The 288358-nt window shown below is 37.1% G+C and overlaps 1 protein-coding gene across 28 annotated transcripts; it reads right to left on the bottom strand.

Annotated features, from left to right (window-relative positions):
- Nucleotides 1-111843: 111843 nt before the first annotated feature.
- MEF2C (myocyte enhancer factor 2C) lies at nucleotides 111844-247123 on the bottom strand. 28 transcript variants are annotated; one of them, XM_041398276.1, is made up of 17 exons: nucleotides 246941-247123; nucleotides 245551-245645; nucleotides 236994-237094; nucleotides 232878-233419; nucleotides 221814-221902; nucleotides 220938-221173; nucleotides 188747-188944; nucleotides 176525-176728; nucleotides 148260-148319; nucleotides 147977-148114; nucleotides 141548-141734; nucleotides 140420-140467; nucleotides 132285-132377; nucleotides 126865-127037; nucleotides 124565-124694; nucleotides 123488-123623; nucleotides 111844-116637 (listed from the first exon to the last, which is right to left on the bottom strand). In XM_041398276.1, exons 7-17 carry the CDS (start codon nucleotides 188798-188800, stop codon nucleotides 116316-116318), a joined length of 1545 nt encoding a protein of 514 aa, XP_041254210.1. In that variant the 5' UTR covers nucleotides 188801-188944; nucleotides 220938-221173; nucleotides 221814-221902; nucleotides 232878-233419; nucleotides 236994-237094; nucleotides 245551-245645; nucleotides 246941-247123; the 3' UTR covers nucleotides 111844-116315. The 28 variants fall into 28 exon arrangements, with proteins under 28 accessions (XP_041254210.1, XP_041254198.1, XP_041254208.1 ...); XM_041398264.1 differs by lacking the exon at nucleotides 245551-245645; XM_041398274.1 differs by lacking the exon at nucleotides 245551-245645 and having other exon boundaries at nucleotides 188747-188941.
- Between the last annotated feature and the right edge of the window lie 41235 nt (nucleotides 247124-288358).

Genomic DNA, 288358 nt, shown 5'->3' with positions numbered 1-288358 from the left:
ACTAACCAGACTAGACATGGAATTGCACATGGTAGAAATATTACATTTGCTAATGCACACACCACAAAGAAGACCAATTTCTGCCACCATTTACCATTCCAGGTGAACAAGTTGTCCCACCAATCGGATTCCCCAAACAAGGAGGTCAATTTCTATGTTCCAACATAGGTTAGTTTTCTGATATTTTGAGTAATGTTTTTAATTACATAACTGTGTTCATTGATCTCTAGGCAGCATTCTGAAGTATTAAATTTCCTGCAGGTCCCTCCTTCCTCTGCGAGGAGGTAGTCCACTACCAATCAAATCTGGTAAATTACTGATCGTGTTTGTTGTTCCAGCTGGTTTAAGAGACCAATGGTCAGAGTTATTTGACTGGACATTATTTCAAATACTGCTTGTAAACATATAATTCAACTGAGCATACATACTGGGGTTCTGTACCCCCAGGCTCCATCTTGGGCCCAGGTTGCCAGCCTATATGTATTGATAATCTTTTGTGGGGTCCAAATTTCATTGTTCCAATTTCGAGCTTCACCAAATAAACTCCTTTTCTTTCTGGCCAGATCATCATATACTGGGACTCCCAGGTTTGATTTCGCATCCTTAGGTAGCAAGGAAAAGGATGGTTTTATTGCTCCAATTGTGCAACTCCTGGTCCACCCTCCCGGTAATTTTACATAATGCCATGCTACCACAGATTTAAAATAAATAAATAGGTGCATCCCAGAAATTAGAATCTTGATTTGTTATATGTTTCCAATATTTGGAGAGGGTTTCTATTGCCCAGAAGGGGTTAATAAAATCTCCTAAGCATTCAAACTTTTTTTTTCAGTTTCCCCTCTCCTTCCCTTCTTTTGAGGACTACCATGCTTTTTCTTGATGTAATCCATTTTAAAATGTCTAGGGGACCTAAACTGATACTGTCCCACAGCCGAATCTCACTTAAGTGTGTCCCTCCCCACACCCAACAATCAGTCAAATGAAATTCTTTTGTAATCTTTTCCACCATATCAATAAAAATATTCTTACCATATATTTGTCCCTCTCTATCCCTTTGTCTTTTCAATTGCACTTCTTTCTCTTTGAATGTATCCTCAACTCTTGTTTCACTTTCTTGTTCAAAACATACTTATCTTGCTTTCATAGGGCACTCTCCTGACATCCTCTGGCTTGGATTTGCAATATTTTTAGCTACCCAATATTTTATCATCCTCTTTACAGGTTTTTAATTGGGAGTGATTGATACATTTGGGATTCATGTTCATGTGTACTCTGATTAATACTTACTGTATCTCCTCTACACAAGGGATAGTAACACTTCTCACAATTGTTTCCTCCACTTCCTCTGAAGTGGATGAGTACCAGCATTGCTACAAGTGTGAGTCTGGTACAGGCTGGCCTCCTCACCTCTCCGTCCACAGGGGTTTTCTCGGTGCCCAGAGAGTTTTTCCCAGAGGTAGCTCCCAGTCCAGTCTTGCCTCCCACCCCTGGTTTTCCCTTCTTCTGGAGACATTCTGCCATGACCCTTATCATACTGACTCAATTTGGTCCCAATTACGGTTGCAAGGAGAGTGCTCTATGGAGCAGTACCAGAAACTGAGATGTTATTTTGATTGTCAATTCTTAGCTAAACAAAACTTAAACTTATATTATGACTGTAACAAACATTAACAAACTTTAAGAATATAAGGATGACAGTGTAGACATTTCCCGTGGGGGGTTGTGTTCAGGGTTGCACTTCTTTTGGTGTTTTCTTCAGGACCAATTTCAAGTCTTTATAGTCTCTGCTGGCTATAGTCCATTTGCTTGCCTCAGCTGGGGGTTGTACTGGACCTTTCACTGTACTTGCATGAATCCACCCCGGCTCCTTTGCTCTTACTGCGGTGTTTGTTGTAAGTAGTATCTGGAAGGGGCCTTCAAAGTGAGAAGTTAGTGGAGGGTTTTTCCATTATTTAATCAATACCCTGTCTCCCAGGTTAATATCATGTATTTTACAGTTCAGTGGGGAAGTTTCAGGAAGGTAGCCCTTTTTCCTTAGTTCTTCTAGGGTTGTTGTTACTATGTAATTTTGCATTGTCATCTCCCCCTCTAGATGTTCTCTGTTACTGTACGGGGTAAGCAAGAAAGGCAGCCCAAACAATGTTTCATAAAGAGAGACACCTAGGTCTGTTCTGGGTCTCGTTTTTATTCATAATAGGGCTAGTGGTAAACATTTGACCCAATTCCATTTGGTTTCTAAGACCAATTTTGTTAAGATGTTTTTCAAGGTTTGATTCACCCACTCGATGCTCCCAGAACTCTGAGGGTGCCAAGGGGTGTGTAACTCCCACTTTATTCCCATGGCCCTGATGCCTGTTGCAGAACACTGGATGTAAAGTGCGGGCCATGGTCCAAATAAATAATATTTACTACCCTGTATCTGGGAATAATTTCTTCCAATAGAACTTGTGTCACAGTTTGGGCTGTCTTCCTTCTCATGGGGAATGCTTCAACCCAGTGGGTTAGATAGCCAGCTATGACCAATAGGTGTTTATATCCTTGGGCTGGAGTTAATTCAGTAAAATCAACCTGAATACTCTGGAAAGGTCTTATGGCTAATTTTCTCCCTCCCAGAGTGGTTTTTCACATCACCTTTTTGTTGACTTTTTGACAGGTTAAACATTCTCCTGTGATGGATCTGGATATTTCGTATATTCCCATCCCCATGTACTATTTCAGGAAATGATCAGATATTCCTTGTGTTCCCCAGTGAGTTAATCGGTATATCTCTTCCATCACTTTTCTGGTTATTATTTGCTTGAATATTTGTTGCCTGTCTGGGGTCCACCACTTTCCATCCTCTGTTTTTACCCCTCCCATTTTCTCTATTTCTTTAAGCTCTTTGTCATTGAAAATTGGTACCCCCTCTTCCCTTATTTTTCCTTGGTCTTCTTTTACCCTTAGGACTATGACTGGGCTGCTTCTCAGGCTGCTTCTTTGGTCCCCAGGTCTGCTAATTATTTTACTTGGATTTCAGGGATATCCTCTTTTTGGTGGCCTTTAATATGGACTATGGCAATTTCTTTTGGTCCTCTGAGGGATTTTGAGTACTTCCCTGATCAGACTTCCATGTGCCAGATTTTTCCCTTTTGAGTTAGGGTATTCCCTTCCTTGACAGATTTTTCCAAAGGTACGAGCTATCCCATAGGCATATCGAGAATCTGTGTAAATTGTCCCTATATCATTTACTAATAAGTCTAACCCTCTCTTTAAGGCATATATATCGCAAATTTGTGCAGACCAATTTGAGGGTAATTTCCTTTTTTCTTTGATTTCCCTTGCTTCAGTAATGGCATATCCTGACACCCTTTTTCCTGTTACAGTTTGAGAGGATCCATCTATATACAGGACCCTTCCATATGGTAAAGGGTCCTCTTCTAAATCTTCTCTTACTTTTGTTTGTATTTCAATTAGTTCATACAATTATGCTCGAAATTTTCCATTGGTTCCCTGGTTAAGAATTGAGCAGGGTTTAAACATTTTGAGGTGACAATCTCTAGATTCTTGATATTCATCAGGATTATTTCATACCTCAGGATTCTGTTAGGAGATTCTCAGGAGTCTGTTTAGCCACTGAGGAGCTTCTTGTCTTAACACTGTCCTCGGGGTGTGTGTACTCGAATCCTTCTGTTTAATGTAAGCTTTAGAGTGTCTTCTAATAAGGTAGTTGTGGCTGCCATAGCTTGAATATAGACTGGCCACCCTCTTGCAACTGGATCTAAAAATTTTGACAGATAAGCCACCGGCTTCCTGCTTCCCCCTCAATCTTGGGTTATTATTCCATATGCTATCCTTTCATTAACATTACCAAACAGATCAAATGGTTTTCTTAAATTAGGCAGACTCAAAACTGGGGCTTTCATTAATCAAGCCCTTAAGTCTTGTAACTGTTTGGTCTGCTCCAGAGTCCAGGCTACAGGTTCTGTGCTTATTAATTTTTCGTACAAATATTTTACAGATTGAGTATACTGATCAATCCATCATTTACAATAGCCCATTAGACCTAATAGCTTTCTTACATCTCTGTTAGTCTTGGATGGTAGAACTGACAGGATCCCCACAACTCTTTCAGGACTGAGCTTTTTGTACCCTTTTCCAATTAGATGCCCCAGTACTTTACCTCTTCTTCTACAAACTGGAGTTTTTTCTTTGATACTTCTAATCCTTTTTCTCCAGGAAATTTAGTAAATTTAGTTATACTGGCCTGTTGGACCCGTTCTTGATCTTTGCCTGATTAGTAGGTCATCCACATATTGCAGAATTTGTATTTCTTCCCCAGGTACAAAGGACTTTAAGAGATTCTCTAAGCCTTGTCCAAATAGGTTAGGGGACTCTGTAAATCCCTGTGGGAGGTGGGTCCACCTGAGCTGTTGTTTATGTTTGTAGTCTGGGTCTTCCCAAACCAATTCCTGCTCTCCACCTCTAATGGACAGGCCCAGAAAGCATCTTTCAAATCTATTACTGAGAACCATGCATGCTCTTGTGGAATTTGACTGAGAAGAGTATATGGATTTGATACTATTGGATACCTGGAAATAGTTTGTTTTTTAATTTCCCTCAAATCCTGCACCAATTGATATATTCCATCAGCCTTTTTGACAGCTAGAATTGCTGTATTGTGTGGTGACATGCATGGTTCTAGTATGCCTTCTTCCACGCGTCACCTGTATCACAGGTGTTAGTCCTCTCAGGCTGTCATGGGAGATGGGATATTGTTTTACCTGAACAGGGGGAGTTTCTGACATTTCTGACTTTATTTCTACTTTAATTGGTGGGATATTTATCAACCCTTGCCCTCCTCCTTCCGTCCAGACTATTGGGTTAATTTCTCCCATATGCTGTTCAGTTAATAACATTTTTTGGGGTACCATCCTCTCTTCCTTTGGCACTGCTCCAATTCCCGTCTTTACTCTCGCCCCAATAAGTTACAACCTAGTTTTGGGATGCAAAGGTAATCAGTCCTGCATTCCTCTGAATTGCCTTTTATAATTATGCTCTCTATAACCTGGGCTTCGAATGGTTTCCCTTTTGCTCCCCGCACTTGGCAGATCTTTTTGCTTAGCTGAGCCTCTCTGGGGAATCTCGTACCACAGGATCGATCAGCACCTGTGTCCATTAGAAACTCATATTCTTTGCTCTGGGGACCAATTTCTAAGTTTACCAGGGGCTCTATCTGGTGTCTGATCTCATCCCCCAGAACGTAGAGCCCTGACACCCCTAATCATCATTTCCTCTCAAAATCTCCCCCAGGGTGTCCTGTTCTCTCTCAATTGCTTTATCCATTTATAATTTTTTACAGGACTGCCTAATGTGCCCTTTTCTGCTGCAGTAATAGCAATATACATCATCTAATGGTGGTCTTTTCCATTTACCTAGCTTCCCTTTATTTTCTTCCCCCCCTTGGCTCCCCTCTTCTCATTCCTACACTTTCTCTTGCTACCACCACCATAATTTTTTCTTTTGTCCTGTTCTCCTCTTCTCTCCTTAAATAATCTTTTAGAGCTTCCCTTAACAGATCATTATTTCCCCTTTCTTGCCAGTCTTCTAATTTTTCTAATTTCCACGTGATGTCAGGCCAAGCTTTGGTAACAAACTGTACTTTTGGTAATACTTGGCCCTCTGGTCCATCAGGATCAATGCTGGAATGTAACTGAAAATTTCATTTTAATCAATTTAGCCATGCCCCTGGGGACTCATCCTTTTCTTGACTGCCATCAAATGCCAATTTGATATCAATGCTTTTGGGTACAGATTCTTTTATGCCTCTTATAATTAGGGTGCTGTAGTCTTGCATATTTCTCCAGTCCTCTTCCTGGTTGGGATTCCAATTTGGATCTGCTACAGGGAGTTTTTGCTCACCTGGGGATCCCACACGATTTTCCTTCTCCCAGATCTTTATTCCTGCTGACCTTCTGAGTCGTATCTCCTCTGGGGAGAAGGGGATGTTCATAACAGAATGCAGCTTCCCCCAGATATGAATACTGGGACCCAGGCACTGATCTATTTGCTGTGCCGTGCCAATGGGATCTTCCACCAGGTTACCTAGCTCCTTCCTGAATGTCCTTACTTCAGAGGCTGTCAAGGGTGCATTTACAAAACCTGTTCCTCCTACCCCACCATGTAGTGGAACTTCCCTCAGAGGAAACAGCCTATCTGGATTTACCTGTGCCCTAACACCACTTTTTCATGGCAAGGGCCAGAATCTGAAGGGTCATTTGACTGGCTCACTAATTCTTTGTTATAATTTTGGGAGGTTTCAGTTGTTAGGTTGGAGGATATATCTAGAGTTTTTTTCTCAGGGAAAGGTGGTGTCTCCAGACTTACAGGCTGAGCAAGCTTCAGGTTAGTGGGGGTAGGACATGGTGGGGAAAAAGTATCAAGGGGTTGTTGGAGGGGGTAAAAATGACATGGAGATTCCCTGAGGAGATAGAGGAGAGGCAGCGATCATTGGAGGGGGTAAAGGTAGGTTTTGAGAAGCAGGAGGCTGGGTGTTAAGCGGGAGGGGGTGGCTTGGTAGTTTTAGGGAAGAGTTGGTGGGACTTCATAATCCAAGGGATCCCACTCCTTTGAATAACTCCCCCATCTTCTTTATCCTTTTCCTCTGATTTCTGCTCTTTATCCTTTTTCAGTTTGTATACCTTGGAATCTCCTTCTAAGAATTTGATCCAGCAAGTAATATACTCTACTTTCTCTGAATTAGGGTTTTCTTGGTTACACACTTGCTCATACAATAAATTACATAACCACTTATATCTGGTCTGGCTCCTGGAGAAGACAGGACAGTAGAAAGTTCTCAGTTTTGCTCTTCTAGAGTGAGAGGCAGGAGGCAAGAATCCAGCGTGGTCTCTGTTTGATCTTTCCTTTAAGGACATGCCTGTCTGTTCCCACCCCAAAGGCACAGAGGGTGCTCTTTAAACTGTGCCACAATGTCCCACCCACACTCACCTCTCCTGTCCCCATCCCTACTATGTCATGATCCTATGAGGAGAGACTCATGGGGGTGTTGGGGCCAGGAGAGCTCTGGGAGAGTGCTATACACATGTGTGCTGGTGTGCATGGCTCTGTGTGCCCAGATGTGAATGTACACGTCCTGCTTTGCACAGTGTACATGTGTGTTAGTGTGCACAGCACTGTTGACATAGATATGCTGATGTGTACATCTGATGTGTGCACTGCTGTTTACACATGCGTAAAACTGCACAATTTCAGACGTGAGTGGGTCTGTGCGCAGCTCTGTGCTCGTGAGTGTGCACAAGTTCTGCAGGTATGAGCATGGCTGTGTGTGGGACATGTGTATATTAATGTGTATGACACTGCACACATTGGTGTGCAAAGGCTCTACGTGCAAGCAGGTCTTATGCTTGTGGGCCCATGTGCATTGGTAGAGACTGTACATAGGTGAGTGTCTGTGTAGCACATGTGTGCTGGTGTGGCAGCTTGGGTGTACACAAGTGTGTGCTACTAGCAAGTACTGTGGTGCACAGGAGCTCTGCAAGTGAGCAGGTAACCGTGTGTATGTGCATCAGCTCTGCACATGTGTGCACACATGGGCTGGGCATGCCCAAGGCCATGGCTCTGGATACACAGCTCCGTGCATCCAGCTGCTGTCCCACCTGGGAAAACAGATGTCTGTGTATATGTGTGTTTGTATGTGTGGTACTACCTAGCTCTGCTGGCTGGAGTGGCCCCTGGCTCTCTGTGTACGCCCTGTTCTTGTAGGGAGAAGAATTTGTGACTACATATAAATTTGCGAAAAGGTTTATGTAAAATTGTGTACAGTGATTTCCATCAGATTTAAGTTTCCATTAAAATCCCTATGAACAGAGGTATCTGCAATTGCTGTGATCCACTGCTGTTCTAACCCACATTCCCTGGAAACTGCTGCCATCAAAACAGGATGCTAAGCCAAGTGCTATAAACCTCTCTGTGATTGTAATGCTTCCTCGGCCGCACAGTTCCCTTGTGTCAACAGTGGTGGGTAACTACTTTAAAACTCAATTATCCTTTCAAATAATGAAACATATGAGGCTGTGCTATGTGCATTGTCTTCAGTTTAACCCCTCATTTGGGAGGTCCATTTCAGGTACTGCTAACCACTGAATAAGCTGTGTGAACTGCAGAGTGAGAGTAGAGAAAGGCCCAGTAAAAGAACTAAAGAATGGGCTATAGCATCCAGACCAGGTGAGAGATAACCAAAGAATCTCGAAGATGTCCAAAAAGTACAGTTGAGCTTCCACCAGCCAGCTCAAGGACTGTTTTAAGTAACACTTTGGGTGGGGAGTTTGAACCATATTGGTTATTGATGTAATTGTCCTGTTTTAATGGATGGGAATTACATGCATCTGTTGAAGGGAAGAACACAGGAAACTGTTAAGAGGTATTGGGGCGGTTTCTTTAGGCAACAAGTGGAGTAAGACAGGAACTAGAGGGCAAAACTGTGTTGGCCCCTGTGTTCACCACTGAGAAGATTAGAGCCCTGCTGCAGGCAGCAACCCTGTAGGCATGGTAAGAGCAGGGCAAGAATGGCATACTGGATTCCTCAATTGTCTTTTAATACAACAGGGACTAGAGAACAAGACTGAGTTGGCTTCTGTACTCACCACTAAAATACACCTGCTATGGGTAGTAACCCCATAGGCACTGTAGATGGGGGTAAAAAATCCATACCAGACCTCTGTGATCCCATTTTGCCCATTCCAAATAAGTGTGTCTAAGAAAAACCTGAGATTTTTTTCTTCTGTTCCCACTGTCCTTGCCCACATCAACAGATGTATGACTCATTAAATTTTTTTTTTGGGAAATCAGAGTTGATTATCCGAGTCAAAAATGCGAGTTAATTGTACGAGCCAAATGACTTATAGAAAAGAAAAAGGGGGGTTTGTTTTAGATGAGTAATGTGATAGTTGGCTCTCACAATTAAGAGATGGATATTATTTGTATGTTAAGATAAGTTTTGTACATGTATAGTGATAAATCCTCCCATAGTCCTCTTTTCACTCCCCCTTGTAATAGCCTTGGTAGTCAGAGTGTTTGAGGAGGGCCAGCATATAACGGCATAATGTCACCTGACCTCCAATCAAGATGTAAGAAAGTAATCTCCAGCAATGGATGAGAAGGAGCTGACTGACACAACTTTGGAAGGGGCTAAGGGTATAAAAGGCAGAGCATCCATTTTGTAGATCAGCACGTGGCTGCTGGTCATGGAGACTCCCAGCACTGTAATATTTCTTTATTCAGTCCTTTGTTGTATTTTTGTTAAGGTTTAATAAACCTTTGCAATTTTAAAAAATTAGTGTTGTTTCTCACAGTGGCTTACCTGGAGACAACTACTGCCCTCCAGGGCTCCTTCATCACCAGAACATCTGTTGTTACCAACATTACAATATATATGTTTTCTTGTTCTGAATACAGTGCTTCATCATTGCCAACAAGGCCTAAAGAATCCTTAGACCAGGATGGTTATGATAGCTGGAATGTAATAAAGACTGTTGTCAGCGGCTGCCTATGACGGCAACATTTGACACTAATTGGCACCATGTCAACTGTCTCAGCTGCTTTCAGCCTCTTAATGTGGTCCCGCCCTCATCCCAGAGGAGGCATGCTGGTGGTAAGTTTGTTGTGCTGCAGCCTCTCCTGCAGGAGCACTGTGACAAGTAGTTCAAGCAGACAGGAAAAAAACCATAAGGAAATAGTTTTGTATGGTAAACCCTGTATTTTTGAGCAGCGCGTTTAGCAACCAATCGCTTTTGATATATATCTAATGCAATGGCAAAATATGGTGGTCTTGAGATCTGGCTGTACACGCTTCAAGCCCTTGATCAAGTGTCATAGACGAGTAATGCGATGGTTGAGTCTCACAATTAAAATACAAATATCATGTGTATATGTTAAGAGAAATTTTATAGATTTGTAGCTGTGTTTTACCACCCCCCCACCCAGTCAGGACATTTGGGAGGGTCAGCTTCATACCATGGCAACATCTGACCTCCAATCAAGATTTAAGGAAGTAAATTCCACCACTGGACAGTGAAGAAGGAGTCGATGGACAGAACTCTGGGTGGGGCTAAAGGGTAAAAAGTGAAAACTCCATTGTGTGGACGAGCACATGGTGGGAAAAATCTTTTGCTCCCGGCACTGTAATATTTTCTCTATTCAGTCTTCTGTTGTATTTTTGATAAGATTTTAATAAACCTTTTAAAATCCGGAAGTGAGTATCATTTCTCACATTAGCTTCTATCCTCAGCTTCTATGCTGCTTTCCAAAGGGCCCTGTGTGCTGTCACCATGACAGCAGGGGAGGCTTTGCCAGTATGACTTTTAAATCCCTTCTGATGCAGATCCAGAGGGCTCTGCAGCACTTTTTAACTGTTGCTGGTTTGAAGGATGTGCTGGATCCACAGTCCTGATCACATTCCCTCTGTATGTACAAGTTTTCTCCCTTAACAGAAGAAAATTGACAACCCTATGGCATTCTCAAAGTTTTTCTCACTTTTATGTAGATTTCTTTATGAACACAATACTATAACTTTATACTTTTATCTGGTAGTAATTACAGGTGCAGTTTCAGCACAAAAATACAACCTGCAAATTGTTTTATAATCTAGTGAGAAATAAATTATTTCACTTGGCCTTAATTACTAACAGAAAATCTGGAAAATGATAATAAATGTAAGAGTAGTTCTCAGCTCCCATGTTCAATCATTTTGCACCTTTTAACCTTTTTAGCAGGTAGAGTCTGAGCCAAGCACAGGTATGAACTCGAAGCTCTCCACACTTGGGACAGAGATGCAGGGATTGAAGGGTAATTTACTACTGGAAGAGGTCATCTATGGATCATTAGTATTCTGAGGAGTAAGAGGTGACCAAAAAAAAGAAAAATTACATTAGCTAAGAACATTTAGGAATATAGTTAACTTTTTTTATATGCAAAAATAAAAATTGACCCAATCGTAATAAAAATAAAAACAAAGACAATTTATTCATGACCATATTATAGCCTCAACAGCCACCAAAAAATTACAGCACAGACCCCGGGATACAGGCTGGGTGGACAGAGATTCGGCCTCTATCGCACCGAATCCCCCTTCGTCCACACTTGCTGCTTTGCAGGGACAGCTTTTATACTCTTTTTCTTGCCCGCAGCTGAGTCCCTTTGTCTCTTTTCAAAGTTCATCATATTCATGTTGGTTCTTTTCTTTACTCGAAGCTGCACAAAACCCCGTCCGGGAAGGGATTGATGTTCCTTCTCTGATTCCCGGAATCCTGTATTCAGGTGGAAGCTGTTGATGGCCCTGGTTATCTCAGATGTGTATCTTCATGGGCCATCATCACCGGCTGTCCTCGGGTACATGTCACCATGAACATCTCCTGTGCAGCCGAGTTTCCTTCATATATTAATGCCGCGTTCCTCCCTTGTCAGCCAGCTGTGGTCTCGTCATCCTAGGATTACACCTTGGTCTCCCCCTTTAATACCATATTTAATACATATATCTATATTTCATAGGCACGAATTTCTATCATATCCCTAACAACTTTCATCATATAAATAGTCCCACAGAAGTCAACAAAGCTTTGTGTGCTTCACTGTTAGCAATTCTGGGCACTTGATGCTCTTTTATTTTGAATCATTGAGGTTTATGTGAAATGTGTTCACTCTAGAAATACATTACCAAAAAATATTTTTGTATTTATATTGACAAAATATACAGTTATAGTATGAATTTTATGAATGCCAGAGACTAAAATACTTTTTACAAATGTACTGACATTCATAATGAACTAATACAAACTACTTGTGTTTCTCTCACATTCACATTTTTTGTGTCCGGGCTTAGCCCTGCAGGCAATTATTTACTTTAGTAACTTTTCCACATAGGGCAGCCGAAGGACTATCCCCACAAAAAAAGATAGCTGTTTGAGCACTTCCCTAAGGTTGCTAAGTAATAATTTCCACTTGTAGGACTATCACATGACACTTATAATTAAATATAAACTCCTTCATTAAACTGTACAGACTACCAAAAGCAAGGTTGTCCTAAGCTCTTCTGATAAAGACTTTTCTTTGGATCTCTTGTTCCCAAAGGAACAGCCACATACATCTGGAATACTTCTGGATAGAAGAGTGCCTCCCAATTCTACTTCAAAATCCTAGAGATTTGCACCACTCAACCAAGGGCCTTAGTGTGTCCAGCTAGAGTAAAGCCTGGCTATGAACAAGTGAGCAAGGGGCTACTGTGAAGTGAATTCCAGGGACCCAATGACAGCAATAGTGTCTGTGGAGGCAGATCAACCTAACACAGCTGCATGAGTAGGGAAAACCAGAAAATGACCACACAAAAGGAGAGTAAGAATGCGGGAGGGTGGTTGAAGAATAGGGATGTGGGAGAAAATGCAGTGGGAGGAAAAGGAAAGGGGAAAGGAAACAAATTGAAGAAACAGAAGGCTAGGAATGAAGGTAAAGACTGACAAAAATCCCCCAGCAATGGTGAGCTAAGAGTAAAAGACAGTCACGGGAAATAGTAAATTGCATCTTGGAAAACTAATAGAAACTTTATAGGACTTAACAAAAAGCTGAACGATACACACAAAACTATGGGGATGGATAAGTCTGTATCATGGCCCAGTATTTAGCACTAATGTTTTGGTAAGAAAGTTGAACAAGATAATTGAAATCTCTGCTGGAAAACAGAAGGTCTAAAGGCAGACCACACAGCTACATAGATTTCTATACTGGTGCCAAAATTGAAAGGGTGATAGGAAGTTGTTGTGGCCTCTGGTATTTCTTGCCCTCCTCTGTAAATTTCCAAACCAACCCTGACAGGGTTCAATTTTATTCTTAGCTCTTAAATAGTAATTGTTTTTCCTTGACAAATAGAGTACAAAGCAAGTCCATATTTCCAAAATATCCCTCACTGCAGAAACACTGAATTTCTTTAGGGAACTGCAAAATATCTCTACTTTGTACACCAATTATTGCAATCCTTGCTCTGTAAAACACATAGCTGATGCTTTTTGAATTTGCCACTTCATTGTGTTTGAGCAGAGCTCACTGGATGTGGATAGATACAACTGAGAGTAGTATTAGATTGTATATTAGGAAGAAATTCTTCTCTAGAAGGGTGGTGAAGCACTAGAAGTTGCCAGGAGAAACTGTGGATGTCCTGGAAGGGTTCAGGACCTGATTGGATAGGGCTTGAACCAACCTGGTCTTGTGGAAGGCATCCCTGCCTATGGCAGGGGAGTTGGAACAAGATGATCTTTAAGCCTTCCAACCCAAGCCATTGCATGATTCTGTGATTCTATGATCAAACTGCGCAATGTCTGTTTTCCCTCCTTTATCTAGTTCTTTACTTTGTGCAGTCAGTTGGACTGGTGAACTACTCTGGATAATATCAATATTGTTCTGTTCAGGGCTGTGAGAGACTGGAATGTTAATGATTAATGACTCAAAGTATTCTTTCATTTGTAGAGGCAAGAGGGTGCTTTGCTCAGGCCAGATTTGCACTCACCACTCAACTGAGAGCAAGGCAGAGTTTTTTGTGTGCTGCAGTTTGAGCCAGGTAAGGGAGAAATCTGGCAAGAAGCAGATCATGCGGAGAAAGGATAGTGTTTTTTGTCATGCCAATGGTTTTACAACTGGTTCAGTTGTAAAACTCCCCTCTCACCTTGCCTTGCTTTGCCTTGTCTTGCCGTAACTTCCGGGAACTTCCCTTCCCAGAACTTCCCGACTTGGAACTTGCCCAAATTCCCCTTCCTGGAACTTCCCTTCCCCTGTAGGGCTGAGATTAATTCATCCCTTCTGATGGGGAATAACTGGCTCAACTATGCTGATGACAGAGGCAGCTGTCATCTTTTAGAAAGGCTCATAAATCATCAAATACCCTCAAAGTGCCCCAGACTTTCCTCCTGAGGTCTGCCACCAGAGGACGGCACAAGATTCACAGTGTTACAACAGAAACGCAGTGTTGAAATAGGCAGTGTAATACTTCTTCCTCCCCCACCAGGGCAGGTACATTCCACCTAAAACTAAATGTACATTAACCAATTGATCTTGTGTTTCAACACAAATTGATCTTTGTGTTTCATGGGCTTTTCCCATGTCCTGACGGATCAAGACTGTCACCATCATCTCTACACATAGACACCAAAACTGCAACTATTAAGGCTAGATCCATGGGTGGTGATAGCTTTCTGCTCTTATCCTTTCTTTCACTTTCTTTTCCTTATACATTTTTATCAGTGTTTTTTTTTTATGCTTATATGTTGCTATATTACTACAGATAATGATAACAAAAATAGCAACATACCCGCTTTCCACTGTAACCAATATGTTCTAAAAGAAACCCACAATTATTTATTTATTTATTATACACACCAACCATTCAGTGTCATCTCACTTACTCTGCCCCAAGGGATCTTTTAACAAGAACATGGGTTACCTTTACCTTCTGGGGCAGATGATAAAAAGAGTCCACCCAGGACATCCCTACAGCCATTGTCTGGTCTCACCACTACTATGCTGTTACTTACATGAGGGTTTTTAATGCAACGCCCAAATGTTAACAAATTGAATACTTCTGCAGTTTAACAAAACTATAAAGAAATTTTACAGTCTGTATTTATTGCAGTGGGCATGAATCTCCTTAATCAGAATGAATTTGTCCTCATGAGGCAGACTTTCCTCACAAAGAAGCCTCTGGCACGGCTGAGAAGAAAATGTAAGTCCTATATATTTGTTGAATTATTTTCCTATTCTAAGAAACCCTTCTCAATACTGAAAAATACTGTTCAGAAAGCTATCAAAAACCAGGACAACAAAATTCTATTCATTTTCTCTCCCACTCAGCAAAACAGTTAAACATATCTATGCATATCTTTTAACTGTGAGAACACAGTTTATCCTGCTCATGAGTCTCTAGCAGATTAGCTTCAAGATACTCAGTACCTTGCAAAGTTGCTCTGGTGATTTTGCTAGCATTATTAATATTGCTTTCAAAGTGTACTTGTGCAATTTTCATTTACCTTATGTGTCATTGACTAAGTAAGTAGTGCTGGTGAAAACTATTCACAGGACTACTACAGAATTAAGTAAAATATGGCATATTCAAAACTTTATTAAAGGATTTGTTGTAAACAACATGGCAGTATTTATCATAGTAGTTTTTATTCTCCTTTATTCAATAAATTTCCTAGTTAAGGAGAAATAAAAACAAAAACTTTACAAATTGTTGCTGGGTGTGTTTTTCCTTCAGCTATGTAAGAATGAATATGTTCTATAATATACTTGGTATTTTTATACTATGTTTGATATATTTACTCTTTATAGTAATAGTGTAGTAATACATGATAAGAATGAAAATTTGTTTATGGAAATAAAAATCTGATGCATACTCTATGTATTTATATGCATATTTATACGTGTGTGTATTGCAATAGGCACGTATTTATTGATGTATATGTACACATATATTTTATATATTTATACTGAAATTTTAACATAATATGATCACAGTAATATTATATAGCATATGCAATATATATTTTAGTGTATGTGTATATACATGTATATATACATGTATATACATTCTACATGTACACGTTGGATGCTGCCAGCATTGTATATAGAGGTATGTATATATGTGTTTATATATAAATACATACTTTCATAAAAAGAAACCCAAACAACTTTCTGATTTTTAAACACTTTTTGCCTTCAAATAAAATAGGTGGGAGGCATTATCAAAATATTTGTTTTGAAAAAGTTTCAATAATCTCCCCAAAGGATTATGCTTATGCAATCTAATTTTTCTCAAAAGCTGTTTAAAGCATAGAATACAGAGAAATATTGGCTAATTCTCCTGGGAATTTGAAGGCTGCAGTGCTGTTGACTGACTAGCAATAGATTTTCAAAAATAATGGTTATCTTAATCAGATCTGGTACCAACAATCCCATATTTAAATGAATGAGATAAAAGCCCTGTATACAGTAACCACAGAAGACATTTAATTTCTATATGATACTGTATGTGTTAGGACCTCATGACATACCTGCAGCAGTTAGCATAAGCTAAACAATACTTTCATGTGCTGTTTTTATTTACATTATAATTGCTTATTTAACTAGAAACTCTTGAAAGGACAAACACCCATGAGACAATGCAGGTGTACTTTGCATAATTCTCACACATGATTGCACTAGCTACATGTCTAAGTATATATATAACTGTTCTGGATTAATGGATAATAAACTTAGATTCTGTTATTACAAATTTCACTTTTTTACGTAAGGAAAATTACGATCTTGTAGTTGCAAACTACACTATTGTCACTGTCATGTTTTCTGGAAAAATCCCTTCGCCAGGATTCTTCTCCTGGGAACCTGAGAAGCCTCAGAGAAAAAATGAAAACAATAATTATCTGATTTGCTTCTGCTGTGCTTTAGAATGTGGTTTGGACATTGTTTACCAACAGGTGCATGCTTGATTTGTTTCATGTGAGTTGTTTTTCCTTAACGACCAATCACCGTCCAGCTGTGTCAGGGCTCTGGAGAGAATCACGAGTTTTTCATTATCATCTTTTAGCCTTCTGTCTGTATCCTTTCTGTATTCTTTAGTATAGTTTAGTATAGCATTCTATAATATCATATCATATCATATCATCTCATATCACCTCATATCAGCCTTCTAAGAACATGGAGTCAGATTCATCAATTTCCTTCCTTTGACAGGGACCCTGAAACTACCACACACTATTATTTTCCTTATAGACAGACATCATTTAACTATTTTACCCTACCTCAAAAATGGTGCTGCTCAGTTTAACAACAATCATGTATATGGTACTGAATAAGCAGCCTCAAAAAATAGCTGAAAATTACCACAGTTGGCTTCTGATCAGTAAACACAGTACCAAATAACATAAGAAGGATTATTACTAAAAGTAGGATTTTTTTGCCTGTCGTCTCTCTGAATCTTCAGAATTGTTTCCCAAAGAAAGACATTTTATTTTGATAGGTCTTAAATAAAAAAAATCCTGATAAAACACTAGACCATTATACGCTAAAAAGGTAACACTAAGTCTCAACAGAAAGGCAGTTCCTAATTTTTGTGAAATTAAATTAAATTAATTATATGTGATAACAATACTAAAAATTGCAAAAATTAAACAGGGTTTATATTAACTGAGATCACAGAGGGTCTTAAGGGAATCCTTGTGAAATAGGTCTTGTTTTGTAATTCAAATGCATTATAAACCCTTTTTCTTCTTGCTACCTAGTCAGGAGAGACTCAATATTTAGAAACATCTTGAAATATAATTTTTGGTAAATGTAACATACAAACAATATTTTACCCTATTGGAGACCTTGTATTACATGCCAACATTCATAAAACAATGTGTTTTTATATACTTCAAATATTTACACAGTTTGTTATGTCAGCAGAGCATACTTTGAAAGGAACTGAACTTCTTAAATCAAAAACATCTTAAATCATCCTTACACAAATTTTGGCAGTACAAAGCACAAAATGTAAAGGATTTTTGGTTTTGTAAAACTGCTGTTTAAGAATCAGATACTTCTCTATACAAAAGACTGCTTATGGCCTTCTGCATCATTGTTTTATAGTAAGAGTCTGACTTTGTCAAACTTTCACCTTGGGTTTTGGGATAGGGATTTATTATAGATCTTTCTTGTAGAGGCTCTACACACACCTTGCAGCTTGGCAAATGGATCATTCAATGAAGATTCCCTTGTCTTCTTTAGAATATTAACACTTAAACCAGACTTTACCGGCACCCTGTGGTAGATAGATAGTTAAATGCAACATAAAAAAAGGGAAACTTCACATTGCATCTGTGAAGAGCACCCCCCTCTGCAGATGACTGAATACTTAGAGGAATGACAATAATTGCACCATCAAGCCTGTCAAACTTCCTGGCGACTTTCAGGTAAATATGTATACAAGTCTGTGCAAGAAACACTTGAGAACTGTTTCAAGGGTTTGGTTTTCTCTCATAAATGCTCAGCTATAAAAATATGAAATCATTTACAATGAAATAGAAATTTTTTTTGGTGCATTTAAATAACCTTTAGATTCCAAATCTTTTCTAGTGATATAAATTCAACAAATGGCCATGTGTTTTCTCACAATTTGTTGTTTTGATGATGTACATTCCTTTATATAAGTATTCACAGGTTCAGGCGTATCTTTACATTTAAAAATGCCTAATGCAGGGTCAGATCCTGAGTCTTTGCTGAGGAGGCTTTCACAAGCCATATTACACATATTTCCATTGTTTAATCCCAGCCTTTCCCTGCAGACAGTGTAGTTTACACAGTCGCAGACCAGGGCTTTATCTCTTCAAACTGCAAACACAGAACTTCCATTGTCTCCACTACAAATAGGATATGCAAAAGGTTCTTGTGTTGGGATCATGATTAGGTCACCTTGCTCTAAACACAGGATGAAATGGAACTGGAGAACTAGAATCATGGAATGTCCTGTGTTGGAAGGGACTCACAAGCCTAAGTCTAAGTCATTACTACTTTCTGATTTCTGTTCTCATGGTGAGCAGCATTTGGCCCTAAAAGAAGCAGTGGATCAGTGGAGTGGCTTGCGAAGGAGTGCATCATTCAGGGAGAAGATCTTGGAACCTGGTCGAGGAGTAACTTATGGCCACCATGTGTTCATATTGATCCTGAAAAGTAGATTGAGTTTAGAAACACAAAAAGATGCACACAATTGTTTGTCCAAAAAGCATGGAATTGAATTACTAGAGTGTGAAGGAGAATTTTGGATGGAAGCTGGGCAGTATCAACAATATCAGTGTTTTGAAAGCACAGGTTTGAGCACTGTGGATGTTGACAGAGTTGTGAATGCAATTGTAGAGAACTGAAATTTGCTGAGTTACATGGTCATGGTATGATGTCTAAAAAAGCCACGTAAAACATCACCTTGCTCATGTTGTGCTCTTGCCTGTAAAAAACCCAATAAACAACAACAACAACCCTGTAAAATTAAGCATCAAATGCAGTGGTCCCTCTCCAGTGGAATCATAAGTATTAAAGAGGCCTAATCTTTACTTTTGGGTTTGTTTCCCTGTTAGGCTCTAATAGCACCTCTGCCACCCACACTGAATTCTTGATGGTATGACAGGTTTGGTTTCTCCCCATGCCCCTGATGCCCAAACCGGAATCTGCTGCAGCAGGACCAGGAGAGGCTCCTCTGGAATGGGGTCCGACCATCAATTTCCCACAAGCAACCACTCCCTCTCCAAAGGCACTCAATGCACTGGAGGACAATGCCAATTGTTGTTCCTGTAAGGGAACTGGAGGAAAGAATAATCAGTTTTGCCCAAGCATCTGTGCTGGTCAAACGCTGCCAATAATTACTTCTAGGGTCTCTAGTTAACTCTGCTCTCCATTTTAACACAAAATGCTATTAAGTCAGAGGCAGGAAAAGCTTTCTGTCTCTCACAGACTTTTAAGAGATTTCTTGAATGTTTTTTGGGCCACATCTTGGGTGCAGAAGTGAGGATGCACTTGAATCTGTGATGGGCTCACATGGGTCAGGTGAACATTTGCTGGAAAAGCAATCTTTTTACCTGCAAAAAGTAAAGCAATTTTGAAAACACACCTCTGATTTCTCGTTCTTGGATTTCTTTACAGCTGTCAGTAATAGGAAAATATGTTTCTAATTAACATGGGTATCCCTCAGAAGCTTATCTAGGCTAAATTTTTCTGGCTAAGTATGGAGCACAAAACTGCCAGCAAATTGAAAGCATCATGGGGGTGGTGCAAGGCAAATTGCTTTGGTTTTGTAAAATAAGCAAAACAAAAGTGTTGCCGAGACTGTTTATAGGATGCTGGTAATAAATTTAGTCCTCCTGACCATTCAGTCTTCACCCATCCACCTTCTTTCACCGCCCCCTCATGCAAACTGCTGCTAGTGCTATGCAAAATACCATCATAAATATGCATAGTTCTGGATATTTATGGTAATTTTTCAGGATTATCCAACGTGCCATTTATAGGACAGGAGCATACATCAATTTAAATGACAGTGACAAATATCCATTTTATTTCTATAGTATTTTTAAAATTCCCTTGAACTCTCCTGAGAACAGTGTGAGCTGGTAGGAACTTGAACAATATATTTTAAAATTCAAATACTTTACTAGTATCCTACTTTTTAAGGCTTCAGGTTTTTAATGCATATCTGGTGTGAATTATCTTAATGCAGATTATTTATGTGCAATGAGAAAAAGTGTTCCTTTAGGTATTTTATATGTTAATGTTCTATTCCCTACAGATAACAATCGAGAGTAAAATAATCTCATTAATTGGGCTGATTTCTGAAAATCATTTTGATTTTCTAATTACTTCAATAATTATTACCCACCTGATAGAACAATTGAGCAAGGTTTTCCTCTCATTTTTATTTTAACCACAGAGACACAAATTTGCTGCTATGGCAAACTGCAATTACATTCCAGATCTGTTGTATGTCATAGAGGTTTGGATACATTTTTATTGGAGAAATTAACTGAGACAAAGTCTAAAAACTTACTGCTCAGTTACCAATTATAAGCATTTTTGTTCTTGGTATATTGACTTGGCCAGCACACCAGCTAGATCTTCAAATTCATGGTTTCAGTTAAGATTAGTAAAGTTACTTGTAAATGAAGGTGCAAAGCATTCTGAAACCTCAAAGCATCAGTGGATATTTACCACACAATAGCATGCAACAGAAAGTTTGATGTAGTTTATTTAAATGGTATGCTCTGTTTCACCCCTCCAAAATGTATGGTATATTCTAAGCCTGTGGTCCTGCCCTGAACCATCAAGTATCTGTAATCCCATTGGCCAAGTCCTATTCCATGCTGTCATGGATTGACCCTGGCACAGTGCCAGTGCCCTCATGAAAGGTGTATTTCTAAAATGGTTACTGTGAGATGTGAACCCGGGAACAGAACAAAGCAGGCTCTAACTTGGGAATGGAGGGAAAAAAACAACACTTTATTAATCTACATAGACTCAAAAAGGAAGGAAAAAAACCCACACACACAACAATCCACAATAGAACATTTTCAAAACACTCTTCTTCTCCCTAGTCCTCTAACATTCAAATCCCCTCTAACACATCAATTTTCAATCCAACACCCTCCTTTCACACAAGCTCCCCTCAGTTCATCAGGAGAGAGAAGAGTCTCTCTCTTGCACCATGGGTCTCCCCAGGAAACACAGTAGAACTTCCTGTGCTTCCATGTCACACACATGGCAGCCGCTCGAAATCTGCCATGGTGACCACTTTCTTTCCATGTCCAGTGCTCTCACCACTGTCCATGGATCTAAACTACTCTTTAGGTTCTTTTTAAGAATGCTTTTCACCCAGTTCCAAGAAGATGGCCTTCTCTCACCATTTGGGACGCCTGTCCCCTCCATGTTCACTCCCCTGGGGCCTGGGGCTCAGGAACAGAGATCCTTCGCTGAAAGCCAAGGGCTCCACCACACCCTCCCCTTCAGTCTCTGTTCCCTCTACTTCTCCTCGTGGCCTTATCATTCTTGGCTTCCGGCCAACCGCCTCTCCCAAGGCCCAGTCTCTGCATTAAAGGAAGAAATTGGCTTCGCCCATGGCTATGTAAGAGAAAAGTCCAGCCAAAGCCACTCCAATCATCTCCTCCATCTCAGGTGCTCTCATCTGCTGGCATTCCTTCACCTACTCAAACCTTCTTCGTCTTTCCCATCCTCCACTCCCCCTCCCCCACCCAGACACAGCTGCACAGGGGAGAAAATCACTCACCGGGGCTGGACAAAGAGGAAGTCTCTCTAGGAATGCTCGGCTTTTAACCCCTGTGTGTTCTCAGAGGCGAATCCAAGTCCCCAGTGGCCACACTAGGTGCCAATTTAAAATCTGGCCACTGATTGTTTTGACCATAACTTTCCCAAAACCTCACTTCCTGGTCAAACCACGACACATGCCCACTTTAAATTTCCCTCTTAAGCTGTGCGAGGGAGATCAGACTCTCTTAGCCTTTCTCCTCCCCTCTTGGCCCTTCTCTCCCCTCGGCTCTCTTACTCTCCCTCTCCCCCTCCCTTTCCCCCTCAGTAACCATGCTGCTCCTGGGGGTAGGACCCCCAATAAATCCTCATTTAATCAGCTCCCTCAGAAGCCGTATGGAGTCTCCTTACCTGCCTGTTGCTGCCAGCCAACTCACAGCCTAGGGGGCCCTCCGGGGACTCCCCAGGGTGCCCCCCCCCCCCAAACGAACTGCAACAGTTTGAGAAAACTAGGTTTTTACAAAAAACTATTTAAATTGCGTGTTACATTGCAAATAACAGTGTTACTGGATATTGTTGTCGAATGAATTAATTTGCAAAACAATATCTTTGTTATTTACAATGCTACATGCCTCCAAATATTCACTAGTAAAACATGCAACATCATTATTCTATGAACCTATCAATCTTAAGAGACATTCTTCTATTCTCATATGCCTAAACACAAAAAAATGTTGCAGACCACATAAAAGGGAGAACATAATTTTAATTGTATATGTTTTTAGTAAAACTTATTTACTCTTCATGTATTTCAAGAATACATTTCATTGTGTCTCTTAAATATATAAATACACCACTGCATTTGTACTTTGAAAAATATATGTACTTTTTGCTTTATTCATTATTTTTATAAGCTATTTTGTATGGTGTTTTTAATGGATAACAACACAATTCTGTCCTCCTTGTGGAACAAGAGTGATAGAAGTGTTCACTGAAAGGCTTTCATTACTGTGCAAGGTCTTCAATTTAATTGGGGAGAATAGCCAGAAGGTAATAAAACAATGTGGGAATTTTTCAGTTTGCATGACACAGGGATGTCAAATCAGGCAGTTTACATTTATTTGTGGCCATGTATCTACACAGTGTAAACCTGACTGTCACACACTGCAAATATAACTTACAGCTGTGTTACTGCATATGAAAGGAGGGAATATTTTGCACCCAAGGACTCAGGCTCATGGAGGTACTCACATATCTGCACAAGGGCATCGGTACACGAGCCTCCCAACTACACAGACCAATATGGTCCCCCCAAACACTAAATTTTCAAAATGGCTAAAATTTATAATTTGCCAGAGGATCTGTGAAGATCAAATTAATGTCTTAAACTGAATATGTGTGTTTCAGAATATGTGGATATGCATAGACGTAAGTATAGGAATTTTCTCTGCTTGAGTAGATATTGAGCTTTTATCAGTCACAGAAGGAGTGACCAAGGTTTACCAACATCTCCTCCCTGTTCACAAAGGTTCTGTGCCCAGAGACCTCCATACAGTCACAAGAAAGTGTCCCCCAAAAACATTCAGTGCCTGACAGACATGGGGCCAAAATGAATATCAGGGCAAGGCTTCTGGATAATCTATTTCATCACAAACTTATTGAAGAAAACATAATAGGAAAACACTAAGGCTGTGTCTCTGTGTGCTCTCAGGGTATATTTTTTTCTGTTAGCATACACTAACTCTTGTAGGAGCAGCATGGAAACTGAGCTGGTGTTTTTCCTCTGTTCTCACTCTTCAGACCAAGCTAAGTTTCAGGATAAAATGAAGATTTGGAATCCACATTTAAGTGGATATGCCTGCTAATGCCCTCATCTTGAACAGCCACTAAACAGGTAATAGAAGGTATTGGCATCAGAGTTCCTGGGAGAGCCTTTGGGAGAGCAGCACTGGTAAAAACTGTGAGGTGTTTCTTTAAATTAGTGAGATGTCAACCATTGTACTATCTCTCAATAAAAACGAAGGTCCGGTGTTACTGGATATAATATACCGAGCCCCAGGACTGACTGACAGGGGCTTCTCCCAATCAGATCTCCTATGAAGCTGCAAGCATTTCACTGGCTAGGTCCTGAGGGGACGTGGAGTTCAGACCAATGACAATATCCAGACCAGGTCTTTCAAAAGTCATTATAAATGGTAGGCTGGCAAAAAAACCCCCTCGCTGCATAGAAACGTCTGGGGGTGAGTGTCTTTGTCTCCTTGCCCCTCACCGCCCCCCATCACATGCAACCTAACAGTCTGATTTATTTAAAATTTATCAATATTGGATTATGGGTTTTTATCATTACCAGCCATTAAGACAGGAGTGCTAAGCGTCATCAAAATATTTTATGAAGTTATTAGATGACAAAAATCAGATAGTTCTCTGTTATAAATTCACTACCTGCACACTCACATGTAAGAGTTACTTTTATCTTTCATGCTGCTTGGAAAACACTAGTTGATGCACAGAGCAGGTAGAAAATTGCATCTCCCTACATAAAAATAGAAATATGTAAAATCTTTGTTATGTATCTCTTTGAGATTGTTTTAATTACCCTCTAAAATCATGATTTAGAGTTTTATTTATGGCAAGTAAATTTCTGGAATCAAACAGAGACTTTTTCAACTGGAACATGGTAGATATTGATAGATATTTCTTTTGAATTGCCAAGGAGCAAAATACAATAATTTGATTATTGTAAGAATCTGCCTGGTTATCACATAAGATAAATTTGTAAGGACTATAACAAAGATATTTATTTACTACTGTTGCTAAACTAGCTTTATTTGTCTTAGAAGGTTTATCCATCTATGAAGGGAAAACAAACTTTCCTTTGAGAGGTTTGTGAACTAAATAATAAATGTCAAGTTTAAATCCCACATGGGAATCAGGTTTTATCCTGGATTGTCTTCAGGATGCAAATAAGGATGGAAAGTTTTCCTAGCTCTGCTGTCACACAGGCAGCCAATTTACAAGCATGGGCACAAACTGTACATCCTGTATCTCACTCTCACCCCAAGGCTTGGACTCAGCTGCCTACCTTTCAAGGAAAACTACAAACCAAGGAAAACATATTGTAATAGTGCCCTGTAAATTAACTTGACATTTGATGAAGTGGAAAAAAAATCAACTATTAAAAGCCTACAAAAGGCATGCAAAACAAAAGACACTCAGGACATGCACTATATATAGTGTGAATTTAAGAGCTCTGGAAGGTGGTTATAGTCTTGGAAACAATATACTCAGCCCTCCTTCTCTTTAAGCGAACTCAGTTGCTCTTTGTTAAAGCCCCAACATCCACCAAATAAAGAAAAAAGATAAGCTATACTTTCACAAAACAGTCTCTATGGGCTCACCTTCATCTTTTGTCTCTAAAACCGTATTTTTTTTTTAATATGCTGTTGTTAAAAGATAAATTGTAATTAGTGATATTAATTCACTCCTAATAAGCCATGTGAAGTAACTAAGATGTATGCCAGTATTTTATGACTGGCAAGCAGCCTGTGAAACATGTGAGGCACTGCTGTATCCTGAAAATTAGATTAAAGTAAATATTTCATTTTCCCCTGTACTTGAAGTTACAATTTTTTTTTCCTATGTCAAAGAATACTTGCATTAGAAACCAGCAATTGATGGACAATCATCTGCTTCTGTGACCCTGCTTGCAGTACTGATAGCAGTAGGACACAGATGGACAGAGCAGACACAGACCCTCAGGCATGTTATTATGCTTTATGGTGTCTACATGTCCCTACCTCTATTCCTCTCCCTTCTTTGTGTCCTACACACACACACACACACACACACACACACACACACACACACACACAAAAACACTCCCCTATGCAGAGCTGGCAGTATTGCATCTCACAACTGCCTGCCTTACCCTTTACAAGCAAAGAGGTGTACTGATAAAATCATAATCTTAGCATCCCTGCTTCTTGTTATTCACGGATTTATTTACAAGTTCCCATGTTCTGCTTCTTTCCTGTTACTGCATTTATATCACTGGTAGGCTATAGCTTTGCAGGAATTTTGAATAAAAATCGATATATATTTGGCAAATATTCTGTATTTCCATAATTTATCTGTTTGGGTGTTTTTTAAGACACAATTTTAAGATGTTTATGGACTTAAAGATATATGAAAAATACGTTGATTGGCTTTTTTGATTCTTCAACTACATAAGGCTTGTTTGTGTAAAATAGCTTGAATAAAATGAGTGTGTGTATATGTAAATGCATTTGATATGAAAATGTTCATAAATCCTTGTCAGTTATGCTGATTAAACCCCACACGGATATGGGCAGTGATAAGGTTTTTTGCAAAAGAGTTGAAATGTTAGAGAAAGAGTTACTAATTTAAATTTTTCTTTTGGTGGAAAGTAAAGAAAGGATTTAGCTAGTTCAAAGGAAGCAATTCCTACTTATCTAATTTTCACTTCTTTAAGAAAGCCTTTCTTTAGTTTACAATTGCCAAATGAATATTTCCTTTTTGTGAAGAGCAGGATTTCATGTATGACTTATTTTCTAAATATTTACAGACTTGGGCTTTAATCTGCAAGTTCTTGCAAGTTGCAACACTTATCCTCTTAATATCAATAAATTACTGATCTGAGTAGTTTCTTTTAAGTAAATTTGCTGAATCTGGCTCTAAAATTTAAAAATAATTTTAATATTAATTCCATGTACTAGTTCTGTGTATTTTTCTCCTCCCACTTTTTTTCCTTTGAGATCTACTCGTGAACAAATCATTGATATTACTTTTTCAGAAGCCGATATAAATTATGTTTACTGAGCTACAACAGTAAAAGAATCTCACAACATGTACATATGTAGCATCTACTTTTCCCTCCCATTTTTATTGGACGTAACAGGATTTTCCTCATAAGTTCTCTATAAGTAAAAGACTATTACTCTTAATGTGGGCATGCATGCCACATTATTGAGATAAAATCTTTCAAAAAGATAGTTAATTTGCAGTCAAATGCAGAAAGGTTCACATTAGCATTATTCTGAGGTTTAAAGGTTATTCATTCTGGAGCTTGAGGTTTTATTTTCTTCTGTGAATAACCATAGTGCTTTTACAAGACATTGCCTCAGCAGTAAAGCAATTTAGAGTGGAGGATAGATTACATAAATTGCAAGAGGGGGAGGGAGGCAGTGAAGTAAGATAGAAGAATTTGTAATTCATATTTGTACTCTGAGCTCATAGTTGTACTTGGAGCTTGCATCATGGCTGAAATTGGGAGCTGACATCCAGGTAGTGCAGCACAGCTATAAAAAACCACTCAAAACACAGAGCAGGGTTTCTTTCTCTCTCTCTTCCATTACTGCTGCTAACTATTACCATACTGATTCTGTTTTAAAAAACATAAGTAAATAGCTGTGGGGCAGAGAAGCGTATCTGGACTGTCTGTTAAATAACGTTATCAATCCTTCTGGTCCAGAAAGAGATCTTTTCATTCTGGTCTTTCAAGAGCCTCAGTCTACACATTCAAAAATGTGACAGAAAAATAAACTGAAATGACCTGACACTAAACACATCAACTATCTACTGCTTGGTCATTACACCTATGGCCATGGTTTAAAATGCCCCCTCCTCCACCATACTTTTGCTGATTTCACCTCATTTTCATGAGCACATATATGCATATAGCCTTTGTTCTGATATAGAGTGCAGCATAGAGACAAAGCAAAACCTATATGCAGAGTAAACATTTTCTCTTCTTTAAAGTTGTTTCTGCTATCCAGTATTAACATTTGATTTTTTCAAAATAATTCAACATTAACTCAGATCTAAGTTCTTGCTGATAAAATACTTACAGATTTATTATTCCTTGAGAAAATAAGAAGTCAATGTCTAAATTGTCTCCAAAAGTCTTTCACTTTTAATTTTTCTGCTGACAACATTTTAGGCAAACACATTAATGGGATGTAACAATTGAGAACATTTATTTTATTTTTAAAATAAAACACTATTATTCAAATATTATTTTATTTTATTTTTTATTTCTTGTTTATTTACACCAAGTGAGATATCTGTTATATGCCTAACTGTAGAGATATCTGCTATATGCCTAACTACTTGATAAAGTAATACTGTAAACTGCTTAATTTGACTGATGTGGTTCAACATGGACAGACAGGTTTCAATTCCAAAGATTTCTGATTGCCTTGCATCTGAAAATAAAGAGTCTTTATCCCCTTTCTATGTTATTATTTTCTGGTTGTTCTTATGCTGCAATAAGTGTATTTTGTGTTATGGAAGTTTCAGCCTGATTCATCCAGATTTCCACTGATTTAATGGATATGCCAATGAGAGGGAAAGTTTCAGAATACAATTTCTTGGTTGCTGTCCAGAAGTAGGGGATAGAGTCACAGATCACAGAATCACAGATCACAGAATTTCTAGGTTGGAAGGGACCTTTAAGATCATCGAGTCCAGCCCATGTTCTAACACCTCAACTAGGTCATGGCACCAAGTGCCACATCCAGTCTTTTTTTAAACACATCCAGGGATGGTGACTCCACCACTTCCCTGGGCTGTTGATTCCAGTATTTGACCACTCTTTCTGTGAAAAACTTCCTCCTTAAGTCTAGCCTGTATCTCCCTTGGCGCAGCTTGAGACTGTGTTCTCTTGTTCTATCTGTTTTTGTCCGGAGAAAGAGACTGACCCCCAGCTCACCACAGCCACCCTTCAGGAAGTTGAAGAGAGTGATAAGGTCACCTCTGAGTCTCCTTTTCTCCAGGCTAAACAATCCCAGCTCCCTCAGTCCTTCCTCATATGGCTTGTGTTCCAAGCCCCTCACCTCATTGCCCTCCTCTGGACGTGGTCAAGCATCTCAACATCCCTCCTAAACTGAGGAGCCCAGAAATAGTTCTTTGACTGTCTCCTCTTGGATAATGGGGGGACCATTCTGCTCGCTGACACCATCAACCAGCCCAGGCAGACAGGTATCTTGAAGGCAAGTCATCTTCCCACTAAAAACTGAGGCAAAGTAGGCATTAAGCACTTCTGCCTTCTCCTCATCTGCAGATACTAAGTTCCCTCCCTTATCCAATAAAGAACTAAGGCTGGTCTTACCCTTCCTTCTACCATTAATGTATTTGTAAAAACATTTTTTATTGTCCTTTACAGGAGTCGCCATTCTAAGTTCAAACTGAGCTTTGGCCTCCCTAATTTTTTTCCTGCGTGCTCTAGCAGCCCTCTTGAATACTTCCTTAGAGACCTGACCCTTCTTCCAAAGCTGATACATCCTCTTTTTATTCCTGAGTTCCTCCAAAGCCTCTTTGCCCAGCCAGGCTGGATGTTTACCCCGTTGACTTATCTTTCGGCACACACGGACAGTCTGTTCCTGTGCCCTCAAGGTCTCCGTTTTGAGACATGCCCACCCTTCCTGAACTCCTTTGTTTTTAAGGGCTGCCTCCCAAGGGACGCTCTGAATAAGTCTCCTAAACAGGCCAAAATCTGCCCTCTGGAAGTCCAATGCAAGAGTCTTACTAGTGCTCCTCCTGACTTTACCAAATATTGAGAACTCTATTATTTCATGATCACTCTGCCCCAAGCGACCTCCAACCACCACATCTCCCACCAGCCCATCTCTATTTGTAAACAGCAGATCTAACATAGTCCCTCCCCTGGTGGGTTCACCCACCAGTTGCGACAAAAAGTTGTCCTCCATACACTGTAAGAATTTCCTGGACTGCCTCTTTACTGCTGTATTAAGTTCCCAGCAGATGTCTGGTAGGTTGAAGTCACCCACAAGAACAAGGGCTGATGATCCTGAAACATTGCCTAGCTGCTTATAGAATAAGTCATCTACCTCTTCTTCCTGGTTGGGTGGACGATAACAGACTCCCAGTAGGATGTCAGCCTTGTTGACCTTCCCCTTAATTCTTACCCATAGACATTCAACTCCGTCTTCCTTAGTTTCAATTTCTACGGCATCAAAAGTCTGCTTAATATAAAGGGCCCCCCCTCCACCTCTTCTTCCTTTCTTGTCTCTTCTGAAGCGCTTGTAGCCATCCAGTGCAGTGCTCCAGCCATGTGAGTCATCCCACCATGTTTCTGTGATGGCAACTACATCATAGCTCTGCAGCTGAACCATGGCCTCCAGTTCTTCTTGTTTGTTGCCCAAGCTGCATGCATTGGTATACATGCACCTCAGCTGGACTACTGACTGCACTCCTAACTTAGCCTTGCAACCCTTGAGCCTACTTCCAGAGAGCCCAGCTGCATCCCCTTCCCCCTTCAAACCTAATTTAAAGTCCTTAAAGTCATCCCCTTGAAAGGGAAAAAAATCTCCGTCTGGCTGCTACCAGAACACAGCTGGGCCCATATTGTGGAAAGCATGAATTATTTTAAAAAAGAAAAAGTCTTTCCTTCAGTAGAATTCTAGGGTGTAAAAAGGAAGGAATAATCTAGATGAAACTTGAACTTCATCTTGTGATTCTGTAATATTGAGTACCTTCCCTGCTGAAAGAATCGTACATAGAGATTAACCATTTTGTTAATTTCTAAAATCTGGTGGAAATAGTGGAATTATTCAAATACAATATCATTAAATTTTTTTCTCAACAAGATTTTAGTAGTGCTCAATTGTTACAATACCACCATCACTTTCCCATAGAAACCAGAATGCAAAAAGGTGTTTTCTTTCTTAAAGGAGGATGTTCTCACACCATTCTTAAAGAACATGGTGCTGTCCTCTTTACCTTGTTTAAGGGCATTTCCAGTGGAAAACTTGGTTACATCTTATCAACGTGATGCAGCATAAATAAAATAGCTCCACAATACAAGAGAGGAAATATTACCTCTAAGAATTTGTCCATGCCTTTCTGGTAGATGCCAAAATTGCTCAATTCAGGCAGCTTTATTCAGTACATATTTTTAAGCAAAATAGTGAGATATGTAGTGCTTTTAATTGTTACAATTACTTTGTTCCAATTGTTTCTTGTGCCGTGTAGTCCGGTCATCTTTCATACTTGGAAATAGCAATTGTTTATGGTTTTCATTACACCTTTTTTGTGGGAGACTTTCTATAAAAGCTGACAGATACAGTCGGGAATATGCATATGGGGGCTCAGAATTGTCAAAGCATCGTTCAAACTACCAAACTGCACACATACCAATGTCTTGTATGCTGTCTTTCCCAAACCAAACCTTGTTTATTCTCAGGATCCTGTCTGATCTGGTCTGGTTGGTGTGATTGGGAAGATCCCAAGGTGTGTCTCTTTTAAAAGTCTCTTTTCCCCAACCCACCTGCCAAAGAAGGAATTGAGAAGTCTTCGGTTCACATTCTCAAGGCTGTTTATTGTTACTTATCTAAGATGTTTTTTCTCTCCGACCCACAGAGGTCTGTTCTGCAGGTCGGTCCGAGGCACACACTCCACCTCTTGGGTTGGTGTTATCTTTTATACCACAAGCTACGTATACTATGTTTACAATTATGTTCCAATAACTATCATCTGTGTTAGACAGTGACTTTCTACTCTAAACCAATCTGTGAATGCCAACATCATCCTGAACATGGATGCCAGGGAGAAGAAAGAAGAAGGACAGGGTACGCCCAAATCCCTCCATCTTGGAACCCCTGACCCCCATGTACAGAATCCCAAGCCCCCTGCACAAGATTCAAAACCCCGCTGTACAGTGCTCCAAAATTTTTCCCTTCACCCTGTGATTGCTACTACTATGCTACTTAAACTTTTGTGACCTGTAATTGATCATATAAAGTTGGTAATTTGCTCCATGAGTTGAGATCGAATTCCCAGGTGTCTTTGGCCTCCTGCCAGGGTCTCCAAGCCCCTGCCAGGGCTTTGAGCCAACCAGGGCATCCAGAGGGATGTCCTGGGTTCCGACAGTTTATCAGGCAATAGTTTCACAATAATTATAAATGATATTTTAAGAAATCTTAAAGGCTTTGTCATGTCATGCATGCTACTATGCTGTGTGTGTGGTTGGCACAGAAATCACCACACTGAACAGACAGTCTATGCAACGTCTTCGTCAGCAGAAGACAGGAGTTCCTTCCTGTTGGCTGCCCACCATGAGCCCTCACCAAGAGGTGACCATCAACATGACCTGAGTCAGTCACCCTAGTGTCTCCCTGAGGAGACATGGGATGAAGAATATCCTGTAAACCACTGGTTTTACAGAGCTTTAATGTGAGTTGCCTAAGAATCCCTTAAGGTCTCACACTTTTTCTATGTAAGAGAAATAAGATCAAAATCAAGTGTTGGACAGATCTTGCAGGAGTGGGTTTCATTGAAAGAGAGTCAAAGGTCAACTCATACTCCATAGTGAAATATTTAATATACACAGTCTTCTGCCATGGTGTCATTTCACACAAATACACTGTCCAGCATGACAAATCTGCAAGTATAGGAAGTCTAAACTCCTGGGAGCAATGTCAACAGGATCCTTTTCATCCATTAGATACTTACGAAGCTGACAGAAATCAGCTGTGGAAGATTTCTGAAGAAAACATCGTTATGAGTTATCACATCCCAGCTGGCAATTTTGAAAATAAACTAGAAATGAGGAAAACAGACCTTGCTACCCATCTCCAGGACAAGCCCACAAGACAGGGAGAGCAATTGCCTTCATAAGCATTAAATTCTGAAGAGTTTCCTTGAAGACTGTCAGGTGCAGGAATATATGAGCTTCCCATGGTAGCAAGAGGGGAAGATTGGAGGGAAGGTGTTTTTAAGATTTGTTGGTTTTTTTTCTCATTGTTGTACTCTGACTGGATTGGTAATAAATTAAACAAATTTCCCCCAAATCAACTCTATTTTGCTATGGTGAAGCATCACACCAAATATCTTTGCAGATTATCTTCCATTATCTGTCATATACTTATATCAAAGGCATATTTGATATATTTTGTTATTTAATCAATAACTAATACTTTTTATCTAAAATTATTTCTAAGTCAATATCCCTATTTGTTTATATAAGTAACATAAGATTTTCTCCTGCAGGCTAATAATATTTTGGAATGAGACTTTTAACACTTATGGATGTGAATGATAATTTCCATATCATGAGATTAAAATTTCGTGTTAGTGATTGTTTACTCCAATAAACTACTTTCTAAGACTATTCATACACAGAAGAGCAGAGACTACTACAGCAAATCACTCAAAGATAGGAACAAACATTTCTTGACATTGATGTGAGGTGTTCCCCAGCCTCTAATGCAGAAGGGAGACAATAGCTACAGGCATTCAAAGTAATCTCTGAGCTTTCAATAGATTTCAAACAGGAAAATAAATCTATTTAGGGTTGGTTTTGGCTTATTCATCAGGTAGATTGTGTACTTGGACTGACTCACTTGCTCTGAGGTAGTTGCTGTTAATTTTGGGTGGCTCACCCACTGCAATTGCTTTCATCCTACCTTATGCTGCTGGAGATGGTGAGTGGAAGTATTGTTTCAGTTTCAGCTGTCAAAATCTGATTTTTCTTTATATATATACAAACATTCATCCAGATCCACATATTTTCACATGCTGATGTTGTAATCAAATACATGCATTTTCTCTCTTATGGAAATGTTTAAAAATTTCCTAATCTACTTTTTTCCAAAAAGAAAAATAGAAAAAGAAAATACTATTTTCATACAAGTAGAAGCTAAGATTTTTCTAGAAGTCAGAGAAGACATTGTAAGTTAAAAAAATGTGTCTGATTACCTGCTCTTCCCCTATGCTGATGCATAAACTGCAGCCTAATATTGGCCTGTATAAAAACAGGGCCTTTGACACTTTAATGCTGATTTTTCAGAAGTCCAGATTGATGGTGGCTGAGCTGTAAACAAAAAACTGTGGTGCAATGATAGTCAGTGGATTTTGAATTAATCCAAATTAAACAATCATCAATGATTTTCTCACAGCTTTAGCTTTGCACCATATCTTGAACAGAATATATAAGCAATGAAAAAGTTGTATTTAATAAAAATATTTTACTCTAGAGAATGAGCTAAAACTGAAAAGAGCATCACTGAAAATAAGAACCAACTTTGCAATCTTCAGACAGTGTTCTCCAAGGGTATTCTTGTTGCCCTATGCCTTTAAAAAAGTGCCATGTTCTGTCTTCTACTTTTATTTAAACACATACATGCATACATATGTTTGCATACGTTTATAGCACTCCCACTGTTGCAAAGGGATTTATGTATAGCATCTAAGGGCAAAAAAAACCCCAAAACACCACAAGGTTTAAAAAGTTCATTTATAGAAGGAAAATACACTCAGATGTGATTTAAGAAAAAAAGGACTGTTTTACTTTCTTTCTGTCTTGGGGTGAATTTATGATGATACTCTGTTGGGCGGCTTCCAGCCAGGCTATGCCCGGTGGGCTGCCTTGGCCAGGATAGCTCAGTTCTTCTCAGCACAGCGTCCGAATTCCCAAGCAGCTGCTAACTGCAGGCAACCTTAGGCAAGCTCTCTTAGTGATTATCAGCTCTTTGTGATTTCAGTTCTTTAGCCTGCTGGTGCCACAGCAGATGCTGGGAGAGAGAGGAGAAGCACTATGTGAGGTTCCGAAGAATTCTTTATTGGGGATTTCCACGAAGGTTCTCAGTGACAGCTCTTCTAGTGAACCAGGCAGAAGTAGGGGTTTATATACCCTACAGGGGTTTTGGAAATTGTCCAATCGTAAGGATCAAGGGAAAGTGACCTATAGCCTTACAGAGAGATAAGCAGGGTCCAAAAGGCGGAAGAGAGGGGCTTCTAAGGCCCAGTCATCTTGATTTGGCATTTCCTAGCTCAGGCTTCTGACCGCCAAGGAGCCATTGCAGGCCCTGGGCCTGCTACAGTACTCTATTCCCTAATTCTCTGCTTTATGCCCAATACAGGTTGCTGTATCTCTAGGTTGGGTCTGGTGAGTGGGAAGCCTTGGGCTTTCTGGCATTTCTTTTTTTTCGAAGCCTCATTCCCACAGCATCCAGGGTGCCATGCTATCTGGTTTTTTTTTTACTTGACTAGCTTGGCTTTTTTGTTAGTCCAGGCAAGTAGCTTTCTTATCCTTCCCTGTCCTTAGAGAGGCTGCAGCAGCAATCATTTGACATATTTTTCAAAGTGAACTGGACGGTTTGGTTTTGGTCTAAGATTAGAGAGGGTTACTGGCAGGAGGCGGGCTCAGTCAGAACTGGCAGGAAAGGCAAAGGGCCACTCTTTTTAGGCTCCACACTTCAGAAAAAGCCCAGCCACTGAGAGAAAGCACACCGAGCCCACCTTCTTCATCTGCTGTGAAGCGGGGACCGACACCAGAGTTACCAGGCTCACATCTGTTTGCCTGAACTACTAGTTGAATCTCATTTTTGTTTTTTGGTTGTTGGTTTTTTTTTTTTTCCTGAATGCCTGTGCCATTTTCTATCCACCATGTGGCAAGCTGGTGTTGCTTTTTTCTTTCACTGGCATTTTTGGGTTTTGTTCTGGGGTAGGGGAGGAGGGTGGCAGGGTTAAGTTCTGACATTTCAGTAGCTAGCATTTCTTTACCTTTTTCCTGTGCCATGTGGGCACTCTGTTTTTCAAGAAACAGTTGTTTTTTGGTGTTTTTTTTGTTTTTTTGTTTTTTTTTTTTTTTTTTTACATTCATTCACTAGTACTCATTTCCTATTGGGAGAAAGGGGTTGCTGGAATCCATTTAGAGGGAACACTCATTCCATAGGGTGTTTTCTCCTAAACTTGTCTCTAAACTGAGACATGTCCTCATTGTGCTGAGAAGAATTCTGCTCTGTTTATATAAAACCTTGTTTCTCAGTATGATTTTCCCTTCACAGGTAGCCAACAAATACCCACTTTGCAAATAAAATGTCCATAGGATTACGATTCTTGTATAATCTTGTACAGGGCTACCAAGCCCACTCCAGCTCCAGATGCAGAGCCCAGCAGCCCAGCAACCCTAAATTCCACTCATGCTTAGCTTGGAGGCAAAATATACATGGTATGTCTCCAAGCACTGCCCATGTACAGGAAATTGTCTGACCACGGTTGGCTCAAACGAATGCAGCCTGTGATACAGCTTTGAATCAACCTCTGCTGATTGAATAACCAAGAAAAACACTATGTGACAGTATCATAATGGCTTCAAAGTAAGCTTGAATTCTTACACTGCTAAACTTTCAAAAACTCAATAGCACAATTCTCTTCTAGTGAAATTTTAAGACAGAACTTAAAAACTGACAGTTTTCCAATATTCTGATGCAAGAGGGGCTTGTCTTTTTATTTTTGCCATATATGGTTCACTGCCTGACACGCTTTTTCTGTAAAATGGTGGCAAAACAACTAACATGTAGACCCTGGAAGAACAGGAAACATCACTTTTTGTGCTGATCAGTTAATTAAAACTGAATAGCATTCATTATATGAAACAGTAGGTAAAGAGGTGTTTGGGTTTGCTGCTGACATTTATTTTGCCACTAGCTTTCATCCTGGTTACTGAAATATTGCCCTGTGTGAGCAGAAGAGCCCATTTTATCACACAGTTTAATAGAGGAAAAAAAAAAAAAAAAAAAAAAAAAAGCCTCCCCTCTCCCCCCCTCCAAAAAATTACCAAAACCAAAAAACACCAAAAAACCTCAAAGCATGAAATTATCAAGTGATGGGTCATAGTGGTGGTTGTGGCAGGAGAGCAGAAGATACTTTGCTTTTCAAAGGACCCTTACTTTTCAGGAAAAAAAAAAAAAAAAGAAGAAGAAGCCAACTTATTTGGAGCATGTTCAACTCTCCAAACATATCAAATTCATCACCAGGCTCTGGCCTATCAGATGTAGAGCTAGAGGAGATGCCAAAACAAAGGAGTTACATAAATTAAGCTGGCCTGGATGTGGCCAGCCTAAATTCTACCTAAATCCTTCAGTCTACCCTTATTGTTGGCGGCTTCTATTTCTTATCTCTAGAGAGAAAGTCAGAACTATTTCCCTTCACCAGGAATGGGCAGTTTCTAGATGAGGACACTCAGTCTTGCTCAACTTGCAAAGTTGATTTGCCTCATTGCCTCATTTATGATTGCCTCATTCATGAATCTCATGAATTCAAGATTCATCTGGCCATAGAGACAAAGAAGTAGAACAGCTTATGCTGCTGCTGTACAAGTTTTATGATTTCTAAAAAGTAAAAAAAAACACTGTTTCTCTTATACAAAAACTATCTATTTTTTCAGAATATGAAATATGAACACACACCACATCAACTACACTCACCTTTCTGATCTAAGTCAGTTGAGCTGAACATAAAATTTGTCCTATCCAAACCCTTTTCCAGGGGGAAGGCACCTTGATGCTATTGGCTACCTTGGTGAGTCATGCTGTAGCCTTAAAAACTGGGATGAACCTACCCTGGAATTTAGATGAAATCTCAAAGCTTTCCTGAAGAAACAGTTGCATAGAATGGCAAGGTAATTTGTTTTCTTGTGTTCAGCTTAAAACAGGTTCTTAAATTAATTATTAAGAATACCTTGAATCAAAGCATTTTCTGCCTTCCAAGAGTCTTAATTTTTATGGAATACTGGTTTTCACCTTCTTCTAGATAAGCTACCTTTTCTGTTGTTTTTAGTCCCTTTTTACTGGGGAAGACCAGCAGCTAAGTTACTTATATCTAAAATAAGACCGAGGTGAGCAACAACAGCAAACTCAGTCTGAGATCTTATGAATGGTTTCCCAGATAGAAGGTAGCACTAAAAATCCTAAAGAGATTAAGCATTTTTTTGAACTTAATAAAATATTTCTTTAATTAGGTGGTACTTGTATTATAGAATAATGTACGTTTTAATAAAGACCTTCAACAGCATAAGTATTTAATTCTTCTAGAATTAGAGACCACTAGAAATTACAGGGACATCTTCATGTATACCAGTCTGAATACATATACAATTTTGTGCATATTTCCTCTTAAAGAGAACTGTATGTATATATATAAACATTTTTGTTCACACTTTTTCCTAATATCAGTTTGGTCCTTTGTCCTATGTATTTTTGGAGTGAGGATTTTGTTATTAGGAATCTAGATTTTCAACCCCTTGTTTATAGACTTCCCACTGAAATCAGGTCACACCTTTGGAGTAAATGGAATTTCTGAACATGAAGCATATTGTTTGCAATGGGTTTAGCATTTTCATTTGTTTTCTGATAGTAATTTGAGCACCCTGATTTTTTGGGGGGTGCAGGTTTCTCAGGTTGCATAATGCCAACAGTAATGTTGGCAAGTTATTCCTTCTCCCAGCAAAGGTGGCAGAAGGACAATGTACCTATAACATAATTAAACACAATTAAACAATAATTAAATATAATTAAAATGGTACCAATTTTGTCTTACTGAAATTATTAGGAGAGGCACTATTTTTTTTTACTCTACACTACAGACATCTTAACAAACAGTTTATCATGTACTCTTTTCAACACAAACAATTTTTTAAATACTCACAAGGGAGAAAAAATTAGTCAAAGATATTTCATAATAGTTAATATCTTTCTAAGGCCAGACTACTATCCATAATGAAAATGCCATACATAACTTATGTAACCTTGATGACACTGAATGAGACAGATCTACTTCATACCAGGGCATATTTTCTGTTGCTTTCTAGCTAATATGATTTAAAGAAAACATTTCAAAAAATCATTCCATAGCAAGAAAATTTATTTTCATGCATATCACTTGGCAAATTGTACTTGTCTTATTTATGTGTGCAATCCTAATGTGGCTGATCTTGACTTCATTTTATATCAGGTCCACCCTGATAAAAAGATTTGTAACCAAAACCTGTTCTGGTGAAGAAAGCAGAATTTCTGAATTTTCTAGCCGAAGGCTTAGTAGTAATATGCTACATAATTTTACTGCCTACACTAAAATTTTAAATTGTCTAATTTTCTCATAGTGGAATCTCTGAGATTTTAAAGGCTCTACAAACTCACCAAAAGCAACACCACTCCTGGTTTTGCCATTATGCTGAGTACTGTTAGGTAAATAACTAGTTAGTTAACCTCCAAGGAGGTGCTTTGTTATGGCAGAAGTCTGGGCAATCATTGTTAATAAAACCTGCACCTAGAAATTACCTAGAGAACCTTTTGGCTTCACTAACCACATATCCCTCAGAAGAGACTGATATCCTCAGGTTTACCCATTCTGACTGTTTCCTTTGGTCCCAGGCATGGGGAACCTTTTCTGCAGTTGACATTGTCAATGCACAGACAGTTGGACATATATCGCTTCAGATTTCTTGCCTTTCAACAGTATTACCTCAGTTTGGTAGAGGAGATCTCATGCTAGTCTAATTCCAGGAATAATTTCAAAGACATCTCAGCCATTCTCATCAGGAAGACAAGTCACTGGCCATGCTCTGAAACACAGAATTATTAAGAACATTTAAAAAATGCTTGCTATGAAGCTTAGTCATTTTTTTAAATTTAAATGACAAAATCTGCCTTCTTTGATTCTATGTGCAATACACTAATGCAGATTTGTGCTCCTCTACCAAGACATGAATCACTAATTTTAGAGGTAGCATGACACACAAAAATGTTTCTGATATTTTGCTTTGACATTCTTGTCTTAATAAATTCATTTGTATTAGAGGAAAAGGGCAAATGAAATATAAATATGCAGTCCCTAAGAAAATGAAAAGCACTTGAAATCTCCTAGTTTTAACCCTATTTCTGGTAATATCTTGTACTTTACCTATAAATAAACTCTACCTCTGTGTATATCTCTATTGATGTGAAAAGGGAATAAAAAACTCTACCTCTGTGTATATCTCTATTGATGTGAAAAGGGAATAAAAAACTCTACCTCTGTGTATATCTCTATTGATGTGAAAAGGGAATAAAGACATAATTTATTGTTTGCCAAGGTGACTGTGAGGATTTTTACTCAAAGCAGGTATACTGTTTTAAGGCATTACATGATAGGTATTACTACTAGTGGAGGTTCATGCAGTAAACCTCTTTTAGAAAAATATTTGCCGGACAAAAATGTCTGCTTAGACCATGAGAAATACGTAAGATAATTTTGCAGGAGTGAGCAGTATCTGCTTAACTTTGTGGGGTTTTTTTTTTTTTTTTTTGGTTGGGTTTTTTTTTTTTTTTTTTTTTTTTTTTTTTTTTTTTTGTTTTTTTTTGTACTTAGCTTCCTACCATTTTACCAGCTGAAGTTCCAAACTATTTGAATCTAACAAAGAAGACCAGACTAAACTCATTTTCAAGGGCAGAAATACAAGCAACCTGGACTGAAGCTGTCCCATTTTATCTCAAATCCAACTTGAGCTTGGCTTTCCTTTGTTTTTTCCATAGCCCTAGAATAGATGATAGGTTGCAGGCTGTTTCAGACCAGTATCTGTCTCATTGCCTTCTCACCAGAAAGCATCACGTATAGGTTGATGGCTGACTCTCACTTTCTGACAGCCAGGAACAGACCAGGTTGCGCCAGATAATATTTAGATACTTAGTGAGAATGGAGCTAAAGATCTACATGAGCTTACCTGTCTTTAGCACTAGGCCAAATATATCAGCAATCTTGCAAGCAGCCCTTGTGGAACTGGGAAAAAGAGATGGAGACTTTCATTAAGGAGTGTGGGAACACAACTTCCAGCAGCAAGTCCATCTGATGGCACCAAAACTCCAAATTCAGCCGGGTGCATCCCATGCGCATAAAGCAGCTTTGCTTCAAGACATACTCAAAAGCAGATCAGATAAATAAAAGGAGAATTTACTGGAATATTAGCTGCATGCTGTGGCCAAGTGTTGAGCACTGGAAAGCATACCACAGAGATGTAAACATACAAGGAAATTTAGGGTTAAGAAGTATTATTTTTAGAGTGCACATTAACCTAAGTGATGTGACAGAGCACATATTTTCCATAATTCATTAGGTAAAATTATAAGAACATAAATATTACATATTAATATTGCCTTAACATAATAATTGTGTGCTTTGCATGTCTGGGTAAAAAATACACTTCTGATAGAAGGAGTGCTGAATTATTTTATGCCTGTGGTTAACACAAGTTGTCATTCTGAAGCTGTAACAAAGTTCAGTCAAAAGAGACATGGAAAGACATCATTTATAATTTAAATGCAGTGCCACCTCAAGATATTCAATGAAGGAGTGAAAAGTATCTTTTTCAAATTTCAAAGATAAGTAAATATAATATAGGCAAGGACATTCACTGTCTATATCCTCCAGATACTGTCATTCTCTGAAGTGATTTAATTTTGCATTTTAAAAGTATGTAATGACATGAAATACAACAGCACATTTTTGCAAAAAAACATTTCTCAGAAGTGCTTTGCTAATCATGTTAGAAACATACTAGTTGCTGGGGTTTTTTTCTTTTCTTTAAAAAGTGAATCACATCCAAAGGCTGCATTATGTAGTTAGGTGCTGCTAATTATTCAGTTTATTAATTTGGCTTTATGTTAAATGAAAGTTTCTTACAATTTAGCTGTCTTTCAGGTTGTGTCAGGCTGCAATGCAAGACGTGTTTGCAGAACAGGCTTAAGAATAATGTGTTGTATATCCCTGATGTAGTTGTTTCATAAGGTCACCTCCCCCATTTGAATTCATTGGTATGACTAATGCATGTAGAGTTAGGTATGTGCATTCAGCCCTGAGACAGCAAACATTAGCACAGGGGCAGGGAAGTGAATCTGTGCAGAAGCCCTCCGGATTCAGTATGGGAACACACAAACCTGCCATGGTTGGAAACAAGGTGTTTACAGGAGAGGAACCCTTGAAAGAAATTAAAACACAAAGCAATTCAACTCTGCTTTCATAGCAACCCATTAAACATATACACAAAAAAAACCCTGTTTACTTCATTTCCTAGTAATGTAATTTCAAATAGTATCAAAAGACTTTATGTTGGGAAAAAGAGGGACCATTCAACAGAATTATTTCTAACTCACTTTTAAAAAAAAGAAATACAGGATAAATCACTAACATAATCAATAACTCTTTGTTGTGATTATCCTCAGATAATTTCTACAACTGTGTTATTCTACGAAGAGCACTTTCTGACTGCAGTCTTCACAAACATGCTCCAGTAGCCTACACCTGAAAATAAGTTACTATTTCATTGGAGTAACTGCTTCTTCAGCCTGAGTTGCAATAGGGTTACACTTGGGTAAGGGCTGTCTATAGTGAAGCAATTTTCTATGTGCATGAAAACCTTCCAAGAAGAATTTAACAAACAAGACCTCAATACTGCAATATCTGCATTTAATATTATAAATATGAGCAATATAAATACCCTATAGGGGACTCTTGAGTGCATAAAAATTTGCAAAATTGAAAGTGACATGGTTTTGATGCACAAGAATACGAGAATTTAAGTTTTTTAAACGTTATTGCTGTTGTAGGTTTTTTCCTATTTTCCTTTTTCACTCCAAGTCTTTAGTTCACTGAATTAAGCCATACAGTCAAGACAACAGCGGTCATTTTTGTTCATTCTTACTGCCAAAAATAAAAAGGTAGGGTGAAGGAGGTGGTGGGGGCAGAGGGAGAGAAAGAGAGAGAAGAAAATTTGGTCCATTCAGTAGATGAGCAGATACATATGGTTAAGTGTAATGTTTATATGTAGACATGTTCATATACATATACACACATTAATTTGGTATATGCTAGGTTCCAAAACACTACAATTTCTCTCTCATGAAGGCGACACACAAAGACTTACTTCACTTACCAACAGCATTTAAGGGATTGCTAATTTTTTATACCATGCCTATGTGATGCTACTGCTATATGAACTGAGTTAGAGAATCAATTTATTGAAAAGCTAAGCTCTTGTTACAGCTTCAGACTTCTAAAAACAGTGGTCAAGTCAGTATTTTCCCACAGATTGTCAGGCTTTATAAACTAAGTATTTCTATAGCTCCTTGACTAAATATGAGAACAATTTTTAGAACTTGATTAAGATCACACAAAAAAGGCTTTCTTTCATTAACAATTTGAACTGCAAGTGCCACCTTACAGATCCTGGTGAGACAGAAATGATAAATAAGTTTGAGCTGCAACTATTGGAAATGCTAGATTGTAATGTTTAAGACTGATTTAAAAAAAAATTTAATAAATATCGTATTTTCCAGTCCAAACGAAACAACTTTCCCATTTCATTGGGGGCATCAAATGTGCTTTCTCCAGACTGCTTAACAATGGTCATTCCATTACCAGCACTTTCAGGAGAGAGTTACATGACTCGTATCCTCATCTCCTGTGCGAAGGCCCCTTAAGCATCCTGCAGTATGTCAGCACCCTGCTGCTACTACAGACTCTGAGCCTCCTTCCGAGCTTATTCTTGCTCTGACAGCAGACTCAGGCCCTTGCTGAGCATCCCTTCTCCTGCTCATATCTCAACTGCCTTGCAACAGCCCAGCTCCCAGTAAGCTCTGTTACCCAGGAGATCTGGCTATCATTCACCACACATCTTCTATCACTGCTGCTCAGAACAGCCCTCCTTGCACTCCATGGCTTGGTGTAGCCTTGATTTACCCGCCTTTTGTGCAGAAACACCACTCACCTCCCCACCCCCCCCAGCTTATTAATTATTCCCTCCCTCCCTCACCCCGCTTCTCCCCAGGTGTGATTTCGGGCACTCTCCTGTGCTCACCATTTCCAGGTGATGCTGACAGGTGTTAGTGAAGCAGCAATTAGTCCCCCACCACTATCATAGTGTGCTGTGGGCAGCATCTGTGTGAGGAAATGGCTTTCTGGCCTAAAAGCACTAGACTTCTACTAGCAAAAGAATGCCTTCCAGCAATTTAATTGAGTTATTGATGCTGACTCTTGTTTTAAATATTTTTGTTCTTCCTCCCAGATTCTGTGTCAAAACATCCCTCTTTTTCATTCCAACTTTCCAAAATGTATTTTCAAGATGACACTGCAAATACTCTTGCAAACAATCCCCTCAACGAGCTGTACCATTTTCTGCAGCTTCACTTGGCTGCTTACTCTGAAAACACAAGAAGAAAAAAACCCCTCAGAATAAACTCCTAGTAAGATGACTGATTTTACCTTTTTTTTTTTTTTTTTTTTTTTTTTTTTCTGTAATCTCTACTTTAATAAAAACAGCAAAATGACACTAGGCATAGATAATTGTTAAAAAGAAAAAAACCCCAAGCAATAATATATTAATACTTGAAAACCGGATTTCTACAAGCTCTGTGTTTTTCCATTTATTTCAGCAGCAGAAATAAGTGCTTATCATTTCTGGAAAAATGAGTGACATTGGACAAGAAATCTGAAGCAAGATTCTCCATCAAATTTGGCAGGGTGAAAAAAACCCAAACCCAACCTCTGCTATCTTTGGTTTCCCACAGAACATCATTAAATCCCAGGCTTTAGAAGTACTGTATCTCTTCTGTGTAGAATGAAATATACCAAAATTCTCATTAATTGTGTGTTTACTAATGGATCACAGCAGTAGCAAAATATTGCAAAGTTGAAAATTACAGTAAAATTAAAGACTATGGGAAAAGTTTATAGTATGCTCAGAAGGTCGTGTGAAAGCACAGGAAATCAGAATAAAAAGTGTAAGGACCAAGCTGAGAAAAGTGTTGTTTAGTGATACAACAATGTGTTCTTATCTGCAGTCAAGCAGAGTGCTCGTATTTCACAAACTCAGTGAAGCTGGGCCATATCAGTGACTAAGGTAAGAGACAGGTGATACCGGTGGTAGTTTTTACACATCAGCAGCTGGCATACTTCTGTAATAGTGGGCATTAAACATTCAGGTGAGCAGTCAGTTGTGCAACTTTGCCAGAAATTTTTCAGAGCAAATGTCTTTGTTCAGAACAAAATCCAAATCCTAGCACTCAGCTGTTTAAAAAACTCCAAACATAATAATGAATTGTATGCAAGTCACCATCATGTATGAACACCCATAATATTCAGTTTTTCCTATTCATCTGGTACTTAATGAATTCTAAGCTTAAAATTCAATTTTTCATTTCATGGGAATATATTCTAAGTCAGATTTTCCCAGCACAGAGTCCACTGAAATGTAGACATGGATTTTGCAATTGTTCACAGCATCCCTCAGGTGACAAATCTGGCCCTATTCTGATTTGTTCTCTGGACTCAAACAAACAAACAAAAAAAAAAATCAATGTTTAGTTAGATAAAGTGAAAGACTGGCTGTTTCTGTGGTGCACTGCAAGTCTGGAGTGTTGAACAATGAAATCCTGTGTGAAGGGTCAGAATTCTGGATAGACCCATTTCCACAAGAAAGTAGTAATTGGATGTAGCCAGTAGAATGATGAGTAGGTGATGAAACATAATCAAGAATTCATATGTGTGATTATTATCCTGCAACTGGTAGATGTGTGACAGCAAGTGTACACACAGGGTTTTCTCTTTTGTAGTTATGATTCTCAGTTTTCAAATATATCGTGTCAATAAATGAAGAGATAAAACTTCACCTTCTCAGTTAAGAGTTTGTAGAAATACAGTGAGGTAACTAAGAATGACAGCAAGAAAGTTTCTCTGCTGCATACACAAGGATATCTTTGCACCTAAATAGAAGTTCACAGAAGAAAGTTTTGATATAAATTTTCTGTAGCTCCAAGAAAAGAGAAAGATAAGTAATATAGGCATTAAGTTGCATGATTTTACCAAGGCCACTTTCACATAATCATGATTTAATTGTAGACTGATTTATGAGTGAGCAGATTTGGTAAAAATGTCAAATCACAAGATTTTAAAAAAATATTTTAAAGAATACTTTGGTTTAATTACAAATAAATTACAGAGTTGTATATTTTTTCACATTTACTTCATAGGCTAAGGACACAGGAGACTTCTGTTGTACAAATAACAACTGTAGAACAAAAAGGAATAGAGGACTCCTCTAAATTTTTAAATTATTTCTTAATTTACATAAAGCCCAAGCTATATTTGATGTTGGAGTATGAAGCCTATGGAGAATTGCAGATTTTTTCTCTATTGGAATTTCAGGATCCAACTACTACTACTGTTTTACTATTAAGAATGCATAATTTTTCTTAGACTTTCTATCTTTGGTAGGCATTGAAATTTCTTGAAACATTTAAATTTTTAAGCATTAAATTTTTACATTAAAATATTAACTTTTTAAGCATTTTTAACCTTCTTAAACTTTTTTAAATTCTTTTTTAAGCTTTCTTAGGCATTTTATTTCCAAAGCAAACATCTTTTTTTTCCTAAAGTTTTCTTTTACTACTATTTCATCACAAGTTTGACAACAGAATCAAATGAGACCACTGATGACAACCTCACAGCAAAAATTAAATAACCTCAGCTATTTAACAAAAGCAGTTGATTATTTCAATATTTATAACTTCCAAAATAAATATACTAACAAACATTCAACAATATCACACACACCTTGCTTTAATTTTGATGCCAAAACATGGAATTCCCCTGGCTTCTGCTAAGAACAAGGTGGGTATTTCTTAATTCCTTTTGCTGAGTATGTGAATGGAGAGGAGGAGACAAAACAACACAGACGAGGAAGGTAGCCAGGACGCCATGGGTAACACTATGAGTAAAAAAGAGAGGGCAGAAGAAAGTAAAATATCTAGGTCAAATAAGGTAGGACAATGTTATCAGGAAGTCTTCACAAAAGGCAAAAGGGCCTGGAATTCAGCCACAAGGGGATGAGTTTGAGAGACATGAAAAGCTTCACAGGGTGTGCCTAGCATCTTGCAGAATTGTATTTGGAGACTGACTTTTCATCGTTGTACATTAGTAGTGACTGCAGAATTAGGTCCCAAGAGTTTGGGAATGTGTCTGGAAAAATTATATCATCTGTTTGTCAGATTATTATCATGAAATGGAAATATCTGAATGAAATGAAGGAAAATCAAATGTAAGATGAACAAAGTGAATTCTGTTATACTGTTGAAAAGTGTCCTGGGACAGCAGTGGGCTTCTGTTCTTTTCAAGATAAAACACATTAAGAAACAATCCCCCAGTGGCATAGAAAAGCATAAGGTAACCTATTAGGTCTTCACCATGCTTTATTTCTGTGGAACTGAACAGAGTCAAAACAATAGAGCAGCATTAAGAAATCACAAACCCTAGTTTAAGGAAAAAACCTTATTCCATCAATGTTTGTGTGACCTGTGGAAATGAAGGTAGGTAAGTCTTTGCTACCATGACAGAAATGGAAGTACCAAAAATGCTAATGTTGGTGCTTTTGCAAATATGTGTTAATGCAGATGTCCAAAACAAACTATACATCTGTTTTAAAGATGCCTACTTCCATGAAATAAGAAACATGACATTTCATTAGATAATATAGGTAACATAACAAGAAAGTAAGGTAACACCACCTGCTGTTCTAATAGCTGTGTCTAATTCAACACAAGTGTTGAATTAGAATATAAAGCATCCACATGAAAGTACAGTCAAATGCCTGAGAATTATCCACTGCACTAACTTTATCTGAACAGTACTCTGTTTTACAGAAAATTGCTGTGAAGAAGCCATAACAAAACCATATCTATTCATTACTGATTTTTTTTTCATTTTGAGTACTTTCTATATAATTTTGACAGTTAGTTTCTCACAGAATACTGTGAAGAAATATTTTTAAAATATCATTATGCTAAAAACACCCAATTAGAATATTCCTGTGATACAACATGAAGCAACAAAGAAGTCTTGGTGTGAAGTCTAGCCAACTAAATTAATATCATCCCTGGATCTGTAGGTCTGCAACCAGAATCCTCAAACAGAAAAGTAAAAAGTGCAACAAGCAACACTGCTGTGCTTCATTTCTTTATGGTCACTGTTCTGATCTGTGAAAAGGAGATTGCACTCTTCCTTCCACCTTCCAAATATAAAACCCTACAGTATTGTAGGAGCAAAGAAGTGGTTACACAGAACTATTATCAATCTGTTCTTCAGTGTTAGGTTTTTATTTTGATAACACTCTACTTGAGAATATTGTAAGAAAAGTCAAGTAAAGCTCTTTTGGCCCCATGCATGCTCTTAAGGTGACAAGGGTACAAGTAGAGAAGGGTTTTTAACAATATTGAGGGCTAAAAATTGGAAACAGTGCAAGAGCCTGATTGCGGTTATGGCCAGAAACCCTCACATGTACTATTCATCCTGCTCTGCACTTTTCTAATGTTGCTTATACACATATTTTGAAAAATACCACGAAGAAATTTTCAGGGATCTTCCTTGAAAGTGAGTGCAACTGCCTTCCCAATGTAACACTGCATTTTGTATGTATCTGAAAATCTGTATTTAATGAGACAAGTTTGGATCTTTTCCATAATCACTCCATTCTATTTTCAAATCCTTCCCTTAAATGGGTATTTGCAGATAACATTGCAACATGCACCTGATTTGCTGTGTTTGATTTTGCATGCATTTTTTCCTCCTCATTTATCATATGTTTATAGACTACATAGAGCCATAGGAGTTGGAGATACAGTCACTTAAAAGAGAGATCCAGACTACATGTTTGTTTCTAACCTAGTAATTATCTTATTGCTGTTATCTTCATTGAAGTTATTATTCATGATCCCAGTACAGCTCTATAATAATAGTCTCTGTATTGCAAAATTAATACAGAAACATGCTGTCAAGCTCTTTCTACATTCCTTTATTGCTGGAATCTGATATTTTTATTTCAAAATGTGTAAATAAGTCTATAAAATGCATTTTTAAGAAGAAATACCTAATCCCTATGCATCTAGCAAAAATAAAGGCCAGAACCTGAACCAGAACAGTTGAAAAATGGTAAATTATATATTCTAATGCAACATTTTTTGTATGTCTCCACCTCTTACCATTGAATGATAATTCTTCAGAGGAGGATCTCGCCTTAGAGAAAAATTGTATAGTAATCTAAAAGGTTTTTGAGTGATACTGAGGCTGACTTGGCCTTTGTGGATAAATACATTTCAGAAACACTTCCTGAGCCTTTTGACATTGACCAAACTCTATTTCTCAACATTCTAAACAAAATGAAATGCAGCATTTTGGTCAAGAAAGGGTAGTATGGATATAGGTAATACAAGGTTAACAGATTTTTTTTTTTCCTTTTAAATTTTAAGGACTTTCAATTTCACTTTTTTTTCCTCTGTTCTGTAAAACGGGAAAAAGGTAGCAAATGAAATATTTAGCATCTCAACAAACCATTGGTGTGACACCAAGCCAGAGCAGGACCTTGGGACTGTTAGAAAATGATTTAGTTCATCTAATGACTGTGATTTCTGTTTATGGACTCTTGATATTTGACTGTGTTGTGTCAGAGGTCTGATATCCTCAACAGACACGTTCATTAATTTTACTTTTATTTTTATTTAGCACATGATGCATATAACCCAAATTTTTTAAAAATGTTACTTCTTAATCAATGGGAAACATATGGTAACAAGAATAATGATGCTTCCTGGGTCATAAAATGAGACCAGTTTATTCTGAGACATGACTTCATAATTGTTCTGGTTTAGTGCAAATTTGGGAGAAAACCTCCAAAGGAGACCCCTCCAGCAAGCAAAACCACGCTTCCCCTTCCCCAGCCGGTTCAGGAAGGATTCCTCAGAGAGCAGTGGAAAGAACCTGTTTATTTAGCAGGCAAAGCACTCCCCAGCACACAAAATGAACAATACCAGATGACAAAACTCATTCACCGTTCTGAAGAGATGACAAATTCAGAAAGTCTCTCCAGTGGGTGGGTGCTCTGTTATCAGTCTCTCTGGCATTCGGAAAGGCTCAGAGTGGGCCCGGGCAGGCTGCAAAATGTTCTCAGTGTTTCCCAGGGTCCCAGTCTGGAGCAGGTTCAAATGGTTCCAAGAAAAGGGAAAGATAAACACTCCAGGGAAAGCTCAGACTGCCTCAGCTAGCTAAACTAACAAGCAAAAGGAGCAAAAGGAGCATGTTGTTCTGCCCCGTCTGTGCCCAGACAACACAGTCCAGCTGAATGTGGAGGAGTGAGTGAGTGAGGCTGATAACAAAAGCTGTGCTTCTTCTCCCCGCCTTCACTCTGAGCACCACTGAGTTTTGAAGGTACAGAATAGAATATCCAGCATAAATAGAACACACGACTGGGGATACAAGCATCATAAAGTCACCTTAGGACAATAATTTAAATCTAATTAAGAAAGAGCAAAAAATTACATCCTAAAACCAGTGCTGAGATGGCAATGTCTTATTTATGTGTATATTTGTACATAAGCAGACTTGATTAAGAAAACTTAATTATACATATCTTTTTACGGAAGATAAACTGGACTGAATAGAGCTGAAATTATTTAATTCATCTTTAAAATCTCTGTATTCTGTAGTTTCAGTATACATATGCACACATCAAGGTGATCTTGAGAGATTTTATACTATGCAGGGCTGTAAATTTGCCTTGCCTTTTACTGCTTCTATGATGGTTAAGCATACATAAGATGCACTGTAATTTTGGTCCTGTGATCCTTGTCACAATGGATAAAAGTCTTTAAATAATGATTCCAGCAATACCATTTCCCATTCACATAAAAAAAAAGAGCAGAATTTTCTCCTATTTATGCCGATTTGTTTTTTAAAAAACAAATCTAAACCAATTTGGAAGAGTTGACTAATGTGTCAGATAACCATATATAACCACACAGCACAAGCAATCTAGACACAGAGTTACTTTACTGACTTAAGAGAAAGATCATCCATCATACTTGAATGATAAGGGTAAGAAAATCAAAGGGTGTATGGAAGAAAGAGTAAGAAGAGGTCTCTGAGAGTTGGAAAGAGGAAAAAAAATGCATATTGGAAACTATAAAGAAAAAGCTTTATATAAAAATCAGACAGAAAAGAAACTAGAATAATAAAAGAAAATACATGCAAAAGACTTGCAGGAGTCTGTCTCAAAAGAGGGTTGATAAAATTTTGCAGAAAAGGGCTACAAAGGCAGAGCTTACATCAGATTTTACAGAAGAAGGGGCTTTATGCTTTTACAGTACTCTTACAGATAAAAAGAAAGCTTCATTTCTAATTCAAATGGAGTATTTGATCTAATAAATATCCTTATCAAAGAAAGAACACCTTGAAAGTACCTTAAGGAAGCCTTGGGTCAATAATTTTTTCTGAGATTTAACACTAATCTTATAATATTATTTATGTTATATAAAATCATCAAATTTAAGATATCTTCGGTTTCTAGATCTGAAAGATCACCTTGGTTTATGTTCTATACAAGACACAATTTCTCTAAGGATTTTTTTTGGTTGGGCTTTTTTTCGTACAAAACCTTTAATCACAATTCTAATGAATTTGTAATCACTGTTGTGCCACATACAATTTCCTTTAATTCTGTGGGAATTAGGTACCCAGGAGAAAAAAGAATTGGAATTGATATCCTAGATCAGATTGACTTGACTCTCTAGCTTGCCAGCATTATCTAAATTGAAGAAAAACAATTTACAAATAGAAATGGCCCATGATGAAGTTACCACTCCAGAGGAAAAGTTTTGTTATTTGACTTGTTGATTGTTTATCTGTATGCAGTTTACTTCTCATATGACATAACTGTGGCTAACTGACTTGTCATAAAATACTTAATACTCTGCTGGAGTGTCATCCTGGTTATTGCTTTTGGAAGTGACTTCTACACATCAGTTATGTAGCTTACCTTAAGAAACAGTACTTCCTCTCATCTGGTTTAAAATATTCCTTTCAGGTTTTGAAAATTATCCCATTTATTAAATGCAGTCTGCCTTGCTTTCTATTGAAGGAGTTATTATATAGCACTCATGACTATTTTACTTTTGCAGCTATTCACTGGTATTTGATCAAGATTACTTAAAGGAGCAGTTAAAACCCCAGTATTAGAGAAATGAATATAACTCTGCTTTAGAGTTTATGTGCTGGCAGGTTACTTTAAGACATAAATTAAGATATTAATGGATAGGCAAAATTGACAGGTTTTACATGTAAAGGAATAAACTAATGAAACCATATATACTATGTTGAAATACTGAATTATAAAGAGTATGATTTACAGTTTGTTCCAAAGCAATTATTATTTATGTGTAAAATTTTAAAATCAGAAAAAATACAAAAGCATATCAACCTTTAACTGAGAGTGATTATATTAAAAATATGCTGGTTTTTTAATAAGTAAATAGTAAAAAATCAATGCAAAATGTATTTTCATAGCAGACAATACTTAAACCTAGCTTAGTTACTGTTTTAGAAACTTCTTAAGGTGGCCATATGCATTTCAGCAAACACCAGTAGTTTTAGTCCCTGGTGTATTGATATTTAATAAATAGATTGTGTTTTCCTCCTTTTCTTTTGTTCAAGATTATTAATTCCAAAACCTGAAATCCTACTAACTGTGCTTGAAAAACAGCTCTGAATCTCAGCTACCCTGGTTCATTGCTAATGGTGTTAGTTTCCACTCTTACCTACCTGGGCATTTTCTGGGTGCTTCCCTTATGTTTGCTATGTAGACTCACTGTAAGACTTATGCCCCTGCCAGTAACACTCTCCCCTATGCAAGGTTTTTGGTTATCTCAAAATCTATAATACGGTTATATTCGGATATTTTAAATCTCTTTCTCATTTGTTCCTGGATTTCTTTATCAAAATATTTTCTCTCCTGCTTTCAAAGTGGTCACTTCTATACTTTCCAGGAGTGTTGGTGGGGTTTTTTGTTTAGTGTTTTTTTTCTGTAAAATGTTATGCTCTGTTTAAAAATTTGGCTCCTTTTAGCACAGCAACAAAATTATTTCCAGTCAACCTAACTGAAACAAATTAGGCCTAGGAGAAAATAGAATACTCCTAAGCCACTGTGGCCCTCCTTATCTTGCCTTCCATACTATAACTTTTTGTCATAGAAGCACTCATAGCTGTGTTTTGTTCTCTGATCCAGTTCTGTTCAATGGCATATACATTATGTATACATTATTTGTTTTTACCTAAAGACATAGCTAAACTAAATGGAAAAACATCATGTCAAATCACTAATCTTATTGCTGCATTAGTTAAAGTTTGTTCAATATTTTGAATAGATGACGTGGTAAGTGTGCCAAGTATCTTTTTTTGGCCATTACTATAACTCAAAAAAAAAAGTCCTTTGTTTTCTTCTGGAGGAGGCATATACCCTTACAAAGTCAGTGTGATTTCCTCACTTTATTTTGAGGGAATCGGAAAGATGAATCCTCTGTTTTTAGGCTGTCATACATTATGCCATGAATGTCACAGCCTCCACATGCTTAGGGCCACATCTGTCAAAGGCAGAATTATCTTTAGCAAAGGATGCTATCAAATATACTACAGGACTGAGTCTATATAAGACCTCCATGAGAAGAAATGGACTGTCATTCCTAAACTGGGGAAAAAAGCTAATGCTTTTTTGCCTCTGCACACAATAGCTCCTAAAATTCAGAGACAGGTTATTTTAAAGTGTTTGCATTTACAAATTTATTACAAACCACTAATTTACAAGAATACATAAATTAGATAGGCATCTAATATGGGACATAAAACACAAAATTTTTATCTTCAAGAGAAAACTTAGGTGCCCAAGCGTGCCCCAACCTTTACAAGCATAAAAACTCTTATGTGAATGCCCTATAAGCTTTTACTTACACTGTTCTAAATCTAAAGTAACTCCTCTGATCTTAATAGCTTTACTCAAGATGTACCCCTTGTACAGGTAAGATTAGAATTTGGCCTTTTAACATCAATTAAACTCCATGCACACATAATATCACACCATGAAAGTCAGGATGGCTGAAACAGGTCATCTGCATGAAACACTATCAGTAGGGAAATGTTTAGACAGTGATTTTTAGAGGAATGTTTAGGCCTATAATTGACCTAGTTAAGTCAGTGGCAGTCTTAATTATTCACCTGCAGTGTCCCCTGGGCAGAATGCTGAATTTAGAGCAACTTTGGATGTATAGTTCTTAGAGTCAGTTTACTTAAGGAAAAGTACTTTTTAAAACATATGCTAAAGTAAAGAATGAGATTAGGGGCACTGTTCTGTCTTTGATGCCTTTCTCTGGCTGAAGAATTAAAGAAATACTAGTTTTTCACTTATGGCCTAAAGAAGATCCAACATCCAAAATATTACTTTTAACTTCTATTTCTGAGTATCAACTTCTATTTGGTATCAATTCTTCTTTCATTTTCCAACTTTCATATGGCTACCGCTCTATCATTATCCAATTTTTATGAGACATCAGTTCTTTCTTCTTCAGGAATCTCACAGTGATGCCCACCAGGCAACTGATTTTTTAGCAGAAACTCCTATTAGAGTCAGAGGGGAATTCTAATTAAAAATCCATGTCACAATCTGGCCCAAAATGAGTGAAAAATTCTTTGTGAAAGTCAAGAAGAAAATGACATTTTAATTCAAAATTGGAGGCTTTTAATGAGCTCCTAGAAGTGTACATTCAAGTGTATGCATTGTCTTTGGCTTTTGACTACTTTCCAGATACACAGGGGAAAACAATCAGATTATAAGTGGATTGAGAAGCAGACAGAAAAACCAAACTCATATAAATTATCTGTGTGGAGATTTTTGCCATGTTCTGTTCCACACATTTCATGCTTAGTAAAGAAGATACATACTTTTAATTTCAAACAACTGTTACCCCACTGATACACTGACAATATCATATTCACTGGTATTTATTTTCGTATGGTATGTTGCAGTATCTGTTAACTGTTCAAAAATACCACCTTCTTTAAAATACTATTTTGATTTTCATTTAAAATTAGTGAATTAGATATATATATATATATATATATATATATGCATGCTGATTTTGGTACCTTGTAGCTTCATTTTTGAGATTAATTTTTAAATTGTAAAATCTGTTGATACTTGTGAAAATTAGAAAAATCACTGTTATGTAACAATGAACTTTTTTTCCCACATATTGAATTAAATGTGGAAGTAATATTAGAATACCAAAACCACTGCTTTGAAAGATTAATTTGGAAATTAATCTTTGACACAAAATACATTCAGAAGCAATAAATTTTTAAACCTTTTTATTTACTCCTGAACTGGAACATCTATAAGTTTAAATTGCCTTTATGCCAGACATGGAAAAAAACTTTGCAAAATGTTGCACTGCAACTGGAAAAATAATTCCCCTCCTTACTTTAGACACTGTAGTCTTAGGTGAACATGTTTCTGACAGTATTTTTCACTTTATTAAGTTACCTCATCGAGCAGGTAAACAGGATTTATTTTGCGGTCTTGGTGTTTGGTATTTGGGTTTGGTGAGGGGGCATTTTATATTTGTTAGTTTGCTTGCTTTTGTTTTCTTGGAGATTGGTTGTTTTGTTTTCCATAATTTAGGCTCAAGTTCAGAACAAGCTTTTTTAATGAGTTTAAATGGCCACATTTAATAACCACAGCACTTTCAGACCTGCAATCAAAAAATATAGGGACTTTGTACCAAAATGCTGTGCAGGGAGAATCAAACGTTATCAATTGAGGGATGTAAACTTAAAAAACTACAACTAATGCAGAAATTAGTGTCTACACTACTATCTGTGTAGAATAATTGGTGGGAATCGAGAAATCCTGGCTTTAGTTCAATTTTTACTCACATAAATTACCAGAAAATATTGCCAAACTTGATGGTGACTGCCGTGACTAAAATCACTTTTTAAAATAAAGAGACACACAATCTTTCTTAGCTCTTCATTTGTATAGGCTGAGAATCTGCCAAATTTCTGAGCAAGGGAATCAATAGATTTCCTTAAATTACTCATTGTTATAATAGAATCTTGCTCTTTATGACTCAGCTACATTTTATCTGCACTAGTCACCAGTCTTTACTTAATTCTATTGTCCAAACTGATAAAAGTGATGTTTGAAGTGGATACATAAGTGAGGAACTGTAAAAAACGGGAAAATGATGCTTAGCTTTCTGATTAACTTAGGCAAGAATACATCTACGCAAAGAAATTAAAGTCACATGCCATGTATTACCTCAACAAAGATAATTTTTACTTGGATTTAGTATTTTTATATTGTACCTAGTTTAAACTAGTTATGCTAACTAGCATGCTCACTTATAATTTTAATATTTGTAATTTTCAATTCTTTTTTATTTCTTTAATTTAAATCCATTTCTCAATATTTTCTTTGTGAGAAATAAGAGTTTGTGTTTCTAGAATGCAAATGCAACTGTAAAATGATCTACGTTCTAGAATTTAATAATAAAAGTAATTTCCCTATTATTTCTTATTTTGGCATTTTAAAATTACTGTAATATCAGATATTCCCATATGCAAATATTGCACCATGTTTCCTTAAAAGTCTTGAAATGCTGTTATTTTCCTTTATAAAAGATTGTTAAGTGTACAGGCACTTTCAGCTATGCAACTACAACAACACGTCTAGAACTTGATTAGACAGGAGAGAAGGAATCTCACCTTTGACACCATGAAAGAATATTAGAATGCAGAGAGATATGTTTTAATAACAGTAAAACCAAACATTGTCGTTTCTTTCCTTTTTTTCTTTCCTGAGGAAATTCAAAACACTTCAGCAAACATGAACACTTTCAATAGTAGTTATTTCCTCTCCAGATGTGTTCTCAAGCACTTCCATTCTTATGTTCTTCTCTTCTGACCTCATTCAACAAAAACACGGTGCTTGTCCCCAGTGAAAGGAAGATTCCTTCAGTAAAAGGCAGGATAGAACCACGTACAGCAAATATCCAGGGTATCTGATCTGATATCCTACAGCTCAGCATTTAGGTTCTGTGCTTGGCTGTTTTGTCATCAATATTGCAAGAGTTTAGACATTCATGCAGCACATTTCACAGTTAGGAGAACGAAAAGCCACTTCATTTCTCACTAGTCAACTACAACAATATTTAAAAGAGCAAATCCAATAACTTGACATTTAATTTCAAGGGAATTTTTTTTTTTTACATGCTGGGTTTGTGTATAATAATAATAATAATCACAAATGCAAAGTAGAATTTTTTGGTTATTTTCATATTGCATCTAGTAAACTAATACTTAAAAGTGTGTCCTTCTTACTAGGGAAAGTGTATAAATCCAGTATATAGAAATAGTTTTTATCTCTGTGCAGTGTTTAGGATAAAGACTTAAATTTTATACTTGACTCAGTTATAAAACAACCCCCACTTTCTATCTACATAAGGAATGCACCATCTAAGCTCTCCCAGACTGAGATGGGAGATTTGACCATCTAGTAACAGAGCTGACTGATTGCCCAATATTTGCTTATACTCATAAGAATTTCTTCTAGGTGCTCCATCAGAAGACTGAGATTCTCGGATGGAAAGTGGAAGCATACCCCAGCTCCACTGATGACAGTCAACTAAAAAGCTCCCAATTATCCATTTTCCCGATCTACTCTGGTTTTGTGGAGACTGGTATTAAAGCTCAGAAAGGAACAATCAAGTTTTATCTGTGGGCTGTTCTGTCAGAAATTCCTAATATCCTACATGACATTTCACTGATTGCTAGATTTGGGTCAGAAAAGAAATTTCCTTGAGGGCACAATGACTCTGTCTTGAGATTTGACTTTATTGTTCTTTCCCCTGCATTTGAGAAGGGAAATTATGGTCTTTTAGCTGCTGAGTGTCTACTACAAGATGCTGAACATTCTCAGCTTCTATTAAAATTAAAATCAGCATATCATAGAAGGCACTTAGCTTTTTTCAGGACTGTATCTTTGCTTGGTCCTGAGGAGAGAAGGGCAGGGCAGGAATTAACCTGGCCAAAGCATTAAAGTTTTGAGAACTTAAATTGATCTACCTCACCTGTCTTCACTGAAAAAAAGAGTTGTCACCTAAATGTGCAGCTAACATGGAAAAAAAATGCAGTAGCCAGTACTCAGAATGGCTAAACATAAAATCAGACCAAGATCCAAACTGGTTCCTAAACAGTGCTGAATGTGCTCTTGAGCATATATATCTTTTCAGGCCATGTCTGAATAGAAGATTCATTTTTGGCAAAATAACATAGCAGATGTTCACTAGTTAAAACGTACTAACCCCTTATTCATAAACAATGCTGAATATTCCTTAATTATACATGTATAAATGAACTCCACAATAGATACCTGCAGTAGAAACTCAGCTGTGCCCATTATTGACTCAAGATGATGGCAAATGATGAATTTCCCAGTGAAAAAAATGTACATTTAGGTCTTTCAGGAAGAATTTCAAATTAAAAAGAAAAAAATTCAAATTAAAAAGAAAAATTAAGAAGAAAAATATTTTGAAAGAATAATAATTCCCTCAAGCTTTCTTAATACATAGAAAATTACTTTTAAAGGACTTAATTTTGGAGGAAGGTCATCTCTCAAGGTCTTCTGAAAGACAGTTACAGAGTTGAGAGATTACCCTGCTTAAAAAAATAGTAAAAGTCTCCAAGTAGTGAGCTTCACAATCAAGTGTACCTTATTTTGTTATTAATAAACAGCTATGAAGAATTTGATATATGAAGTGCCTTCTCTCCATCTATGTATACCGATACATCTTATACATTAATGTAAACATTTGAGACTACACATATAGTTCCTCACATACACATATATACATGGTAAGCATTTTGTAAGGATGCTGTATGACTTTCAATATCTTTGAAAGTAAAGATAGGAAAGGGGTTTTTTAAAATCCTGATTTGTAAATTAAGATCAACAGATCACATTTTGATATTTTAGAATCTCCATACTTTTATATTTTATTTCATTACTACTTGAAATTTACATTTTATGGAATATTTTAAATGGCAATTAACATACAAAGACCAGTTGAAAAAGATGTTAGAATTCTTCCAATATTCTTAACTGATTAAGGAAAATTTGATGTTATTTCCTTCAATAAGTTTTTTGCCTTCGTGAGAAAGACTTGTTGTTTGTTTTGTGAAATACTGACTAAATATTGACTAGTTTATCCATCTATAATCTGCCCCAAACTTTCTGTACAGAAAGGCTTATAACTAAGCTATACACACATTTTATACCTAGCTTAAAGAGAAATCATGTAGCAAAACCACAAATCATGCTATTTTGTTAAATTTACTCAAACTAAAAAAACCTTTTTCTTTACTTACTACTTTTCAGACATTAGCATTTTGGAACAGCAGTTCCAAAACACTACAAACTTTGTTGTAATAATCCATTTCTATCCAAACCCATTATATATTAAGTACAAATTTATTTGGAACTTTAACCTAGATTATGAAAAATAAATTTCACAAACACATTGTAGAATGAGTCTTCATGGCAAAATGATAATAAAACTTCTTATGGTAAATTACTGTGCAGATACATTCAATTGCTGTATAAAATTTATTCTTAGCTTTGCAATTCTTTACATTCTGACTTACTTAAGAGCCTCTGATTTTGCCCATCACTGCACATTTTTTCCTCTTTAAGTACCTACCCTTTATATCCTTTCCTGCTCTTTGGTAGAGTGAACCAACCAGAGAAACTGAATGTACATTATATATACGGGGCTATTTTTTGACAATCTTACTTCCACAATCCTTTACCATATTTGTTAGGTTGGCCTTAGAAAACAAACTTTCCAGCCTTTATCCTCATTTAAATACTGAAAAAAAATGTGTTGTTGTTATTATTATTAGCAAAATAGGGGCTGGCAAACCTGAGGGCAGAAAAGAAATAATTTGATTGTCTTCTCATTTTAAATCATGACAAATACAAATTAGTTCTATTAACCATCACTGGGGACAGCTGAAGTCAATAGGTCAGACAATGTCCTGGTTTGTAAAGGTAGAATTCTAACACTGATGCCCCCACTGCAAAAAAGATCTTCTCACTTAGTAACCCTAAAGGACAGCAAAGCTCTCATCCCAAGACTAGAAGCTATGTGTTTGCTCTCTGTGTTTAATTCTGACAGCAAAATCATCTTCTCAGACAACAATCTACTGTATTCACATTCTTAATTACCTTTCCTAGGTACACAGCTGATCACATCAGTATGGCCTTAATGTTACATTGTGTTTTGTGTTTTATTGGCCAGCTTTTGGCTAACATTAAAGAAAACTCTGGGTGCCTACAAAAAATGGCAAACAAAATGCAATCCTTTAGTTGCTGAAATTATTCCTTATCCGAACACCCACAAGTATTTCTCTTGATCATCAGTTAGCTTAGTCACTTGTCATAAGCTTTTCTTCTGAAGCAATGCCTCCATTCTGTTATTTTAATAGATTTTTCCATTGTTTTCTCTGCATCTTCTCGGTTTGACTTATTATTTTTTAAAGGCAAGTTGTATTCTAGGTAATCTAATATTCCTATGCCAAAATTATGGGGTCCCAACAGCATGCTTTAAAATACACAGCGTATGAGGGATTGCTGCTATTTCTTTTTTGTGTTTGTATTTTTTTTTAATCACATTTTATCCTTATAACTTGACCTTTTCACCACTTGGTCTCTTTCTATCACTCAGCATCTGTATCTATTGAATTTTTATTTGTGTTTCAGATTTTTTTTCCACTCACATATTCATTGCCTTTTCTTTACTTGTTAAATCTTACACTTAGGTTTCCAGAAAATATTGATAACCTGTCTTGATTATGATTATTCTTTTACTTTTCCTACAAGTTTTTATACATCTCCAAATATAGTAACATGAGTTGTTTCCTTTGCACTCTCCAAATTATTAATGAATAAATACATTCAGATTTAAATTCAGTATTCATAGATAATAAACTTTCTCAAAATTACTAAAGTGTCTGCAATTATTTAAGCTTTTTTTTTTTCGAGAGGGGGAACTTTATTAATATTTTCAATTATTAGAAGATTAAAATTGCATGTTCTTTAGCTTATTTTTTGGGCTAACTCATCATTTTGTACTTGAGAATTCAAATATCCTGTGGTCTTTAACATTATGTAACTGGTGACAAGTTAGACACAGAATTTGGCTTCACCTGAGGGAGCTAAGCTACAGGGATGAAACATTAAAAACAGAACAAAATCCAGTTTAAAACTGAAAATACAGAAGATTGTATCCATTAATGAGAAATACTAATTTTATGTATGATAACATGAACCTAAGACTCTGTTTTAGCAGCTCCTAATTATAGGAGATGCTGAATTTAAAAGATGCCATAAGACAATAAAAATTGCCTGAAAAGCAGGGACCTCACAGGATTGGGCTCAATGACTGGGAGTCAGTACAGTATATTTTTTATTTGATAGGCCCTTATTTGATAGCCTATATTCCTACAGATACTTGAATATTTACTGTTTGTGAAACATTCATAAAAATATACACAAGCTTACTTTTTTATAGCTGCAAGTGGATTAACACTTTAAATTTCACTGAGAAATTAAACCTTTATGTTATATATAGTATCTTATGTTTATTGTGTGTACAGCCAGGGAATGTTTCTGTATATTACATGTTTCTAGGAAAAATGTGTTGAAATGGCAGACTTTCATTTCTATGAACTGGCATATCTCTTCAATGATACTCTATTTATTTTGCAGATGTTGAGAGACAAACAAGTGCATATTTCTAAGCAAAAGGCTTCAAAATTGTATACTTTCAAAGTGACAGAAATATTTCAAAAATATAAATCATTTATACTGAAAATGGAGTCTTTCCCTGGGAGAATTTACATGTTTCAGCATTGTCTGTCAGCAGCATTTAAACCAGGAGTGGTACCTTTCAAATGCAGCATTTAGAAGTCACCACTTGTCATTACATGTAGCGGTATGTTCAAGAGGCTAGTAATAATAGCCTTTAATTAAACTGCAGACTGTTAGAGGTTTCTGTTACCCTCTGAAGTTCTTAATGATTAATTGTATCCAGTCTTTTGTGCCACACTTAAGGTTAAATTAAATAATTAAAATATACCTACAAGAGAAAGAAAGATTTCATAAATTTTAATTTGATTTCTGAATTTCAAGGTTTTTAAAATAATAACACGATTTGATTTTATTTTGTTGGCACACTAGAATGTGATATACACTTTAAAAAAAACAGTAGATTTTTATGGGAATAATCAGTAAGCATGACACAGGTAAATGAGCTGTTTCCTATGCATGGCTGGCAAAAGTGTTAATTGAATAGCTGGTATTCAAGGTTATGCTCGTTCATTGTTTAGTGACATACAAATCCAGTGATGTGTGCCAGCAGACATTTTAAGTTGAATGTTTTCTCCTCTATGTTCTTTGCCATGAAATGGAGGCACCATGATGAGAACACTAGTGTAGGCAAAACATTGAAATATGCTTCAGTAATGTTTTAACCATGTAGTGTCAGTAGTCTAGTTTTCTAATGAATTTTTAATTTCTTTCCTCATGTAAGGACATTATGAGTTATTACTGATGCATATTAAATCATATACAGGAGTTGTTTTTTCAAAATTTACATAAAATGGCTAAATGCGAATTCACCAAATGGGGCTCACTATATCTGGTAAAGTAAGTATGCCTTTGCAGGTTTTCTGCAATCAATCTTCTGTTTTTCATCAGCAACCCAATCAAGGTCTTTTCTGAAAAAGGAAAATAAAAGCTATTGTGTGTACTGAGCTCACATGATGCCTGTGATGATTTCTGCAGGGTGATTAGAACCCAGTCTAGAATTAAAATTTGCATGAGATTAAAAATAAAGTTCTTTTACAGGTATAGCTAAAATTTGCTTCTAACCACCAGGCTGCCTATTGAGGCTTTCCACATTTAGCACTGAAAACTGACTTGAAAACACACATAACCCGTTGTTTTAATTTTGCAATCATTGCTGTATCTCTAACATTCCCTGTTAAACCTATAGCTGCTGAAATCTTGCCATCTCCTCACTGTTCCTTACTGTGTAAGTTAAAACTGCTGTTCTTCTTTTACTGTTACATACACTCATCTTTCACCCATATTAACTCTTCCCTTCTTTCCTCCTTTTAATAGAAATTCTATATATTAGCCAAAATATACAATAATTGATAGCAAGTTCACAGTAAGAATGGCACCACTGTTGTAATATTATTAACCCAAAACAAACTCCTTACAGTTAATGAAGGAAACTTTGTTCTCTCTCTCTCTTTTTTATTTTTGATATCTGGAACATTCTTTGACCAGGTGCAAAAAAAGTGCGATTTAAAAATAAATGTATGCTTTTCCCTACACTTATTTTGAATTAGTCTTGATAAATAATTAAGTAATTTGTAATATATTATTTAGATGCAATGGTTTTATGAATTTCAGAGGTATTTCAACTACAATTATAGTAATTTATTTATCAGTAAAAAATTTACATAATCACACTTCCAAATCCAGTGGATTGGAGAGATATCAGAAGGACATCCAGGAATGTGCATAATGATTCTGGACATTAGATTAACTTAATAATATAGTGCTGTGCAAAATATTATTATATGTATATGCATATGATGAATAATTTTTAAAATATGAATGCAAACAATAACTTTCTCTTCTCAGTTTTATTTTAAGCAAAAGACAATATTTGCATACAGACTAGGAATGAAATTATTCTATAGGAAATAAAGTATTATTCCTACAAAACTGGAGAAATTAAATTAAAATACAATTTATATTATCATCATAGGGTCTCTCTCCAACTATTGTGGGAAATGTCAATTTAATTATAATATCATTAAATGGTTACTTGATTTTTTGTCATTTAATATATCTCATTAATCATCAAGGGTAAAGGGCAATGCAGGGAAGAAATAGAAGTTTTTTATACCATCAATACTCATAGTCTGGGGATAGAGGTGTTTACTGTGGGGACTTACTTCTGGTAACTGTGTTATGGATCTGTGTGGAATTGTGTTATCTATGAATATTTCCTCAGCACATGAAGTCACAGAATCAGAGACACACAAAACTAACTAAGCTGGAAAAGATCTTTTGGAGACAAATGAGGTAGAGTGTATGGATATGATGGAACATAGTAAACTCACTTCATGATGTTGCTGATGCTGATACAGATCATAGGTTTCCAGATTCAATGTAATGAATTTGGATTTATATGCCAAATGCCCATGCATATAAAAGAGGATCTGCATAGCTGTTATATAAGCCCAGCCATATGAGAATTATGGGAATTTAGAGGAAGACATAAATTTAATATTCATAAATTTCCCAGCAATATATTTATGTCCACTGGCAAGATATTGGTGCCTCATAAAATCCCGAGTACTCACCTGAAGAGGAATCTCTGCAATGTATGCTTACATCAATTACAGCCACAGAGAAGTGGTCTATTTTGAAACAATTTTCTAAAGTGAAAAGTAAGTGAAGAATTATCTGTGGCTCTGTTTCAGCCTATACCACCACCAGCCTGTACCTTCCTACACACCTAGAGTGAATTCTGACATGCTACAGCAGCAATTGCTTTCTGTGACAGAAAATATCTAAAGAGAGTAATGTGTGTGTGTGTATATATATATGTGTGTATATATATATATATATATACATATATATATACATATATATATATATATAATTTTAAGAAGAAAGCTAATTTTACCTTTTCTGGTCTACCAAAACTGCTGCTGAATTGGTTGAGAGGAAACTGCATATGTGCAATACTATCCTTTCTGTGCAGGTTTTCTGACTCCAGCTTTCTCATACAAGGTTATTATAAGTTAGATTCCAATTACATTTAAACCAATACTGTTATTCTGATTATAATTATATTATTTTATTGCACCCTAAAGTCTTGTTTCTTAAAGATAGTATTCACATGGCAATGATACTGGAGTATTTTTATGTTAATGTCCCTTTCAGTCAACTGATATTATTAACAGAGACATTTTTTAAAAAATCATAGTTAAATAACTATTATATGCCCCTTTTCATTGACACAGGGTTTATTCTGAAGGAAAAATAATCCCATTCAGACTATACAGATTCTTTTTTAAAAGGTGAAAGACTGCTCCTATTTGAGTCACAGATAGACTTACCAAATTTTGACCCAAAGCACAGAATGTTAATTTTTCACATCAAACTATTCTAAGGCTCTAAAGAAAACAAACTGCTGACTGTCTCACATATTCATTTACTTATAAAGTTCATTTTGACCTGGCTTCTACTTTCCCCATGCTGAGTTACAAATTAGAGGTCAAAAGGCTAAGCAGAAGGTGATTCCTTATCACAATTCCCTGTGCACTGTCAGTTTCCTTACTTTATTTATTACATTGGTGCACTGATCTTGCTCCCTTCTGCAACCTTGCTCACCCACCTCACAGAACCATCAAAACCGTAATAGTAATTAAGCAAAGATGATCTGGGTTCTTATCACACACTACAATTCGACACAGATATTTAAATAATCAGTGTTGTGAATGAGTGAATACTCATTCATTATTACTCATGGTGTGAATCTTGGGCCTGTCCTGGGCAGTTTCAGAAGCTGGACTTCAATGATCCTTGTGGGTCCCTTCCAACTTAGGGCATTCTATGATTCTGTGCTTCAGATTTCAGTAAGAGCTGAAGGGACTGAGAAATATGGCAACAAAGCATCTACACCTGAAGGAGAATGATCAGTTTTGCCCTTAACTCAATGTGTCCTATGATTTTACCTACATTAAATATAAGTGTTTACCATTCTAGCACAAACCATTTTTAAATGTGTTTTTATGGTCTAGGCCAGGCACAGAAATTTCAGAGGTGGCTGTGGATTTTTAAATGAACAGCAAGGCACCTCGGGCATGAGGCGACAGCAAAGCCCTCTAAAGAGCCTTTTAGTGGCGTATGCAGAGCAGGTGGGTTGAGCTGTGGAGCCAAGATGGTATCATTAGACCTGTGTAGCATGATTTCTCCTATATACTTTCTGCGACTTAAAACAAGTTAAAATACCCATGCACAATGTCTTTAACTGGCTTTAGTAACTGCTTAAGGCCTGGACCTTTTTTGTGGGTTATTGTTGTTGTTGTTGTTTTGTGGGGGTTTGTTTTGGTTTGGTTTGTTTTTGTGTTTGTTTTTGTTTTTGGTTTTGGTTTTGTTTCAAATCTCCCTTGTCGGAGGTCACACTAGCGCGGCGGATCAGTGGTCATAATGCCACAGTGGCAGCGGGGGGAAGAGAGCGCTGGCTGCCTCCAGAGGCGTCTCCTCGGCGGGCAGCGCTTTGAGGCTACACTTAGAACAATTAATGGCCGTAATGCAGCCCCGCGGCCGGAGCGAGGGCAGGAGAGATGAGGCAGGGTGAAGAGACACCGGCTGGGTGCTAGCGGGAAGAGGAGAGGCACGGAACCACGCACCGGCGCAGCTCGCTTCATCCCGCCCCATCCCATGCGCGCCGCCACCGGTCTCCTGGGAAACTCCAGTCAGAGCGGTCGTCGAGCAGCGGGAATGGAGCCCAGCGACTGGACCGCGGCATCCTCTAGACTGGGCAGAGGCTGCGGACGCTGGGGATGCTCTTCGGCGGCGCCTCCGCGGATCTGGGTCGGTGGCTTGGGCTTCGAACCAGCAGGATCGGCCTGGGGAGCCGTGGAGGCAAGTGTGGCCTGGTAGGGAATCCGCGGGCAGAGTGCAACCTCTTCTTTTGCCAGGGGAATTTCTGTCCCCTCCTATCCCTTCCCCACCTCTGCAAGCATGGATTAGCATTAGTTGTATGAAATTATGGGGAAAAGAGCTTTTTGAGCATTAGATTTAAAGACACAGACTGAACATTCCCTTTCCACTGTATTACTGCATACATCCCTAAAATCAGGCTGTACAGCTTGGTGTCAGACTCAATCCTGATCTCCACAAAGTGGATGACACAAGTTTATCCATGTCAGACTCTGACCCTGACAGGGTCACACCAGCTTTACACCATGAACTATGGATGTATATGTATACATACACAAATGCATGTCTCTAATTATATGTTTATACAACTATGAGAACTTCAGGAAGAAAAAACAGGTTACTATTGACAAGCAACAGCACAGTCAAAGGGCTCCTTTCTCCTCCTTTCCCACTCCCAGAAAGGGCGATAAGAAATGCCCTAATATTTACCTCATGCACTTGCTGTTTAATAGGAAATCTAATCGTCAAAGTCTGACATTTACTTTCTTCTAAATTAAAATAATGGAGCATGTAAGGGGTAATAAATGTGCTCACACCAGGGTGAGCAACCTCTGGAAGTGGTGTATGCTTTAAAAATTTTAATGGCCTTTTTATATAGTGTCCCTGTGGGACAGCTATGCACGTATACCCCTCCTTCTAGCCAAAAGAAGTCAGAAAACTATTTTTAATTCAGATGGGAAGGGAGGGATCTGGCTAACAAGCAGTGTGTCTTTGGCTTCTCTACAAAACAAAGTATTTCACAACACCAATTTTAATTGAAACAAAAATAATTAACCTACCCTATTCTATTGCATATTAATGGCAACTTCAGGGAAGCGGAGGTGTGCACAGGAATATGTCCACTCATACAAACAACACTTCTTTGGTAGGTGAAAGGAATTCCCTCCTCCAACAGCTGCCAGCTTTTGTACGGCAGGCAGGGGACTAGTGAAAGACTGGCTTCTCTTTAAACTCCCCATCACCTCGCTGTGTTGCCCTGCTTCTGCTCCAGATCCAGATGGCCCCAGCTGCCCCTCATTCACGAGTGGTTGCATGAGCAAGTCAGAAAATAATTTATCTAGCACCAACACCTGCCCAGTTACCCCACCAGTCCTCTGCCTGCCCTGTGCACCAGCATTCCCAGTGTCCAGGGCTGCAGTGATGGAACTGCTGAGAAATGCAGCAAGTGGAGCTGCTGAAGAGATGTGTTACTCGGCACAAGGGTAGTTGCTAATAATTTCAAGCTTTTATGCCAGGAACAGTTCTATGCTTTATGAAATGCAGACAGAATCATGGTCACCTGGTTTAAAACACATTTTAACAAAGCACGCACAACAAACTCTTCACCATGCTTTTGGACAGTTTCATAGTCTTCACTGTGCATGAATCCTAAGCAGAGGACTGACCTGAACAGTACTCATAACAGAAAGTGAGGGTAAAAAAGCAGTAGTTAAAAATTGAGAGAACTGTCTTTCTGGTACCTGTGTAAACACTGAGATGCCCTGGCAGATTTCCTCCAGCACCTGAAGAAATACATTTCTCATTGCTTTGTTTGTCATTTCTGCTGAACATTAAAGAAGAAATCATCTGCTAGACTCATAAAAAATGATCTGAGTACTGTAAAGTATGTCTACTAATATTTTATCACTCCTAAGCTGGAGGGTTAAAATAGTTGCTGAATATAAGTTAGCTTGCACAATTTATTTTTTAAATATCATAAGAAGTGGTTTGGTTTCTTGAAATTCTCAGGAAATTATTATCCAGCTCTATATGCTGAAGTAATTTTTAAGAAAATTAAAATGTTTGTCTGGCTGAAATAACTCTAAATGAACTAATTTTTCCCTTGTCCTTCTTTTGTTGTATTTCATACATTGTAGGCAGTAGCAATGATATTAGTTCTAGTGTGGGAAAATATTATAATTGAGATCTGGTAAGTTATTTGCAGACTTCCAAGTTTTTCTTTACACTATGCTGACATTTAGTACAGCCCCGTTGAGGAAAACAATGCTGCCATTCATAGCTCTAGACGTAGATTTCAATCGACTTAAGCGGGTATAATGAAACTTGGTCATTCACCAGTTACCCATATTGTGTTCTCAAATTTTCTCTCAGCAAAAGTATAATGACTCAGTATTGTGTGGTTGCATAGACAAGGACACAGAACAAGAGACACCAGTTTTGTCTGACGGTGTGAGAAAGTGGTCAAGGGATCTTTTCTTCCAGATGGTGTTAAATTCAGCTGCCTTTTTAACATTGGCCTTGCACAGCAATCTGCTGTTCTCTTTTCACAAATAAGCCCCAATCCCTGCTAGTTAACGTGCATACTCACACAACCTGCGGCTACCTTCCAACTGTTTTACAATGCACTTGTATGCTAAATAAACTTGATCCGGTCTCCTCCAGTGCTAGAACCGGCTTGGAGAGAAATGCCGGTTTATAGTTCAACTTTTTGGGTTTGGGTTTGGTTTCACTTCCCGTAACATAAAGTTTTTTCTTTGTTTGACAGAGTGACTTTTTTTCCACACAAGCTTTGAGGGAATAGCGCGTAGCAGGTAGATAATCCTAGGGAAGGATTACCTTTCCTAGTTACTTGCTGCGTGAGCCTGTTAAAGCGTAAAATGAGGGCCTGCTACCACATTTCCACATGCTCTCTTTCCCCAAGTCAGACGTTTACTGTGTAGAAGAAAAGACTCAGAGAAATGAGTCTCTGCTCCGAAGAAGTGGAGCCAGAGCAGTAATGGTAGCCAATCATATTTTATTGATTGATAATCATGTGGCATTATTAAGGTACAAAACAATTTAATATGACAATGGCAAACACGCGATTATAATGCTGCTGGTTTTCTCTGGTGTTTTCTTTCACAAATTTGCAAGACCAAGACGCAAACAACAGCTTAAGTAAATTAACCCCATTCATGCCTAAGTAAACAAGGGGTTTCCCCAGAAAACAGCTTATCGCCTTAATTGAAGCTCGTCGAGAAACAAGACCGCGCACTTTGTCATGTAAACGTTAATTGTAGCAGACAATGGCTCTAGGTAAATAGCACCCCTAGACAAGCAGTTAAATGAGAGGCGGGCACTCTGCGGTGCAAGCCTGGTGGCTCAACACGGTTCCCATGTAAATAAACACAGCTCCTCTCGCCGGGCGCTGCCGCAGTAAAACTTGGAGCCCACGTAGCGCAGACAAAACGGAGATTTAACCGCAAAAGAGACTAGCCGGGGTCCCGGCCGGCATTGCCGGCGGCCACCGGGAGGACCTCCGGCCGAAACTAAGGTTATTTTAACAGCTACAGAGACGATGGGATAACTTTTAAGGCAAACTTCTTTGATTTAGCTACACAGTACTCCTGCTGCTTCCAGAACACGCTGGATGGCTCTTTATTCCATCCTTCTCACAGTGCAGTGTGTGGCGTGAAGGTAAATATTCCCACTATAAGCCCCAAACCAATGTTTTTTATAAGCAGTTCAGTAACAAAGCGAAAATACAAAATAAAATTAAATAATTATAAAAAGCGGGGCGCAAAGGTTTTGCCCCAGACGGATGGAGACCGCTGACCCACATTCTCTTATCGTTGATCTTATTTTAATCTGCCGTGGAGAACGTTCGGTTACTAACTCAGTATCACATTCCAGCGTGCTTCTGGGCAAACCTTTAGGTCAAGTCCAAAGAAAATATGTTACCCTGAACAATGAATCCCCGTCAATTTCACTGCGAGAGGTGCCTAAGCAGCCATAATTATAAAAATAATATTTGTTAAAAACACAGGACTGTTTGCATCCCGACACGCCTGCCCTGACCTTCCCTTCCTCCATCGGGACCAAAATCCGCGCACCGCCGCGACCTTTCCTGGAGAAGGGCGCAAGTTCAACTCAAGAGCAACTTCCACCCTTCTCCCTCGGAGTGCACGGCGGGGTGCGGCGCAGGGGTAACCGGCGTGTTCTGCAGCCCCGTCCCTTCGTCCAGCATTTCTGGGATGGCAGTGGGTGGGCAATGCTCTCGCGGGTGCCGGCGGTGGGCTCCCCCGGCCCCGGCCCCCGCTGGGCTGTCTGTCACCGATCGCCGGGGCACGGCGCTGCCATTTGCCCCGAGCGTGGGAATGGGAGCGCCCAGCCGTTCACAGCTCCTGCTCGTCGTTTGACGGAATCAATTAGGCAAGACAGACCCTCCGCTTCTCCACTCCTCCCCTCCCCCCGCCCACCTTCCTCTCCATGTTTTTGTCAGGTCTGTACCCGAGCTAATTATTTCGGCATGGGATGCCGGAGCTGTTTCCAGGATAGACCTGATCATCCTTAAACAAAAACAGAGGAGGCTCACACATGGGTTTTGGAGTAAATGTCACTTTCATTTCCAACGCTAGGTGCAGAGCAAGGTATAGAACATTTTTTCACACTTTGACGGGGGGAGGGCGATCTCGTCTCCATCATGTCTTTCTGCTTCAGTAGCTTCCTCAAGGAAACCCTCTCGAAACAGAGAAGCATCTATGCTCGCGTTTTGAATAGAGGAATAAAAATCGGCCATTACTTTTTTCCCCCCATCTTTGTGCAACTCCGCCGAGTTCTAAGTATATATAAATTATTAAGCTTTCCTGCACTTCGGTGTAAACTTTTTCTGAAAGCCTGCTTTCACATGATTTGAAATTAACCTCAATGCTTTGTCTCAGTTGCACACAGACAGGTTTTGGTTTGGTTTGTTGCTTTTTTTGTTGTTGTATTTGAGGTTTTTTTCCTCAGTTCATTAGTCAGCTCTGTAGCATCAGCACCACCATCATCATCATCACGAACTACCACCTTTATTTTTAAGGCCACTTAATTGCAATAAATCACTTTGCAAAATGAAACTCGCCATTAGGTTTCTAATAGAAAAAAAATTATATATATCATCTTAGTCCTGTTTAACGCTGACTGTTCTGGGTTTCTCTTTGTTTATTTATTCAACAGCAATAGTTGCACATACATTGTTTACCATCAGTACCATGTTCTCTCTGCAGCGGGTGAATATCCATTCTTTGCCATGCGACAACTTCATATTTTGGAATAAGAATGCCATTTAACTTTCTCCATTTAACAGTCTCACCTTTAGCTGTAAAAATGTTAGATTCAATAAACTTTCCTGACCTTTTCGATTTTTACTGTCTCTTGCAGCAGTTTTTCATTTTCACACGCTTACGATGATCTTGAAGGAGTTTTTACTTTCGGTTATCTAGCTTTATGAAGACCAAAACACTCATACAGCTAGATAACCAAAGATAACAGCTCACTTCCCTCAGAACTTTTCTTTCTTTCCCATCCTTGCTACAATTCAAATTCTTTCTGGCAAAAGTATTGTTTCCTCCATGAGCGCTAGTGCTGCTTTAAAATGTCATCCTTTTATGTAAGTATTTCTGTATACATACATGTACAGCTACAAAACGGCCCCTTGCCTTCCAAGTTTATTCCGAACTTTTTGTTTCAGCCAGTAATTTCCGGCAGGGGTAGCCAACAATTCGTCTGTTAATACCAGAAAATAAAACCAGCCATTAAGTTGCGTCAAGCTGCGTTAAGAGAGAGGAGCATCCATTCCTTTGCAGGCCCCTATTTGCATTGTAAATAGCTTCGTTTTCACGAAAGAGTCCTTAGCCTCTATAAAGATGAAAAGCCCTCTGCAATTTCCAGCGCAGTGTAAGAAGGAACAAGAATGTGGGGAAAATCCATTTCAGTGGGAAGTAACAAGATGATTCGAGGATGCGGCTCCTGATCCCCTCAGATTGTGCACGGCATAGAGCTCTTTGCCAAATGGTGGCAGCTTGATTGCAAATATCTTGCCTGCTTGTGTGCTTTAGAGCGGGGAGATTCGCTCTCTTTTGGAGCTCCTAAAGCTGGGGAGAAGAAGACGGCAGTCTTGCCGGCTGTTGCTTCCCCTGGTCTGAAAGAAGGAGAAAAGGGCCATCATTGGAGAGCTTTCAGTGCCAAAATGCGGGCCAGCCCGGCAAGGTCAGAGGTCCTGGACCGCGGGAGACTAAGGTAATTATGATGTCATGAGAAACCTCGAGTACACACCGCTATTAATATGCATGAGCCACCAGCGGCCGGCGCCGGGACCGAGTCCGGTCTCGCCTCCACCATCGCCGCCTCCGCCGCCCTGGTGCGGGGGATCCGCCCGCCACCGTCACGTTTCCCTCTGCACCACAGGCCGCTCTAACATCCAGAGACCGCGAGAGAGGACTCTCCCCGGGGGCGGGAAGCAGCCTGTCCGACTCCAGGGAGCGCTGCTGCGCTTCTCTTAGGGCAGCCCCCCCCGGTGAGGAGGGATGCCGCGGCGGGGAGCGGGCCTTGCGCTTGAAAGCCAGGAGGGGGGCTGTGCTGCGCAATGAGTCGATGTGTAATTACGTTGACAATTTGTTGTGTCCTTGTGTGTCTTTGAAGGATTATTTTTTTTTTTTTTTTTTTTGGGTTGGTTGGTTAGTTGCTTTGCGGAGAGAAGGGGTGTGCATTTTAATTTATTTTTACTCCGCATCTCTCTCGTACTTCGCGCTCATTATGATTCAGGTGTTTACAGCGGGACGGTCGTGCGAGGCCTGTCTGTGCGGAAAGCTGCGAGCAGCAGGCTCAGCGTATTCTGTAGCTTCTCTAACCCCTCTCCGCCCTTCTTTCCACCCCCCACTCCCTTCCAGCCTGTGTGTATTTCTGTGTCTGTGTTAGAATGCAACACAGGTGAACACTGCAGCAATATTTACTAAGACCATGCATCATCTGACGAAACACCTTAATAAAAACGCTGGTTTATCGTTTATTTTTATTAGCCTCGTGCTAAGAGAAAAGAATTGCATGCTGGTGTTACTCATGGAACCGACAGAGAAAAGTCTTGATGTGTTATGTAGAGTTTTAGGATTTAAGTCTCTCAGCTTCTGCTCCTCCCCCTCTCAGCCCCCTGCTAAAAGAACATTGTACTTTGAATTATTTAACAAAATAATTTTCATAGAAATTTCTCAAGTGCAAACGTTAAATGTCTCTCGAGTATATGTGATAAAATGAACCTTCTCACTGTGATCTACCATGTTTACTGTTGAAATTAATAAATGCACTTCAACAGCTCTTGTGTTCTGTGTACAGTATAAGATACACATCAAAAAATTCATCACAGACAGACTATAGGCTGCTCAGGACTCCTAAAGGAATACCAGGTTAAAATTCATGCTGCTACTCTTCTAAGCTGCTAAATAAAACATGTGCCAAGTACAATCACAGTCTATAAGTCACACAGCATTTAAATGCATTTGCTTGTAAATTAACCTACACATAAATACATTGCTATTTTTTAGGTCGATTTTTTTAAATTCAAGGGGTTAAACCGAAGTCGTTGATGCTCAATGTTGGCTACAGAGCTTTCTTGTATGATAAAGCTTATGTCCCCTTGTGTGTACACATACATGTGTCAGTCTAGGTGCATGGGTCTATGTGTCTGTTTTAAAATACATATGTAGGTGTATGTGGTTACATTGTAAAACAACAACGGTATCAACAAGCCCATTTTTACTGCAATTATGGAAACATGAAAATGGGGAAACAATCCCATTTGTAAGACATGGCCCAAAACTAATACTGCCACCAAGAAGTAGCACACAGACATTGCTAATCTACTAACTGCTAAATCTGAATCCTGCAGGGACATTACCAAATTATTGTTTTCAGATTCTAAGACTTTGAAGCTAAGAACATCTGTTTTAAACAGGTATTATATATCCTGATACAGACTGGTTTTTTGCCACCAGGAAAAAAAAACCAAAAAAAAACCAGTGCTTTTTTTACCTGGGATACATAAGACCTACTTGTGGCAGTGTTCTTTGATGAAAATTTATAATCTGGCACAAAATGATTAGAATTTTTATAATGCTGCATTATGTCTTACTGAGCCGCTCCATTACCTCTTGGACTGTTCAGACACAACAGGGGCAACTGAATCAGATATCTGAAGCAACCAGAGGCACATGATCACTTTGATTATTATTCAAAGTTCTAATGAGTTTATATGAGTTTTTCTGAGTTAGCAGATAGGCAAAAGATTTCTTTTGTGGCAATAACTAGGGCAGTATTGTTGGTGATCAAGCATGTGTTGCATAGGACAGGTTTGTGAGCTTATGCATTAAATTATTTCAGTCAGAGGCATGAAATTACAAGTGTATGTGTGTGTGTGTGTGTATCTATGCTTACATACAAGTACATATGTACATATGTGTATAAATAAACCATATTAACACAGATGCCTACGTACATGTTAAATGCATGCGTGTCACCAGCTGTCACACCACCAGATTTAAATGCAAGGTATGTTATTGTAAATTGGTAATTTTTTCAAAGAGAAAAAGCATATCTCTAAAACACCAAGCTTTCTTTTCACAGCCTCACACACTTGCAATACACGTGATATATTTTGTTGATTAATCATTAGAGCCTAAGCACATCAAAAGAGGCAATGTGGTGGTTATGACCCAGCTGTTCATTAGCCTTACTACCAATTACATTTTCTAGCTCTGCAACATCAAGAGCCTCAACATCATCATGAATTTAACTATTTGCTTATTCTGAATACAAAAATATATTCAGCAGTTGTAAAACACTTTTCTAAAACTGGCCTGTTGCCTAGCATGTCAAAAGTTTAAGCAAAGCACAGTTGTAAAAATTCTGCCCAAAATATCACCTGGATTGTCAAAAGCATCTGTTAACACTGTCCACTCTCTTCCAGTTTACATAATTGTATAAAATTTACTTATTCCAGAATCATTGTAGAAACACCTGCCTATTGGAAGTTATGGCATACAAAACACTGGCTTTTTCCTTCTCACTTCCTAGCAAATTCCTGCTAATGGCTTGTAGATTTCCATGCTTGTTTTCTAATCTTTTTATAGGTCTCCAGGTATCTGTGATGTAAAGAAGAAATATCCTGTATGGATTTCTTAAGAGCAAACTGTCTCTATTGATTTTAAAGAGGAATGCTTAAGATTCTCTAATTATTACAATCAGACCCCCATCCTATCTTCAGCAACCCCACCTTCTTTGGGAGGATACACAGGAACACCACTTAAGCTGCTGTGGTGTAATAAGAAGAGTGTAGTGTTGCAAAAATTCCATTTTTGCACTAAATTATGACAAAATTCATGTAGAGGTAAACAATGTGGCATGTCAGTACAGTCCAAGCCATTTTTCTCCGCAGAGGACCATCCCTTTTCACCCTTCCAGGTAAGTCACTCAACTGCCACACCTTCAAATGAAGGTGGCTTATCATTTCTTTTGTGACCACAATTTCATTTTACAGGCAACTGAAGATTATACTTCTTTTATATTAAACATAGCATACGCAAAAGACTATCTACTACAAATCCAAATTCAGAAATAAGAAAAGAGAGAATATCAAGAGTTTAAAGTCACAGAAAGAAAAATCAAATCCCCAAACAGTCGGTGATTGCACATGGAAACCATATGCCGTTAAAGGACGTATTCTGTTGGTAATGCATACAATATCGTCTGACTTTTATTAAACAAACAAACAAAAATTACCATTTCTTTGTAACTGTAACTACCTGTGGTCTGAGTTGTTTAAACCTGAAAAATATCTTCCAAAAAAGAAAAGGATCATAATTTAAACATCTTGTTCCAGAAACATATACAAATGGATAAACCTATGTGATTAGAAGGAGCTGACTATATTAACTTTTGGGATTATTAGATAAATCACTAAAACACTTGACCCTAGATTAAATGTGGAAAAAAACTAGCCACATTTTCTGCAGATGATTTAAGATGACACAAAAAAAAGATATGAGTGATATACTCCTGTATTTGCAGGGTTAAAGACAGTAATCAATATTTATCAGAAATATTATGAATAATATGTGTATTTTAAACTGTATTGTTATTTCTGGAGAATTACACTTAAAAATAAAAGGCTAAAAATATTATTTGGGGCTTCTGAACAGAAGAGGTGAAAACTATAGAGGCAGATCTGGGATGGAAACTGTAGAGGCAGATGTGGAAGTTTTGCACTATAAGCTGCCAGTTACTTAATGAAGGTTGGAGGTTTCACCTAGCCTTCAGCTCAAAACACACAAAATATATTATACCATCCTTTTCCTGCCAGATTTCCCACATGTTCCTGACTGATTATATCCTGAAACCAGAATTACTAGGAAGGCATACTCTCTATTTACAGTTCTGCAAGCTTATTAAGGGCTGCGGGGATAAATAAATGTCATGTAAGTTGCTGGTTTTCATCGCATTATATCGATCACAACAGCCTCAGCTAAAAAATTATTGTTATTGTTGTTTTGTTGTTGTTTTGTTGTTGTTGTTGTTGTAATTGTTGCTGCTGTTGTTGCTGTTGCTGTTATTGTTATTTCCCAGGCAGCAACGCTGTTCTTAGATGTTGCGATGAGGCAGTTTCACCCGTTCAATAGACACGAGTGGACCGCGGTTGTTGAAGGATGACACTGTTTTGGTGGAAAGGATAGGGGGATGCAGAGGGGCACCCCCGGGCCAGGGTGAGCGGCCGGGCTGCTCTTCACTGGCCCTCCTGCAACTCCATTGGAACTGTCCTGTCCCCGACACTCCCTTGCCAGGTGCGTTCCTGTGCTGAGCGAAGCCATTTTGGCAGGGATGGATTTTGGAAAACCCGAGAAGTCATGGTCGCTTCCTCCGTATGACCCACTGCGTGGGAGGCAGCGGATGGACTAACTGCTGCGAGCAATCCTTTGCACCCTGACAGCTGCAAGGTATGCCTCCCTCTTGTCTTCTTTTCTCTCCCCTTGTTTTTTCTTTTCCCTTTGCATTTCTCCTTTCCATCCCCCCTTCCCCACTCCCCACCCCCAAAAAACTTTGTGGGTTTTTTGTTTGTTTGTTCATGTGGTTTGTTAACTGCTACTTTTCAACTCTGTGTTTGTTCTTGTGCCTGCACATTTTCTGAGGGCAACCAGGCACTGCAAAAAAAAACTCGCTGAGAAGCCACAGCTGCTCAGCGTCCGCCGGCAGTCTGCTAGATAATTAACATTTCCCGCAACTAAATACAGCCCCACGACCAACAGGTTTAGCATCAGACGCACAAAATCGGCTCACCGGAGTAAGCCGCTGTGTCCAGTCACAAACCCTGCCTTGTTAATCAAATGTCCCTCGCCGAGAGCGAGAGAAGGCAGATCTACGCCGAGCAACGTGCTCTGGCTGCCCGGGGAGAGCCAGCTTCATCGCTGGCTCACAGGCACCCGGGAAATCTGCATCTGTCGGGGGTTCAGCATCCAAATTTTGCAGGGAATTCAGGACACATACACATACAAAAACACTGCAGTACTTACATATCTTCGCCTTTATCAGGGAATGATTTTACCCCACATGTAGGGGGTGAGTTGAGCCTCTGGTGGCAAACAGAGTTTCCCAAGGCCAAGGCCCCTAGGAGCAGAAAAAGCTCTTTCAGTTCTCCAGAAATTCAAGTGCTTCCCCTCTCCATCCCTATTTAAAAGTGTCCCTTAAATCCTGGCGTTGCTCTTGCTCCAACGACTGTAAAATAGTTTAAAATCTTCCATCCATGAGAAAGGGAGAGAAATTGCGAAAGTTGGCTTGGTTTTGGTTTTTTTTTTTTTTCCTCTTTTCCTCCACACTGCTTCCTACGCCCCGGAGTAGAAAGTGAACTATTGTATGTGAGGTTCTGCAAGGTTTTTGGGGGTTTGGCCAAGGTCTAGTCCAGCCTCTCTGCTGAGGAGGACGTGCTCCGAAATTCAACCAATTTCCCCAAGGCTTTTGTTGCTGATGAACTGGAGCTCTATTGTTCTTCATCCACTGCCACGGTCTTTTTCAGTTCCTACTATACCTTATGCATTGCCACAGATAATGAATTTGCAGCAAAACCTCTCATAGTCCCGTTCTGACAGACAGAACAAATCAGAAATATCTAGTACAGAGAAGAGTGATGAGTACTTTTTTTCCTGGAGAAGAAGGGAAGCTCTCACTTCTTTGGAAACTTGAAAAAAAAAAAAAAAAAAAAAAAAAAAAAAAAAAAAGTCGAGTTTCCTAAGGTGTTTTCCTCCAGTTAACTTCTGAAGAATGGTTTCATCTGAGTCTTGTTTCTGGGAGGCACTGATATTTTGTGCAACTTTTGTCAAAACCAAGCAGCCGGTCAACAGCAGGTAAAAACCCCCAAAAAACTGCCACCCCCCCCCCCCCCCCCCAAAAAAAAAAAACAAACCCAAACAAAACAAAACAAAACAAAAAAAACAAAACAAAACAAAAAAAAAACCAATAACCAAACAAAACCAGGAAAAATAATGGTGTTAACAAAAAACACTCTTCCGATCCCTATTGTCGGGCGAACTTGTAGCGTGACCTCTCGTCACTGGGAGGAGGATGTCCTACAGCGCTGCCGCTTCCTTCTGCCCCCTCTCATCCATCTCTCCGAGTCTGAGAACAGTATGAAAACACCAGTAAAAGCCGCATCTAGGTTTTAGGGTGCGGAGCGCGACGTTTGGGTTAGAGCCGGAATGGGAGGTGTGCAATGAGGGAGGGGCAGAGGGAGAGATGGAGGAGGAATAGAGGTCTACAGGGAGGTATGCAGGGCGAGGGAACGGCAGGACGGCTCGTCCCTGCTCTAGCCCCTATCTGGGGGCGTGTGGGGTGTGACTGAGGAGGTCGTGTTGGCCACTCACTCTGGGTCGGATATACACGGCGCCCCTAGGAGGGGAGGGGGCTGCGAGGGGTGGGGGCTGGCGGGAGGAGGGACGACGCTAAAATATTACTAAATACATACATACACACACATATATACACCCTGCAGATGCCCGTACACAGACACGTGTGCGTATGCATGTGTGTGCATATGTATGCATCCACCCATATAAATATTTATAGATATGATAACAGCGCCCTTCTGTCCCCTCCCGGCGCTTGGCTCCAGGGAGAGGGAAGACGCTCTGCTGTTCCCAGCCACAGACTTCCGCGGAATATTTCCAAGGGGAGAGCCCCGCAGCAGCCACGGGCAGACGGGCATTCCCTGCCGGCACAGCCTTCGGAGACCCGGCGGACAAAGAGAGCTCTGTGAGGATCCAAACGCCAGCCCCGAGCGAACTGACGGAACTCAGCACGAGTGCCTGGCTTCACGAAAAAAAAAAAAGTAACAGTCGACACCGGTCCCCCGGTCAGGAACATACGTTTCCACTTCCTGGAGAGGGCATTTAAGTTTAGTTGATATGCTTGAAGGGAGAAGCAGTGCGTGAGTATGCGGTGTGTAGCCCCTAGGAACGGCTGTGTCGAGGTCCACAGAGATGCTCTGGAACGGCTCACAGAAGGCTGAAAAAGCGTAAATAACGTCAGCAGAAAAGGAGAGAAATTCTGGTCTTAACAGAGACCACCACCGGTGTAGACACCGGCTACATCTCACTCTGCCGGCCTTGCAGTCTGAAGTTTCCCGGGAAGTGAAAGTTCTCCCAAACATCACGACACACCGGAGAGTCTCCAAAAGGACTGGGGGAAGGGAAAGAGAAGGACAGAATGCTCTAACTTACTCCCCGCCAGTACGGCATCTGTAGTTCTCCGAATCCCCGCTTACACCGCGTCTCCTCCCGGTGCAGTGAGAAAGCATCACTGCAAAGCCGTGAGAGCGCCTTGGACTTGCAGATCAGACTGGTAGCAGTTGCGACCCGAGATGAGGGCTGCCCCACTCCTCCGGCCGCCAGCCTACCTTGCCCTTCTTCCTCTCTCCGAGCCCAGTAGCTGCGGTGCACTACAGAGCAGCGTCCAGATGAATGCTGCGCCCTCACCAGCTCAACGCTCCTCTGTCAGGCAACGCTTTGGATAGGGAGGTGGGAATTTTCTTATTATCTTTTAAAACTGCTTGGAAGTTTCTATTTTCCACTCGTCTCCTGATGAAAAGAAACAGCAAATAATGTCCAAATACCACTACTACTATTACTACTATAGATATATATATGTATATATAAAACAAAAAATTGAAAGAAAAAAGTAGAGAAGGCTGGACGGACTCTGCAATGCTGCGGCGAGGTCGGCTTACTTTTGGGGCCAAGCGCTGGGCTGGGCAGCACTGCTCCTGCTGCTAGAACTTATTTCATGGGGTAGAGGGCGGGAGAGAGCCTGCGAACCCGCGGAATAGCGCGGAGCATCTCTGCGGCTGCGCCCTCGCCCCGAGTCCCCCCATCCCCGCTTCACTTTCAAGGCTTAGCGGAGAACTCGTGTCTGTTGACGTCAGCTGAAGGTATTCTGCACATCCGTCTACACTTACACACATTGACGAAAGTCGAGCATTAAAAAACAAACAAACAAACCAACCAACCAACCAAAAAAAACCAAAAAAAACCCAAACAAACAAAAAAGGATATTCAAACCCCCCTGTTCGGAGAAGAGCCCGCGGATTCTGGGAGCGATCGTCCCTATTTGCGAAGATCCTAATTAGCGGGAATTACCGGGGCCTCCCCTTTTCTTCCACATATCATCATCATTATCAACAAAACAAACATCCCCGAAATGAGGGATCGGGGCCGGGCTACGGCGCTTAGAAGAGCCCGTATGGGCGCGGGAGGCCGCGGTGTGTGAGCCGGAATTCACCGTTGCGCCATTCTCTTCTCCTCCTCCTGCTGGCTCCAGCGTGTGTTACTTTTAATACTGATGCATATGTAAGGTATATTTGCATTGTTTTTAATTTACTGAAAATTGCAGACTTTCACTCGTCCTTTGCTCCTTCCTTTCTATTTAATTTAAATATACTTGTCCTTTCCTCCACCCCCCTCCTATTTCCCCGTGTTTTGGTGAGACTCTGCAGTGTGTGTGTCTTTGTATCCAGTTTCCTCCATGCTTCTATTCAGTACAAGATCACAGATTATGAACAGTGCTAGTCTTACAAATCAAAGTGCACAAGATGTTTATTGGACATTAAAAAGACTTGAGGGTCTTACTACCCTGCTTAGTTACCACACCACTAGCTGGAGACTGGAAGTTGATCATCTAAGTAATTTCACATTAAGAAAACCAAGCTTTAGAATTCACCAACACACCCCTCCTCTTGTGCCCCATTTTAAGGTAAAAGGCAATATAGATAAGGGGTGTAGTGGGGGAAATGTAAATGGATTTAAAAGATTCCAATGCTGTTTTACGGCCTCTAAGTGCACTTGTATTTGCCTTTATTTCAGAAATAGCTTATTTCAAAATTCTTCCTTAAAATATGCAGAGCCAGCTACGGAGAGCTTACTCTGAGGAAGACATTTTGTAATTTCTGTTTTAGGTCCTGCATTACTAAATGTATGACATACGGTTTCTAACATATGTGTATTTGAATCCAGTACCTAATTCTTCATAGAAAGAGTGTTTCGATTTTTTTTTTTTTAAATACTGCTTGTAGCCTTACACTTGTTTTATCCTAACATCCCTAGGCCTTGAATTATATGACAATCACAGGCAGCATATTTCAATTTACCTTAACGTGTAATGAAAAGAAAGTAGTTTAAATAGCAAAACCAGGAGATTGCTCTGTTTTTATAGTCCAGGAATTTGTTTTTAAACGAGCAACGTTATTCCATTAAAAAAAAAAAAAAAAAAAAAAAAAAAAAGAAGTCATGCATAGTATTTTTTTTTTCTTTTTCGAAAGCTCAATTGCATGCCTAGATTATGAATGACTTACCTGAATGGACATATCAGGCAAAAGTCAGCCCTCTCCAAATACTGTTATGTATGTAGTTTTTAAAATAAAGATTGGAGTGTCTCTTATTCTATGCCCGTTTCATCACAAGTATCTTTTAATTCTTTGTCGTTTCTAACGTTATTTCCTGCGCTACTTCTCGCTCCAGTTTTACAAGCCCTACGCTGATATGTCACCCAGTAAAAGCTGTCATGAGCCCACACATAAAACGTGTAAAAAAATACTCTCACAAAACGGAAATCGACATGATCATCCATCAGATTAGCTCTTACCTTACCATATATAGCAGCAATCCATTATGAAAGCATCATTTCTACACATTTTTACCAAAAGCGGATGCCGGGGATTCCCAGCCCGCGGCGCAACCCATCCCCTGCCCACATCCTTTTAATGAGAGCACGTGCAGCTGCCGCTTCCTAGCGTGCGCGGGGAGGCAGGCAAAAGCGAGCGTGGGTCAGTCCATCGCTGCAGCGTATTCCTCATGGTCCCCCGCGCCCCGCTGCAGCTCCGACGGGACGGGGGAAGCCGCCCTCTCCACGGCCGGACCAGCGCTCGCCAGGATGTGGGCGTCCGCCCCGCAGCTTCCGTCCGCCTCCTTCCCCTCCTCGCCCCGCTTTGCTGCACGGGGCCCCGCGAATCACAGCGGTCTCTTTTGTATCAGCTCTGGGGCTGGAATGGTGGCAGCGCACCCCTTCCTCGCCCTGCCCGCGACTCTGCCGGGGCCACGGGCAGCATGGGGAGAACTGCGCGTCCCTCAGATCCCAGACACTTGACACTTAAACATGACGGGTGGAGTAGGAACAATAAGTACAGCCCCCGCCCCTCCTAAGTCACCCCGCATACACCTTGCCCAATATAGGCCTAATATCGGATTTATCGCTAAAACCAGTGGTGCCTGTGTTCTGCTGCGGATCTGCACGGATCATCCAAGCTGACTAAAATGCCGAAGTTGGCGATTTCTTGGATTCCCGTCCAAGGATAGATAAACAAATGAATACATAACAGCTCTAATAATGCTCTGATTTGGGGTCGCCGCTACATGAGACAGATTGCTGGGTTGTAAATAATAAATGCCTAAAATAAATCATTTTCTCCATATTCTCATTCATTTTTCCTTATAATCCCTTTTTTTTTCCCCTACCCACCAATGCTTTTAATACCTATCCTTCTCTAAACTCAGTATTCAGCATTTTACACTTAAATTTTCTCCCACATCTCTTCATCCCTGTCTTCTTATACTATATGTAAATAATCCGAACTGCATATTGTTCTACCCATAAGCACTATTTTTTAGAAAAGTGAAGGTGCAGATATGGTGGGTATAGTAGAAGTATTTGCTCATTTTCTTTTTTCTATTTCTTTTCTCGTTATTTTTAGTTTTGTTCTTACTTTTTTGTTTCCCCTGCAAGACTGAAATATTGAAATGAAAAAATGTAGAACATCAAACAGATAATATTTGATGAAATAATTGAAGATGGCATGACAATTTTTTTTTTCCATAAGAGAAAAAAACCCCAGAACTTAGAGTTTTATCTGTGCATACACACACACACACAAACACACACAAATATTTTTTTACACACAAGCTTCCAGTGCATATACACCCTCACTATGTACCTGCTCCAGAAATAATAATAAAAAGCCAATGACCATTTTTTTGCGGTTAAGAACATGTGTCCTTATTAGAGGTACAAAGGCAGAAAATCAAGAGGAGCAGCAGAAGGGGGGACAGAATCTCTGTTTCTTTCATCCAGAATTCATGTGATCACTACATGTTAAGGTTTTCAGAGGTTGAAGTATAGCAAACTCTTTATTAGGTGTGTTTTGGCAAGCATGCAGAATGCCAATTTCAGCTCCAGCCCGGGATGACGGGCCAGAGCAGCCGACTCGTGTGCTAGGCATGGTTTTGGCTTGTGGCACAGGCTGCAGAAGAGTGAACAAAATTTCCTCGATGTCATTTCTGTTTGTATATTTGAGTATTCATTTGATACCTAGGTGTAAAATAACTCACCGGAAAGACAAGATTTGGAATGCACTGTTATCTCTGTTTCCCGCTAATGTGATCCCTAGTCGCAGAGTGAATTTGATTTTTTTTTTTTTTAATTTTTGCTGGTTTTATGGGTAATTCACACACACCCCCCCCCCCCCCCCCCCCCGTTTCATGGCCTTGTTATATTTTGATTTCATTTTAAATTCAGTCTGCAGGTAGTTCATGTTTACCTCTCCCTCCCCACCCAGTGTCCAGTGTTCAATGCCTAGCAGGCCGGACTCCACTTCTGAGAGGGGAAAAAAGGCGGGAAGGAGGCGGGAAGACGTTTAGCTCCTCCGTGGGTTCGGTCCCGCCCAGCGCCCCTCATCCTCCCCGGCGGCGGGGGAACAGTGCCACCTCCCGGTGCCCGTTCGTGGGCAGGACCCGCGCCGAGCGCGGATCCTGCCGTCCGTCTCCAGTGCTGTCCTGCTGATACCCGACTGATACTGTCCAGGACGTCCCCTTCCAGTGCTGTCCTCCTGGTACCTCTGGCCGCCGTGTATGGACTCTGCTCTAGCAAAATTTTGAAAAGAATAATTTGAAAAAAATTAAAGTGGTAGTAAAAATACCAAACCATAGAGAGATACCTGGCGGGAAGAAGCATGCTCCGCAGGTAGAGCATCTCTCGGGTGACAGGCAGCATTCTCGGCTCTCCGCCCCGTCTCTACCCCTCGTCCGCAGAGGGAGAGAGGTGTGGTAATTGTCACCTCCTTCCCCTCCCTACACCGCGCTTCGCATGTTGTTTGCTGCGATCAAAACACGGTGTCGATCTGTGGGTGCCTGTTTGCAGATAAGTTGGGCTTGCGAAACGCAGGGGACAGGGGGAGGGAGCTGCACTTTCTCAGGGATCAACAATATTTTAGTATTCGTCCCTGCAGAATGGCCCTCCGTTCGTTATTGAATTTGTACCGGTGTTGCGTGGAAAGACCTTTTACTCGGAAGCTCTTGCTAGCTGATCGTAGTAGGCTTTTTTCTTCCCTCGATTTTCCCTTCCTCTTTTTAATAAAAGTAAAGAAAACGAAAAGTTTGATGTTACAGAAATGCAATTCTTCAGCAAGGGAATGGCGGGGAACAGCTCTAAACGCAGTAGGCTGTCAGGAAAAAGATGTACTCCCGGGAAGTTAGAGGTCGTATTGGATTGGATTAACGTCCCCTTCTTTTTCAGGTTTTTCTCTTTTTTTTCGGTTTATTTTCGATTTTGGTAGTTCATTAGCCGAACTTTCTCCAAGACTATGTGTTTTGACTTTTTACATCTCCTCTAAGGAATTAGTGGTTTTCTCGTATCTTAACAGGCTGTGGCAAACAGAAGAGTAACCCGTCTGTCTCTCATAGGACGTTTTTTCTGCACCTCCAGGAAATGATTTCAGAAAAAATATAAGAACATGATGTGTTGTGTGTGTGTTGCTGTTTCTTTTTAGTTGTTTGGGTTTGGTTGTTTGGTTTGTTTGTTTGGTTTTTTTTTGTTTTTTTTTTTTTTCCCCCTCCCAGTGGGGGCTTTGGGTTTATGTGCATAAAATATTTACATTTAAAAGCAGCGTCGCTGCTAAGTGCAGTTGCAAAATCATGCATGACATATCTTCCCTTCACGTGTTTTAGTTGCCGTGCTGCATGTGCCGATGGGTACCAGCAATGCACACAGAGGAAAATACACAAAAGTCGGCTACATCTACCACATAGTAAAACCCGAGTGTTTCTCCGCCCGCCAATAGGAGAACAATTTCGAGCTGTTTTTCTTAGCATAGGCATCTCAGCCAAAGGACCGAGCAGATTATCTGAGCGCTGCTTTCACTCCGGGCTGTGGAAAAATAAACATTAAAAGCAACGACAGAAGTGACGGGCTGCAGAGGTTCTAGGAAAGGATACCTGGTGGTGGCCTTTGTCCGTTTGTCCTTCTGGGAAGGGTGTTGTCCTTCTGTTCTGGTAACACCTGAAACTGCGATGACTGTTTTGACGCCAGAACGACGGTTCTCACCCATTTTTGCCCTGTGCAACACATCACGGTCCTTGTCCCACTCCCTTACTAGCGGCACCGCGTCTCCCCACCGTGTCGCTCCTTGCAGACGAATGGGCGGACAGACGGAATGCGCCATCTGCTGCTGGCGCCGATTCCAATGGTGCCGGAGCACCAATCCCCCTAGCCGGGACACCAGCATCCTCATTAAAACCTCGCAGTTTGAATGCTTATACGACTGTTGACAAAAAGTTTCGGAGCTCTCCCAGCACATCCCCGACCCGAGTCGGGAGAAGAGCTTATCGGCCAGCCCATCCTACACCGGGACATCGACCAGGAAAGAGACGCAGAGCCCCTTGCCATGATAGCCCACTTCCTCTCCTGTTTTCTTTTCCATCTTTTCAGTAGCAGCAGGGGAATCTAGAAGCAGAGCTAAGGTGATGCCAGACTGCTGTTCTGTTGCCACGCTGTGGGACCTGTGGAGGTCTGGCAGGAGAACACCGTTTTAAAGCGGGAGGCAGGGCTGTCACCACATCTCCCTCTACCTTTACAGGACATCACCTTTTTCACCCCCAAGAGGACGCTGAGCGGGAGAAGACAGACTTGTACACTAATCTGTACCTTATCCCCTGGTGCAGGCTGTGCCCCATCCTTTCCCGGTACAGACGGCAGGCCCAGAACAATCACTGGAATGCGCCCACCACCTGGTTCCAGTACCACTGATTCTTATTTCATCCCGAGGGACACTTGACGGCCTGTCTCCGCTCCCTAACCCCCCATGCCTGTGCAGTGCGATACTCAGGGCACAGACAGTGCGGTGTAGATACACCACGGACTCCCGCGCATGTGTTTAGCGAGACCCAGGGGGCCCACAGGCCCACATCAGCTGATCAGCTTTGAAATCCAATAGCTTTCCTTAAAGCGAATAAGATTTGTCACTGACGGCAAGAAATTAGGGGGCAGGAGGATGTTAAGGAGAAAAGGGCTGCGGCGAAGGGAATCCCTCCGCCCGGAAGGGATGCCTTCCTGGATTGCCCCCCTCTTTCCGTTCAGCCCCGGACCACCCCAACTTTTCCCGTCGTGTGTTATTTCGGAAGGCAGAGACACGAAGATCTGAGAGGGGACGGGGAACAAGAGGGTTTCCCTGACTCGCCCTCAACCCCGGACACACTTTTCTCGCCTCGTGGTGACAGGGCACTGCCGGACTGCTCCGAGCTCGCCCCACATCCCTCACTGGGGGCTCCCCATTCCGGTACTCATTGCGCGGCCTCCGTTCCGCAGCAGCCCACCGAGCACCATCATTCGCAGGGGCGTCAGGAGAGGCTACTCCAGACCAGTCCCTCTCGGGCGGGCGGGAAAAAAGGAAGAGGCTACGGGGGGAAGGAGGAGCAGATTGCTTTTGGAGAGAGGAGGGCGGCCACGAAGGCTGGCCCACACCGGACTGCGGCGTGGCTCACTCTTCCCGTTTGCCCCGGTATTTCCCACTCATCTCCCCCGTTCCCCCCCACCCCCAAGACAGACAGGCATCGGCAGCGAGGAAACGTCTTTCGAGGGGGATTTTCTTGAGGATCCCTGCCAGGCAGGGCGAGGAGTCGGGGCTTAGCTCAGGGATGCTCGAGATTGGGCCAAGAGAGGGAGAGGGGTGTAGGAGGCTGCTCGCGTCCCACGCCGAGGCTGCCGGGGCTCGGCTGCGCTGGCGGCTGGGGTGTGTATGGCCCTCCCCGCGCCATGCATCGCCCTCCGAGCCGTTCCTACTTGTCGTTATTAACAGTGCTATTCCTACTGAGGCCGGCGGTAAAAGAGGCCTCTGTAAGCGGAGGTCGGCGGCGGGGCTGGAGGGGACAGAGAGCATGGGGAAGAGTCTTCTTGGGGAAGGTGGGCTCTGCTGGCGGCCAGCCTCCCCAAGAAAGCAGCGGGGCCCTGAAGAACATTGCTGCGCGTGGCTGCTGAAGAGCCGGTGGTGCCAGGCACTCTGGGGCACAGGGGGACAATGAACGTGAGCTGCCCTTCTCTGCCACAGAGGTGTCCGAGGGTCTGGGGTCGGAGTATCTGGATCCGGACCCCCTCGAAACTTTCACTGCTGTAGATATACCGACAGTCCTTGCAATTCCTTGGCTGGACCTTTTTCTGACCATATTCTTCCAAAGCTTTACAGAAAATTGTTAGCTTCTGTACAGAGCGGGTGCCTCCCCACGATTGTGACTGCCGCATCCATCACGACTTGTGCGCGATTTGCATGCCAGGATGGCATAATTCCAAGCCTTCTTCCTTCTGTACTTCATGCCAATGACGACACATATCATTTGCCATACTGCTATTTGGAACAGAGTATGTCACCCAGACTGTGGTTTCTATGGCGTTTTGCAAGTTTTGTTAAACGGAGTGAAAATAGGCCAACAGTGATATTTGTCAACATATTTCTGGATGTTTATACCTTATATATACTACACCCCAAAACCCAAATAATGTAATGAGAAGTTGTGTTAATGATACCGAATTAAACTAATAAGAATTACAATATATTAAAACTTAGATTCTACTAATATGACAATAAATATAGCATAAACAGAAAAAAAAGTATTTTAAGTATCATATAAAATGTTCACAAACTGTCTTTAGTTTCTATCGATTATGGTTTTATATAAAGTTATTAATATAACAGAAATAGCTAAGCCAGACCACGTTGGAATTCCTATTACTTAAATTACCTCAATAAAATCCTTGAATGATGCTATTCATTCTAACGAATGCAGAAATATTTTCATTTTTTCAAAACAAAACTTATAACATATTAGTGCTGACTCCATTTCAGGATGAGGAGAATTGGTATTATCCTTGCTTTAATATCCACTACCTGAAGCTGATGAAATAGAAGGGAACTCCTGAATTTGCGTGGTTAGAGGTATTTGTTTTCCCCCCTTACCCAGTTTATCGTTACTGCTGTTAATTACATGTACTTACTTTCTCGTATAGACCATTGTTTTTCGTCTCTGCATGTTTTTGGAAGCACTCAAGCCCAGGTTTTCCTCTTCAGCAGTTATTTGGGTTGGGGTTGTTTTTTTTTTTTTTTTTTTTTTTTTTGTGGTGTAGCAATTAATTTTTGACTTCAGAAATCACCTAAGTTCTTTCTGGGCAGGTCAGCCCCAGGCATGAGCTGCTATTGAATTCTAAATATTCAGGAGGGATAAAATGCAGATTGTTAGACGGGAAATAATCAAATTGGTTCTAAAGCCATTGAAATCGGTACAGCGGATTTTTAAAGAGTGAGAATTTGGCCCAGTTGTTTAAGTTACAAGGGTGTGTGGCTGCTCGTTTTAAAACATAGCTCTCAAATGTATCTCTTGTTAACTTATACGTAAATATATGTGGCAGGTAAAGGCAAGGTATTTAGCTTTTTCAAAGGATTTTAAATGGGCAAGAAATCTGCTGAAGTTAAACTAGTTTATTTACAAATTTATTAGTGTTCCAGCCATGCAGTTGTACGGAACATAATTATCAGATTAAAAAGGTCTTGTTAAGAGCCTGAAATCATACAATAGGAGATGAAGCACTTAAAATCCTTCTTAATTATTCTGGTCAAGGGAAATGCTTAGCTCTGTTTCCGTCTTTTCTCGAATGGTGCTCCTTCCTCAAAATTCTCATCGCGAATAGCACACCTGGATTTCTAACCATAAGAGTAGACATTCTGAAAACTGTCTGGGCAACGAGAGCCGGAATTAGGATGCTCGATCTGCGGCACTTCCTGAAGAGAGTTCGAATTTAAACAGGACACACTCGTGCTCCTCTGCCCCAGACATAATTGCTTCAAATGCATCGTAAGTATTAAATGTAATATTTTTTATTTAGTTATTTGAACAGCTCAAAGTAGACTCCAGTCCTGCAACTGCTACTCAGCCAAAACTTCCGTTATGGGGAGGGGACACTTTTTTCTGGTGGAGAACTGAACATTTCTCAAAAATGATGATAGAAATTTTTCTGTGTTCTTTGGAAATAGCGTCCTTTTTTATGATTTCTTTTCTTTTCAAACTGAGCAGAATGTTATTATAAAAATTATTATAAAATTGTGCTCAAGTAGTAATAAAACGAGAAGTTCTGGAAATGCTTTGGCTTGGCATGTTTTACTTGAAGCGTTTAAAATAGGATAAGATCCCACACCCCCTGCAGTCCAATCCAAACCATCCTATGACCCTATGATTCCGTGATTCTAAGATTCTGTGATTCTACGAGCAGGAACTCCGGCTTGTGCACTGGGACGCGGGACGTCGGGAGGGACACAGTGATAGCTTCCTCGTTTCTGTGTGGGTGGGGAAGGAGAAGTGAGCCTGCCCGACCTCAAAAACGGGGTGGGAGTCTCCCTGCTGTGAAGGTAGGAATGAGCTCATCTCAAACAGCTGTGTGAAGAACATAAGGCAATTTTTACCTGAGCTCCACTGACTCATTTCAGCTGGGATCATTACTCCCATTAGAGGAAAACGAAAAGCGGTATGAAATGCCTCAGTTACCCTCTCCTCTCCCCCCCCCCCCCCAAGGACTGTAGAAACAACAGGATGAATTTTCTTCCCCTCCACCCTCCCTTTTTTTTTTTTTTTTTTTTTTTTTTTTTTTTAACGCCTGTATGAACAACTACACTCGCTAAAGACCAAGGGGTTGGAAATTATCTCAAGGTGTAGTTCAACCCACAGTGATCGTGGAGCTGTGCCCTGAGATCCACCAGGAGCTGGGATTCAAATGCGTGTAGGAGCAAACTTGAAACTCTCATGTGGGTGTCACACCCCACCGCATGGATTAGATGTCCCTATGTGTCGGCAGGCACCTCCATAACCTGCGGCACACAAGCCTCTGCGTCTGTGTTAAGGGTAGTGAGAAGGAAGGACTTTGGTCACCAGACGCAAAGCGGCTTTGAGGAAGAGTTTCCAGGCACAGCCCCTGACAGGTGAGGAAACACTCTCGTCCTGCGAGGACAGTTTCCCTCCAGACACAAGCTGCACGTTGCTTCTTTGCTCCTACTTCCAGAAAATCAACCTTTACCTCATGGACCAATTGTCCAAAGATTGTCCAAAGCAGGGAAGGAGAGCAGAACGCAGGGACACACCTCCCAGAGCAGGGAAAACTCTCTTTGCTGTGTTTTGCCAGGATGCAGCACCATTCAGAGCAGACTTTCGTGCAGGATGATGGAGACTCCATTTGCTTCCTAGCTGTCACCGGGACCCCATGACCATGACGCTACAGCCAGCGAACTTCACCGTGTAAAAACTGCAGCATTAGGGAAAACCACTACAAAACCTGTATTTCTCCGCCCCCACTCCCTCCGACTGGGCTAATATCTTACGATGTAATTTTTTCTGCCTGGTTTTCAAGCTGTCCTGAGCAGATGGATGCCTGCACCTTACCCGTCTGGTGCAGGGGGATGATACAACAACCTCCCCCCAAACAACCAACCTCCAAATGGTATATTACACCATGCCTGGTGTTATTACAATTATAACTATGATTATTAATTATCATTTACATTGTTACTAAAAGAAAGGTCGAAGAAACCAACCTGCGGAGAGAGAGTGGTGCACTCTCCCCGGAACGGAAACACAGACGGTAAGACGGACAGAGAGGGAGCGAGCAGCAGACCCCCGCCGCCGGTGGGTGCGCGCGGCCGTGCCAGGCCGGGGGCGGAAATCCCTCGGGAGCGGCGCGGGGCGATCTGCGGGGACGGGGGAGCGGCGGATGCCCTGCGGCGCTGCCGGCCCCTGGCGGCGCCAGGCGGGAGCGCTTCAGCCGGTACGCGCGCATCCCGCATTCCCCCGCGCCCTCGGGGATCCCACAGCACTGTCCCCGCTGCCTGGGGGGTGGGCAAGAAACGCGGCAACATCCGAATAAGCAGGAAAAATAGTGTTAGGAATGCGTTAGTGACGTGGGAGAGAGAGCAAGTTCAGCCTCGCCACCGCCCATGTCCGCGCTTTGCAAGGAAAAAAATCAAAATCGAAGTAAGTCTGAAAATAAAGGAGACTTTCTTTTTAAGAAAAACTCAAAACTTCGGAAAATCATTGGGCAATGTGGCGGTGTGTCTGTAGAGGGTCCCTCTGGATAAGCCAGGGCCCAAAGCAAAAAATAGAGCAAAAAGGTGAAAATTTTGAAAGGATAAGGGGAGAGAAAATTTGAAGAAAATGCGGTGGAATGAGACCAAGAAAGGGGATCATACTGAGAATAGGTGTGGAGACAGGAGGGCTGCTGAAACAGACACGACACAAAAAGATGAGACCTGAAAACACTTGCAGCATGAAAAGAGGAGTTGTGTTTTTTAGTTTGTTCATTTGTTTTCCTTTTTATTTTTTGTAATATATATGCTCAGTGGGGTTTTCATTGTGTTTGCTGGTTTTGGTTTTTTTAATGTTTTATTTATATATTTATGTATTAAAAATTTATTTCAATCATTTTATTTTGTCCTCTGTTAGTGGTACGCAGTGGTTCTGTCAGCCGGGTCCTCCCTAACCCGACCTGCGCAACCCCATGGAGGTTCCAGTGCTGTCCAGAGAAAGAGGTGAAGGTTTGAATATCTGTATAAGGGAAAGCTTCCTTTGGGAAGCGCAACCTGAGAGGAAAGCTCCCACCAATCATCCCTTAAGTCACTGGTCAACTCTCACTTGCATCAGAAAGCATGACCAGAACTGACCCTTGAAGGGAAATGCATGTTTATTAATGAACATTAGCTTTCTTGTGCGTAACAGACCCCTCCCAGTGACAGAGTTTTGCTGCTACTGAGACTAAAACAAAAACGTTGTAAGATTGGCAGAAAACTGCTACTTAAGGTATCAGCTGACCCATTTCAAAACTGTTTTCACTGGGGCTGTGATGAAGAATTAGGGTCTTATTTTTGCTGGCAGACCCTGCTTCTTACACAGCACTTTTGCACTCCTCTTCCCAAACCTGTGAAATAAATAGGTTTTCTTCCTTAAATATTATGGGGCTTTGTTTTGTTTTGAATGAATTTTTAGATGAACCTGTAAACATGCAAAACATTTTAACTGGTGTACAGCAACCAACATTCAAAAGGCAAGTGCAATGACAACAAAGCTCTAATTAGTTGCAAATAAAATAATCTTTCTCTTGCCTAAGGATTGTTGTAATCAATATTATTTTCTGGACCAAGCTTTTATTTGTTCACAGAGATGCATACAACAGCCCTCATCTGTGACTTTATGTTTGACAGTTGTTAAATACAATGGTTAGAGGCTCAGTTCCCTCTCCTCAACTCTACCTAAATGCCTATCATATAATTTTGACAAACAGAAAAGAGACTGTTAATAAAATGGAATTCAAAATCTATTCTCTATTGGACACTTTAAAAAGAACAAGATTGAAATGGATAGAAGTAACATGCACTTTTCCCCCCCTTGTGTCTGGAGCAATAGAAGCAAATGTTGAGATTAAAAAAATTATTAAGCACACTCTTAAAAATTCAGGTTACGTATTTTGTGGTTTTGTAAAGTGGATGAAAGCAGCAGTTTATCTCTGTGTTGATCTCAATGAGAGAGTGACAGACAGTGTTTGACAGAGTGTGTCAGACAGACATTATTTCAGAACCTTATTTCAGAAGTGAAGAGATGAATACTTTTGTTGATGGAATTAGCTTAGGTGGAAGAAGGAGCTACTTTAAACACAAGTAAAATTATGTTCTTTTTTCTATTCCCTGATCCTTCATACAGTCCATATTGACAAATATTTGGTAGGCCAGAAAGCAGCAAGTATTCCCTCTTTGCAGTATAACTGAGTATTTCAACAATTTTTTTTCGGCTCCGTTTGATAAAATAATATCTATCAATTTCCAGAAGAAATTAACAAAAACATGTATTTGCCTTTTAGAAAATGTAAGGATTTTTTCTTTTAAAATCAATTTCTGACAACAGAAAATCCTTCTAATTTCCTAAAAGCGGCTGCTTGTATCCCTTACTTGCCCCTAAAAACAAATCAACTTTTAAAACTAGAAGAAAAGGACGCGATTAAGGAAACAACAGCAACAAAACCAGAAATCTGCTTGTATTCTGTGCTCTCAAATGGGAAAGATGGGATAGTCAAATAGTTATTAGCAATCTCCTCTGAAGAAGTAATTAAAAGTAATTAAAGCATTAGAATATAGACAGTACTACTAGAGGACAGTGCTGAATTAAACAAGTAGTTTCGTTATCTATTTAGTAAATGGAAAAATGAAGAAAACTTACCCTTTGTAAAAATAGGCATCTTTTCACAATCATACACATTTCCTGCTACACATATTGAACTTATGGCCTGGCATCACTCTTTTAAAATGAGACTAGAGTGAAGGACTGAGCTATTCAGGAATTCTTGAACAGTCCTTATTTTCTACTTTGAATTGTTTCATTCTTGGCCACAGGAGTTTTTTATTCTTGGCAACAGGGTAGTGATCTCTCTTTACTCTTGAAATTCAACACTGGTACATGGTGCGCCTGTGTGTGTGATTTGGAGGGACAGAATGGTTTGTCCCTGAGATTTTTGGGGATTCTGTCACTGATGGTAATTACAAGAAGGGGTGGTTCTGAGACTCTACAGACTGAGCTGTGGACATTGATTCCCTTCAGCAACAGAAATAAATTATTCAGTCAAGGATGTATCACACATTCTCCCTAATACCATTACTGCTCTGTTTGTGACAAGCAACCTCACGTGAGATCTTGGTTTGTTTTCAAACTCCCTCCACCGTGTTGCTAAAATAGGGATGCAGTGTATGACAACCCTTGTTTCCCTCCAATGTGTCCTTGCATTTTCCATTATTTTCAGATGGTACTGCTGATTGGGTTTTTGGATCAAGACTAACTGTTGAAATTTCCCTATAAAACTTTTCTTCCCTCAGTTTATTGTGCTGGCGACAAAAGCAGCCTCTCAATACTTCTCACCATATTGTAGCCATACAATAGCAACAGCAGCAACCCTCTCTGCTGAATTGTCCAAACACTGATTCTCACATTTTCTACTGCTTGGTAAATATATCACGTTTAGCATTCAGCATGGGATTGCTTTGTGTTGCTCACAGCTTATCTGAAAGGCAGTGGTTATGCAGTTTTTGTGTCTCAAACAGGTGACAAGCACCTGTCCTTTGATTACCCTTCTGTCCTCTTACACGAAGTACTGGGTTTCTTTGATGAACTGCTCACTGTCTCCTTCCTCACTTTCACCCATCCGAACTAAGTAAGCCTACATTCACCGTGTCTGCTTTGCTTTTGGGACTGTATTTATTGTCTACTGTGTCAATAAAGACATACCAAGAAATCTCACTCATGATGCATTTTGAAAGTAATTTTCTAGGTTAGTGTCATATTCTATGTGACCAAAAACTGATGCTGTTTTTGGAAAACTATTTGAATTTATGTAAAGACTTTCAGATCTTTTCAGTCTCAGAACAAAGACAACACTGGCTGCAAATGGAAGGAGAGTAGAAAAACTCAGTGCTTTTCCTGGGATAATTTTTAAAATTATATTCGATGCATTATTGACACTAGTCAAGACCATTTGTCAGCAAGGGCTTGAGACTTTGTAAATGACAATTTGCATTTCTTAAAAGGCATATATTACTACCAGTAACAACCCTTTTTCTACTCAACAGAAGTACCAAGAACAATCCTGAATCACTCATAATAAAGTTTCTCTCTGTGCATAGTTCTAATTTTTTTTTAATTACATCAAGTTACACAGGAAAAATGAAATAATTAATGATTAATCTGACACAGCACAATGAAGAACTGGTGTATGATTAATTAAGAAGAAACTTCAGGATTAGCAGCACAAGGGGTGCCAAGTAACAGTTTAATGGAAAATAAGTTTAACAAAAAAATATGGATTTTTTATAAGATGTCTGGGTTGACTAGTAAGAGTTACTGTGTAGTTCTGCACAGGGCAGTTTGATTTAGCAATGCCTGGCAGCCTGACTGACAACTATCAGGTTATCAATTTAATACATGCTGTAACAACTTAGGAGCTGGTCAACCAGTAGACCTCAAAAGCTGGTGTCAGAGGAAAAACTCCCAAATGAAGTGTTTTCCTGACAGGAGTCTTATTGCTCAATTGACGGCTCTGTCCTATCCAATATTTTACTAACTATTTGAAACTAAACAAAACACCCTACAACTGGCAATCGCAGAGACAAGAGAGAAATATCATGGTTATTAGTTACATGGAAGTCACAGAGTGTATTTTAGTTGTGACTTGTGTCAGTCAAAACATTTTCTAGCACATGTAAGTCAAATGCGAAGTCATGCATCATGGGTCAATGATTGCAACCACCAGCAGAGTGCAGCTTCTTTTGAAAAGCAATAACCTTGTTGAGCACCCACAGTATTTTTTAAGGCTATCAGAAAAAAAAAAAACCAAACCCATTTGCTCTTAAAAGGTGATGCGCAAAAAGATCATTTTCCTTTTTTGTACAACTCAGGAACAGTACATCACATTCCCTCATGAAGATGTTCCCTCATGTTCACACATTCTCAGATCCATTTTCAAAAACAAAAGCAGAAAAATTGTGGATCATATCTAAAAGCTATTTGAATGCTGGGGAAAACAAAAGCCTAAGACAGGTAGAGGTTTTAATATAAGTGTATATTAAAAAGCGACAACAACAACAACAAGTCTTGTCTACATAAAAAAAGTAGCTTTACCTGCTGTAGAGGGAAGGGGTCTTCCTTGAGGGAAGCATTTGTATTTGTCAATAGTAGGCACAAATCTTTAATGGATAGAGGATGTCACAAGTGTAAGAGAAGTGAAGCACTTAAACATTGTAATCCTGTCTCAAAGGTGTATTTTGGCACATGAGTGATGTCACTGAAGGGTTATATGAAAATCTACTTCCCACATGACACAAAAAGTCAGCTGAGATTATTTTAGATTAGGTCTGTCTGAAGGGGATCACTTAATCCATCTTTCTTTAAAAAAATTTAGGAGGTTATTCCCTGTAGGTATTCAATAATCATTGGAAGGAGACAGTCCTCTCTGAGAGCATTTAAGGACTGTTTTCAGAAGGAGTATTTTCTCTTATGGCTGTACAGCATGTCCAGAAAGAGAACTGTTTCCCGATACTGATAGTAAGGCAGAGGTGACTCAGTGCTGATGTGTGTACATTGCTGCTTGGCAGCTGGAGCCACCTCTAAAGTGCTTATGCAGGCAGGGAGTGGGACAGAATATCAGGAAAGTGTTGTCCCAAGTATCCCAGGAAGCCGTCTCCAGGAAAAGGATGGACCAGGAACAGGTGGTATTTCAGATGCAGTGTCTGCACAGAAACAAAGCAAGACAGTGTAACTGAAACACAACTTTGCTCTGGAATAGATGTCATTATGAGTGGCATACCTGGCTGTTTGATGCCAGCTCCACAACATCAATTTCTGAGACAGGGGTGTCAGACAGCTAGGCTGTGAAGGTTCAGTTTCACGTGTATCTGTTGTTTGGGAGAAGTGGTTTTCTGCTGCAGGCAATGGGAGAGAAAGGGGGACAAAAGCTGGTAGCACAGTAAGAATCCAACTTCTCTGCATGAAAAACCAAGAAGTAAACTCTGTTCCTGAAGAAGCAAAAATTCCAGCTTCCAAACCATGTGCACCTCTGTACAGCAAAGAAAATCAACACATGGACACATTCACTGATAAAAATTCCTGTGTTTCCATGTTACAGGCAGTTCACAGTTTGAGACTGAGCCTTCAACAGTACCTTGGGTGGCCTAATGACCCCTCCAGTGCCAGCAACGGGACCTGATGGAAGTACTATCCATGGCTACACTTGATAAGCCACATGGTAAATAAGTGAGCTGGCAACACCAGCTCCCATCCTATTCTACCTGAAGGTGTTAAAAGTTGGTGGTAGTCGAAAGGAGTTACCGCTTTGGATTTCCACTAGACCTCCCCCCTCAAGATTTCTCGTCAATATAAGCTACTGCTTTCTGAAATGGGACATATTTGAAAAGGAGAGTCTTGACATCTTCTTTTAGACCTTCACTCTCTTTTCTTTTTCTTTACTGACATCTCTCTGGTGACAAGGCCTCCCCAACTTGGACTTATTTTTTAGTGTCACCTCTGTCTACTTTTTTTGTATAGAAACTTTTCAGGTCATGTCACCTCTCTCTGCAAATCAGAGGACAGAGGAAAAAGGCCACTCCAGTGCCTTCAAAATAGTTCTGTGCTGTGTCTTAAGCTTTGCCCTGAGAAAATACATGCAGCAATATGCTCTCAGGTTTGGCTTACAGGTAATTCAGGTTGTTAGCTGATTGTTCTATTTCATGACCCAAAGTAACACAATCAAGTGAACATCCTGAACCTCCTTGAACATCTCTGAACACATTCTTTCCCTGTAGCCAGCTTTTTTCGGTATGGATTGTCTGGTGACTTATCCTAAACACATGCCCTCACAAACACTGAGGAGGTAAAAGAATAGACAGTGATGATAAACTTTCACCTGCTACTGACTTTGCACAAAAGATGGGGTTTTTATTAGGCTCATAAAAATCTTCTAAAGGTGTATATTTAAGGTCCATTATTTATTTATGTATCATAAATGATACACTTAACTATAACACAATTATGTACTTAAGAAAAACTACACACTTAATTTGTCTTACTTAGTAAATTATGGAAAATATTGACCATGTAGTGTTTGACTGCAAACCCACATATAAATATGAGTGATCATCAGAGTTTCTTCAAATACAGCACAGGCTTCTTTGAAGAGAGAAGATAATGTCAACTCATAAAAAATATCAAAACAAAACAGCACTCTCCATCTCTACATTCAGAGATTTGAGGTCATAAAGAACCATTTGTATGACACAGTCAGATGTCTTTGTTTCCAAGATGTAGAAGGAAGATAATGCGAGCTGCATTTTTACCAAAACCTTGTGAGCAGAGACCAGCAAAGCAACACGAATAGTTTCTACAGCTACTCTGTCTGATGTGAGCTGCTGCCACATGTCTATCAAAACACACTTACTAACACAACCACACACAGAGAGAAGAGCTTGACTGATCAACAAACAATGGATTTGTGTCATAAGACCTGTCCCTGTCTTCCCAACTTTGTTAAGTACCTGCTCCTGTACAAGAAAAGGAGCTCCTGCTGATCACCCAGGAGCTGGGAATGGGACCACTAAGGAGGGATGCAAGTTTAAGTTCCCACTAGGAGGAGGAGGATTCAAAAATCACTCTTTAACTGCTTTGCCATTTTTTATTTTGTGAAACCCATGCACCAGGAGCAGGGATTAACAGACAAAAGGACAGATCCTGCATTCAGGGCACAGTTTATTGCACAGACCTAACAGGGTCTGTGCAACAAAACTGGCCGATGCATAAGGGAGATGCTTGGGGTGTTGCTAGGCAAAGCACATTTTGTCTTGCCCACAGCAGTGGTCAGACAGCTCTAATATCATTGATATATACCTTAAGGAAGTGCCTTTGAACATAAAGGTCTTACCCAAAGCCCACTGAAGGCAATTGGAGCCCTTCCAACACCTTCCATGAGGTTAATCTTGAAACATGCACTGCACAGTCAGTTCAATCAAACTGGTTATAAAGCTGTGCACACAGCTGCTGTGTCTTGATGAAATGATTTCATTAGGCTTAAATTTCACCTTTCCTTGTCTACACAGCTGGATTATTTGTTATACAAGTGGTGTCAGGTTATCAGTCTCTGTCCTCCTTCACAGAGATGGAACAAATTTCACCAGCAGACAGGTTTTTCTATCTCAGCATGCAAGCCTTTCATCTTCCCTCACCAAGAAGATAGTCTGTATGTTCCCATTTGTCCTTGTTGACTTACACATTTGCAGTTGAAAAGGTCTTGAACTGATAAGGAATATCTTTGAGAAGAAAACTGAGATGCAGAAAGAACTGCTTGCCTGTCAAGATTTGTAGAATTTGTATTCCTTTAAATTTAAATGGTAATTAAGGTAGAAAGATTGCCCAGAAAAGTTTCCAGGTATCTAACATATAGGTAATAATTATATCAACATATAGATAATAATTATATCAAGACCTCTGAATTGAAAGTATCTTACTCTCAGTTACAAAAGATTTATTGCTGTCCTACATCACTTCAGAAAGAATTTTCTCATTGCTCTCCAAAGAAACATTGATGAATAGATACATTTTGCAACATGCCTAGAAGAGGGACAGGCCCAAATCAGACACGTTACACAACAGAGATTAGGCGTATCAGCGCAACCTTCACTTCAATGTGACGCCTATGAGCTGCAGCTTGGCATGACTTTGAAGACTCAAAGTCTTTTGACAAAGACTTTTAAAACCATTTCTGATATGTTGTTGGTCTATTCACTAACTCTGCAATTAAAACTATAATTTTAGTCTCCTAGTATTCATAAAGAGTTACTTTGGAATTATCAGAAAGCTACCTGTGCCTCTATCATCTGAGTACCTTGGCAGAGCAAAGCAAGTTGATTTTTTTTCTTTGGGCAACATGAAGACAGCATGAAATTTTTCCACATTTGTAGTCACAAAAAAGAGTTTTGTACTGTAAATTAAACTCAGTCCTGCTGAAACTGTACTCTGGTATAAAACAGCACTAACTTCAAGGAAATTGTCACCCAAGAGTGAGGCTGAGTCAAGGTGATTCTGTGCAAGGCTGTGCTCTGGCTGACTGTTTGCATTTATCTGCTAAACCCAGTATAGTGAGCAAAGGAGTGGGACCACTTACTGATAGAGACCTCCAGGGAGGCAGTGGTGAAGTATGAGGTTTCCTTAAAGCAACTGGATGTAGTCCAATAAGTAGAAGAGATTTTAAAATTAATTAAAAAAAAAAAAAAAAAAAAGGAATAGAGGAACAGTCTGGGATCACTGACTGTCAAAACACAAGATTAGAGGAAATCCAAGTGTCTGGGAGTGTGAAAGGAAGTGTCTTCCTGAAGCCTAAACATCCCGTGACTCCAAAAAAACAGGATAGAGAAACTGTGTTGGAGACAGATAGTTCTCCTTGCTAGCAAAGATATAATCTAGTATAATCTATAATCTGTCTCTTCCAGAGCTATTCATAGGAATATTTAAAGGAAGACTGATGTTAACATTAGCTGAAGAACTACCCAAGATCAGCTACATAGCCTCACTCTAGCTGCCAGCATGGCTATACAGGGTTCTCAGAAACAGCAGATGGTCTGTTTGGCTTTGTCAGAAGAAATAAGTGCAAGTGGGCAGCTAAGACTCTGACAGCTATAAAAACTTTCAGAATAGGAGACCATATTGGATGAAAATGATCTGAAGGGCTATAGCGCCTATGGAAAAATTACCCTTAGATTAAGGTATTTTAACAAATTACCCTTAGATTAAGGTTAAGACTTAAAAGACTTAACTATCTTTTATATAGCCTTTTATATTTGCCATGTTTGGCAAACAGAACAAATATGATGTAAACTGCCTCTTCATACAAAAATACATTTTATTGTGTTCTTTCTTCCAGCTTCTGACTAGGGGAAAGTAATTTTTCAGTTAGTAAATTACAGCTACAGTAAGCCAGAAGCTAAGTCTTCATATCCTCAAACAGCGGTAGTGATGAGAGCCTTGGCTTAGCTGAGCTTTCAGGTGGCACTATTTGAATTTGTCTTACTGTGAACATTCTTATTAGTGCTATCACTCAAGCAAGATTTTCTTTAAAAGTTCATTTCTAAACATAAGAAAATTTTAAAACACAGGGTATCAGGAAGAGATACTAAATGAGAATAGGTGAACTTGCTCTTCCCTCTGTACTTTCTAATATTGTAATCTTCATTACTGGTCTTGTGCTCTATTCCAGTAGCAATTGATCGTATTGCACACTGTACAATCTTCACACAAGCCCCCTCAGCCTCTTAAGAAATATTCCTTCCTTCTTTCTTTTCAGTATTTGCTGGGTGGGTGATTTCTTGTGGATACATGATCAGTACCCCGACCCCTGTTAAGACTCCAGAAACTCTGCTCTTTTTCTCCCAGGAGGTGCTCTGTTTCCCTCTTCTTCATGAGGACTTTGACTGTAGTGGTTTTTGTTTGCTAATTTGAGATTTCTCAGCTAGTGCACTAATGGGTGTGGTGGTTCAGTGCTGACTAATTACTAGTGCACTCACTAGAATTTCTGCTGTGATATAGGATTAGGAGAAAGGCAAAAACTAAAAATTTTAAACTCAAAACTTTAAAAGGGTATAAAGAACAATTTGTTAACAGTAACTAAAGAAAGAGTAGTAAGAATCAGCGCAAAACCTTCAGGACACTTCATCTCCCCCTACAACCTTTTCTTTGTCACTGACAATGTAAAGAAACAAAACTTAAAATTTTAGTAGTTTACCACCTCCAAAATAGTCTTTCTTCAGTTCACTTAGGGAGAGAAGTCCTTCTTGTTAACGAGACTCTTCCACAAGAAAACAGTTCTCTTGTGGCTCTGTCACAAATAGCATCTGCCTGGGGAAATCTATAATTGCGAAATCCCTCCCATTTTCCACAAGCTTTTCCTACAGCTGTTTTTATGGACTATGTCAACTTATGGGGTACTGTTTTAAAGATGAGCTGCTCAAAGGCAAAAGTTATCATTATTTATCTCTGAAATCATCCTCTTCCTGGGGGCACAGAATCTTCATCACTCTTTTCTCTTTCTCTATTCAAACACCTCATAGGACCACAGCTACTCTAACATCTGCTTACTTTAGCTTGGAGGTCTTTGCTCAATATCTACAATTTGAACACTTTCATCTCCCCATACCTTTATGCATTATAGGGAAAAAAAGAGTCCTGCTCTACATATTCATAAGAGGATTTCAGCCTAAAACTGAAGGCATCTCCTCATCTCTCCCATCTGGGACTTGACTTCTTCTTCACTGACTTTGGTGTCTTCATGCTGCTCGTCTGCATTGCCTGCATTTTCTTCTTTTCTCTCACTCGTGGGAGGATTGAAGCACTGAAAGAGTTAATATCTCGCCCAGGGCCTGCCGATGGTCACCAGACCCCGGCCAGGTTCAGCAGCTTGCTGCCAGAGCTGGGGCCGGGGAGGGGCTGATGGCTTCTCCCGCTCCTGCCCGGTGGTTGTGGAGAAATCCCAATGGTGGTAGAGTCTTGGCTGAGCCACCCTGGCCCCGCCTCAGGCTTGTGGCCTCCCCTCTCCCTGCCCATCAGCCGATGGAGGCGGGGGCTGGCCCGGCGGGCACCCCGGAAAGGAAGCCTGGGCCCGCGGCAGGGCCCGCTTGGCCGGGTCCCTCTTATCTGTTTGCCGACCGGGAAAGAGAGAGGAAGTTCCCTGGTTTCTGTCGTCTTTCTAACGTGTTTTTCACAGGGGCATGTACAGCTTTACAGTGGCTGGAAGCTTTGCATCACTTCCATGAATGCCTCCCATGCAAACCACCACACTGAAATAGTAAGAGCTATGGTAAAGCAAACTGTTGGTTTTTCACAGTCCTTCAAACAAAGCATACAGTAACCTGCAAGCAGATAATATCTCAGTGCTGCACAAGGTGTATAACCTCTGGGGTATGTGATGCAGCAGAAGGAAGAACCCAGACAAAGCGATAATCTTACTAAGGAAAATTACTTCATAATTTAGAAAAAAAACCCTTGAGAAGCCTTGGAATTATAAGCAGTTGATTATAATTTCCATGTTTCTTCCTTCAATACCTTCATTCAGATGGTATTCAACCTGGGAGTAAACAACAGCAACATATTCAAACAGCATATCCAAACAATATATCCAAACATGTAGATTGACCATGAATTCTTAGCTAAATTTTTCCAGTTAAAATTATATCTCTCTATAGAAACATGTGGCTAATTCTCCTTAAAATAGCATTCTTCCCTAAATTCTGATAAGTTATCTAGAAATACTACCAGGAAAATTTAGAAAAAAACATATTAGCATCTTTTATATCTGGCATATGAAAAGAAAAAAAGACAAATGACAAGAAATTTGGGCTATCACTTCACAAGAGGAAATATTCTGAAAAATTAAATTTCTACAAAAATGCTATTACATTTGGTTTTTTTAGATCTTGTATCTTTTCTGTCCTCCATCTTAAATATGCTAGAAGGCAGTAAGCAACTCCCAAGGTCCAGTATAAAAACTGTGTGTTTCAGAGTCAAGGCTCAGTGCCAGGTTCTGCCCTTGAGTCACAACAATCCCCTGCAGTGCTGTAGACTGGGGAAAGAGTGACTGGAAAGCTTTCACTTTGGTAAAAGTGGTGAGATTTCTCTTTTCCTGGTGGGAAAGGACCTGGAGATGCTGGTTGACAGCAGCTGAACATGAGCCAGCGTGGGCCCAGGTGGCTGATCCTGGCTTGGGTCAGCAAGAGTGTGGCCAGCAAAACCAGGACAGAGATTGTTCCCCTGTACTGGGCAGTGGTAAGGCCACATTTTGAGTGCTGAGTTCACTTTTGGGCATCTCATGACCCAAAAGACATTGGGGTGCTGTAGTGAGACCAGAGAAGGTCCATGAAATTGAGGAAGGGTCTAGAGCACAAGTCTGATGAGTAGCAGCTGAGGGAGCTGCAGAGGGCTTAGCCTGGAGAAAAGGAGGCTCAAATGAAACCTTGTCACTCTCTACAGATGCCTTAAAGGAGGTTGTAGCCAGGTGAGTTTTGGTCTCTTCTCCCAGAAAACCAGTGGAAGTGGGAAGTAGGACAAGAGGAAGTGGCCTCAAGTTGTGCCAGAGGAGGTTTTGACTGGATATTAGGAAAATTTTTCTCACCAAAAGGGTTGTCAAGACCTAGAAGAGGCTGATGTCAAGGTCTGGGTACTAAGGTTCTTAAAAATGCCCGAATTAAGGTGCAAACGGGGGGGGGGGGGGGGGGGCAGAAATAGAAAGTAGGACAGAAGGGGGTTGACAGAGACAGAATAAGGAAAATATCAGCACCCTGTGGATGCCAACAATGTTCCATTGATCCTGTCCTTGGTGGTGAAGGCCCCCCCCGAAAAGCACAGGATTGGATGGTAATGTAATGTACCAGGCACCTCCCTGGGGACTGGGGGGGAGTTTGCCCATTTCTCTTACAACAGACTCCACATTTGTTGCATCATATGCAGTCCTATGGTACAAGGCCTCAGGAATGACTCTGGGGGGCACTTCGGGGGGCTTTGGATGGATTAAGGCATCCCCTCAGCTGCTCCTCATGTGAATGTCTCACATATTTCAGGTGACTGTGTGAATTAATCAGCCCCTAGGTTGACTGACAGGGCCTTTGCACATCTCTCCTAAGGCTGCAGGCATTTCATTGGACAGAACCTGAAGGGGCATAGAGATCAGACAAATGAAAATATCCATACTGGGTTTTTCAAATGCCCTTTATAAGGAAGGGCTTGAGAATAAACTCTCTATTGCACATGGACATTGGGGTGAGTGGTCTCTTTATCTCCAACCCACTCGCCCCGCAAGTTGACATTACACTTGTGAGGGACACCTACAATGACATGAAAAATTCAATCAGGATTAATTTTACCACTATTTTAAAGTAACTTCTCTTTTTGACCATTCAAATTTAGGATAGCTGAAATTCCGAACAGATTTCAGAAAGAGGGCACTGAAATGATGTTTGCAAACTATTTTCTTTTCATTTGTCCAACTCTCTCCTTCTTTCTGTCTTCTACCTTGGGAAAAAGTCTGTTTTTCTGCAACAACTGAATAATTTGATAGACTGAATTGTTCAATTAATATTCAAGGGCTATAAATGGCAAAGAAATCATTGCAGGAGGCTGTGTTTGGCTCAGTCTCTGCCTCTGCATGTTAAGGTAATACAGGACAGATTTTTAAAAAACGATTGTTATATTTAGGCTGCATCTGTCATGATAATATCTCATGAGTTGCTATATTGCCCTCACTAAATGATTTCAAATAAATAGTTAGACTATTACTAAACTTGACTAGTTCACTGTCTCAGAGATATAAAAACATTTTAGGAAACTCTGAAAATATCCCAGTCTATATGCAGAGATATTAGAGGCAGGAGAAAATATCATCAACAGCCTTTGATTTTAATCCGTGTAATATATCTGTGGAATTTGCTCAGGAGTTTCTTCACTGAATGCTCTAATTCTGATTAGACTACAGCATATCCTTGCTAAGGCTGGTCAGTCTGGATACTATAAAGAAAGTCTGCACAGGATGGCTAATCCAGAATATCCATTTGCATGCCGGTCTGATTGGCTATTTTCAGAAGTAGTCTTAAGGTTTGACATGAGCACACAGAGTGTATTTCCTGATGTTATTTTGTGAAATTTTCTGTGTAACTGGGTACTTTGACATTGAACAAAGATTTCATTGTTTATCAGCTGTGTATATGTGTTTTATTAATTAAAATTTGATGACTAATATTGGCATATTTATATGTGCATGCAGTTTTTTCATGGTGGGAGCAGTCTTGTTGCATTAGCTGGCACTTTGCAGACAACTACAAATTTTTCAAGCAAAGCTCTGGTGTATGGTTGAACAGTAGGTATGTGAAATTACAGACCAATGTTTACATTCATGTCATCACTTTGTTTTCACTTTCTGTGTCTATACTCACACAGATATTTTGTCATTCCTGCATGTGCACATTAATTCTATCAATCATGCACCCTTAAGTGTACCCATGTGTCTATAATTTATGCAGTTATTAATTTTTTTCCTGGCTGTTGTGGAATAAATAAACAGCAGTATCTTTACACTTAACTCAACTGGGTGTACTGCACAAAACTGGAAATGCAGAATCACAGATGCATGTAAATTTGAAAAGACCTCAAAGATTATTGAATCCAACCTTTGTCTGATTACCACCTTGTCAACTAAACCATAGCAATAAGCTCAGTCATTTCTTGAACACCTTTAGCTATTGTGACTCCACCACATTCCTGTGGCGTGTTCCAATGTTTAATAACCCTTTTCATTAAGAAAATCCTCCTGATTTCCAACCCAAATCTCCCCTGACACAGCTTGAGGCCATTTCCTCTTGTCCTATCGCTGGTTGCCTGGGAGAAGAGACCAATCCCCACTTAGCTACAAGCTCCTTTCATGGAGTTGTAGAGAGTGATAAGGTAATTCCCGAGTCTCTTTTTCTCCAGCCTGAACAATCTGAGCTCCCTCAGCTACTCCTCATATGACTTACACTTTAGACCTTCTCCAGCTTCATTACTATTCTCTGGATTCACTCCAGCACCACATGACTTGGTTGAAGTGAAGGGTCCAAAACTGGACACAGCACTCAAGGTATGGCCTCAGCACGCTGAGCTGAGGGGGACAGTCACTGTACTGCTGGCCACACTGATACCACCCAGGATGCCTTTGGCCTTCTTGGCCTCCTGGGTACAAAACATTCTGTTCTCGCTGTTGACCAGCACCCCCAGGTTCTTTTCCAAGGCAGCTTCCCAGTGACTCTTTCTCCAGCATGTTGCACTGCATGGGGTTATTGTAGCCAAAGTGCAAGGTTTGTCCCTTAGCGTTGTCAATCTTGTACCATTGGCCTCAGTCCATCAGTCCAGGCTGTCCAGATCCATCTATAGAGCTTTCCTACTCTCCAGCAGATCAATGCTGCCAGACAATTTGGTGGTGTACTTTCTGAGGGTGGAGTCAGTCCTTGTGTCCAGGTAATATTGAACGGGACTGACCCCAATGCTAAGACCTGGGGAACACCACTGGTGACCAACAGCCAGCTGGATACAGCACCATTCACCACCATTCTCTAGGCTCAACCATCCAGCCAGTTCTTAACCCAGACAAGAGTTCACCTGTCCAAGCCATGGGCTGCCAGTTTTTCAAGGAGAATGTAGTCACAGACAGTTTGAAGACTTTGCTGTGTCCGTGTAGACAGCATCCATAGCTTTTCCTTTATCCACCAGGTAAGTGACCTGGTAAAAAAAGGAGATCAGGTTGGTCAGGCAGGACCTGCCTTTCCTAAGCCCCTGCTGCTGATCTCCTAGTTGTTCTGCAGGTGCCAAGTGATTGCACTCAGGTGGTCTGCTCCCTAACCCTGCTGGACACAGAGGTCAGGCTAACAGGCTGGTAGTTCCTCAGATCTTTCCAGCCCTTCTTGGAGATGTACATCACACTGGTCAACCTGCAGTCATCCATGACCTCCCCAGTTAACCAGGACAGATGATAAATGATGGGCAGTGTCTTGCAAGGCTTTTCTACCAGTTCCCTCTGTACCCTTGGACAAAACCTATCTGATCCCATAGACTTAGGAATACCTAAATTGCTCAGCAATTTCTAACTACTTTCTCTTGGATGACAAGGGGTCTATTCTGCTTCCTGTCTATTCTCCCCCTGTCAGGGGCCTGGTTTCCCTAAGAATAACTGTCTAACTGTTAAAGTTGGAGGAAAAGAAGGCATTAAGAACTTCAGCCTCTATCTTGTCCTTGCTGACATGGTCCCCCTCTGTGTTCAATAAAGCATGGAGATTTTCTTTGTCTCTCCTTTAGTTGTTGATGTATTATAAAAATAGTTTTTAAACATCTTTCACACCAGTGATTGACCAGATTGAATTCTAATTGAACTTTTTCCTTTCTAATTTTTTCTCTACATGACCTAATGACACCTTGTATTCTTCTTGAGTTGCCTGCCACTTCTTCCAAAGGTCATGAATTCTCCTTTATTCCCCAGAGTTCCTCCAAAAGCAAAGCCATGCTAAGTGACAGATTTAGCTCTTGGCTAATTATGTGTACTGAATGCTTAATTTATACTGTATTAATTTCCAGCACTGTAAAATCAATATGCTTAATCTGAAAAAAAGGGTTTGCAGGGAAAATTAGGATGGTTTTATGTGATGTCTAGACAAGAACTGCCATATCAGAAGAAAAGTCCACTTAGCTCATTATCTTTTCCCTGACAGTAGTGTGTAGGGGATTTTCAGAGGGAAGTGCATACAAAATTAAAAGTGTACATGAGTTATTCCCTAGAATTGTTCTCATTTCCAAAAAGAAGCCATAGAAAATTTTCCTTTATTCTAGCTGGATACTGTAAGTGTATCCACGTAACAAGAGAAATGCAACTATGCCCTTTTAACTTATTTAAACCATTATGAACTTACCCAGGATGTTTACTTCCACAATCCTTTATGGCCAAAAATCCCACTACTTAATTGATTATAACATGCTCATCATATGCCCTTGTGAACGTGTGTGTGATGGTTTCTTTGCATATATCCTGTGCTTCCAGTGTTTCTGAGAGAGAGCACATGGTATTTTCCTGCAGATCTGCTACGTCCATATCATTCACACATAAGGGTATACTCTCTCATTCATGTATTTTCCAAGCAGAAAATTAATATTTTATGTAGTTTCTCCTTTCAAGCAAATTTGTCTCCTGCCCATCTTATTCTGTATTCAGAACAGGCAGAGTAATATGTATTACATGAAGGTTTCCCACGGTAAAAATGCTGCTATAAAGGATGTCATAATGATATTTTCTAACTTTCACCTCCCTAAAAAATTGCTACCATAGTGTAAAGCATTGCAGAAAAGCGATTTGGGCCTCTCAGGATTCTGCATTTTCACTGTGAGTCTGAAAACCTGATCCTTCGCAACTCTGCAGAAAATAATTAGCTATGCAATGTGCTGTAAAAACAAAAATCAAATTTACACCAATTATATTTATAATGCAAACACACTACCTTTAAGTTTTATCACTTCTAAATTTTCCTACGCAGTTAAGTCTTCTATTACATTATTTTATTACTTTGGTCAGAGAAGTAAAATCTGCACAGCTAATGGTGATCAACCCCTGCTCCTAGAAGGAGGCAACATTTTGTAACCTAAAAGAACTTATGGATCATCATCCAGATAAATACAGATACTTGAAGCTGAAAACTTTGGGCAGACTGTGAACAAACCACAGAAGAACAAAGAAACACAAAGAAGAGGACAGAAAGGACAATCAGAACAGCACACTTTACACCTTTCAGAAGTAAGGAACTCCATTGAAATTCAGCATGCACACAAGTGTTCTCATGTTAGCCTTCAGGTGTCTTTAGCAATCAAGGGGATCCAGAATGGAACCAAAGCATTCTACAGTTTCTGTTGGAAGAGGAGGAAGAAATACCAGCAGTAGAAAGATTACTGTTAACCAAAATATCTGCTCACAACAGAGTTACCTTGGATGTGTCTAGATGGACTGCAGAGAACGCAGTATAGATTTAGCTATTACAGGTGCTCTGAATACTTAGTGTAAAACATTAAGTATGGTACATGAATACAAAAAATGTAGCCCTATGACTAAGCAGTCTAAATGTCCCAGAATCAGGGACTCCAGTAAACTGGAGTTCCATGTATCAGTTTAGGTGGAGCAGGTAACCTTGCTGCATTGGTGAATTTCCAGTGAATTAAGGAGGAACAGGCTATATCTGTCAATAGAGAGGAACAATATATTTTTGCTGCTTGTAGACTTAACAATCTGATTATTTTAAAATCATTCCTCCCTGCTGTTCCTTGGATTCTCTCATTCCCAGTATTTTACCTCTGGAAATACAGGCATTGTGTTTGAGAAAGGGTAAGGTATGAATGAGCCACACTGCTGGCTTGGTCTCCTTAATAAACATATGTGTCAACTGTCTCAGCATGGTTGCCCAGTTCTACAAAGATATGTTGATTTTTGCTAAAGAAAATAAGAAAACAATTTTCAGGGGAAGTAAACACTCTGCGTGGAAAGATATTAGTTATTATTTCAGACTGTACACTTCATAATTGCTTTTTAGGATGACATCTGAACCTTAAGTGAAAAACGTTATTCAAAGAATTATTAACATCCCCCCCCCCCCGATTTCAACATAATTTTAAAAATTGTTTATAAATAGAGTTCATAAAATTTAAAGCAAAGTAATCAGGAAGTTTATGCTTATTTTTCTCCAGAGAAACAAATAACAGAACAAAGTATATAACAGACTCTATTTTCTAAGTAATTTCTTTTCCAATGCCGGTATAGCATTATCAGTATTAATCAGATAGATGACTGCAAGACGGAAGACTCCCAGATAAATCTTTTAAGACAACCGCATTTTCAGAAATATTTTGTTCATCCTGGCCAATGATGAAAAAAAACTATTTACTTGTACAAAATATATTCTGTAAAATCAATGACACTTAGTTTTAGCATCTCATTGCAAGGCAGTGTCCAACACTGCAATGCTAACAATATTTCTCTTAAAAGAAATTGTCATGAAAAGGAACAGCACAGCTCTTTTCTTTCAGAAACCTATTTAAAAACCAGGTTTTATAAAGTTATTTTTGAAACTGTAACATTCACCAAGCACCTTAGCTTTTTAATAGCTTGTCTGCTTCTGGCGTAAAAACACATCTTTTTGAAATAAAGTGATTCTTTTGTTCTCAAACTCTGAAACTATAAATATTAGTTGGAAAACCCCCTGTAACTCCCAACAAACAAACAAACAAATGAAAAACAAGCAAACAAACATTCTGAGAAAAAACTATAGAAAAGTGCATAGATTAATTCTGACAGTCCTTATGCAGTTTTGTTAGAGAGCATATAGAGACAAAGTGCAGATCCAATGACATATGATTTTGACACAGTACATACTTTTTTTTTGAGGGTTTTTGCATGATTGTCCCCATGGGTAGAATTCACGGGACATGTATACATGAGGGTTTTGATTCCCTGTCAGTTAACTAAGCACCTGAAAGCCAGGCATTGTTTCACCTACCTCCTCTGCTAGGGACAGATTCAGATGACCACATTCCAAATGACACTGACTCCAGAGCAGTGATGGGATTTTCCTGACTTGGTGGGATGATGTGTGCCAGAAAATATTGCTTAGCTATCAAAGCAAGCACAAGTGATTGGTAAAATTGAGACAGCTGCTGGTATTTAAAGCACTGCTTCTTTCATGTGTTACATTGTGAAACAATGAAAACTGAACACTATTTAAATTAATAAAAAAATGCACAACAGACACCATATCACTAAGAAAGCCAGTAACTTTACTGATTTGTCTGCAAAATACAAATTATACCTTATTTTCAGCCGGAGAATCTTTTGAAATTTTCCCATTTTTGTTCACTACAGACAGCTGAATTAAGTCCCTTGAGATACACAGATGTGGTTTAACTTAGTTATAACATCTTGTCATCTAGTGGCGACAAAGTCCAGCTTATGCCGCTGTGAGCCTCTACTTTAATATTTGTTGCAAATGCTTGTATGCTCCCATTTACAAGCTATTTTGTTATCACCATTATTTTATGGAAGCAAATCCCCATGAAAGAGAAGAAAAAAAAAGAAAAAAAGGATACAACAAACCATCTGAAGCAATCCAAGTGTAATGCCTGCAGTAACCCAGGTCTGATATTAAATACATAGAAGATTTTAGTACTGCATTTTTAATTGATTTTTTTTTTTAAATGACTTTCTTAAATGACTTAATGTCTTAAAATGACTTTTTTTTTTTTTTTTAATCAAATAGAGGTATGGATCAGTCTGAGGTATGAGAAGGGAAGGTAGAAATGCAACATGAGACTACGAAAATAATCAAATGGATACTTTTGATGCAGAAAGTCTGTGGCTCAAAGCTTGGATTGCTCCACATCTTTGGTTAAAATATTTAACAAAAGCCTTTTATTACATCTACAGTCTGAAGCATTCTAACAGACAGCAGTGTTCCATCAGTCCTTCAAGAGACCTGTAGTGGCAGGAAATTAATGCCGTATAACTGACAACATCACAGCAGGTGGCACAAACAGGAACAGATGAAGTATGCCATGTTTAGGCAACAGCCTTTATTGAGGTTTCATGTGGCTTTTAAAAAATTACAAAGCATTTACCTTCAAGGTGAAGGAAGAAGGAAAACAAACAGCTGTTAGACTACAGATAAAAGTGGGTATATAGGATTGCAAATACAATACAAAAGGGTTGACATCCTTGGAAACAGCCTGTGAGTTCTATTCTTATACTAGCTTTACCTGAAAAAGATCTGAGGACAACAGGTAATTTTTACACTAGTCATTAAAAATTGCTAAATTCCTCTTCTGGGAAAAATATAAGCCATTTTGTTATAAAACACAATTTTTGAGAGACACTGAAATGAACAAAGCTTTACTGTGAATGGCTCAATGCATACAATATATATGTTGTGCAGATAGAGTATATCATATAATTGTCACCAGCAATTAAACACTAACTGACAACACCTTTTAATAGAGATTAACTTAGCTATAACAATACTTGCAGATGTCTAGAATGCCACTTCAGGTGTTTGAACTTACAATTAAGAATGTTGCCTAAAACATCATATAGCATGGGTTAAGGTAAAGTAAATGTTAATACTCTTTCAGGGCTCTGCCCCAAGCTCCTTAAATACAAAGGAATCACACAATAAACCCAAATTAGCTTTTGCAAATACAATAAATTGTAAGATACAGATAAAGGAACAAGAAAGGTAGACAGTTATAGTTTACAGAAAGTGACTTCACAATCAAAGTTGTGCTTCTTATCATTAGATCAGTTTGCAAATATGCATTATCCCCCACAATTTTGCCAGTATAAGTTAGTTGCCTTCTGCAGCAGGAACAAGAGGGCTAACTGGCATTTATTTCCATGTGATTCAGTTCTACTTGTGTTTATACAAAAAATCACTGTCAGAGTTAATATAAATTGCCCAGGCAATACTTTTCATGCTACTTTTTGCTTAGTTACTTGCAGTGATATTAAACACTGCATCTTCATTAAATGATTCATTTTTTTCATGTGTTGCTGAGGCAAATCGCAAGGTAAACTATTAATATGGCTATTCTTAATATATCAATAGACCAAATCCCCTTCCCCACTGAGAAGTTTCTACTGCTATACCAATAAAATTGTATTTTTTCTTGAAATGACAAGGTATATTTGTGATACATTTGCATATTTTTGACACACTAAAGTTTAAAATTCTCAAAAGAGAATATGAGTACAGGTTAATCTGAGGGTGAGGAAAATGGTTTTTGTATTGTAAAATTAATTATGGGCCCCATTTTACCTTCTTTTTTTTTGTTGGTTTTTTTTTTGTGTTTTTTTTTTTTTTTTTGTTTTTTGTTTTTTGTTTTTGTTTTTCTTTTGTTGTGTTTTGTTTTGGGTTTTTAAATTTATTTTTTGGGTTTTTTAAAACATGCGTATCTTTGTTTACCCTGCAGTTTGCTACACGAGGTAAGATGAATGCATTAGTAGCACAGTATTCTGCTTAAAGAGTTTCCACATTATGTACTAGCCCCTGCATGGCTGAAAGTGCCTGTAAGGCAGGCTTCTGTAAAGTCATGGTAAGTGAAGAGTCTATGTCCTAATGCACACTGTAGTCTGATCATCATTCTCTACTACAGAGAGGTACACTCCATCGTTGAGCAGTGCACAGCAACTGCATGGATAGGTGGAAAAAGAGTGTGGATTTCACTTCAAAGTTCTTTGCTGTTGCTGCTGTATTTTTCATCATAATGTCAATGTAAGTAGTTGAGGCCTAGAAGGACTCTTAAAAAAGGAGAAATATTACTCTTTTACTATGACACTAACATTTTGCTTAAACACTTTTTCCCTCCAACAGAAAGATGAAACTGAAACACTTGAATATACATTTTTTTTTCTAACAGACAAGAGGGACAAAGAGGGACTTGAAGAAAATGACACATTCCCTCTGGTCAAGCTATCTTAGTCAAAGGAACAATATGAGGCTGGAGAAAATGTGGATGCTGTGTGCTGAAGCAAGTGCTAGTCTGGTGTAAAGACACAGGGAGCGTTGCTCAACAACATGCCCACTGTGAGATGATATGACTGCAGAGGTCCATGAGAACCAACCAGCTGGCCAATATTGCCTGTGTAAAATCAACTGATTTTGAACCACCCTTTAACTGATAATATCTTTAAGAGTTTTATGTCTGTGAGAGAGGGGAGGAATCTATCCAGCAGGCACTTTCGTGCTGATCCCTCCCTTTGCCTCCCCCTGCTGCTTCGTCACATGTTTACCTGCACTCACGTAGCTTACAGCCATTAGAGCTGCACATTCAATTCAGACAGGCAGAATACCAGCTTCATTAATAAGAAAGGGCCAAGTTACGCCACTTTGTAATTTAACCCATGGAAAACTACAAGATACGCAGGACATTACATAATAGAAGGGCCCTTAACTTGTTACAATGCACAAAACAGCATGAAAGAACTAATCAGTATATACAACGGATGGCAGTTCACCCAGCTGATTGTAAAATACTGTATTAAAATGATTTAAGTTGTAACACTATGGGTAAAGTCTAATTGTTTACAGATCAGTCTTTCAGCAGCTGACTTGGACCTGTAAAATGTATACCCACTAAAAGAAAACCAAAAGAAAATAGTTAAATGTGCAACTGCACAAATATAATTCCCCACTATCAAGAGAACAAAAACTATTACCATAATTATTATATATTAGAAAGCTATACACAAGCATGTTAATTTCACAGATTTTTTTTTAAAGATTCTTAGTATTTTATATAATTAGAAATACACATTTCAAAAACAAAACTTCTGCAAAGAGAAAACAGTTATCTTGATTAGCAAAGCATGGAGTTGCTCAAGGCTTAGGGTAGTGCTTTCTATACAGAAAGTCATTTTGTTTGTTTCTTCAGGACTGCTTAAAAGATTAGCAAAGCTATCAAGGGAAAAAGAACAAATTTTGGCTTAAGGAAACTACAAAAGCCACAAATGCTTTGCAAACTCTGTCTTACTTTTTAATATGAAAATAAGCTAAATGTAATGTACATATTTTTATACTTTTTTATTTAATAAGTGATGCAGACCCAGAATTTTTGAAATTAAGTATGTCAGCCCTCGAACTCAACATTTCTATAAGTATGGTCCTCTTGAAATGGTTTGATCCTTTTTAACTGAGCACCATACTCTAACAAAATGCCTGCATGTTTGTGAGCATTTTCAGTATGTTAGGTGACTCAGTCTCTTTCTAGCATCAATTCATGGCCACCCAACTGCTGGATCTGTCAAAACATCTGTACATTTTCTATATGTTGCATAACAGCTGCTTTCTCTCTCAGTAAAGATCTGCCATTTCTGGCAAATGTTTTCATTTTGTCTATTTACATGTAAATAACGTTGAACCTGCAACATGACACTATCTATTGTAACATACATTTTGCAAGGGAGCACAACAGTGAAAAGAAATTAGCCTTAAAATCTATTTTGTACAAGTGTTCTGTTGTACAACTCAAGTGCTAAGCTTATCTCAGCATTTCTGTTTATCCTTATACTGCATCACTGAGGCAAGTTAAAAGTACTTTTACAAAACAGAGTACCTGACTTTTTTTTCACACACAGCACATATAATGTATATCGACCCTTCCCCCCTCCCCCCTCCCATTAAAGTATAGCACACACACACTGCAAGAAAAAAAATCTCAAGTAATAGGTTATAATGTTATCATGTTGCCCATCCTTCAGAGAGCCGCATGCGCTTGACAGAGGGGCTTTCCCTTTCGTCCGGCGAAGGTCTGGTGAGTCCAATGGGGGAGTGGAATTCATTCCGGTGATCTTCTCGGTCACTTCCATCGTAGGAACTGCTACAGCTGCTCAAGCTGTCAACAGGAGATCTCCCCGCTTCATGGCGCGTGTGCTGTTGGTATCTCGATGGCGTGGTGGTACGATCTCTAGGAGGAGAAACAGGTTCTGACTTGATGTTGAGGCTTTGAGTAGAAGGCAGGGAGAGATTTGTACTCTGAGATAAATGAGTGCTAGTGCAAGCTCTGTAGGAGGAAAGGAAACTCAGTTACACATGGAGGAGGCATGGAGCCCCCAGATATGCACAAACACTCACATGAAACACCACTGTAAAGGCTCGCACAGGATCAGCACATGCAGAGATCATGGGGACTGTTGTCTGAGCAGAATTCATGAATTCCAGGAGATGACAGCACCACAACAGATGTGGTCAGCTTTAGGGGGACAAGCCCTCAGTTTAGAGAGAAGTCTCACTTTCAGTCTCCTTCTTTCTTAAGATCAAGTGTCATCACAAATTTAGGAAGGTGAGCCTTTGCATTGTTGGAACCACCTTCAGGTTTCTGAATAACAAATACTTGTGTGTGTTTACATTGGCTGAGATGGGAAGCATGGACTTTCTGCTGGGTTTAATCCAATTAATTTGAAAGCACACAACTATTTTTATTGTGGTTTGTTTTGACATGTGACTTCAGATGCAAAACAGAAACAAAGAAAATTTGGTCTGGTAATTTTTATGCTTTTCAAAATTGAATTGAAATTAGTAGTCCTAACATTGACATCAACAAAATAGCACAGGTAGGCAAGGATTTAGATATGATTTTAGGGTTTAAATCCATAAATCCATGATTCAATCCAGAATGCATTTGGATAAACTACAAAAGGGACTATGAGGAGTAGTAGAAGACAACAGAGGACTACACTATTTGCCCATAGGAAAGCCAAGCTCAAAGGATGCTACTAGCAGACAGACTGCTATTCTAAAACTTATTCAAAGGTATGCTACTTAAGTATTCTAAGCTTTTTCTCTTCTTTTCTTTTCTTTTTTTTTTCTTTTTTACTTCCTTTTTTGTGCATTTTTTGGGTAGGTAGTGGCAGAGGAAGATGAAACCGGCAGGGAGGAGAGTGAATACTGAGAACACACTTTATGGGAGAAATGAGATTACTTTCATCTGCACAACATTTTGTACAAAAGCACCACCTCCTGGCAAAACCTGACTTTTCATTATTAAAACAGAATTTCCAAAATGCAGTTCCCATTATGTTCCACTTCAGGGACCATTTGCTAAGCTGAAGTTAGTGTCTTACACAAGAAACATAATTTCAAGACTTCTATTAATGCGTATTTATTTATACAGGGGTAGGAAGGCAGCAGGGGCAACACTTGACTTCAGAAGATTTTAAACCTAAAGGGATATGCAGGCATTTTTAATACAATAAGGTGTAATATTGGGATTTGGAAGGAATTTCTAAGAATGACACAGATAAGTTTAGTGTAGACTTTTAACTTTACTGGAATACTCTACTTTCCCTAGGGTGTCACTAACTGAGAGCTGAGTATTATTTAAACATTTACTACTACTTTGATGAACTTTTTTTTCTTCTGACAGATTTAAAATAAAACTGTATGGCTTCAATATTGAATAATATCCTCTGATTTTATCAGGAATTGCTGCAGTGTGTAAAAATGAATGGATGTTAGAAAACAAAACAGCATGTTCTACCTCCAATTTTTCATCAATCCTTCCTTCCTCTACAGACAAATTTGTCAAATCTGCAATGACCCCTTTCCTAAGTTACAGAGTTCATGAGTAATAGCCTTCAAAGTAAAAAATGTAACCTTTTTCTTTTTTCAAAGAGGATATTTTCTTTGTATTGCTTCTGTAAATATTAAATTAACACATATAAGAAACTGTAAATATAAGAATCAAATGTACATTTCTGCCTTTTTATTTTTCTTTTTTTTTTCTTTCTGTTTTCAGTGACTATTTTTGTGTTGCTTAGGAGATTCTAGAGCTTCATGTGAGTAAATAGTTTGTCAGTTTAGTATGATAAGATTACATATGATGTTACATGCCAAGCTTATAGCTAAACCTGAAATTTCTATAATAAAGAATGGTGGAGCCTAGAGGATTGATTTAGAAGTGTTTGATTTGAGCAAGTAACATGCCACATTGCAAAGCTCGGGATAATTTAAAAAGATAAAAATAGACAAAAATAACCATATTCAGTCAAATTTGTTCTCATGGAACATACTGGCATTCTACTGTGTGACAGCATCCAAAGAAACAAATCCAGAGGGATAAACTGAATTTCAATGATACAGAGCTGGTATTGCAATACTGGAATATTGCCTTTTTAATAATGCCTCAGAAGTGAGTATGAGAATGCATCTCTACAGACTTCTCTACAGATTCCTTGTGATTCAGCAGTGGTGTTACATAATAACCTGGCATAAAAATTAATGGCACTTTTATAAATGCTTCAGCTCTTCAGGTTTATTTGAATTTTGAACCACCTTTTTTTAAAAAATATTTATAAGAGGATAAGAAATAATTCTGGCAGGTCAAGACTGAATTTCTGAGGTTTAAAAAAAATATGAAAACAATATAAATAAATTATAGCGTGTATTTTGATTCACCTTTTTTTTCTTTGCAAATATAGCCTTTGGCTGCTGAAAGTATTTCTGAAACTTAATATATTTTTATTTGACTATAATTTCCTTAATACTTCATTAACGTTTTCTGAAACATTTTTATGAGAAGCTCATCTAAGCTAAATCTGCATGGGAAATGTACTGTTACACATACATGTGAATAGCGAAATAATAGGTATTTAGATGCAATCTTTAAATCTGTATTCTAAACAAAGGATTGACCTCTATTTAGAATAGAAGGTACACAATAAGAAATGAGAATTCTGTCTGCTGCAAAATGATTTAATTTCCTGTATAGGTATGTGTTGGTGTAGAAACAGCTGTTTGCACTTAAATGTATCAATGCATATTTTACACTGTTGCTTCATATAATTACATGAATTGGGCCCAAGCATGCCCTATTGTAATTATGTGAAACCTTCACTAAATTCCCTGGTAAACAAACATGTTTTGGATATGGAAAAACTAGTGAGAAACTAAAGAAAATTATTCAAAGGTTTGTGTACAATTACATGCACTGAATAGGTGATGGGCAGTTCACTTTTGCGGACATCATCACCTTTTTCCACATATTGTATGAAAACATTTCATTTTATGGGGACAATGAAGAAAATTAATATCTTAACTTGGCACACCAGTCCCTCTTGAGGCCAGTGTAGTTAAAATTTGATTTTTGTTCAGATTATGATGCCACATGGAGAAATGCTGCTTTATCTGGTTTCCACATGGTACATCTACACAGCTCTGCTGTATGAGAAGTGGGGGAGCAAGACAGTGCCATGAGATTGGGATGATGACACTTCTGTGTGCATCTCCTTCTGTCTGATTCTCCAAATGGTATTGAAACTCAGCATGCACAGGTAGAAGTGCAGGTCTGAGTAAGTGATGAGTGAGGACATGAATATTGACCATGTAGATTTTTCTAGAATGAGAAAAATCAGAAATGAGAAAATCTAGAATGAGAAAAAAAGAAGGAAGGTAGCTTCATGCGCCTTTTCTTGTACACCCACTCTTACTTCCCTAAATCAGTGTACTTCCTCACTTCATATAATTTCCCCCAATAAATACATGTGAAGGACCATTGAAAATTCATGGTTATGTGCTAATTTGCATTTAGGAGAAGATATTTTTGACTTACTAACAATTAAACTTCTTCCCTCTCTATTTTTTTTTTTTTTTAGGTGAAAGCTAAGAGGTTTTAATTATTTTTTTATAGTTTTCTAATCAATGTAAAAGCAGAATATGAAGACATTTTGTCAAGACATTTTGCTTAGCTCTCACATGTTAAGATTACACTTTTTAAACAGGAATTAAAAAAAATAGCATGAAACTGAGTTACTTAAACATCTTATAATAGTGGCATGTGAAAAAAAAAGGCTCATTCTGAAATACATAAGGTTTTTTATTCAAAAGAAGGAAATTGGTAGAACTGATACAAATTCATTAAACATGATGTACCTGTTTCCAAATTTTTCAGTAAAAATAGTTTAATGGACAATATTTTCCTTTGTCTAGCTATAGTTATCATCTAATAAAAATAATTGTAGCTAAGTAATAAGCTTTCTATATAAGGGTCACAGAACAAGTCAACATTATACATTTGGACTACTTTTTATTCATGTAGGTAGAAGTTTTGAGAAACTTCTCTTACATAAATAGTTGTCTATACTGAAGCACCTTTAGATTAAATATTGTTTCTCTCCCTGCATTCATATTTTAGGAAAGTGAAAACTTCACCTGTGGATGTTACTTTTAGATGAAAAGATTGTCTCTTAGGCTAGGAAATGTGGATGCAAGAGAACATATTCCATACTATGGATTTGTGCATAAAATATTTTGATAATTTATTATGATGTTTGGAAAGGACTTCCCTTCTGGTTATCAGCAGTTTACTTCTAGTAGTCTCTTTGGTACATGTTAAATAAGCAGTAAGAGACTTTAACATACTATTCAGGCGAAATCCCAAAGCTTTGGGAAGGACTGATTTTCAGCAGAATTTTTGTGTGTATTTTTTCCAGATGTAGATGCAGTTAAAAGACCATGAAAATACTATTCTGTTTTTTAACCCAAAAAGTTGAAAAGTCTGACTTGTTTTAATGTCCCAGTCAGGTCTAAACAGCTTCTGCATGTCTAAACAGGGTCTACATTGTTGCTGTTCACCAGGCTTGGCAGAAAGGCAAAAGCTGCGTAGACAGGGAATGTGAACTACTCCCATGTCTTCATATATTTGCCCTCTAGTCCACCAGCACCAGTGTGGCTCCTAATTGCACAGTCAGCTTGAAGAACGAAGAGCTTAGTTGCAGAGGTCTCCAATTACCTCCAATATGGTTCTGATAGTGCTACTGAAATTGCTGAGGACTTATCTGGAGGAAGATAACGCATCTAATCCTATCTTATTCTATTACTAATCACATTCTTGTCATGCATTGAGGAAGCAGAGCTGATTTTCACCTCTAGACTTTGGTGACAAACAAAACCTGAAGGAGACCTGGAATGTGTCTCCCATTAACTGTTTTCTCACAGGTTTTTATAGCTTAACTGTATAGGTAACAACAGTCATCTCACTGCCAAACCTTTTCAGTATGTGACCCCACTAAGTACTGAGATTTATGTTGTCAAAACCTTTCTGGATGTGTTTTCTTAAGTATCTGAAGATGACTGTAATTTTGTTTCATTTTTAAAATCTTTTTACAAATTCTAAATCAGGTTGATATACACTGGATATGTTCTACAGAATTTCAAGTTTTTCAATTAACTCAAAAGTTAAAACAGATGCTCTTCCATGTAGAACTCAGTGAGTGTGATTTTCTGCAGTGATAGAAGACTTTTCCAGAACTGTCTGTGAAGCAGCTTTCATAGCTGAATTCACTTACAAGTCACTGAAAGAGTAATAATAATGAGAGTAGCAACTCAGAATGTATTCCACAGCCACAGACATTACACTTTGACATTCTGTGATACAAATCAGAAACAGATCACGATGTGTGACATATCTGAAGAGGCATGTAATTAGTTTAGGAGTTCGTTTATACTTCTTTTTTTTGCTAACCAAATAGCCTTATTATATTCTTTGGTATGGTACCAGTTGTTTATACAGTGATACCTAACATGTGAGATTTCAATTTATTTCAGAATTTATGATTTTAGTTGCACAGTAAGTCTGAATGCTGGCCCAGAAGTAGCGCAAACTCACAAAGAAAAGTATAAGAGAAAGATATTAAGACTAATTTTTTTTTCTAGCACAAGTATTTCAGTTGTATGTTTTTATGACATTTGTATCTATATATACTTATTTATACCAAAATGAGCTTTAAAAAGTTTGTTTCCTTTGAAACATTTTTATTGCTCTCCTTAAAAACCCAAATTACCAACATGGTAAAGACATTAAAATAAGTTACAAAAAATGGTCAGATAAAGTAGAAGGAGAATTTTGAAGGCACATTTAGAGTATTAAATTTTTCCACACTATGGCAACAATCTCAAAAAAAGAAAGTGCATATGTGGAAGACCTCTTCCTGAAAAAAAAGATTTTCCTTTCAAATGCATATGAATTAAATTTTTTCCTCATAAATACACTTCTGCTGTTTTCAGCTTCTATTTTTATAGCTAAACCTTTTAAAATTCCAACATGTCTAACCATACATTAGGCTCTTATGCCACACTAGTGTATACCTATGGTCTTAATAGAAATTGTAGATATCAAGATATTTGAAAATTGTACACCTGTCCACTTAAATGAGCCAAGAGGTTTCTTGTTCAGGTGATTTCCCTGCGTGAATTTTCACACTTCTAAAGATCCTGAGATGATTGAGCGCTGTGTTTCTCTGAAACTTGAATAAATATTGTAAAATTAGCCACTAGAGGGCAGGAATACCTGTACTCCTCAGCACAGGCACATCACAATGAGTTTTGTAAGCTTACAGTTCTTTGGCTTAATCATGCTATTTTATCATAAAAATCATCTCCAAATAAAAGAAACTTGAGTTTCAGAGTTGAGCAGAAGGAAGTATGTGATTATTATATAAGGTTAAGGCTTAATGTCATGTCAATTAATTATGTAATCTTACTTTATTAAAATATCTAAAAAATTTTCTTACTGTAAATGTTTGTGCAACAGTAACTGGAAATTAAAAGCATAAATAATAAATATGGCATCAGAACAATATAGGTGTATGGTTTTAGTAGTGAAATAAAATCCTATTTAAAGAAATAAAAACTAAAACATGAACAATACACTACTGAGAAAATGCCATGAATGCAAAATATTTCATTGCAGCTCCCAAGCAAACTTTCCATGAATTACATTGCTCCAGTTTTGGAAAATCTAGATTTTACACACAGTAGTTATGTTCTGGTATGTTATCTTGACATATTTCACATTTGGAATTACTGGGGAGACTGAAGTTGCTGTAGGACAGTAAAATAAAGAAAGCACTGCTTACCCCAATTGACTGAGGGCAGATGGTGGCATATTATGTAGGTGTTGCTGTTGCCAGCCAGTTACAGAACCAAGATGAAGAGCACTGGCTGTATTAAAACCAGAGAGAGATGATATATCTGCACTACTCAGAGAATATTCTAGATTTGAAAACAGAAAGACAAAAATTAAGAGAGAATTAAAGAGGAAGCAATTAAACAACAACTAGCATAGTAATTTTCTTGTCACTTTGTAAGCCTTTTAATTTTAATTACACCAATCACATTAAGTTGCAGCAGAAAAAGAAAATCTTCCTCTTCGCTCAACTCATTGACTTGGGAGCAAATAGCGCACTAATAATTATTCTGTAATCTAGCACGTTTTACTGGGTCTGCCAGATCTAAAGCATTCTTAGCCTGTAAATTCACCATAATTGCAAAAGGACTGTCAGAAAGACTTGGAAAATATAATATTTTGGTTACAGTCTTCCTTGCAGAAGCCAGCAGGCAGCCTGCTTCTGAACAATGTATGTGTTCTCAAAACATGCTGGATCTATGTCACGGTGTGCACTCTGCACAGCAGCAATACACAACAGGAACTGTAAAGATGCCTTGAGGCTTCATTTCTGCACCCTCCCAGGTAGGAAGCTGTGATAGCCAGCAGAGTTACTGAACTCTGGTTGGAGATAGTGAAGCTGCTTATTTCCACTACCCTCATGGCTTTAGCATGGTGCACTCAACTGCATGAAATTATATCCAAGGAAGACTAAGAACTGTTAACTGTTTTAAGGTTGTTGGGTGGTTTTTTTTTTTTTTTTTGGTTTTTTTTTTTTTGGTGTGGTTTTGTTTGTTCATTGTTAAAGCCAATGAAATAAAGCTACCAAATCAGTTTTACTTCAAGCAAATCAGCTAACTTTGAAATAGATACATCTGAAGTTAGTGACAGGTACAGAATAAGCAAATGTAGTGCAAAGGCATAACAGCTATGAATTTTTCTTTTCAGTTTCTCCCAAAGAACATTAGCTAATTCATTTATACTGAGATAAACACTCATCTGCACCTTGCTCCCTTCCCCATCCTTTGCATTCTGCACCCATACTTACCAGTACCATATGTTGTTGAGATGGCTGATGGGTATCCTCCCATCCCTTGCCCTGGTAGAGTAGGAGTTGCTACGGAAACCACTGGAGTAGCCAATGACTGAGCAGACTGGGAGTTATTTATCCTTTGATTCTTTTAAGGTAAGTAAAATAAACATATTATTGACCAGTTTTAAATCAGTTGAGTGTATTTGCTTCCTGGGAATGTTTTGTGCATGAGAAATACAGGCTATTACAAATTTCTAGAAATTAATCATTTAACATGTGGCTTTGATGAACTCTGCCAACCCTATCATTTACAAGCTTTCAAGAGACCAGTTGTCACCATAGTAACCCATTACATCGGTATCTCCTAGGTAACTGAACTAGTAAGACTGATTTTATTGTGGATAGTAGAACAGATCGTGTGAAAAACTGAAGACATATATGACCTCTATTCCCATTGTTTTCCTTTTCACTCATACGGAAAAGAAAACCTACCACAAAACCCAATTAATCCCAAAAAGCAAAAGAAAAACCCTCAAACCCAGCTCTCCTGGGTTTTGAAAGTGAGGTGCACCCACAGACTGCTGAACACTGAACTATTACCGGTGGATGGAGCCCAGACTAGTTTGTTTTTTTGCAGTAAAAAAACCCTTCAAGGCTGTTAGATTGTACAGCAGTTACACACTACTTTTTAAATCCAGGGCACTAGGTGTTGCACTGTAAGAATTACACTAGAGAACTCTAATTATGTGAGTTGCAGGAAAAAAGGGCTAGAGAGCCACCAAAAAAGGTGGCTGTCATAAGGCTGCGCCATCTTCAACAACATAAGTTTACATGCTCTCCATGCATCACCAAAAAGAAAAATTAATTCTACCATGCTTAATTTGAATATGTGCAACAAGTGCATCTGACCTTCTATCACTATATTTAAAAGATTGCCATGACATATTTGTTCACAACATAGTTATTTTCCATTTTATTCCAACCAACAGTTTACCTACATCATAAGAATACTTGTGGTTTTTTTAAAATTTGTTATTAAGATGAACATCATTACCACTTACCAGAAGCAGATCAACATCCTCAGACTGATTGCATAGGAAAGGAGTGTTAAAAATTAGTAAATATAAATATTTACCAGGATGCAGGTTTTAGCTTAGGGAATATTTTCATATCATAGAGGCAGCAAATTAAACACCTTCTGAGCATATATTGGAAAAAATACACCTCACAGATCTCTTATTTGTCCTCCTTTTAATGGACTGTTTGACTCAATCATAAGAATGACCTATCCAGTTTTCAGCACAAGACTTTCTCCAAGAATTCATTTGTCTTCCACTATCCCATTGTTTGCATATTGTCATGCTGTACCTGACCACTCACAGAGTATCTTGGAAAATGTAATTTTTAAGGGGCTTGGAATAAATAATTTGATGCAGACAGCTTGTCATGCCTTGATCAACTTTAGTATTGCCGTGTAGGACTATTTGTCACCTTTTGACTTAGGAGGTAGCGTCACATTTATGAGCAGTTTTAGTTTGACGATTAATTTATTTTGCATCAAGCTGAAGAAGCCAACTTGGAAGTTGTTTTAATAATGTTTGTTATAAAATAGAAAACTGAATCACTTAAATTACTATCTTTTTAAATTAAGTTCACTTTTAATGTTAAATTACTCAAAAACAGCTTTACTTTACGCTGATGAACTTTTGAAAAGAAAGTGCAAGACATGGGGACACAATACCTTCCCAATTCAGCCTTCTAGCATAGTATATTGCCTAAATTTCACTAGTCCTGGCAGGAGATATAGAAATTTCATATTCCTTTTTCTCTTGCTCTGTCCATTATCATTACAAAATTCTCTTATCAATATCTCTTATCATTACAAATTTGGAGCTCACAGTGATAGGACTCAAATTAATTTGTTACTGTTAATATGCCATCTGCTAAGGGTCTGTGTGGCTAAATATTTAAGGCAAACATAATAAGCTAGAAATGCTCAGGGTTAAATTTAGCCTTTATAACAGTGTCAGGAAAGAGTCTTCCAGCTACTGGGAGAGGGACTGCAGAAGGTTAGGCTGTGCACAGTGAGGACATAGTTCCTATTTTGCAACTCAACAGACAAAAGGTAGGAAGTAAATAAGATTTCAAAAAAACCCCCTGAAACAATAAAGAGGCTCAGCCTACATCCTCAGCTTGATGTCAAGCCCCAGTTGGAAAAAAAAAAATCAAGAATTTAGTTTCCTGAGTGAGCCCTGAAATTCCTAAATAACTCTTATCTGAAGTAGATAAAAAGAAGAGCTTTGAAAATGCATTACCACTGATGGCATGGTACTCTTGCTGCCAGGTGGAATAAGCACACGGAGGTCTGGTTTACGATTGTTCATTCCCAAATTCATTGGAGGTGGAGATTTTGCTTGCATATTCTTGTTCAAGTTGCCAGGTGAGACCAGCAGACCTGGTGAGTTGCGGGGGTTTCCATATCCATTTCCTGTTAAGGTGAAAAAAAGAGGAAAAAAGAGAGAGAAGTTTGATGATGTCCACTGTATCTTTTAAGCCCTTCTAAAACTGTGAAATTAAAAACTCATGGTAAATATGTGTGTCATGTATCTTTACAGGAAAATACAACATGTGCTATATTTGGAACAACTGGTTTTCAAATGCTTTCTTTCATGGCTGCTGACGTCTCTGTGATGTCTGGAAATTAAACAGATGACACAATTTTGTTTACAGCACTGTAATTGTTTGTTTTTTTGTTTACAGCACTGTATTTGTTTACAATATACTGTGCCCTTGTAGCAGTCAACATCTGACATTTGCCTTACAAGAATCAGGAAAGTCAGATAATTTAAGGGCATAAAAACTGTCAAAGCTATTTCATATTTTCTTGACATCTACAGAAGATTGTGCCTTTTCTGACTCAGCCCTTTGCAGGTCATGATTTTTTTTTTTGGTTTTAAACAAGGGATGAGTTATAGCAAGGCTATAATTGCCACAAAAGGTGGCGGGAGGACCAGAAGGATTCATAAATTCTTTTGGCTCTTTTTCACTACACTTCTTGGATCTGGTTCTGTAAACACTAAAATCAATGGGAGCAAGATAATAACCTTACTGGAAAACACCACCATATCTTTCATCTTCTCTCTTATGCAGGCCCCAGGAACACTTCTGACAAGCAAATGTTTCCATTATCTTTTTTAGGAAAGAGTATTCTCTCAGTCATAGAGAGGGAATAGCATGAAAATTAATATGGAAAGAGAAAGCCTTTACCTTGGATAAATACCAGAGAAACAAATGCTATGGAAGACTTTCTTTTCTGAGCTCAACTTTTGTTCACAAGCTGCAACACACAGACTAGAATTTGTGTGAGAAGATAAACTAGTCAGTGTGGCAGAGTCCTCTGGAACTCCCAAATTTCCTCTGTTTTCCCAAAGTCAGTGAAGACCACAGTATCTCACCCAATCCTCCCCAGTGTGAAATGGTGTTTATAGCCCTAAAGAACATAAATGGATTATGGAACTAAATTTGATAATGTCTATGAGGTGGGCATAAAAATGACAGTACATGACAGCAATTTGCTCTTCTGGTCAGGATAATGAAGTGTGTCTGAGCCTGACTAAGATTTTCAAGTTCTTAATCCTCAAGTGCAAGGATGCAAGCCACTTGTATTTATCAAATCAGAAAATCCATGGAAATAAAATTTGTGAAAGGCTATTAAATATAAAAACACCACTTCAGGCTTTGGAAGACCCTGAACTGTGAACACTAGTATTATGCCACAGAAAAATTATCAAAAACTGCTTGAATTCTGTACTTGTCAGGTACCTTCAGTAACTGGTCTGGTCTGGTCTGGCTTGTTTTTTCTCACAATTTCTATTATCATGATCTCCAAGACATTGCAATATAATGAAAATTTAAGAGCACTCAGATCACTTCTAATATTCTGTATTAAAATGATTTTGGAAATTTTGCACTAAAATATTTTTCATAGTTAATCTTGTTATTTATTTCCTTAATAATATCATACAGCTAGGAAAACAAAATGACTTCTGAAATGTATTTTAGACTTTCCAAGCAAATTCAGTAGAGTGCTTTCAAAGGCTTTTAATTTTGTACCAGTAGGCTTTTTTTCTCAAAATGAACAATTGTCCTCAACATAGAGGAGCTAACTATTATGCTCTAATTAATGCTATGTGTTACTGGTGGTGAAAGATGGTGAAATCAGGTGGTGAAAGGTGAAAGGTGGTGAAATCAGAAGGGGCATTTTGAATATACAACAGTATTTTCTACTACAAACCACACTGCATTTTAAAAAATTTGTCTTCTACAAACTGAATACTGAAAATCAAGATGTGAAGTGATCAACAGAAAAAACTGAAGCAAAACTAAGGTTTCTCTGGTGTCATACCTTCATACAGGAGGTATTTTAGCAGCAGGATGTAAAACTGTCTGTGAAATCTGTCACATGACAAGGATTTGCTTAGAGAGTGGCAATGGAACTGTTTGAAGCAGCACTGAGTTTTTTCCAGTTCTAACAATATAGACCTAAGATATATAGCAAAATGGATTCCACTGTACTCTATATGTTTCTAGTTGTGATTTTTAGAGAATAAATCACCTTACAAGAAAGAGCTCCCATTTCCTACATAAGATTTACTTAATATTATATACTATTAAGAAATAGTGCTTAGGGGAAAGAGTGCTTCTTTATAAAGCTTTATTCTGCAGAAACATTCATCTGACCTTTACTAATGTGAAATAGTATGAATTATTACGTTTATATTTTAAAAACATCAAATTCTTTTATAGAACTACTTCAATAATTTCTTTCCCAGCAGATTTCTGCTGTTCATGGCATATTAATGCCTGCTAGCATTTTGAGGCCATGTAATAGTTCCTCTTTCCAGTCACCAAACTTATTCTTCTGGTATAGTGAGGATTCAGGAATGAATCCGAAATCCTCACTATATAAGACTATGGACCTTATACCAATAATACAGAAACCTATCATTTGGAAATCAGAGATTTCCAATGCACAGAGATTTTCCACATGCATGCATGTGGTTTAAAGATAAGAAGAGTCTGCATGGAAACCAGTTCTTTAAACTGTACTCTTTTAATTCAAGAGGGCTGTGGCCTGCTCTAAGGCAGCTGTCCCACTTTCAGACAAATCCACCAAAGAGAATGGCCTCATTTACATTCAGAGGCAAAACAAATGCGTAAGATTTCTAATGTACAAATTAAATCTTCCTTCATGCTATACTTTAAAATTATACTCTGCCTGGACAAATATCAATTTAGATGTGATCATATGCAGAACATCTCATTCTGCTATCCACCTGAAAGCACAAAAATTATATGCCATATATGAATGGATTTCCTGATTATAGATCATAAGAAAATGAAAACCAGATGGATTTTAGAGCAAGTTGGTTTCCCATTTTTATTTGATAAAAAGCCATATTTTTAATGGAAGAGAACATTTTTAAACATTACAAACAGATTCTATAAGGCATAATGAAAACAATGAAAACAGAAACAGTGGATGCACAAATTTTAAAGGGCATATGGCAGAATTTGTAAATCTATAGCATTTTTAATTCAACAAGTTTTCAGAAAAAAATATTTTTCCTTGTATTGTTTGTTATACTGACTTGTAAGAGTAAAATATTATATTCAGAAAAGAGCTTGTTTCTAGACAAGCTAGTGGAGCAGCATGTGTCATGAAATGCAGTGCCAGACTTTGTATTTGGACTAATGGGAGAATGTAAAGACAAATACTTTTTGAGCACAGAACACTCCTCTTGGACATGCTCTCACATTTTGCATTTCGGCACAAGTGCCATTGACTCTAGAATGAATTCTGTCCAAGTACAAACTGCATGATTAATCCCTGTAATTTCACTTTTCAAAAAACTCGGAAAAGTTATTTTTGTGCACTGATAGTTATTCAATCAAGAATAATTATTTAAAAAAATCCATTTAATAATGAAAAACTACATTTTTAACTGTGCTACAAATTAATGTATTACTGTCTTAAGTATCTTAATCTTAAATTTTAAGATTTTAAGGATACCAGAAGGGCACAAGCTTAATCAGGACAGAATAGAGTGCAAAGTTTAGTTCTCTCCTTTCATCCCCTATTAGTAACACCCATACCTTTAAAGGAGTTTTGGTCATTGGTGTTACAGGGGTTGCAAAGTGGCTGCAATTCTGAATATTCTCAGAGTTAGGACAATAAATTTATACTGAGCATTTAAGCCAGGAAACTTTCCACATGTTAAGGTAGCGCAAATGAGAGAAGAGTAACTTTTTTCCTTATCTCTCAACATTCTTGAACATAATTTTAATAATTCAAAGTCTTTAAGTCTTGAAAAATTGGAAAATTTTAGAACTTTGATTTCTTGAACATTTGAAGCTGTCATGTTCCTACTTGTTCCTTTTTTCTTTTTTTTTTTTCTTTTTTTTTCTTTTTTTTTTTTTTGTGATTTCAAAGATATAGAGATATAGATATAGAATGAAAAATTCTCTAAAGAACTAAACTGGAAGAAAGAAGTACAAGATACACAATTTGTATGTTGTTTATTTGATCTCTTATTTGTTTATTCTAGTGCTTTTCACTGACAATATGGGTTGAGAATTTACAAGATCCTTAGGAATCTGAGATTAATTTTAACACAAAATGAACTTTCAAATTCTTGAAGGAGTTCCTCCTCTTGAAGGAGGAACTTGCTCATTTCAAGTTTCCAATAAGTGTACACTTTTACTTGTGAAAGCTTTAATATTTCTCCCAAGATGAATATATACATTGGATTTCTTGGAGGAATTCTACTTCCTATTTGGTTATACTAAATGCATATGTCATATATATGATATTTTGACTGATCACCAAGGCTCTAAAGAAGAATTTTAAGTACAGAATTAATATATATAAACATGAGAGCAAAGTATTCTGCAAATTATCTCTACTTCAAAATATATTCATACGTATGAAAGAATCAATAAAAATTTTGCCAAATTTGCATCCAGTTTTTCTCTGTTTTCTCAGTTTATTTTCCTATTTTCTGTAGGAATGGTAATTGTTCTTAATAATAATTAAAAGGTAATGAAAAGTTTCCTTTTCTCTCTTACTTTATTTCTTTTGTATTTTTTTTCCATACACACTAAAAGAAGCTATGGTTTGTTACCCAAAATAAAAAGATAGCAACAACAAAGAACTAATGCTAGGAAGATGTACTGTTGTTCATCTAAAAATAATTTAAAAAAGAGGTTACTGAAAATTCTTACTCACATGTCATGTTTGTCACATTTCACAGCAGACAACTGTAACTAACTGCAAATGGGAGAAGAAAACCAATCTGCTGCTACCCTCATCCAGAGAAAAAGGAAATCTTCACTTTTAAATAGCTGCCCATTCCCACTACACTCAACTTAACTGAATGGACCTTCTTAACTGAATTATAAGGAGTCAACTCATACAGATGTGGTATTAAGAAATCTAATGACTTTGTGTGGAAGAATTCTCAAACATCCTGTGAAAGAATCAGCTACTTTTTCAGGAGGGCTGAAACAGGATGACAGTTCAGAGAACACACAGACTTTTGGAAGAATGAGAGAAGAATGAGAAGAAAACTATCTCAATGACTCTGTTAGTTTTAAAATTAATCATTTAGAAATATAAATATATGGTAGAGATTTCTACATCAACAGAAGTCTAAGCCACCTCTCTTTAACTCACCCATTCTTGCCATGCAGGTCCTATAACTGTCAATGGGAACTTGCTCTTTAAGTTTAAAAAGATGAAAAGCGCTCTGATGGCATTGCAGTTGTCCTGCGTGTAGGATGAAAGACCATGAGAACAGAAAACTGATCTGTGCATCGTACCTCATGCAAACACTTCACTGCTGGGTCAAGTGCATGGCAAGCTAACCTGATCACAAACACTGTGGTTATGTTTTATTGCTATAATAAGAGTTGTACTTAAATGTTTCTAAATTAGTACATCCAGTAAGTATTCTCTGACTTTAGGAGTTCACACCTTAAAAAAAATAAAAAAGAAGTAAAACTGGTATCTGACTCTTTGAATTAGCCTGTGGCTACCCACACAAGCACCTTGAGAAACCCGTCAAAACAATTCTCATTGCAATTAGTCTTCCCAGGTGGCAGGCAGATATTTCAGCACATGGACTCCCTCCTTGCAATCCTTGGAAATAGGGTTGTATATCATAGACAATGAGGGTCTGTAATAAGTTATACACTTAGAGAAGGGGGAATGTGCTTTCTTCTTCAAGGACGATCATCACTATTCCTTTTTTTCTTTTATTTTCTTGGTTTTTTAAATTTTACTTTTAAAATCAGCAAAGAAACAGAGCACTAGATGATCCAAGTTAAGGTCCTGTTTGTGTTTTTTCAGTCTTCCCCTACAATTACTATTGCCAGTATACCTATAATCTAATGTCCAGTCATGGCTCTTACCATGGTAAAAAAGGTGTCTTACCATGGTAAAACAGGTCTCCTGCCTCTGCCACTGGTGTTGTATGTACTGCCATGAGGAGATAGCACAGTGCAATGTCCCTGACCTTGCATAGTGCTCTGTTCTCACTCTCATTTGACATTTACAAATGTTAAGTCCATGTTCTGCACTAGGAATGCACTAGTCTTCCACACTAATGTGTTGTCTAACAGGAGAGGCCAGTGCCTCTCCTATTAGTGATAAGGTGGTTGTCTGAAACTTAGCTTGCATCACAGCTTTTCCAAAAAATCTTAGTGAATCTCCAACTTACGGGCATAGCCCTGATCTCCTAGCATGTGAACAACTCATATGTGGCACTCCCCTGAGATGTGAGATAAACATCTATCCTAAATGTGTTTTCAGGACTTAACCATGCTCTTATAATTACACTAGTTGAAAATATGCTCCATTCTAGTCCTGTTTATGCAAAAAAAATGAGAAGTTATTTGTTTTTTTTTTTTTTACTATGGGTTGTTTCAACATTGTGATAATTGAGAAAAAGAAAGCAACGCCAGAATGTGACTTACGTCAAAGAGAAAACTATATTGCTGAAAAATGTATTTCTTTCTGAAGATATATAGGAGAAAAATGCATTCCTGGGAAGAAGAGAGAACTTGACTGCCAGAAAGAGACTTTTGACAAATCATGACACAGAATCACAGAATGGCTTGGGTTGGAAAAAACTTTAGAATACTCAGATCCAAACCCCCTGCTAAGGGCAGGGACACCTTTTGCTAGAAGTTACTCAAAACTCTATGCAAGGTGGCCTTCAGCACATCCAGGAATGGGGCACTCACAGCTTCTCTGGGCAGCCTGTGCCAGAGTCTTACAATCCTCAGTCAATAATTCCTTCTGAATACCTAATCTAAACCTGCCCTGTTTCAGTTTGAAGCCATGATCCCTCTGTCAATCATCTGTTTTTAACAAATTATTTGTTGATGACAAATGATTTCCTTTCTGGGCTATATGAAGTCAATTATCATTATGAGGAAACTGCTTTTCAATGAAAAATATTTCAAGACAAGTATAGTTCCAATTATAAACAGGATGCCTTATTTGAAAAGATACCTAACCCATCCCTGTCTCCTTTGGCTTCTATTATTGGGAGACTGCCCCAACTGTTAGCACAGGAAAAGTGACCTTGTAAGAGATTTGGAAGACAAAGGGAATGGTTGGATTCCATATCTTAATTGGTGGATCACATTGAAAGTTAAAGGGCAGGGGTCATGTTAACTTAATACTGTCAGGAACTTCATGTGGGGCTGCAGTCACAGCTTCAGGAGGTTAAAAGCATTTCTTGTTTTCTTTCTCACAGCAAAGTCCTTGCTCCAGTCCAGATCCAAGAGGCATCAGCTACTCCTTTCAGGACTGAGGATAGGCAGGAAATACAGACATTTTTCTAATTTGCAACGCCTTCTTCTATTTTCTGAATTTGAACAAGAATATGTATTGCAGTGTGCAATAGAAGACAGTGTTGTGTCTTAATGAGCAAGTATGCAGACAAAAAAAAACCAGTGAAATTCCTGTCTTATTTAAAGAAAGCATAAAATTCCCCCAGACTTCAATTGGAAAGGGATTTTATCTAAAGAACACAAATTAGTCTTGAGGAATATTTGAAACTTCTTGTAATAAAGGAAGTCAATCATGTCTGTCTTTAAGATCTCATTTACAAAGAACCAGTTTATAGGACTCAGTTGTTCATCAATGTGAACTTAGGGCTTTTTGAAAACCTTTCAAGCTGTCTTTTTATAAATACAAATATTGATACATTGTTATTAGAGACAGAGAATAACTAAATATGTTACTAAGTCGATATCACCATGATATTTTATGAAACTCCTTTGCTAGGATTTTTCTCCTATTCTAGCTGAGAAGCCTCAGAAAAGAAATGCAAACAATAACTACCTGATGGCTGTGGAATGTGGTCTGAACATTGCTTACCAACAGATGCACCTTTGATTGGTCCATGTGGATTGTTTCTACTTAATGACCAACAATGGTCCAGCTGTGTCAGACTCTCTGCGAGTCATGGGTTTTTGTTATTTATTCCATTCCATTCCTTTCTAGCTTTCTGATGGATCCTTTTTCTCTATTCTTTGTAGTATAGTTTTAGTATATAATTTTAATATAATATAATATCATAATATAATAAATCAGCCTTCTGAAACATAGAGTCAAGATTCTCATTTCTTCTCTCGTCCAGGGACTCTCGAACACAACCACAAGTCAACACTTACACAACTGGTAGAAGCCTAATAAAGGCCAAATTTTTACAGATTTTCATTGAAGTCTACTGAGAATGGGCTTGCATGGGTCTCTTTGATAAGAGGTCACATGAATTAGTTGAAGACAGACACATCCAAGCTTTGTATATGACACCCACTGCAAGATTTTAATTTTTTTTTATATGAACAGCAGCATCTAGCCTTTCTCAAAATTTCATTTGTGAGTTTTGTGTGTTATTTGTAACTTGGAATTAGAGTTGGAAAGGCCTGTGTTGACTGACTACATAGGTATAAAATTCAGTAGATAGACTATTTCCTTCATACCATGTATTAGACCTGTCAAACAAGTTTTAGTGTTCTGCCTGCTTTGACAAAATCTCCTACCTGAAACAATGTAGGAACTTCCCCTGAAACAATGAAAAAAAAAAGCATCTATCATCTAATCTATGTGTCTATCTATCTATCTATCTATCTATCTATCTATCTATCTATCTATCCATCTATCCATCTATCCATCCATCCATCCACCCATCCTACTATGTATTCATCTCTATGTATACAGATATATATTCTTATATGGAGAAAACCTTGGAAGAGGAACACTTAAAGGCGTAATACAAGCGGAAAAGGAAAACCAGAGCAGTTACATTTTTAATTTCTTATCCCACTTCATGGTTTTAAGCCAACTTGCCAATTTATGAATTCTTATTGTTTGGATTTGGCTCTATTGCATCACAAACTCTGTTATGAATAACTGTGTGTCCTTTCTTTTGTGCTGTGAGATTCCTTAGACAGGAACTATTTACTTCTGTATCACATTTTGCCCAGTCTTTGGGCCAGAAGTCTGTGGATTATTGCACTCAAGTAATATGGGACAACAACTTATCATGCTCTCTGTGGCAAAGCCAGTTACCGCCTTACTAATAGGTAACCCATAAACTGTGGTTTGAGAAATAGTTCTCCAAGCTCATTTGTTTATTTAACATATTTCACACTTGTTGTCCAAGAATTACCTTCTCTTGGCTATACCAAGCATGATGTCAGGGTAGAGTGAAGAATACTTATGTAACATTTCAATTTATTTAATTTGTTTGTTTATTTATATTTATAGCTCAAAAAGTCTTTAATGCAGCTAGATGTCTTTGAAATCATTGCTTAATTTTGGTACTGCTTGTAAGCTTAATTGGGCAGATTGCACATCTTTTTACTAAATCACTCTTTGAGGATATACCATCCAGATTGCCTCTACCCTGAGGGAATATAAATTAAAAATTGCTACTATTACACCATAGCCATATAGCCATAATATAGCCATATTCCCATGTGGCAAGAAATACTAGTAAAATATATAATACATTCACCCATAGTCAATACACTACCCAGAAAAGGAAAAGGAGAATGAAAACACTAGAAAATTATGATACTGGCTGGAACTTCAGGACCTCAGCCTTCAGAAGATGAGAAGCCAGTTGCTGGCCTGTGGCTAATTTCCAAAAGGAAATGACTTGCTGCTGATTCATGATATGCTGCAGATTCAATACAGGATTTCATTATTAAGAAACATGGGATAAATTTTTCACAATACAATGCTGATCTATTCAGTTTCTAGTGCTTTTTAATAACAGGTTTAATGGTAGTTTGAAGATGTTAGATTGAAAGACAGCAAGTGTTTCTGTGACAGTGTTTGTAGAGCTCCAACCACTTTAGAATAACTTTCTCCTTTAGTTTAATATTAATGTCAAGATGGAGGCAGTGCAGAAATTGAATAGACAAACAAATATATTACAGAAGTAAACAGTTGAAGTAGGTATATATTTTATTATACCCATCATGAATTTAAAACTTGAGATGGAAATTTTCCTTTTATTTTATTATTTACAGTTGTTTTAAGTCTATAGAAGTGCTGTTGATATGAATTGGCTCATTCCATTCAAAGGAAAACTTTATTACAAAATACAAAATACCTTTCTCTGAAAGCCGTACAAAAGGAAAAATAGGACCCAGTCTAAAAGTAGAACTCACTTTGAAAATCAAAAGTTCAAAGGACAGATGCAAAGAAAGACTGTTCTGTTTTAAATCTTTAAAACTATTAAAAAATAATAGTTTTCTATCAAACTTTCAACCTAAACAATATGCCACTGAATAAAAATTGAGTTGAGATAATTGACAGTACTAAAACCTCACAGACACTTATTTGTGTTCAAGTTGCCTTTAAGAGTTTTGTTAAAGACTACAGTCTATTAAAATTAAAAGAACTTCAGGTAGTCTATTATATAAACAGGTAAATACATCACTTAGCCTTCATATTAGTTATGAAGTAAACTAAAATGGATTTAGAGCATGCCTATTGGGGTCCAAAAAGTTCTTGTTCTGTCTTTCAATCAAAAGCCTCTCTTTTGAGGAAATAGTGTCAAAGACATTACTGATTACAAAGACATTAGCAATGATACGAAATGTGAAGATCACTCCAATTTTGTTGACATGTTAGAAACTACTCACTCAGTGTTTGGCTGAGAACAAATTTACTCTTATTTACTCTGAGACAGCATTCGTTAACCTTAAAAATACCATACGTGGTAATTAGTTGTGTAATAAAGAAGTACTCAACTTTCTAAGTTCTATTTATGTCTTAGGTTAACTCCCAAGGTAAATTGTGGATGATTCTAGTGTTACTACTTGAAATAATCCAAGGCAATGAAAAAACATACTTCTTTAAACACTGTCTTAAATAATCATTTTCCATTTCTCATATTGCAGTAATAATGCAATTTATTTTGATGTAATTTATTGAAGTAGTGCAGAAACTGAGGACCGGTGGTAATAACAAAAAGTAGTTTGATTTTATAGTGACAGAAATGAAATTGTTTAGACTTTTTTTCTTGGAGTATATTATATTGAATATATGCTATTTTTTCACATTGTGGAAAAATGCAAATTCAGAAGGTTCTAATTTGGCCAGAAATATAAACCCAAACATGATCATGCTACCAGCTTCTCAGATGCCAGAAAGAAGAAAACGCACAGGTTTTTGTTTCTTGTGAAAAATGATGAACAAAGAGAACTTTTTATGTTTATTCTTCTTCACTTTAAAGAAAGATGACTGTTCAAAATAGCGCCATTGTGGAATGATACAACTAAGACAGAGGATTCAACCTTATAGTACTTTTCCATCTTCCTTCAGCCCTTTATCTAATTCTTCCTTTAAAGAGATTTAGAAAACATTTCTTTAATGATGTTTAAAGCTTTTATTTTCCAATAAAGAACAAAGACTATTCCTGCAATTAAATATTTATGATGTATTCTCAGCAATGTTCCTCATATATATACCGCTCAAATAAATTGCTTACTCCAAAATTGCATTGCTTGAGAGCTTAATGCAAGTCCTTAATTTTTGATTAAGAATAATCAAACCATTTCTTCTTATGCTTAAGTATGCTTTTAATATATTTCCAAAAAAATCTCGCATTTAGAAAGAAAATAAATTTTTAGCTGGTGTAGTGATATACAGATTTTATTAAGAGAAAGGATTATTAACAGAAATGCACATGCAGATGAATTTTTATTTTAGTATGGCCCTGTTTTAAAATGAAACACTGCCTTCTTTACTAAATGCTTTTCAGGGTCTATTTAAAGGAAGAGGAGGCCAGTAATGAGGTGATGATATTTCTATATGAGCCAGGAGAGGGAGCTCCTTAATAGGGCGATCAATTCCTATGTCAGTCCCTCTGCTGCTGTTCCTGAAGTTCTGCTCAAGCTTACAAGTAAGATGAAATGTGAACACTGCAGAACGAATATTTCTTTAGCGCTGTTTCAGAGGTTAACAGGAGACAATAGAAAAAAACATAATTTTCTGTCACCCCTTTTTTTTTTTTTTTTTTTTTTGAGAACAAAGGAGACTGATAGTGAAGTTTTCATGGTCTGCCTTCCCTACTCCAAAATTAATACGAAATGACTCCCTAAAGCTTTAGTATGTGTTTAAAGTGCCTTTCTGGTACAGTGCTGTGCGGCTCTAATTGTACTGTGAATGCATCGCACAAATATCTGTGACTCATCTACGTGTGAAAATAAAAGGGGAGTGGAGGTCCCTAATTCAGGCTGAGAAAAGACAGGGGAGAAAAACCCTAAACCATTACATCTAAAATTTCTTTATAGGTGATTTTAACAGACAATATTGGAATTGCCATTTATATCAGCCTTGATTTATAGTGCACAAAATTGATCTTCCAACTATTTTTCCGTACAATTCTCCCTGAGAGCAGTTACCCAAGCAAAACATCATGCCTTACCACTCAGTTATTTTCTGTGAATATATGTTTACTTCTCAAACTGCAAAAGTAATTTTGACATTGTCTTTTGTAATCTGTATTTGTCATAATGCAACATCGCTGATATTGCTAACAGATCACTGAGTTTACTGAGCAAAAGGGACTACTCTGACAACATTGCTTTGATAACACAGACCTCAGCAAGTACAGTTCTTGGTAGTTCCAAGGGAGTAGGACTAAATGGCATATCTTTTTCTCTGCCTGGGTATTTTGAAAATCTTTATCTGTTGTGTATCAAAGCAGTAAGCAAATACATATGACAAAGCTTAAGTTAATTACTAATTATTTAAGTAAATGCTAACAGATTTTGCTGTCTTAGAGCAGAGGTTTGAAATACAGTTCACACACAGTATATTGAAATACAATGAGCAATTCACTATTGAAATCTTTATTCAAGCTTAAATTAATAAAATGAAGACCTAATTCCACTCAAGTCAATGGCAAACCTTCCCAGGATGCAAAAAGGATCAAAGTTTCTCACACTGACCCCACCAGGAGTTTTTCTGGACCAAGGCAAAGCAATGTACCCAAAAGTTTTTATGGAAAGGCTAATGTGAAGGGAATCAGACATTTGTTTCTGTGGAATTTGTTGAGGTGCAAGATTTTTGATCCTGCTGGAAAACAAGACTCTTTCTACTAATAACAGAAGCACAAATGCCAGTGAATGCTCCACAACCCAGCTGTGGGAATTCAAAAAATCCTAATGGATTTTTACTATCCCCTCTCCAAAATGGAGCTATTTTAGAACTCAGCTTTTGAAGTAAGTCCTTTATTCACTTGAAAAAATAAATAGAATTTTTTCTCTCTTTACCTGCACTGGTGCCTGCACCGGTTGTGAGGTCCCCACCCATCAGGCCACCTGGGAGTTTGAAAGGAAATGTAAATGAGCACAATAAATTACAACACTCAAACATTCAAAATATTTTCTCTACCTTCAATCAGCCTGCTGTAGTACCCGTTATTTCTTTCGTCTGACTTCAACACACAGTTGAATCAGACCCATAATTATAAAATCATGATGTTTAATGTTACCTGTATAAGACACTTGCCTTTCAAGGACAAACAAAATATGGAGTACCCATAATTTCCTTATTTTAGTTTTATGCTTCCACAGCATATGAAAAATTATGTTTGAAAGCTATGTATAGTACTCCTTCATTTGAAAACTGTCTTTAGTTGAATGCTAGTCAGAAAAGTAAAGGATTGGGAGGAAGAGGCTGAAGATTCCTTGAGAAGAATGTAACTCAGAATAAATACATACTCATAGTTTTTAATTTCCTCAGCCTTTCACAGACATTCACACTAAGGATTTTTAAAACTTCTCTTTGCACTTGGAGACCTCAAATGATTATTTGAACCTGGTATACTTAAAGATCTTGATGTTGCTGGAGGCAGACAGATTGAAACAACTTAATCCCCACTTACCCTAATCAGAGACAAGCTCTGGTCATCAACAGAAAAAATGTATTTGTTCTTGCTATGTAAAGTACTGAAGTACAGAGCTCAATTAACATTAACCCATCAAGGAACTTGTGAGTGAATCAATATAAATCAGCATGTAGACTGATTATTTAAGTAATCAGTGTTCTAATTTGCTTCAAATTTTGCATTGGCTACATTTTCTTCCCTGCTTTATGTTATAATGAGTACTTGCAAGAACTAAGTAGATAAGCTGCCTTTTTATGAAAAATCATGCTGTCTGCCCTTCTGTCCTTTATTGACTTCACTGATTTCCTTCAATCTTAGTCAATATTCAGTAGTCAGGTTTTTTTTTTTTTTTTTTTTTTTTTTTGTCTCTTGATTTTTCAACACAGCAGTTTTAGACAAGTTCTTATGACTGTTAAGGTTCTTTTTTCTTGGAGTACAATTCAAAGTGACCCAAAGCATGCAAGGAGCTGATAGTAGAGCATTTGAAGGAATGGGATTGAACAGAGCCTACCTGTGTTACCTGCACTTGGAGGCCGATGTGTCACACCAGGAGACATGCTATTCCTTTGCAAAGAAGGATGAGCCAGTGGTAAAAGGTTGGGGTTTCCCAGTGAGCTGACTGGGTTACTGTATACCAAACTGTTGTGGTTGGACACTGGAATAGAAACTGGCATCTCAAAGTTTGGTGGTGGAACAGCCTGTACAAGCAAAAATGGAAAACAAATACGAGAATAGTACAAAACTGAAACAGCCTTTAAGTACAGTAACTCTGTATTTAGTTCAAATATTTTGTACATGGTGGTTAAAATATTTGTACTTTCCCCTTTCCCCTAAGACTCAAGAGTATCAAAATAATTACCAAGTGTTTTAAATATGATTTTTCAAATAATGATTTCATCTTCCTTTAACCCAGCTTGCACATTTATTTCGTGAGACCTAGAAAGACTTTCTTCATTTTTTCTACTTTTTTTTTTTTGTTTAAAACAAACCTCTGCCTAATGCAGCATAATTTTCTATTTGTTTCATTCTTTGAAGTCCTAATTGTTCACTTATCACTTTAATCTAGTATCATAGATTACTGCAAGATCAAGATTACATGACAATGGTGACTTCATTACATGGAAAAAAAATTGGAAGGGATGGAATACAAAAGGGAAGGCTCTAATTTCAGCTTGTGTTGCTTTAGCAACCAGAATTATCCCAAGTCACATAAAAGATGCCAGTACAGTAAAGCATTTTTAATGAGTTTCTATCTTAGCTTGGAAGGGCTTAAAAAAAGTAAAGTTCTCCTCAGGGACAGCTAACAAATACAAGAAATTTAGATACACACTAGTCTTTGTGGGTTATTTTTCCTATTTTCATACCTAATAACAAAAACTTCTCCTGAGACGCTTCCCTTTGCAAGAATGTTTAAAAAGTCACAAAACCTGCAAATAATGTACCACACTAATAGAGGTTGTGAGGAGATGCATGTCTCATTATGCTCTTAGGAATCTCAGTTCAAGATTCCTTGGCGGTTGTGAGTTTGTTGGTTGGGTTTCTTGGGTAGCAATTGCTTGAATTTCTATAAAAGTTACGACTACATTAGAAATCCATATTTAATTCATTTGTTTTAAAAATTAAGTTTTAAAAATTCTTGTCTTTTTGATCAGAAAAACCTTTTCAGAATTACCTGACAGCATTTTAAGTATTCAATATGTGAATACAGACCAAGAGCCCCTCAATTTGTAAGTTTTCTAACATTTATAATCTTATAAGCTTCAAGAGCTTAAACACATAAAAAAAAATTGCTTAAAGTAGACTGGTAACATATTCCAAGGGAGGAAATTAAAAGTTTTAATTTTATTGTTGGCAGCTGATAGTACTGGTATATCTTCAAGGACCTAGGAGGAGAGCGGGACATATCAACTGCTTGTCATGCAACCGAGGCACCCTGACCTTGCACCACCCATGTCTCTTCTCTGGCTGGAACTGTTGGCTATGCCCTCTGTATTACAGCACTATCCATCAAATTACAATTGTCTCTTAAGGTGGTTTTTTTTCTTTCTTGGTCCTCTCTAGGGACAGAGAAAATTTAATTCTAAATATGGAGGAATTATTTTGCCTAACCACTGAAACAAAGAGCAAGACTTTCAAGGTATGATGTTAAGGATACTTTATAAAAATGCTTTTGAATGATTTTGAAGCATTAATTTAGCTCTGATACCCTCTTCTTTTTTCGAGAGATAGCCATAGCAACAGTAGTGGAGTAGATGGGCCTGCTGGCATTGCTTCCCATCCTGGGGGCACATGGGAATTTGTTTCCCTTTGCTGAGAAGCTGCAATGCACTCAAAGAGCTGTAGTTTTCATAGAGCTAACTGATTTGAGTAGAGGTAGGAAAGGAAGGTGAGGTGTTTTGGGAATCCACATGTTCTACATCTAATCCACAGATGTAACATTCTACATGTAATCTGCACCCTTATGACTCAGGTCTAAGCTCCTTGGAAATAGGGTCACGTAGCATAATCTGAAACATTTGATCAGCTTGAACATATGTTTTGAAGCAAGTCATTCTTTTTATTGGCCACAGAAGGACCAAAAATGTTCCTAAATCCCATGTTAGTCAGAAGCATGTGACTGTGGAGTTCAAAGTCAGTGTTTGAGCTCTCCATGTTTGAGTCCTAGTTATAGCCTGATGTGAGACATGAATAAGTCAACGTGGAGTTTCTGATTATTGCAACATCCAGGGCTGTGATGGAGTTCTCTCTGCCTGGTGGCTTTGAGCCCATGGACCTGCCTGCTTGAGTACCAGTCCATGTTGCACTGACTGTCACCGTCAAGGGAGGACTTTGCATAAGGTTTTCATCACCCTGTGTCACAAGACCTATAAAGTCTGCCTTCTGAGCCTGGGTAGAGACTATTATTGTCTCTATTTTCTTAATACCTTTTCCTAATCTAAATTTCTCTTATCTAAACTTAAACACCTGTACAAATGCAAAACTGAAGGTCTTGTCAGAATTCTGAAAGCTTGTTTGCTTTAACCACTATGCTTTTTCTTCCATGTACAAACCAAACTGTTCAAGATTCTTCTTTTTCTACATTTGTACAAGAGCTCCAATCTTGGTAGCTCTTTGAATTGCCAGTCTCCCTAGTCATGTAAAACTGTTACTTAGCTTTCATTTTGTCATTTAAAAATTATATTTTTTAAGTAGTTGAATTATTTAATTTCTGTACTTATAGTCTAGCTTTTGTCATTTTATCCACTATCTGGATCAACTTGCATCTGCTTACAGAGCACTGTAGACAATTTTATAAGGGCAAAGTTAATTTACTGCTTTTCAGCACAATATACTACATCTGAAATACGGTAGTTTTTATTTCTTCTTCACTACAGTCAAAAGTTAGAGGGAAAAGTTTGACTGGGTAAATATCAGTATTAAACACTATATTTCCAGGTACAGTTTTCTCTGTCTAAATTTATTAAAGTGTTATACATTCTTCACAAAGAACTTCAATGTCCTACAGATTCTCTAGTCATTCCTGCTGAGCCATGGGTCATATTGATTTCATTTCAGCCTGATGGACAACAAAGTTTCTGATGCACTTGTGTAATATCTATATTAGTAGGAGCTAGGGAGGAACTGAGGCCATCTGAAGCCACAGAGAAGTTCATGTCCATACCATTAAGCTTTCTCAACCTGAAAAAAGTCATGACTACATGTAGACTGACAATTGGGAATTATTTCTAGCTTGGACTAACAAACAAACAAAATGAAGAAATTGTCTGGGAGAATGTTATTTGGCATCAAAACGTGTCAAAAGCCTGATGGGGACTGTTCAAAGAATTCACCTCAGAGATAAGCACACTTCATGTTGCTTTAGTGTGTTTTTTGCTTTTTTTGCTAATTCTAGTATAGACAAAGTCTATACTGTCATGTGTATAAAGTTTGCCACATTTTGCCTATTTTTTCTCCCTCCCTTTGTCTTTTCTCCTTTAGACACTACTGCCAAAGAGGCAGAAGGCTCACCAGAGATGATCCCAAACTACAGCACACAGTGTTAGATGCTTACTCCACAAGCTATGGTATGTGATGCCAAACAATGTGTTGGACACTCAACCCCCTTGGAACTTAATGGGCCAAACATTCTCTTAAGTATTGGTTTTATCCTCTCATATTCAACCAGGCCTTCATTCATTTAGAGACAGAGATACTTATAGCTTCCTTCTACTGAGCTATTTCTGTCTCCTCTGCTTCCATCATTCTTATGAAATTTACAAATAAGTGTCCAATTTTATCAGATGGTTTAGAGCAATATGAATACTTATCCCCAGAAAATTATCTGAGGAAACATTATTGCGTTTAGCTGTTAGGAGCAAAAGCCAATGTTGTTTTCATTTGGCAGCAATTTTTTGTTACAAAACCAGGCAGAGGCAATGCACTGTTTTCTATATTCTATAAGTAGTGATTCAGAGACTTGACTCAGTGACTTTATTATTAATTTTGCTTTCTTCTCCCCAATTTTCTCAGCTACCATTGATGATCATAAGTAAATTAATATATCTTCCCTGACTTAGTTATTCTGATTTGTCCAGTTAAGGAAATTACTGTATAAAATACATAATTTTATATATAAACCCAGACAGTTACAAATTTCTATTATGCATAAGCTGTGATCTCGATCTTGCTCATTACATCTCGGCTTATGCCAAGAGAAGGAGTTCCTGTTGCCAGAGAATATTTACTGTTTCTTCCTATTGTGGTAAGCAGCTTGATGGAGGACAGTGGCCCTAAGCTTGTGATGTATTCAGAGAATGGCTATTCTGTCTTACAAGAAAAAATGCTAACATTTTGCTGTTCTGTGTCTCTGAAGCTTCTCTGAAGTAATTGCACAAAAAGATTAATACACTACACTTCATAACCTCCTGAAAGATAGGAAGTTGTACCCTAAATCACCAATTAATTCCTGAAGTAGGACTATATTTGATGTCAAAAAGTTATATTTAATGAAAGCAACTGGAGGGAAATGCCATTAATTTTGGGAAAACAAAACTGATATACCATGCTCAGATTAACTGTCTGGTTTACATATCTTGCATATTTTTTTCAGTTTACAGAAAAGACAATTTTCCCAAATGCTTATGGAGGTAAAGAAAGAGACAGAACTCACTACTACAGGAATGAAGTTTTTTTTCCAAAGTTTTTTTTTAAGATTAAGTCTTAAGATTTCAGATGATTATAACATGACCTGTTTTGTTAGGAAAGAAAAGAAACAGGTAGCATGAGATTAACAGATGTTCTGAAGGATCACTCCAAATATATTTTTAAGGCAGAAAAGTAGCTTGATGAAAATTCTGTCAGTTTTATTTGAAAAAGCCAAAAGTCATCCTTGAAAGAGAAATGGCATGAAAGAATAACAGTTGGTTAGATTTTGATGTGAAAAAGTGTTAAGCAGTCTGGCTTATAACAATCACTCTCAATACAGTGGTCATTGTTTGTCAAGCTGAGTTGCATCCTGAGAAAGCAAATTAATAGTGACAGTTTTAGAGCTGTTTTGTTCTGAGAAAAACAGCTTTCCAAAAGAAGCAAATAAAACGGGAGGTAAAAAAATTTGGATAGATCTGTATTCCTCCCTGACATTCTACATACGTGTTGGGCACCCTTAATCAGTCACTTTAAATATTGCTTTATCAAACTTGGTCCTTTTCTAGTCTCTGGGAAAATATTATTTGGTGTCCTTATATTTTTCCAAAGTATTTTTGGCCTTATGTAAGAATTTATTCAAATTTTAAGTACCTTGAGTGAAAAATCCTTCTGCTGAGACTTAATAGAAAGAACACTTAGAGTGCTTGAGAGAGAATCTGAGCCTCCTTAAGAAGTATCCTCATCTTAGTTGTCAGATTTTTTATGTGCAATTGATTAACACTACAGAAGACACTGTGCATTCTAGGTATCCAGACAACATTTTTGGCAGATAGCCGTGCAACCTTTGTATGGGAATGACATGAACACATACGAATCATCTCTTATTCCTGTCTTTTAGAAATAAGAAGTTACCTATAAAAATTCAAAAGCTTCTTTGGATCTGAGCAAATATTTGGTTTCCTAATTTGTTTTCCACAGACACTTGGAAAACCAATCAAATATAACCTCAAAACCTCCATACTTGTTGTCTTTAAAAATGTAATATTGTAACATAATGACAAATAATCCATCCTTTGTATGTCTCGTGCAAAACAAATAGGACATGCAGCGTTATTTCTCTTAGATATCTGGCAAGGCACATGACTGATTGTTAGAAATTTTGACTTGGTTAAAACAAAATTTAGCTCATGTTAAAGCATTAAAGTAATGCTGATGACGTCAAAGCAAATTCTCTGATAAAGCTGTAAAATCACCCCAACACAAACATGTCTGAGACCTGCCATTGCAGGCTCTCATGCAGTCTGTTTCTCTGCAGCGAGCAAGTAGCTATAACCCTTCAGTGCTGCAACTGAATTTAGTAGAGACAATGGAGAATTGAAGTTACACACACTAAACGCACTAATTACTATACATAAAGCAATTTTAGTTTTAGATCACTTTTTGTATGTTGCCACAGAAAGTAGTCTGTCGATTTGTTTGCCTGTCCACAAAGAAAGATTTCCACTGTTATTTTTTAAGTATAATCTGGGCAAGTGGTGTGGTAAAACACTTCTGTAAATCAAGTGAATATAGTTCATATACATATATTTCACTTCCTTCTGTAGGTTTCACCTATAATAGGTTTTGTCTGTCAGTTAGAGACTTGAAACAAAAATATGCTGTGTGAAATTTTCTCACCACTGTGTTTAATTATATATTTGGCTATTAAAACCTCTTTCTAGCTGAATTTATTTCCTTAAGAAGCCAGAACTGAAAGGGTTATGGTTTGTTACTGCAGCAGTTATCAGCAGACAGCCATCTAACCTTTGGTACTTACAGGTATTTTATGGCTCTTGATCATATTATCAAATTCTTCATTAATTTTTTTATATTTTTCTTCAGTGCGTGGGGTGAGAGCATAAGAGGAGTCAGGATCAGGGCTTTCACAAGCTTTGTTTTCTTTCTTGTGCAATGCCTGCCAGATTCAGAGAAATATCAGAAAGTAAAAAAAATGAAAAGGAGCTCAGAGTACTTACACATAATCTTTGCCTGCTGATCATTAGATCAATATCTTCATTAAGTTTTCTGTACTTGTCCTCAGACTCAGGGCTGTGACCTACTGAATCGTCTGCATCAGGGTCTGGACTGTCACAGCCATTAAGTCCTTTCTTTCTTAATGTCTGAAATATATAATTTGGGAAGTTCAATCCTTGACATGGACTGCAAGAAAGACTCAGCAGTGTTAAAGAAAGACAAACTGCTCATCACAGAAAAGTGTTAACTTATGGTTTAAGGAAAGAAAGTGACTAATGACCCACCACACTGATGTGTGTCTTCCAATAATGAGTGAGGACCATACAAGACCTCTTCTGAAGCTGGTACCAATCAATAAAGAATGAATATGGCAACTAGCAAAAAGTTGTGCCTATGCTAGCATCTCCCCTGCCTCATGATTCCTATATCCCACAGCATTAAGGGTTTAAGCTAAACACAGAATGCAATTTATTTTAACATAAACCAAACTTAACATATTTATCTATACTGTTTACTGTGGAATACACTGATGTTCTTATTTGCTTTTAAGGAAGATGCAGGAGGAGCAAATGGAAAAAGAATTCAACCTGCAACAAATTTAGGAGTCCATTTCTTCACAGAGGAAGAATAATTACCCAAATAGAATTCAAGGACTTTACCTAAGTCTATGCCTGTGATAGGACAAGAGGGAGGGCAGAGTTGATGATACGGCTATGAAATTACAATTAAGAGTTTCTAGACATGATGTTTACTTTTTATTGACTACACTTAAGAGTGTTACAAATGCACAGGGCTGAAGCTTAATGCACAGGAAAAAGCATTTCTAAAACAGATGCTTAGTGAATAGTCAAAATGAAAGCATTTCGGGTTCAGCTACTCAAATACACACAACCATGATTATCATCACTAAGATAGGAGAGTTGAAAAAACTTAAAACCAGAATTGAATCAGTAGCTTACAATTCAGAACTGGCTTCAGAAAGGTTTTAACTGATCTACCTTTACAGAGCACCAAAGAACAGCCATAGGCTGTATTAAGGTAAAAGAATATGAGAAGAAGGTGTAGAATTCTCAAGTACAAGCAGTAGTACATAAAGCAAATATATTCACAATTTCTCATATTTAGCTTCCAGGATGAGTCACAAAAAACTCTTCAAAGTTTTGGCTATGTGTATTTTGCTGTATACAAACTTTTAAAGTTAGCTTGCAGTCCATTCTGTGTTGAACCCTGGCTAAGCAATCTCAATTACAATGAAAATATCACATATTTTGTCCATTAGTAAGTGGCTAACGTGCACTGTCTGTCAGTGTGGGATACTCTGGTATCGTTTTGCCTTCTCAGAATGGTTGTGCTTTTGTTCCTTCAGGAATAGTACCTTTCATAATTATTTTTTTATGATGATGATCAGCTTACTACTGTTACTATCCTTAAATATTATAATGTCATGCCTTGTTCTCATACTATGGAAAAACCCCTGAACCTTCCATTTTCATCAACTAAACAAAGTGATGGTGATCTGCTGTACAAGATCTGAGCCTTCTAATCTCCCATTGCAGACCTCTGAAACAGATTTAGGCATTTGTGAAAGGCTGGCTCAATGTACATCTTTCTTGTCAAACCTCATATCTATAAAGACTTCAAGTCAAATCCATGAGCTACTTCCTTAACACCAACAAAATTATAATCCATTGGAATAAAAACTTGAGATGCTAAAACAACCTGAATGATTCCCTACACCTCTTTCCACTCTCCTCATTCTTTTATCTTTTAAATGTTAAATGTTCAGTTAGCAAAATAGACATAATCCTACATAATATCTACTGCTAGCAGCTTAAAACAACTCAATTAGCAAGAGGGTTTTGCAATCAGCTGCTGTTTAATAGCTTTAATAGACACAACAAGATATAGTATAAGCAAAATGTCTCATTGCAATCTCAACTAACATTCTTCTCTTTACATAAGCACAAAACAGTTTTCCTCTGAATACATAAAATATTCTGTTTCAAGCTTAGATCAAGCTGTCCAGACATGAAACCAAGATCAGCATACTTGGGACCATTTCTAGAGCTCATATGATACATTGATGGAGTCCTGCTAATTCCTATGGAGTCCGTGAGGACTGATGTGGATGTGAGCGGAACTAAATGGCTTCCTCAACTTCAGGCTTTGAGATGACAGACAAAAAGTAATATGAAAAGAAAAGAACCAGAGGAATGCTTTGCAGGCTCTTTGAATCTTTTCCCCTCCCATCATCCACAAATCCTTGTCTGCTGCTTTCTCAAGACTGCATCTGTGAGAAGCAGATGCATCTTGCCCTCAGCATACTCACAATGCCCTAAAGTTCTGCAAATGATTACTTAGCACTCAGTTGCTACTGTGGTTTGTAGAGGTTTGGGGATGCACTGCACCTTTCAGATGCTCAGAACAGGAAAGACAATGTGAGCCAATATATGTCTTGCAACAGTCTCCAAACAGACTGGATTCCTTCCCATTGTAGAAGTATTTTTACTAGATATTTATTTTTACACTATTTTCATACCTTTAGAAAGGAGGTTGCTTGCCATACCAGGCAGAGAAAAAGCAATCTCTCTTTTCACTAGAAAAGCCAAGGATGAAATGTAAGAAATTGTGTCAATATTCTACCCAAAATTAACTTTTGCTCTAAAGCGAAGAGGCAAACCTTTGCCTTGCACAAAACTATCAGTCTAGTGTTTTTGGCTGGTACCTTGACTGTTGGTGCAAATCAAGCTCAGTAATGCAGACCACTTGCTTGCTCATCACACCTCAAAAAAATTCAAATCAAATCAAACAAACACAGACACAAACCCTTAACCCCCATCTAGAAAACACTACAGAAATCCTAAACAAAAAAAGTATTTCAATGAGATGGGTTAAGGCTAGGCAACAGGAATTTCCACATATAATTTCCACTGAGAGGCACAGCTCCTAGCTTTGTGAGTGCTGGAACTAATGCCTAGTTCCCTGTGAATTTCATTTGGGGTAAAGTGCAATATGCAGAGACGATCTCTTGTGGAAGGGTCTCTGTGGATTCCTCTTCTCAGTACCCATCCTTCTACTGACCCTTTGCTGCTTCTCTTTGTCACAACTCAGGCTGAAATGCTGCCTTCAGCTGGGAGTGTTTCTGGGAGTAATTTCTGGTTCTCTTTTCTTGCACAAGAACATGAAATTTCCCTGAAACTTGTTGGAATTTCACTGTCTTGGAGAACACTCCCTTTGTACTAGATTTGCTTGGTAATGAGTAAAAAATTAAATTGTAAGGGAAAAGACAGAAGAACAGACGGACAGATTACACAGGGACAGGAACACACATGTTCACATCAAAGTCTTCCTCTGGAGAGGAGAGCAGGCTGGAAGTGACATGATCAAACCCTGCACTAAGGTAAGAAGTTGTATCAAGGACAGAAATAATGACCCTGAACATATTAGGACTATCTCTGGCTCCTCAACATGCAGGCTACAGTTTTCCCTATCTTATTATCTTGTTTGTTATTTTACTTTCCTCCATGTCATCAACTACCACATTAAGCTTCTTTTCCTTTTTTTTTTTCCTTCTTTTTTTTTCCATTATTTGTGTGCTTCAACACAACACAAGTTTGTACAGCACAGGTAAAAGTGATGCAGACCACTGTCAAACTGATTAACCCTTTTTCACAAGCTCTCCGGACTTTGTTTCAAGATTTCCTCCTCTCCTCTATTTAGTGTCACCTCTTGAAAGAAGCAGCTGGTTTTGGAGTCTTTGACCCAGTCTTACAATAATTTTGAAATGATTTTTTCTTATGATGTTGAGTTATCATAGACTCTTACAAACCCTGGGAGAGACCTATCACAACCTCCTGGAGATCAACTACCTTCCAAAGATTTCATGACTATTCTGGGAATTTTTGAAAGAATAAAATAACACAAATATATAGTGCATTGCCCTCTAGAGCACCCTAAGGCCGATTTCAGTTATTTTAAAAGAAAATAAGCTATTTTTCAACTACGGAAGCTCCCCTTCTTCCAAGCAATTAAACAAGCAATTATATTGGACTCCAATAACCTGCAATTAGCCAAGGCCTATGAAAAACAAAATGGTTAAAGGAAAATAACCTTTGGCTGAAAAGTGCTGTGCCGTGAATTAGCCTAAATCCTACTCTGTAGATCTCAGAGAAGTGCTAACTTAGTGACATGCTGACTGCTTCAAAATGGAGTATAAACAACTATTTGCTTTAATTTCATGCAAAACTTATAATAATTTTGGAAGCTAAAAAGAAAATATGGCAGTAACACCCAGGTCTGATTTTATCAAGGCAATGAAAATCATTGTAATTTTGAAGACTTTAGAAGAGGAAAAGCTTTTAGTTTTCCTAATCTACTCTCTGTTTCTGCAGTTTTACCCTCCAGATTTTTTTGGGTATTTTTTAACATTTATTTAACAGAATGAGTGGAGAAGGTTAGAAATGATTTTATTCTTTTCCATCTCATAATTTAGTTTGTTCATCTTTCTTTTTAATTGGTTTATCTGCTATGGAACTGTAACAGCAGCTCTCTGACCACAGAGAGAAACACAACTTTCCACGGCATCATTCTGGAAAAGTCTGTGAGAAGATCAGAGAAAAGAATGAGAAACAATTCTTGTCTTAACTTTTACTACACCTGGTATTGTAAACATGTAAAATATATTATAGAAATGTATTTACCAAAGAATAGTTTCTTAATTAACCAATAGTAATAGTATTTAAATTAGAGGATCTAGTAGGTCCAACTATGTAATAACTATCTAAAAAAACCCAGTAAGTTTCTCAATAAATAATAATTAGCCTTCTATAAATACACAAAATCTATATAACTTATTACCCAGTTCTGGCCTGTTGCAATGACATGGAACTACTTCTCATAGCACTCCAGGGCTTGGAAATGCTCACAGTATAGGTGCCAAATTAAAGATTATGTCAGTTGATGAGGTTCCCAAAAGATTCAGACCAGTCCAATATGTTCCTTTTTGATATCCTCTGCAAGAAAAACCTAACAAGGTTAGGTTAACCACTATCTTCATTTGTGTGACCTCACTGCATCTTCAAATCTTATAATGGAAAAATTCAGAATTAAATGTCTATTTCTAAAAATTCCGATATCTTTTATGTTGTCTAGAAACCATCACAATGATCTTTAACTGAGAGACCCACTAGTGCCGATCAACAGAGTTGCAATTTAGTAAATTGTATTTTGCTGTCAGAAAAAACCTTCAAGTGCCCTCCATTTTCACTAGCACTTTCTTTCCTGTATCTGGATGGAATAAATCTTTTAGCCACCAATTGTAAATGTTTATGTTACTTTTCTTTTTACTGGAGCTACATATTTACATGGTAAGGCAGACAATAGCCAATTTCAAACGAATTATAGGCTATAGTGTTCAACTGCTTTATAATTTATAGTCATTCTATGATTCCAAAGAACCCAACTAAATTTATGGAGGTCCCCCAAAAGAGCAGAAAATATTTAGACATGGGCCTGATTCATTTAAGCATTAGTTAGCTCTCTGTGCAACAGAAAAATTGAAGTTAGAAAGTGTTGCAGGAAGAAAACCCTCTCCTCTCCTCTCCTCTCCTCTCCTCTCCTCTTTTAGGAATGAAATTGCATGATACAATGTATGGTACAATCAAATAATGAAATATTCTACTGAAATGAAAACCTCAGAGGAAGAATTACCCATCTGAATTTCCTAACTTTCATGTAATTAATGTCTCAAATTTTATGTTTCATTAACACAAAGTTCCTAAATTTTTACATTTAATAATGGACATAAACCAGTATGCTGGTACTAATGTACTTTATTTTATATTTAGTAGAATCACATAAAACATTAATACAATTACATTATCTAACAAACTCCATGCACACAAAAACGTATAGCAGCATGGGCCTGATTCATTTAAGCATTAGTTAGCTCTCTGTGCAACAGAAAAATTGAAGTTAGAAAGTGTTGCAGGAAGAAAACCCTCTCCTCTCCTCTCCTCTCCTCTCCTCTTTTAGGAATGAAATTGCATGATACAATGTATGGTACAATCAAATAATGAAATATTCTACTGAAATGAAAACCTCAGAGGAAGAATTACCCATCTGAATTTCCTAACTTTCATGTAATTAATGTCTCAAATTTTATGTTTCATTAACACAAAGTTCCTAAATTTTTACATTTAATAATGGACATAAACCAGTATGCTGGTACTAATGTACTTTATTTTATATTTAGTAGAATCACATAAAACATTAATACAATTACATTATCTAACAAACTCCATGCACACAAAAACGTATAGCAGTAATAAAGAAAAACTGAAAATTTCTTGCCTCTTTTTCAAAGATCATAAAACACTTTTATGGTTTGTACATTTGAAACAAGCTACAGAGCTCATATAAAGCTGAACTTCTATAACCCCATGCTAATCTTTTTGATACTACTTTACTGAAGTTTCAAATAAAAAAAATTCCATTGTCTGGTACCATACGTCTGTCTTAAAAAAAAAATACACATAAATGTGCTTTTCTCAACATTACACCAAACCCTCTGCTTGAATTTGCCTTTCATTTGCACATGCCAAGTGATTATTCTCACCGCCTTCAAACCTTCAAATATCTTCTCTAATCACACTGCTTGAGAAACCAAACAGCACAGACACCTTTTGCCAGTAACACCTGCTTCTCTCTGCTTATAAATGATCGAACAGTGGATATTGACAGTACACGGTACGTGTGTACTGCAAGTTCATCAGAGCATGAGATCTTTACCTGATTACAGAATTCAGTCTATCCTCTTTCACTCACACACTTGTTGTGTGCTAAGGTGTCTCTACAATATTTTGCTGTGTCAGTACAAACAAAATCTGTTTATTTAAAAGGGCATTAGGATAGTGGGATTTTTGCTTCATTGTTACCTATAGCTCTGCTACCTAACTTGGGTATAGGGAAGTTTTGGAAGGCAGTGCACCTGGTGCAGCCCCAGAGTCCCCAGGACTTGTCTGTTTGTGTGGATCTTGCAGCCTGGAGCAGACTAGTCAGCACCACCAAATCTCTTGCTGCCTCTTTGCATGCCTCTCATCTATATCAGAGAGCACACCTTGCTGCGCTGCTGTGTCTACATCTCCCTTCTGGAGAGATGATGAGGCTGGAGATGGGAAGATGCAGAGGTCTGTGTGCTCTCTAAAAGAGAGAATGCAAAATATCTGTCTTTAATGCTCAATCTTGCCAACTTGCCAGTGCTTTTCAGTTAAGTATTGACTTAGATTACACTGGGTAACTTTAGCTTTTTAAGTATAAAGAGCATATATCAGATTCAGAGATCTCACAGCAGCTAAATTAAACCACATATTTTTGTGATTTTCTCTGAAAGAAACAAAAGCAAATCACATGAGGACTCCAGCATTAAAGATTTATATTAAAATTTCTGCTAATGCATACTGAAGAACTTGATCTGTTTAGCTGTTGAAGAGGAGACTGAGGTGAGACCTCAGTTGTAGACTGAGGTGTAGTTGCAGTCTACGACTTCCTGATGAGGGGAAGAGGAGGGACAGCCACTGATCTCTGTGGTGCCCAGCGGCAGGACTCAAGTAACTGGCCTGAAGGGGTATCACTGGAGGCTTAGTTTAGATATTAGGAAAAGATTCTTCACACAGAGGGTGGCTGGGCATGGGAAGAGGATCCTCAGGCACGTAGTCATAGCATCAAGCCTTTCAGAGTTCAAGAAGTGTTTGAACAATATTCTTGGGCACATGGTGTGCCTCTTGGGTCTGTGACGTGCAGGGACAGCAGCTGGACTTGTTGACCCTTGTGGATTCCTTCCATCTCAGCTTATTCTGTGATTGTGTGTAAACTTACACCTCCCTATATTCACAATTATTTCTTGGGACATGCAAAACACTTCTGTCCATCACTTGTAAACTGTTTTTAAAAGAAGAATTTAGATCTGAATAGTTCCAAATGTTCTAATTAAGGGTATTTTCTCATCCTTTGGGCTTATTCCCATCCATGATCGTGTTGCAGAAGTTCTGAAAACCCACATATCCCCCTGGACAGCTGACAAAAGATTCCTACACCAACCCTCAGTGCAGGGGATCACATTTCCTGGGCTCTGAAAGAGGAGATGGCAGCAGCATCTGCTGATCCCAGCCACCCAGGAATCTATGCAGGGAGAGGAGCGTCAAGTGACTGATGGTGCTGGCTGGCATGACGTGGCTGCAACCAGCAGGGAGCGGGTCCCCAGCAATGTCACACATCCCAGCCATCTGCACCTGTCTGTGCCAGCACCTGCTGCCCCATGGCCATAGATGGCAGTTCCCAGGGCCACAGTGCTGACTGGGGACACTGCTCCTGGTTGCTTGGTTTTTTTGTCTTTTCTTCCCTCATGCTACTGTCGCAAATCTCAGTTCTCATGTGGTCACAGCTACAGGAGAGCAGTGTTTGTGCCTTGCAGATACATACACATATATAGGTGTATGTATATCTTTATCTATACATTTATACATATATATATATATATATATATACACATATATACACACACATGTATGCATACATACCTTCTACTAAATCACATCTCATTACCTTTTATTCAAGTCTAGATGGATTTTTTAGAAGTGTTCACACTTGCTTCATGACCAGCTTCCATTTGCTATGATGCAGTATAATACTACCTTAATACTCTTGGTGTGCTGCATTAGCAGAGTTAAAAAGAGAGATATTTCTTCAGACAAGACTGGCATTTTCTAAATAATGAATTCACATGTGAAATTAATTGGAGGTGTTAAGATTTTAGTGACATAAATGTAATTCTGACCTATTTGTGATTACAGCTTCTGAAAAAATCCTCTCTACAAGTATCTGAGGTTTAAAAATATAAAATACTGGCTTGGAATTAACAGAATTCCTCATAAATGTTAGTAAACAAATACTGTAAAATGCACTCTACATGCAAAGACTGTATTCAAATGAAACATCTGGGCAGATATTTTTTCAACCTGTATTTCAAAAGAAACTCAAATTCTGTTCTCTTGCATTAAAACAATCTACAACAGTCCAGAGATTGGCTGTCAGTGTGTTATGCATAAAATTAGCAGATTATCTAACTTAGAACACAGATATCCTCAGGATACCTTTGTTTTAGTGATGGAATAGTTACTTGCACCTTTTGAGTATCCCAATGATTCTAACTTCTTACTGAGGGCTCAAAGGCCCAGGCACTACTTTTGAGTTATGGAAACACGGAAGATATAGATAAAGGTAAAAATCATGAAATTACTCTCCTGTATTTCCCACCATTCCTTCTACTTGCTGTCCTTCTTTGTATGTGTGCTTTCTGCAGAATGAAGGCTAGCACCACAGCCTAGTAGCAAATATCCCACTTTGCATGCCCTATCTTTTTGCAGAAAATAGACTCCCACTATTTTTTGAGACAGACTGCAGAACAACTAACTTCATTAAGACAAAGCTTCTATATTTTGGCTACTTCCACTAGTTCACTGGCAGGAACACTACCATTCCATAGCCAGACCTGGAAGCCGAGGCTTGTAAAGATAACCTAAAGCCAGAACAATTGCCTTTCTGATTTACTTTTTCCCATTGACCACAACAAAATATCAGTCCACTATATGTCTGCCTGATTTTTTAAACCCGTTGAAATGTACAAAGTTTTTAAATGCCCAGGTTTCCCCTAAGCTTTACTGAGCGTCCTTGAAAGAGAGCAAGATACTGGTGAGACATAGTATATTTGATTTGTACGAGGTTTTGCTGTTGGACACAGAAAGTGTATGGTTGGAAAAATAAACTTTACAGTAGTCCAGAAGAATAATTTCAGTTTCTTTAGGGAATATGAGGCCCCTTAAAAATATACACTGTAATCATCAACAGGTTGTTATTTCACTCATTCTTTTTATGTTCGTCTGTCTATAATCCTCCTCTGGCTCCAGCCCTTCTAGATGGAGCACCATCTTCAACATTTTCATTTGTGTCTAATTTAGTCAGACATATACATAAATACAAGGCGAAGTCAGATCTCACTTACACTAGAGTAAATTTGTAGGTGGATTTCAAACAGCTGTAAAGATACCAGTCAAGATATTCTACATGTATAGTGGTGTTACCAAGTCTTTACATCATTGTTGTTAGCTGTTGAAATACAGAATATTTGAAATATTCAGGGCTTAATATAAATGTCTGCAGAAAAAATTAACTATTTTAAAGGTAGATGGTGTTTTTCCATGATATAAATGGGAAGCCTTTAATACTAAACGCCATACTCAAAACACTTTAAAAGTGAAATACTGACCTTGAGAAATGTGACATACAGAAGAGCACATAGCTTTACAGATTCTTTTGTCACAAAAACCTATGTGAATGACAGCTTATATGAATTATTCTTTGCATATATTTTGAGCATTATTTATTTAAAAGACATAAAAGATCCAGAAGCTATTCTGTAATTATATCTTTAAGCACTGCTTCATACATTATTAAAATGCAACCATCCTGGGAAGAATATATTGCCAACCTGTGTGGCTTTACTAGTCACTGAAGTTTTCAGGAGCAGAAATGATGGGTTTCTCAGACAAATAACAGTGTAGCATACAATATATGCTAGTTTGGATGCAATTTTTCCTGGACTCTGAGGCAAACATGTTTGCTCTCAATCATGGGGCCAGGGAACCTCTGATGACACTTTGCTTTTCTATTTCATCTGAAACAGAACACTTCCAGCAGCACTGAACTCTGCAGTACTGACTCAGCAATGAAAATGCCACCCAGTGAGAAAAGAACACCACTTCCTTCAGCACCTGGGCTTTCTTTGGAGGTCTCCCATAAAAATCTTGAATGAATCAGTGTTCTGAACAGGTTTGTTTTTCCTCTCAGAAACTGAACATTTATTTTACAGCAGATGAAATGACAGGGTATTACAAAAAGAAAAAGTACCAGTAAGACAATGAGCAAATGGTCCTTCTATAGGAAACAGAATATTTCCTTCTATTTTCATAGTACTATAATTGCGTATCCATTGGTAAAAATGCTCAAAGCAATATATTTTTCAAAAATGGTGAATTACAAGAGAGGCTAGATCTCTGAAACTCTAGTGTTCTGTTTCTCAGCAGCATGGAGTCCTTAAATAGCACAAAGCAACAACCATCAACTGAATGTTCTGCTGAGAGAGCTGTCAGAAAGGAGAAAGAGATGGAAGGCTCTTCACTAAGTTTAGAGAAAGCAGGTTACAGTATCTGACAATCCAAATTGGCCCATAATTTTAACTATGGAAACAGATAACTAAAAGGATGCAGCATTTCATATTTAAGGTGGCTTTTTTTTTTTTTCCTGTATGTAAGTTCTGTTATTTACCAGAAACCTCAGTGCAAATTGTATCTATCTTTAACAGTTGCTAAAATCTCTAGACTGTGTATTTGTCAGTTTACCAAAGTGTCATCTGCTAGAAACAATGAACTGGACTTTGTTTCCCTATGGAAAATACTACAGGAGTGGTAAGATGCAGACAGAAAGTTTATAAGCCGAAATTTGCAGATAAATCAACTAAACACTAGCTATAAAAAGGAGTGAGAAAGTGCAGTCAGGAGTATGGAGAAGCTTGATGAAAGTCCAGAACCGGATTATTATCTTCAGCCTATCTTTGAAGCTGGCCCTTCAAAACAATTGTTTCCCTCAAGCATAACTTCTTTAAAAGTCATGCTGCTCTTATCCCTCTGCTCTTCCCTTGAGATGAGTAAGCACTTCTCTCAAAAGGAGAGAATCAGAAATGGCAAAGTTATCAAAAAATTGTCAGATTCTGAAAAGCTTTTTGATAATTTTCAGTCAAGAAAATTCTAAATTTCTATTACGGCAAACTGTGCCATCATGGAGGCAGAAGCCCCTTTACATGAGATTATCCAAGGGTTAAGCTGCATAGCCCAAGCAGATGCAGTTTAACTCCCACTTCTCTTACTGACTTCCTGCAGAGGCTTCATTAATTAACTTTTCTACAGTTTTCACTCCATAAAAAGCTGAATCACCACCACAATAATTGGGGTGCTATAAGAAGGAAAACTCAAGAAAGTGGTAACATAGGTAGAAGTATAAATTTAGTATAGAGAAACAGACCAACCTTCACATACACTGCAAAACATGGCTTTACATGCTGCCCTCTGAAGCTGTTAAATTAGCAACGGATGGTCAGTTTCACTGCTCTGCTTGGGAAAGAAGGAAGCATTACAAACAGGGTGCCTTCTAGTTCTTATAAATGCTTGAGAAAACAGGTATGTCAGAGGCAGACTCAATATCTAGTCAGAAATGGCCAGGACATGATTACAGGAGTACTAGAAAAATCATGGCCAAAAAATAGAAAGGAAAGGAAAGTTCAGGAAAGTTCCAGGAGGGGAAAGGAAAGTTCCAGCAATGGAAAGTTCCAGCAAAGTTCAAGAAAGTTCAGGAAAGTTCAGGAAAGGAAAATTCAGGAAAGTTCTGGAAAGGAAAGTTCCAGGAAAGTTCCGGAAAGGAAAGTTCTGGAAAGACAAGTTCAGGAAAGCTCAGGAAAGTTCCAGGAAAGGAAAAGAAAGTTCCAGGAAAATTCCAGAAAGGAAAGTTCTGGAAAGGAAAATTCTGGAAAGGAAAGTTCAGGAAAAGAAAGGAAAGTTCCAGGAAAGGAAAATAAAGGATAGTTCAGGAAAGGATAGTTCAGGAAAGGAAAGTTTCAGGGACATTCCAGAAATGTTCCAGGAAAGGAAAGTTCCAGTAAAGATCCAGGAAAGTTTCAGAAAAGGAATGTTCCAGGAAAGTGAAAAAATTTTCTTAATTCAGAATCTAAATGGTTTTTTTTTGAAAAATCTGTCTTCTGGAAGCAGCAATAACATTCTAAATATTAGGGGTTTTTGCTGTAAAACTGGTTTTCTTTTTTGGACAAAATTATAGGTTTGTAAGATATCTTGGTATATTGGCCTGGCAAAGTCTTACTGTCTTAGAACTTAAAAATCTTTAATCACACAGTGTTTACAGAGAGAGATCTGCGTGTTACAGATTGGTCTCCACTTAGGTCCCCTAATTTCACAGGAGAGATGAACAAATGGAACAAGATTTTGGCCTGCCTAATTTTTCTAAGACTTGTTAGAAATAGTCATGATGGACTATGATGGGTAGAATAGATACTGTTTCACTTGCTGAAGTGTGGGATCTTGACCAGTTTTGATCTCTTGTTCCTGCAGCATAAATCACTGTACAGGGCAGCCTGCTCTGCCCTGCCATCAGAAGCTTCTCACCCCATGCCAGAATTGTGGAGCTGGAGCAGCGGGCATGCATTCCCTTCTGCAGACTCTGCTGTGTAGGTGCAACTTCCAATGGAGGAAAGGCAATAAATAGCTCGGGGGTAGTCACATCTCTAGGTAACATAGGTGTTTCCTCAGATCCTCACAGAGTCATGTCACAGGTAAGAAGGGGAGCTTTTTTAATTGAAAACCCCAAATCCAGAGCGGCCTGGTGGACTGCATCTGTTTTAATGAATTGACCAATATGAAAAGCTTTGCACCATGGATATTGATAGTGTTTTGGGGACTGAGCTCCTGAGAAAAAGGTAAACATTGATTTCTGGCTGACAAAAAAATTCAGAAGCCACTAGTGTAACAATTTTTTTCCTAACATACTCAGCCTGTGTAAAAGAAAGAACCATAAAGGGTCCTTTCCCAACAACAAGTTGAAATCCACAGGTGCAAAAGCACTATTCCCAGTCTTCTTGTGCTGGAGGCTTGGACCAACTACAGACCAAACTTGAAACCATTATGATGTGAGATGGAAAACCAGTGATATTTCTGCAGCAAGAAAACTGAGCTCATTTACTTATTCCATTATCTTGGCTATCTTCTAACCTGTATGCAGCAATCCATCTGCTGCCATAGAAGCCAGAACTCTTTTCTAAGCTCTGGAGAGCATTTACAATGCAAAAAGCAGCCTAGAGTAAAGAGTATTACATAGGATGATAAAGGAATGCTTCAGGTTCTCTAACATTTATTCTCTAACATTTATTCTGAACACAAAATATTTAATCAGAAGCTAACTGTACCAATCAAAGCAGAGATGTGATAAGATTGACTAGGATTATCTCAAAATAAACATGGCTTTGCCTTTTGGTATATGAAAATTAAAGATCTGACAAAGAGATCCTGACTGAGTTTAGTGGACTCAGGCTTTCGTACAGGACTTACAGTAGTGAAAGGGACCAGCAATGTCCTAAATAACTAATATTTCAATTCAAGAATGCTAGAAAACCCTTTCCATCAAGGGGCCAACGGCCATATAAGCCATGGGTATACAAGAATTTCTCCAGTTCAGAAGTGCAAAATTTTGTTCCTAGAATCTATAGAGAGATTCACAGTCCTGAGGTTTGTCTAGAGTTTCTCAGCATTGTGAAAATTTGAAATCAACTGCAGGAAAGCTTACTTACATTGATTCCAAAGTCAGCAAGATTTGTATTTCTCCCTGGGTATGGTAGATCACAAGACCCCAAATAAAATAGCAGTAGCAGGAATTGATGAGAACTTCTTTTATTTCTGCCACTCCTTTGGTCATGGAGATCAGTAGGAAGTAGACTTAACTTCAGAACTTTTAGGTCTAGTCAGGTATTTTATGCCATTACCCTTTATGAAGAAGGAGGTGTAATTAAGAACATTTTTTCCAGAAAAAGACTGTACAGGAGTAGGTGAATTTCTCAGATTCATTAATGGGAAAGGAATGAAAAATTTAATCTGTGGAACAAACAAAAGAATTCTCTATAACCCTTGGGATCCATTGTGTCATCCCAAGCCCAAGCCCAGAAACATCTCCCTCGTTCAGTATACAGTCGTGAATCTCTCATGAGTATTACTATCAGGTGAGTTTAGTCCTACTAGATAAAATGCATATTATTGAAAACGGTGGTTTCACAACTGTAATTTTATATTTACATATATGTAGTTATCTAAAGGGGTCCTAGCTGCTCAAGGGTTCTTCTAGTGTAGCCAATTAGGAAGAACCCCCATCTCTTCCTGTCCCCAACTTGAAAGATATAAATTGTCTCCAGGATAATGAAATGACAGCACTTCTTTCTAAACTCCCTTGGAACAGAAGCAATTTTTAAAGTGTCAGGGTATGAAAATGGTCAATGAGCAAAGTTCTTTCTTGCTAAGAGCTTTTACTGAAACCATAAAGAGCAGTCCACACGCTGCTGCAATTGCCTTGAGCAAAGAAGGGCCTTGTGACAGGAAAGGGCTATGGAATAGATCCAGTAAGTGGTTTAGGGGCATAAAAAGCTCAGTTTGGCAATACCTACTATTTAGTTACCTGATCATCACAGTGGAATTTTCAGTATGTTAGGATCTGAGGCACAGGAAGAGTTTGGTGCTACAGAACAGGATCCAAACCTAGCAGTATGGGACAGAATTGTGAGCGACCCAGACCAAGCAAATGGGTTTTCAAAAATTGTATCCCTCATCAAAAGCATCAGATGCTTACCCAGGGCTACAGAGATGCCTTCACCCACATTCCTGCTGGGTATTCAGGTATTGACTGAAGCATACTGTCCCCTTCTACAGGTAACTTTTCAAAGAGACTTACTCTTCTCTTAAGAAAACTTTTCTGTTCCTGATTTTTTTCTATATAACAGCTAGTGGTTGGAAACATGCTAACCAGAAACACAGGTTCTATTTCTTGTTTGATCTGAATAGGCTCAAACCTATTCCTCCCCATATTCTTAGAAGGGATAGATTTCCTTGGCTTCCTATGCTCTAGGCAGTCCTAGATAGTTAAACATACATATAATTCACTGTAATATTTTGCATTTGAGATTAAAAAATGCACAGTTTGTTCAGTCAGAGAAACAGAACTTGAAAGCAGACCAAGTTCTTTGACTCGTAAAAGTATTTTTGTTTGAGGAAAACCTTTTAAAATTATTTGTGTCTTAAACTGGGACTGGGGAAGACTGTCAACTTTGACCCTTTGATAAGTATTGGGTCAATACTTACTAAGCACAGTACAGGCCCCTAGTAATGTTCAAGATCAAATAACAGATTGTCCACAATTTGTTGTGTCCACAATGTGTTGATGTTCATGTGCCTCCAGATGAGGTTTTTTGGACAGATGACTGTTGCCATATTTTAAGGCAAATTTAGATACTTCTGTGAAACATTTTCAGATATAGGATGGAAAGTACTGAGCATAATTATGAGCTTTATTTGTGAGTTAAACAATACATGTGGGTCATGAAAATTTACATCTAGGGTAGCAGCTTCTTTTCAGACATTTTACAGAAATGCAGTTTGGATGCTAAGGCACTGGTACCTGCCAGAAGGAATCCATAAAGCTTCCATTTTACTGATATATGTTTAAACATGTTAGAAGCATGTAATAACCAATTCTTGGATTATAAAAATGAACCGAAAATTCTTTTTTTTTTTGCTTTTCATCTTACAGCCATGGTTATGTTGTAGGAAGCTAAATATTTAAATGAGATATTCCATTTGGTACTGCTTCTTTGTCAAGATCTTGATCTCTTTGGAACCAATCTCTAGCAGCTGTGTTGTTTAAACTACTTTTATTGACTCTTCTATAATTTGCTTTCTTTGAAGAGCCTGTGTGCAATAACACTTGATTAAAAAAAAAACTCACTTGAACAATCCAAAATAAAGCACATGATAATTTATATAATTCTCCATTATAACTGTCTATAAATCACAGAGGATGATATAAATAAATGAATTTGAGACTTTTTTTAATCCAAGCATATCCAATGTATCACAGATTTTTACTTTTTATGTCCCTGTCTATCACACAATTAACTGTTTAGAACACACTTCATGCAACTTCTTTTAATAGCTTTTACTTCTTCATTAATGGCAACCATATATGGAAATATCCATGGCAAAACTAAGAAAGGAAAACACAATCACCTAAAGTTTTCGGTTTAGAGGTTGCTGCATAAAGAAAATGTTGACTGAAGGTGTTCTAATGAAACTTTTCTAATGAAATGAAAAATGGTTATTTAAGATTTAACAACATTTAACAGTGCTGGACTATGGACATTTATTCAGAGCTGACTATAGACTTGTGATCATTAAAAATACAGAACAACAGAGCATCTGTATTTGAGGTTTTATAGCCCTTCAAATTTGGTAACTTATATTAATTTAATTTGTCTTATATAAAAAGACACATGAATTCAGAGCAAATAGGTTCTAATCAATATCAAGTACATAATACATAGAGGATGGATACAAATTTTATACTACACAAAGAAATAATGTATAGTTCTTTACTGTAACAAGGAAGAAAAGTCAACATATTCTGAAGTTTTTGAACTTTCGCCAGAGCTATGAAAACTGTGGAAAACTATTTCACAAAGATAGTGTTATCTGTGTGCAGTCTAGGGAAGCAGAGGTATGCAGGTATTTTGCTTCATGCAAATCACATGGGTAAGGTGTTCCAGCCTGAGCAGAACATTTAAGATGTTGGCTCCCTAGCAGGAGAGTAAAGAAGGCAAAAAGCCAGGATTAGACTGACTTTTCGTCCTCTTTGGTGATGAAGTTCCTCTTGCAGAGTGTCGTTGTTTCTCAGGGAGTTCATGACTGTGGCAGGGAGTTTTACCTCTGAGTATAGATATAACGCTACTCATGGTATGAACTATTGAGGGCACAGCTCTGTCACCCTTACTGACACTGGGACTGCTTGAGAAAAAGAGCCATGATTCTGCAGAGATTTGCAGGAGCATTCAGTTTTCTTTTTGTAAGAAGTTTCAGTGTCTGAAAGGTGACTTCCATAGATCTTCCATAAATAAGTTTTATTTTCAGAAATAAGACCTATTCTAGTATTGCTTAGTACAAAAAGAGGCAGGATCCGTAGAAAGTTTTGTACGTGTTAGAAACAGTAACAAGGCAGATGTGAATTTTGTCAGAACACTCACATTGACATCTCTAGGCTTTAATCAGGGACCTAATAAAACCTGAATAGTGGGCATTGCATAGGAGAATTTTTTGACTTTTGATACCATAAGGCTCTTTTAACCTGATGAATGGTGGCTTAGAGCCCACATCTGGAAACATTTGTGTATCAAAAACCCCCTTGTTCATGTGTAAGCATATGAGGAACTGTGCATCATGTAATTGATTTTGCTAAAAACTCAGCGATGCATAATCTTCAACACTGATTTAACAAAGAACAGTCAAGAGCTTATGGAAACCCAATGAAACAAAAAAAGTCTTGAGGGGAAAAGAGGGCAAGGTCAGTAATTTGCATTAAAGACAGTTGTCATGTAAGAGAATATGTAGTATTTTTACATTTGTCATTATCACTACTGTGTATGAATCTAGGCAAATAACCACATTTTGTATTTGCCTTACAAAGCAGGGATATTTTAATGATGAAAATTAAAAATGGACTTGTTCACAAAAGCCTTTGTGTCTGGAACACAGCTATAAGTAGCTCACTATCTAGGTTGGAAATGGTAATGCAGGGTAGTGTGTTCTATTTTTCTGTGCTTGAAGTGAAGATACAATAGTAGAATTCAGCCTTGGTAGTTACTAATACACCACGCAGACACAATAACACCCTGTGTACTGCATAAAGGAATCACTTGTGGCCTGTCTCCATTACAAAGAGCAGAGGGGCCAACATGCAAGAAGACAAAATGCTTTACAAGGGGGAGGGAGACCAGAAGAGTTGATGTACCCAAATACAAGGGCCTTGATTCTTTTTTAGAGTAATTTAAGTCCCTTTCCATCAATTATTGTCCTTTGTCTCCAGAATCTTATCACAAGCAGCATTACAGGAACTGAACAAAACAATACTCAGGCTCAAATAACCCTGTGAACTGCACTGACATTTCCACACCCTGTTGCTGTGTCTGACCAGGTTACTCAGGTTAAAAAAAAAATCAACAAAAAACAAAATGCAAAAAATTCTGTATAGAGCAACAACACACATTCTTGTTTTAAATAACATGCTCAGCCCTTCCTGGTGTTTTTTCTGCTCTTTAGTACTACTGATATCTCACACTGCAATACTGCAGTGGATATGAAAAACTGCAATACAGAAGAAGATTGACTTTCTCTAATTTGACAGCTTTTCAAGTGAAAAGTTCCCACTTTGCAGGCTTCTCAACAGGTTTATTTTTGAGTAAATTAGATCCTGCCCTTTTCTATTCCAATCTTCCACAGTCTTTTGTTGAAATTTGAGTTTGAGAACAATTACAGATTAAAAAATGTATTTATCTGCAGAAACGCTCTGCAGCTAAGATTTGATTTTTCAGTGAAATAAATAAAGTCCATTAATTCATTTTTACTGCTCTGAATCAGAGTAATAAATTTTTCTTTCTTACTGATATGTGAAGTTTTGAGGGCACATGAAATAATTGAAAAGCATCTATTTGTTTCATTCATTCATGCTAGATATATGACATTTCCTGGTAATTCTTGACAGAACACTGTAGTCATTGCTTGTCTTCAAATAAATTAAAAAAACATGTGAAAAGAAAAAAAAAAAAAAAAAAAGACCTTAGGAAAGTCAGCTGTTTTTGACAGTAAGTTAGTTTCTGTGAAACAAAGCCTTGTGTTTCAGAAATTGTTTATGAACCATGAAGAAAAAAAAAAAAGTATCCTTGGGTTAAAATATTTATTGGCATCTAGGAGTCTGAAGAGAGCAAGTCAGGCCTGTGGTTTTTTGAGGGCACTTTATCATCGCCTGCATTCTCAAAGGGATCAGTGAATGAATAGAGCTGGATTACTCATCCTTCTATTCCACGCCTATTCCTCTCTATTTTCCTTGGCAAGACTGAGTGACAAGCTATTTTTAGTGAGACAGTGTTCTATTTTTAGACAAATAGCAGTTAAGACATATTGTTAGGAAAAAAATTTAAAAAAAGAAAAACACAGGGAGGAGGGAATGAGGTTTGCCATCTCATATTGTGAAGCAAGCCCTTCAACCTGTAACTTCAGGCATTTCAGCTTCTTCCAATCTTGGAAAAATAAAGAAAATTCAGAGTGCAAGGATTTAAAAATAAACTTACCCTCTGGCAAACAGACCAAAATACAACAAGCTGTTACTATGTGAAACAGTGATTACAAAAGCAAAGAATGTTTCTCAGTGACTAGATTGGGATAAAACTTTGGAGCTATTAAGGTCTGAGAATGTTACACAGACATGTAAGATATTTCTAGCTCCTTAGCCAGATATATAATATTTTGAAGAAAGAAAGAGTGATCTGTGAAGTAGACCTCGCTCTAATTACAGCTTTAGGATTCCAATTTGGCAAAAAAAGGAAGAATGAAAAATTTGAAACATGTTTATATTCTGTACATATTTTTCACTTTCATAATTTCAGCATTTTTGCAACAATTCTTCCAAAAATTTACCAAGTTATTAAAATATTTTTAAAAATATTACAAAACAACAAAAGAATAAATAAAAAATAAAAGGACATGATCCTCAAAAAGGTTAAAACAGGACATCCAGATCATTCCCTAAATATACTCAAAAGAAGCTTCTCATGTACCATGTGCTTCAGAATAATTAACTTGGGATCCATTTTATTTTTTTCTGTCCCTTCTGTCTTGTTCCACATATGGAAAAGTAGCTCTTAGGTGAGTGGATTTTCTTTCATTTGAGATACATTAGGGTTACAAGCTATGTTTCATGTTAACCAAATCCTTGCCAAAATAAATAATAATGAAAAATTTTCTATTTTTTGAGATAAAGCAAAATTTAAAAAATTAATTGTTAGACTTTCCTTTGCCGCATTTTTTCACATACTGAATTAATTTGAAATATAAGAAATCCTCTACTTTTCTTCTTCTAGATTGCATAGCACTTATTAAATGCAGAGTAACAAGGAGATGCAGAATTATCAAGGAGAGCTTGAAAATAGCCTGGGAGTATGAAGAGTCAGAAATCTCATGAGTATAAGTGGGAGGAAGGGAATAAAATACTACCTAATGAGTGCAGTAGAAGGACTACTTTGGACACTCTCACTGACTGGAACAGCAGTTCCATTGAAGGACTACTTTGGATAGAATAGAATTGCCATACACCGTTTTTCAGCTTTGAAGTTTTTGTTGTGGTTTTGTAAGAGCTACTATTTACGTGAATCTCAAATTGATGGAATAATAAGATTAGGTAAGAATGTAAGCTCTTGTTTAGAAGAGATGTATTTCTTAATACATCAATTCTAAAATACATAAATTTCTAAATATGTTCAATTATTTTAAAAAGTGAAAGAAAGATTGATAAAATGTACAGACTTTTGCAACCATGTAATGTAAAAGTTTTGAAAGCATGATATTTTTTCCTCTGAGAGTTTTTTAACCAGTCATGCTTAGAAAAACTCACATGAGGACATTAATTTATGAACACATTATTCAAATTGTGTTCAATTTCAAATTAATTGGCACACAAAGACCAAAGAAAAAATGCTGAAGATCTTGCATTCAATCCTTTGGTTCTGTCATATATGATGTTGGCAATAATGGTTGGGTTTGTATTTTCTAAAAATGAAAAAAAAAAAACCAAAACCACAAAGGCATTAAAAAAACCTAAAAGTCACCCAAAGGAAATTTTTGGCCAGTTGACTCTTTTCAAATGTCTGTCCTGTGAAACTGGTATCACTAGCTGTTTTTTTAGCAACTGGTCTTCAACCAATTTAAAAAGGAAATCAATAATGCTATCACCATTTCAAAGATAGTGAAACTGAAGCTTTAAGAGGAAATGTGACTTATCCAAGGTCACAAAACAGTATCTGACAAAGCTATTAATAAAACCAAAGTCTCATGAGTCCTAGTCCAAGGCAGTATCCAATACACTGTACTGCCTTTAGATCACCCTGAATAACCTTTCTTACATATAGAAAGTGAGGACATATGTCCCGGATCTTCAGCCCGCAGTAGCTGAAAGAAATCCCCTGATTTCAGCAGCTCAAGAGCTGACTTGATGTGCATTTCACAGCTGGTTTATATGCAATATTATGTTACGATGACAAGAGAAGAAAATACACTTATTACATTAAACAAGCTACAACAGTTGCCTTACTTTTCCTAAAAAGAGAACATTTAGAGAGTTGCATGGGCTTATTTACTATGATTATACAGATAAGAGTCTTAATTGATATGAGGAGGCTTTTAGAATCTAATTAACCTCCTAGCTAGTCATTAGCTCTGTGACCTTTAGAAATAATTGTCATAAGAAAATTTCTTTTCTCTTTATCTCATTCAGAACTTCCACTTCAAGTGACTAAACCTAATGTGCAATAGAACCCACAGCACATCTGTAAGGATTGATGGGTTAATGTGCAGTAAGAACATAAGTGAAACAGGACTGTGGCATTCTTCTCTGGCACAAATACTGCCCATGGCCACCTGACTGCCATTCTCATCAACTCAAACCTTCTACTGTGCTAAAGCTGTACTAAGTTTTAACTCATGTCCCTCAAGGAGATTTAAAAGTATGCCAATTAACACTTTGTGGCTGGCCATCCTAAAAACAACTGGATTTTCAGTTCAAACTAACTTTTCTACAAATCTGTGGAAGACTGAATTCCCATCACTAATTGTATGTTTTCATTAGACACTTTTTTTTCTTTTTTTTTTTTTTTTTTTGAGTAACAATAGTTTTTCTAACCAGTAAAAAAGCACAAAATAAAAAAAAAAAATTATTAATTCCACCACCCTGTAGATCTTGGTATTACTTTGTTCCTTGCTATCTTAATATTAAGGTCTTTGAAGATCTCCGTGTTTTGTAAAAAACAAAGGATGAGCAATCTGCAGGGAGAATTTCACATGTACAGAACCTCACTTCTTCCTCTTAGGGGAAAATGCAACTGCATATGGCATACATTTCTTATACTATGTTAAGACTGTTCTCCTTCACCAAATACAGAAGTCCACTGGAAAGAGGAAAATACTCTGTGGAAGTGCAATTTACCAGCAGTTGCTAGAGAACAAACATGTGTGCAAAACAAGTTAAAAGGACAATGCTAGATGCTCATTATCCATGAAAAAAAATCTATAATGTATAAATTAAAATGTGACATATTATTGCAAATTAGAACTACTTATCTTTGTTTGTTTTGTTTTGTTTTTTTTTCCTGGGAAACTTACAACTGCATCACAATGTCCCTAAAATAATTTACTCACTAGAATACTTCAAATTAGATCTGGATGACACCTTTACAATCACTAAAAGCAAGAGTTCACCCAATCCAAGTTTTCCAAATTTACCTAATGGAAAATTAATCCCTAACAGAGTAAGATAATGTATAGATGAAAAGCCAGATGAGGTTAAGGTTTTATTGAAGCAGAAAGATATGCCAGTATATTGCAGGAGCTGGTATCTTCTATATGTAAAAATCCATGTTGAGGACCATGAAATCCTTCTGACACTTGATTAAAAAAATTGAGAGAGAGAAGGAGAGAGAGAGAGAGAAATAAAGGAGAAGTTGAAGACATGTACCAGAAAAAGATCAAAAAGCAGGTAATAAGAGATATTTCAGAAAAGACACTGAGCTTAGGAGGGAATTTTTCTAAGGTAGTGGAGGCCTGCAAAGATCAGACAGATGTCTGTGCATGCATACAAATTAGCGGTTTTCTGCAGTGAACTTTGCAAAATTAAGATATTTGGTGGATGATTAGCATTCGTGTCATAAAACCTCAGTTAACAAAGAGAAAGATGAATGAAGACTGGTCTGCTTTTTTCTCTACTAGTGATTAGTGGTATGGTAAAGGGGAACTGAGGAGATGGATGAATGTGTGCCTGAAAATGGAAGATAGGGGTGAATTTGAAAGGGCTGATGTAGCAAGGGAACTTGAACTAAAGGTAGTGACCACTGAATCAGCAGATAAAGAAAAGTCAGGTGGAGAAAGAGAGACAATAAAAGCAGCAGGGTCAAATAAATTGATGGATTGGGGGTTCAAAAAGAGGTGAAAGATAAAGTAGTGGGTGATTTGTGGAGGAATGGGTCATGTGCACACAGAGCAAGGCTCAGCGTATTAAGCTCGGTATACCAGAAACTGAATCAAAACCAAGAGTCAATGAAAACTCACTAGCGGTCTTCTAAAGCTAAGACAGTAGCTGATGCTTTGACATGAAAGAAATTAGAAGGAAAAATGGACAATATGTAAGAAAACGGGCAGGAAGTTTCACCTTAAAACAGCAAAGACTTGATGGCTTAGATGAAGAATCACTACAGATTTCTATAGCATAGTTAGAATTTTAATTATATTTGCAACAAAATATTTCCTCATATTCCTGCTCTGAAATCTGTCCCCTTCCATCTAAGGCTGAAGTCTTTCCTGAGCTCCTAAAGTAGTGAGCTTAGAGTGTTACAGAACTGGATTTTTGTTAATCACAGCAGCATGGCAGTGAGATGTCACTAAAATAAGTTGTGTTACATCCATTTCTGTTTTATAGAAACAAGGAAAGGATCTGACCCCATTTCATAATAAATCCAAATAATACATAATGCATGCATTTGACTGTTGTAAAATGCTGACATTTCTTTCTTTCTCATTTCCTTATTGCTGAAAGTAACTTATTGCATAGTCTTATAGAATTAGTCTGGATATATTATTGTTGGAATTTACATACACACTTCGAGGTTAGCATAAAGATCAAATGTTGTATTTCTCCTCTGTGTTGAATGAACTCACCAGAGTTTCTGCTGTTCCTTAAAAGAATTTCTAAATCCAGCAATTAATGCTCACTTTTTAACTGAAGGAAAATTGAATGAATGACTGTGGTATGAATAGTTTGGTGGGTGAGGACATAATGGCTTCAAATTTAAGAATCCAGTTAATGCTAAACAGAAGTTTCAGAATGTACCTTTTTTGTTTAGTTGATTTTGTTTTGTTGGCTTTTTTGTTTGGTTTGTTTGTTTCCCAGAATTAATGCATATCTCCATGCACAATAATTGTCACTGTTGCTTGAAATAAGTGTAAAACGCATACATTTTCTCCTTCATGACTACATATTGAACTTGCCCTTGTACGTTATAGGCATATTTACTGGGTCTTAACTGAAACACATTCACCTGGTAGACAATTTTTGTGACCTGAAAAACTCAGATATATCAAATAACATGTCAATCAACTTCATTTTGATGAAGCAACTGGAAACATTGTCTCAGTTATATTTATTGCATGTAAATAAAATTTCTACATATGCAATGAAAACATGAGCTGTTTTAAATCATTAAACCAGAGAACCTCAAACAACAGCAGTAACTGGCCTTACAATTTTCTAACTATTAGCATTCAATTTTTTATCAAGAGAGATTTATTGATATTGTTTATCTCTAAGTTGGGTGGAAGGAATTTTCTGTTAAAAAATGTGGTGTTTGTTAGATATATGACCATGTTTTCTTCTTTACTTGTTACTTTAAACAACAAATTATGCTTGAAGACTTACGTTTTCATAAATGTTAATATAATTAATCCCAGTAATTATATTGAAAACATTTACTTAATAAAATGAACAGCTTTAGCCAGATCTACATGAAAAGTTATAAAATTTTTGAATTTGAATAGCAGTGGTTTAACTTAAAAGTAATTAACTACATATTAGAGAGCTGCTCTTTTATTTTTCTTTGAATATAGATAGTTCAAAGAACTTACACCTCATTTTAATGACTGATAAAACAGTTCTACCACAACTTAAAAGTAACTAAATAGTTAATATTATGCTGAATGTGAACAGAAATTGGATAGTAAATTGAAGACCTTTATATGGTTGACAGTTATATTTCAAATTTTCATTGGTCTGCCTAAAGGTTTTCTTTCTTGAATACTATTCAGGAATATATGAGCACAGCTATGCCCTTGTCTTCTGCTGAAATATAGTTATTGAATAGACATTTAGTTGAAAATGCTCAGATTTAAAAATATTGTCTAATTCTCAGCTGCTGCTGTTCATTGGTCTGGAAGACAAGATTAAAAACTTTTACGTGGGAAATCTAGCTGTCTGAAATGGAAAAGAAGATGGACCTCTTAGAAGGAAAATATGTGTAATGTGTAATTGATCACTTTAACTGATCAATTAAAATGATTAAATATGTGGCAGATTTATATCCTGTACCTGAAAATATACCCAAACTACACTAAGAGTCAAGCCATTTATCAAAGCTCTATTTTCTACTGTACTTACTTGTAACTGTGATGTTCATTATCCATTAAAGGCATGATAATATGGAATCCTTGTTCAAAACCTACATACTGGAGAACTCCTTGGATTCTCAAACTGTACCAGTACTGATACAGTTTAAGTATTTTATGTTACAGGCAGAACATAGAAAAATGTAATAGAAAGTCCAACTCAGAGCTGACAGATCATTCACTTCATTTGGCCTTTTATGTCTATTGTTCAATTAAAAAAAATAATTTCAATTATCCACTTTTATATTGTTCCTTTTAGAAAAGTGAAAAGAGTTGCCTACCAAACTTTGGGTATAGTCAGAAAATTACACATCTGCATGCAAAACTGCTAATCAACCTATCCGAATTGGCCTGCTGTTTATGCAGAAAGAGATTTTGCTGATGCAGTGAGTTCTCTTTCTGAAAATTTCAACATTATTTGAAATTTTAAGTTTTCTTTCAAGATCCTTGGAAAATCATAGTCCTTATGATAAAATGTATTCATTAATTGTAAGGCAAGCAATAAATCCCTAAGTGTATTTCCACACAAAAGCCTGTAGGAAAAAGAAAAGCTATCACAGGAAACTCTTCTGCTAAGAATATTCTGGCCTTTTGCCCCTAAAAAAGGACAGGACTTTATTTTGGGCATAGAATTTGAATTCTTTTGGACTTCCCAGATCTGGGGAGCAGGAAATGCTTCATGTCTATACAGAAGATCTGAAGTAAGAGAGGAAAAGAAATGATGCATGAAGAAATTATGCACTTTCCTACTACTCTTAATGCACATAAAATTTTTTTTTTTTTGCTGTCAGAACCTCATGCTCTTCTAATGGGAGGCAGAATCTGGGGGAAATAAGGAGGGAAGCAAATAGTAACTTCCTAGATGGTAACATAAGGATACTCAGAAGTGATATATATTCCTGTGTGCAGTCTTTGCATATCTAAGGTGGTGTGACTGTGACTCTGTAACAAGTTTAACAATCTTAATTATGCAGAACTTTTTATCCTTTAAAATATTTTACGCATAAATAATTCACTACCTTACACTGCCAGTCTCAAAAACATGACTAACCCTGGTGAAGATTCCAAAAGTATCAAAGTTGTATTTCAAACAAAATCCAGATAATTCCAAAGTCTGAAACTAACTTTTAAAGATCTGGAGTAAACTAAGTATATACATCAACATATTCAGAAGTAAATTTTCACTGACCCTTAAGATAGGTCATCATCCTTCTATTATGTTTTTAATTGATACCATTAGATCAGTCATGCATTTTAAAAACAGAAGTTGTATAGCTCACATACAACTTCTGTTGTATCATTTCTGTAATTTTTAGAGATCTATCATTTTTTAGATATCTGTCTAAGATATGAGTGCTTTGTTAATAACGACAAATTCATTGAAGGCTTTATGTATTTTGCATAGCTTGAATCCAAATGTGATTGCAATGTACATTGACTTTTCTACAAATATTAGAAGCTTAAATTTTAAAATTTTAAATTTAAGTTAATAATTTTCAGTAATTGTAAATAAAAATTGTTCCTTATAATTTAAAAAAAATTAAACAATGTGTCTAGCATTCTGACACTATTGCTTTGATACTGTCACTATTATATTATGGTAACAATATTCTGTGTGAGTAGCTGATATATTTTTACTGTGCAAATTGTAAATCAACTGTTCTTTTGCATTTTATTAGACACCCCCTGTAAACAATCAAAAAGCTAAGAAAAGCAGTCAAATTACACCAACAAATGCTTCTAAATCTTCTTCCACATCTTTTACAATGTATTCTTAATTCCTCCTGGACAGACAATATTACAGCTTTTTGATTGTGGAGACAAAGTATGCAATGTCTTCTGGAAGCCTGTCCCTGGAAGAGACTAGGAGACAGGCGGGAGATTCAGCTGGTAGGTAGTGATCAAGGCATGGAGAGGATTAATGCAACAAAGTGACAAAGCAGCACAGAAACCTGGAAAATAGGGAGCCAGAAATCACTTTGCAGAAGTTACTGCAAGACTCAGAAGGATAAAATGCTCTCAAAAGACATGAATTTCCTGCAGGTTTGGCTTCGTCACCTCCAGTGCTCAAGCCAATACACTACTGTTGTTCTGCTCTCCTGCTGCTATGTCACTCGAAGGTATAATCTACTTGGAACACCTCCACCTCAGAGCAAAACACTAAGTCTTACCTCAACAATATCTGAATTTGTTCGACTCTCATGTGGCTCATTATACTCCGTATATTTCAGCAACACTTTGTCCATATCAGTGCTGGCATACTGGAACAGTTTGTTGGTGCTGTTGAAGATGATTAGAGCAATCTCACAGTCACACAGAACACTAAGCTCATAAGCCTTCTTCATTAACCCAAATTTCCTCTTCGTAAAAGTCACCTGGAAAGAAAAGTGAAAAAGGTCCATCAGAAAACCACAAGTTGCTCTCTGTAGTCTTTCTCCTTTTTTTCTGAGCTGTAATGTCTGAGTGCTTTGTCTTTGCATTGAACATGCTCAGAAAACAAATCAATAAAAGAACTCATAAAAGAATTCCAAAATATAATATACATGTATGTGTGTTGTATGTGTTACACAAGGGAGAAATACCTAATTATCACTGCATGAAACTTGAGATACAGGTAAGGACCATGGGGTATTTTCATTTACTGGTGCTATGAAGTGTTGATACTGCAACTTTAACTTTTAAATTCAGATATCCTTTAGATGGCATACATCTTTCCCATCAACATTTGCAAAGTGCACCTCACATGAGCAGCTGTAAATACTTTGAACAAGTGCAGTCAATTCTGATAGCAATTGGCTTTGATTTCAAGCCCCCCAACTCCTGCTATCTGTGAAGCAAAGAAACTATTTCATAAGCATTTAAGTGTTGCAAAAGAGATACATTGCTCATATAAACACACTCATCATACTTTTGAAGAAATATCTAGTGTGAAAAATGGCACTCATCAGAAAAGAGAATTATAAGGCATGAAAGAAGAAAATATCTGGTCAGCATCCTTTGAAACAAAGTCTTTTTTGAACACACACACACACACACATATCATATTTTATTTCATTTCAAGCCATATGCTTAGGAATATGAACTGGCATTTTTAGTACACAGGGCTTTAGGTCATATAATATAGGAAAGAAATAGGGATGTTCTTGCAAGTTTTCAGTAGGCCAGCAAATGTCCCTACATAATTGAATTTAACATCAATTGAATTTAACACATGGTCAAGGTACTTGGTATATCAAGGACAGGCACACAACTAAGTTTTTTGGTCTACCTGATTCTGCATTTGTTTCTACCATCCCTTATATACCCATAAACAGCGACACCTCTGCACATTAATGCTGTGGCAAGAAGATTTGTCTGTCTGAGATTCATATGACTAGTGTTTTAAATTGTCACACTTCTTATCACACTTGTCACAAATTAATGCTATGTGCAACCCCAGATTACCTTAAAATCCCAACATGTCAGGCCAAGGAAAATGCAACTTTTTAAGTATTGCTAATCCCTATTTGTTAGATTCTTTCAGAAACACGAGGCTTTGTGTCTGTACTGTGAACACTTATTCTCCCAAATGCATACCGAATGTTATTCCTTTTATTTTAATTTAAATAATTTTAACTTCTGTCAACATACTGTTAAGAATAGATGGATTGCCGTTAAACACAATTATTCAAGCATTTAAAAAAGACCACTTTCTACAGCACTAATCTCAAGTATGCATAATTTACAGTTTTTTTCTAAATTTGTTTATCATGGTTTTTGATATTTGGAATGAATAATGAGATAGGTAACAAAACTTCATTAAAATTATAAATAATAATAATAATAATAACAATATCAAAAAATCCTTGTCTTCAAAATACTCCCTTAATGGTTTCTCTGATTACAGGAAAATGTAATGAAATGCTTGAAAGATACACACATATATAGCTATATGTGTGTGTATATATATATATATAGCTATATATATATATATAAGATCATTTTAGAAATAATTAGTGATACAGAAAATAAAATGTACTAATTCAACATATTTGTCTGCATCTAACATGTCTTTCAGTCAACTTTTCACCACAGTGCTTTAGGTGGAGTATCTCTGCATTTTGCTTGCTTTTTATTCAAGTCCATCCCAGCACAAAAATATCCTCAAAGCCAGTGTTTATGTCTAATATTTTGAAAAAACACCTGTCTGTGCTGCAGAGCAGATACTTAATTTCTAATATTTATCACCAGAGTGATACTCGTTACAGTCATATTTTATGGACAGTGAAAAACCCACAAACCAGAACAATGAATAATCTAGATCTTAATTTTCTCTTTAATATGCAATCATAATTGCTCTGAATTTGATATGGTTTTAATTTCTTGATCTTCCTATATTATCTTCCTGATATTTTTTACATTGACCAGATAATGCCTTCTGTAACTGATAATTAATAAATTAAAGGCAATTGTGTCTAATACTGTTCCACTACTTGCGATTTGGAATTTTAATTTTTGAATATGTAATTCATAGTAGTTTATCTTTATGCATACATTATCCATATACATAGATGTAACTTTATTATGCTTTTATAAAAGTTTATAATACAGAACTTTTCAAATGTACAGTGAAACGTCATTTCAGTGACTTCACAAAAAAATACTAATACTCTTCAAGCCATTTAAAAAACAAAACTACCTTTTTTCATGCATTCTTCTATGTGGCTACACAATGAAGATGAATATGCCATATGCTAAAATACTTTTGTGAGCAATATAAACAAACAGAATGTTTATTATTTAACTTTATTTGATCAGTTTGTTCACCATTTGCTATGCTAACCATTCTCGTCCGCACCAAAATATATTAAAATTAAACACCATCTAATAAATATTCTTTAAGGTAGCAGATGATATTCTAGTAATGAAAAGGTTTTGTTGAGAGGTAAAAATTACATAAATTATTTAAAACTTCTGTTCTCTTTTGTCTAGTTGAAAGGCAGTATGGAATCTTCAATGAAAAATCTCTCATTATGCTTGAACTGAATTAGTGCTGAGAATCAACAAGACAGTCACATTGTCATGAACACAAACAGTAGCTATATCACCAAAAAATTCACATGTTGACATAGTCTTGTAATTATAATTTGTGTTCAAAGTACTCAGTCTTGGTAGTGTCATATAACAACTGACAATGTCACCTTGTCAATTGACATAAACAATGCTAGTGACACTGAAGGAAAACGCACAAACAGTATGAAAATTCATTAACATATTTCAAATAAGATGCCCCCAAAAATGCATACTCTTTGATATCTCTGTAACATTTAATTTTTTCAGCAGCAACAATCGAATCACTACATGTTATTTCCTGACAATATTAGTGAACATATGCCTAATTATCCCCACTATCTACATCACTGCTAATTTGCAGATTTTTCAGGTAACAAATCTGCTTCTTTTTAGGAGAACGATAAGCAGTTCAGAAGGTCCTTTTGGGATAGAATATTTTATAATGACAGGGTGAAAATGAAAAATTAAAGTGGAGTGTAAGTGGAAGAGATAAGAGGCAGATATTCAATGGTCTTTAAAACCTTTTAAAGCATGTGCATATAAAACACGAGGTTTTTGACAATGATACAATTTCTAAATACTTGTATGAGATACTTGAATGCATTGTTTTATATATATTGCAAAAAGAGCAGGGTGTGGAGATCACGAAAATTATTTCTGAATCCAACCAAAAATAATTCAATTCTATCCCTTTGTATATTAACTCAAAACCCACTACTCTTTTATGTTTGTCTTAAAACTATAGTTATTCTACTTATTTATTTTTTAAGATTTATTTTAAATGTAATTGTCATCTTAATAAGAATGGTGGTATCAAGAAGATAGGTACTAAAGTCTGAAAAAAATTTTTATATGAATAAGCATTAATGCTTATGACTTTGTATGGTGTAAGATAATCAAGATGTTACTTGATTATAAAAATACTTACAGTTAAGTATTTAACTTTCAATTTCCTTGATATAAATCACAGTGAGCTTTTTATATATTTTGGATGAAGTTCTAACTAAAGGTGAAATGTGTTAAAAGAAAGGCATTGAATAAAGAGAATTGTTTAAAGGGAGATTTTCAACTTCAACTCTGGCTCTTCAGTTCTATGGAAGCAGCTTTCAAATGGACTAGACTGCAAGTGAAGCCACAGAGTGTCTGAATTTGAGTGTGCATGTCACACGCTGATATGCTCAATTTAGAGGAAAATTTGGTGCAGAGAAGACTTTCTTGTTTAATCATTATTAAATTAAACTTACTTAAACTGTATAAATTAGAAGGTACTGTCACTTGGTTGCAATTACAAATTCTTTAATCTGCCTAAATTTTAATTTAGCAATGTGGGTTTGTAAATTGGGATTCTATCCACTGGAATTATATTATATATATTTTTAAAGTAAATTTGTAACAACAGTTTTATAATTTTTATTGATTTTAATATACCAGTAAAGAAAGAAGCATCCGTAAATAATATCATTTAATGGATATAGCCTGAAGGATGCATGATCTATGATTTTTCCATGTGATCATTGTATCTTGATGTAAGTTGGTTTGGGATTAGTTTAATTCAGTTAAGTTTAGTTTTATTTTTAATTTGGATTCTTTGAGTAATTTTTTCTGAAATCTCACAAACTATGAGAAGCTGGACCATAACACCACTCCATATGCGTCACTAGTAGCCACAGCACATGTGCTAACACTATGTTTCCAAAGTATCAGTCCCATGATGTTTCAAGGGATTCAGTCCAGCCAGTGTCAGAATATCAGTGCTCTCCTTACTTCTTTCTATTCTCACTATACAGATATATAGCTGCTGACATAGGAAAATGAGAAACACAGAATTTTCACAAATGCTTCCCAAGTATATTTCCTGCCATTAAACTAGTGAAGAAGAGGGATCACTGATGCACAGAAGTATCTCATAAGGGCACCATGTTGTCAAAAAGAAATGTTACCTGTTTGTCCTTATTTCTTCTGGAATGTCTAAATTTCTGACACAGGGACTAGAACAAGTACAGTAGATATGTATGTGATAAATAGGAGGTACTACGTGAGCAGTCTACCCAGCTTCAAACATAAGGCCAAGCTGACCATATATAATCAGAGGGGCTCTTTACTAAAATGTTACTGCCAAGAACCTAAGCCTATCCTGTTGAAACATCAAATAACTACTGGAGAGGCAAAAACTGTTGTCATATTCTCTCTTCCCTTTTTCCTCTTATTTTCCTCTGATTTTTGTTTAGAACCATTTATCATATGAAGAGGTCTGGTTGAAACAATCTTTACAATAACTCTCTAATGGGAGTGGCAAACAGCACCAGTGCAGAATTTGATCTGGACAAACTTCCTTTATGCAACATTTGGGCATACCACATTAAATTAAAGACTTTCAGCAGACTGCTTCCATGTTCTTATAACCTTCTATCATAACTTACAGGGATGAGACAGCATTGATTTATGCTGGTAAAAGAGCTATTGTCCCAGAAAGCCCCAAGCATATTGTGCTATGACTTGATGAATAGTCAGATAAAGAGGAGTTCTAAGAGGACGCTCTAAATTTATAGCCATAACAAATAAAATGTTCATGATTAACCCATATAAAAAAAGGTTTTGTACGTTACACCACATTTTTGGAATCTTTGTGCATAAATACCAGATCAAATACTTAAAGTAGTGATACTATTCAGTATGCCCAAATTCAAGTCATGAGGGTCAACCTTGTAAGCTTTTTCTGTGTAAAAAAAAGAAAGGAGGGATAAAATTGAAAGATATATTAATTAAAGATGATACAGCAACCTCAGAAATTAGGAGGTCAGCCAGTATCAATATGCTTCTCATTTTAACTTATAAATTGAGGCCTAAGACCAAACAGGAATGAAAGAATAATAAAGGCTAATCTTTGATGCTCCACTTCCTTTTGTTGAATAGAGAGATATGATCAAGTCCTTTATAGACAGATCTACAGATATGTACAAATTTTAGGCAAAAAAGATAATCTCAAATACACAGTAGGTGATACAATATACACAAAAGCTAACTTTTTTTTTTTTTTTTTCAGTATGCTATCACCAGTTCTGGCAGGTACAAACGTATGTTTATAGTAAAAAAACATGTTTATAAGTACTGTGCTGCTAAAATGTTCGTAAGGTAAAGGTCAAAGAATATTTCATTCTCTGCTGAGCAAATGGTCAGGAAGCACATTTGTCTGCATTTCCTGTCATAACAGGAAGAGTGTAACTTCTTCCTCTTCACAATGGCTTCAGTTCTGCTTCCCACCTCCAGCTCTTTCTCCCCCAGGGCTTGCTAAACCATTCCTTGCAAGACAGCAAGACTGTGCCTGTGTCTGCATTACTTTTCCGCTCTGCTGTGTTGGCAGATGTACTGCACTCTCTTTACTTAGTCTTCTTGCTCACACTTCAAATTAAAAGTAATTTGACCTAAATATTTACCTTAGGATAATTCACTCCAAATTATGCTCAGAACATCAATTTGTAATACAAGCACATTTAACCTCAAAATATTGCATACTAGAAGTTCATTTCAGTAACTCTGTTAAAGTTTTACTTCTCGGGTAGCCTGGAAGAACATGAAACGTGTTGCCAGAGTTGTATAGATCACCACAAATTAGGAGTCTTGAAAACTTGGGGTGCAACTCTTTTCTTGCAGAAACCTAACTTTACCTCTGAAAAACCAAGGTCACTGACTAATTTTAATCCTAGATTTCAAATATATATCTGTGTGAAATTTAATATAAGCAATTAATAAAATATGCAAAAGTTAAAATGTGTGATGTTTAAGACAATGGTTAATTGAATAAACAATTATGCTTAGGCACATTGTCAAGCAGTTATGTTTTCATGTGAAAACATTTCCCTGGAGACAAGTGGGGAAATGCTATGTGTTGGATAAAATGAAGATGCTCCATGAAGGAATAATGAAAATATAACTAAATAGATGGGAAAAATGGTTTTTATCAATCTTGTACTCATGTTTGCATTATTATTCAAGGTTCTTCACTTTTTCAACAGAGAAACTTCTGATTCAGACAATAGTCTCTTACCCCTTTCTTTTAAATAGAGCTGAAACACTGACAAAAATAGATACATGAGGCTGAAATTAATTTTGAAACTAGCAGCATAAGGTATCAAAGTCAGTAGAACAAATCTAGGTCTTCCTGCAAATGGTCATTTCCTTTCAGGATATTCTTCCCTTGCCCCAAAACTTTACTTTAATATCTGCTTTGTTTTGTTCTCTATTGAGCTCATAACTCAGTATTCTCAGTTTATAGCTTTACGGATACTGTGAAATTAGAGAATAGTAAAAAGTCTGGGTATGAAAGATTTAAACAGCAAGTGTATGTTACTGTTATACCCTACATATTTACATAGAAGTGATGCTTTAAAAAGGGCGTTTCAATGTTAAACACCTTAATATTGAAGTGTAGACTTACTATGGTATTTAATAAAATTAAGACCCTGCCAGCTCATTACAAATTGAAAGAAATGAATGCTGCACAGAATCATTAGATATGATAAACTCAGTTGCAATGTGACTCTTCAGGAGCCAGAAAAAAATGCACAACTAATGAGAAAGAAAATCATAGGGACAAAAAATGGTGCATCATCCTGTAAGGCTTCACATTTCCTAATATTAAGTAGACAAAAAATGGGGATCAAATGCAAGAGAGTGTTCCAGATCTGACACCAGAAAATCACTGGGTCAATAACATCCTCATTCCTGGGTCAATATACCTCTGGATTTAGATACTTTGTAAGAGACCTTTACAAGGTCTCTTACAAAGTATCTCATTAAATCCACAAACCATGGATTTAATGAGATACTTTGTAAGAGACCTTGTAAAACGATAAGACAATATCATTTATGTCATTACACCTATTTATTTTAGGCCTCAACAGCCATGTCTGGCTGGCTGCAAAAAATTTCAAATGGTCCTCATCTGAAGCAGACTGCAAAAGGCTATCATTAAAACTAACAAAATGTTTCACACTTATAAAAAACCCAGAAAAAACACAAGGACACTACAATTTTTCCTTCATGTGTTGACCATAGCAAAAGGAGATAAATTATTTCTTTCAATTAAGAAAATACAGGAAAATAAAGTTCACACGTTTTTTCCAAGTGATCTCCCTCTTTTTCTTTCTTTAATCATCCTAGAAGTGTTACCAGAATTCTCCAATCTGCTCTACTGAAATTTCCACAGAAAGAACTTGTAGCAGTCAGGAACTTCTAGCATCAGATGTCAATGCTAACATTTTTAGCTATTGATTCTGCTGATGGTGGAACTAATATCATGTAAGCAGCCACAGTCTATTTGAATGATCTGTTGACAAAGCTAGCACAACCTCACAACCTTGTTGAACCTGAACAATATTACCAGGGATTCTTTCCACATTTATGAAGACTATATTATCCAAGAATTATCACTGGAGTAACAAGAAAATATTTCGTCACTTTGTCTAATTATAACAGGAATCACTTGAGAGTTTTGATTTCCATTTAATGCTATGGTGGCAACCAAGCCACACAAAAGAAATAAATATTTAATCAAGGTCTGGCAGTTATTAATTTTCCTTCTACATGTGTCAAAAAACAGTGAAAAGGAATTTGTCAGGTAGTCTTCTCTGGAACCTTTCCAACCAAAGAAAATCCACGATCATTCACAGAATCAAATATTTGTGCCATATGGTCTTTGTCACCATAAGATATCAATGAGGACTAGAAAAATATAGCCAACTTACAGCCCACAAGAAACATCATTAAATTAATGGCTTCTGCCAGTTAAAGTCCTGAATTCTTCACTCACTAAAGTCAATGTGAGAATTCTTAAGCAGGCCAGGGTAAAACGACTGGGTCTCTAATGACTGAGTTGAAGTAGTTTCCCTTTAATTTATCCCCAAAAGTCAAAGCTTAAAATAGTTTTTGGAAAAGTGCAGATTGCATCCTCAAATTGTGCATTTCTCTGATATTTGCAGCCAGAAATACGACCCTGGATAGTTTGAAATTACTTTTATTACCAGTATGATCACTAAAGTATGCAAATCCAACCAACTAGACTTGCTCAGAAGAAATTCTCTTGAAGAGAGATCAACTATATTTTTATCCTTCCCAATCCACTCATAAAAGCACTTTGAAGAGTAGGGGAGTCTTCTACCATAGCAGATAGTAGTGTGGAAGAAAACAGCTTTTTCACATTGAGAATAAGTACATCATTCAATGGCTGACATAAAGAAGGAAATTGAGTGGAAAATCAAGGACAAGAATTTTGCTCCCCAGGCCTTGTAGCAACTTCAACCATTATGCAAATATTCTGATTTCCAAATAGATATTTGCACTAGGAGAGGGGACAGAATAATGAAACTACTGCTATAGCTCCTAATTTGATACAGGTTCCATGTATTTTTACCAGCATGTGCTGTACTGCAGAGGATTTATGTGCTTGAGAACAGCTGAGGATGCACCATCCAGGTATACAATGTATAACATACCTTGTATTGTGAAGCCATACTGTGTTTGAATGTAAGCAACAATAAGGCAGTTTCTTGCCAAGCCACTTGATGCTGTTCTTGCAAGTGTTTTTTGGTGAGGTAGAAAGAAAATATCTCCACCTGTAAATGGAGCTACAAATAGGCTTTGTGGAACTGTGCTTGAGCTGGTATCTTAGCTTCACTAATGAAAAAAATTTTAACCATTTTTTTTTCTGGTGCAACATTTTGATTTTTTTTTTGTATATATTTATGCAATCAAATAAGAAGAAAAAATAGGAATATAAGAAAGTTAATATTTTAAGATTACTGGAAATGTGCAAGTTAGGAAACAAACTGATGCTGCTATGCTAAAGCAGCAATACTTTAAGAACCAGTGAAGTTTGTGAAAGAGTACGTCTTATATAAATGGTTAAAAAACCCAATGAGATATTAGTAAAAATCCAGTTGTACTTAATCACATATATATTACTAAAATTAAAATCCTATAGTCCAATTAAATGATGAAAATCTTTTCATTTGCTTCATTCAGCTTTAAATCAGGGCACTAATGCAAGATAAAGTCCTTAGAAATACTTTAAAAATTATCATTAATATATTAGTAGAAATAAGAAGCAGAATCAAGCCAGTTTTACTATATGGAAAGTAAAATAATGTAGATCTATACCTCCAGGCTCACAGTGGCTAAGATACATTAGCAAATATTGAATTGGGATTGTTCAGCCTGGAAAAGAGAAGGCTGGGACTTAACTAGAGCCTTCCAGTACCTGAAGGGAGTCTACAAGAATGATGGAGAAGGACTTTTTACATGGGCATGGAGTGACAGGACATGGGGGAATGTATTCAAGCTGACAGAGAGTAGGTCTAGATTAGACATTAGGAAAAAATTCTTTACTGTGGGGGTGGTGAAGCACAGGTACAGGTTGACCAGAGAAACTATGGCTGCCCTATTCCTTAGAGTGTATGAGGTTTTGAAAAACCTGGTCTTTTGGAAGGAGTCTCTGCTCATGGCAGTGGAGTTGGACTAGGTTTCTTCCAACCCAAACCATTCTGTGATTCTATGAGTCTAATAAATGGTAGTGAGACAAACTACCTCCCTGCACTAACACTACAGTTGTTAGTATTCTAGTGTTACAGTTTTATTCATAATTATTAGTTCTGAAAGCTTGTTCTGGAATTCTTGAAACTCTACTGTGAATAATTTGAAGACTAGCTGTCTCCTTTTTTAAAAGTATATTTAATCATTTAAAACTGGGGTTTTTTTACAAAAGTGGGGCTAAAATCTTTGTAAATACTACCTTTGAGCAAGCAAGTTGACAATGAAACTGTTGTATGATCTAACGTTGGGAATGGCAAAATTTTGTGGTATCATTTACAAAAGAATTCAAGTTCCCTTCAAAAAGAAGCCATTATAGCATGGGCAAGTTTCAAACAACTACTGACTTAATATTTATAATAAATTCAATTCAATATTTCACATCCAATTTCAACTCCATGCTATAAGACAATTAAAATAAATATGATGACATTTATATATTGTTATTATTATTGCTATTTAGCTTGTCTCACCAAAACAGGCAACTTTTAGGGAAAACACAAAATGCATCCATCATAAGGAACATTTTGCTGTTACACACGATTTTCTGTCATAGAGATCACAAGTTACTGGTAACACTACAATATTTAAAAAAATTCTTGGAAAGCATATTTAAGGACTATAATTTTTTATTATGCCTAGGCTGAGTTTTCTATGGCTTTATAAAATCCTCCATGACTAACAGCTTCTTTAAAAAAATCCCATAATAGATGAAGAAATATTTATAGATGAAATTAGTGGTACTATTATATTAATAGTAACTCAGTATCAAGTTCTTAAAAATCAGCTACTGAAGATTATTACTAAATTGCAGCCAGGTCTAAAAAGAACATTAACCATGTTAATGTTCAGGATTAAATAATTATATGGATAATTATTAAATAATTATATGGAGAGGTGCTCACAATTGTGGATCTCCAGTTTCAACAAAACATCTACATCAAATGTAAACTGCAGCAATTTTCACCAATATTATTTAACGACATCAGTTACTAAATTTTATTTTTGTGAACACAGGGAAGAAAATTTCCTAATTTTTGGTCATATTTTAACTAGCAGAGATAGTGTTGATAATATGTGACAGCTCCCTAGTAATTTTATTAAAACAGAGTTAAAAATTAGTTAATCTATCCTATTGGACCTATTTAGCCTTAGCTAAATACCGATGGTTTTATAACTACCATAGGCTAGTATTATTGTATGTGGATTTTAGAATGTGTTAGGCTACTCAAATCCTTCTTAAAATTCAGACAGGAAAAGAGGAAACTTTTTTATGAAGTAGTGTCTTTTTTATATGAAGGAGGTGAAAATAAAGACACTGCAAAGGTGAAGGAGCACCAGTAATTGGGATGTCTGAATTTAAATGAAAGTGCTCATATTATAATAACTCAAAAGAGTTCAGAAAATATAGTACTAAAAGCTGTGTCCTGTAGCAACTCACAGATGTGCTTAACCGTGTATATTCCAGACTGAATTCAAAGCAAGTAGAGCAGAGCACACAGAGCAGTCTTTATAGAATAAAGTCTTCAAGTAGTAACTTCCTCACTATGCATGTCACTGAACTTGAAAACACCGTGTGTGAGGTTTCAGGTTGTTTACAAAACTATTTTTTCTTTGATAGTCTAACATACACTGTGAATATGTATATGTTGGTATATGCATGGGTACACAGACTTATCAACTTTTTAATCACCTTTAATAAGAAGTTATCTTATAAATAAAATATGATGCTTAAGTCAGGTATTTCTGCAACTCACCTGTCTGTTACGTTCATCCATAATCCTTGTAATCTGAATCTTTTTTCTCCCCATAGTCCCCGTTTTTTTTTCTCTCCTTCTTCCTTAAAATTACGTATTTTTCCCTTCTCTTTTATTCCTCTTTCCTGTTTCCTCAAAACAAACCTCCTTCTTCAGCACTTGCACCACTCAGTTCACAGTCCCCTGCATCCGTTCCTGCTAAACACAGAAAGGAAATCAAACGTTATCACGAAATTGGTAACCAGAAGGCACTTATTACATGGAGCTGGCCAAGTATCCTTATTATTATTTAGTGTACAAGTAAATTAGAACTAAAATTTACTGGACCTATAAAACAAGTAATGCATGGAGGAAAAAAATTATTCAAAGGCCTTCTTTTATGAAAGAAAACACCAAATAGAAATATATCAAGAAATAAAGAAAAAGACTGAAGTACAAGTTGTGAAAATTTTAATGGAATTAATGTCTCTAATTTTAAATATCATTCACAGCTCTAATATGAAAAATTACCCAAATCAGAGAGTTAATGAACTGTTCTGTATCTATGTTAAGCAGGCCAGCTAATTTATTTCTGAAGAGAAAACAATTTTGTGCTTTGACAGCAGAGGTGATAATTTCCCTCATTATGCAAATACGATGGACATGCATTTAAGTGTTCTTTGATATATAAGTTGCCAGCTACTTTAAATCCAAAGTTCTTAACTCTATTCTTTAAGAATATAAATTAGTGAAAGTATTACTGAAGATACTTGAAAAAACACTAGTGCCCTTTTCCCTCATTTCATTCTAGTGTAAATTCTAAAATATTTTGCAAAGGATTTCTAACCAGCAAACACATGTTTTCTTATAAAACAGAACAATAGAGGCAGATGACAATTTTAAGAATGTTTTGAAAAATATTTTCACTGTTTTAGTAATGCATGAGCTTTACAATACTGGCTCTATCACAGAGCTAAGGAGAAAAATGCACAGTACATAAAAATACACTATGCAGGAAGCATATTTCACAAAATATTATAAACCACATAATTGATTTATGTAATGTGTAGCTATGATATTTTATTAAAAATCCTTTCCTAGGATTTTTCCCCTCCTGAGGAGCTGGGAGTCCCAGGAAAGAAATGTAAACAATAACTATCTGCTGCTGTGGAATGCAACAGGTGCATCTTCCATTGGTCCATGTGGATTCTTTTCATTTGATGACCAATCACTTGTGCCGAGGTTGTGAGCAGTCACAAGATTTTTGTTATGCATTCTATTCTATTCCTGTTCTTTGTAACCTTCCGATCTTTTTTTTTTTTTCTCTCTATGGTTTTAGTATAGTTTTATTGTAATATTTTAGTATAATATATAAGACAATAAATCAGCCTTCTCAGAAAAATGGAGTCAAGCCTTGTGTCTTCACTCATGGGGTGTTTGCCTCAACAGTAATGTTGAAAGTATTTTAACAATAGAATACGTTTATTTTAATAATAAAAGAGTCCATGGAAATAGTAAAAATTACAAAAATTGTTTTGTCTAGTATAAGGTAAAAGATAGAAGTTTTTCCTCTTTATAATCTCAGTTTACCATATTAGTATATTTTTGTATATTTTAAGTGAACAGCACAAAGGTTTTTGAAACACAGAATAAGAAAAAGAAATCTGAAAAATATGAAGTTAAATGTTCTTCTGAAGTATAGCAAAAATATTGCCTTGGAAGTAAAAAATCTGTAATTTTAAAACAGAGACTGGTATTTCCTCATTTATTCTAAACTACAGTATCTCAGCAAACCTGATAAATTCTCATAATATATTGCATAACACTAAGCTGATATCCTGCTCATTTAATCCATTATTTGGCTCTGATTCAAAGCTACTGAGGTAGCAAAGTAGATCTCACTCCTTCCGGTCTTTGATTCTCTTTTGATTTTCTTAGCATACATTAACTTTAAGCTGTTCAAGTGTTTTATCACTCACTAAGGAAAAAAAACAAAAACAAATAAGCAGGCAGTCTGAGTTTTCTAGCTAGTCACTATGGTGCAATTAACCTGTTGGGCAAAACAAATCTTAAGGTATAATACTTATTATATTTCTATATATGAATGTCTTTTTTATATTATTTTCTGGGCATATTTGTATATTGTTACCATAATGCAGAACACAAAAAGTGGAACAATTCATATTGTAACTATAACAAAATATAGACTGCAAAAATTCTTAGCTGCATTTTATATTTGAAAGCAATAGCTACTCACTGCTTAAATAGATACAAATGTTGTTGATCATATTTGCAACAACAGCAAAAAAAAGAAGGCCAAAAATTTGAAATAAATATATTCTGTAAATGTATTTTTAAAAGCTTTTTTTCCCAAACAAAGTTAGGAGACCATCTTATCTGATTTTCAGTGTTGACAAACAAACCCAGTCTATTTTAAGAAACAGTTACATTTCCTTGGTTTGGGTTTCTTTCTTGTTTTTCCTATATCTTATCTCCAACACAAAGTACAAATTAGAATGGTGTTTCCCATGCACATGCAGGACTCAAAGAGTCCAACTGTCTTTCTCTGCAGAAGCAAACCCATACTCTAATCCACAGCAAGAGCATATGGAACAACTTCCTTTTCTTCCATTCAGCTGAGGCCAGTGGTGCTTTTGATTTACAGCAGTGTCTGCCTAAGCTATTCACTGCAGTGTGGAAGGTCAGGGTGGGCAGATTAGAGCAGTTGTGGCTGGTTTGTGAAGATGAGCTGCTCTGCAGATCAAGATGCTGATGCTTAGTGAGTTCTGAAAAAATCACTTAATACTGAGAAAACTCTGGCAGGAAGGATAAAAATCACAGCAGAGGAGCAGTATGTTCGAGTCCCTCCTACACACTTACCAGTTCTACATTTAAGACCAGTCATCAAACAAGAACAGCTTTTACAGACAGTTTAAAATCAGAACCTTAAAATTCCTGTGATCTACACAAAGTTATCCTAAAGTAATTCTTGCAAGACTTGATAAGCAGAATTTTATACAAAAACTATGATTAGGTCATCCTTATGAAACATATAATTTGCAAAGAAACATAAATTTGTTTCAATGGGCAGTGAGGTTTTTTTGCAAGGATGAAAAAAAAAATCTTTCCTCCTATATGTCCTAGTTTGCCTTTTGCTTAGTAGTCCAATTCCAAATAAAAAGTTTTGAATTTTTGTATCAAATTTATTTCCTTTTAGAACCCCCCCATCCCCACCTATCAACACACAGTCCTTCAAGTGATATTCTTATTATGTATTAGCTCATAGTTCTATATATTTCATTAGTATATACACAAAAAAAGTTTGTAGGACTGATTCCCAATTAATGAAATTCAGATAAGTAAATCAAGTCATCTCATGCAAGGGCTATAACCTGCAAAGCTTGGTAATTTCCAAGTCAAACAGAATGTAAAGAACTGTGGAGACCAGCAAATCCCCATGGCTGCTCAGGACTTCACCAGTGGTCTCAATATCTTTTGAAGTTCTTGCAGAACGAAGGATTGCAGTAAGTAAGTATTTAAAGTACCTGTTAACTGGTAAATTGTTATTTTACTAACACTAATAAAGCACATTGACTAGAAAAGTTGAATGTACTACAAAAATCAAATAGTACTGCAGGCATCAATTATCCAAGTGAATTAAAAAAGGAGCTTTGTTGAAGTAGCTCCACATAAAAGAAAACTTCCAACTTAATAATATAGTCATGCGTAAACAAATTACATTTAAAGAAACATGGACTTAAATGCTATGTTGTTATCGTTTTCTGCATTTTTTGCAGAGCGAAGTAGTTAAAAAAAATCAAAACCAAAACAAACCAGACTGCTTAAGAAAAGAGGAACTTTATTTTTGGCAGTCTTCTATTCATTATATGATTTGGCAAAAGGCAGTGGTAGCTGACAGAAGATTGATCTGAACCTGGAGAAGGGAAAAGAGCTAAATGAAAAATGCAGCAAATTGCTTGACCAATAATGTCTCTCTTTCGAGCACTGACACACAGACATATGCACACACATACACACATATGCACACCCGCCTATCCCTTCTCTGCAACACAGAAGAATCTTGACAGAATGGCAGGAAGCACGCACAGAGCAGTCAGGGAAGGATATTATGTCAGCAACCACGAACAATAAAAGGTGTAAAGGTGCTTCCTTCCCTAAACTGTTCCAGAAGTACAAAATGGGAACCAAAACTGTCCACTTCCTTCTCTGAGCAGAACGGTCTGAATTTGCTCTGCTGCAACACCCCAGACAGAGAATCCTTTGAGCAGTTACACCAGGAGAAATAAGGAGTATCAAAACAAGGCAGTAAAAACATTTTATTTATAAACAAAAGAAAGAAGGCAGCCAGAGAAAAACCAAGGCAAAATGTGCTAGAGTTTATAACATTTTCATGGTTGCTTTACAAAGGTAACAAACTTGTCATAAAGATGTCCTTGTTCCATTAAGCAGCTTACATTCTGAGTTGATTAATTAAGTTAAAAGTGAAGAACAAAATAATTTTTTAAAATTATGCTGATAGAAGGAAGTAAAGAAAAAAGTGCTATTCCTTTTCTCCTGCCATTCTTATCTTGATAGATAAAAGTAACTTAAAAGGTCTATGAAATTTTTTAATGCAAACTGTTTTCTCAAACAAGTTATGAATCTGTGTCTAAAAATGTGAATGTGCTGAGTAGGAACACGTCATCTACTATTCTGATGAAAATTAGCTGCAAAAATGTAACCATGAACATTGACAATGAGGAACACGTATTAAGATAAAATGGTCACTCACATGGTTTCTGCAAAATCCTGACTAGGTTCCACACACCTACAAAGACAGCTACACACTGACAGCTGGGCATACTGCATCAATTGAAGACATCACTCACTGTCACCTTGAGTTGGGTATAGTTTAAAGAAATGCAGAGAAGGGTGAAAATAATTATCTATCATGTTATCTGACTGAAATCAGCTGACATTGAAGATAGAAGTGGTTCTTTACATTTGCATGGTGGTTTGGTTGCATGGTCATAACAAAAGACAGAGTTTGGGCCATTATCCCAAACCTGGAAGGATATGATAAAATTATACATGTCATTACCATGGCAATATACCAGTAAAGCAGCAATGGTACAATCTACAGTATATTTCTCCAGGTGAAAGCCATGTAAAAATGAATCAGAGTCATCCTAAGCTTTCAAACATCTGTCCACAACATTCTGAGCTGGAAACTAAACATAACCTACACTTCAGTGTTTTGATCTTATGGGCAGGCTGCCATATGAAAAGGTTGAAAGGGAGTTAATTATTATCAACTAAATTTAACTCTCAAGACATCATGCATCTGGCTACAGGAAATATAAAACAAACATTTAAGCCATAACAGAAAAATTATTATAGATTAAGTACTAGAGACTACTAGAGAGTCTGTATGTCAAACAAAAAAAATCTATACATAAAGAAAATATTTGTAATCTGTAACTACCAAGGTTTATTAGATTATCAGTTATCTAACCTGACTTCTGACTTATGGCATAAGCTTAATTTATAATGGATGCAATTTCAGGGCAACGAAGTTCTGAACCAAGGCAGGAGTAAAATGTTCATAAAGTTGCAAACTACAAAATTATTCCCAATATGTAAATTGTTACTTAGGACTTTAAAAGAAAACTTAAATTATTTGAATTAATTTCATTAATTTTTCTACTGATTTTGAAAGCATCTGCTGGACTCATAAGATTATTTCTACTGATAGTCCATTTATTTGTTTGTTTATGTATAAAGGATAATAGAATGTGTATATTTTAAATCTGAACCTACAGAGATGTACTTTATTTGCTTGTTTACATTCAACATACTCCTAGTATAATGACAATATAGTAATGAATTGCAGAAATTTCCTTTCTTGCAGCTAAGTTACTGGCTTAATCAATGCTGTTATTTTCTATGCCTTCGAACAGCCATAAGAATATTTTGCAATGTGATTTATTTTTTTAAATTTGGAATTAAGCACTTCTGAAGACTCATTGTAAGAATGCTTCAGACAACTGTGATTTATGTAGCTTATAACTCAAATACAGTACTAAGTTATCTCACAGGGCAAGAACTTGTGCATCATGGGTGGAAGAGTTTCATGTTTTGCAAAGTTCCCCTGAAAAGTTTTTTGGGGCAAACTGAACATCATTGCCAAAATAACAGAGAAGACGATACTGCCTAACAATTGCTATATTTCACTGTACCACATACCCTGCTTTTAAAGAGATTGAGGTATCGAGACACAGAATATCTTGTCTGTAGCCACCTCTCTAAGCCAATTCCTGCCTCTATGAAAGGAAAAGAGTGACTTTAGCTTATCTTCCACAATGCGTGCTGACAGACATCTATCCAGTGTAGTGGTGGAAGATTTTACGAATATTGCATGCATGCATACCAAACCTGGTCATGCTGGTAAAGAACCATGACAGAAGATCAAAATATTTCCATGTGATCATAAATTTGCTGCAGATGATGAGTCATTCCTTGCAGCAGTGTACCACAAGAAGCAACCACCAGATGAAACCTGATTGCCTGAACTCCAGTAGATATGTGCCTGCTATGCTTGAGGAAGAAAGGAAGACCTGGCTAATTTACAACATTTCTGAAGATGAAGAGGAGTATTGGATTTGTAAAGCAAATAAAGCAGATGCTAATTAGATTTTAAGGAAAACAATTAAGTGAAACGTTAGTATAAAATATATATCTATGAAGAGTAAATTTTAAAACGACAGTAATTATTTCCACGTGTGCCCATCACCCAAAAGAAAAAAAATTAAATACTTTGAAGAAAAGGCTTATATGTTTAAGATTAAGTTCATTATGTATCCTTAGCAGCTAGGCAGACACAATGGGAGTCTGACCAACATATATGGAATAAGATGCATAAGGTGCTTCAGACTGGCTCAAACATAACAGTTTATTCAACTGGACACACTAACAATAAAAGGGGAAAAAACAAAGGACTGAAAACTGAATCACCTAATTGGTCTGAAATGGAGAGTGTGGCTAGGAATAGGAACCTGAAAGAAAATGGAGTAAGAAAATTGGACCACTGCAAATTCACCTAGGAATCTCGACAGTTTTGAGCTAATAATTTGATTGGATTGCATTATAGTTACTAGATGCACAAAGAATATAATGAGCGGTGTTTACAAATTCAGTCTGTCATTTACTGAGCTAAAGAAGAAGAACTTCAGTGGTCAACAGGATAAGATTTAGCACCTTGTAAGTTGAAAAAGTCTTGGAGCTACTCTGATTTGGGTCTGCTTGTATTGAAAGACATATTACACATGAGGTAAAATACTAGTGTTACAGTTTGGGAGCAGTCTTAAACACAAAGGACTTTGGAGAGTGTTGGCTTATTACAGGAAAATGTAAGATCTCTAGTGTTAAGTTATTGCATCACCTGAAAACAGTCTTTGACTGTGGTTAGATCTAGATTTACAGATTTGTTACTGATGTTTGCATGTGAGAAAGTTTGTGGAACTAAAATCCCCAAAATAGCTTTTAAGAATCAGGGATTATTCCAGGTATTATTGGAAAAAACTATACAATACAATATCAAATCATAGTCTGAACTTGGGTACAGGCACTTAGTGATGCCAATATCTGTGACAGGCAATTTTAGATTTCCTCTATTGAAGGAACTATGGATTAATTCTACAAAGGATTTTTTCCTAGCAGATTTTTTATTACTTTCTGCTTATAATTTGCTGAATTCTAGGAAGCTTGGTACATGCATTTAGACAGTGTCTGTCTAAACAATGGTCAATGATGAGTCTAGAAGCAATAGGTGGAATGGATGTAGAAGACAATTAAATTTTGGATAAAATGGATGGAATTCTCAAGATCTACACAGGCCTTGTCTTTGTCTTCATCCAACAAGCTCCAGAGAAATTTTATACACCCTGACCCTGAATCCTCTTCTTACTCAAAGAATACTATGGAATCCTCCAAAGGAATCCTCCTTTTTTTCACTGTAATCATGTGTATCTATAGTTTGACAACATAACTGAGTTCTGCTATTCCAGGTTTGTCTTGCACTACCATTTCATCTCTGTGAGGACAAACAAAGACTTGGATTGCATAAACCTCATGATCTTATTTTGAAAAAGAATGTCTTACATATTGCAAATGAATAATTTCGGGAAGTTTTTAGAGAAAGAGAAATCTTTCAGAAAGAGTATTTTTGTGGTATAAATAAATGCAACAAACCGTAATAAGAACCCAAAATGTCTTTAAATTTCCAAGCAAATGAATGACAGAGCACTGTAGTTCAAAGACTAAGCTGAAAATTAGGAAGGATCATCTAAAGAGGTAGAATAGGACAAAAAGCTGTGGATGACAGTATCATAAAACTGGGAACATGAATGTAGAAACTAAGAGAAAAAGCCCTGAGATGTGAGTAAGTTCCTAATTGTAAGAAAAACTTCTACCAGAGAACAAACTCTATGGAAACATTGTTAAGGAGTTAATGAAAGGAATCCTTTCCAACATAATTAAAGTGACAAAAATTGCCTAGGTAAAGCTTGAATGAAAGTAAAACTGTTTCAGGTTTGTGATGGGAAGTATCTTGATGGGAAAACAAATATAATATGTTGGGGTGGCATAACAGTTTTAAGGAAATATTTGAGTCACTTATCAGTTTCCCTGCCCTAAAGGCAACAACCTTTATAATACTTTGAATTTGGCTAGCTTCTCAAGCCCAAACTGAGCAATGACTCTTAAGCATATCCCTTAATATGGTCCAGCTTCCTACCAGAGAAATTAAGTAATTAAACATAAAAGATTTTCACATGTCCTGAGCCACTGAAATTCCACAAAATCTGCACAAACCTTTGGAGTCCCACGGAATCTCTGTATGCCAGACTCTCAAGCTATTTGATAGTGTTTTGTTGTATGATAAGACCTACTCAGGCTCGACAATTTTTATTACAATACCTTAGCTATTTTTAAATTTATTTTTTGCTATTAGATCTTGTATGATGCAACCAGCCACCAAAGTTGATCACTGACTCTCTAGAGATGGAAGGAGTCTCAGACAGACATGACTTTAAATTTAGAGAATATTACTGATTTCTATATTACTGGTTTCTATTTCTGTCCTTTTAGCTCATACCAACATGATAACACATCCACCACTATTACTGAAAAAAGAAGTCAGATAAATGTTGTAAGCAGAGTTAGTACCTAATGTAGGCTAACAATTTTGGAAAAAATCAATTACCTTTATGTTGTATGATTATTTGGCTCCTCAGTGCACACCAAAATGATACTTTATTTCCAGCTATAGAAGCTGGAAAATGAGATATATTATTTCTGTCTAGAAATAATTTATCTGTGGTGTTACACCATTTCAACTAAAACTATACTGCCACAGGAAAAAAAAAAAATTGTTTTCTTATAGCACAAATCTAAATGCATAACTCATGTTTAATTACCTTGATTAGATTTTTAATGCAAGTTCATATCAGTATGCCCTTCATTTGGTAATTTATTTCTTCAAGAGGAATGATGAGACACAGAGGAGTTCTGCTTTTCTTTTGTGTATTCTCAGTTCTAGAAACACATTTTTTCTACTTTAATTCCTGGCCTTTCTAGAAATGTCAAACATTAAATATAGTTCTTCTGAAAATGTAGACTGCACAACATTGTGGAGAGCTGCTAAGCTGATAATGGTTCCTTCTTTTTGTATGAAGGGTAATATGATAGATATGAGTACAAAAACTATGAAACTTCCTGAACGCAGCAGCTTGCCCAGAGACAGCTGTGGGCTTAAAATGAGGAGAAGGAAGAAGAAGTGGGAAAAAAGCAAGGGAAATATATCAATCTTTCCAATGACCATGACAATTCAACAGTCTTCCAATCCCACCCAGATATTTTTTTTTCCCAAGGACAAAAAGAGATTAAATGTATGTCAGGTACATAATAAGGCTAATAAAAAAAGAAACCTCACACCTACATTTCACTCCAAAGAAGTGAGGAACTACCTCTGAAATATGAATACCTGAAATATGTGTCCTTTCTAATGGAAAAGCTTATAAATTAGGACAGGCTGCTGCTGTTAAACGTACAAAATACAGACAAATTATATAGCAACACATGAATTCAGAATGGATTGGCTCTGAAAGAAGGAAAGACAAGTACAGTGGCAGTATAGCAATGAAGCAGTTACAATTACAAAGAATTTACAAGCCACTCGATAGGAAATTAACCTTGCACATATATTGCCTTGTGCCTCATGTCTGCAATTCTGCATGTCCAGGATAAAGCACCTGTTGGAGAAATGGAAGGTTCTGACTACAGAGAAATAATGTGTGGCCAGTATGTGGACATATCTGTTAGCATTAGCTCACCATACATCATTGGCTGAAGCTATTTGCTTTCTACCTTCTGGCTGCATCTTGACAAGAAGGATCTCTCTATGCTGGATGATACAGATTGGATTCCCACTGGTTTGGAACTACGAAAATGCACAAACAGATGAAACTGCTTATAAGAAAGGAAAGATAGCATGGAATTTGCTGAGCAAAAAGGGTAGAAAAATGCCTCATGGGAGAAAAAAGTTGTCTGAAATAACTGGCTTAAAAATCTCTTGAGGAAGAAATTTTCTGTTCTATCTTAGTGGGATATTCTACACATTTTATTTTGTCCTTAGTGGTTAAAACCAGACAAACATTAGATATATTTCTGTTAACAACATTCACATGAAAATAGAGAAAGAGAGAAACCTAGGATATACAACACGCTGAGGAGTTATGTTGTGATATAATAAAGAGATAAAAGAGCTGCAACTTTGTATTGGCATTACTTGCAAAGATATAAATAGCCTCATCTAATAAAGTGTGCTGCTCAACCACATCATAGTTTATATTTAGTGTTTGAAAACTGCGCTAGGTAGCTAATTCATACTTTCATACTAATTTTCATCCAATTAGAGGATTTGATCTTCTAATTTTTCCCAGAATTGCAGTGTAACAGCTCAAGACTTGTAAAAGAAAAATTTTCTACTGAAAGGGATGGTGTTTACCACACAGTACACCTGCTACTCTCTGTAACTACAAAAGCCACAAGTGAGCATCTCACCCTACTTACAGAACCTCAGCTATAACCACTCCACTAGCACATGCAGCTGGATTTATTTATTTCTTGCTTGTATACAATGCACTGCATTTGGCAATAGCCAAGGTAAAAAGTCAATATCCTTTACAAATATCAGACAACAGACATAAGATATTCTTAATTTGCAGAAGGAAAATACAGTGGAATTTTCTGGATAGTCTCCATTTATCTTCAGTGAGCATTTTGTTTGTCTAACAGGATCACTGGCAGCATTGCTCATCTTACAATCATCCTAAAAGCATGCTGAAAAAGCAAAAAACAAAATCAATGAAAAGATAGATTAGCCTAATCTTATTGTGGCTATGAATGTACATTATGTGGCTACGAATGTACATTATGTTTTTGCAGAAACTGCACTTTTTGAGCTCTATTGATATGTAAGATGGTTTCTGATAAAATATATCCTTAGAAACAGGCAGCTGTGGTGAAAGTAGCAGGTAGCCGTAATTCAAAGAGTTGTATTCAGGGTTGGGATGTAAACATGTGTGAGATCTGCTCCCTTTTCTGTCAAAAATATTTAACATCACTCTCATTTTTTAGTCAGTTTCTCTGTTGGAAGTCTGGGGATAAGGAACTTGTGGATTTGCCCATGCAAATGTTTTGAGAACAAAGGACAGTGAATATTTGTTATGCAATAGAGAAATTTTAAGGGCTATACTTCTCATCTGGCATAATCAATGAGTATATAAACAAATAAAATACTTAGAATATTAAAAAACATATAAAAGTAATATGAGGGACAAAATTATGATCATAAATATATTGATATCTATATTTAAAACCACTAATTTCAGAAAGTTACAGTTTCCTGGCATACCTAATGCATTATATGTGCGTATCTATGTTGTCATAGCTCTATCAACCTTTGTGCTAATCTATATCTTCTTGAAATAAAGATATTTGGCAGTACTGGTCCACCGTGGTACACAGCAGATATATCAGCTTCCTGTTTCCTTCTCTCTCTTACAGTATCCTAATCAGCCTAATTAAAGCTTAGTTCATTTGAAATTTCAGATGGCAATTTGTTTTACTCTATCCCACTGTGGTCTTTTTTTAAAGAGAATTAAATTTGATCTTCTGACAGCAATTATTAAATGATCCCAACTGGCCCCAATTAAGACACATGGCTCACAGGCCTCAAAATCCAATAAAGTGCCAATCTCTGTCTTTCACATGTATATCTCCCTTTACCTTGTTTTATTTTCTTAAAGCAAATTAAGCTCATGTTAGCAAGCACAACTGAGCATCATTTGCAGATTATTTCAAGATGAAATGCATCACTTTATTTTCACCAACAATTCTGAAGTAGGGACAACACATTCAAAACCATCATTTTGAAATCTCTCTTCACCTATCTTTAATGATCTTCACTGTGCTGCATATGACCTACATATGCTCACTTTTAAATTACTCCTGACAACAAGCAGTGACTAGAGAAACATATTAAATATCCATGGTCTGAGTTCTACATTGCTTACAATTCTCCTTATAGTAATACATCCCTTCTGCAGGCATTTCCACTTGGTTGTCACCTCTCTACTGCAGAAATTTAAGGAAATATGATGTTCATGTAAATTCTGAGGTTAACCTTTTTACCTCTAGTTTCTGATCTAATTTTTCCACACATGTGCAGTGATAATCTGTGAAGAAATAGTCCCATGATTTTACATAAAGGCAGGTAGCCCCAGGATTTGGAACTCATTGATTGTGTGGTACTCCAGGGGAATAGCTGAATTAAAATCACCCTCATGAGATTGAAGTAGCTTCCAAACACATCTGGTTCTTGTTCTAAACTCTAACACTTGCTTGGAAATTTAACCTCTATCTTTTCTCTGAAGAACAAATGGGACAGATTTATCTAATGCCAGTTGGTTTAGGTCAAAGCTGAGCAGTGTAGTGTTCTGCTAAATTAACTGTAATGTAATTGATACTGTTTGACACAGTTTTATGACCAGGCTGTTCTCTCACTATTAAAATATATATATAAAATTGCATATTTCTGCACATTCACCCTAAGTACAGCTTTGAGTAAATACAGCACACATTTTTTGTCCCAGTATTTCTAATGAATTACCATATAAAATACAATAAGGTGTCCAAGGGTCATCAAAAGATTAGGTACCAAATAAAAAATGCAACAACTTCCATTGTGGTATTTTTTTCTGAATTTCCTTAAGTTATATACTGAACATATGTAAGCATGATTTTCTTTAATACAAAAAAGTAAGAAAGGCATTAATTTCAGTGCAAAATTCTCTTTACTAACAGGAAAATGTGCAAGTTTATGTAAAAAACCATTAGACACATCTCCTGTAGAGCTGGGAAATACATTTTTGTTTTTGGTAAAAATTAAAAAAGTTAAAGTGAGGTCAACCACTACGCAAGTAAAATTTTTTTTTTTTTACTTGCAAATATTACATTTAAGAATTAGAAAACATTGGCTCCATAAAGCAGGCAGCATTTTTGCTCCTGAAAATGCTATATAACACCAGCAGATTTGAATGCAATAAAGCTGAGAGAGAATTTCTAATACGGCATTGAAATTTCTGAATATTTTTTAAAAATTGCAATATATTGTTAATTACTTCTCATTGTACTCTAATAAGCCCATACAAGATATCAATTTTAGCTCTTTTGCTAAAACAGCAAACCCTGTAACAGATTCAGTGCGAAGAGCTGAAAATATCCTGTGGAAAAAACTCAGTACAGAGATCATATCAACCCAAATCCTGCCATTACTCAGTACTGCAGTGACGTGCAGATGTTTGTAGTGGTTTAAGGAGCCAGTGGGGGCTGGAAACTCTACATACTTAACTCCAACATGATTGCAATTGAACCTCATCAAAGTAAGAGCTCATAATTTGTCACAGAAAACAGCCAATTAACATATGTTAGAAAAAAACTCCCTTAAAGATAATATATGATTAACGAACCAACGCAGCTGTCATAAATTAAGTCTGCATTTTAAAAAGAAGTATTAGCCTGGGTTTCTCAATGTTTACACTGACAAGAGAGACTGTATTTTAAAAAAGCTGCAAAGAAGAAGCCCCTAGTAATAGTGTGTCCTCCAGTTTGGAGTTAAGAGTTTTGAGAGATCCAGCACTTTTTTGCAGTTCTAGCTGTTCTGCTATTAATAGTTAAGACCCTTGTCAAAACACAATGACTATTTTGTTTTAGTGCTGTTTTAAAATGCAGACCTTCACTGTGAGTGAGGTGGCCTTCATTGATATACTTTGCTGTCAACACAATCCTCTGAAAACACAGCTTCTTTTTATTGCTACCAAAAATGCATTTTAAAGATATGCTGGCCCCAGGGCCAGCGCTGTGATCCTGGCTATTCAAATGCATAGACCTGAGTGAAACTGCACTCCAACCAGTCCTGTTATTTCATACTTACACTGCTGAAAATGAAATCTGAATGCTGCCTGCAACCATAATTTTTTATAAAGAGAAGGATTTAAAGTAGTTTACACAAATATATGCATGGAAAGCATATATGTTAGCATATATGCTAACCCGTTGCTTTATTAAGACAGAATACAGGCTGTGATGCCTAATCTGAACAACTATCTTTACTCCTCATATTTTACACAGTACCATTTTAATTCTTGAAACACTGCATAAATAAGCTGCTGGTTTTTCACAAAGCATTATTCATTTTTCTTCCTGTTATTATTTAGGATCCCATGTGGTGACCAGTAAACTCTGAAGTGACTTGAATAGTACCTTTTTTTGTATGTGTGTGCATATATGAGAGTGTGTTTGTCTTGACATGGTGATGTAAAAGGAAGTACTTCCTTTTTTCTGTTTAAAAGAGATCATAAAAATGCAAAGTTTTGAAACTCAGTAGTTTGACTGGACATTAGTCAGTGTATTTTTAAAAATGGCTAACTCCTATTCAGGTATTCGTTGTCAAAAATGGACAAATTTAAGTTGGTGATAATAAAGAACAATACAATGGCAATAGTAAAAGTGAAGTGAAATGAGATTTTTTTTAAGGTACTTTTGTCACCTTTAAAGTCCTTCAAGGATTCAGAAATGGTGTTTCCATTAATCTTACAGGCTGGTGTTTCTGTCATCACCACAAAATTAATTCTCTTAAACCAGAATTTGTTATATTATTACTGAAGTGTCTGGTGACTACAAAGCTATGGATTCACAAACACTGAATTGGCTAAGACTTTTGAATATGCTAAAACTAAATATGCTGAGAGGTCAAAAAGAAAACCTAAGTGTTAAAATCTACTAATGTGAGCAAGACTGTTTCAAAAAGATCAAAAGCACTGATATTTCCAAGCCATTTACCTGGACCACAAATGGATAATATTGTAATTTCTCACGATGATATATTATGATAAAAAAAAAAATCATTATGAATTACTGCCCCTTTTGACAAAACATTGTGAATAATATTAGGGTTATGCTGCTTTTTTTTTTTTTTTTTCCCCTCAGGGGTGTGTTTATTGATTCCTAAGCAATCAGTAACATTTTTGATTAAGATCTCAGAAACAGCTGAATATCCCAAGGCTTCTCTACTACTGAAAATTCATGATTTTACTGTCCCCAATTAATGACAGTAAACTATGCAGCCTCAAGCAAAAGAGAATGATTTTAATTTTGCAATTAACAGAAAAAAAAAGACTGGCCAAAATTCATTCCATACCTACTAAATTTTTATGTTTGTAACAGAAAATTCACTTTTGGCTCTAGAGACAGTTTGATGTGAGTAATAGTATTCAAAATGCAAAACAGTACTTTACAAATGATACAATAAACAAGAGTCAGATGAGAACTGTATATTTTTTCTTATACTTTTTCAGAATAAAACCACATTTTGGATAAGACTTAAGGTTAGTATGTCTTCCTGTTTATAAATCTGCTTTAAAATATTCTGCTCATGGTAAGAGCAGAATAATTGAAAAAAGTTCCTAACTGTATGGAAATATTGTGTCAGAGGGATATCCTAAGTTATAAACTTAAATTTCCTCTCTTTGTAGGTAACATGAAGATAATTTCACACCTAGGTCATGCATAAATGGCCAGTAAATATCAGTGCACTGCTATTATCATCAAATTTTGTAAGAAAATGTATCAAATTGTTGTTTATTTATCACAACATCTCCAGGTAAGAAATCTCCAGCATTCTCTTTTATACATCAGATATAACAAATTATGCATGATGAAATATTGTAAGTACATTCTTCCTGCTATCTACCCATGTTGTGCTGTAAAAGTGAAAACTATCTGAGTCAGTAACAGCTTCTCCTAAATGGAAATGTCAACAGCATGCCACAACCTAATTCAAGATGTTTTAAAAATTATTTCAAAATCAGAATGTTTGCAAACAGAGTTCATGAAAATAATATCCTATTTCCTGATTGCTTCTGTGCATATATAATTCTGTTGGAATCTTTCTATTGGTTTTTACAAACTGAGACTTCGGAAAAAAGTTGAGAAATACTGTATTAAATGCCCAAGACCACTTTAGTATCAAAGCTGCAGATTCCAAATGCCTTAACCCAAATATATCTATGGCATTATCCCATTTAAATGAAATAAAAATATGCTGGTGCTTCTCAGTCTTTACAATAAGTCCACTGCTTGGGTCTGGAGAAGAGAGATGAGTTGCCATGATGTGAAAGGCTCGAAATCCTCACAGATTACAGTAGTGTTATACAGTAATGAAGCATTACAAAAATTAAGCACAAAACATTCAAACAGAAATATTCATCTTCATCATCATCATCATCTCCTCTTACTCTCTATGTGCCATGTTAATACAAAAGTTCTATTCCTGTTATGTAGAAATGAACACTGAGGAATTAAATGGCTCCATTCTGCAATTTTGCATGAAACAACTATAAAATACTTTGAATGTGTTCAAGAATAAATTAGGAACTTTAACAATTACAGCTTTTGCTGTCAAAATTTCTAAATTAGTGAGAATTTTGGCATAAATTTACTGGGACACTTTGAATACTGTCCTGTAATTTTAATTATCCAACATTTTCTCATACCAGCTCATGGATTTACTTTTCAACACTAGCATCCTGGGGCAAGAACTAGCTGATTTGTTTCCCACGTTAGAAGATCTTGTTGCTCTGTTGTCATTTTTGCCTTGGCTCCAATAGATGGAAGCAAATCTCTTGGTGGACTGTAAGTTTAGTGTGGTTTTGGGGCTGCTTTTTCAGGTTGAAGTCTTTACTTTCATATTTTTTTGTTTGTTGTCTGTTATCCTTTGATGTTAGATTCCCAGATAATTTGTTCCAGTTCACAGAGCAGTTTCCTCAGATGAAAACCATGTATTGGTGAGTCTGTAGCTCCTGCTGAAATGTCTTGCAGGGATAAATAGAGAGTACAGCAAATCTACATGAAGTTGTTTCTTTAAATCCTACTGCTGCATGATTTTGTAGAAAAAACCACTGACAAGACATATGCAAGAATTTATTGTATTAATTCAGATGTATATAGACTGGTAGTTGTCATTCTTACTATACAATACCTTGTCTGCTAAAAAAAGCATGGAAACAACAAGGTGACTACTTTTTCAAATCTGGTTAAACCATTGTATCACCCATTTCTCTTCGTCAGTCAAAAATCCACTGATCACAATGTACAGTGTCATGTCCATGGTAGGCTGGTTTTAGATGGATTTAAAGCACAAAGTTTTAAAACCACAGCTCACTCTGCTCAGCCTGCCTTATCTGATAAAAAAGCAGAAGAGCAGCAAGAACGGACTCTGGTGCTATCTGGAACAGACTGTAAGTATACTTTCAAAATGAAGCAGGCTTTGCACCTGCCACAGAAAAAAAAATGTATTCTGTGTTAAGACAGATATGCATACAGGAGAATAGTAATTGCTTGTTTCCTAAACCCTAAGTCAGAGTCATGGTCCGCTGCCATGTAAAATGGTGAGATAAGATGTTCATCTTTGTAAGACTTGTCAACCGCAATTAAAGAGGTGTCAAATGCTCTTAAAATGCATGGTGTATAGTCACCCTGATAAATGAAAAAGACATTTCCCCAAGTTGCTGCAGTTAAACTAGCATATGCTGTCATCCTGTTGATTCTCACAAACCACTCAGGGTCAATCAGGGTCAGATGTATGTATTGTGAATTCTTTAGGACAGGGACAGTATCTTCCTGTAAACTTCAACAGTGCAAAGAATAACAGGTTAAATAATGGGCCTCCAGTCATAAGACTCCACACCTGTACAGGTAACAAAGATATTTCAACAATGATGTTTTAAGGCACTATGCTAACAGAAAAGAATGTGTTACTAGTGAATTACAACCAAGATCCTGATTACTGGGAATATTAAGGGTAACAAATTAATTCTATAAATATTTTCATATGCCTAGCATCCTGGCCAAATTCCAAACTGGATCATTTCTGCCATACAAATTGTAATGCAGCTGAAAAAGAAACTCTTTGCTTTTTGTTTTAGATAGATTTCATAACATTTTGTCCTGTTTGAAGTATTAAACTTCACCATGGCTCTGCTTTCATAATAAGGTGAACTAATGGTGCTCCTTGCTCATATTTTGTTTCAAGTAAGTTGTGTAGAGGTCTATTTCATATGCAATTAGAGAGCTTGTATATTAATTGGAATTTCAACTTATCTGAAGCAAGCAAAGCCTTTCTCTTCTACTTTTCTAGAAAAATACAGAAAAAAGATGCTTATAAGAACTTACTTTCAAATTAATGAAGATTAATGAAGACATGAACTTTTGGTATCTACCTCTCCCTATTAATTAAATTGATATCTACATTCAGATAAAACTGATTACAGTATGGAGTTTTTGGAAATACCAACTTAGGGATGACTATCACAACGCTATGAAAGAAAACAATGGATTAAACCTAAAGGAATGACAACACTTCATTCTTGAGCATTGTCTGAATAAACCTAAATTGTCTTTCCAAGGCTGAGTCTCCATACAGTTTTGTCAAATACCAACACTGATTTTGACTAGATTTTTAATGTTTGATACTTCTTATGCCTGAAATATATAGCTTGTAATTAATTAATTTAGTCTTCAATTTTCCAAGGTACAGGTGGCAGAATTCACTCATATAAAATAATTCATCATTACATTTTGGATTCTGGTTTGCTGTCAATTCTGTATGAGATTGTAGTAATATATTTAGTTATATTTTAATGTAGCTTTCTCCCCAGATTTTGGCCATCTTTCAAAAGAAATGTGTGAAACTTTCTACTTGACAGGGTCAAAATCATTTTGGATTACAGTAAGACCTAAAATTACATGGAAACAGGATATATTTTGAGCCTGGTCTCACTGAAAGAAAAGTAAGTTGTGAAAAAATATGGTACAACATAGTACATTAATATTGTTAGTAAGAAATTACAAGTATTTTAGTCAGTATCTATTGTGATATTGATATTTTATAAGTATTATAAATTTGAATCCTTTGTTAAGTTCACAATGAGTATTAACATAAAATGTCATATTGGTTTTGACTACTGCTAGACTTTTTTACATTTTACTGCAGAAAGTAGACCCAGTGTTACAGCTGTGGGGTTTGTCACTGTATAGTAGGATTACATGTCATGCACATTATGAAAGCAAGAAGAGTGAAGGGTAAGTATGTCCATTGCATAGAAATAATGGCTCATATCATCAGGGCTGTGCACCTGTTGGAGTGTGCAGTGACTTTTTATTCTTCCCTGTTCAATGATCAGTAATTAGTTCTACATCCTTTTTCTCTTCTGTCAGCTAGGAAATAATGAAAAAATTCTTAGTTTGCATTTTAGGAATAACTGTGTAGTCTCTCTGAAAATCTGATAATATTGTAGTATAACATTTTTCTCTTGCTGTCTTCAGTAAGTCTAAGATTTTTAAAGATTAGCAGAGCCCTTCAGAAAATACATTCTACAACTGGAGTTCATTTTTAATCTCTTGCTGCTCACCAGTGATTTGACCTGAGATTATGAACCAGGCTGATACCTTGATCAGATTCCAGCTTGAACTCTCTGTTCTGACTTTTTGCCTCCATACACATGTATCTTATTTGCCTTTTGAGGTCCTTAAAATATAAATACATTAGCTACATAGAATGAAAGAGAAAGGGAAAACACTTTGAAAATGTGTAATAATGTTCCAATTTTCCATATATTTTAAGTAAAACTGGAGTTTAAATGAACATTACATGCAATGTCCTGAAGAGATGAAGCTTCCATTAGAATAAAAACCGTAGAACTTTAAGAAATTGAACAGCTCTGATCTGTTCAATCACCTGACTTTTCTGGTGTATCTAAGTACATCTTAGTATCTGAAATCATGTTAATGCTTACGGCACCCCTTATTTTATCCTACCTTCTCTGTGAATTTCCTTTGATAAAAGGGGAAAAGTTAATAGTTTTAGATCATCTTAAATAGACTAAAAATATGTTCCTGATGCCATGTTGTTAATTTTAATGCAATATTCCATCTTTAGATCACTAAGCAACAAAATCTGAACGTGTCAAAATTAATGACAGAAAAAGATTTCAGAAGTAACCTTCACTTATGAACTCCATCAAGTCCCAGCATACTACAATGAGGATTGAAAGTGAACAAGAAAGGGAGAATTTAAAGTCCTGAGCAGATGCTAGTCCAAATACATTTGTTCAAGATATGAAGAAAAAAGAGAATATGTATTTGTTTGTTAAAATAATGGCTTTTTTGTGTCTAATACATTAGTGAAATTTTTAAAATTCATCCTCTCATAAAGATTATTTGTGCAATGCTGCCAAGGTGAGGATCAGCCTGGGTTATCAGCCATAGAGTGGTAAGTCCCAGACAAGCAAGATAAGCTGTCTTTTTCTCCTTTCTGTACTGTCTAACAGCCAGTTTCTAACTGCATGCTGAAAACCAGGTAATCGAGTAACAGTTTCCCTTAAGTCTGTGATAAATTTTGCACTCTGACACATTTCTTTTTTAGTTGTATAAATTCATACACATGTAGGGCATAAATCTCAGAAAAGTTACTTAAGTATCCAAAAAAGAGGGCAAAAATAATATAAAATATTGTCATTCTTTAAGGATACTATTTAGTGGCCTCAGTGTGAATCTTCTAGAACGAAGTTGCAACCAGCATTGAAACACATTATCTATTATTGAATGCAATAGTTTTACACTTCTGATTTTCAGCAGTGTTTTCGGGAACACTGAAACAGAGGAATGTAATATTTAGCAACGATCTGTAAAATGTGGTGTATATCTTTCCCAGTAATTGATCAATATTCTCACTGTGATCATCCAGCATAGCACGAACAAGTAGTGTGTTAATACTGGTTATTCAATCTCTGAACTGTAACAGAGCTAAATACTAAGTACTAAGAGCTAAGTAGTTTGAATAAAAACACATTAACACACCTCTTTTACCATTTTGTATCTAGGGAAAATAAATCATAAGCAAAAAAAAATTGCATAGTATTCCATGATGCCACAATAAAACTTGCTCATAGGAACCAGTGCTGTTAAAAACACCACATTCTGCTGGGATTGTTGTTCAAGGCTTGATGATTAAGTTACCCCAAAGACTATTCAGTAATGAGGATTTGTAAACTCCCAGCTTACTATTATGTGTTACTTTTAGATTGTTTCAAGAATTATTTGGGCTAAAAGGTTCCTTGGCATTGTTATTGACTGTAATCCATTGGAAGACTACTAAAAATAACAAGACAAAAACAAAAACAACAACAAAAAAAAACCCACAAACAAACAAACCAAAAAAAAACCCAGTTCAAAAAGTCATCAATTTGCTAATCTTACAGAGTAAGGAGTTTGCACAGAAGTAAAATTTAGGAAGATCTAAATGTAATGAAGTTAACTTCAGGTATGCATGTCAACTTCGTCCACTTCAGGGTTATTTTTTTTTCCCCTGAAATTAATTAATTTGTAAATATTGATGTAAGAAGAAGAAACCACCCACCAAAAATTACTTTTTCCCACTTCGGACTAGCATTCATTTAGCATCATACAGTCTAGAAAACACTCTGAATTGTGCTCATTTAAATCAGATTATTTCAGTAACTTGCACCCATGAGATAGTGCAAAATTCAAAGGATTTAAAATCATTTAAGAAGGCACCATCATTTTAAGCAAAGTCTTAATGGGGCAGCATTTTACTTGGTGAAAGTAATTGTGGCATTGGTACAACATCCAAAAATAGTAAACTTGAACAAATATTTAAGTCTTTGCAGTACTATGACTTGTAGCCCCAAACCTACACGCATGACTGTATATGCCTAATTTGAAGCACTTAAATAGTTTGCTGAGGATTGCAGAACTCTTCTTGTACCTAAGGTTAATTACATATGTAATGGTTAATATGAATAAAATCACAGATATTGTTACTGTACCCTGGTAAGTCAAGCAAGCCAATGAGAATCTGAAATCAATGAGTATGTGAGAGATGAAAAAACAAATCCTTCATGCAGTTAACATGAAGTCAAGTTTTGTGCATCAAAATACAGTTCTGTATTCAGGTGAAAGCGGGTATTATCAGTGTGTGGAACAGTATTTAGAGCAACTTGGTAAAAAGTGGCCCAACAACGTCCACAACTAACTTCTTATAAATTATTAGACTGAAATTTTCAGACATGGAACAGAAGAAAATAGATTATGTCTTGTACAAAGTACTTCATAGATGCTCACAAGTGCAGAATCCATTTGACCTCACTGAAGCCATTAACATGTGGCATCTAGTCTAAGCTTCTTCAAACATAACCTTATTAGTTTATCATTAATGAGAAAAATCAAGCACCATACTAACACAGCTGTAAGCATCTCACTATAATTACAAGAACACTAATAGAAATAACAAGATGCGCAGCAAGACGAGCAGACAAGAGGGTTCCTTTCCATCTACAGTGTTGTATAGCTGAAGCCTAATGACTTACAATGCATAATAGGAAGAAGAAAGGGATAATTCCTTGTAAAGAAGAGGAATAAAGATTCCAATACAAGTTTTAGAATTACATTAAATGTAAAAACAGCTTATGTATTATTTAGTAAGAAATCATGCTGACATACTGTTTATGTTAACACAAAAAGGTTCATGCTCTTGACATGAAACATGACACGCCATTACGAAGCCACTATCCATAACTACATCAGTGGTATGCTCAGGCACAAATAAAATTTGAAGGGGAATAAGGGAAAAAGAAAATTTGACAGAATAACTCCAAGTACTAAGGAGAAGAACTGGAATAAATATAGTCCTAATAGAAATTACACTGAACAATAAGAAATACATAGAATATATATTTAATTTTAATGTTTTCTGATAAGTATGTATGGTTCAAGACAGATTTCCTGGAGAAGTTCCTTACCTGAAGGCCTACCTTGGCAAAGAGCATAACTTGGCAACCTAAGTTGTGATGATGTGATTCCTAAAATATGCTGTGGGGGTGGTTGTATCTGTCAATATGATATTTGTGGAGGAATTTTTGAAAATAGCCATGATCTGAACCATTAAAGATTTCAAAACTAAGGCAGCAAACTTTAAAATCAAACAGCTACTTCATAGCAGAAAAAGTAAATAAGTGAAGATACAAGGCAGAGGATTGTACTCGCTCAAGACAGGATGGGAGTGAGTTACTGCTTTCCGAACAGGCTGCAAGTGACAGAGCTGAGCTGCTGGAAGCTTTTCTAGAAGGGAATTACAATAATCCATCAAGAGGGCATCTGCTGCTGCTGCTATTAGGTCATCACAGATAAATAAGGGCACTGTCTGCATCAAGCACACAACTGAACATTTTTCAATCTCATTCACTGCAGAAATCTCCACAAAGAAGAGGGGGATGAACAGGATAATAAATTTTTACTACAATTTCTTACTTCCTTCAAATCCCCAAATCAGACTGTAGTGATGTGTAAAAAGAGAGAGAAATCTCCTAAAGAAAAAAAAAAAAACATGCTGGTAAGATTTGTGCTTTTGCTGTGGCCAAAGCAGAGATAGCTGACAATATGCCTCCTTTCACCTGGCCTACGTGAAAAGAATAGCTACATTTGTGGAATCCTTTGAGCAAGAGTAACCCAGCTTCTTACTGCTCAAACTGGGACAAAATCTTTGATATTTAACATTCCTGCAATACCCACGAGCACTCACTTCATGACATGATTTTGGTGTCTGCCAAACTAACCTTAAATGTCAGCATTTTATCATTACTCTGACAGCCTGCACCACAAAATTTTTGGCTTCTACCAGAATCCCAGAATACTTAAGGTTGGAAAGGACCTCTGGAGAACATGTACTTCAAATCCCTCATGCAAGTAGGAGAACTAGCATTTGATTTCCTCATGCTTTGGCAAACTGAGATTTTATTGTATTTGCACATGTTGAATTGGCCTATAAACTGAAAAACATGTTGTAAGTTACAGAACACAAGACCTCCTTGTGTTCATAAATCACAAAATACTTAAATATGCATATAAATTAAAATGTCAGGAAGTTTGGTTCATCGAGCTGAATTAAGGTAAAAAAAATATGACATTCATTTTTTAAAACATTTTTTTGTAAAAGTTACATTTTGAAAGAGTATCAGATTGTTCACACTATTCATGAATTATTAGTATTAAAAATATGAAAATTAGTATTAAAAGTATTAAAAACCTATCAGCCCCCAATGAACAGTAAGTAACTTTCTTAAAAGAGAAAGCTTATGTGATACAGTTTATGAAAATTCTGGTAGCATGATTATTAAAAGCAACAGCTTGTACTCCTGTAGCCTGACTGAATTTGAAAGAATGTTCACAATGGAGTGGGGGAATTAGCTGATGAACTTTCATCAACTATAGCAATAGCCTTTATGAATAATTCAGTATCTGCCCATCTCCTCTTATGTCTCAACACACTAACAGCTGCAGCTCTCAAATGACAAGTGTTATTTTTTGAAGTTTCTGAAAAAAAATACACTGATCATAAAATAATGCATATAATAAAATATTCTTTCTATCCTTTTTACTTATCACTTACAGACACTGGTGAAGTTTTACAGGAAAAGTAGAAATTTTCAAGTGGAATTTTTGGAGTTATGTAGCAGACTTACAGAAACAGGTGGGAAAAGAATTCAGGTCTTCTACTAAAACTTTGGTCCTTTATCTTTACACAGCCACATAATATATTCATATTACTGTGTCCCTGAAACCTCATTTAGATCAGCTTTGTGCATGTACAAGCTATGAAATTACACTTTCATAACACCTATGGCTTCATTCAGATAGGAAGAAACTTTCTGCTCTGAGGTTTTAGAATCTAAAATTTTTTGTAACGTGCTGTGTGAAAATTTCACACTTAAAGATGCCAGAAAATAGAACATGTTTGGTGAATATTCTGATATGGATAAGAGTTTCACTAGCAAGACTTCAGTAAATAGAAAAAGAAGCTTAAGGGGATAGTAATGCAAGTTTCCATGTACAACAAAGCCTGTACCACTAGTCCAGTTTTCGGAAGATAAATGGCTTTCACAGAATATCTTCTCACACTTCAATTCAGAATAAAACTGTACAAATCTGCTTATATACTTTTTTATTAAGCAAGATAGGTAATAAAACCAAAACCAGATAAATTTTACTCCATCAGAAAAAGACCTTGCACAGTCACCAGGCCTTATTTCTTAAAGGAAGAGATCTCTCAGATAAGGTTGTATAAACAAGATGGCTATTTTTCAGTGTTATTACATAACAGTGGGTATTTAGGGAAAACAAATATCAGCTTAATATAATGCTGAAATGTCTGGTTTTCTGAGAAGCTACTGCATGCAGAAGTTGTGACTGAAACCTTTAATGGACAAAGTCTTTTTGACGATACAAACTTGCTGCTTTGTCTTTTTTTTTTTTTATTACTTCAAAATATAGAATATTTCTGTCCATAACCCAGCTTCTGCTAATAGGAAGTGTACTCTATGCACAAGAGAAGAAAAACTCTCTGCCTTGCATGCCCTATATAGAAAAACATGATAAAAATTAAGAAAGTACTGAAGATTTGAAAGTGATCCTGTTGACCAGAGATGTTCCTTAAACATCTGTTTTACCTTCTTGTAATAAACTGCTTCTTTTCTCAACTCCAGAAATGCCATGGTTCTTCTCATTCAATGAAATGTCAGGATCTTTCAGTGCTTGAATTGCCCAGCGGGTCTGATATAGGCCTGACTTTAACTGGGATGCACACTGAGCATTTGAATAAGAGCGTTCTTGCCTGGAATTTTTCTAACAACATACTGAAGAGAGAGGTTTCATTCCATAACATCAAGTGTATATTTTCTACAAAATAGAATCTACACAATCAGAAAGATAAAATATATGCTATGTTTTCACCTACTTACATTTGATATTTTCACGCTTAAGTTTTCAAACACACAGAAGTGGAATTATAAGATGTTCAAAACAACAAAGCTATCTGTCCATTCTTATTTTTACATTTTTTAGATAACAGAAATAAAAAACTGGGACAGTTATGGAGACAGTGTATTTGCAAGCTTAATGACACTACCAATTAAAAAAAATTAAAATGGTATTAATAGCTTTGTCAATTAAGCTTAGTATAAGATCATTTAGAGGTGTTACCATGAAAGACCTCTTTGTTGTCAGTTGTATTAACACTGTCAACATGCTTAAATTTTCTGAATAATGCAGAAAAGGACACACAAAATTACAGTATTTTTCTGCAAACTAATAAGTTTATAATTAAAGTACTGTCTATATTTTTGCCAATGACAAATTGTTAGAGAAACAGAGACCATAATATAATTGACTAAATAATTGATTTTTGTACATATATTTTTTTGTGCTGAATAATGTGATGGGATTCCAAAGTAATCATTTGTAAGGTATCTCTTGCACTGCATAGAGATAGAGACAACTTCTGAGGTTGGTGTACACCACAGCAATTCTGTGCACTGTGTAAGAGTTAATGGTCATCTCTGTCTCCATCCAGACAGTCCCCTTCTCTCTTAACTGTGTATAATTTTTTCTTGAGTAATGTGTTTCTCCTGCATCCACAGGCAAGCAGATTAAAAAATTGATATCTGTATTTTTATAAAGAAAAAAGTTCCCCATACAAACAGTCCTTTCACCAGGGGCAGTGCTAGCTCAAGCTATCATCACTGGTGAAGAACCATGTTCTATGAATAATATATTTTGGAGGCCAGCTCACATCACAAAAACTGCTTGTTTCTGCTCATGAAAAATCCACATCTAGCCTTACATAGGGAAAAAATCCACTTCAGCCAACTAGAGATGGTGATTCTCCCATTGGAAACATGCTACTGGCAGGACACTGGAAAGTATTTTGACAGGAAAAAGCCCCAACTGTTCTACTTCCTTAACAGCAAGAAAACCTAGTCTTATAATATTAATTATATTTTAATTTTCCAGTGTATAATCATACATACAACTTATATCTTTAATGATATTCTCAAGTTATTTATGTTACTGTTCAAGTGTAAGATGGAAATATATGCAGGATTTACTGACCTGTTCTATAAATTGGCTTATCTGAAGATACACAGAATATGTGCATACTGTCACTTAAGTATTAATGTTTATTCCTGAAACATTACTGGGAGACTGAAAATACTAGTCCCTATTCAGTAGTGATGAAAATAAATGGAATACAAAACTTCATATAAATTAAAAATTGCAGTACCTGTGAAAAAATAGCTCTCAGTCTATTGCTTTTCTGCTAATCATTTGACCAGTTCTCTTATGATTTTGTTTGTTTGTTTTTTTCATAGAAAGTGATCAGCTATGTAAAATGAAAAAAAAAAAAAACCTGAAACACCCTCTTTATTTCATATCTTCTTACTTACTAGATATCTACAGCAGAGACCAGCATTGATGTTTGAAACAGAATGTGAAACTGCTTAACATTGAGAATAAAGTTCTATATAGTAAGTTTTCAGCTTTGGAATTTATCATCTAATTTGTCCAGTTCAGATGTGTAAAAATTTCATCTTTTTTACCAGATAAGATTCCATGTAGGATCATAAAATACCAGGCAAATGGTGTTGAGATTCTGGTGTTTAGCATTTAGATCTAAAAGCAACATATTGTTGTACTAAGCTGCAATTAATTTTATAGGCTTTTTAAATTATAATTTCTTTTTTGGGGGGGAGGTGTTTTTGGTTTTGTTTTTAATAAAGGAACCACAGTCAATATGCTTAAATTTAAAAAAATCAAGGCTGACAGGTGACATAATGAGAAAATGTTACATTCTGAAGTCTTTTACTTGGTCTTTACCATCTTTCCTGACACTTCAGAGAAATATCAATTCTCAATATCAGCATGTAAATTCTTTTAGAAATATATTAAATTATTCGTTTCACTTCTTGCTGCCCTAACAACTAATAGGTGTGTTGAAATCTTAGTCTTAAAAGGGTAATGGCTAAGTCATAATAATTACTGAGTTTAAAACTGAGCCTAGCAAACAAGACATAGAGGTAGTAAAAGAAATCATCTGAGGACCCTATTTTCTCTGTCTGCTTTTTACATTATATGTGATAACTGAAACACTGATGTTATTTGTCTCCTTGAAATGCCCACATTAACAAATCTCATCCTAAAGTAATTTTAGGACTAATTAAAAACTTGAAATTATTTCCAGAAACTTTGAAGGTCTAGGTTGTAACAGACCTTTCCAAAATACAAGAATACTATCCTTAAAAAACATGCAAACAAATTAAAAATAATGCAAGAAAAACAGAGGTTACAGTCATCTTTTAATTCAGCCTATCTATAAGATCAAGAGAAATTAGGTTTGGTATTCTTACATTTATTTTTTTTATATCAAAATATGCCAATACATAAAAAAGCACATATAAAGACCCCACTAAAAATACTGTGGTTTTGACCCATAATTCAGAGGATTTTAAGTTTAGATCAATGGAAGAAAGGCTTTTATTTTATATAGTAACTGTATATATACATATATGGAGAAAGAACACCACGTATTTATGGACTGATTATTTTTATGAGGTCTAATTGAAGAGACATTTTGACAGTTTTATTTATACAATTTAAGGCATGCCCAGCAGCATGCATAGTGTGAAAACCATTAATATTTATATAAAAAGCACACACACATGTACAATATACACACATATGTATATGATCATAGGTACATGATCATAAGAAACCATTTTACAGAAAAACCACTAGCCTAGTTAACGTCAGTCTACCACTGTTGCATATTTCCAGATAGCTTTTTTAACATAACAAACTATCAATGATACAAAATCTGCAACTAAGTGAGGGACAACAATCGGAATTAAGAGTTGTAAGTATATAAAGGCATTTCCCAAAATGAAATAGTGTTTAAAAATACATCCTAAAAATATAAGTCAAATTTACTTAAATATATTTAATATATGTTAATGTATATATGCAGATATTTCAAAGCCAGCCAAGACACTAGGCTCACTAAACTAGTTTTCAATTCGGGGAATTAATAGAGATTCTAGCTGTTGAACAGTTTTGCTTTTAGCTGCAGAATAAAAAAAATAAAGAAGCCAGAGCCATCAACCCGTCCGAACAAAGTACAATTCAAAGGGAAAATTTAGGTAAAAATAAAAGAATTACAAGCAATATCAGCTTGTAAACCAAATTCTCTTTTTTAATAAACATGTAAAATGCCTATACATATTTAATATTAGGGTTTTTTAAACGGTTTACACTTTAAACATAGTAGCCCAGTGTGGAAATTGCTGTTGTCATCCCTGTCTTCATTGGAATAAAGGTAGAAAGCAATAAAAAAGGAACACAAAATTTGAGCTGTTGATTAATTTTTTTCTTTGGCAAAGACAGTGAGAACACCCATCACCTAATAAATAGTATTTTTCTGGTTAGATACCTTCAATAAAGTTTAATTGCTTATGCCAAGTCTTCCTTTTGAACACTGGGAAAAAAGGCAAGACATTCATAATAGTAAAAAATTTTAATTTCTTTCCATCTATGTTCTTTTTTATTATTCTTTTTGTTCATACTGTTAAGGCCAAAGGTAGAGCCGTTCATTAATGTGTGTTTGCACAGCATCATGCACAGGCCCTAATCTATGTCAAGACCTGTTACCACGATATCACAATAAGTGATAACATTAAGGTTTATAGTTTTTATTCTGTAGGCAATAAAGTCAAACTTTTCATTTTTTTGATTTGTTTCTACTCAGTCTCTTACTGACTCTAACTTTGCATGAGAAGGAACACATAATCCCTGTACATAAAATCCTTTTGTATAATGAATATATATTCAGGATACTTAAGAGTGCACATCTTTGGATGATAGGATTATTTTTAAATTGGAAAATTTGTATTTATATTATAAAACTTAAAAGAAACACTATAATATTGTCTAAAATTGTTGGGAATGCTACATTTATTCCTGAATGGCCAGAATTACTGCCGCCACTTGAAACTGAGGTCTGTCAGCATTCTGTGGTGATTTCTATATACATACAATTGACAAATTTTAACTTTACAAATTAGGAATTAAAAAAGAAATCTAAGATGTTAAACAAACACCCTGTTCAACCCAATGCAAAGTAGCCTGGACAAACCCCCAAGACTGAACAATATGGAAAAAAAGAAAAAGAATTAATTTCTTCTCAGTTACTTAGAAAAGAGAATCCTGTAAAAGTGACTACAGCAGCATGTTCTGCCACATTTTTTTCATAAACTGAGCCCTGTCAATGACAGCAAAACAGATTGTGTGCATCTGCTGGGAATGAGCCAGATGACAGTGGAAGAAACACACATGGATACCTTGGCACAACTACTAAAGAAGTAGAAGAAAAATGGACAGAAAGAAGAAGAAAGTTCTAAACTTTAATTAAAATGGATTTCTAGCAAAAGTGAAGTTATCTAAGAGTCTGTTTCTTTGCTTTAGACTGTAACTTACTAAAAGCCACTACATATTTATAGTCCACATTGCCTTGTTTACTCTCCATGGTACTCATATGGACACTGTTACCACAGTGCTTGGGTCACAGAGAATTTGCCTCAGGGAAATACCATCTCATTCTACAGACAGGGAATTGATGCATGAGCAAAGTGAAATCCCCATAGTCATCTAAAAGAGGTTCTGGAAGAGTTGATTCCACGCTTCCCAAATTCAAGCTGCCATCACAGACACTAGAATATCCTTCCTCTGCTTAGCTATGCTCTCAGACAAAAGTAACATTATACCTAAAATCAATACAAAACAAGTAACCTGCTAATACTCTACCATTACAGGACATGAGCCTCTCACAAGTTGAATTAGCATAAATGATGATTGAGTCAGCTTTGCTATTGCTGCTTGCATCTTCTCAAGTTTTACTTGGATATATGGATTGAGAACCCAACATGGCTCTAAAAAGAATCAGCAAATTACAGTTGTCAGTGCAGAACTGCCACCACAAATAGTGGTAATTACGTATTCTCACACAAAAGGACAACATGATCCACAGTAATAGTAAAAAGCACTCTCCAGCTGTTGAGTTATCATGGCACCAGAAGTGCATGCTTATTCTCAGTAAAGAATTCAGAAATTCTGATGAGTCTGTAAAATCTTTTTTTCAGCTGTAAAGTAATTTACATTGTTTCCCTTTTGGTTAATTGAAGATAAACTAAATGAAGGTAGACCAAATAAACTTGCTCATCCCTCCCTCCCTCCCTGCCTTTTTGAAGAATATAGTGTTCCAGTAAAAAGGACATACAAACTCTTCTGACTTTTGTTGTAATGTTTTACACACTTTTGACTTATACATCAGGAATAAAATTGGACTGCCAGCTGAGTAAAGATTCACACACCACCTAATGGTTTGAGCACCTTAAGTAATCTGGAGCACCTGGAAGTCTCATGAGGTCAGCAGTCTCAGCCTGTATATATTCTATCTACAGTGATTACTTGGTACTCTGAAAGTACTTCAGAATCAGATTAGAAAAACTGAATGATTTGTACTTTATGAAACCCATACAGATTGTTACATAACACAATTAACATCTAGCAGACAGAAGCTGAGGTATACTTTCCTAATCTGAGAACAGCTCTAGAAAAGCATAAAATGTACCTTCACATTCCATCTCATTTCAGGATGTGTGAATGGCAAGCACACATGTACACCCAAGAGGGACTTAGAAAACTGCTTAAGTCTGCTTCTAATGCTCTTGATCAAAGAAGTGGTACATCTTTATACATTCTTCCCAGGGTGGTCCAGAAGAGAAGACAAGAAGATCTTCTTTTGAAATGTTCTATTCAAATGGTACCTTTGTTTCTAATGAGTCTGGAAAAAGAGTCAGAGTGGAACTGAGAAAAAGAGGTGGATGTTAATTAACAGCATGAATCCTGTATATAAAGCAGTTTTTAGTAGGTCATCAAGTCAATGAAGTTATGCTAGAATACACAAGCAAAGAACATGGTGTCATATATTACTTATGTCTTAAATACTCTTAAATAAATACATTATTATATTTTGATGTAAGTTCTCTTCATTAGAAGAGATCAGAACTTCCAAATTGTAGTAAAAGAAAAGGAAAAAGTAGCATGTTTTTATAACTTATGAGCAACTTCAAGCTCTTGGATAAATACTAGTCAAGACAGAATATCAGCACAACTTTTTAACTGGAAAACTCTTCATTAATTCAAGCATAATAATGTGGTCATGAAATCAGCTTTTGACTCACACCCACATATTCAACAGGCACATTAACTATACAAGAAATAGACTGAAGAGTCATGCATGCTAGGCCACAAGGTCTTTCCTAAAAGACCACCCAAACTCTGGGTGTGAAGATGAGAGAGAACATGAAAAAAAAAAAAAAGGTTATTTTGGAACTACTTTTTCTCTTATAAGTTTATGAAACAGTCTTAGGTAGACTGAGAGATTTAGCACACCCTGGAGCTGTAATTCCTGTCTCAGCCAACCCATAATCAATTGATTACTCACAGCATGCTCACTGTCCTCATATTCAAACACCTCTTCATGTTTCTAACTCCTATCCTAGAATTCAGAGCTTCATTAGGCATGGTATGTATCTGTTCAAAAGCAAACTCAAATGAAAAAATGAGGTCAATAAAAATTATGAAAGACTGTCACAGAGGTATTTATTACCTAGTTTTATGTATTTGGATGAATGTACTTGCAATTATAAAGGTAAAAATCAAAAGGACTATTTTCTTATACATTGTATTTTATAAAGCAAAATCCAACTTTTCAGACAATGCAATAGCAAAGATGACATTGAATTGGTTGTTTAAACTGGCTATAAGTTTAAACAGAAAGATATATTACAGACTAGAAACATAGAAAGGATTGATTTTTTTAGTATGAGAGGTAAAACAGATTGAGAGACTAACTCAATAGGTAAGGAACTATGGCATTCCAGCAAAATATTACTCAGTTACAGTCCTTCCTTTGATGACTATTTTATTACCTATACAAAAATGTAATGATCTCACATTTGGAAACTGAGGCTAGCTTTCTCCCACAATGTTCTATAACCAACAGGACAGAATTTACCATTAACTGCTCTATGTTAAGAGTAGAAAGTCTTTCCAATCAGGTTTCTCAACTCTTGAATTTCTGCCATAAAAATTAAACCAATGTTCATAAAGAATTTATAGATTTAATTTGTAATGTGGATTCCAGTAGACAACAGGACACAGCAAAGTAAAACCTAAATTCCCCTTTTAGATGTTGCCTCAAGCCCTTTCTAATTTTCTGAACACATCCCAACACAAATGTAAATTTTTATTGAAGTTGATAATTTCATTCTACTCAGACATTTCATTGAAAGTTTACACTTGGGGGTTCTGAGTCCTTTTTCTTATACTGTTTTTCTTATACTGTTTTTCAGCTTCTGCCCTTCACTTGCAATTTTTTTTACCATGCATCTGTTGCCTTAAATAAAGATCATGTATCTCTTGGGAGATGATGATTACTGAATTGTACATTAAGGATAAATATACATATTTAAAATATTCCCAATATGTTAAAGTTTTTGGAATTCATATTGAAGGATTCTCCTCCCTAGCCTCCTTGGCAATTGAAACTGATGGGTTGCATTTGGTGCTGACAATTATTGCATCAAGAAACTTGTTCAAAATGTGAAACACACTTTGAAATGGAATGTGCCGTATGCTCACCTTTTCAGTAGAAAGCCTGTATTTTAGAAATCTAGTTTACATCACAGAAAAAGGTCTTTTTGAACAGACACAAGAGTGGGTATTTATTTAACTATTTAACTAAGTCTGCATATAAGAATAGGATGTAGACCAACATATGAAAATAGAATGCTGATGATTCTTTCTTTCACATATTATCATCATCAGAAACTCACAAAACTATGCATCTTTCAATTCCTTATGATTTTAAAGAGGCTTTTTTAATATATCCACATTGTATTTTGAATTTATATCTTTCAGATATGGGAGTTGTATTTTTAGAATGGTATTTAATTCATAGAGCAATCTTCTGATCCATTAGTGGAATAACTTCCTCTTTCTGATCACATCTGGAAAACAGTAAAGCAAAAGGGGCGAACAAATACTTTCTTCCTGACTATTTTCAAAATGGCTTTTTATCAGAAATCTGTAGAAGTGTCCTGTTGGAGTAGTCACAGAAGTAATGGTCTCATGACAGGTTTGCTTGTAATCATATACATAAAAATGTGGTAGAATAGAGTGCTATGTTTTATAGTGGTGACTTTTAGAGACTTTTAACAGAAAGCAGATCAAGAAAATCATCACTTAGGTGACAAGTACTGCTCTTAAAAACAGGGCAGAATGTCTTTCTTTTTTTGTCATGGCTCTGTTGCATGGCATATTGCTTCTTACTGTTATATATTGATTAAAAAAAAAGTTAAATAAAAACACACCCTCCCTCCATTAAGAAATCCTTGCACCCTCAGTTATGGGTATTACTACATGATTATTGTATTTGCTGGGTGCCCCATGGCAGGAAGGAGTGATGAATCTGACTCCATGTTCTTAGAAGGCTAATTTATTATTTCATGATACTATATTATATTAAAGAATACTAAATTAAACTATACTAAAGAATACAGAAAGGATACTTACAGAATGCTAAAAAATAATAATGAAAACTCATGACTCTCTCCAGAGTCCGAAGCAGCTTGGCCCCAGTTGGCCAATAAGTCAAAACAATTCACATGAAACCAATGAGACAATCACCTGTTGGATAAACAATCTCCAACCACATTCCAAAGCAGCAAAACACAGGAGAAGCGAATGAGATAATATTGAAATTCCTTTTTCTCTGAGGCTTCTCAGCTTTCCAGGAGAGAAATCCTGGGCAAAGGGATTTTTCCAGAAAATAAGACTGTGACATATGATTAGAAACATGGGGAAATAATTTTAATAGCATTAAAAATATGATGCAAAATTAGTAATTTTTCTATGGCTTGCTTTTTATCTGCCATAATGATTTGCATTAACCCTATCACCACTGTATCACCTCTCATGCAATTTAAAAAAATATTAAATTCCAGAAAAGATAGCATCCAGTAAGGATGCTTTCTAGGTTACTATTTTGCATGTCTCCACTCAGTGTAATACTAAGCCTGTGACACTATCTACTGGAAGCATAACTGAACTAAATGCAAGGTTCTCAATGAGGATTTAAGTACTGGAACATGTACTGAAACTAGGTTTTCATTTTGCTTTGTCAATAACAATTTTTCAAAAGCCCACAAAAATATTAGTCCAACTTGTATGCCAGTATTACAGGAAATGTAGAAGATCATTCTTCTCTATCTCTCCTATGCATAATCTTTTTTATGGCAGCATCAACAATAAAATGGAAACACCAGATCCTACTGTTTTCCCTGTGAAGATATGCAGATTTCTACTACCAAGGATACAGCTATAATTATGGGACGTTTGCTTCAATTAGGTAGCTTAGCAATCATTTAATCATGTTTTAAGAGTAAACTGGAAAACTATTTTTCCACTTATTTTTTCCAACTTATTTTCCCCTTGATACATGTTTTGAACATAAATTTATATTATTTCCAATTGTTAACTACACATCATATAAGAAAGAGTACTAGAGTGGGTTACAGTTTTTCAAATGTGCATATTCAAAACATGAATGAAATTTTAGTTTTAAATGACCATACTACTACATAGACTCTTACCAACATTTATGGCCATATTCATAATTTCTAAAATTTGTCTATGTATGTTTTGGGTAAAGTTATAAATTTTGTATGTCACTGCATGAATGCATTTTCTGGCTCAGTATTCTGAAATAAAAAAATGTGTCACAAAGAAGATTAGTAAGTATGGAAATTCACACATTTCATAGATTGCACTGGGGACGTAACATGGATTTTTTTCTCATTTTTCTGCTATATGTCCATCTTATACACTTAAACACGATGACGGGAAAACTGATGATTTCTCCAAGATTCTGTCAGCAAAATCAAATCAAATTTGTCTCATCAAATACTGTTCCAAAGATCTTTCCTTACAGCTATACAACATATTTCAATCAACAATCCAACAAGACCATTGCCCTATGTGTGCAACAATTAAAGATTATTCACAGCAAGATTAATTACATACATTTCAACAGGAATTTTTAATGAAAAAGTTCTAAAAGATTAAGGTTTTAAGTTTGACTAACATGCCTAACTCTCCTTCATTGTATTCCATCTTAACAAATAGACCATATCTGCATTCTTCTAACCTCCCTAAAAGCCTTCCTCCACTTTTGCTATTCTCCCTTCAGTATAAGCAGAAACACATTCAGGACACAGATGGACAGACATAAAGCAGTCCTGAGGCTAAGTCTAGAGAACATACTGTCTCCTGCTGGTTTCATAGAATATCCTCAGAATATTAACATTTTTATAGTAGTTGCCTAGGAATTCACATGGGATATGGCCATCAAAAGGGACTTCTTGGCAGTAAAATTATGAGGCTAAAGTGCCAGGCTGAAGGGGACACATGGGCCAGCATTACAGGATGGTCACAGAACCTCAGTGTCCTGTTGTTTGTCTACAATGCCCTCCGCTCCTAACTCCCTTTTTAGGGACAGCTTTTGCACCCAACTCCCATGAAATTATTTAAAACAGTGTTCATTGAGAAGTCCATATTGAATTTTTAAATGAAAAGTGCTGCAGTCAAACTTCTTAAAGGATGAATATATTCTGAAACATAATTTCTCTGATAATCCAAAAATATCTAAAAAATCTGGTTTAAAAATGCTCTATTATTTCAAATATAATGTCATATTGAAATTTTTTTCACCAAGAATTTTATCCAAAATCACACAAATAGCACATGCTAATCTGCTACTTGGTTGTAATTACTAAAATTAATGTTCCACGTGGATAGTGTTCTGCAATTTGTCGACTTGTTCTGATGTGGTTTATAAACAATTTCACAAGCCTCCCTCCTTGCCCTTTGTACATACTTTGCTAACAGCTATTGATTGACAACTTAAAAGTAAATAGTGAAATTTAACTGAGTGTGGCTTCCACAAGTGGCATGCACCCTATATCTATATAAGCAACCATAAATAATGTTGTTTCTAATTCAGTTCACTTTCACCTTGAGATTACAACATGAAAAATAAGAGATGGTAATATTTAAGGTGAATTGCTGCACTGGTATTTGGTTAATAATTTTTATGATAAACTTCATTTAATCAGTTATACAGTTGAAGAAATAAGAGTAAGATAAGAATTGTTAGATTTGAATCTAAGTTTCATATCAGCTTTATAACCTGGGAAAAGAAGGCAGAGGAGCTGTATGCCATCTGTTCAATTCTGTCCTTAATCTGTGGGCTGCCTTATGGTTAGCTTAAATGAAGGAAGCAGATACTGACTGACTTCCAGGACCAGCTGTACTGGCCAAGATCTCTGGAGCTCTCTTCACTCGAGCTCTTGCAGGCTTCCAATACTGGGGAAGGTGCCAGAAGGCAGAAATAAGTACATCTACCCTGCTGGAGCAGGTGGCTGCTAAAACACCTGTTCAGGGGATTACAAATGGGGCATAGTCTATCAGACCTCACTGGTGTGATTACTGAATCCATATTGTGCCAGTGTATTCCATATAGGTCTAAAATAATTCTCAGACAATTCGTGCAGAAATTGTTCTAAGTCAGATAACACAAGTGTAGGCTGTAATTTAGATCTCTGCAATCTAAATGTATTTCGTTGTTTAAACAAAACAAAAGGGGAAAAAAAGCTGGGTGGGGTTCAGTTTGGCAGTATTTCAGAGTATCAGTCCTACACTGGAAATGACACAAAGATTCTTTTTGCTATGCTTCCCTCTATTTTTCTTCTACATTTGCTTTCTATTCACAATGCAAGTTGCAATGTAATATATCAGAAAATTCTATCAATAGCATGTTAGCTTTCCTGGCAGAATAACAGGTGTGGTTTGCATACTTTGAAACATTTTCAAGATGCAAGGAAGTTTAAAGGATAGGCTTCTATGTGATTTCTTGGGTTCAGTAGATAACTGATCTCGTAAAGATCTCTTTGCGCTTTAAAACTACTGGGAGAAAAATGCTATGTTAACAGGGCTGATGGCAAAACACAATCCTAAAATATGCACTTTTAGAATGTTCTAAAATCAGATACTAATTCGCATGCTGAGGTTTGCATATGTAGATTTAACGCTCTGCATTCAGTCAGAATTTTTCTGTAAGTAGGCCCCTTAATTTATCATATGTGCATTAAGAAGACACAAATTTTTGTTACACATATTAACTCTTAAACTTTGATTTTTCATTGCAAACTGACTTTATAAATCTTTAAAATTTCTTGAACAGAAAAAGTGCCAAGGAATTTCACACTTTTCTTGAAAGTCTTAGAATAACAGGCTTTATTTCCAAATCAGTTTTCACTAAACTGATCTTATACTTTACATAAAACTGTGGCATTAATTGTGTAAGAGTATTCTCAGTCTTGGCTGCTTCTTTATAAAAGCATACCTGACAGATCCAATATACAGTTGAGGCCCATAGGTTTTGTTTTGTCGCATTGATGCTAGATAACTTTTTGAAAAATAACTTTTCCATAAAAAATCTACTGTTGTATGATAGAGCTGAATGTGGGTTTTTTGACGCATTCAGGAGTTACATGACCACACTGCACTTGTAAGAAAAGGACTGTCTTTACCACTTCAAATTCCATCTCAATATTTAATGCAAATGAACTATTTTTCAGAAGTACTGATCATCCATACACACAACTAAAAGAGTAAAATGCACATTTTGTGAATTTGAAAACTGTCTACACAGTTTTCTTGATCATGCAACAGTAAAATAATCAGGACCGGCTACAAAATATAGCTATTCTTTGAGGACTGTAGTGAGCAAGCACGTTGCAGACCAGTGTTTTTAATCTTATTTGGCTGTGAGGTCCCTTAGGACATTTCAAACATTTCTATAACTATATTTATTGCCTATTTTGAGGGCTTACTTTTCAAAGCATCATGCTAGCAAATGTTTAAAATTCCTGTTTGAACCTAATAACACATTGTTGAGAAATTCATTTAATGCACATATGAAACAAAAGGAGAAAAAGAAAACCTACTCTACATAACTAAAACTTTTCAAAACACAGCTAGGCAAAGCTATAGTGAAAGAAAATAGAAATGCACCTTCAGTATCCATTAAAATGAGACATCTGAATTGTATGTGAGTTTCCTGTCTTATTAAAATAACACATACAAAATTAAAAACATAAATATTAATTTTATGTACCACATAAGATGAAGAAAATGAAAGAACAATGTTCACATTTATGGTTCATTAGTGTTTTATTATGTGAAACACTAGGAGGCATCAGTTGGGTAAAAAAAAGAATTCTTTTGAAATATTGCATGAAATTATCATAGAAGTTATCAGCTTTCTAGTTTCATACTTCTAAATGCTAAGGCTGTACATTACAACTAAATTATGCAAATAGGAAAAAACTCTATTCTCACTGATAAATGGCATATTTAACAACATAGGGCCAGCACAATTTCTTGGCTGTTTTCAAATCAGACTACACACATGCAACGCAAATAATAGTTTTACAGCATATTATATTTTAAAAAATAACAGAATAAAGTAAAATTCTTAAGTTGTTGTTCAATACTATAATTTTTGTTAAATCTGTGAAGCCCTGACACATTTTAGGCACTCTCCCCTGCTTGTAAGCTCTTAATATGGTTAAGTGCAGTGAATTTTGTGCAGTCCTAGAAAATTTTTAGAGCCTAGGCACTTTTTGTAACTTTAAATTGTGATTAGAGGAAAATATCTAGACAAATATATTTTTTTTAAAAAAATCCAAGAACAATAATCTACCACATTTCATTTGTATTTCCCCAAAGGGGTGTATTAAGAAGTTTTTACAAAATTTGTGTAACAATGCTATAAATGGCTGTGCTTCCACTATAAATCATACAAATCCAATAACATCAAAACTGAGTTTTCCTTGATTTGAATTACATTTAAAATGAGTAAGCGACAGAGTTCTAGTTGTCTCATACAATAATCACTTAAAACTGAAGTGTGTCTTGCAATGCACAGCAATCAGCTTTTATTGCTGTCCAATCCAAATGACATGTGAACTGCCTAATCCTTCTTTTGTAAGGCACATAAGACTTTGTTGTCACTGTTGGTTTTGTGAATCGCCCCTATAAGCTGGTCTGATTTCCTAAAGATGACAGATCTCAGTGAATAGACAACCTCTACTGCGCTGCAGTCAATGAGACAGTGGTATTAAAGTGGAGGGCTGAAGAACTACCTTTTAATCACCTGTCCACATGTATCATTGATCATCAGTTCTAAGAAAATGACCTTAAAGCTGGTAAGAGGACTCAAGTAATTACTTCTAAAAATAATTTTAAAATTCAGTTTTTCAATTTTTCACTTGTACAATCAGTGTTTGCTGACCAAAGTTCTTCTGAAGCAGGATCCAAAATTGTATTTTCATCCTTTTCAAATATCAAAATTCTAACTCTGTTTGTTAAGCTTGAAGTTTTCTAGCTTTCAGAATTAAACATATTATTTTAAAAATATTTTGTACCTAAGTCATTACAGAGCCTAAATGAGGATATAGCAAAATCTCTCTGCTGATATCAAATAGCAAAATTAAAAAACTTAAAATGCATAAAAATATACGTGTTTTGGTTATTATTCAGGATGCTGAAGCAAGGACTATAAATTCTTGGAAATTACATAACAGCTTATGTAGATTCAGCTCCATCATCAGTATTTTTGAAAAAATACCAATACACCTTACTTGATTTTTGTAAAAATTGTCATGCAATTTTGAATAATTATATCAAACAGATAAAAATGGACCTTAATGTATCAAACACCAAGCCTTTTTTCTTTCAAGAACGTAATAACAATTAATGACTTCTTCCTTAAAGAAATATAGAACTAACTTCAGCTGTCTCTGAAAATTAACTAAACTATCCTGATGAAAAATAATCTGTTATAGAGAAAAGTAAAATTAATAGAAATTAAGTTGGAAAAATATTCTTTTCACAACTCCTGCTCAGTTCCTAAGTTTCTATATAATTACTTTTATCTACTGAATCATGAGTTACCAAAATATTTCTTAAGCAAACTTTTGTGAAAAGCTTCTGGAAGCTTAATTTCTCTTTATCTGTAACATTATAGGCATTTTTTTAAAAAAGAACCATTTAAGAAAGGTGTCTCTCATTTTGAATATACATGTTGCAGGTAGATGAAACGTTTAAAAAAAGGGAAAAAAGAATTCTGGTTCCCATATTGGAAGAAGTTATTTCAATTCATTTTCTTACTACAATCCAAAACTAGATACTCAGGAACACAACTAAAGACTTAATCTCCAAAACTGTTTATCATTTAGTACCAATGTTAATAAGGCTCCTAAACTTACAGTTACTTTTTTCTTTGTCAAATAATTTTAAGAGGATGCAGACAGTACCTGATTCGTACATTCTTTTATAGGACATTGAAAGTGACATTCTTTACATCTCGGTCCTATGAAGGCTGTAGGACAGGCAAGAGGTTTAGTCTCTTTGGGTCCTGATCCTGTAAATAGTTATCCCTGTGACTTGCTAATTTTTTCACAAGTAGTCTTGGCATTGCCGGTGGGACTAGTTGCATAAGAATTCCTTGCATGAAAGAACCTTTCCATGTTCAGGTCCCAGAGCTACCTTCTCATACTATGTAGAGCATATTAGCATAAATATATATGAACAGCAAGTTTTTAAAATAAAAGTAATTACAAATCAAACAATAAACCTACTAATAAAACAAAAAACACACCACAACATCGTACAACCAGGAACATAAGACACCTGGGATTAAGGGCCATTGTCTTAAATTGTTCTTCAAGAAATTTTTCTATCACTCCCAAAAGGACAGAAGTGTGGGCGGGTATTTCAGCATAGGCTCATTATGAATTATACTCATTAATACAAAAAGAATAATATAATGGATATTTTAAGAAAATTAATAAAGTAAGAAAGTTTTGTGAGTTTTGGACTTAAAGTAAGGTACTTGAAATCCTGTAAAAAAATACAGTTCAAAAAATAACAAATCCCCACAGAAACCATATGACTTAACATTTGGACTGAAAATTATTATGTGGGCAATACAGAGGTGCTGGAGTGGTGGATCACAGGTGGTACTATTTCCACACCTTGCCAAGTATCTAGGGATTAGTTATTATACTCCATATAAACATGTTTACTCTTCAAACACAATGGCCAGGAAAGTGCCAATGAAAGAAATCTAGTCTTCTAAATGAGAAGTTGCTTCTAAAATAGTTTGTCATTCATCTTATAGTTATTTTAAAGTAAAGATATGAAACTAGGACATATGCCATTAAGGTGACTGTCAGATATGTGCAAAATATTGTGTCAAAGCTATTATTTTTTGATCATCAGCAAAGTACTGGTAAAGGGCCTTTCCCTGTTTAATTATCTTAAACCTTTAGTCTTAAATTGTCTATTACAGTATTTAATTAAGTATGTAGTTATTTGGTAGTAATAATCATAACACACAATAAAGAAAATAGAACTTTTCTATAAAAGACAATGCTTAGATACCCACAATGATTCATTAAGTTTTGTTTTGCACCATGCTGCATTGCTTTTTATTATTATTATTATTAGTAATAGTAGTAGCAGTAGTAGTAGTAGTATTGAAACAGGATTATTAGCTTGTTTTTTATACTTGTTTTGTTTTTCAGGCTGACAGAATGTCACACTAAGTTTTATGGGAAATAATAAGTATTCTAATTACACAATGTAACAATAATCTTACAAGTCTGTCATTTACATTAAACTTTATCTTAGCCTGTAAGTAATTGTACTGCAATTATGTCAGCTAGTTCAGTAATTCTGATTAGCTCCTTTGTGTTAAAAAATTTAAAGATAACTCAAAGTACTGTGTAAAGACCAAAGCATACTGTTCCAAAATCGGTTTGCAGACCATCACTTAAGTTCCCACATAAATGCAAGGGGTGTTTCCATCTCAAACTAAAGTAATTCAGATGAAAGATGTACAAAGTTGAACACCTTCAAGCATGCAACATCCTAAAACGCAAGACTGAAGGGCATGCGATACAACGAAGTTTAAGAGCGTTTCACTGAAGCTAGATTGTTTCCCTAGTCTGATAAATCAGAGCGCAAGCACTACAAGGTCATAGCTTTTAAATCAACTAAGAGCCATCTGAATCAAATAAGCTTCCAGAAATTCATAATATCAAGCACATAAATTATGTAAAATAACTTCAAAGTCTAAACACTTATGACACTGATAGAGACAAGTTCACCATAATTTACTAGAGATATAACTCTTACTTGTTTAGCAAGCTACTTTTAAGCAACTGCACAGTCACACACTGAAAGTCTGCAAGCAACCTCAATCCCAGTTCACATAAAATGACTGATACATTCTTCAAACGCGATAGGAAATGTACCTAGGGCTTTTGTGCCATGCCCACTATATTTTATTCTGACGCTGAATTTCGCATGTACTTACATTGTAAACGGTTAGCTGTTTGGCTGATCAGACTGGTCCTTCAGATATTTTCCTTTCATAGGAAAAAGAAAAAAATCCCTCTGCTTCTTCCAGTCTTAAATATTCACCACCTGGTTCAACATGCAGCCGCCTTGAATCACACACACAACCTTCAAAGTCAATCCAATAAGCAGCCAGAAGGTGCCTGGGGTGTGCTCGCGCGCGCGTGTGTGTCTGTCTGTGTGTCTGTGTGTGTGTGCGCGCGTGTGTGCTGCGTGGAGGAGGAGAAAGTGGCTGAGCTGCTGGTCGGATTAAAAGTAACCGGACTCGTCCTGAGATCGTCCAGGAAGGAAGTGGCAGCAGGCGAATGGGAAAAGACGAATAGCTCACAGCCTTTGAAACATCGCGGAGGGGAAGGGGGAGGCGAGAAAAGGATCGAAACTACACTCCTGATGAGGTGTCCTTTTCTGCTTCTCTCTCTTCCTCCTTTTTCTTCTCTTTCTCCGTGTCTCTGTTTCTCTACCTCTCCCACAATCCCAAACGAATGACTCTCTTCTCCCGAGCTGAAGAAATAATCAGTTTCAGTCTCGCAAAAAGGGGGCGGGATCAGATTCCGAAAGCTTTTTAATAAAACAAACATAGAGCAGCAGCAGCAGCGGCAGCAGCTCCTTGCCCCTCTAGTCTAAACTAGATTGATAAATTGCTCCACTACACTACTTTAATTATGTATATGGTATGCAGAATAAATCACTGAGCATCAGCACCTCAATCAAGCACTTTTTAAATGATAATTGCATCTTGGGCGAATCAATCTTTCCATTCCTGACATTTTGCTAATTTTAGTTTTACGGTGGGGGTAATAGCATATGCCACACGCAAACCTAATGACATCCTTTATTATACAAAGCGAAGACAAGGCGGCGAGCCGGCGCGTGTTTTCCCCCTCCTGGTGAGGTACCAGAGCGTGCGGAGGGAAAGCAGGAAGGCTGCGAACCCGGTAGGCGCGCACCGCCCGCGGCAGCGCATCTGCGGCCGGTCAGGGCCCGGCTGCGGGCACTAACCGATTTCGGTGCACTCGGGGCCTGCGGAGCCCAGGGCTCGGGTCGTCTCTGCGGGTTTCATCCCCGGCACCCCCAAAGCGACACCTTCGGAGTGGCTTCACCTCCGTCGGGGAGGGGCGGCACCGAGAGGGGGCAGCCGGCCCACGGCCTGCCGTGCAATCCAACCCCTGCGTCGCCTCCGGAGCGCAGCAGGGCTAAGGTCCTCCGGCACTTGCCCCCGCCCCCGAGACCTCCTGCCCAGCCCCTTGGCGAGGCTGCCCCTCTCCGAGATCTGCTCCTGCTGAGCAGCCCAACTTTCCCAACTCATCCGGCTGCGCGTCCCGCGTCACGGGGAACTGCTCCGGCTCAGCGGTGCTTCCCCGCGATGAGCAGCGGCCAGATCCGGGCCCGCTCGCCTCCTCAAGCAGGTCCTGGCCACAGGAAGCTGCCGGAGACGGTCTCGTGTCGGACTTACCCGCAGAAATGCAGCACTGAGAGCATACTGTGTGTGGACAGAGCTTTATTTTTTTTTAATACGTTCAGTCGCTTCTAAAACTGGACTGAAAGGACTGCACTGTGAGTTTGAATCCAGATTAAGCACGTGCAGTGATTTGAGTAAAATTGGATCTTGCACATACTTTGAAAATTTTTATGCGGATAGCCAACTTTTGTGATCCTTTGGGAGGAACAGGGCAGTTTGTAAAGGCACAGAGTATTATTTTTATGATAGATTAAGGTACTGGAAATAGGAACATCACACGTGATAAAACCTAACGACTGAATTCAAACACAGTGATAAATATATATTTGGGTTATTTTAATACAACTCCTTGGTCTCACAGTCTTTTCCCCTAGAAACATCTCATTGGGCCACTGACCTACTTCCAAAGCATTTGACAGTGAATAAATACCTTTTCAGTTCAACTGTACTCTTTAAATCACGGATGCTCAAAGCGCAGTCAGACCAAAACAAAGCTCAGGTAGCTCTAACAAGCACCCTACAATTGCTCACAATGCAAATCCTTAGAGAATGCTGCGGGTCTCATCCATGTCCTGGTCTGTCTGGGTGAGAGTGACATGCTACAAATGTACCCACACCAATAACGACAGTGCTGCTGATGTGCCAGAGCCACCAGGCAATCAGGTACAAGTGAAGCACATTGGATACTGTGGTAAGAGACACATATGCACGGCAGTGTTAACACAGCCTGAAAAACATTGGGAAAGAAATACTTTCTCAGCTTCAGGTCTGCTGTGAAGCACAGCAGGAAAGACATACAGAACAGTTACACAGGTTGTACCCTTGCTATGCCTCTTCCACAGACAATTTTGGTCTCCCAGTGTGGCATCCAACTATCCAGTAATATTTGTACATTCTTAGTGGCAAAAATTAGAAAATTATGTTAAGACTTGACACATTTGTGCTCTAACTGAAAATGACTGGCATCTGCTTTATTTTGTGCAGGATGTGTAAGTTTTCTGGTGTCTGGTTAGTTGGTAACACAGCCCTTCAACGGGCAAGACAGAATGTGAGCTCTGTCCTATTTTGAAAGTAGTTATTACAGTAAGCAAATATTTCAGAAAATAAAAGTATACAGCAGTTCAGAACCTCAACTACACCTCCATGTGGGCACCTGTGGTCTAATCTTTTAATAGTTGTGACCTTCATATACTGGAGCACCTTAAAGCCATGCCAAATTTTTGTCACAAGCACAGTTAATCAAATCCATGTAAAGGACATCTCGATTTTTACAACAGGATTCAGATGCCAGATGGACAAACAGATATAAGGGGAGGGATCAGGATTTGTGACTCGTTTCAAGGTTAGAAAAGGCATGAACTTATGCAGAGTAATTTGAAGTGTTTGAGTGGTTTTGTTTCCCTTAATTTAAAGGGATCAATTAAAAAACCTGAAATAATTTCAAACCGTAGAAAAACCTTTGTTCTGATGTCTCTACATGTACTGAATCTCCATGAATGCACCCTTTTCAAATTTCTGGCACAAGAAATTTCTGTGGACAGCTTTTCTCCTGTCCAAAGTCCATGTATAGATCTGCTGACAATTTTTTTCCCCCCCAATCTACCACCTGAGGCATGCAGTGTCTTAAACCATGAGACATCAATCATAATGTAATAATTATAAAATCAGATCTCCAAATGTTTATTAAAGAGTGTATCCAAGTATCTCTTTCCATTACAAGTGTGATTACTTCAAGGTAACATTTCCTTTGAAGATGATTATCGAAGTATATTTTTGTTTTGTGGATGCAAAATATATTTTTCCCTTAGGAGAAACAAGATTGCCAACTTACATCTTTTAATGGTATTTAAACTGAAAAGCAGTGATATTACTATGTAATTACCCACCTCCTTCGCATCTTAACCCTGGGCTAGCTTGGTTTCTGTTTTCTGTTTAAAGTTCTGCTAAAACCCATTCCACCCTACACCTTGCTTTCTTCCACCACCTCCCTATTTGTAAGAGCAACACAGTATAACTCTTTTTCCCATGTCTGGCTGCTTTTAAACTTGGCCCACGCTGGGTGCAGCTCTTGAAGAGAGCTTTATGAAATTATTTTAAAGTGAGCTGGGGCGGTTGCCACAGCAACCCACCCTGAGAGAAATTGAGGCTATAGATTAATCTACCCCACAAGATTATTCAACAGTACTGTATTTGTTCTTCATTCTTTCATAATAGTCCCTCAAACCATATGCTTTTATAATGAACAAAAATATATAAACTCAGATAATTTCAGAGATAGCAGGGTTGTGTTCCAGGAGCACAAATTAATTGCTTTGTAAACCTCTGCAATGAGATAACATGTACATGATTCTTCACAAAATTGTTTAATTGCAAAAAAATATATCTGCAAGGTATGCATTGCTGACATATTAACTTTAAATAAAATGGCATGCCATTACTAAAATGGTGTTATCATCACACACATCATGCAATGATTACAGAAAGCCTTTGTCACAGGTGTATCCATAAGTATTTTATGCAGTAGAGTTTTGGTCTCCAGGTTTTGCTTTGAGCAAAAATCTAAAAATAGTAAATAGTACTTGGTGATATTTAATGTAAAAAATATTAAACACTCACCACATACACCCTCTTTATTGTCAAAATCATCCGCCTCCAATGCTTTACTTAATCTTTCTCATGGTGTAGTTACTTCACAGTTTACAATTCTTGTTCGGCACCTTGGATGTTTAAAAGCACAAAAGTAGCATATTATTAAAATTCAAACTTCCAAATTTTAAGAGATTAATGAAGTAATTTCCATAAAAAGAATATGAATCTTTACTGATTTGCACTTAGGCCTATCTTGTAAGTAGCTTGATGTTTTCAGAAGCTGTTATAAACTCCATCTAAGTCCTACCTTAGGGATGCTACACTATCAGTAAAATTACAAAACTATTGATCACAGGCTGTACTTATCCTCCAGTTGATATTTATACTTTGACATGTATTTTGGAAAACACAGCCATCTCACTGTTTAATAAATGCCTGTTTAAAAGGCCAGGGTGAAATATAAAGTGGTAAAATTCAGCATATAATTTTGTTCCTTCTATAAAGGGCAGGTATGTGTGGTGCCAACACCAGACATGCATCTCCTTGGGCCTTCTTTAAGGAAGGCAACCAGGTAGCACCAGCAGAACATTTTTTTTTACCCCAAATATTCGTTTTTCTGTGCACATGTAGTTGTGGAGAGGGGGGTCCCAACTGGAACAACTTGGTTTTGAGGGGCAACCTTTCTGGCCTCTGCCCCAACCCCTTGCACCTGCACACATCTTTACCCGGGCTTCTCATCGTTTATTTATTGACTCATAATTTCTACGTGCTGGGCTGTCCCTCCGGGTGTGGTGGTCGGGAGTCACAGCAGGAGTAAGTACGACACTGGCCCCATCTCTTCCTGCTCCGAGGATCTGGCAGGGCCGGGCGAGGCAGCGAGTGACAGCGGGTCCCGGGTGGCGCCGGCGCTGCCGGGGCTGCGGCCGCCGCCCTTTCCTCGTCCCCGTTCTGACGGGAGGACGCTGAGGGGGTGTAAAGCCGGCCGGGCAGTGGCTGTTCTAATGCAGCTATGGTTGTGTGGGACTGGCCGGGGGTAGCGAAGGGTTGGGAAGTCCAGACCAAAGGCCGGCTGTGAGGAGGCTGGAAGCAGAACTCTGCCCCGCGTCCCCAGGCAGAACTGCCCTCATTGGGCCCCTCCGGAGCCTGTTCAGAGCCTTTGCCCACGGCTCCGACCTTTGCAACAAGTGGATGTCCCCACTGTGGCAGGCTCTGCAGTGCCAGCAGAACCCGGGCTGCCAATCCTGTCAGCTCAGGGCCAGGATGGAGCCGCGGGAGGGTAGATGGTGGGGCGTCAGAGCTAAGGTCCCGGGGCTTCAGAGAGGGCTGGAGTGGCCAAACACGTAGGGCCAGGCTTGAGAAGCTCCAGCAGCGCATGACAGTCCTGTGAAGGGGACAGATCGGTGTCCAGCTGGCTGGTATTGAAGCCGTGGAGTGAAATGAGATGAAGGGCTCTTGGAGTTCGACTAACACAGGATATTATCTGTTAGTTTCCAGCCTTTTGGAAAGATATTTTTTCAATTCGCCACTTCCCCCTCTCCTCCAGACACCGCCCTTTTTTTTTTTTTTTTTTTTTTTTTTTTTTTTTTTTTTTTTTTTGGATCAAGAGATTTTTTTTATGCTCCCCTGCTGATACTTTCAAGGGCCTTTGCAGGGAAGAGATTGATTTTAGCGGAAAAAAGACTGCCAAATGCGTTAAGTCAACAATGAAAAGGGGGTTTGTTTGTTTTGCTAAATTGATCCTGTTCTAGTAATCCGCAGTGTTTCATTGTTACTAAAGGCAGCTTCTTAAACTCTAATTCACAAGTTGCTATTGTCCTTTAAATATCTCACAAACAGCTGCCCAAAGATATTTCTTTTATCCAATACATTTTTTAATTGTAATTTTTTAAAAACTGTTTTCAGTCTAGAGATAGGAGATAACTTCTTCAAAGACAAATACATTTTCTTTCAAAGATTACACATTACTAAATTTGTCCTAAAGAGTATAAAAATAAAATAAATACTATAAAAATAGTATTACAAAATAGTATTTATCACTTTGTGAATGACAACATAGACTGATATTAAAATTAGATCTATGTCTACTCTTGCCGCACATGCATTTTAGAAATAAGTAATTCTTAAGGTATGTATCTTTTAAAAATTATTCTTCAAAATGAGACTGAAATGGCATCTGAAGGAGGTTAATAGATATAGAAATCCCAGGTCTCCTGCTTAGTGTGGAACATGGATGCTGTGGAGCGGCATATGGCATGTCCAAAGTCCCTTGAACTCTGTTGAAATCCAGTGTACTCTGACAGGCTGAGATGAGATACTAAAATGGAAGCTCAGCCCTATGTCACTGGCCACCCAGATCCAACTTCTACCTCCAAATTAGTCTTTGGGTATGCTCTAAGTCCAGTTCCTGTACCAGCCATCTGTAAGTAATGCAAATGTACTTATCATGGTATGCCAATGTTCCACCAAATGTATAGAGTTTATATACACACATATGCATTTTAGGGGTATAACTCTTGTAGCCCATGATCTTACTTAAGTGTAAATATAGGAAGAATTTAACTTACTAACCTCTCCCTCGTCGAAGTTTAACTGCAAAAGTGTGTGTCTAGGCTTTCCTGAAAGAAATGCACCTAGAGTTTTGAAGATTTTCAGTGCTAGTAAGAAATTGGCAAGCAAAACTTTAGTCTCAGACAAACTCAAATCTCAGTAACTAGTTTCAATTCTACTTCCCTTCCCCAGTCTCTTCTGACATAAAGTTAATTAGGTAAAATTTTGAGCTAAGTGGAATTTTTTTTTCCCCTTATGCAAAAATACAAAAATAGATCAAATATGAACTTAGAGTGGAAATTTGGAATCAATTCCCCATCTTAATAGGGTTTAAGTACAGGAATGTATTTGAAGAATAATTTTGGAAATGCTGTCATTTTCATGAACTGGTGCTCATGTCTATAATTCTGCGTCTTCCTATGCAGAAGCGTCAGATTTTTTTTCCAAAGTAAAGCATTTGGTGGAAGTGTAATTTACTGTGTGGTCTAATACATCTGTGATTAAAGTCTATCTAGATTGTTAAACAGCTTTCACCCAAGAAATACAGTATCTTTACTATTCAACTCATTTGCTAATGTAGAAGAGCTATCTCTCACAGCTTCTAGAATTGATGCAGAAGAAGATAACTTTGTATTTCTTTGTTAATTTATGCAGCTTTAGAAGTCTTAAACCTCTGTATAATTAGCTGTGTATTTCTAAAGAAGTTCCTGCTAGTGCAGTGCCTTCTACTTATCTGTAAGAGGAAAGGCTTCCATAAATTGTTTCAGAATTAGCATCTAAGTAAGGAGCACACTTTTAATTCCTTCTACCACATTTATTTGCCCATGTGATTGCCTGCCCTGAATAAGGAGAATCTCTCTGTGATTCACTTTCATTTTGGGAAAAGCTGGGAGAGAACTAGGAAAATATTTTTTTAGGTTGCATATTCCTTCTCTTTTCAAGAAATGGAATTGCCTGACTAAGGTATTGTGATATTTTCAGGTATTTTGACAAAAAATGCACAACCTAAAAGAAAAAATATGATTGCACCCCCTTGCTAATTGTGTGACATTCAAGCTTTTTTCTATCTTGCATTGAGTGATGATGTGATACAGAAGCAGACAGCCATAAATGGCCAGAAAAGGCTTAATTAAGTATTCTGCAGCTGCTACAAATTAGATCAGCATCTGCATCTGTGTAGACAAAGAAATTCATGGTAATTTTGAGGGCCAAGCAAAGTGGAGGTTTGTTTTGGATGGACGCCTAGCCACAATTCAAGCAAAATTCAGACTCAAACATGTTGTAAGGGGGAAAAAAAGGTTGGTCAACTTCATCTTCTGTTGCTGAAATCTACTATGGTTTCCCATTCTGGCTTTATATGTTATTTCAATGTCACACATGAAAGGCATCTCTTAAAGTATTCAAAATTTGGGTTTTTCCCCCTAAAAAATAATTCTCATGGGTTTTCCAGATTAGACTTTGAGCTATATTTTGGATAAGCAACCAGCTTTTTGCTGTTTTCTGACAATATGCCTCTATTTTAGATTTCATACCACTTTCTGGAACTAAAATAGGAGTAAATGATGCACAAATGTTAATGGTCAATGATCCGACCTGTTCTAATAGCAATATTTACACCATAAATTGAATATAGAATGCAAGAGTGATAGATTAATATCTGGAATGAGAGTATGAAGGTATCACTCTCAAACTTTTTTATACAGATATGCTTGCATGCATATATCTGTATATTGCAAGAACTAATAGGTTATTCTGTGGACATTTTGACAAAATGCACTGGTTTTAGGTGTTTTCAAACTCTTCTAAATTCATGCTTTTGTTTTTTGTTTGAACAGCTCCAAACACAAGTGTTGATTTATAAATATGTCTTCTAAGTGCTGCTGTAATACTAGATCTCTGTTTTAAAAACAATAATTAATACAAGTATTTCATTAGATGATTTAGAGAGGCCTTTTGAAAGTTGACAGTTCTTGATAAGTGAAGAACTCTTAATTTCTGTGACCATAAATGTAATTGCACAATAGTTGGGTCAACTTTTAGACATGATTATGCCACTTATGTTAATCTATTTAAACCTTCCATTAGCATCCTGCTGTGGGGTTTTAACTCTTCCCATGGAAGTACTTTAAAAAATTGACATTATTGATGTTAAAAGGAAAGTAAGCCTCTGGTCATGTTTAGATTTGTACTTTGGTTTGGATATATTTGATCTGAAATAATTGTTACTGCCATATGATCTAGTCTGATCTTCTTTGTACAGCTCCTGTATGATGCGCAGATTTAAGTTCCCATTTCTGGTCTGTTATGTTATTGCAAATTTGCACCAATCAGACCAGCAAGTTTTGATTTCACCAGTGACTTTACAGATAGCTACCCTAACATGGCTAAAGGATAAGAAATCTGATTACTAAATTGAAGTTCCTTTGACTGGAAATTATTATTCTTTTCAAGCAACTAAAAACCATATAGAGACAACTTCATGGTTTTCCTTCTTTTGTCAAAAAGTTCAATTGACTTTATGCAAATACCTATTGAAACTTCTTGAACTGACCTAATATATTTTTAGCCTTTTTTTTTTAGACTCTCAATAACAAATAAATATGTTATGGTGACTCTTCTATTTGTCTTTATATTTTAAATCTACAGCTGTTGGAATTTCTGTGCTATAAAACCTCTTTACCTCTGGATGTGATTGAGTTGTTTTCTTTGCTGTTGCTCAGCTAAAAGGGCAAGAGCTGGGGAACAGGTACATGTTTTCTAGGTCCTAAGTGAGACTGAAGGATCTTTTTGTGGTCTACATGTTCATGTAGGGGAAGATAAGACAATAGGAATATGGGCAGAAATAATTCAAGAGAACTGTTGCTAGTGGGGATAAACTGGTTAAGAATTTTTGGATTAAATTGAGATTCAATGAGGAGTTCCCACATCCTTTTTGCAGATTAAACCTAGCAGTTGGGAAGCTACTGAAAGAATGCTTTTTCCCAGGAACAAAGAAACCAAGTGCTTCTTTGCCCTAAGTGGAAACCAGTTCCCTTGTATTTCTGTGGAAGAATGCAAGCCTAAGTTTCATTTCTGTGAGACTGAGATGCAGTACTAAATGGCTAATGCACTCAGTTAGTGCAAGGACACATCATTAAATGGACAGATTTTTTTTTTTTTTTTTTTTTTTTTTTTTTTTTAGGAGTAGGAGCAATCTCTTGATATACAAGTAGACTGTTTCACAGTCTCTTCTATTCTTCTCAGTGTCAATATACTCTTTTAGAATTACTGCACACAATAATAATTTGTTATTACCAAGCATTCTTCCTACAATAATTTTAAATTTAGGAGATGGATTGATACTAGAGAAAGAGCAATTTGCATATAGTCATATAGGGCTTTAAAAAGTGAAGGAAAAGAATGAATGCTGCAGGTAACTACAGCAAAAATTATAGGAAGCACCCATTTTGTGTACTTCTGTATTGTTATTTTTATAATAATAAAAGAAAGTAGAGAGAAATTATAATTATTGGGGGAGAGGTTTATTTTGTTAAAAAAAGAGTCAAAACAGAAGATAAAATGTAGTGACCCATAAACAGAAATGTTTGATCTGCAGAATAAAGACTTAGCACATTGGTATCATACTATTCAGCCTTTAACATTTTTGCCCTGACAGATGTTTTAGGATACAGTGCATCAGCTACATTAACATTAGATTGCAATTCATATGCCATAAGTACAACTTTTAAATATGTATATAGAACTAGTAATGCTATATAGCTATATTTATGAACAAAACTGTAATTGTTTCATTCATTCTCTAATTTTATTAATTTTTATTATTTTTTGCCTATGCAATTATTTTACATCTTCCAGTAAACTTGTGTATGTTAGCGTAAATTTAGATGTTTATTCTTTGCAAGCTACATTTATTGAACTTGATTTAGAATCCAGTGCCTTTAGAGTTATGCATAGAAAGCACTGTGCTTTTGTCTTTATTGAAGATTTCTTAAGTGGTGCTTTCAGAGCTTGTCTCATAATGTTTAGTTGCTTTCAAAGGAACAAACCCATATCTGACCATGCAATAAATTGTCAGCACTTTAATTGAAAAGGACCACTCCCCCTGGCAAGCAGTCTGTGTGCCCGTACACTGTGACAAGGGGTACACCTTGAGACCTGTCCTTGTTAGCTAGTTTATGGTGAATGTGGAGTGCAACAGCATTTTTGAAATGGAATAAGAGGGTGGAGCTCCAGCAGTCATTGAGAGTGGTGTGTGAGTGTGTCTTCACTTGGGAATCAGCCACAGTGGCATGCAGGGGTGGGGAGCAGCTGCAAAGCCATCCATTTGCAGCCACCAGGACATACAGGGGCATGGAGCCGTCAGGCAAGGCTCCAAGTGGCTCTCTACATTGCCAGCAGACTGACAAAGAGGGGAGTTCTCCACTACTCCTAATGGTAGTCTGATCTTTTGATTTCCATGGCGACTGTCTCAGACCAATAACCAATTAAATTCTGAACAAAACCATTAATTAATGAAAGTCCAAGAAGAAAGTTAAATGCCTTTTTTTAGAATAAGTTTTGCCTACTGTACCAAGGGGAAAAAAGAGATAAATTTAAAGTATATATATACATTCATATATATATTTGTACATACACACACTTTATATGTGCAGGTATATGTGTGTGTGTAGGTATATATATATATGTGTGTGTGTGTGTATATATATATATATATGTGTGTGTGTGTGTGTGTGTATAAATATGCACATACACTTTGAAATAGAAGCATAAAATGGAAAATTTTTAAGTTTAAAGTACTCTTGTATCAAGCTGCAATTACAGCTATTCATTCTGTTTCCCCACTGATTTTTTACAATGCATCTCATCTTATCTAACTTTTATACGCAACTTCACTGCCTTCAGTGGAAAGTGTCCAGTTTTTACCAGTGTAAGTGACAGTAGAAAGTTATGAGATGCTTCTAAAATATGATGTAGCAGTATATGAAAAAAACTGAATTAACTTTTGAAGAACACAATCCAGATTGTGCATCTCATAAATTGAGATTTTTACCAAAGCTTTGTGGTTAAATCCCATTTTTTTATTTACATGCATTATGGAAAAACTAATACAGATATCTTCCTTTCACTAAAAAGTGGATTTACTGGAAAAGAAAAAAAAAAAAAAAAAAAAAAAGTTGTAGAATAAATTGCCATCATTTACAAAATTAACCACAGAGGTCTTAGTTAATAGGGAATAGTTGGTACAAAAATAAAAGAATGAACCAGGTATTTTAGGGGTGATTCTCTTTCTAACTGAAATAGTTATAAAGTTTCAGTGCATTCAATTAGGTTTTTCTATTTCTTAATCTCTCAATATTTCATTAATAACAGAAATATTTCAGAATTTCACTTAATATGCTGAAATCTGTTGATGACAAAAATAAGAAACCAGAAAGATCAATTAAGGGTACTCATTTAAATTTAATGTTCTAAATTATCTAGTGAGTAATCTCTATATTTTGAAACATTAAACAGTCTTTTTATAGAAAAAGAAAGCATCTTAACTTCCATTTCACAAAATAATTTTTCCCTCAGTGCAGTGAAATATAGAAATAACTTCACTGGAATTTAATGAAATTATCCAGGAGTTTGTTACATTGATTACTGTTTCCAAGCCTTTAAAATCAATACAGCAAAATGCTGATGAACCTAGAGTGTACAGAACTAAAGGCTGTAAACTGCAGGCTGTATGTTTTTTCTTGTTTTGTGTGTCATGAACAATGTCTAGCTAGTTTCAGGAATTGCTATTACTATTTACTGACTTTGCATTTAACAGTGCTTTGTTTTAATGACTAGAGGATTTGATTTCCATACATTACATATTATCTATGAAAAAGCAGAGTTTTATAGACATTGCTCATTTTAAAAGCAGCTCTATTTTTCGGGGTTTTGTTTGTTCTATATTTCATACTTGATCAGAAAATATATCTTTAATATTTAAAAGTATACTTTATGCTTTGACTAGTAGTGTTTTATCCTATTGGCCTTTTATTCTCACCTAGAGCAGGATATCTTTGCAGCAAACAAAGATGTGATTATTTTCATATAGCACATTCCAAAACCAGAAATAATGTCTTCTCCACTTCCTTGCCTCTGAAAATGAAGAAAATGGATGACAATTGTGCCTGATCTACCTCTGCTGAGGTAGGACCTCCCTGTCAGGGTCCCACAACAAGCAGCCTAGCAGAAACAAAATCAAAGATCAGGGATGTTTAAAAGAGCATTGTTATTCAGGTATTATTATTCAGCCTAATCTTGGACTACTCATTGCTGATGTATCATTTATTTTGATATGTGGGGAAGCTCTACTACAGAAATAGTCTAACAGTATATTGACATATGATTCCTTTTTCTCCCCCATTAGTTCTTCTATGTGCAGTAACTTGCAACTATGGAATCTGTTTACTGAAAAAGATTCCTATGGTTAAGTTTTCTGTCTGTTTATTCACTTAAATAAATGTTTTCAATTTAACACAGCAGTTTGTAATGAGTACTGTGAAATAGTTGAAAGAATGAGTTCTTGAAACAGAAAAAATAATAAAAAATCATTTTCTCCTCTCAAAAAAATATTTATTTTAACATGTGGTCATATTTTCCTGAATTTTTACATTAATTGAAAACTTATTGGTCTAGAAAAGAAAAAAAAAAAAAAAGAAAATCCCCCCATCTTATAATTTTCCAGTTCTTATGCAAATTAGGGAATAAACACACAGGCATGATTTGTAGTTTTAAAACAAGGGAATGTGTAAATTCAGGATGTTTTTTAAAAACACCGTGTCAAGCACTGCTCTCATGGAGCCTGCAACTTACAATTTACATTTCACTTTAGTACAAGGCAACAGATTTGCATGATAAACCTTTGATTGTTTTGTAAAATGCTCTAAACAGTGTTAATTTCACTCGTTTATTACAAAGGAAACTTAGTTGATGTTCAGAAGGAATTTCTAAGCCTTAGAATGACTGCTAAAGTTCCAAATACTGAGCAGTCTACAGACAACAAATCCTTTTGATTTGTTTGGAAATTACTAGGATAACTTTTTTTTTTTTGAAGGATGCAGATGGAGAGCACAGAGCACACCCTCAGCCAGCACCATCTAGCATGCTGTTCCTGCATGAAATCCTCTATTTTTTTTCCATTGAGAATCATAAAAACAGTGGAAAGAAAGTGATTATAAGTATCCAGTCAGTTTTAAAAAACTTTTCTTGGCAACAGAAGATAAAATCAAGTTAGATACAAATGCATGCTACAAAGCTATCTGTTTTCTCTTGAACAAAGCTTTGTGAGAGTAACCATGAGCCTGGAGCTGAATCTCTCAGTGCCGTGGTAAGCAGAACATTCCAGAGACATAAGAATAGTTATTTAATATTTTTTTTCTATTAAAACTCACCAGTGCCCTTCTTCTGCTTCTCCAGGAAGTTGTACCCGTCAGCACCTGCTGAGGGCTTTGTTGATCAAAAAAATCAGGTAAAAAAATTCCTGTAGAATAAAGCCAGACCAGCTGGCTTTGAAGAGAAGCCCCCCAGTTTGGGTTGTGTTTGCCTCACTCACCCTCTGCTCTGCAGACCCAGGCTTTTTCTCCTTTGGATGTTGACCTGTAGGCTGTGTGATGTGTGTGCACAAGTGTCTGGCAGGCCAAGGTGCACCTGCTTCTGTCACTCCTGAGTAAATTTAGCTGTAAAAGATATCACTGACAAGCAGACCTTTGTCAGTGTTGGCAAATGAACAGAGTATTGCCATCCCCCTTCAAAAGTACTCTGCAAGTTCAAATGGAAAATATCTACTCGGTTGTCTTATCCAGTATCCAGGAATCACCTCTTCAAGAGCAAGGAAGGCCAAGAGGCTTGTGTATGGCAAAAAAAAGAAAAATCTCTTCCTTTAAATAGATGTTAAAATGACATTATTTCAAGAAGAATCTATGAACAAGATGAGGCTGTGTTGTCTTAATTGTGGCTGGAAGAAAACTTTGTTTAAACAGGAACACAGCACACAGAAATTTAAATTCAGGTTGTTAAATTGTGCTAACTGTTAAAGTTGATTATCTTTCCCTTCCATAATTCATTGTGCTTTTTATCAAAAAAAGTATTAGAAAACTTAAACATATCACATAGAAGGTAATCTCATTTCCAAAATTAAAAAGCATGCAGAATTGAGTCTGAATTTCAAAATCACATGTGTGTAGCACTTATGCTGTCATAGTCTAGGAACCAGCCACTTTTAAAATGGGTCCTAAAGTAAATGGAGGGTCTTTTGAGGGAAGTGATCAAAACTCTGCATTCTTATCCTTATGGATGTGTTATGGGTAGAAATTGATCCAGCCAATTTAATAAAAATAAAAATAGAATTTATTCACGACCGATATACGGTTTTGACCGCCACCAATCAAAAAGTAGTGCTGACTCCGGGATCGGAGCGTGTGAACTATGATCTGGCCTCTATCGCACCGAATCCCCCTGTTCACCATGGAGGCCTGGCAGAGTTCGGGTTTTATACTCTTTTTCTTGCCCACGGCAGAGTCCCTTTGTCCCCTCCTGGAGTTCTTCATATTCAGGCAGTGTCTATTCACTGTCCTGTACTGGACAAAGCCACATCCGGGAATCGATGTGTATCGGACCCCAGTTCCCAGAATCCTTCATTCAGATGAATGTCCTTGATGGTCCTGTCTATCTGAGGTGGACATCTACATGGGCCGTCATCGCCGGGCGTTCTCGTGGTCGTGCCATCGGGGAGTGCCCATCTCCTGTGCGAGCTAGGTTTTCTTCGTATGTTAATGATGCACCTCTTCCTTGGCTGCAAGCTGTCCTGTGTGGCAATCACCCCCTCCCCTCAGCTGGCATGATATTACAGCTTTACCTTATATCATATTAATAAACCTATATTTCCAACACAAATTATCCCCTTATCTATAACAGATATTTATAATTTATTTTTAATAAGGGTATTTATAATTTATATCTGCTCTTTGCTTTTCTTTTTCTCGTTTTTTTGGTGGTTTTTTTTTTTTTTTTTTTTTTTTTTTCCTGGAGAAGGATCCAGGTAATTGAAAGAGAAAGGTGTAATTTACAGCTGTGTGTCTTCTCACAGAATTAAAAAAAGGGTCACCAGTATAGGTGCCAGGATTGGTAGCATCCTAGGTACTCCATTTTCCACTTGAAAACTAGGCCATAAACTCAAGTGGCTTTAAAGAAAAAAATTCAATAATGTCTATTTTGCTCTAATATGCTATTTAGAAGGAGCAAAATGTTCCTTTCTAACAAATGAGGCAAAAATTGCAGACCAGGAGCTTTTTGTAAGGTAAACAAGGTTCCTATTTGCTTACTTGTATAAACAACCACTCACCAAGCTTTATGTCTCTGCAGGGGCACCCTTTCAGATAGGAAGACGGACCTTATTGGCATCATCTTGTATCCATGGAAACACTTTAAGTACCGCTCTCTCAATATGTACTTCACTTATTCAGGGTTCAAGAGCTGAGCACCAAATAATTAAGTGTTTTTATTATTTTCTATGTGGAAGCTTGGTTCTTGGGGCTTATATCTGTCATAATAAGATCTTGTACTTTCATAATATTTGATAAAATCAAGTGTTTCATTTCAAGCCTTCTATCCACTCTATTCTTAGATTAAAATTAATGCTCTAAAAGTCCTGATGAATTAAAATTCTGAAAATTCTCATAACCCTTTACTATTTGTAAAACAATTATCATAATTCACATTACCATCAGACTTAATCACTATTCTTATTGCATTAAACTAGTCTGGTTTTCAGTATTTCTGAAAAAAGAAATAGGAAAACATTGATAAGAAATCAGTTTTCTCTTTTTAACAACCATTCTCACTCATGTGACTATATAGTAGGTCACAGAAGCTGAGAGCTTAACAATTGTCTTGAAACTGAAAAAAAAGGATGAAAATAAAGAAGGTTATTCTGGGTTTTTACCCAGAAATTACTGGAAAGCAAAATAATTATTTTTCTGTTAATATGTGTCTGCCACACTACTTAGTTAAAATATCAAAGCTGTATATATAGAGCTAAGAGAAATAAGGGATTTTATTGCTATTTCCATGCAGAAAAAGAAACACTGGCATGAACTACATTTATTTTCAAAGCTATCATTCTGAAGAAGATCCTTTGCAGATAAAATGTAGTTATTTCAATATTACCTTGGCTCAAATTCAAAACTCTCTCATAATTCCACCTATTAATTGGTACAACTGATGCACATTTTTAATGTACTGTGATTTAAAATATATGAAAATTAGTTATTGATATCCATTACTTAATGTCTTCTCTGTAATTTTTAAAAATCCTGCCCTAATTTTGTTTATAAAAGGTATTTTCTTCAGCTGAGCTGGGCTGAAACAATGAAATACCTTGTTAATTACAGCTGCTATCAGAAAAACACATTTCTGTCTGTAAAGATCCAGTACTTCTCTCTGAAATGCTACTGCTTTAGAGCCTGGGTTTGCTAAGTATATATCCCTGCATATTATTTTCATTTACTACTGTTACTGTTCTTATTTGCCATGTTGTGTGCATAGCACAGTTCCTGATGAGCACTGATGGCACAAATTATGTGTCCACTGATTAGGCTGGAACAGTATTTGTGTACAAATTCTGTAAAACTTTGATATGTGACAAAAATTGTTACCTTTTTGCATGCCAGATTCTCTATATTAGGTTTATACTTTTATTTATGGATGTTATGGATATCTGTTCACAAATGTGTAATAATTTTATTTAAAAAGTACAATCATAGTGTAGGCAAGGTGGAGCTGCCTGACCCCCTGTGAAAGCCTCTGCCTCTTTGCTCTGCAGATTGCCACATGAGACCTAGGATTGTGATTGCTCTCAGGAACTTTTACTCTGAGCCAACTAAGCATATCAGAGAGGTGAAACTTTCAGCCTCCACAGAAGGAAGCAGTGCACATGGCAATTTTTTCATTTCCCTTTCATCATGTCCCTGACCTTACTACAAGGTCAAGGTTGCTGGGGTACTAAATGGGGAAGTAGAAAGAGAATCTAATCTCAACTCAGCCCTCTATGTGTTCAGCCTATGGAACTTCTGACCTTGCTTATCATCCTGAAAAAAAAATAAAATTCAGCTATATTCTTGAAGGATTGCTCTGGTGCATTGCAAACTACAGTGAAAGCTGGTCTTGACTTTGCTGTTTTGAAATGATGAAACCAAGATTGGCCCTGTTGACTCTGTGTAACTGGTAAAAATCCAATCCTTCCTAACCATAGTCCATGGGGAGAAAAAGGAATGAGGAAAATTGGTAGTTGTATCTCTTGGGCACATAAATCTTCAGCTAAGTAATATGTTCTCAGCTTTATGATTTTTAGCTTTTTAATCCAAAATGTTTTTTTTTTTTTTTTTTTTCTTTCTTTTCTTTTTTTTCTTTTTTTTTTTTTTCTCATAGCATTTGTTAAAGAATCACTTCCAAAATGCTAGAAAGTCAGCCTGAGCATATTGCAGATAAAATCTGTCTCCCTTCTCCATCACGCAAAATAGAGATTCAACATTTGGCCTATATTCAGTTTTTCAGGTGCTAAAAAGCTATGACGAAACTGCACAGATCGTATGATAATGGGCATATTATACAACTCTAGATCATCATATGCCTAACTTATTATTACTATTTTAGTTTTCTGCAGATCACTTTTCTAGTACCATCAGCTTAGGCATACTTCAGAAAAATAAAGACTCATTGAATGTTTTTTGAATTTATAGATAAAATACAAATAAGTAGGGAAAAAATCCAGGATAAAATTTTAAGAATATGACAAAGGAGCAGGTAGTATTTCTGTAAAAAAAAAGAGTGAGCTGAGTTACATGAAGACTGTTATGGACCATCAGCAGAACAAAATGTAGACAAGGAATTCTCCAAGGAGTAAAATAACCTCCACTTGTTTTTGAGCTATCAGAGCAAAAACAGGCCATAAATTCTGACCCTTCCATGCCTGAAGCATACCCAAATGAAAAGGATTGAGAAAGAAATCTGACTGACTGAAAACCAGCTATGTTTGAGGAACTTGTTCACAAGAAAATTGGTTAAAATTTGGGCTAGAAAAGGTGTGGGAGTCTTTTCCACCGGTAGGAGCAGAGATTTTCCAGGAAGGAATTACAAAGTTACAGTAGTAAGGTGATGGAGTGTGAAAGTCCCTGTTCACAAATTTACCCAAATAGGTGCAATACAGCAGTAAATATACATGGGCAACTTTGCTTGTGGCCTCTCCTCTATCACTGTGCAAATTCTGAAAGGACAAAGGATGTAAATATATATTTGGCAAGCAAGAGAGAGAGCAAATAAGTTTCCCTGACACAGACCAGGAGCTGAGATTTTTCCCTAAAGAAAGGGTATTGAAAGGTACATAGAAAGTAAAGGAAAAGAGTGAGTTTAGCTGCAATATTCTGAACAATTTTGAGAAAAGGATGTAGGACAGGGTTAAGATAGATAAGATGAGGTATCTGACAATTTAAGTGCTTTGTTAGGAATGGTTGTGAACCACATTTCAAAGAAATGAAGAACTTTATTTAGGAAAGAATTTGCACAGTAAAATGTTGGAAATAGGTAGGTCCATACAGTAGGTCCCAAGGTGTTGGTATTTAGTAGCTCCTAGTAGCTCCTTATGAAAGATAATGGAGTAAATGCAGTGAGGTAGAGAAGGAGACAAAGGGAAAAGACAGTGTTTTAAGTAGGAAAAATTCTGGTTTTGTCTGTTTGTAGGAAGAGGCAGATGCATGCTGTGCAGCAAAACCAGTCAGATCTGGCATAAATGTAGCTGAAGGCAGGAAAAAAGATAATACTAGAATCACAGAATACCAAATTGGAAGGGACTTCAAGGATCATTTGACCCAACCTTGGAAAAAGCATGTCTATGATGGTGGGAGAAAAAGAAAACTTTGGAACATGCTTCTCTGCTTTTCCTGTTTTATGCCCTAAAGTGAAAACAACTTTTCAAAAAAGAAAATTAAAAGCACTCTAGGATTAGGATAAATGAGTGAATGGGAGAAGAATCTGACCTTGCACAGAGTTACTGATTTTGCTGAAACACTGAGACAACTGTATACACAACTGTACAAGCACCTCAAATGCTCCTATTTGTAGATTTTGTTTAAAAAATGCAGAAGAAACTATGGGGAGAAGTCATTCATGTGGTCAGAAGTACTTTCTGACACGTGCAGTAATACTGGGTAGCCAGTGTGTTTGTGTGATTCAATATGCAGAGCATAGGAGCAGTAAGGGAGGAGATGACACTGCAGGGCCCAAGTTTGGCATCTCATGCAGAGCAGCCTTTGAGTAGGTCTATGAAGGTTGTAGCACTGCCTCAGTTACATGAAGTTCACATAGAAGATACACACTATGTGCACACCTATTAGGTGATGGGCTGATAATAAGGCTCATTCCAGGAACTACACATACCTAACTCACAACAAACCTGTCTTATTAGATTCTCTCACAGTTAAAATAATAAAAATGAGAACCAATTTTGAGGTAGAAGTGAATGCATCTATACCACTGGAGTGAAAGCAGATGCAGTCTGGAAGAACTCAGTTATGTAAAGGCCATTATTTTTAATGTGCTCCAGGTTCTGTCAACATAGAAAAGACATGAGAACATCCCCAGGAATGTTTACTGTAGAACAATTAGCACTTATTATAAGTTACTTTAAAGTTATAAATAGTGACCTTTTTGCCAAAGTGTGGTTTGTTACAGACTGATCTGCTATATTTTATAATTCTTTTACATAGTAATTGGCAGTATAGTTGCTCAAGAATTGAAATTAAAATATGATAGGGAGTCATTCACAGATACAATCTAAAAGCAAACTGAAACCCTCAAAATGTTATGAGCTTTTAGAATGAAAATATTTTAGTGCAAATCAGCAATACGGTGTATTGTCAAATTAATTATTTGAAAATGAATATTTATAATAAATATTGGAAAGGATCAGTGAAATAAGGGGTTTCACTAAACATTCCCAGTTTCATGTAAAATTACTCAACTCCTCTTCCCACAAGTAATTTTTCATATTTTGTTGTTGTCTTTCAAACTCATAAAAGGTCCAGTTTTAGAAATACATTCTGTTCAATAGATAAGATATTTATTTTGCATTTGTTGCAGTGACTACAAAAGATGCTTACTAATAAATGAGTAAGTGGGCCTCTTTCTTTTTTAGTACTTTCATTCTATATGAACAATTGATTTGAAAGCTACCATTTGAGGTAGTTCTGGGACCACAGATATGCAGAAGTTGCACTCAATGAAAACGAGATTTTCATTGTTTGTAAGTTGTCAAATTTTAATCATTCAAATTTAAAGTTACTATTTTGGGGTATATGCCTTGGGCTGGATTTTCTATGATGATTTAGCAGTAATTTGAAATCAGCAGAAGGAGAAGTATTCTAAATTATATCTGTTAAGGGAACATGTAGAATTTTTTCACTGGGGATTGCTAACACCTAGAGATTTTTAGAATAATGGAAGAAATTCAGGGATAGTCTTGGTAACATACCTGCTGCCTGCTCAAATAGTGTGTCTGCCAAGAAGAAATTTGCCAAGAGAATACCAGGCTGTGTATGCTTGTGTATACTTGTTTGAGACTTCAGTCAGAAAACTGGCACCTAAGAGGGGAAGGGATTAAAAGCTCTTGTCATGCCTATATGCATAGACACAACTTGCTTAGAGCTGCATGGCAGCTAATTCTTATATTTGTGATATTTTAAGCACTTGACTTAACATTATCACAGAATCTGAGCATTACTAAGATGTGTATGCTTTGCATTGTGTATGGATTGATAGATTGATGTGCTGGCTGCTGTTTACTCCTACATGTTTGGTCTCAGTTTGAAGTACAAAAGGAGGAATATACAGGTTGTTTCACTCTTTACATATTTTTCTTGTCCCTTGTAATGATACAGAGAACTAATTTCACCTTGACTTTCTCTCTTTGTCCTACCTTTTCAGTTCTAAATATGACAGCAAACATTGTCCAGTGCTCCATAAGCAGTAGGCAGAAAAATGTCTAGTAGCATTCAGATATTCTGAAGAACTGAGATTTCCAATAGCCACTTGTACATACAAAATATAATTCTAATCCTCTGTTGTTTCTTGTCATTAATGTACCCTATTCATTGCAACTGAAACAAAGCTGATGCCTCTAAGAGCCCTGATTTGAACAATATCCAAAATCAGATCATAGTAAATGACAGTCATAGGAATTTTGATTAACCTCTAAAGAAGTATTAAATAAATGTTACTCTGGAAAAACCCTCATCAAATGCATTAATGGTAAGTTGTGAAGTAGTAGTAATTGCTGATATGGCATTAGATAACAAAGATAGCATAGTTAATTGATATCACTGTCTCAAACGTGTATACCTTATCATCTGCCAAGAAGCTGGAGTGATTTAAGTAGTATTAACTGCAGTTGAAATGCATTAGATAAGATGCATAAAGTGGAAACAGGTGTTTGCTATGATCATTTTATTTGGTCATTCAGTGACTTTTTTTTTTTTTTTTGTAAATGTTGCTTGGCTATTAATGAATGCTTCCAGCTTTCTGATGGGCTTCTCTGTTCTGATGAGCTAGATTTTAAGGGAATATCATATGGTTCAGATGAAGACTGTAAGTAGTCCAGGGAGTCTGCACAGGGTGAAGTAATCAGTCAGGTCCAGGGATCACGCTGATAACACAGTCAGGACCAGGAAGAAGTGGACCAGGGCAGGGCTGAGATAAGGCTACACTATGGCTCATTAACCCATTCAGGGAACAGTGCAAAAATGGCACTGGCAAAAAAAGTAGAAGTCTGTTTATTCAGTAAACAGCTACCCAGAGCAAAGCCTAATAATCCATTCAGAGACTACTACACTTAAGACTTAGCTCCAATTAATTAAGGACCTGGACTGAACTAAAAGTGAGCTTCTGGGTCTGAGGGCATGAGTGGAGTATAAGTTTATCAGTGTAATACAGCCTGTCAAGACAGTCAGAGCCTTGATGGCTCCTTCCTTCCTCTTTCCTGTATCAATGCTTGCAGACACAGAGTTCACCAAATGCATCTGTCTAACTCACCTTACAAGTGGAATTGGCAAACCTGTTCTCATCTTGCAGGTGTGTTCATAGAAGTACAGTATAGATCACATGTGCAGACTCAGGGGAATTTGGCTTTGTTTTTGAGGGAGGAAGGACACATATTTGATGAAGAGTCCTCAGTTCATCTTATTTCAAGCATGGCTGCAACCTTCAACAGCAAATTGGGAGAAAATACGTGTGTTGGTGAGACAGCTACTGCACAATTCCATTGGACTACAAGGAGTTTTTTTTCAACAAAATGAAGATGTTAGCTTAATGAAGAACTGGGACACATAAAGATGACAACCTGCATCAGCCACTTCAGCACCTCCCAGCACATAAGTCCAAGCAAAACTCTTGATTCCAGGGGAAATTTCTTTTGGTTGTAACTTAAGAGAAGTGACACTTGAATAATAAAAAGGAAGAGGAAGAAAAACTGGTTGAACGTATTTTTGATGTCATCAGTGTCAGAAAGAGGGTGACACGTCCAAGGACAAAGCATCAAAGAAATGACTCTTTACATAGGAAACTTCTGTACCTGCCGGTGATCTTCCCATGCATGGTATAATTCTGTTGTCAAGGAGATCCAAGATTTTCATGACCTGGACACAATGCTGCTTGGTTGGAGCCTTCTCACCAACAAAGACGTGAATCAAGTGTAGACTTTGTTTTAAATTAACATCCAGAAGATTTCATTTTCTACCAAGCCCTATTTTAATTTTAAAAATTATAATCTGGATCCTGCAGCAGTCTGCAATAGTGGGTGGATTCTCTGGCAAATTAAATTGCCACAGAATCACACAAGCCCCTGACTATTATCAAATGATGTGTGATAAACATTTATTTCGCTGAAGAATTACTTTCATTCAGTACTTAAATGCACTGACAAATAGCCTTTCAAATAGTACAGATCAGGGAACAACAATTTCTATTGGAATATCTGGATTGCTTCATTGTTTAACTTGACAGCAGACTACCTGCAGTTCCACCACTTAGATTATTTTTATGCTCAATGTGTTTGTATTGTTGTAACAATTTTTATCATATCTTTGCAATGCTATAGTGCATCATTCTGCATTTTCTCTGGCTCTCTGTAGTTGAGGCTTTGTACAGAGAGGGTGCTTCTTCAGGAAGCTGGGAAACTCTTAACTCAGCAACTCTTTTCCTGTTGTGCCAGTATGCTGTACCCACAATGAGGGAATCTTGTGAAGCTTATTTTCAGGATGATTCTCTGGTGTTTCGTGTATATCTGTGATGAGAAAGAGATGTATTCTGTGATTTGTCTTGAACAAAAGAGCATGCAGATATGAAACAGAATTCAAACACCTCCTGAAGAGCAAACAGAGCTATTAGTGTGCTAGTGGTATTCTTCATGTAGCACAAAAGTGCACCAGTGAAGTAAGAAGCTGGCAAGTAGTATAAACATTTTACATTCATGGAGACACATAGCAGTCAGTAATAGATGTCATATGAATCTTTGGTAGCCCAATGTTTCTGAGGGGTTTAGATCACGACTTGTCTCTGAGAAGAGTAGGTAATAAGTAATAAATCAAAAGGAAAAGCAAACTGTCCTTCTACTTCCTTTAGAGTCTTTCACTTATGTTCTGGGATAGTATGGGAAGCAGAAGAGAAAGAAGGACGAAGGCATCTGTTATGGGAAGGCACATGATTTTGTCTCTACAGCACAACATTCCATATCCGAGGGAGAAACTCAAAGACTTGTTAATGGGATGCATCAGGCACAGCATTGCCTGCTAGTCAAAGGACATATTTGTTGTGTTTTATTTTGCATTGTTGTGGTCTCACCTTGAATCCTGTTTGCAGTTTTGGGTGCCACAATATAAGAAAGACATAAAGCCATTGGAGAATGTCCAAAGGAGGCCTGCAAGGATGACGAAGGGTCTGGAGGGGAAGCCGTATAAAGAGCGGCTGAGGTCACTTGGTCTGTTCAGCCTGGAGAAGAAAAGGCTGAGGGGAGACCTCACAGCAGTCTGCAAATTCCTCATGAGGGAAAGAAGGGAAGCAGCTACAGATACCTTCACTGTTGCAACCAGTGACAGGATTTGAGTAAATGACATGAAGCTGAGTTGGGGGAGGTTTAGGGTAGACATCAGAGAAATGTTTTTCACCCCAAGTTGGAACAGGGTCCCCAGAGAAGTGACACCACCAAGCCTGAGTTCAAAATAATGCTCTCAGACCCATGATGTGATTCCTGCAGTGGCCTGTGCAGGACCAGGGTTTTGCTTCCATGATTCTTTGATTCTCTGATTCTCTGATTTTCTGATTCTCAACAGCTTTTGTTAAATAACCAGTGATTTGAGGAACAGTGGTTGCATACATTGAGTGGAAAAGGACTTCTGGTGGTCCTTGCCTGGCTTCTGCAGAAAACTGAAATCACTGAGTATAATTTCTATCTTCAGAGACGAATCAGCAAATCATCTGAAGTAGCAGCAAATACTCACTAACATCACTAGGGCTGTCTACAGACACAAATCTAGTGGTGAAGAATGAATCCTTGTACAGATCATGAGAAGAAGGGGAGGTCTTGGTTCTATGGGTCTGGATACTAGCTGCCAGCTTGACCATAGAGGATTTTTTCCTTGTTGTAGGTTCACAATTTGTTCAGGCTGTTCATGCAAGTGTAAAACAAGGATTTAGTATATTTGATCTAACAATTTTTTTAACCTTATAAGATCTCCATAAGATTGACATTTTCCTGCAGTAGTGTCACTGTCGGCAGTCATTTAATGCCTCATCTTGTGAGGTCAGGATTCAACGCCCAACTGCATTTAGCAGGTCAGTACAGTAATTTTAAATATCTTTTTTTCAGATTTTTGCCATCTTCAATTATACCTTTCCACCCTACTATTTGTGTAATTTTCTTCTGTCTGAAGACTCTTTACTGTTGTTGTCGATTGCACAGCATGACAAATTACCCATCAGACCATATCTTTTCTGCCCAGAAATGCATGGTAACAGAGAGTCACGGCATTATCACATGTTGTGTATTTTATTTCCTCACAGTTCGTTCAAGGGTGTCACTTTATTTTGCTACTTCCTTTTGGCATCACATGAAGATTAACTATTCTAGAGTTCTTAAACTTTAGGAAAAGTTAGAAACACATCCTAAGCTCAGAGCAATACATATACAATTCTGTATCACTTAGCACTTCCCTTGCATGGCAAAACCACATCAATGATTCTGAGTCCCTGCAAAAGTCATAATAAGGCTTTCATCCTTATTATACAGCTGAATAACCTGGGTGTGGGCATTATTTGCAGCCTCAGGCTATCAACCAAATTAACTGTGAGTCACCGCTTACTTTGACAGCGTGCACTAGGTTCTCTGGGAGTAATGAAACTCTCTAGGTCTGGTGCATATTGTGTCCACAATCTGTCCTCTCCTCCCCTCTTTCTCTTTGATTCAAGATAAACACCAGTAATTGTAACATTTGTGCTATCTCCCAGGCATTGCAAGGATCTATTAGCAAAATGAACTGGAACAGCTAAGAGTGTCAGCAGCTAATATATATACAAAAGACTTTAGAAATTGTGATTAAGAAGACACAGGGAAATTTTGTTGTTGACAGCATCATCCAGAGCCCTCATTAGCATTCAGGAGGGACAGTTTGACATGAACAGGGTAGTTCACGGGCTCATAGATTCTGCAGCATTAGTGCTCAGTCTGAATAGAACTGCAGGAGCAAACACAGAGCTGTCCTCATACCTACCTCAGATGTGAGACAGGATCCCCATTCTTCTTTACAAGGTATTTTATGGGTCTTTATATAGAAGAATGATTGATTGAAAGAGAGAAAAAACCCACTTCTGTAAGGCAAACTAGAGGAATTAGGACTTTGGGTAATCAGAAAGACCACTTGGGATGAAATTTGGTTGGAAATAACTTCGTATGCTTTCATGTAAGTATTATTGTAATTAACAAAATGCAGTTATTTTTATTTAATACCATTAATTTTAAAATTTATTTAAGTAATGCTTGCTCCTAGAAAAGCATGAAAGTAGAATACAATAAGCTGAAAGTGTCATAGTGTCAGGAATCCCAAGACCCATTTGCAGACTTGTGTTAATGGTCCAGCATCTTAAAGAATGGCAGATACTGAGAGACTGGTCTTGCCAGAATTGAGAGACCGTAAGTGCCAGAATTCCCAATAGCCAATACAGGTACAGATTTGGCACCAACCCACCCTCTGCAGCACTTTGCTGTGCACTTTGCAGCATTTACCTATTCTGCGCCTATTCTGTGTCTTACATTTTTAAAATTCCAGGTATCAGCACCATGAATAATGTAATTATGTTTAGTTTTTTCAAACATATCTTTGCAAGTTCAATGGGAAAATTAGTATAGAAATAAAAAGACATGAAAAATTTAGAATAAGCCTGAACTGTGAACCAAAGACAAAATATTTTACTTTGTTTTTGCAACTTTTTATGAAAAATCTTTTAATTTATTTAAATGGGACTGGAATCTCAGGGTGTTGCAGTTAATTTATGTTCTAATGCTTTTTAATCCACTTGCTTTAGAGTGTCAGGTGGAAAATTCAGCTCCAGTATGTTTCTCTATGTACCTCTGATATAAATATGTTGCTGCGGCTGATAATTGTTGCTGCAATTGTAAGAATTATACAAGCTTTTTTTGTCACAGAAATCACATTGTAAAAGATTCCCAAAAAACTTGACAATGTTGACAGTTGTTTTCAGCAAATGGCTGCTTTACTGTAGCACTGTCAATGTTGATGTCCTTGTGTACATTTAAAAGAGCAATGTGATTAAGGCAAGCTTGTCCATGCTAGATATGAGCCAAGTTTTCAATCTCCTCGTGGCACTGAAAGATTGCTCAGCTGTTGCAGACAAGGCAAAAATAGCTGGCAGATTTCTGCCATTAAAATTAAAAAAATCCTTGTCTTTTGGCATGCATCTGTAGGAATGTGTAACATCTGCTACTGACCTTAAGTTCTAGATAAGAACAGCTCATATTTGTAACTCAAATTCATATATCTTGGTTTAGATGATGCACTTCCAAGGATATTATTAAAGTATTTTTGTAAGAAGATATTTGTCTAGACTGCAGTCTAAAGAATGATATACTTCTGTTCATGATATGCTTCTGTTAAGTATTAGAGTAGTGAAATACCATTATTCCCCTAGTCACTCTCACTGCAACTTATGTCCACCTTATGTTGAATTTAGATAATCTATATTGTATTCTATTCTGAGAATATTTCATATTTATATATAAAAATCAATGCCAGCGTTCTATCTAGAACATCAGTCACCCTTTCCACATTTTTTTCACTCTTAATGAGATGAAAAGAGTGAAAAAAATTTCTTTAACCTTTGTCAAGAGAAATGGGCCTGATTTAACACAGTCATATATTCCATCCTATTGACCCTGAATTCTTAATGTAAGATGTCAAAGTCATGGGACTTATCAGATTTGTTGCTGTGCCTGGGTGTGGAAATAGAGGGAAGAAGTCAGCTTCAACAACATAATCTCATAAAAAACGGAGTGGGACTTTCTCATATAAATTAATGTAGACTTTCTTAGTCCAAACATACTCATATTCCACTTTGTATCTATTAAAAACCCTTTAAAATAACCTGGATTTATGACAGTAACCTGAGGGAGAGTAAGTCATTGATTTCTGGTTGATTTAGGGTGACCAAGTTTTCCCAGACACTCAGCGTGATGTTCTGCACATCATGGATTATTTAGAGAAGTCTATGGCTCAGGGAGGTAGTATGGAAAAAAGCTGTGAAGCTATCTATAAGTCCTTTTTTTTTCCTGACAAGCATGTACAGTGAAAGAGTGCGGTACTGAAGGGCAGCATTGGATAGTGCAGCATTTGATAGTGTCTAGTTACAAAACTATCTTTTCTCTTCTTGCAACCCAGTGACACATTCACTGTTTTCCAACTAAATTCTGAAAAAAAAATGCCTTGGACAAAAGTCTTCTTCAAAAAATAAGCCCAACTCCAGCCCAGAAAATAGTCTACTCTCTTTATAGAATGAAACTGAACTCTGATAGAAACAGAAGTTTATGACAAGTTTATGGAGTTTATGAAGAGACATAATGCATGCAACAAAGGGAGGAAGGAGATAAGTTAAAGATGCATTCCTCATCTTAATTTTAATATTTCCCTGTATTTTAAGACTTGATGCTGTAATGTAAACATCTTTCCTAAAAAAAACTTGTAATGGCAAATCATAGGCAACATCACCTGTGCCTCCTATAATTATTATGTTTCAAATAAAATAATACTAAGTGTAACATGAAAGGCTTTCCTCTTAAGAGAAAACAATATTAGCCTAGCATTTTGCAATTTTTAGTTAAAAGGATGTGGTGCAGGAATGGAACACCACATTGCAGGAATATGTATTAATTTTTACACACCCTGTGAAATTTAGGGTGACAATACACTTTTCTCTTACAGTTTTGGATAAATATTTGTAATGCAATACTCCAAGCTCAGAGAGCAGCAGTTTAACTCATATTTCATTCTCAGGCTCTGTGGCTGAAAACCTAAATCTCATAAATGGAGGGCTGTAATTATCAGCTAGTAAATCTCTCTCAGCAGTTATTATGTAAGGTCAATTAGAGTGAAGAATTTTCAATCTGGACTTATTACTAAAGAAATATTTCATGCAGCATTGAAATGGAAGAGCTTCTCCCTGTACCCCATCTGCTCTCTGCTTTTTGTGTCCCTTCACTACAGCTGCAGTCATTACCAGGCTGACTCCACTGTGAAAAGTTGAAGCCACATTCTTCAGAACAGTTGCTTGGTGTTGGTCAGATTTCTCTGCAGACTTTTTTTTTTTTTTTTCCATTGGAGACAGGGAGGCTGACACATAGTTTCCAAGGACTTCGCATGTCTTCCGTCTCCAGAATCGTCTCCTGAATTCCAAATATTTTTCAAGTGACTAGCAAAAGAATATCCAGGTATTTTTCAGTCTGGTGGGACAAATTTTGAGTAGAAAGCCAGATGGCTGTGAAAACAGATTGTAAAGTAATTATTTCATTTTAAGTTATCTTGTTGTCTTTAATACATGTGTATTTTCATTGTTACAGTTAGAACATTCACAAGGTCTGAAGAGACTATGAAATCCCACTAACTCTAGCAGCAATTGCTGTCTTTGTTGCTCAGAATGTAAATGATATCACACAATGATTAATGTAAAAGAGCAATAATGCAACTTGAAAAAAGTAAAAGATGAGCAACAAACTAAACCAAATGAGCTTGTTACCTTTCCCAAAACAACACTTTTTTTGTTTCTGACCTAGGTTTATTTTTTTCCCTCCTTCTTTTAGCATCTTTTACATTATATATGAAAAATAAATGCCTTCAAGGGTCAAATTTTGACTTCAAAATTACTACCTTTCATACCCTTTATTTTCCATTCAGGCATCTAAAAAAATAAAGTCAAACTAACACTGAATAATTTGAAAAGTTACCATAATTTTGTTTATGGTAAGTCTAAGTAAATGTAAATAAAATAACTTTTATATATGTTGTTTCCCTTCAGTTCTCAACTAAATATTTTAAAGAACTGAAGTTTTTGACAGTTTTTTTTTCACTTTCTTTTTCTAACAAGACAAAGGGGAAAAAACCAAAACAGCTTCAAGGGACAGGACACAAACCCATCAGGGATCACTGTCCCCTTTCCAGCAAAATGAATAAGTTTGGCCCACAACCTTGTTTTGTTCTCTCTCAAAAAACTGTGCCTAGATATCACTGGGAAGATGAGGGCTGAAGATTGACACACAACAACTGTAAATGCAAACGTACAAGTTGATAAACAAGGCCCTGATTCTGTAAGCAGGCCTGCCCAGACATAGCTCCCCTCCAGACCTCTGCTCAATCACAGTCCATCTGCATTTTTATTTTTCTCTTCCTTTTCAGTATTATCATGGGTTTTAATTTTCTGAATACTCAAGGCTGACTGGTTAGAAGACATAACATGGATAACACTTGATAATGAAGAAGCCATGTTCAAAGAAGAAAAGGAAATACTTATTTTCTGGCCATACCTGAAGTGAAAGATGTAATGATCAAGAATTTCTTACCACAACTGAGAAGGGAATTTTCCCTTTGATTTTCTGCTTTCTGTGCATTGGATAAACCATGTTTCCCAAACTTTGGGACAAATCATTTAACATATGTTGGACGAACCCTGAATTACAGACCAGGTCAGGGAAGTCACTAGAGATCCTTCACAAGGCTTGCTTAGATGTTTCACCTCTACAGTTCATTTTCTTTGGCTGAAGCCATAGGAACAGTGGAAAAAGAACTAAACCACTGCTGGCATTTTTGAGCCTAGTTAATGGGATTCTTCTCACCAGGAAAGTTTGGAATCTAATCTTGTCATTCAAGTACCTTTTTCATCAGTGTGCTCATACTTTAATGCTTAATCATAAATATTGAAATTGTATTGCATATTTTGAGATACATTTTAGGGTTTTCTTCACACGCAGTAAATAATTGAACTTAATCAACTGTGTGCCCCTTCTTCCAACTCTGCACAGGCACAACTAATGCAGGGTTGAACACAACCTAAATTTCTGCAGCATGAGCATCTTACCAAATACACATATAGAACAACCAACTCCTGAACTTTTGTCAGATGATGATTTATTGAATATAAATTTGTGAACCTATTCCCAGAAAATACTTTTTTCTCCTGAGTGGTATTTGCCCAAGAAAAACAAGGCCAGAATACGTACCTTCTGTGGACCAGGAGAAACCTCTCTATAAATGTCTCTGAATAGTATAGACCTAATAATGACTGATTAAAAAATTATTGGAAAAGATGGAGCTTTTCAGATTTAGCAGATTTTTACTGGGTTTGACAGTGTGGAAAACAGAGAATCTGAAGATTTATTTGCACAATGGAAAAAAGTTGTGTGCATATTCAAGCAAGATTTAAAAGCCTGACAAAAGAGATTCAGATAAAGTGCGAAAAATAAATTAATTATGTGACTACTAAATCAAGGCCTTACAGTCATGTCAGATGCTAGTTTACTTTTGCATGAATTTTGAGATCCTTGGACTCCTCATCTTTCCCAAAGTGGTCAGGGAAATGCAGTAAGTTTTCAGTCTGAAGGGTAGATTCTTTGGTAGCCTATAAGAAAATGCTCTTTACAGAACACCTGGAAATTGTGGTTATGTACTGGTAGTGAAAACAGCAAAGCAACTGCTAAAAGAAATTGCTTTGCATCTTTAAGAGGAAGATACATGTATATGAGTTTCATTTTCACAAATTCTTTAGAAGCTTGGAAGTATCTGGTTTTATACAAAATTTCAATATTTTCTTTGGCTTTCTTGATTCATTTAAATCTTGAAATAACACAGCTGTAATCCATGATTGAAAATCATATACTTTGGAAAACAGTGTCTCAGTCCTTGTGGAATAAATCTGCCCTCCACCTCAAGACCTGTGGTGAGACTAAGTGAAAATATAAAATATACGTTCTGCAGAGAAAACATGAAAGGTTTGTGTTTGTATGGTTTTTTGTTTTATCTCTCTTTGTTTAGGTGGTTGTAAAATTCAACTTCTACTGCCTCAGAAATCTAGTCATACTTAAAATGAGGACTTATTCACAACAATGTCTTTGGAAGATTTATTCCTCAAGTGTCTTAATTTCTGTATGCTGGTTTATAAAGCCATTCCAGATCTCTTACACAACCTAATACAATGCATAGGCTTTGCTGGTTCCAGGACCTCTAAAAATCTTGATGGTACTCTGAAAAACTGATATCCCTTGGTTGTGATCAGAGAGAGCACTAGAGCTCAAGCTTTGCTTAAATCTACAATATTTGTCCTGGGAGGTGGTGAAAACATAACTGTGCTATGAACTGTGAGGACAAACATATTTTTGGGGGTTATGGGGTGTTTCCAGCCCTATTGGGATACTTAGAAGAGGGTGTTTGGGTCAGAGCTGCAGAATACACGGTGCTATCGTATTTATGCCCCATCATGCAGGTGTAGCCATGGCAACTCCAGGCTACATATTGGGAAATCCAAGTCCATCAGGTGAGCGGGTACACATGAATTTGGGAAAGAAGTTTGCACATATGACAATTTTTCTGGCTGATGTGCAGGAAGGAGAGAAGGTCACCCTGCTGCCCAGCTGGTACCTTTTTGGTACAGCTGATCCCTGAGCAGTGATGGCACAGATGCTGCGACTCATCTATACCAGGGGGCTAGTGGTGGTGAAAAGAGTGCTGTGTGCCTCAGAATCCCATCCATCACCCCAACACCTTGGCCTGTTTTTCAGACAATCTATCCATTTATACATTGATGTATGTTTTTTTAGGAAAAAACACCTCAGACCCAAGAATGGTGCTAATAATGATGGTGTTTCAAAGACACTGTCTTGGCTTCAGTGCATGGCTTCAAGGAACCATATTGAAGGCAGAATTCAGACCGTTTCAGGACCAGAGACACAATTTATCTGACTTCCAGGTGATGGAAGATTAAGGAAAATGAAGTACTGAATATCTTGACCTTTGCTGAATAACTCTTTCCTACATTTGATACTAGCCCCCTCTGCATGCAACAAAATGGATAGGGTCAATAACAAAAACACTTGTTTTCCTTATATGTACTTCCTTGGTCTATGTAAATTGTTCTTTAGCAGCAAAGTGCCCTACATACCCCTGAAGTAACAGCAACAAAACAGACTGTTTTATGTGTTGGCAGCTGAGTGGACAATAAGTACCAGAAGGATTATAGGTGGAAATGTAAACTCTAATCATCCGCCTCAGACCTCAGAAAGAGGTATTATTAAATATTTTTTACTCTTTTTTCCTTTTCCCACAAATGTCCCAGGTTGGAACTGAAATTTTATATGGCACCAAGGCTTTATTTGCTCTTTTACACTGTTGTATTAATTTTGCACATGGGCACATGTGCCTTTTCCTGAATGATGCTATTGTGTTCCATCGTCATCATCTGTATGTAGAGCTTGACATGAAGAAGTGGGTGCCAGTGCACCCAGTTTTGGTAGGGAAACTTATTATCTGTTATCAAAAACATGTTTTACAAAGAACAGAAATACTAATTGAAATAGAAATGATCTTTTATTTTCATTGTCTGAAAGGTTTGATAATTACTTTTTCCTTTGTTAAAAATGGCATGCTACAAATTTGTCTTTGTTGGCAATTCAAGACCTTGTGCCCTCACTTAAGATTTCAAAGCTGAAGGCAACTGACAAAATTATGCCGAATAAGGTTAGCAATTGATTGGAGTAAGATAAAGAATTACACATCATGCTGAACCAATTTCTACTCACTAATTTCTGATATAGGTAAAAAAACCCTTTCAGAACATCTTCATTTATAATAAACCTGTTTTTCTCTTTCCCTCTGATTCTTTATTAGGAGGATGTAATATTTGAAGTGCCTTAGCTCCTGATGTAAAAGTCACTAAAGCTATTGGAAGTATATCTATGCATTTCACCAGGTTGTGGTTTGAAATAATCCTGTACAAAACACATAATTTATGTATCTCCAGCACAAATACCCTTTAATTTTAATGGAATATTTGCTGGTACATAGTAAAGTATTTTTTATTAATGTGTAACATAATACATTTTGTTAATGAGAATAAAATTTAGCTCTGTTAAATCTAAATAATGTATCTTGAACTGTAATAGATAGTCTCTATAAGTAAAAGGGATTCTGTAGCAATGGCAAAAGTCATATTTATTACATGGCAATGCTATATATTTCCATTTATGATGTTAAGATAACTTTTCTGATGGAAAACTAGGGTTGCATCAACAATTTGAAAGTACTTAGTTTACTTAGTTACAGACTTTTTTTTTCCTCAAAGGATCAAGCACAATTTGAAAAGCCAAGAACTAAAACCTAATGGTCTAATGGTCCAGTTCTTCAAAGGCATGTGGCAGCAAAAGTAATTCTAGTGGATAAGAAGTACTGCTCTCTTCCATTACATTACTGAGGAAAAGAAACACGTTCAGGGCTGACCCTTACCATTTAGTTTGTTCTTGCAATACACAGTATGAAAAGGAATTTTATGTGCCTTTTTGATTTTATTGTAGAAATAAGATTGGACATTCTTCACCTGGCACAAAAAGAATAGCAAGAATCCTTGTTCCTTCTGCTTGTGTAAATGTAGAAATTTGAAATCAAGCCATGCACTCTATTGTTGGTTGTTTTAAGGTTACCACATTTATGCCTTTAAATGAAAACTGTTAAAAGAGTAATTTATAATTTTGGACATTGATATTCTGATTTAGTTACATCCCAGTGTAACTTTGCAACTCTAATAAGTGAGAATTTCAATGTATTTAAAATGTGTACATTGAGGTACTTCTGAGTAATTTCTCGCTACTAGTCCAAACCAGCTCAGAATTTCACATCCTTGAACAGATTGACTGGTTTGGCTTGTGTAATAGGTACCCTGTAATCCTGGACTACTTTGTGAGTGGGTGGAGATGAGTGCCTTTGAAAATGCCAATTGGTTGCTAACCATAACAAGTCAGATTTTTGTGAGAGTGGAGAAGGTAGAAGTGTCTATGTAAAGTAAAATAGATCTACTGACATGCCAAGCACAGACCATGGAACTAGAAAGGATTCTTTCCAAATCACCCGACTTGGGTTTGAGACCATTGGCAAGATTTCTGGCAGGAGTGTTGGGGAACAGATGCAGGAACATTTAAAATGGTTGGCTGAATCTACAGGTAAACCATCTCTGCAGGAATGCTGTCTTGGGAGTTCACATATTGCAAAGAAATCACTCTTTTTATAAGAGTATTGAATTTACTGTCATACTTTTGCTTTCTAAACAGGAAAGAAAGGTACAAGGGGAGTTTTGATTCAAAGTCTCAATATAACAGTCTTCTGTGTTATTACACCTACTGCATCTCATTGAATAAAATCTGGAGATTTTTTGTCTTTCCATTTGGTGAGAAAGCACATAGTGCTATCTTATGTTATTTAAGCACCAACATATTTGAAGTTCGGGTGAATTTCCTTTCCAAAAAAAGACATCAAAACAAAGTGCATTAATTTTTAATTAACTCACATGGGAAACAATGTTAGTAGAATTATTGCTGTGAGAAATATCTTTGTCTTGGACTTACTATGATATTTAGTAGACTTAAAAAGAAAGAGTTAAAACCAGGTTCCCCTGTTAGCTCAGTGTGCTGACTTCTGCCAAACCCAGCAGGTCTGTTCTGAAATATTTGCAGTCCTCCCAGGCTGGGACAGTCTGTGTGAGATCCTATAGGACACTGCTGGCAGCATACAGAGAACTCCTGGGTTTACAGGCCCTACATGATATTTCATGCAGCTCTTGTTTCTGTGGCTATGACCTGTTGCTGAGAGTCAAGCCACTATCTAAACAAGAAGGACTTCAATTTCACAGTGTGCTGCTTTCCAGAGCAAGTGGTCATTTGTTCTAATTTCTCTTAACCACATTAGTGCTTGGGTTTGCTGCTCAGAAAAATACATCAATTTGGAGCAATAGTGCTAGACAAGGGAGAGGGGTTGCACTGGAAATATAGAATGCATTAGTACATATTATTAAATGTACCAGGAGGATAATATTGCGCTATCCGTTTCAGGAATTTCAGCCGTTAAAATGTTCTCCTTACTAAAATAATAAATGTTCAAACATTCAAAGTAGTGTAGCCAAAATGCAGTTTAGGAAATATCTTATTTAGCTATTGGCATGATGATATGACTTATACTCCATCTCTAACACCAGTTTCTCCACTGCTGCCATTTTTTTCATATTATTTCAAATAAATAATAATTTTAATATTATTTCAAATATTTAATATTATTTCAAAAATAATTTTTTTTCATTGCACTTACAGATTTTCCAAAAAGCAAAGAGAGAAAATAGTATCAGAGAATGATTTACATTACATTGGATTTTACTGCACTTTGGCATTACAAAGGAATCTTTGAAATAGTTTAAAACTATGTAAGGAATAAGTCAGTTTCTAATTCACAGAAAAAATATCCTGAATTAAGTGAGGTAACCAAAACATTGTGGCTTAAAGAGCATTCTGAGCAATTGCTGTTTCAGCTGTCTCAATCTACAAGTCACTATTAAAAGAGACTGGCAGTAAAGAACACTCACAGCTTTTTTTTCCCTGAAATTATTAACCCTTACTAAGGTGGCTGATGCAAAGAATTAATGAATTAATACAGATTTGGTTTGCAGAATCAGAGATTTGCATCTAGGAGTGTGCAGCAATAAAAGAGAGGCTGATTTGACATCTTTAATTCAAACGCAAATACAAGATGGCTAGTCTGAAATTGCTGAGGTTTGTTTGGATTTATATCACTGCTGATAAAAATAGAAACTGACAGGCTATTTTTAGATAATCCAGAGCTGTTATAGGTAGGAACCTTGCTGCCCTGTTACCTACTGCCTTCATGAAAAACCTCAAGCATATTTGAAAATACATGATTAATTTTAATACAGTTTGGTATAATCCTTTACATGCAAATATGCCAAGGACTTCAGGAGTCTGTTTCCTGTCATACCTAATTGCTGATGGATGAAGGTGTTTTATCTCTGCAGAACCTTTAAGACATGCTCTGTTTATGCCACAGAAATTATTTTCTTCAGACAACACTTGAAAAGGACCATAATATTTAATGGAGCTAATTTCTAAACTGATGTGAGATGTGTTGATTTTTCTAATTCTTCGTCCTGGCTTCTTCAAAAGACAACAAAACCATTCCTCACCTGGAATAAACAAGACCTGAAATGTTAGCAACAAAGCCGATGGAAATTTCTTTTCTTCTTTTTCAATAGTTGTACAGCAAGAAGAAAGAAGCAAGTGGTGGTAGGGAAAGGATATGCGCTTATTCATGGGGAATCCCACCTGCATGAATCCATTTGAGTGTACTCAGGCAGAAACAGCGGGCAGGGCAATTAAGTTTCCCAGGCCAAGCAATTACGTATAAAAAGCCTATCTTTATCCAAACAGATTGCCTATATTCTGGAAATTTCCACTATGCTTCTTTCTGAAGTCCTACTTTTCTTAAAGTACAGAGCAGCAGGATCAGTAGTTGTTATGGGATAGGAGTGGCTGTAAAGTCATCCATACTGAAAAACTAGAGCAATTTATTAAATCAGCATGAGTGATCCATGTCACTCCCAATTTTTTTGAACTTTATAACAGTGGATTTAAGTTTTATAGTTTTTAGGGGTGGGGTTTGTTGCTGGTTTGTTTTTTTTTTTTTTTTTTTTCTGAATTTGAATTTTCCATTGCTTGTCAGAGATCAGCTGTTGTCAGTGAAAGATTGACATGAATGACAGTGGCTGTGGGTGGCACAGGCAGCATTAGGTCTTACTTTGGTGCTACTTTTGATTTGAGGAGACTTGAGCTTTTAAGACATTGGTGCTTTTTCACTTGGGCAGTCAGAGGGGGAGAGAAGGATAAGAAGGGAAAAATTAAAACAAATTTATAAGAGGAGACTGGAAACCAGTGAAGTGTTATTAAATTAGCAGCACTGCAATCCCCATTTTTTCAGAAGTACCAGACTAGATCTTCACATATAAGGTTGGCTTCAGAATAAAGAAAAAGAAATACCCAAATTAAAAAGAGGGATAGTGGGACAAATCTTATGATGTGTTAGTCAAAACCAGAAATGTCAGTGTTTCATTCCATGCATTCATTATTTTTGTAATTTGTCTTCTGTTTTTTTCACTTGTTAGTAGTCATGATTTTTTAAATAGCAAAAATATTAATAAGGAGCTGAGTCTTAAAGATGCTGGATTTAATTCTTTGAGGTTCGCTTTTATGTAATCCTCCTAATATCCAGTGAATGGTCATAAAACTCCAAGTGCTGTCAAACGGTTTAGGTTAAATTTAACAGTTTAGGTTAAATTTATCATATTAACTTAGTTAAAATCATTCATTACATTGAGTATTTTGTTTTCCTTGATTAGCATTGCATATAAGTGAACAGAAATTTTTTTATCCTCCTTATGATTCTCAGTCAAAATCTTAATTATCATTTGAACATTGTATTATTTGAACATTGAAGAGAGAAAGATATTGAGTGTGTAAATGATCTTACCTTCTCCAGATTAAATAAAGGGTCCAGCAAAAGAGGTATTTCCTACAGCAGAATAAAATTAGTGTTCAGCATGTGTAGCAACTCTTTTGTGGAGTCTCTTAAAAATTTAATTTTCGAAATTTTTTATGCTAATGATTGTCTTTATATCGTGAAGTAATTTCATTAAAACCACCTAAACTGTCATATGTTGAGGAACATCTTAAAAGCCATAGAAATTCAAGACTTCAAATCTGGCAATCAAGTACATGAGGTAAGGGAGAATTAACAATAACATGACAAGCCTGGGGTAAAAGGTATTTTAGAAGACATAGCTTATAAAGTGGGCTTTTAAACAGTATTTTCAGACATGTTTTTTTACTTCATACATCTTGAAAAGGTACGTAAATGGGAAAAGAAACAAAGGTAAGTCAATTGTGTACTTTTCAGAAATTCATGTAAATATAATGATATCCCTACTATACACTTTTTGGGTAGTAGGTTTCGCTAGGGAATTAGATTTCCCTCCTTACAATGCATATCTAGATAAGGCACCTCCTACCAAACATATCAGTGAAAAATTTGCAATTGTTCTTGTGTTATTAACATGATAATGTTCACTGTAATTGTTCATCATACTTGGGCATCTCAATCACAGAGAGTTTAGTTGATAGGCATGAGAAGAGTTATTCTCTGCTGCAGCAAACAAGAGAAGGTGACAGGGGATCAGAGGGTCTTGGCTCATCCTTTAGAGATATGGCCACACCAGAAAAAGCTGAAAAAAGATTCTTCTCTGATTGTGCCTGCCTGTTTTAGAAAACAAGTCTGCCTGCTGCAGTGTGAAACCTCTGAGACAATCCCTGGGTTCCCTACCAAACTAGATCCCATCAACACACCCAGTCATGTACACCCACCTTCTCTATTCCCTTTCTAGCCTGCTACTGCATACTGAGAGATACCCATCACCTGAACATCAAACAATTCTAGTATGGTTATGAAAGAAGCAAAGCAAGACACCAGCTGAGGTACACTCTGTACCCCACTATTATAGCAAATACCAGCATGTTTATTCCCATGTTGACTTAACACAGCTTACAAAATATCTGAAAAGGAGAAAAGTTGTCTACTTTCAGCTAATCTCTTCCTCCATGTGGTAGTCATGCTTCTGCCAGTTTAGAGCAGGCTAAATTCTGCAGCTGGACCCCAGCATGGTCATGGTTTTGCATTTGTGTTTGCACTGGCGATCCTTGTGGTGTTGTCCCTGAATTTCCCATCTCTCCTTGTTTCTGGAGGAAATGCTGTCAGAAAAAAACAGGTACTACAGATGTGAAATAGTGAGTGGAGAAAGTAGATGAAATAATTAACAGAGATATTGATTTTTGTTTGTTTAGATAGAAGGATACCCAAAAGCTAACTTCAAAGTTTGTTTTCCTGGGTGATACCCTGACCCTGTGAGGGGCAAAAAGGAAGAAGTGTGATACTCCAGCTCTTACAGGTTTGGCTGAGTAACCCTCATAGTGCCAAACACTCCCTTATGTCTCCTGAAGGTGCAAGGCATGGCCTGCCTCCCTCCATCTTGGTCCTGGCACTAATGCCAGGACTTGAAGGGGTTGGCCCATTAGGACCCAGATTCAGGATCCAGAAACCCCATGCTGGCCTGCTGGAATGGCTAAAAGCAATGAACATCAAATATATACAAGGAATGTGTTGGGGTGTGTTCCTAATCAGTTGTAGTTAAATGAAGTTGAGTTCTGTATGTCCCATCCTCCCCTTTATGTTAAAAGTGGTTCTGCCCAGTTTGTCTCCTCCCCTGAACCCCTGTCTGTTTTCTTATCACCTCCCCTGTTGTCCCAGCAACCAATGTATCCTTTGTACTGTTCCTCCCTGGTGCCCTGCCTGTCACTCGGCAACCCGTCCCTTTCCTCGAGAACCTTCTCTCCAGGGGGTCGAGTGATTGGTTCAGGGGCCGGGGCCCCTCCCCAGGATACCCCAGGTTGGTCAAGCCAAGTTGTCAATTCCCCCTTGCCTATTACCCCCTGGTCCTCTATTGGTTGGAGGCCAGGCCCCTCCTTTGTACCCACCCCTCTTTAAAAATGACTGTAGCCTTGTTGACTTTGTCTCTGTCTTCTGGGCATCCTTGCTCCTGCAACTCCATATCCCTCAATAAACCCAGTTCCTCCAGGAGTCAGAGTCCACCTCTTATCTCTTCTGCCAGAGCTAGCCAAGGCCTTCTAAGGCACACGATCTCTGTCACAGCGGATCAGAGAGTGTGTGCTCTCAGCACTGCAGCTCGGGTGCCATCGGGCTCGGCTGGGCCGCCCTGAAAAGGGACACACGCGGCTGCAGGAATGGAAGACAATTCAATCTTTCAGCCACTGTTCTATCCATTTTAATAATTTTACAGTGTATCATTTGGACAACATTGCCCTAAAGAAATGTAGCAGTTTGGACTGTTTTTAACAGTCAGGTCTCCTATGATTTACTAGTTTTCTAGGCCCATGTCACTACTACTTCAAGTTACTGTGAAAAACAAAATCTCTTTTTCTTCCTTTACACTGGCTTGGCATATGACAAAAAACCCCCAAACAACAAAACACATACTGCTACTAATTGTGACCTACAATTGGAGCTGGTACCAGGAACTGAAAACATGATTTCTTTAAGCTATGACATGCTTCACATAGCCTAATACCACAGCAGTGACCCTACCGGGCTTTTCTAAACAAGAAAAAAAAAGAAAAGGGGGGGGGGGGAAAGAAGGGAAGGAATCCAAAGTATTAAGCATCAAATTATTAAATAACAGAAATGCTTTTTTTCTGTCTTAGTTGCTTAAGAAAGGCTCATGAAAGACATGACTATTGAGCAAAACCTTTGGTTGGCTGTGCTGCAGTAGGCTGCAAGAATGTAAACTTTTTTTTCAATGACTTTAGCTCCTGATTTAAATCTAGGATTTTTAGCATTGAGCAAGAGACTATATTTGGCAAAAACATTCTGCTGTCTTTACTTAGTAACCCAGCACATTCAAAACAATACTCCTTTATAAAAAAACCAAAAAAAATTTTTTTTCACAGCATGTGTAGAATTTGGACCTTCCACCAAATGCCACTTTCTTCTCTTGCAATATGTCTGTTGCTGTCTAATGTGCTCGACAGTGCCTGTACTTAATTTTCAGCAAATTAAATTTATGCCTCACAGGAACTGTGGTTTGGTCATGGTGCTACTCCTAGGTATGGGTGGGGTTTGTTTTTAAAACCAGCTCTTGCTTAGCCATATAGGTACGTGCTGTCATGCCACACAACAAAATCGTCTCTATAATAACTGGTTTAAGTAGCCATCCACCTCATGAAAGTGAATCCCATTTAATTTACTTTGTGTTTACTGTGCTTCCTTTCAAACTATACTATTGGCACAGATGGGTATTTATACAACTTTTATTTTAAACTATTTATTTAGAATTGGACTTCAGTAACACTTGTTGTCAGATTTATAGTGCATGTTTAAAACCAAGGTTCTAAAAATGTAATATTTCAGCAAGGAGGAAGCAGACAATGAACTTATACACTTGGGAGTCTATTCTCTTCCTGGATGTGATGGGTGTACACATTACTGATGAAGGAGGCAGGCCTGTCAGGCTGAGTGTATATGCCTGTTTATGCAATTATGTTTGATCAAAACCAGTAAAGATTATCTGCAGTTTTCCTGCAAAAATCCACGAGGCTGATCAGGGAAAGTAGGCTTGGAATCTTGGATCACTGTAGTCCTGTGGCAGAGGAAGATCTGATGGGATACTCTGTGGTCCATGGGTAAGCTCAGGTCTTGCACTGAACTCTGAGGAAAATAAAAAGAACAAAATGAGATGGACAAAATAAAAGAAAAGAAGACTTTTGCTCAGCCACTGAAACCGTCATTCAAAAGTGGCTTTCAAAAAATCTTCAAAGCTAGTGGGAGAAAAACATCTTCCACTTTCTAGCAAAAACTTTCAGGCTTGTTGTAGGGCAGAAGGAAGCATTATTTTGTCAATAAATTTAAAAAAATATTCATATAGATAGGTATTATCATCTGAGCACTTGTTCTCAATGCCCATTTTCTATGGCTACCAGAATGACCAGCAACATGTATGAAGCGCAGATTTCTTTATGTCTACAGGAACAAAAGCTACATTTCATGAAGGCAAACTTGGTCTAAAAAATTTGGTTTGTGCTTTTGTATTGACCAATGTATTGTTTGTTGTCTTTCTCCCCTTTCAAAAGCAGTATTTCAAAATTTTCATTTAGAAAGACACTGGTGTATACATCTCAGCACTCCCTGCACTAATTAAACAATGTGGAAAAATAATGAAGGAAAAGTTTTTGTTAAGGATTTGTTTTTTTCATTCTTCTTGAAAGTTACAAAAAACATTAAATTGCTAGGCAAAGTCATAACCCTCTCTTTCTCTTGAGACTACAAAACTCAATTTTTACAACAGACTTGTGAAATAACTGAGGCATGGATGAAACTACATAACCACTCTTTACTCAGAACTTCAGTCAATCAGCAGTAGATTGATCAATGACTCTTCATTCTCCATCCTGTGCTGTAGCTTCTAGGGTTCTAACCTTTTAAAAGCTTATACTGTTTATGATATTTACTACAATCTTTTCTGCATAAATTTGATTAGTTTTAATGCAAGATCAGTTTAAAACTTGACAAAAAGGTGGAAGGAGAAAGCCAATCTCTTTTCTCTCTTCATTGATACCAAAGAAAAGAAATCCATTAGAGAAAGAAATCCATTTTAAAATAATCAATAATGATAGACAGTACAATACACAATGGACACAAAACCCTGCAACTTGTTGAAGCTGTCTTTTCAAAAGGTCAAATATTTTAGGCTAATGAGTAGGAAGGGAAAATGAACTTGGAAAATGCAGTATCATCTTTATAGCACAGGCACTAGAGCAGGGTGATCAGACAGACAGTGCCAGTGCTTCCGGATCATGCAAAAAATGCTGTTACACAATAGTTTTAGCCAGAATGGGGGCATGCAGAGGACTGAAGCAGGGCCTCTGTCATCTGTTCTGTTTGCACCCCAAAAACTGCAGCTCTTTCGGGGTAGGCGGAGGGGAGAATTGGTGAATTTTTTTCATGAAGAGTATAATTACATAATTACAAATGGCAGTTCAGTTCTCTTACTGAAAAGTTAGTGAAGGGAAAACAGCAAGAAATAATTAATAGGTCATAACAAGGTTAAAATATTCATGGTGGTAATATACTCATTTGATAATATTCTATATAGGAACTTTTCATTGCCGGTTTTCCATGTCTCTGCAGAGGAGGAAAGTAATATTATCCAAAACACCAATTAGATGCTTTTTAGGATTTTTTCACAGGACATTCCTCTCTTGCTGGTGCTTGCCTCACTTGGATGCTACAAAGCCATGCAGCTGGTTTTTGTTTTCAAGTAACTTTGAAAACACTAAGCCTTGGCAGAAGTGCAAACCCTTCATTTATTATGAGATTTCCTATTTTTGCTGAATGTAAAATTATTGTCGGATATATTGCAAAGATGGGAAGACACAGAGAGTGTCATTTGAATGGTAAGTTTTTCTCCTTCAAATTACCTTTTCAGTTTAATTATTAAGAGTAGCTATATTAATATCAATTTCCTTGTGCTGCCTGTGAAGCTGTGCATTTATGGAATATCACTAGGATGAAATCTTATTGCCAGAGCTGTGAGTAGAGTTTCAAGTGGTTGCAGACAAGTGCAGATGCTCAGCACTAAAACAGTGTCATTGTCAAGCATTTTACCTCATTTATAAGTGGTACAAGAAAGCCATTATGGCGACAGATCACTCAGCCCTTGCGGCCATGAAGTGGGGAGGGCACCGTCAAGCAGTTTGCAGGAAATTAATTGTGAGCTGGCAGGCAATTTGTTATAAACAGTGTAAAAAGGTGACTTTTCCCTTTCTTTTCCCTCTTTTATCTTCTTTTTTTTAAGAATTATTTGAGCAACGGTGTTACTAGAAACAGTTGTTTCTAGTACAGGGATTTCTGTGAAGGTGTATGAGTGTATTGGTGTTATTTTACTCTATTTACCATTCACTCTTCAGCTGGTGTTAAACTGCATACCTGAAACAACAGATGTGCCTGTAACAAACCCACATTCCTCATAATGGTTTAAAGTGGTGACTATAGAGGACTTTTAGTTGGACTGTCCTGCAGAAATGGGCCAGAGATGGTTTGTGCTCAAAAATAATAGGAAGAAGAATTTTCCATGTTTGCTTGCATTGTACTGTGTGATACAGTACACAATTTAGCATGCTGGCATCCAAAAAGAGACCTGGGCTTTTCCCAAGAAAGTCAGAAAATAGCACAGTTAAAATATCTTTCTGGAGTGTAAAGTAAAGGTAAACATTCAAGCAGAGCTGTTTACAAAGAAATATTTTCTAGCAGAGCCTAAATGATTTGGTTCTCAGAATGACAAAAAAATTCCCCAAACAAAACCACCAAAATCAAGCTGAAACAAAATCCAGAGAAAAAAACAGTACAACTCTTACTTTGAATTTTATTTTTTGAGAATAGTGTAAGATTTTTTCTCTAAATTTGGTGTTTATTTAAAAGCTAATAAAGCCAAATAAGAGAATTAGAATATACTATGATATAGTAAAAATTAAACAATTTCTATGTAGACTTTCAATTGGTAAATTATTTTATGTCAAAAGCTAGAAAATTAATGCTTTTGAATATAGTGCATTGGAATTTTCTTATATGTTAATTTTTTAGAAGCTCTACACTTAAGAGCATCATAGTAAGCACTCCTTAAGCTGATTTTTCATTACACTTAATCCTCTGAAAGCTTCACTGAAAACATTTCCTCTGGGATCAGAGAGACTAGAAATCAATTCTGATAATATTAGAACAAACTTAAAGGTCAAAACTTCCTAGAAAGTATGTGATTAATAAATGAAGAGATCTTTATTCCTCATATTGTCTTTTTAACTTCTTTTCTACTTTGTTGTGCTCTAAACAAAAATTTTTGTCTTGCAAATGTTAATATCTTGATTTTGTAAAAATGTGTCTGAAATTATTCACTCTGAATTATGTGAGTATTTAAACTAGTACTATTTGCAAAGTAGAATGTGAGAAATTGAGATATTGAAGGCATCTTTGCCTATCCCTTGTTGTTTAAGCATATGTGTCCAGGTTACATCAAGTCTCTATTGTGGGTTGAATCTGAATGTCATTTATTTCCCACCCCAATGATGATGATGAAAAGTTTACGATGATTGAAAAAAACACTCTAAGCACAAGTTTAGCTATAGTCCCAGCCCAGTGGTTTACCGAGGAACAATTCTGTTTTACACTGATGTCACCTCATGCTGCAGCTGATTGCTCCAACAGCAGCAAAGTCCACCCAAGCATTTTAATTTAATATACTGCAATCTTTAAACAAGGGTTAAGTTGCCCTAATTATACAGTTAAGAAATCACAAGTCACAGGCCACCTTGATGTTCCTGAATGGGGAACAACAGAAGTGTCACACTTTGTCATCAGCTGCAGATGTCCTTTAAAAGTACAAGCAGCACTGGTGGTAGATGAAGTAACCTGAATTCTCATGTGCACTTTTCCTTCAGGAAACAGCTCACTGAACAGCATTTCTTGTGCTGAGCAGTGCTACATCTGAGTGCAGGCATGCTAGAAGAAAAAAATATTAAATATTTTATAAAAATAAATCAATGTTCTATAAAATTAAAATATGGATTCACCATCTTCTATGTCATCGTGATGTGTCCTTCCACCATACCATGTGCATTTAGTCCAGAAGAATGGCCAGAAAAGGCCTGTCAACTTAGAAGTTGTCTGTGGAATGCTCAGTAGCATGTCTCAGCCTGTGCGCACATCCCATATCCTGGACACAATGTGAGTGGTGGTCAGCTCTTCTGATGCCAGGTCAGCAAAAATGGGGAAAGAATTGTCACTTATCTCACTCCAATTTTTTTTTGTTTCGCTTTTAATGCCAGTTTTCTTGAAGGGAGAACAAGATATGGTCTGCTTGATGAACTCTAGTCAATAATTAGGTTCAAGATGTGGTAACTGGAACCATGAGAAGCTCTGCTGGGATGGAACACCACTGAGCAGGGAAGCATGCAGGATGTGGCTTCCAAGCTGTGTGGGGCTAGCCTGTTGAAATCCCAGTGCAGTTGTTTCAGAAAGTGCAATTGACTTCATAGGGAAAGTAACCAAGATCTTGGTGGTGGTGGTGGTGGGATTGTGAGAGGGGGCAGTGAGGTTTACGTGCAGTAAGGGTTAGGTACAGTGAGGGTTAGGTGCAATGAGGGTTAGGTGGTCGTCCAAGGGACAGGAAGAGTCAGCTAGCCATATGGAAGAAAGAGAGAAGGAGGCAGTGTTGTGAGGAGTTGCCCATGAGAATTCACAAAGAAGGTATGAAAGTTTTACAGTAAGAAAATGACAACATGTATGATATTAATGTGTTTGCTCTGGGCCATGGCTTGGTAGGATAGCTGGAAATCTACAAGGGCTGGCTCTGAGACATCACAGAGCACAAACCCACTCACCCTTGTCCAAACATTGTTTGCAGGTTAACTTTGTAAGCCTAAATGTCACGGGTCTAAACACTCTACTGTTTGCCTAAACTCTATTGTTTTTTTGAAACTTATGTAGTTCTGGCATAAAGAAATGAGAATGTATGTGAGGTGAGTGCACAAGGAGTACAGGAGAGGTAAGAAGGAGCAGCAGAAAGGTGCTTTTTGGGAGGCAAAAGGGAAGCAAAAAAAGAAAATATTTAGAAAAGGCAGGTTGCTCTGTCCCCTCCAAGGGGTGGAGAGTTAATCTGAGAGATGAGCATATCTTTAAAATTATGAATGAGATTTAAAATGGCCTTATGTAAAAGATAGAAACTAGCAAAAGACCTTAAAGGGGAATTACAGATGTCATACAAAATTTTATTTTAAGGGTATTTTGTCTTGGTTGGATCAGAGATGACCTAAATTTTACACCTTGTTGTAGCTTAGTCTTGTATAATTTCCTAAATGGAAAAGGCTATTAGTATCTAATATTTTTCTACTGTACTTGAAGATATAAGCTGTGTGTGGTGAACTAATGCCATAATTAACCAAAATTCACAATGTCTAAGAGTTATACTAGCAATTCAAGACAGAATGGCCTCTAAATTGTACAACATTTATACTTTTCAATCCATTCCATTAAATATGACATTTCAGGACATCCTTTTGCTGTCCTTCTCATCTGAACATCTCAAAACATTCAAGTTGTATTAATAAAGAATGAATGATCATACACAACTTTACTGTGATGCACTGCAGTAAATAATGTCAAGCAAATTTATGCAAATGACAAAAAAGAAATAATAGTGAGATTTGAAACCATTCAGAATCACAGTTCTTTGCTGTTAATTCCATTTTTAGACCTTGACACAAGTGAGGCTCTCACGTGAACTCAGAGAGAGGGTTAAGTAATATTTTTTCATATATTCACCACATACAAATAAGTACCCTGTGCAATTTTCCAGAGTTATACACAGGGAATTAGTATTTTCTGGGCAGCAAATTCTTATCATGGTCAGGACAATGTTAGCACTTTCATCTGAAAATGACCGTTGTTCAGCAGGCAGAATATGTTTGAGTCATTTGTGTCTGAGGGAGCAGCAACCACACAAGAAGGAAAAAAAAGAAAAATATCCAGCCGTTTTCTTGGTTAGAAGCATTAGCACCAAAGTAAAGGGAAATTTGCCACTTTAACAACTCATCCCACAATTTTAAAAGACTTGAAAAGAGTGCACAGCCTTGGTTATATTGATATTCCCAGACTGTAGAGTAGAAAGCTGAACGCTACTCCATCATGATATGAAAAGGAGTCAACGGTAGGTTATGACTCATCACAAAAAGCTTTTGGGGACCCCATGCAGAAGTACAAGCAGGACAGGATTGAGTGAGGGCAGAAGCACCTCTAATGGAGCACTTTCTCTTCATATTTATGTTTAGGGGAGCTCTTTTGAAGCTGAACACTGCTGGTTGGTCTGGCCCAGAGCCGTGACGTTATTTTAGGACTCTTCACACATTTGTGGACTGGTTATGTTCTTGTCTGCAGGCAGGATTCTCGGTGGGTTGTCTACTCTTAAGTCAGTTGTGAGCCAGATTTTAACTTCAAAAAGCATTGGAAGGCATGCCATTTACTGCTTCTTGCTGGTCTTCGTAGCCTTGTCACACAGAAGAATGCATTAACAAGTGGTTGTGTAGGATTGCCATGCCCTTTTGGAAGAGGCAGGAGACAGCAAGTGTTATGTGGTGAGGCAGTATGGCTGAAGAGCACATGTCTCTCCACAGAAAAAGGCCAGTCAAAATGGCTTCTAAACAAAGGTGTTGAGATGTGACAGTACTAAACATAGCATGCAAGAAAAAAAACCCTCCATGAATACATATGTCCAGAAGACAAACTTGATGCCTGTCATGGGCTGTAGATGAAGTTTCAGATTATGTATTTCTACTTTTTTTGTTGGGTTCCTCCATGATATGGGTTATACTGTACCACAATGATTAGATTAGTGTCCCCATTTAGCTTTCCCATGAAGTGTGAGTAGTTTAACTGTGATGCACTGGTGTTTCATCTGCATTTCATCATGGTGGGAGAAAGGAGCCTTTGAGCAGTTCTGGGGACAAGCTGTAAAGAGGATAGGCCTGTTCCCTCATTGTTTTGTCAACATGTGTGATGGTCTTCCTCTTTCATGAAATGTCAACCCAATTTGTTGACAATTTGTCTTGGAATAAGTATTTAAGAAATTTGCTGTGTTTTTGTAGTTCAGAGGTTACTTCCTGTCTCTGGCACTGCCAGGGATGTATGAGCCTGATTGGTGGCTACAGGGTAGGTGCATAGAAGCAATAAAGTAATTTAGAAAGACAAACCCTTCCATAATTTTTCTTTTCACATGTGCTGCAAGAAAAGGAGACCTCTCATTTCTATTGTACTGGTATCAATACAGAGGACCCCAGAGAGGAATTTAAGAGGTAATGGTCATTAGCACATACCATGAGCTTGACAGGACAAACACAATCTTCAGACCTTCCTAGGGTTAAAATATTGATGTGCCTGGATACCTGGAACACCAAAACTAAAGACTTTTTAAAGCCCTGAGAATAATAGAAGTTTCCATAGTAAATCTACTGCAACAGAACAGTAAGTATTACTATGAACCTTTTCACTGATCACCATTGTTTTTTCCCACAAAAAAATATGGGCTGCTAATATACATGATTCAAACTTCTTGCAGTCCTTAGTTTACCCAGTTAGAGTGACTTGGGTACTGCATATGTCTGCTGGGCCCCAGCAAACCTCCTGGCAGGTGATATGGTTCTGTTTTCCCTTAAGAATTCCATAGAAACCCTTGCTGTGTAATGTAATCCTTCACTGTTTCCTTTCTGAGCCTAAAAATTGCCATTGTGAAGAAAAGAAAAAAATATCTTTTTAGACTATTAATACAGTCTAAAGATACTTAGTTTATTATTTAGTGGTTAATTTATTTACTGGCTGGGTTAAAACGGAGAAATACTATTTCAATGGAAATAAGTTCTGGTCTGACAAATGAAAGAAGTCGCCCATTCCCAAATTGCATGAACAATCTCATAAACATCTCTCTTAGAATTACAGAGATTTCAGGAATTCTGGCCTGTATACAAAGCCACTGACATAGTGGAGGTTAGCCTTAAGGTGAGACTTGAACCTAGGAGGAATGGAAGTCTTTAACCATTGCTTAGGCAATGGAAAAAGATCAAGCTCTCTTTCAGCTCTTGGATATCTGTCCCTGTGTGCACAACAACTGCATACCTCCTAAGCCTATATCCCCTCCCACCACCCCAAGCTACAGCAGTGCAGGCAGTTCCCAGCCCTTGATTCCTGATATGCCAGCGTATGTTGGCAGTGCTTCATTTTGAACAAATTTAAGTTTCTCTGGGGAGCAGGTTTCACTGGTCTGGGAAAGACTGTTCTCTGCTTCCCTCTTCTACATCTGAGTATATATCCATCCTATGTCCTGTACTTCTCTAATACATGAAGCCAATTTTCAGAGCCACTCTTTGTTCAAATGCCCATAAAATTATAGTGCCATATTTGACTTCAATCTTTGTGACCGCAATGATAAAAAAACTAAAAGTAGCAAAAACTTTTGTGTGGATATTTGTGTCTGTATCTTTGGGAAATCCAGCAGTGTGTTAGGGTTTTGCTTTTCTAGGTTTGTAAAATTCTGCTTCCCTATTTGTTGTAAGAGGAAGTAACATATGTACAATAGCTACAAGAACAGTGTAAGATGTGACATTGTTCCTGTTCAGGGCTTACTTCCAGTTGATCTTGTCCTTATTACAAGATCAACACAGACTATACAAGGAAGAGTACAAGAAGGTTAAGTGCCATATTTCCAGGAATGTCCTTCTCCTCTCAGCTGTCAGGCTTCTGTCATGGTCAATCTCCTTAGGCCTTCCATCTCTTTAAAGTATATTAAGGAAGTATTTAATCAAAATGCTGCTATTTATTTGTGGCAATTTTCTTTCAAAATGAATCTGAGAACAGTCGGATTGAATTTTTTTTTTGTTTTTGGAGACTCTGCCTAAAGGCAAAGCATCCCTAACCTGTGTTTCCATATACTTTGGCTTCACTTTGTTTAAGATCTGGTAACACAAAAATGACATAATTTGATAGGTAACTGGAAAAAGGGAGCTGGATTAGAGCACAACACTATGTAGAAAATACATCTGTGCACTGCAGCAGTGTTGTACATTGTGATGCAAAGGTGAAGTTCATCCATGTCATATAGTTACAGGAGAAGAGAGTAGGACACAAAATAGATTGAGTGGCTTCACAAATTTAGGTATTTAAAATAAGGCATGAGCAAAAGCTTCATGCCAGTTTCAAAGGTTTTGTCACAGATCAGTCAGTACTTAAAAAGTGAATGATGAGAGCAGAAATGGATGAGAGTGCCTTGAAAACCTGAGCAGAACTCCAAGCTGTGGCAAGCAGTTCCCATGCCCTGCCAGCACTTTGCTTAGACTATATGAGATTTATTTGTGTAATCGCTGCTACTTCCTCTTGTACTTTGAGGACATGAAGGAAAATGCAGGCAAGGGAAAGCATTGCCAGATAAAATCTCACAGGATTGGATGTGGGAGAGGATCTTGACTCTATCTGCCACTTGGCCTCAATTTTGCACAGCCAGATGAAATTGTCATCCTGTGTGTGTGCTCAGAGCTTGGATCAAATACAGTGTTTATACTTGAGCAGTGGTACAGACCGTGGTGGACAGCTTTTGTTTTGTTTTAGCTTTTTCTTGTTTTGTTTTGTATGTTTTGAGTCTGTTCATTTGTTTCTTTAATTTTAATCATATAAATAAATTAATTTCTCCAATATTTTGGAGCTAGAAACATCAGCAAACATTGCCCACTTAGATGCTGATAAGCAACTAGCAACCATGTGTATCCCCAAAAGTGTATATCCATTATTCTTGCTTTACCTTTTTTTGTGAGGGTCTGTAAAATGTTGACCTTTACAAAGTCAGCTTAAGACTGTTAAAAAGCAAGATGTATATTATCAACCTTACAGATATTTTTGGAATCTGATTACAATTTCCTGATTCAAATTCTTTATTGTGAATATCTTAATTGATTTCAGCAGTTCTGAGTCTGTCACAACTCTTCAGGCTTCACAAGCATATTTGAATGACCCCATTATGACCCCACCCTTTCAGTAGATCAGCCTGCTAGAGAAGCTTTGTTCTTCTAGTTTTACCAAGCACTTCCAGCATCCCTGGATATACTGGTAAAAAAAATGTTCAGGCATTTTTTGTTATAGAATCCTTTCTCCCCCAGGAGAAATTGGATGTTGTAATATATTTCCCTCTCTGTTCCTTAAAGAAATCATGGTTTATATCTTCTCTCAGAATTAACAAAACAAAAATAAAAAAGCTCCTCACAATTGTTGATGAGTTGAATCTTGCAGGATTTGATGCTTTTGCAAAGGTCTGTGGTTTGGCTTTCTCTCTTCTCTTAGTATTGTGTGTGTGTGCCTCATTTTCTTTGATTTCACAAAACTATTTAAGCTTATCCATTAGCTTTTTTTTCACAGTTGCCAGTTTCTTTTCCTTTACAAGTTACTTTATCAACTTGACTATTAAGTAGCCTCTTTTCTGCATGTTTTGGCTACCTCATTTCCTCAGTGTCCATTCATCAGAACCAGACTCTGTCCAATGTACCTCTGCCATTTTGTCCATGTTTTCCATCTCTCTCTTCCCTAGTTTTCATTTCCCCCCCATACCTCTCACTCCTTGCTTTTAATGCTGTTTTTTGGAAAGGTGTACTCCTCTACGTGAAGCTGTCTTTTCTTTATTCCCCCCCTTATATTTTTTTTTATTTTTCACTCTTATTATAATTATTGTGATTTACTTTTGTGTTCCCATAACAAGTAGCAAAATTTGATTTTATTTGACATTTTCAAATTAATGTAAAAATCAAAATTGCCTTCTCAAATTGCTACTGGTTTAGAAGACACTTCCTAATATTTAAAATGAGAATGGAAGCTGCAACAATATCTCTCAGGGTATTTTCTTCACTGAAATGAGGCAAATACTTTCAGTTAAATATTTTTGTCACAGAAGAAGAAATTTTGGGCCAAACCAGAGAATTTGCTGTGTTTTGACAGTAGGTAAGATATGACACAAGTTCTCAGTGTTATGTTGAAGACCTCTGTGGAAATACTTATGTATTTGTATAGTGAGTCCTTCTGGGCTCTCTATGGTTTCTTCTGAATTTTTCTATTCATCTCTGATTGAATGGGAGCAGTGCTGGGTGGTCTGTATAGGACCTGAAAATAGTTTTCAATTAAAGGACTTGTAAGATTTAAAAAAAAAACAAAAACAAACAAACAAAAACAAAACAAAACAAAACAAAAACACACCAGAAAAACCAAACCAAACCAAACCAAAACAAAAAAACCAAACCAAACCAAACCAAACCAAAAAACAAAAACAAAAACAAAAAAAAACCCAAAAACCTGTAAGAGTTTTTACCTGCAAGAACTTGCGCTGATGGCTTGTTAACTGAAGTGGCTTTGGGAATGTTGGAGCTTCATGATTCCCAGCCCAACCAGTTGTTGAGTGGGCATGGAACAGAGAGCCAAGGACACTAATTTTATCAGCCTTACTCATTTAAGCTGTTCCTGCTTATTGTTACTTATTGCCTAGGGAGCTGTCTTGGTTTGAAATACAGGTGTCTGCTAAGGAAGGCAGGAGCCTCCCTTAGAATGAACAACATGAGCCCCCTTGGTCCGAATTATTATAATTTTGAAAGAAAGGGGCTCCCAGGCAAAAAGATATGAGAATAGGAATAACAGCTCTTTACGAGTATGTATAATAAGGCAAACAAAACAACAACAACTACGGCATTAACAACCACCAGAACCAGAATCCAGTCCCAGCCTTCCTGGCTGTGGCTCTTTCCCCTTGTGTGCAGTTCCGGGCACAGCCGGCAGGGGTGCTGACGGCTCCCGCTGGGCAGGGCAGGTGCGGTGACTCCCCCGGGGCTGCAGGGGGCGCTCCGGCATGGGGCCCGGGGAGCACATTGTGCTTGCGGCTTTGTCTGAGATGGGAAGGGATGGAAGAAAGGCTTTGCTTCCCAAACCCGCTGGAGCAGTTGGTCCCGGTGCCCCAGCAGGATTCTTGGAAGCAGCAAGCTAGGACAGCATCAATGAGCAGAATTGCCAGGGTTGTTGACAAGATGTATCAGAATGTCTGTGGAGGTAGTTGGAACTGTGGGATGCCCCAGCAGGGCAGGGGATGTGGGGCCCAGCAGCAGAAGAAAGGCAGCCCCGGCTGGGTTATGGTGGTGCCAGTGAATTCCTTTCCCCAGGCTGTGGGTCTGACCATCCTCCTCCAAAGCCCAGAGAGAGCAAGAGATCCGCAACTGCCCCATCCTCTCTCCTTTTACCTGTTTCTAATCTTGTGGTATTACTGTCCCGCTAAGAGAAACTCCCCAAAATCAGAGGAGTTCCTCCTCCCCTCCATCTCAAGCACCCAGCCATCAGTGCTTCTTAGCAACTCAACGGGGAAAAAAATTCCACAAGTAACAAGGAAAGAAAAGAAAAGAAAACCCAACCCCCAACAGGGATAACAAAAAACTTCAACCAGTGTCTATCACACACAACAAAAACCACAACAGTGTCTATCATGGATACGCAAGTAATTCGGTGGTGAGCTTCTTTTGCAGATCAGAACCTGGATTTTTAGGACTAATTAATTTCATGTCCAAAGAGCATTAGAAATGTTACTCAGTTTGATTCTAAAAGAAACTTTGTCAAATATACTGTATTTAATAGAGTCTAGTGGAAATAGTTAACCACATATTTACTTTAATTAATGAAAATTAAAAACAACATCTTACATTTTAATTTGGTGTTCTGCCAATTAAGCATGAGGAATTATGAATGAGGCATATTAAAAATGAACACAGGTCTTATTTTCCCTTTCTCACTCATGCATTAGTTAGCAGAGTCTCCTTTCAGCAGTGAAAATTTCATTATCACTTCGAACAGAGGTTTTGTAGGGCATTAAAGTTTTCAACAGTCAATGACTCTGGTTTCTTTCTTTGCAAGTTCACCTTTCGTGAAAGAGCATGGAAG

This window comes from Onychostruthus taczanowskii, unplaced genomic scaffold (genome assembly GCF_017590055.1).
Source record: "Onychostruthus taczanowskii isolate IOZ18803 unplaced genomic scaffold, ASM1759005v1 scaffold143, whole genome shotgun sequence".
In the NCBI taxonomy this organism is placed as follows: Eukaryota; Metazoa; Chordata; class Aves; order Passeriformes; family Passeridae; genus Onychostruthus; species Onychostruthus taczanowskii.
Note: the sequence above shows the minus strand (reverse complement) of the source record. Positions and strands in the feature narration are given on the sequence as shown.

Bases quoted from the DNA above. Each gene is read 5' to 3' on its own strand.
- MEF2C (XM_041398276.1), bottom strand. From the start codon at position 188,800: ATGGGGAGAAAAAAGATTCAGATTACAAGGATTATGGATGAACGTAAC. The intron at 148,320-176,524 runs GTAAGACTTAGT...TATATATTTCAG, and splicing joins CAAATTCAGATATTGTTGAG to ACATTAAGAAAGAAAGGACT. The intron at 127,038-132,284 runs GTGAGTTAAAGA...TCACCTTAACAG, and splicing joins GACCTGCATGGCAAGAATGG to GAAATGGATATGGAAACCCC.